This window comes from Desmodus rotundus, chromosome 8, assembly GCF_022682495.2.
Source record: "Desmodus rotundus isolate HL8 chromosome 8, HLdesRot8A.1, whole genome shotgun sequence".
NCBI classification, from domain to species: Eukaryota; Metazoa; Chordata; class Mammalia; order Chiroptera; family Phyllostomidae; genus Desmodus; species Desmodus rotundus.
The window spans coordinates 89,697,028-89,940,820 of NC_071394.1; the positions used below are offsets into that span (position 1 = coordinate 89,697,028).

The window sequence follows — 243,793 nt, forward strand, 5'->3', positions numbered from 1 at the left end:
CCTCCCATACCAGAGCAGGGGGAGGGGGCAGAGTGACAGGCAGGGCTGTGCTGGGAGTGTAGAAAGTGCTCAGCGTACACTTGCAGTTCACTCACCCACCTATGCTCATTCATCAACACGTACTGACCGCTCATGGTGTGCCCAGCTCAGTATGAGTCTGCAATGGGCAGCAAGGAGGAGGAGCCAGGCTTCTGCACTGTAGGAGGAAGAAGGTTGTGAACACACCTGGCTACTCTGAAAGTTTCCCTGTGCGACCCTTCCCATCTCTAGCCTCAGTTTTCCACTGTGGATCCATGGAGATCCCCACTGAACATCCCTGATCTCCAAAGGTCCTTCCAGCTCCAAGTCAGCCTGTCTTTGCCTCATCCTGGCTACCCTCCACTGTCCCTGCCTGCCACCAGGCTCACCTTCTTTCTTCCTGGTGCCTCTGAGGACCAGGACAAGAGACACTGTGTTCTCCCTGATAGCTCCTGAGCAAGTCCAGGAGACTGTGCTCCTCTCTGTGGAGGAGCCCCCAACCCAGAGCACCAGACAAATTCCTTGACCTCTCAGAGCCTCTGTTTGCTGAGGGAGACTAACAGGCATTTGCTCACAGGTTTGTTGTGAGGATTAATTGCTGTCAATTGATGCAGAGAAGGTATTAAGCATAGTGCTGGGCCCAGAACGTCACTGTCATGAGCTCTTGAGCTGCACACAGTGAGTCTAGCACTAGAACATGCTGTTGAATGACAGCTCCAAGTGACGCCTGTCAAAGTACTGGCGCGGAGGAGGCACTTGTGCCATCTGGGAGTGCATGAAGTCAGGAACGGAGCCCCACGCTGCCACCCCACCCGCAGCGCGTGTGTCTGCCATCGCAGGTGAAGTCGACAGAAAGCAGAGCTCTCCTCTCCGAAGAAAAAGGGAAAACACCATCTGAGCAGCAAATAGGAGGGCCTTCAGAGCATGTACTTCACAGCAGGGAAAGAGAAGTTGGGGGTCTTCTAAGGCCACCAGAGAAGCCTGATTTGGGGGCTGGTATTAACCTTGTTGAGGCTACAGCTAGTGAGAGTCGAATTCAATCGTGTGAAAGACCCAGGGAGTGCCTCTGGGTCCCAGACCTCATGGATCTGGCCTAACCTGGGCGACACTGACTTGGGCCTGGCTCACACTTTTGGGAGCCGTCCTCTGCCCCTCTTCCCCTTCTTTGCTACTTGGCTCCATGTTTTCAGTTGTGTGCATCTCCTTCCTCCCCAGCCCCAAGGAAATAAAGGGCCTGGGAGGGTGGTCAGGACTCAGAGGAACCAAAGCCAGCTCTGCAGACTCTAACCTCACACAGAGCAGTCAGAGGTCACGCGCAGGGCACAGCCAGGATGCGGAAGGAGCGGGAGGTCCCATACAACTTGAAGGGGGACGAGGAGGAGGAGGCGGGGCATGGTGGGCAGCAGAGGTGTAAACCCCCAGCCTGCTGGAATGAGGCTAAGGGCATCAGTTGGAAGTCCTGAAGCCCACTATTGCCCCCCGCCAGCCCCCCACCCGGCAAATGCTGCACACCCCCTTATTTCCTGCTATTAAAACCTGCAGAAAACAGGGACCTCCCAGCTCATATCAGTTATTCACATCTTTTTTTATTTAATCTTTATTGTATTTTTTTCCATTACCATTTTGTCCCTTTCTACCCTCCGCCCTCTGTTCACATCTTAAGGAAGAATAAGTTGAGGAAATGTGACTGTAATGTTGGGTGAATGCCAGAGAAGGGGGTTAAGATATGGATTATCCCAGAGAGACTCTTAAATTTTAGGGGAGCTGTCTAGATGTGTAACCTTCGTGTCTCTGAGTCTGCAAAATGGCCTCCAGCAATTTCCCTGGGGACAGGTGAGTTAAGAACCTAGCGTCATACCTGTGCAAAGCGGGTCCTCCCGGGTCTGCGTCTGACCACCACCAGAGGGAGCTGCAGCCCGACCCAGGCGGTGGCCTCTCTTTCCCCCTCACCAATTTTTTACTAAGTAGTTGGTGTTCGGGCAGGGGCCCTCCAGGGCCAGGTCGTGCAGAACACAGGGCCTGCATGGTAATTTTGCCTTCCAGGCAGGATTTCCTGGAGTCATCTAGATAACTGGGGAAAATGCAGATTCCCGGATCTCACCCAACAGGCCCCCTATCCTGATGCAGGTCAGACCCTCCTCAGAGCTTTAAAAGTACTGACCCCTGGCCCTCTCCAGAGATCCCCATTTTATTAGACCTGGGCATCCTGGCAGCGGGTTCCCACGAACTGTCGCCGCTGAGACCTGCTGCGTAGAAGCTGGCCTAGTGGGCACATCCCTGTTACTCTGCCCAGCACTGCGCACGAGGCCCGGCACACATTTCAGATGGGGTGTGCTGCGCCCACCAGCCCTGCACTGGGCCAAGCTGACTTCTCCGTTCACACACCTACTTGGCAGGCGGGGTGGGGCAGCCTGCCTGTTTCCAGACCCCCAGATCCCAGTGAAAGTGTGGCTCTGGGCCAAGCCACGAGAAGCATTTCCTGAGGCAGCTGGGTCAGGCCTGGCGCCTGTCCAACTCTAGGAACAGGCCTGCCTCCCAGGCAGTTTGTCTGGGTCTCCATCAGCTGCTTCCACATCCCAGGCTGCTCTAAGTGGGCCCCTCAGTCACAGCCTCTGTCCTTTCCTGGGCTTTGACTAGAACCATAGGGTACCCAGCGTCAGTCCTTAAGGGGCTCCCCAGAACTGAGCGCTTCACAAGGAAGCAGTGATTAATTATCCCATTTTACAGATGAGGAAACTGAGGCCCTATGAAGAAACTCATGAAGGTTCCACAGTGGGTGGGTGTCAGAATGAAACTCAAACCCCAAGCTCCTGATTCTAGGCACCACGATCTTCCCACCACCCTCCACTGTCTCTAGCTGCTAAACTACTTATTCTCTGATTCCTCATGGGAGAAAACTGGAGCTCTTTGTGCAAAGCTCTGCCTTGGAGGGGCAAGGAGGGTGGTGAGAGGCTCTGAATTCAAACACTCACCGTATTTTTGTTCTGAGCTCACTCCGGACAGCCTCTGTGGGGTTGGGGGCCTTGGGGGCTTGTGTGTGTTGCAGCACAGGAAGAGGACAGGGGTCCCCTGGCACCTCCTCTTGGCTCCCACAGCCCCAGCATCCCCCAGCACAGCCCATGCCATGCTGTCTGTCTTCCCTGGGGTTTGCACTGCTCTATGCAGAGCAGGGATTCAACTGATGTTTCCTGAGAGGGCAGAGGGTGGAGAGGGGGGGTAGACATTTGGCCTTTGGGCAGAGTTTGGCTCCCTTATCCCCACCGTCCCCTCCCCTGGCTGTCACCAGCCGCACTGTAGCCTGCTTCTCTCCAGCTGTAGAAACTTACACCTCAGCCAGGAAAAGTGGGGAGTCATCTGACTGGCTGCCAGGACCTGCCAATCAGGCTCTAAGGCACCTCACCCACCTCTAAGGACAAAGGGCTAAGAGCTGGACCAGAGGGGGTGGAGGGTGGGCACTGCCACAAGGCCTGTGCCCCAGAGACAGAAAGAGGGAGCCAAAGGGAGAGAGGTGAAGAGGAAGAAATAGGAAGCAGGAGAGGGGGAGACACTGAAGTGGGGGGGAGGGAGGTCTGCACAGCTCAGGGCACACTGGAGCATGGCTGTCAACCTGGACCCTGCCACTTAGCACTTCCTCACCTTTTTCTCCTACTCTGTTCCCCTCCCCTTCTACAAGTAGGCAAGGGCTCCTGAGAAGTAGATTCTGGAACTCAGACACAGACTCTTCTGTGGCAAGGACAGGGACAGATCGTAATGAGATGGGAGTTACAGCTAGCATTAACTTGCCTTCTCCCCATTTTACAGATGAGGAAACTGAGGCTTAAAATAATTGACATGAGCATGTCTTTTGGCCACTCTGCAATTTGAATCCAGCTCTCCCCAAAGCCTGAGCTGTGGTTAACTTTCTCCTCCCTACTTTATTCCCAGCCTGGGCCAGCCTCTAGGCCTTAGCTCATGCCTTCTGGCCAGGTCGTCACCTCTCTGCTTTTTCCAGACTGGCCCCTCACTCCGCTGAGACAGACTGTCTGCAGCGGGAACCACCTCCTCTCACTACCCCACAGAGCCTCCGGACTCTGTAAGCTACCCAGAAAAACCCAGGGCCCTAGAGCGAGAGGAAACCCATAAATACAAACACATTTGCATGAAAGCGCAGGGGTCTGTGCCTGCAGCTCACAGCTCAGTCAGCTTCCAGGACACAGCTGCCACCAGCTTCCTGGGACAAACACGTCCCGACAGCCAGGTTGGTACCATTTGGCATTTATTTCGATACACAAATAAAAGAACCTGGTGGTTCACACAGCTTGTGCTCCTTTTTTTTCTTGTCATATACATATATTTTAAAAGATCAACACATTACCAGTCCCCCATGTTTTTTCCTCTACGAGCAATATATACAGCCTGTTATATCTATGTGTGTGTGTGTACATATATATGCATATATATATAATACATTTTTTCAATAGATAACTACATTCAAGTAATGAAACACAGGATTTACAGTCTCCCTCTGAGGGCAGAGGAAAAGCAAATTCACACTCAGTTCACAGAGGAAGTACCATGAAGAGCCCCGTCAGACAGGAGCCGAGGCCCCTCCTGGGGGTGACGGGGGCGGGCAGCAGCAGCAATCACGACAGTCACACTGTTGCTTATCGCAGGGGGCAGGCGGGTGCTCATGCAGGGTGGCCGAGGCTGCCCTGTCTGGGCTGGGCGGGCGCGCCATGCTGGCTGACCCAGGCTCCTTGGCTGCGATGGGTTGGGGGGCACATCTGGGAACCTCACTTTTCCAGCAGCCTCTCAAATTTGGGATTCACGAAAGAGAAGCCAGCGAATGCTGTCTGGTCCATGGAGTCGATAAGGTTCTTGTCGCTGTAGGAGAGGCGTGCCTTCTCATTCAGGAACTCCTGGTCAAAGTTGCTGTAGTCTCCAGGGGACTTCTGTGGGCACAGGGTAGAAATGGGTGAGCAGGACCCAAGGGGCACCTCCCCAGGCTCCCAACCACCTCAGGAGTCTCTGTTAGGCTAGGCCAGGCCAGAACTGTCCTTAGTAAGACCGGAAAAGGGAGTCTTCCCCACAGCCTGACAGGAGCCCAGCCAGAAGGTGGATGCTGTTTTTCCAAGGGGATGAGGGAAGCCAGCAGGGAGCTCTGAGCCTGGATTAGGAAAGGTGAGCAGGCCCATGGGCCAAACCCACCCACCATCTGTTTTTGTTACTCCCATACACTAGGAATGGCTCTTACATTTTTCAATATTTAGAAAAAAAATCAAAAGGAGAATACTATTCCGTGACATGAAAATTACATGAAATTCACATTTCAGCATCCATAAATAAAGTTTTATTAGTACACGACCACACCCAGTGATTGATGTATGCTATGGCTTCTTTGAGAACCTCTGGCCTGCAAAGCCTAAACCAGTTACTACTGGGCTGTTCAGAGGAGAAGCTGGCAGCTCTGCTTCTGAGGGCACAGTGAGAAGGTAGTGGAGAGCTCAAGGGGTGGCCCCCAGGCCAGACTGAGCTGGCAAGTACGTAATTTTGACTAGCAGTGGTTTTTAATGGCATATGAGCCAATATTTTAAAATTGGGCAATTTGACATAAAAACCCAGATTTCTGGCTTCTTTTGAAAATAGGCAGAGCAAAGCAGCCTTGGGCTCATTTCCTGGCCTGTCCTCTCCTGGTGCTAAAGTGCCCTTGGGCCGCTTGCCACAGGCCCCACCCCTTCCCACTAACAGGCTGCGAGTGATCACCACTCCTGCCTTATGTTTCTTAGGGCAGAGAAATCAATTCCTTCTACCATAACTGAGACTGAGAGCAGGCTGCGTGATTCTCCTACAGCCGGTCTGGCCTGAAGTGGCACACCCAGCCCAAGAGGCATCGAGTTGGAGGTCCCTAGTGCAAGAAAAGTGCTCTGTGACTTCTAAGCACACAGGCTGCTCAGAGGGACAGTGTGTCGTGATGGAGGAGGGGAAACAGAGGACAGAAAAGGAGTGGGAAGGAGGAACTGTGAACAGAGAACAGCCATAAAGTCCAACTTCTGAGGTATTCGCGATGCTCCCAATTCTGGCCCCAACCTGCCTCTGCTCTCCTCTCCTGTCGGCCGGTTGGCGGCCTCTCTGGATTCTGGGCCTTCGTGCGAACCATCCCTGCTCTACCTGGACAAACCTCCCAGATGCTCCCAGCCTGGCCCATGCCCCACTTCCTCTCAGATGCACCGCGTTCTATGGTTCTGGGCTCCTGCTGATAGACCTGCCTGATGACAACTGATCGCGTGTGGCCTTGTGAGTGAGTATCCATGTTCAAGTTTCTTATCTCTGTTGAGCTGGGGTTCCTCCAGCTCTGGGATTGGGCTTCCGATTGTGCTGAGCAGCTCAGCACAGTGCTCTGTACCCAGCGGGCACTCAGCATTTCCAACATTTATTGGAAAATGGACTGGATGGATGAAGGGAGAGAGGCCTTAAATTCTGATTCCCAAAGCAGTCCCCTGCATATAGCAGGTGCTAAAAAAATGTAGGTTAAGGGGTAGCTGGATCCACAGTTCCCAGTGTTCACTGAATGACTGAGGAGAGAGAGGGTGAGACTATCAGGGCAGAGGCTGTGACTGATCGTGCCAGGGAGATCAGGGAAGCAGGTTTGCTGAAAGAAGGGAGAGGAGAAAGCATGTCAGTGATGTGGGAGAGAGGCAGGCAGAGGTGGTGCCCACCCTAAAGGCAGTGGAGGCCACAACACTGAGTGGGTGGCCCTACTAACGTTGGATCACATACCACTTTGGGCCTGAAGGGCGGCTCCACCTGACGTTTCTCCAGCAGAGTCCAGTTAATGGTCTTGAAGAAGGGGTGGATTTTGATGTTCCCAGTCACTCCCAGCCTCTTGGTTGGATCCCTTTCAAGCAGCTGCAACCCAGCAGGGGCCCTGGTTAGCACCCAAGGGCTGTAGGAAATCAGAGCCTCAGCAAACCCCCAAGCAGACCCAGGGCATCCTGGAGGCCTGGCCCAGCCCAGTGGTGCAGCCCAGGGCCACTGGGGCTGAGGGATCTTCTCTGGCCCGCTGTGCTCCCAGGTTCCCGGAGACAGCAGGTTGTGGGTAGGGGCTGCTGGGACTTGAGTAAAAACCATAGCTGTTTATTGAGTATTTGCTATCTGCCTGGCACAAACCTAGGCTTATTTATGTTTTCTTCCCAGCAACTCCAGTTTTCATAGCTCCATTATGCAGATAAGGAGACAGACTCAGCTCAGCGTTTAGCCTCAGGTCTGTCTCCTGGCCTAAGCTCATAATCAAATCACCACACCAGGCCAATTCGGTGCAGGGTACTCAGACAGGACCTCCCGAGAACGTGGCGAGAGAGCAATACCCCAACATGTTAGGACTGGAGCATCAGTGAGGCTGCCGTCCCAGACCTCATATTTACCAGTTCTGCCCCTAGCCAGCCTAGCCCGGGGCCTCCCACCTTTTCCAGGATATCCTTGGACTCCTTGGTGATCCAGCGGGGATAATGCGGTGTGTCCACACGGATGGACTCGAAGAGTTCGTCCTCATCATCACCGTGGAAGGGGGACTGCCCAATGAGCATCTCATAGAGAAGGACTCCGAAGGACCACCAGTCCACAGAAAACGAGTACTTCAGACCCTGCAGGATCTGGGGCAGGAGGTGCCAGAGCTGAGAGGGATCCCGGAGCGCAAGCCCTGGCCAGTCCTCCTCGCCCTCCTGGCTTGGCGCAGACATCACTGCCCAGGGAAGCCTTCCTGGCTCCACCCTGTTAAGATGCGTGTCTGACTGGGCTGGAGGTGGGGCAGGTGGGAGCTCACCTCGGGAGCAATGTAGTCAGGGGTGCCGCAGAAGGTACTGGCCTGCTTCTCCCCAAATATGTTCTCTTTGCACATCCCAAAGTCGGCAATCTTGATGTGGCCATTCTGGTCCAGCATCACGTTATCCAGCTTCAGATCCCTGAGGGGAAAGGGTAGGAAAGGGGGTCAGCAGGGGTCAAGTCCACCCTGTCCCCCAGTCCCCATTTTCAGCCCTGTAAGCCTATTACTCTTCCCAAGGGGACAAGGGGAGGAGCAAAAGGAAGCAGGAGGGAAGGAGGCTCCAAAACAGGTGCTTCCTGCAAGCCACCTACTGTGTGTCATATGCTGGACATACACCGTCCAACTTTCCAGAACCCAAAATGAGACTCAGAGAGGTGATGTCAATTGCCCAGGGTCACCTAGCTGGTCAGCAGTGGAAGTGGCCGTCAGTTCAAGTTTGTGTAACTCCATGAGGGTAAGGGCCGTGTCTATTTTTATGTAGTGGGTTGTTGGAGTAGGTAAATTACATACACCGTAACAAGCACTAGAAAAGGGCAAACAGCATATGCAAAGTCCACCTTCCACGAACCTCGATGGCCAGGCCTTCCCTAGAGTGATTCTAGGTATGGACAAGCACAGTTCAATATGCATTGCACCTCATCTTTTAAAGCATGCACCTTAATATTTAATATATACTGTCCCATGGGTTGGTTTTCCACTTGACCACCCATCGTGGCATCATCCCATTTCAGGACATAGGACATGGCCTCAGCGTTTTTGATGAGTGCACCGTAATACTGTCAGATGGGACTGTCACTTACTGGGTGGGAGTTTTAGGGGACCAGTTCCTATTGGTGGAAGCTGAGAGTGCGCAGATGGGGCTTCAGAGTGGGACTGATTGTACTGAGGAAGGACGACACCGTACCAATCAGTGCTGCAAAAATCGGTGCTGCGCTCACACCAACGGCGCCAAGCATAGGCAGTGAGTTCCCAGTTCCTGGAGCTGTGCCAGCCTCAGCTGAGGGGCCACCAGGAATTCTAGCAATGGAGTAGGAGGGTTAGGCAAATGCCCGACTAAACACTGACTCCAAGCGGACATGGGGTGAGAGTTGGGCTGGGTGCCTCTCAGAGCATTTCAGAGGCTATGATGGCGTTGGAGCTTCCCTTCCTGAAAGCTCCTCCAAACCCAACTCCCCACCACCTGTACCTGTAAATGATCCCTTTGCTGTGTAGAAACTGTAGTCCACAGATGATCTCAGCAGCATAAAACCTGGATGTGAGAGAGAGAGAGACAAAGTGAAAGTGTTCTGGAGTTCCTGCCGATAGGCCCTTGCTTCTCCCAGGTCCCGCATCCCCACCTCCAGGGGCAGGAAATGCTGCAAATAACTCCACGGACCACCTGGGCCTGATCAAGTACATCTTGTGTCAGGCTAGGGGAGGCTAGCAGCCAAGGCAGAAAGGAAAATTATGAAGGAAAAGCTCCAAATAAGACAATTTTCTGTCACAAGAGTATATGCATTTATAGTGATACACGTATGTGTGTACACACGCACACACAGTTTGGGGGTGCATGCTAGTCTGGGGGTCACACACCAGGGTCCCGTGTTCTGCAGATCACCATGTGTGGGGCTGCCCTGACTGAGGCCCAAGGAAGGGACAGAACCCGACATGTCTGTGCTGTGCACCCAGCCACAGCTCACCCACCACCAGGCTTCCCATACGGTGGGGGCAGCCCCAGCCACCCCCATCCCTCCAACCCCAGTTCCAGCTCAGGAAAGCTTTTCCAGGGAGAGGAAAAATGGAGGGCAGACCGGTAGTGGGCTCCTCCCAACAGGACCCTCACATACATGGCGCGGTACAGCTCGAAGCGGCCTTTGTCCTGGATGTGGTACATCAGGTCACCCCCGTTGAGGAACTCCATCACGAAGAACAGGTGATCCTGGGGTGGGGAGGGTGGTGAGCAGAGGCACAGAACGGGAGGACCGCTGCAGTGGGGAACAACTCTGCCCTGGGGGACGTAAGAGGAGGAGACACAGCCCCGCCCTGGGGAGTTATGAGGAGGGGGACACAGCCCTGCCTTAAGTGACCTGAGTGGAAGACACAGTCTGGAGTGGGAGGCTAGGGGAGCTGTAGCTCCTGGGGCGCTGACAGTGGGAGGGTCAGACACCTTGGTCTGGAAGGTGCAGTAGAGGTGGGTGAGAAAGGGATTCTCCCAGGCGAGTGCCAGCACCCGCTTCTCCACCATGGTGCACTCCACATCGTCGTCGATCAGAACCACGTCCTTCTTGAGGGCCTTGATAGCAAAGAACTGCTTTTTGCCCTTCAGCTCTGCAAGCAGCACCTGAGGGGTGAGTGGGGTGCTGAGCAGGAGAGGCCCCGGGCCACAGGCCAGGCCAGGGCGCCACAGCCCCACCCAGCCAGGTCCCTTGGGCTGCCTCAGGGCCACATGGCCCCTCACCTTCCCGAAGCTGCCTTTGCCCAGGACCTTGTGGAAGGTAAAGTTCTCAATGTTGCACCTGGTGCTGCCCTCCCAGATCTTGCCGTAGGTCCCATTGTCTGCTGGAGAGATGGGGTAGTGCTTCAGACTCAGGCCTCTGTCTGCAGAGCCCCCTCCCCTGGGGCCTGGGGTGAGCTGGGGTGAGAGGCCTCAGAGAGGAAGGGGCTCCTCCTCCACGGTGGAGCCTCCTTTCAGGTCTCACCTGACCATGGAGGGAGGCCAGGCCCATCCTGGGCCCTGGTGGGAATTAAGGGCTTTCCTGGGGAAATAGGCCCAGCTTTACCTGTTTCATCTCCAGAGACCCCTGGCTTCTTCTCAAAATGCTGGTAGATCCCAACAGGCTCTGCAGCCTCCGTCTCTGACTTCCGGGTGGGTTTCTGGAGAAGGCAGTGGTGATTGGGGGGCCAGATGGTCGGTCAGACCATGGTCAGAACTCCCAGCCCAGAGGAGGAACCCAGCAATCGTAACTCAACCTTGATACCAATGGGGGGCAGCACGGGCTAGGCTCGGGACCCCCAAGTGCTACGGGGCACGCACACACACACACACACACACACACACACACTCTTCCAGTGGCACAGGGGTGCCTGGGTGGTCTGGCAGGCAGTCACTACAAACAGAAGTTTTGTAAATTGGACACTACGTTCCCAACCACTTGACAGATTTTTGTGTTGCCTTCACTTATGAGTGATTCTAGATTTACCTTCAAATTTCATGTTATCCCTGGAACCCCACCATACCCAGCACATACAAAAGCATGCGCACACACACACACACACACACACAAAGGCTTTTAGTTCCAAGTGTTTCACCTTGCACCCCCACCTCCGCTTCACCCACAATATGGAACTGTTAGAACAACTCATTTCTAATGGGAATACACCCACCACCCTCTCCTGCTTAATTCTTGAACTGGATCTTCCAGAAGTGGGGTCTTGGGTATAAAGCACCCCACTGTGGTCCCCAGGAGTGGGAGTGAGCCCTGACTGCCCCAACCCCACAACCCGGTGTCCCGGGTTCCCACGGTGCTGCCCACCTGGCTGACTTGGTTCAGTGCCTCAGCCAAGAGCTTCTGGTTGATACCGCAGAGGTTGGCAACCTTCTTCTGGCACTTATGGTGCACGTTCATGCCGCAGTCTGGGGTGAGGGAGAAGCAGGCCCATGAGGGCCCATGCCCAGGCAGGACAGCCAGCAGGCCCCATCAAGGGCAGGGAGGGTGGAGGAGAGAATAGGAGAAAGGAGGGCTTTGTGGGGTCTGCTGGGTTTTCTGTCTTCAGAACAAATGTATCTGAAGTCATCACGACCACTTCACATCTTTCATTATTTAAAGAAGAAAAACAAAAAGCAGAAGATATGGGACCTAATTCTAACCCTTCACAGGGTGTGTGGGATACCCTAGACAAGCCCCTTTTCCTGCAAGAGACTTGCTTCTCTTCTGTCAGTGGAGTGGGGAGGGGAGGGGTGAGGTGCACTTGGGGAACACAGGCTGTGGGGCAGCAGTAACTCTGGGTCCTACTCCATGCTGACCCCTACATCACACTTGAGGATGCAGAGCTCAGAGAGGCGGGGCCTCCTGTCCGGTGCTCCCATAGCAGGTAAACGGCAGAGCCAGTGGGGCCAGTGGGGAGGGCTCCCCAAGGCCTCCCCATGTAAAAGTCCCCAGGGAGGGGGCAAAGGCAGCATCAGTTGAGTGGAGTTTATGAGGGCCGGGTGGGTGGGCACAGCTGGGAGCACCCCTCCCCAGCACCTCCACCCAGCCCCGGAGCTGGGTGGCACGCACCTTCACACTTCAATCCCTGCTTCACCAGCCCCCAGAGCAGGCTGCCACAGTGGTCGCAGAAGGTGGGGCTCATGTAGTTGTAAACCTTGAACCGGTGCGGCATGTCGATGTTGAACCGTTCTTTCTGGAACTGGGGGAGGGGGCGTCACAGGTCAAGGTCACAGGGCAGCTCCAGCCCCCTCCTCAATCCCTAGCCCTCCCTGAACCCCATGCATGGGAAGATGCCAACAGAGCTCCACTGGGGACTGGGAAATATGGAGGTCCAAGGAAGGACTGAGAAAAACGGGGAAGAAGGGTGAGCCCCACAGGGAAGCGGGAGGGAAAGCCCAAATCCCTCCCACTTGGCCAAGCCCCCAGATCCCCAGGGCTGTGCCCCAGACCCAGCCTCACTATGGTGTCCCGGCTGTTGGTTGCAGTGCCCGTGCACCGGCCGATGATCTTGTCGATGCATTTCTTATGGATGGCAGCGTTGCATTCTTGAGGAGGCGCAGGAGGGGGATGGGAAGGCACCAGGAAGGGCAGAGTCTGTGAGCTGGCCCAGTCCAGCCCCCTACACAAAGCCACCGTTCTCCCAACCACCCACACCCTCACCCCACAGAGGCCTGAGGCCCAGAGCTTTATTTTTCTCTTCTCCTGCCAGCCCTCAAAGGAGGGGCCTGGGAAGGATGGGGCAGGGAGGACAGGCCCATCTGGTGGGTCTCAGAGATTAGGCTAGGGGAGTGCTGGTGAGTGGGGGCAAAGGGAGGCAGAAGCGAGGGGCGTAGGGTATTGCAGTGAGAGAAGTGGAGGCAAGAGAGCCCGCCCTTTCCCTCTCCTATGTCCCAGCACAGCAAACAGCTCCCAGGCTCTCTCCCGTGCACGCGCACACACACACAGGGGCACCCTGGCTCAAAGACACGCATACACACAGATGTACATAACAACAGGGCTTCTCACACATTGATAGAACGCTTACCATGTGCCAGCCGCACTTACAACACAGCTTCACATATTTCACCCCACTTGATCTCCACAGTGACTCTACTGTCCCCATTTTACAGATGAGAAAATTGAGGCACAGAGGGGTTAGGGAACTTTGCCCACAGCCCTACAGCTAGGAAGTGGGAGAGCCAGGATTCAAACCCAGGTAGTCTGGCTCCGGAGCCTGTGCTCATAACTGCCAGCCCGCACCTGGCATTTGCCCCTCACGGAGAAAGACATGTCCAAATGTGTGCACCCAGATGCACCCGTAGCTAACAAGCACACACGCAGCAGGGGTGTGCCGGCCAAGGTCTGACGGGCTCTCCGGGGGAAAAGGCCCTGATGTGCAGCACCGGCTGACTTCCCTGTGAATGCTCCACTGTGACCTATTTCAGGCTACCAGTGTGATGTCACTGAACTCAAAGAGTGGGCAGAGGCACGCAGGACTGGCTCCAACACTCACAGGGCACAGTGATCACACACACAGGCTGTCTGGTGTGGAAAACCTCACGCGCACACACTCCAGCACACGGTCTTTGTCCAGGCGTGCAGCCCCAACACAGGGACACGGGCTCTCCCGTGAACACACCCAGGCACTGCTAGGCACCCATGCACACACACTGTGTACAAGCCGGAGTGTGGAGACACTTACGCCTGCATTTGTAGCCTTGCTTGTTGAGACCCCTGAAAGGCAAATCCCCCGGCAGGGTTAGTGGGGGAAGAACTGGGTATAGCCGTCCCTTAACCCGGCCCCCCAGCGGGTGCAGCCAGCCCTCACCAAACAAAATCTTTGCACACAGAACAGAAGGTCGGCTGCCTAAAGAAGGTGGCAATAAACTCGTGGTTCTTGATGTAGTGGATCTTGGCCTGTTTAATGGCTCCGCGGCGGTTCATCGTTGGGAACTTGGCCTCGTCTTCACCCCGCAGAGACTGCTTGCAATCTGGAGGGCACGGAGTGGTGAGGTCAGCCACAGCCACAAAAGGGACCGCTCCCCCACAGTTCCTCCCAGGGAGGCCCTGGACAGACTGTTGATGGGGGCTGCTTCTCTAAACCTCTGTCCTGGCTCTGGCCTCTGAACCTACATCCCCGGCCCAGGTAGGGCAGGCCTTACCTCCGTCTTCCAGGAAATACTGCACAGACATCAACACCTTGGCCTGGGGTTGCAGGTCCAGCTGCAGGGGTGAGGGTGTGGGGTCAATGAGGGCGGGCCCAGGGCCAAGCCAGACTCAGAACCCGCCCCCATAGTTGGTCCCCCAAGGCCAGGGAGTCCTGGCAGCCTAGCCTGGGAACACTTGTCTGCCTGGTGTGTGTAGGAATGGGCCCCACCCCCGAGCCCCACCCCCCACCCCCCACTCAGGGGTATTATTACATTTGGGGAAGTGAAAGGATCCAGCCCACACCCAGTCTAGCTACATGGCCAGGGAACAGAGTGGGAAGGGAAACTCCCCACCCTCAACACTGCTGCCCCCTTAACAAGGGTATTAGAACGGAGGGCCCCGTCCCCGCACATGCAGAGAGGCGGACACATGCACACTGACACACCCGCGCTGGTTGTGTCAGGAGGTCTGCGTGTCCAGTCTCCTCACACAGACTGGCCGGTTCTGAGGGCAAGACCCTCACCTTCCCAGGCCCCAGGCCCAGAGATGGACATTATCCCTTGGGGACAGGGAGGTCAGCAAGTGTCTTTACTTGACTGGCCAAGGGTCAGTGCAGCCCTGAGTCAACTTGTCTCTTGGCCCAGCCCCTTTAGCCCTCACTGGAGGCCGACCAGAGTCCCGGATGGTCACAGGTCTTTTGCAGTGGGGACGTTTTGGCTGCAGGAGACCACAGGTAACCCTGGGGGGCAGGAATGCTATGCCAGCGCTGGCATTCTGTGGCCACAAGGGACACATGGCCACATACGTGTACAGAGTCCTGGTTTGGCAGGTGAGTGGTGGGCCACCAGCTCTCCCCTTCACCCACATCCTCACTGTTGAAGGACATACCCCGGCCTGGGCCTGGGATATCTACAAAGATTCCAGACAGAAGTGGGAGCAATGGGTGCCTCCGAGAAGGGGGCCTGGAGCCTGGGGCTAGGGTCAGACACACCCTTACAGTTTGAAATGTTCTGCTATGTGCACATCCTGCCTTTATAAAATTAAAAGGGAAAGAAGTAGTTGCAACAACAAGGATGGCTCTCTAGCACCTACCCTGGGCCCGGCTCTATAATTAGCCCTTTGCGTCCAGCTGCTCATTTCATCTGAACAACTGACACCAAGGCAGGGTCTTTGAGCAGCTTCTCCTTTTTGTAGATTTGGAAACAGGCTCAGAGAGGCCGGGATTCATAAATTGCAGAGCTGGGATTCAAACTCAGCTGTTTTGGCTGCAAAGCTGCACCCAGCAGCCATGCTCATTCGCCGTGTACACACGCACACCCAGCCACAGCTCAAGGGCCCCTCACCCAGAATTCGGCCTTGCCATTGTTCTTCTTGCAGCGCTCCGCCAGCACCGACACGCCCACTGTCACCTCGGACACCGGCTCCTCTGCGGCCCGCATCAGTACAATCTGGATGACACGGCCCTCGTAGATGTGGGCATCGAACGTGGACTTCCACTCAGGATACATGGTGGGCTTCTTCTGTACCAGCGTCTTCCCACGCTCTGCAACGGGGGCCAAGCCGGCCACATCAGGCAAGGGCCCCTCTGGCCCTCCCTTCCCAGACTTCCCACAGCCTTCAGCCCTGACAGAAGCTGCCTGGTTCTCTCCACAAGGGTCTCTCGTGGCTTCCCAGTGTCCTTAGGACTGAGTCTCCACGGCTCAGTCTGCGTGGCTGTGCTCTGCTCACCTCACCAGCCTCAACTCGGTCCCCTCTCCAGGCCTTTGCTCCTGCTGCTCCTTCTTCCTGTGACCCTCTTCCTCCAGCCCCACTTAGATGCCCCCTGCCCTATGCATTCACTCAGTGAACATGTGCTGGGAGCTCCCACATGCCAGCCACTGTATCGGAAGCAAGGAACACAGCAGAAAGAAAAGTTGAACCTGGTGCCTGCCCTCCTAGAGCCTCAGTCCCAGGCGGAGACATGAACCAGTTCACGCCTCCAGTAAATGTTAAATCATAGCTGTAATGAAATCAAAGTGGGCAAAGTTGGTGGTTCTAGACCTGCCCATGTCAGGGGTCCTGCCCCAGCTTCAGGGTTGGGAAAGCTTCTGGAAGAAGAGACAGCTTAGCTGACACCTAAAGGATGAGCCAGGGTTCACCAGATGAGGGCAGAAGCAAGAAGGGATGGCCTGAGGTATTCACCTCTTCCAAGAAGAAGATCCTGACCCCAGTGGGGGACAGGGCCTTCTCTCAGCTTCCCTATCACAGGACACATTGTCTGGCTCCCTGACCTGAGAGGCTGACCCTGTGAGCCTCTCGAGGGCAGGGCCAGGTCAGCCCCAGAGCACGGGAATGTCCTCAGTGCCCAGCACGGGGCCTGGCACAGATGCACATGTAAAAACTGTTTGCTGAAACAACCAATGAGGGAGGAGCCAGAAGCCTGTGAGGGCTGCATGCAGCCAGTGCTAGTGGACTCTGCCATCCTGCATCCACGCCTGGGCTGGCAGGAAGACAAGGACGAGGAAGAGTAGGATACCTCAGAGGTTCTGGGGGAGTAAGGCTCAGCCCCCGCCATTGCCTCCCATTGGGCTTGAACTCTCAGGCCCACTGGCTGCTGCCACGTTTCCAGGGTCCAGCCTCTAGCCCTACCTGTGCTGAGTGCTTCCTTCATCTTCACAGCACAGAAGGGCTGGCTTGCCTCATCTGCGGCCTGCAGAGAGCCCAGCTCATAGGAGTTGAAGGCGATGCGCAGGAACGGTGCCATGTTGGGCCTGCAGTGGGGGTGTACAGATAGAAGGGGTGAGGCCAGGCAGCAGGGTAGGGCCAGTGGGAACAGCCCTGGCAGGTGGTCAGGTATCCCCTCCCCCCAGGGCTCTCACAGCATTGACCTTGGCCCGCGTGGTGCTTCGAATGCACTAGTCTTAGTTGTCAAAGCTAAAGTTGAGTTTTATGTAAGTCGAGATTTGTGGCATCCCTGGTAAAACTACATGACAGGACATCAGGCAAGAGCTGATTAGCACGGCCCTCTTGGTCAGGTACCCCTACCAGCTCCAGACAGAGACCTATTTCATGCCTCTCCAAAACCGACCTGGGCCCTGGGGTCATTTGAATCTGTGACCTTCTCATTGTTCATTTGCAAAGTCATTCAATGCCTCCTTTAATACCCAGCTGAATACATCTACTACTATGTGCCTGGTACGCAGCATGTGTTGGCTATGATGTGAAGGACAGTGCCCCCTCCTCCCCACATCCTGCCCCACACAGCCCTCTTGGTTTTCCCCACATCCTGCCCCATATGGCCCTCTTGGTTTTCAAAAATTTTTGCTCATACCGGGGCGGGCAAGGCAGTGGCTGGCAGACCAGGCGGTCCCACATTTGTGTGTGGATAAACTGGGAGGAACAACTGGGGAGTGAGACAGACTGTGCAACCCAGAGTTCCAGCACGGGGAAATAAAGCCTCAAAACCTCTGACTGAAAAAACCTGTGGAGGTTGCAGTGCTAGGAGAAACTCCCAGCTTCACAGGACAGTTCATTGGAGAGACCCATGGGGTCCTAGAACATACACAAACCCAGCCACCTGGGAATCAGCACCAGAAGGGCCCACTTTGCTTGTGGGTAGTGGAGGAAGTGACTGAAAGCTGGACCAGAGCTGAGCAAGTGACATTGTTACCTCTTGGACCCCTCCCCCACAGACAGCGCCACAGCTCCACCCTGGTGAACACCTAAGGCTCCACCCCTTACTATGTAACAGGTGCGCTGAGACAAAAAGATGGCCCAAATGGAAGAACAGATCAAAGCTCCAGAAAAAATACAACTAAATGACAAGAAGATAGCCAACCTATCAGATGCACAGTTCAAAACACTGGTAATCAGGATGCTCACAGAAATGGTTGAATATGGGCACCAAATAGAGGGAAGAGTGAAGGCTATACAAAGTGAAATAAAGGAAAATATACAGGAAATCAATAGTAAAGGGAAGGAAACTGGGACTCAGATCAACGGTCTGGAGCAGAAGGAAGAAATAAACGTTCGACCAGAACAGAATGAAGAAACAAGAATTCAAAAAAATGAGGAGAGGCTTAGGAAACTCCGGGACAACTTTAAAAGTTCCAACATCCAAATCATACGGGTGCCAGAAGGAGAAGAGGAAGACCAAGAAATTGAAAACTTATTTGAACAAAAATAATGAAGGAGAACTTCCCCAATCTGGCAAAGGAAATAGACTTCCAGGAAGTCCAGGAAGCTCAGAGAGTCCCAAAGAAGTTGGACCCAAGGAAGCACACACCAAGGCACATCATAATTACATTACCCAAGATTAAAGAGAAGGAGAGAATCTTAAAATCAGGGAGAGAAAAAGAGACAGTTACCTTTAAAGGAGTTCCCATAAGACTGTCAGCTGATTTCTCCAAATAAAACTTTCAGGCAAGAAGGGGCTGGAAAGAAGTATTCCAAGTCATGAAAGGCAAGGACCTACATCCAAGATTACTCTATCCAGCAAAGCTATCATTTAGAATGGAAGGGCAGATAAGTGCTTCCCAGATAAGGTCAAGTTAAAGGAGTTCATCATCACCAAGCCCTTATTATATGAAATGTTAAAGGGATTTATCTAAGAAAAAGATGATCAAAAATACGAACAGTAAAATGACAACAAAGTCACAACTATCAACAAACAAACTAAAAAAACAAAAACAAAACCAAAAATGAACTAAGCAAACTGGAACAGGAGCAGAATCACAGAAATGCAGACCACGTGGAGGGTTATCAGTGGGGAGGGGGAATAATGGGGGAAAAAGTACAGGGAATAAGTAGCATAAATGGTAGGTACAAAATAGACAGGGGGAGGTTAAGAATAGTATAGGAAATGGAGAAGCCAAAGAACTTATATGTACGACCCATGGACATGAACTAAGGTGGGGGAATGATGGTGGGAGGCAGGGTACAAGGTGGAGGGGAATAAAGGGGAGAAAAAAATGGGACAACTGTAATAGCATAATCAATAAAATATATTTAAAAAAATTTTTGCTCCTAAATACCCAGGTAAACAAGCAGAGACAAGATGACCACCCCCACTTTTCAGACGGGGAAACGAACACTGTGAGGCCAGGCCAGACTCTGAAGCTGGGGATCCACTGATGAAGCACCCGCTTCGTTCGGTGACCAGGGCAGTGGAAGGCCCCACCCACATCAGTGTCCTGACCCTTCTGAACCCGAACCCCTTGAGGTCAGGGCCTCTTGCCTCTCCGGAAGATTGCCTGTACTTTCAAACAAATTATTTTCCAAATATAAAACTATTTTAATGTTCCGTGTAACACTGAATTTGCTTTTTAAACCACAAAGGTTGGCCCATGCTCCCCATTCCTCACGTTCCTCAAATCAAGGGTCACTACAGGAGATGACCCTGAGTGTCTTTCGGGCTGTCATTCGTGAAGGATGCTCACATGGGCAAGCCCACGCTGGCACACTCATGTATCTGCTTGGACGAGCGCTCTGGGCCCCACGCAGGAGGATGTGCCACACCCTGGATGAACAAACACTCGTGTACACGCACATACATATGTACTCCATCCTGAACACAGGCTGGCAGAGAGGTGGACTCAGACATGCACCCCTACCCACACACGTGTATATGCGCACACGCAGCGGCCACCTTGCACAGGGACGGCTCCCCTGGCTCCTCCACGAGGCAGCCAGAGCAGCAGCCATGTCTGCTGGGAGCTCCCAGCCCAGATGAGCTCATGGGAAACAATGACCTCAGCCTGCAGCCCGGCCCAGTGGCCTGGCCAGTCCTCTGAGGCTAGCAGCCAGAGCAGAGGGGAGGCCCCCAGAGGGGCAGACACCACCATATCCCCTGCCTGGGCCTGGCTCCTACTCAGAGGGAGTGAGAGTGGGTGTGCGAATTTGTGCCTGACACCAGGTCCCAGAGCCCTCAGCCTGAGCCCAGATAGGTCAGCCGCCATGACCTCTCCGTAAAGGGAGGGTGAGCCAGCTGTGGGCTGTGCTGGCTCCTCCCTGGGCTGGACCATGCGTGAGTGCGTGAGTTGGTGTGTGTGAGGGTGCATGTGGGAGTGACTGCACAGCTATGGAGAGGTGTGTGCCTGCAAGGACATGGAGTGGGTGGCACATGCTGGGTACTCAGGTAATGTTAAAGTGAAGAGTGAGCTGCACTGGCCTGGCTGGGAGTGGGTATGAGTCTGGGTGAATGTCCCACACCCCAGGCAAAAAGGACATGCCCCTCCTTCTGCCTTACCTGGCCCAGAGTCCAGTGTATGGAGCCCCGGTGAGTGCTCCCTGGGGTTCCAGAATGATCGGCAGGGCCCCTGCACAGCACACACCTGCCACACATCTGCATCCACTCTCCCTGGGCCTGAGCCTAGCAGACGTGGCTCAGCCTCACGCTTCCCAACAAGATAACCTCAAGATCCAGGTGGGGCAAAGACGGACTTTCTGAGCAGTGTCTCAGGGGATTTGGGTTGAGTGGAAAGGTGGGCAGGGACAAAAGAGGAGTAGTTGCATTGTAAAGGGGTTGGCTCCTGGAAGAGGGGAGGTCAGGGCAGCCCCTAGTGGCAAAATAATGATCAAGGTGCCTGATGGCAACTCCCTAACAATACCAATGCTGCCCTGGCTGGGGGACTCCGTGTGGGGCGCTTCGCCTGAGTCTCAGCTTCCAGATGAGAGACAGTCCCTTGGTGCAGGGCTGTCACGATAAGAATTTGTGAGGGACAAGAGCCAACATCAACCCCACAGGCCTCAGGGGGAAGTCCTTTAAATGCTATCACCCCTTCTTGCTTGCAGCAGCCATCTCTCACCTGTGCACCTCCCTTCTCAGTTTATGAAGTACACTCACATCCCCCACCCACCCAACAGCCTGGGAAGACAGTCCTAATAACTGAGCCCACTTCTCAGGTAGGTCAACCCAGTCTCCAGGAACACAGAGCTGCTCACCCTGAAACAGCGCCTGTGCCCAACACCTGCTGGCAGCTCCTTCTCCCCACTGCCTCCCCTTGGGACCAAGCCCACACAGCCCATGCACTCCATGACTTCCCTTGCCTCCAGGTGGCCCAGCAGGAGCTGTCCATGGGGACCACCCAGGTTACATGGAGGAGAAGGGGGGTGCGGTATCAGAGAAGCCCTGGGAGGGTGAGGCAGAGCCCAGCCCTGCAGGCTGCCCATCAGGCCTGCCCTCTAGCTCTCTGCAGGCACACTCAGAGCAGCTGCTGCTCAGTTAGCTAGAAGCCACCGGGGGAAAACCACAACCACAGCGGGCCCCGGACCCAAACCTGTACCGCCAGGCCGCAGTGCCACAAGAAGGGAGACCTCCTGGGGCTCTCTGGCAGTAACTCTAGGTTTAGGTGGCCTGGCCCCAACTTCCTAGGACTAACACTAGAGCATGGGTCCTGCCAGGCTCTACCACCTCCTCTACCCCAGTTACACGGCCCAGACCCCAGGCCAGAGAGAGACACCAGGAGCCAGCATCTTCTTCCATCACTATGTGACTTTGAGAGGTCCTGGGTCACGGCACACCAAGTCCCCCACTGCACAGTGGAGCCAGAATCACCCACCTACCTCGAAGAGCATCTGAACACTGGTGGGAAGGCCAGTGGGTAAAGTAACGGCACAAAAGCAAGGTGTGCCAACTATTTATAGCCCCATGCAAATAGGCCCAGGCTCACAGGCCCCAGAGGAAAGCCACTGGCTCAGCCTAGCCGCCGCTCTGCAGTGCCATGGAGGTGGCTGGGCCTGGACCCCACACAGAGCCCCACAGAGACAAACTCTTGGAGCCAACTGAGGCCAGCCATGCCTTTCCCAGCCACTTGTGGACTCCTAGTCTCTATTTTCCTTTTTCTCCAGCCCACAGCAAAGGCAGCCCAATGAAGCAGAGAACATTGGACTTGGAGCCAAAAGGTCTATGTGTAAATCTCAGAGCCCCCACTTATAAGAAGGACCCTCCTTTTCTGAGGCCAGCAACATGCTAGATCAGCCTTGTAACGGCGTTAGCATACTTCATCCCTGCGCAGGTCCAGGAGATGAGTATTTTGCCGATGAAAAAAACAAGCTCAGAGGGGCTAAGTGATTTGCCCAAAATCACACAGCCAGTAAGTGATAGAAGCAGGACTTGAATCCAGGCCTGCCTGCTGTTTTGGCCCCGTTCTTTCCAGTGTGTCATGCCAAGAAGAAGAGATGAAGGGAAAGAGAGGGCAGAATTAGAGAAATAAATGCGCCGGGAGCAGCACAGTCACAAGGATAAAGAAAAGAGGTGAGGACACCAGGAGACGGGTACCCTGTGCTTGACCAGAATCTGCCCCCTCACCCCCCTCCAGGCTGGTCCTAGGCTGACCTTGAGGGCCACCCCTTTTCTATATAAAGAGGGTGGGTGGTACAGACCTCTGAACTGCTTCCTTTCCTCCTGTCCCTGCTGCTTGGCCAGCCCCCAGTTCTCAAAACCTGGGTAAGGGTTGGCCGTACTGGATTCCAGGCCCAGGGGATAAAGGCTCATCAGCCCTGCTCCCCACCCTGCCCTCGACCAGCAGCGCAGAGGGAAGGAGAGGTGGGGCTTGGCCAGGCCAGAGCCTGCACGTGCCTCCTCAGGGCGATGGAAACCTGCCCCCAGCCAGTCTGGGGCAGTAGGCAAGGCTGACATCGAGCAGACCAGAGTGACTACACTGGTTGGACCTCCAGGACACAGAGGACAAGTGTGCACAGCCACATACATGCACATGAGTGTGTTCCAGCAAAGAAGGCATGGTGGGGACATAGCCCGAGGGGTGGCACCACCAGCAACGGGAAAGCATTTTCTAATGTTTCTACAACCACGTGTAAATTGTTTGATGGCAATTTTGTTACAGGGGAAAAATAAAACTGAGCACGCCAAAATATCTCCAAGCGATGGGCCCTCAGAGGCTGACGCGCCCCTATAGATTGGGAAACTGAGGACAATGAGGGTCCCCTGGCCTACAAAACTGATCTGGTCCCCTCCACCCCAGCCCTTTCCTGGCATTTGATTCTGCCTCACAGGCCACAGGGTGATGCCCATTGGACAGAGGAGCAAAGGGGGGCCCGAAAAGAAAGGCCCTGGCCAGGTTCTTGGAGTGTGTGTGAATGTGGAGGGGGCATCCCTCAGAAAGTCTGCCAGTCAGGGAAGAACTGGCAGGCTGAGGTCTAGCAGACAAGGGGCAATAGAGGTCAGCTGAGGCCCCTGGTGGGTCTGAGGTCTGCTCCCTTGCATAGAACCCGGGGAGCAGAGGTGCCCCTCCAGTGCACCCCTCTCCACGCACACCAGCCCAGACTTGGGGCAGCCCCTGCTGCCTGCCCATGGAAGGCACCACCAAAACTGATGGTGGGGGTGTCAGACTAGGCCTCCTAGAGATGCAGACCCTGCTTAGGCCTGCAAAGGTCCAGCCCACATAGACCTTGAAGGATGAATGAAGGAGGGCGGAGGCACATAAGACCGGAGCGTTGGGAAGGAAGAAGAGTGAGAGGCAGTGCGATCAGCAGGAAGGAGCAGGGCTGGTCCCGGCAGAGTTGCAACAGGGCAGGGGGCCGGGTGTGGAGGAAGCTGCCAGGCTGGGCAGGCAGGCAGGTAGCAGATTGGCTGAGAGGATGGCCTCCCCAAGAAGCAAGTCAAGGAGGCCACAGGGGTTTCACAACCCAGGAAATGGGCCCAGCTAGAAGAGCAGGAGGTGGGGGAGGGAAAGGGCTAGGAAGACCCTTCCAAGGCCCCCACCAGGGCCTGTGCCCCGGTCCCCATGTGTCCAGCCCTGTCCAGGGAGGAGGACCAGCTATGGTCTCAGGTCCTGGCCAAGTCCCAGAGCAGGAGATGCTCCCCACACCTGTTCCTCCCTGGGACAGGTACCTCATCCCCCAGCCAGGGATCCTCTTGTCCCCTCCCTCACCCCCCACACACCAACCACTGCCTAGACTCTCCTCCCTTTCCCCAGGGACCCTTCCCACCTGTCACCACTCCTAGCCCCTTCCCATTCATTCTCCCCACAGCTTGGAACCTCCGGGGCTCCCACTGCTCTTGGAGAAAGCCCATGCCTCAGCCCGGCCCTGGCCTGTGCTCCACCTCATATCTCACCTCTGGCTATGCCAAGTACCTGTCCCACGTTCAAGCCACCCCACTTTTACATATGCAGTTCCCTCGGCCAGAATGTCCTCCTGAATTCCTATGTATCCTACCAGGCAGTTCTAAAGGTTAGCCCGGGGGGATCCCTCCCCACTCCCCAGGTAGCCAGCTGCTTCCTGGCACCATGGCCCCTGCAGGTACCCCGTGCAGGTGTCTGGGATCCTGCTCCCATGGAGGACTTGGGTCTGTTGCCTGGGCAGTGTCTCTGCCCCTAGCTCAGCCTTCTCAGCCCTGGTCAGACACCTGACTGTCCTGGGGACATTCAGAAATTCCACTGCTGGGCCCCGCCGGCCCACTGCAATCAGATGGGCGTCGTGGAGAGGCGTGGCAGTGTGAATGAAACTTTTGCGATTGCAAAAGAGGTGACGATACCTTAAGAACCAATGAAAGACCTTGGCCCTCTTCCCAGGAAAACATATGAAGTGAGGTCTGCACATGGCAGGGTGGGGGCTGCAGGTTGTGAAGGCCCGGCGCAGCCCCAGGTCACCCCCAGCGCTCCCCAAGCCCAGTCTGCAGGCACCACAGTGAGAAGACACACCAGATGCATGAAACTGGCAGATTGGCGGGGACGGTCACATAAATGTGTGATTACAGAGGAGGGTAGGACCACTGCCCAGGCAGTGAGCAGGAAGAAGGGAGTGAGAGGGGCTGGGGTAGCATGAGGGCTGGAGCTCCCGTTGGCTGGGAGGTCACGGGGGGCTTCAATCTGGAGCCAATCATGGAGGGATGAGCAGAGGTGCCACGGGCCCACCCAGCCAGAGGGACCCTGGCTAGCATCAGCTCACACCTGCCCCTGCCAGCCCGTGCGGGGGTAGGACCTCCTTGGGGGCAGGGCCCACACCAGGCACAGGTTTTTCAGTCATTCAGCTAGCAGTAGAATTGGGAAAGCCCTCGGCTCAGCCAGAGGGAGAAACCCCTGAGTACCCTTGAGGGAGGAACAAAGGCCCCTTCATGGCAGGACTGAGGACAAGGGGGCCTCTGTGAGCAGCTGGGGTGGGGGGTTATGTCAGGGCCTCTCCCAGAATAACCACACACATGTGCATACATGGCACACCCACCAGCCCAAACACACAGTTACACATGGGAGGCCCCGCTTGCAGTCAGACACACACAGAGACGGCTGTAGCCACAGGCACAGACACCCTCCTAGGACAGCTCGGTGACACATGCACTGAGAAACATACCCCAGCTCCCTGGCTGTCACATGTCAACAGGCGTCCAGGCCCACGCAGACCACACAGGACACTAACACTGCATGCACTCATCAGCACAGAGACCCGTGTGCACACAGGCTGTCACAGCACATGACGTGCACACGGGCACAAAGACAAGCACGGGCCTGGAAGGACCCACACACCCCTGATTAGGGTCTGGTCCAGGAAATTGCAAATGTAGCTTTTTCTACTGAGGGGCACAGTGGCTGGGGAGATGAGGGGGGCAGCTGGTGTCAGGCAGGCTGGGCCCCCCCAGTGAGGGAGGCTGGAAGAGTCCCTCCTGGCCCCAAGTGGGCCAGGGAAGAAGGGAGCAGGTCAGGGCAGGAGTAGGTGGGTCAGGCTCGCTGCTGGGCACGCCTGCTCTACCCACCTGTCTGAGAGGATGAGGCAGTCGCAGGCCCGGCACGTAGGAGGGGGGAGGGCCTGAACCTGTGCAGGTGGGATGGCTATGCCAGGTACCCCACACATGACTTCCGTTGGGCTCCAGACTCACTGGGCAGAAACAGACAAAGACAGGTGGAGCAATTCACTCACAGCCGCAAAGCCAACAGGCCAACCCCCAGGGAAGGCAAAGAGGGACCTTCTGGTTCTAGCCCTGGAACTGCCCGCCTGGCCCCCAGTGGGGCAAGGGCATGTGCACGTGGTTGGGGAGGGGATGGCTCCTCCATCAACCCCCAGAGATGACCCCAAGCCCACTCCTCGGCCCTTCTCTCTGTCACCCTCAGAGTCTCCTCCTGATTCTTGACACTCATCTTTGTGTTTAAGAGAAGGCAAGATGGCCACCTAAGGACTTTGCCATCGATCCCCACAAGGGGCGTGGGCCCAGATGATGCCTCCCTACTTCAGGGATCAGAAGAAAGCTGGAGAGAGGCAGCACTGTGGTGTGCCACCTGCAGCAGGGAGGGAACAGAACTGGAGGTCAGGGTGCTGGGTGTGGGCTGGACACGTCTGGTTCAGATCGGGTCTGCCCTGGGGGCCCTGTGAGCCTGGCCGGGGTGCGCTGTCGTCCTCAGTAAAAGGGCTGTGCTGAGTGCAGCTCCCGGCACCATTTCCATCTGTGCTTGGTAATTACAGGGGCCTCCAAACTTTCTTGGCTCCGTGGGTAAAGGGGGTCTCTCAAGCAACCCAGCCCTGCAGCGACCTGCTTTGGTCCGCTGCTCAGGGAAGAGACTGGGCTGGGCAAAGAAAGCCTGAGTCTACTGGGAGACTCCTGTCAGGGCCTCAGTTTCTCTCTCTTGACAATCAATACATCTAAGCTTTCTCCAGCCCCGATACTATAAGAACTTGGGATCCTCCTATCTTCCCCATCTAGCCCCCAGCACCCACAGCCTGTACCAAGCAGACATCTGATCCAGCCCTGGGCCTTGGCAACTGGCTGCTCCGCTGCACCTGTTTAGCCAACACAGCCACAGACATGATCCAAAGCTTCCGGGGCTGTTGTGAAAACAGCGGCTCAGCCACCACAAACCTGCCCTCCTGGGCACCTTGGCAGGGACCTTCAAGGGACAGCCATCTGGACCTGTACCCAGAGCTTCCACCAAAGGCCTGCTGAACCCTCTCCTCCCCAGGCGGGGCTGCACATGCTCTCTCTCGACTTTCAGCCCAGACCCTCCTGAACCCACCTGCCTCCCTGACCTCACTACGATCTCGAGGTGCTTGAACACTTCAAACACGTCCAGAACAGACCTACTGATGTTCCCCCACACAAGTGTCCCCCATCTCCTAGCACCAGTGCTTGCCCAGTTGTTCAGGCCGGACACCTGGGGGTCATTTTCCTCCTCCCCCTCCCTCCTCACACAGCACCATTATTGTTTCTGCCTCTGCAGTCTATCCTGATGTCCTCCCTTCTCTCCGCCTGCTGCCCCTGTCTTGGCACCTCCACCACCCACAGGCTCTGCACCTGCCTGCTCACTGCTCTCCATCCTCTGCTCTGGCCCCCACTGTCCCTCTGCCCCAGCAACTTGGTGGGTCTTTTAAGACAGAGGGTATTTTAAGATTTCATCACACCCTGCTTAAGCCCCAATGTTTTCCATTTCCCCTCTGAGAAGCCCAGACCCCTCTCCATGGCCTGCCTCCCCCAGTCTGCCCTCACTACCTCCCTGATGTCCTCCGCCCCTGCCTTCCTTCACTCCTCTGCCCCAGCCGTAGTAATGACACCTTTCAGTTCCCTGAACAGACAAATTCCATCCCACTGAGGAGCCTATGCACTTGCTGTTCCGTCTTCCGACCCCTTCCCCAAAACACAGCCTGGCCCCTTCTCATCATCCATGTCTCAGACGGACACTCCCTGACCTGCCCCTTTCACAGCTGAGGCAACTAAGGCTCAAAGCAGTCCAGTCACTGGCTCAAAAGTACAGCCGGTAAATATCCAGCAAGAATTTGAACCCAGGTCTGTCAGATACCTGCAGAAGTCTTGCTACTAAGCCTTCAGGATGCCCTCAGTCACACTCTTAGTCCGAGTAACTGCCAATCTCCAGCCCTCCAGCCTCCCAGCACTGGTCAGCTACCCCACCATTACCACTCCCACACCAGAGGTCCCCAACCTCTTGGCGCTGGATAGTGAAGGCCAAAGCTCAGCCCAACCCTCACTGAACTGACCTTCTGCATTTCCGTGCCATCCACTGCCATTTGCAAGGATGTGTGTGTAGGGGCATTTCTAGCTCCCCCTACTCCTCCAGTCTCCATCAGCCCCAAATGTCCATCCCCACTCCCAGCCCAAAGGCTGACTCGGAGGGTGAAGGGGAGGCAGGCAGGCAGGAGGGCTTACCACCTACCCCCTTTTTGCCAGCCTCAGCTTCTCCAAGCCCACTGTCCTGGCCGGGGAGGCAAGGGGTGGAGGGGACCCAGCGAAAGCCTGAGGGGGCAGCAGGAAGTTGCAGATTGCCTTTCCCTTTTATTTCTCCTGAGCTCTATTTTTCTCCCTTTAAAAGAGAGCCAGGGGGAAAGGAGCAGGAGGGGGCTGGGCCGCTGAATGCACACAGCTGCTCCACCCCGAGCTCCTCTCTTCAGAGGACGGGGAACTTACTGAACCCATGGAACTCTCCCCACCTCTGAAGGCAGAATCGAGGGGGCATGAGGGAGCCAGACACCTGACTTGTCAGCCAGGCTCTACAGCCACCCGGGCGGGTGACACTGGGCCAGCACCAGGGCCATCTGACATAGTAACCCCAGCATCAGTACCACGTGCTGTTTTTTGAACAGTTACCATGAACCAGGTGCCAAGTGCTTTACATAACTACAGTTTCTACTCCTTAAACACTAAAAATGTGCCAGGCACTCTGCTGGCTACTTTGCATACGTTGCCTGTTGTTTCTGGCACAGCCCCATAAAGGTGGATGCTATCATTCTCTCATTTGTCCGAGGCAGAAACTGAGGCACAGGGCATCAGAGCCACTTGCCCAGGTTCATTCATACAGCTGCTAGGAGCTGCCTCACCCCAGAGATGCAGCCCAATGGTGGCCACTCACATACAAGGGGGCCGTGCCTGCCAGGCCTAATGCTCTGAGCCTTGGTTTGGTTCAAGAGAGGAGCTGAGATTGTGGGGACTGTGGAGGGCTTCATGGTGGAGGGCTCCCTGAGTCTTTGTCGAGGTTCAGCCAGCCTGGGCAGTGGAAAGTCTAGTCAGCTGACCTATTCCACTACCCAGATGCTGCTCCCCTTGCAGGCAAGGCCAGGCAGGGCGAGCCACACACAGAAGGCTGGTCAGTCCCACTCTGAAACCACTTCCTGGGCAGCCCAGAGGAAGTGAGCCTCCGGAAACATCTCGGACAGATGGGCCTCTCCCCTGGGCCCAGGCCTTGGAAAGTACATGGATCGCTCCAGGAGAAGTACCCTTCTGCCTTCCCAGTCCTCTGCTTCTACCTGGCACAGGCACTGTGGGGGACTGGAGAGCTGATAGGACACCCTCCAACCTGTAGGCACCTTGGCCCAATGACCACAGGCAGCCCACTTCCTCCTCTGTGGCAGCAGCCACAAACGGTGCCAGCACAGCTGACACAGCCCCTCCCCCAAACCCTTGCTCCCTGATCTCCTAGCCCTGGTCAGCCTGGAGGACTGAGCCGACTGGGCAGCATAGTTAGTGAATGCCTGGGCAGAGCCCACCTCCTATTGTGACCCAGCCACCTTGAGCACCTGCAGTCAGAGCCACACCTCAAACCTCACTCTCAGTGCCAGACACGAGCTGGGCTATGACCCTGACCAAGGATCCCCCTTCCTGACCCAGAAAGGGCCCAGTGTGGTGCGTGTGAGCAGGCATCTGAGTGCATGGTGACTGGGTGAGCGTCTGTGTGCATGTTTGGGCGTGCCTGTGGGTGAGTGCATGGGAACACCCGCACACATGTATGCGCATGCGCAAGTGTCGGCACTCGTGGGCCTGTAGGCTGAGGTGCCAAGTGCAGCCTCAGTTTCTGTATCCCTGTATGAGGATACGTCTATGCTGGCTAGGTAGGCGATGTTTGAGAGTTGAAAGTGGGCTGGCTCCAAGGCTAATTAATTGAATTTCTTAGGGAATGAGGCTCAGTGCTGGGAGGGGATGAGCCCCTGACGTGAGGTAGCACAGGCCCCAGCCACCCAGGGGCACATCACCTCCTCCCCACCAGATCTGCAGGTAGGTTGAATAAACAGAAGACGCAGTGGAGACCCTGTTTCTGTTCAGCCCCCAGTTAGGCCCATTTGTCTATTCACCTTCAAGACAGCCAAAGGGATGGGAGTACGGGAATGATCAGGAAGGACTCCTGGAGAAAAGTCCACCTTTGCCACCCCTGCCCACTGTCACTGCCTAGGTTCTGTGCCCTCGGCACCTCCTGCGACGCACCCCAGAGCCCTGCTCACTGGGCTCTGGTCAGGCAATGGGTAACTCACAGGCTGTCTTCATTACAACGCGGACCGAAGGAGGCAAAGCTGGACCCAAAGAAAAGAATTTTCAGCTGTGTGAGGGGCCTCAGAGACTGTAGCCTTCCCCAGCACTCCGTAACAACTCTGCATAGCTCACCCTGAATCTAGAAGCTGGGGCAGGAGATTTAGAATCCCTCCTCTGGCCCCAGAGAGTCTGGGAAATGCGGAAATGGATGTAGAAGAGAGCTCAGTTGTACCAGGAGCTTGAAGTCTTTATTCCATTCCCAGCTTAGTGTCCAACCCACTTATTGTAGGACCCAGGGCAAACCTCAGTTTCCCTGTGTGATGATGAGGACAGCTTGGGGCAGAGATAAGGGACATGCAAAAGCTGATACATCCACCTAAGACCCTTGGCTCACATACCACCTTCTCTCTAACTGACCAGCAAAATGTCACCGCTCCTCACCCCAAACCACTGCTGGGCCACAGGCCTCTGAGCCCCAAGGTCAAAGCCTTTGCTGGGCCAGAAGCCAGTTCCAGGCAGAGTACTCATTCGCAGGGCCAAGTGCTGCCCCTCTGGGCATCCAGGCCCCACACCCAGACCAAGGACTCTGTGCTGCCTCCCTGACCCCCAACCGTGTCCCAGGGCAGGAGGGGAGGAGCCCAAAGAGGAAGTCTACCCTGTCCACTGTCCATCTGTTTAAGATGATCTAGTCTTACCTGGGGCTCCAGGCTCCCCTTGCCCTTAGTCCTGGCTCCTGCTGCCACCACCACCACGCAACAACCACCAGGAGAAGTAGGCCTGCTGCCCTCACCTGGGCCAGTTCCTGGCCGACCTGCAGGAATAAGAGAAAAGAGCTGAGCTGGGAGGCGTCACTAAACAGGCTCTCCCCAGCATGACCGACACAAGCCTGGCTCAGCCTTGTCTGACTCTAAGACTTTAGGTCTCTTTGAACTTGACTTTCTCTTCTGTGAAGTAGGGTGTTGGACCCAACTTTTCTAGGGCATTGGTTACATAGTCACTCCATGCTGGGGGTTGGAGCGCTATCTCAGCCTTCAGAGCCTTTCCAGGCTACACACAGAAACAGCAAGAAACCTGTTCCTAATCCTCCTGTCTGCAAGAGGTTGCCCTGTGAGCGTGGGAGAACTAGGGTACAATCAGATTCCACTGCTTTGCGGCCTGGGGCAATCCCTCCTAGCCTCAGTTTGTCTCATCCTTAAGATGGGGAGAACACATCTCCCCAGGTGGTTCCGAGGCTCCAATGATGTGGCCTGCCAGCTCCTGTGCTGGACTCAAACTGGGAGTGCCAAATGAACAGTGACACTCTTTCCTCCTTGTTCTGCACATTCTAGTTTAGGTCGATTCTCCTATTACTGCTGTGCCCATCATACAACTAAAATAAAAAACAAAAACAAAAACTGAGGCCCAGAGAAATCCTTGAAGGAAGGAATGGCAAAGGCAGCAAGGTGCCCCGAGTACCTTTTCAGTGGCCGGGCCTCCACAAAAGATTCCCCTCCCCAGATGTGAGCCCCTTTTCTAGCTGAAGACCCCCATCACCATTCCCTGGGGGCTTAGATATCCTCGGGCTTTATCTTTTTGTCTGTACTTTATTTCTAATTTTAATTTAAATTCCAATTAGCTGTGCCAGCTAAATGGTGTCAGTGCCTTGCAGTCACAGCTCCAGATCACCCCCCCCACACACACACACACACAGCTCTCTCCTCCACCACTACAGCTGAGACTGGAGGGTGGGAGGGAGTTGTCATGTGGGATGAACAGGGCTGAATGCCAGTGGGGTCTCAGTCAGCTGTCTTACCTCCCACAAGGGGTCTGGTCAAGGGGATGGGAAGGTAGGGGGCATGCAACAGATACATTGCCGGCAAGAAACTGGGTTGGGGAACTAGCTAGCCCCAGCTCCCGGGAGAATGGAGACCATACTGTTGGGGGAAAGTAAGTGGTCATCAAATAAGATTTAGCGTTTGCTGAATTCTCACTATGGGCCGAAGCTGTGCTAAAGAACTTATGGCACAGACCTCTAGTCCTCACAAGTTCCTCCCTTCTGCAGATAAAAGAAATAGCCTGAGAGAGGCCTAGCTCCGATCTCTTGCTCTTAACAGGCACAGGGGATTTTGTGCCCAAGTCTTTCTTGGGTCCAAAGTCCAAGGTCTTGGTCACACTACAAACCCCAAGCCTTGCCCTCTAGTGTTTGTCAACTTGGGGGAGTAGAGGAAGGTGAGAGATGAAAGCTTCCCCCGCCCACCCCCGGGGCCCCCAGGAGCTGCATGCACATCCAAACTTCCCAGCCTCCCACCTGGGGCTCTCACCTTCCCTCCCATCACTGTCACCCCAGGGCACAGGCACGACACACCTTGCTTCATCCCCTCCTGCTCCTGACACCCACGCTCAAGCACTCTCGGTTCCCCACAGTCACCCCCCAGCACACACACTCACAGTCTCACACAGTCAGACTGTGAGTCTCCCACCAGTCATAGGCCCACACGGCCAGTCTCGCCCCAGCTCCAGTCCTGTCACACACCAAATCCCTCCACCACCCTACAGGCAGACACAGCTGTCCAAACACCTCCATAACACACTCTCTCTTTCTCTCTCTCTCTCTCTCTCTCTCTCTCTCTCTCTCTCTCTCTCTCACACACACACACACACACACACACACACACACACACACCACTGCCCTCTGCTGGCCTGTCCACCACACCCCGGCTCCGTTCACAGCAGGAAGAAGGAAACCCAAGGGACCAGTCCCCTCCCTTGGTGACCAGGTCAGCCTGATCACAGTGACTCAGTGGCAGAGGGATAGAAAGAACATGAGAGCGCACACACACACTTGTACACACTCACACATAAGCCCGATGGGCTGGCACCCTAACACCGTGGGCTCTCATAATTAACAGCTTGAATATACTCGTGGCTTCTGGGTCACCATGATACACCCTGTGTGCAACATACAAGCCTCCAGACACACAGGGATGCATACTTGGGGGCACACAAAGACACACACCAACATCTAGCGGGGAGTCTGGTGATAAAGGGCACACCGAGACGTAGCACACACAGTGCAGAGAGCCTCAGACCACCCCAAAAGACATACATACACACACACAGGCAAATCACACATGTGAAAAAAGACACACAGGGGCAAGTTCCAGACAGTGACAAAGAACACCCAAGCAGACAGACACACAACATACCTACAAGCCCAGCTACAGAGGAATCAGCTCAAGGAGACATGATCCATGCACTCAAGGCAGGGGCCAGAGAAGGGGACAACCCTCCAACTCTCAGGAAATCTTTCTAATCAGGCTTAAATGGGGGGGCTCAGTGTGGGATTTGGGGAAGTGGAGCAAGTTCTGGCCATGCCCACCTCCTGCCTCTTCACCCTGGTTCTTCCCACCTGCTCCCCTCACCTGACTCGGCCCCCACTGGCGTGGCGTCTGGATTGGGGAGAGCTGGGGCAGACGGGTCCTTGAAGGGGCCACCAGGGTAAGGGGCTCAGAGGATCAGAAGGGCAGGGCAGGAAGGTAGGGTGGGGACTGGAGCCACGCCCAGCCCGGAGACTGATGGAGAGACCAAGAGACACCGAGACTGAAAGAAGATATAGCGAGGAGGAGGCGCTGCACGGGCCAGGCAGGGACAGCCGGACGGGGGCGAGGCCGAGCGGGCGGCCTAGCCTGGGCCCTGCAGTAGAAAAAGAGAGGAGGCGGGACAGGCTGGGGGCGGCGACGGTGGGCCGGGGGCTCCACTCACGGAGAACAGAATCTAGGGGGCGGTGGGAAATGGTTTGGGGTGGGGCGATGGGGCGCGCGGAAGGCTAAGAACCCACAGATAGGGACTAAGAACCAGCGGACGGGGGAACACAGAGGGGTGGGGGCAGATGGACCGAGAGAGGGCCCCAGAAATTCGGGAGGGACGGGCGGACGCTAGGAGGAGCTGGGGCACAGGCGAGTAAGGGGGTCCTGGAACAGACGGACGAGAGGGTTTCGGCTTCTACGGTTGAACGGAGGGACAAGCAGACAGACGGGGGGACGGAGGCACCCACGGGTCCTGGAGCGCGGCGGGACTTTAACTGGCTGCGGCTCAGTTTCTCAGTTTCGAAAACGGGAACCGGAGCGGGGAGGGAGGGGGAAGGGAGGAGTGGCGCGCCCTCGGGGTAGCCCCGATCCCAAGTCCGGGCCCAGCCCTCACTCACCTCCAGGCGCGGGACCGGGCACCAGGGGTCGCGGCCGCTGGGGTCTGGCTCTCGGCGCGGCTCCTGGGAGTGCGCGCCGAAGGGAGTCTGGAGGACCCCGACCGGGATGGGCCCGGAGGCCGGCGAAGTATCTTGCGGGCGTAGGCGCGGCGGGCGGGTGCTGGTGGTCGCTCGGGGGACCCCGGTGGAGCCACCTCCCGCTCCCGCGCCGCGGCACACGGAAGTGCAAAGGGGCGGGGCGGCGCAACCTCACCCAGGTGCCGGCCCCGGCCCCGCCCCCGCTCAGGGCCTGCCCCTCCAAAGCCCCGCCTCCGCCCTCCCAGAGCTGGGGGTCCAGCGTCTCCTCCTCTGCGCGCGGGTCACTCAGCGTCTGGGCCTTCCTGCTCTCCCGGCCACATCGCGTCCTCCTCTCCGCACCATCAGTGCTTTCTCCAACCCTCAGAAGGGGTCCCATTTTATCGAGGACGCTGAGGCCGGAGGACAGGAGCAGCTGCCCCCACCCTCAGCCTCACGCACCCAGGCCGGGAGGCGCCAGCTGGGGTTCCCCAGATCCCGGCGCCCACGCCTGGGACTCCCACCAGCCAGCTGGCCCGCCTCTCCTGGTCTCGCTCTTTCTCTTCCTGTTGGCTGGAGTGCGGACACAGCCGGGCTCGGTGCCCGCCGCCAAGCCGGCTAGTCTCAGCCCGGCCGGTAGACGAGTTGGAAAGTCTCCAGGGCAGATGGTCTGCCGCTGCTGGTCAGAAAACTCGAGGGCAGCCTCTACCCCATTCCTCGTGTCTTCCGCCTTCCTGGCCGGGCTTTCCAGAGCTCTCCCTCGCCCCTGGCAGGCGCCTTAAATTAAGCTTCCTTTCGAGACGTGGAAGTTGGCTGTCAGGCATAACTCATTCATTCATTCATTCATTCACTCATTCATTCACTGAGTATTCCCTGGGCTGAAGTCTGAGTTCGGAGTGGGTCCCAGGGAGTCCATTCCTCTGCTCCCAGAGTTCAGAAAGCCAAGACGCTGGCTCTATATTCCAAAGAAATGTTACTTTCCAAAGACAAAGAAGAGGGTTCCAGGTCCCAGGCGTCCTAGGGGACGAGGAGAGCCTACACAGCTATTCTTAGTTAAAGCCTAAGGGATGAAAAAGGGGGGCAATCCTGAGGAGGCATGAGCTGAGGAAGGGGGCCGTGGCTGAGACAGGCCATAGCTAGGACTCTGGTCTTCTCAGTGAACAGGTTGTGGCAGTGGTTACAGCAGAATGGGCTTCTGGGCGCATGGATGAGGCAGAGGAGCAGGAGAAGGGAGGGACTGGGTAAGGGCAGAAGGGCTGTCACATTGTTTAGGTGGGAGGACCCTGGGTTGGTAAGAAGGGTAGGGTATAGGACTGTGAGCATGGGGGGTGGGGATGTCCAGTGTGACCCCCACGGATGGACAACTCTGGCAGAGATATGCATCCCTAAATTCTGTTTTAAGTGTGTGAGTGTGTTTGCGCTTGGCAGGGAGTGTCCAGACTGCAAAGAGAAAAACTGCAGTGACTCTTCCCATCACAGAGAGAGGGGGCCGCTGGTGCCCTGAGAAGCAGGTACACCTGGGAAGGAGGACCTAGTCTGAAAATGGTTAATGTCCAGGTTGCTAGTCCTGATGCCTGTCCCCCACCCCATCAGGTTAAGCTCTTTTTGCCAAACTCTGGACCCCTCTGACCACACTGGACTATCATTTGGGAAATAGGTCTTAGGCCTTACTCCTTACAACCAGACCTTTGAACATACTGTTTCCAGGGCTAGGATGCCATTCCTCCCTCCCTCACATCTCTTCCTATCTGGGTGGTGTTCACTAAAATGCCACTCCTCCCTGAGCCCAGCCATGAATCCGTGGAACTTTCCTGAGCTAAGGGATCTTACTCTGTGTATATTCATTAGTGTGTTTTGTGTCCTGGTCCCCCCCTCCCGCCCCCACCCCATGGTATCCCTGGAAAGGGTGAGCAAGGTGAGCTTCAAGTGACCTTTGCCCACCTTGAATCACGTTTCCTTTCTGGCTGCTCCCTCCAGGTCCACAGTGGCCAACCCAAGCCTCTCCCAGGATATCAACAATAGGCTCATTACTGGAGGGAGGGCTGACTAGTGGAGAGCTCCAGGTCCAGCCACCAGACCTTTGCTCCCATGCCCTTGGTTCACCTTGGGAAATGGAAAATAAGATTAATGGCTGTCACTGACGGAGTTTCCCCAGTGCCAGGCCCTGTGCTGGATACTGAATGTGTGCAATCTGTTTGGTCCTCCAGTCCGCTTAAGATGAGGGCCACTATTAGCACCACTTTTGGTGATGGCAAATTGACCATCACCAAGGAAGGTGAAGCCACTTGGCGAAGGGCACACAGCTAGTAAACAGCAGAGGCAGCATTGAAACCAAGGTCTGCCTGGCTCCAAAGCCCATGTTTTATTTTAGGGTTTCTCAATCTCAGGCCTGTGACCTTTGGGCCAGATAATTCTTTGTTGTGGGGGCTGTCCTGTGCATTGTAGGATGTTTAGCACCACCTCTGGCCTCTACCCGCTACACTAGATGCCAGTAGCACTCCCCTTCCTCAAGCTGTGACAGATAAAAATGTCTCCAGACATTGCCAAATTTCCCCTGAGGACCAATATTCACCCCCTATTGAGAACCACTGCTTTAGAGTGGGGCTGGTGTTTCAGGAGCAAGAAGTTAGATTACACACCAGGAAGCACTTTGCTGTCCCTCAGGATTATGCAAGCCACAATGTGGCCAGGGCAGAGAAGGGATGTGCATGGCCCTTCCTCCAGAGACAGGCCCTGGACCAGGGGCCCCAGGGGGAACAGGTTATTTTGGGGTCCAAGGAGTCCAGGTCAAGCTTGGCTTGGGCCCCTCTGCATTCTGGAGCTGCTCCTGGGTACCACACTGGGTGGATCAGTGCATGGTCCAGATAAGCTTGCCTCTGTGCCTCCATAACTTGTCTGGACCCAACCTTAGAAGGGCCTGCTAAGGCCTAGGAACAAACTTTGGCTGTGTAACACGCTAATTGTATGACCTGAGCAGGTGACCACATGTCTCGGATCCTAAGTCCTCACCCATGAAAGGGGCTGGTAACAGACCCATGCCAGGGGTTGAATAAGGGTTGGATGAGATGATGTTCTCCCAGGGTGAACACCTGGTGAGAGCTCAGCTCACATTGGTCAGGGATACAGGTATGGTCACTTTGCTGAATCACAAGCTGTCAACCTTGGAAGAGCCCTTGATAGCCTCTTGTGACATGGGACATAAATCTCCGAGCAGGACTGGACTCATAGCAGCCACTCAGAAGTGAGACTTTCCCTTTCTCCTCCTCTAGGTTTGCAGCCAAGGAAATGAGCCCCTCAGGGGTAGCACTGGGCAGTGCCCAGACTCCTACTCCTAGCGCCCGGCCAGGGCTACTCCTCTTCTGGCTCTCTGGAGGGTTTTTCAGAATAGAGCCAACCTGACCTCTGCAACCCCTACCCCACCCAGAGGCCATGAACCTGGGGGCCCCCAGACTCCTCCAAAGGACAGCAAAACAAATTGGACAAGGCCTAGACTTCCCTCTGTCCCTGGAATCCACCCAGCTACAGGCAGGAGGGGGTCTCCCACTTGATGCCTGTGAAGAGTTGGTCCTTGTCCTAGCCCCTCCCCTCTCACTTCCTTTCTGTTTCTGTTTCTCTGTATCACCATCCCTGTCCCAGAAGCTTCCACTGCCAGCGTCAGCCGCATCACACCCAGAGGAATGTCTTGGCCCAGGGGGATCTCCTAGGCTCATGTTTCAGGAGTGGGAGGCCCAGGCCAGCAGGGTTGGTGTGCCTGGGCAACTTGCCAGGGGTGACAGGGCCTTGGAGGGTCTAACAAGGGATAGACCAGGTAAGATGGGCACTTGGGACATAGTCTAAGCTGCTACCATGCCTCAGGCCACCAAAGTGGTCAGGAGCAGGGATTTCAGCCTCAGGCACTGGGTCAGGGGCAAGTAAGGGCAGTGGCGTTGGGGACAGTGCCACACAGTATGGAAGTGTCGGGCCAGGGGGCTGCAGAGTCCAGGTTTACATCCCGGTTCTGCCCTGGACCTGTGACTTAACTATGTCTCAGCTTCCTCATCTGTGAAATAGAGATGATAACTGTAATACTGGCCTGGTGAGTTGTTGAGGGGATGGAAGAGATCAAGCTTAGGAAGCACTGGACGAAAGGCTCAGTCTATGTTGGTGTTAACCGCCACACAAAGAGTGGGTGAAATCTGGCTAATAGTCCCCAAGTTCTGTCCTCAGTGTATTTGTGTTTGGGTGAAACTTGCAAAATACTTGGAATACACAAGGGGAGGTGCTTTCTGGAAGTGCAGGGCACAGGGATTTGCTGGGGCTCCCACAGGGATATGCAGCCCCGGACTGCCCCAGACCCACAGTGTGAGTTCGTGTGAGTCCCCTCTTCTGGCTCCCCTACTCCTTTGCCACCCCCCCACCCCCTGCCCCCAAAGCGGTGTGAGGGGGGTCAGTTTGGGGGCTCCTATTGTCAGGGTCTGTCACTGAGCGACAGCTATTCCCTCACACACAAACCCAGAGGAGTACCCAAGCAACAGCACTCCCTCCAATCTGATTGCCCTACCAGCTCTCATACTAGGTCTGGCAGCTGGGAACCGAGGGGCTCAGTCACCCACAGGGCCGGGAGGGCCGCGGGCCTCTCCAGCCCCCTCGTCATCTCGCCTGTGCAAGCCTCAGTCTTTCTCCAGAGCCGGCAGCTCAACAATCCCAGCTTGGCCCGTGGGAAACAGGGAGGTAGGGGTGGGGCTGAGCTGGAGGGTGGCCCCTTCCTCAGGCGTGGAAAGCTGGGGAGAACTGCAGCCACCGCAGCTGCCACAGCACCGCGCACACACCCCCGTCCCGCCCCCGCAGTCCCCAGTCCTGCGCTCTGGTATTGGCCGGCCCATGGCCCCCGCCCCTCCCCGCCCGCCTCGACCGGGGGCGGAGACCCCGCCCAGCCACGTGATGCTGGCCCGACTATAAAACTCCCAGCTCTATTCCCGGGTTGGGCAGCCACCTGGAGAGTAAACTGGCTCCCCCCACCTGTGCTGGGGCGCCCAGCGGTGCGTTATCGTCGCCCTTCCCAGCTGCGGGCTTGGTCCAAGTCAGGGAGACTTGCGCACGCCCATTTCATGAATGACGCCACCGAGGTCCTGGGTGTGAGTGTCTTCCAAGGCACCGCAGCCTGTCCCGGTAGCTGGGAACCTCTGAGAAAACCGTGAGGACAGGGGGGCTGGATGGGGGATGAGGATGAGAAGGGAGAGTTACAGAAGCCTAGAAGAGTAGTGACACACATTGGATGTTCTCAGGAAAAACGGAGTAAATAAGGAAAACAAAGACAAGTTTACAGAGGAAAGTAGAAATTTCCCATAATTGCACAGCTAATTTCATCTCCCCAGACAGACCTACCCTACTCGATGTATCTTAGAAATTGTTCTGTTGGAGGGACACAATCAGGGCGGGCTTTCTAAAGGAGATGGCAGAGTAATCTGGGGCCCAGGACCCTGTCTGTAATCATTTTTCCCCGGGAACCAGAATGGGGGGATTGTAGGCTCCTGACTAAGACTTCACCCAGGGTTTGCCGGCAACTCTTGGCAGAGCTGTGAGCAGGGGCTGTGGGCAGTGCCTGGAGAGAAGTGGTTTGGCCAGTTGGACCAGCAGAGCCTGAGCATAGCTGGCACCCTGCATCCCAGGTTCTCCAGAGATATGAGAGGCCCTGAGGCACCAGGATACCCCTGCCAACCCACCTCCCACCCTCCCATATACTGCTCTTCAAGTTCCTGCCTCTGCTCAGGCTGAGCTTTGCTCCTGGAATGGATTTCTTTGCTCCTGGTGTCTCTCCAGAGGCACCAGTCACATGGTACAGAGGCTCCAGAGTGAGAAGAACCTCCACACTAACTGGCTGTGCGACCCTGAGCAAGAACCGGTTCTTTCTGAGCCTCAGATTTCCTCATCTGTAAAATCCCCACTCCTTGGGACTGCCCTGAGGATGGATTGAAATATTAGGTGCCGTGGGCCCAGCCCTGTGTTCAGCACTACAAATAGGCAGCTTGGCTGCTCATGTCCATCTCCCCCAGACTGTGAGCTCCCTTGGCTGAGACATGCTTCCTCCCCAGTGCCCAGCAGCCTGCGGTGGGCAAAGGCAGAGGTTGACAGGAGAGGAGCCTCCCCAGGGATCTGAGTCTTACCCTCAGCTACTGCCCACCCCACCACCTTCACACGCCTGGGCCCTGCCTCTGCCCACAGGCTTCTGCGGCCACAGTCTGTGGCCAAGATGGCCACAGCAGCTAGGCAGGCAGCCAGGCTGCTGGGCAGGGCTGGAGAGCAGGAATGGTGAGCCCTTGGAGCCAGAAGCACAGCCAGTTCTCAGGCTGGCCCCTCAGGGCCTGTAGGCATGGGGCAGTCATCCCAAGGCAGTGGAGGGAGGGGAGAAAGAAGGCTGGAATTTCTGGAGCGGATGTAGCTTTTGGGTCAAGGACTGGGTACACAACCTAAGCCCTCCATGGGGCCTCTTTTACATTTTTCCATCTCTACTCCAGTCCAGTGGGGTGAGGACTCAGGCCGGGTGCCTAGGCTTCCCCGACATGGGCACTGAAACTGAAGCCCCAGCTTTAGGTACTGTGCTCAGGATCATAGAAGCTGCCGGGTGCGGGGAAGATTTAGGACCCTGCTTGGGGGCCTCGTAAAAAATATGAACTAGACTTTCAACTGGTCCTTGGGTTTCGCAGCCTGGAAGCCTGGGATGTTCGTGCCATGTCTGCTTTAGTTCCATCATGTTGCAGCGCAACCGTGGTCTTCCGTCCTCTGGGGCAGGAGGGTAGCTCCCTGTGTGGGGGCCACTCCTAGCCTTGGGGGTACCTCTCTGGAGGGAAGGCTGGAAGGTTGAAGAGGGAACCTGGGGGAAGGGGGAGTGAGTTTGAGCACTGGGCCATAGGGGTTGCAGTGGGAGCTTTCTGGAGAATCTGACTTTAGATTCCCATGTGTGCACCCATGTACCAGCTGGTGGACATGCGTGTGTGTGTGTGTGTATGGGGGGAGTGACAGGAGGGAAGGGAGAGGCAGAAGTACCCAGTCATGCTAAGTCTTCCCTGCTTTTCCTCAAGCCTCGTCCTTCTACAACACCCATTTGAAACCACTGGAATCTAGAGGAGAAGGCTCCAAGGAAGCCTCCACCACCCCCAGGCTTTCAAGCCTCCACCATCCCCAACCACAGCCACCGTGGGAGGTGCTGTGGGGGCACAGTCATGGTACAAAGGAAGAAAAATGAACTTTTTTCCCCTCAGGCAGAAGCTTTGCTTCAAGGCTGGGTGGAGGATTCCCAGCCACTGGGCTGGTCCAAGCAGACCTACACTGGGCAGCGTTCTGTCCCGTTCCCCCTATTCAACTTCCCACACCTGAGCAAGGCCCCAGTTCACTGTGGAAGATTGTATAGTTATGTGCCCCCTCAGTACCTCAGTCCCCCCACTCTGGCTTCATTAATTTGTCCTCACTGCCACCACTGGTGTTTCTTGTCTGGCCGTCTGCAGCCTCCTCTGCTCAGGACCTCACCTCCTCATCCCTAGTAATTCTTCTTCACCGCAGCAACACAGTCCTTTCAGGGGCGTCCAACCTGTGGCTTGCAGGCTGCATGCGGCCCGGGATGACTATGAGTACAGCCCAACACAAAATTGTAAATTTACTTAAAACCTTTCTTTGCTCATCAATTTTCATCAGTGTTTGTGTATTTACTGTGTGGCCCAAGACAACTTTTCTTCCACTGCAGCCCCGAGATGCCAAAGGGTTGTGTACCTCATTCCCAGCCCTGAAGCTGGCCATCGGTCTCTCAGGATAAAGGATGAAGTCTGTACATGACCATCAGGCCCAGTGTGACTTAGCCCCTGCCCTGGCCAGTCCTCCAGCTCCAGGGAGAAGAATTTCTTTCAGTTCCTACCAGACCACATTCTGCAATTTCTCACCTCTGGGCTTTTGCCCATGCTGTTCCCGTTGCTTGGAACATCGTGCCTGGCTAACTCTTTAGTCTTCAGGTAGGTCCTAGTTTAGTAACCACCTCTTCTCGGAAGCAAGGCTTCCCTCCACCCTTGTGCAGGGTTAGGTATACCTCAGGGCAGAGTGGGCCCTCTGTCCTGGGGAACAATACCACCAGGGCCCAGGGCTTGGGGAGTGGTCCTTTTGCCTCTTCACCTGTCCCTGTCCAGCCCAGTGCCCTACCTCAGCTTTCAGGCCTCTGAACAGGGTGATCAGGAAGAAGCCAGGGCAGAGGAAAACCAGGGGGCCTCAGGATGTCTCCTATAACCCTGTCCCACTTTCCTGTAGGTCCTTATCTAGGAGCTGACACCACCAACTGTCCCCCACATCTGTCTTCCCCAGGGCTTCCAGGGCTTGGGTTCCTGGACCCTCAGGTTCCCCCACTGCTCCAGGTCCCCTACCTGAGCCCCAGCTTGGAGGGAAGCCTAGCAGCTAGGGTTGGCCTGGCATCATGGGTCTTGTCTGATGAGAAGTAGGCATGAGGTGAAACTTCTGGAGGAGTTCTAAACACTGGGCTGGGGTGTGCCTGAGAGCACATAAGCAAGTGAGTTTATGTTGGGGGTGGGGGTTGTGGCAGAGTCAAGGCTTAACAGGTCCCCAGTGGACACGCCTGAGAAGATGCCTGGGTGAGTACCATGAGGCTGGAGTTTCACCCTGCCATGCCTCTGACTTGCTGCAAGATCCTGGCAGGTCCCTGCCCCTCCAGGCTTCCATGGCTTCAGCTACACAAGGGAGGGGACAGAATGGTACCTATTAAGTTGTCAGTAGGATGTTACTGGCTCCTGTCAGGGACAGGCTGAGCACCTCGTTTAATGCTGGGGGCAACCTGCAAAGTAAGGGCAGCCTTAATTTATAGGTGAGGAAACTGAGGCTCAGAGAGGCAAGGCCACTGCCCAAGACCACATGGCATGTCAGGTGGCAGGGCCAGGGCTCCAGGTCTGTGTGAAGCTGCAGCTTTCCGGCTTTCAGGAAAAAGATCTGGTAGCTTCAGGGGTAGGGCACCTAGTGATTAAGCTTGGGCCCCAGACTACACGGCTCCCCTCTCAGCTCTGTCTCACTGGCTGTGTGACCTTGTGCAGGTAGCTCAGCTTCTCTGAAACACAATGGGAGGGATAAGAGACCCTGTCTCCATGGTCATATGAATTAACTGACTGAGTGAGGGTAAAGAGGGGGATTACTACCTTCCCTATCCCATCTCTCCCTCATTCCCAGGTATACGTGAGGATCAGAGGGGAGCAAGGTCAGGTCCTGTGTTGACACCTGGACACACTGTTTTCTTTATCTCTTGGCCAAGAGCTTCCCCAGCCACCATCAAGAGTCCTCTAATTGCTGTTTAATTGCCTATACCAAGGTAGAGCAGGTATTCTGATCTCATCCCGCAGATAAGGACACTGAGGCTCAGGTGCATCCCTCACTGAGGTCACACGGGTTGTTGGAGGAGACTGATGCAGGAGCCCAGAGTATGGCTTGTTCACATGTCCTGCAGAGGGTCCCTGGACTTCTCCTTAGACAAAGGATGGATGCTGTGGTGGAGTTGGCTTGGCTGCTTGCGAGTCACTTCTCATGGGGGGCATGGTCAGGACAACTTCTCCAAAAACTGGAACGCAGCCAGATGTTTTGCAAACCTTGCTTGGGCTGGGCCCAGATGGCAGCCTGGACCTTGGCTTGTGTATCTATCTGAGGAGGGGACAGAGTTCAGCATGATGTGAGAGGCCAGGTACCTGATTTCCTCAGCTAGGTAGGGATGTTGGGTTGCAGCCTCCCTGCTGCTACATGTCTGGGTGCCTGCCCTCTGGGGCCCCCTCTTCTCCTCCACGTGGCTGTGGGGTTCCCAGCCTGCAGGGCAGACCAGGCCCCTGAGCCTGAGCCTCCTGAGAGTCAGGAGTGAGCATCAGCGAAAAGGCCTGTTCCTACAGGTTGTGTTGTAGGGCAGTGGCCATCTCAGGAGGCCCTGGCTTGAGGATAGGAGTCCCCTGGGGCCACTGGGGGCTGGCCTTCTTTCAGGGAACTCAGCTACTCAACTGTGTGACTTTGGGCAAGTCACCTCCCATCTCTGGCTTCAACTCCCTTGTCTATAAATCAGACTACTTGTCACCCCTTAGAGACTCAGAGATTGTAGACAAGAGGAAGGTCTAGTGAAGTGGCTGGATCAGAGTGAGCTCTCAATAGATTACTGCTATTTCTTTTATATTATTTACCTTTGTTATTATCAGGGTGTGTTTGGGGATGGGGCAAGGAAGCTTACACAGTCTGAAGTGCTCTGCATAAAATCTAAGTCTCGAACCATCTCACCTAACTCACCATTGTAGATGTGTGAGACTAGGATCCCAAGAGGCTAAATGAGTTGCCCAGATTATCAGCAATAGACTCTGACAGAAGCAAGAATAGAAATTCATCATTCTTTTCTTCCTGCAAGCATCTACCGTGTGCTAGATCCCGTACTAGAGCTGAGGAACCGGGGAAGCCTCCACTGCAAAGGTGCCCCTGGCCTGGGCCAGGAAGGACAAGGAATACCTCCTTGGCCAGTGGTGGGAAGGCAGAGAAGGTACTCTAGGCAGAAGGAATAGTTAGAGCAAAGATTTGGAGCTAATGAACTAACTCACTACATCCAAGGCCAATGCTAGGGGAACAGCAAGATAAGCCTGCGGTGCTGGAACAGGGGGTGCACAGCAGACCCCAGAGACCAGCGGGGCGTTCACATTTTCAGTGGACTTGGATGTCATGCAAAAACCTGGGCCTGCATTTGGGCCCGTGATGAAGAGAGGAAATAAAACCTTGGAAAGGGAGGTTTCCAGGCAAAAACTGGAGGGGAAAAGATCAGGAGGACAGGCTTTCTACGCAGAGGAAGCAGCAAGAACAGAGGCCTGGAGGCAGGAATAACTGCAACAAGCAGTTTTAAATGAATAGATAAATGAAGGCATGGCCTTTATTATTTGTATTAGTGCGGCCTGGATTTCCTGGGGCCAACCGGGCAGGCAGTGCAGGTGTGCACTGCCAGAGGCAGAGCCAGAGATCTCCACCTGCGCACACATCCAGCTTCCTCCCCCAAGGCAGTGCCCGGGGCTGGTTACAGCCTGCTCCTTGAGCATTAGGTTTGCCCATAGGAGAAGGTACACAAGGGTGGGAGTCCAGGGCAACTTCACCAATTTTTGCCCCTCTGTGAGCTTGGCGGTTCAGCCCTCAGTGTTGGGCTGCAGGGACTCTGACCAGCAGATTTATGGGTGAGAATGTGGGTGTGTGTAGGGGGCTTCAGGACCACCTCAAAGACCTTTCTTTTCCTTCACTATAGATTCTGGAACTTTTGCCCATAGGTCTCTGGGCCCTCTGGTGCCATTGCTTTGGCATGTGTCCTTCTTGGGGTCTGTAGGGTTGAGCCTTAGCCCCTGTATGTCTTTGTTCCTTACCTAGCTGTAGTAGGGTCACCCCCTTAAGGGCCATGTCCTCTCCTGATCACTTCCTGTGCCACCTCCCACACGGCCCCCACCCTGTGAGGACCAGTTACACTGTAGGCACTTAGTAAAAACTGGCTTTCCCATGGTGGCACCCCTGTTGCCTATGCTCAACAGCATTTGTCAGCTGCATGTGTATTGGCTTCCCCAGCACCCTGGGCCTTCAAGTGGCAAAAGCCAGGGAGTGCCGGCTCCACGGAGGTCAAGCTGGCTGGGGTTGGCTGAGCCTCTGGGCTCCCAGCGCTGCGCTGCACCAATCCACTGGCAGGCCCTGCTCTGCAAGACCCTCTGGTGATCCAGAGCCCTGGGAGTCAGATGCAGTAGGTGGGTATGTGCCCAAAGGGAGCCCAATTGGGAGCAGCAGCAAATGATTAAACAGCTTGGGGTCAGACCCACCTGTGCTAATGCCTGAGCGTGTCCATAAACGCACAGATGCATACAGCATTCTCTAGCCACCTAGAGGCTGACTCCCAAAGTCCCGCTTTCTCCCCGCTTCAGGATGGCGGAGTTTGGAGGAGAAAGTCATCACTTCCTTCATCATCACCTTGGCAGTCCCTGACATGAATGGGTGTGGAAGTATGTGCATGCATTCTTTTGTGTGAGAGAGCCTAGAGTGGGGGCAGCAGGTTGGGAGAGCATGAGTGTGCAAGGTCACTGGGAGGGTGAGAGGAGGGCCAGGGTTGAGCAAGCAAAGGTGCATGACCTCCAGATATGGCTCAGGCTCAGGGGCCGCCCTTGAGGCACCTTTGCTCCAGCCACTCCAGTGGAAGTCACTCAGCATCTTCTCACATAAGAACAAGGTCTGGGTGGAGAAGGGGAGAGGGCAGAGGGGAAGAAGACAAGGGTTGAGAGCCCACTCTGGGTTTCCTGGGTCCTCCTGCCTGCTTCACATTCCAGCTCCACACTGTGTCCAAGAGGCTCTGGAGTTCTCCCCATCAGCTCTCCCAGCTGCCCCAGGCTCCTGAGAGCAGTCTCTGCCTGCAGTGCCTGGCAGAGTCCATGGAGACCATAACATCCTGAACCCTTGAACCTTGAACTCAGAGGTCAACCTCAAAGAACTCAACACTTATCCGTGTCTGGTAATGGCCAGCTGGTGCGGGGCTGCCCAAGGGCATGTCTGGGTATCAAAATAAAACCTGACAATTGCTACCTCCACCCAGTGCCACAGAGCTCTGCCAGAAGGTAATTATAGGTGGCCTGGGATGGCCGACTCTGCCCACAGCCCAGAGCTCGTCGGGTCCAGGATCCACAGGGCTGCAGGGAGCCCCTGCCCTCCCCATCTTGCTCTGCCCCAGGCCTTCGATTCAGAACACCTCAAGTCTCCAGCTCCAGGGCCCTCCACCAGCCTATATGCCTACCAGTCTTGGAGGGGGTCCCGGGGAGTCTGGATGAACTATGGACTCTTCAGAGGATGTAGAGTACATGAACTTGGTCTCAGATTAGAATCATAGTAAGGACAGTAATTCTAGCCCACACATATCAAGCACTCACAAGCTTCTTACAAAGCCCTTATGATGTGGGTACCATCATTAGCAACATTTTACAGGGAGGGAAACTGAGCCCATGGGGACTGAATGACACACCCATAGTCATATGGCAGGGAAGTGGCCAAACTGAGCCTCACACCTCAGACTGCTATGAATTCCAGGCCAGAGTTCACTGTCACTGGGCCAAGCTTCCCCTAAAGCCACAGGAGAAAGGGTGGGACAGCTGGTTACTGGCCTGGGTGGAGTCAGACAAGTGATGGGTATGAGGTGTCAGCAACTGGCAGAGGAAGGATAGGGTTCCCCTTCCACAGTCTTGTTTCCCAAGTGCGAAAGCTTATGCAGACCCTGCCTGAGTGGCCTTACTGTTGGGTGTCCACGCGGTGGTGAGAGGCTGGGGGGAGACACGACTTCTGTCTGCCTCCCCCCTGTCCTTCCCAGATTTCCTCAGGCCAGAGGGAGTATCCTGCCTGTCCCTGCCTGCTCTGGTCCCCACAACTCTCTCCCCGCAGAAGCTGTGTGAGGGCAGGATCCCGCGCAGGAGCTCCACCCAGGACTCCTCTGTGCCCGTTGCACTGCCCCGGGCCCGCTGAGGATACCTGAGTCTGCTGGGCAGAGAAGGCTTGGGCCCGGCCTTCTACAGCACAAGGCGCCACCGTCTCGGCCCTTGCCAAAATTTATCTGTGGAATTTGCCTTGGAAAACTCCTGGTTCCTGATGACTGATGAGGACAGAGCTGTGGCTGTCCTTGTCCCAGGTCTCAGGGTCTCAGTCCACACCACCAGAAGGTTCTTGTGGACATCTCACTTCTCACTTTCTGTCTCTGCTTCTCTCCCGTTCTCTTCTCCCATTCCCTTTCTGGCTCTTGCAGATTACCATAGTAAAGAGGCATGTGTTCATATTTCTCATCTCTGTAAGTGGAAACTCCAAATGACTTCTGCATTGACCTTGTTGGTAATCAACAATCCACAAGCTTATTTAATTTCTACTCTGTGGAGAGGGTGGCAAATCTGGAGATGGGTTACCGTGCCCACATCTGTGCTTGAGGCAGGTGTTGTTAACTGATCACAGCACTTCCTGCTCAGCCTGGAGGGACACAGCTCAGAATCCTTCTCAACACAGCTCCAGGGAGCCCTGGCAACCAGCTGGAATTGACACATGGGTCAAAATCCATTTTACCTCCCTTCTGCAGCCCATCTCCTGCGAAGGATTGAGGCCAGGGTCAGGCCAGGGATTCTTGTGCAAAGCTGTCCTTGTCCTGTCTCACCTAACACTGCCTGTGCCCTGATTTCTTTGTCCTTGTTCTCAACGGCTGACACAGGATGGGGAGAAGGCAGACAGGATCGTCTGTCTTTGTGTCTCAGATTCCTGTGAGGCGGCGATGGCCTGGTTAGGGACTTGGCCCCAAAGTGGCATAGCTCCTTTGGATGGAAGGCACCTGGGCTGCTGCATTCAAGCACCTTCCACAGTTGCCTCCATCTGGGACCTAAGACCCTCCCAAGATGCGTGTCTTCCCAGAGCTGCTCTGGGACCTGGGGATCCCAGGTCCATTCACCTGGCCTCCTGTACCTATGGTGCTCACTGTGCATAGCTTTCTAGGTCAAGGACAAAATCCTGACTGCTGCCTTGCCTTTTGCAGTCATTCAAACACATAGATTAGCACTCACTGGGTGTTAGAGCTTGTAGCAGGGGTCAAGGGCCTCCCTGAGCAAAAACAGAGGGTCCTTATTCAAGGAGCTTAAGCAGGGGAAAGAGGCATGTTCTCAGATGGGTTATTGAGAAAGCATTAGACCCAGGATCAGACAGGTGGAAGGTCAATCCCATCACTGCCACTGGGCCTCAGTTTCCTCATCTGTAAAATAAGGAGAAAAGTAATAATACAAGAACGCCTGCTGCACAAACTTATTTAAGGATTAAACAAGGTAATTTAGTCCATCCTAGAACATCATTTGCTGAGCATCTACTATATGCTGAGCTCTGAACTCAACTCCAGGGCTATTGCTCTCTAGGAGCTGACAGTCAGAGGGAGAGCAAACTAGTCACCAGGAAATGGCCACACAGAGTGAGCAGAGCCCAGATGGGGGAAGCCCAGGCACTGGGAGAGTCAGAAGACTCTGACCCCATCCAGGAAATCAAAGAAGGCTTCTTGGAGGAGGTTACTGTAAAAGAGGAGGACACATTAGCCAGGCCTAGGGAAAAAGAGGCAGACCCAGACAGTGTTTCAGGCAGAGGAAGCAGCTGAGCAAAGGCTAGGCGGTGAAGATGTGCCTACGAAAATGCCCAGTACTGGGCCTCAGCATTTGTGTAAAAAGTGCAAGGCAGGAGAGGCGCCCAGACAGACTGGTCTAGGTACTGATTGTGAGACAGACGAACTGGGTCGGGTCAGTCCAGGGAGCTGCATTATTTACTGACCCAGCTATAAAATATTCACATGGGCTTCCTGATGATTTATGGTGTTTGCTTTCCTACCTCCGGGCTCCTGGCAGGTAAACCATGTGCCCTGCAGCTCACCCCTGGGAGGAGACCCAAGGCACCGGCGCCAAGCACCTAACTGGGCCAGGAGGAGGGCTCCATTCCAGGCGGCCAGGCCTTCTGGCAGCTCTGAGCTCTTCTAATGAGGCATGAGCCCCATGGCCTGAAGGCCCCACCCCAGAGTGCTTAGGGCAGAGCCAGGAATCCAGGGTGAGAAAGGTCCATGCTGTGGGGGAGGCAGACCGAGACAGTGCTCACGGGCTGTGCAGTCTTAGACAAGGTGCTGAACTTCTCTCATCCTGTTTTGTCCCCTGCGGAATGGGAGTGACGGTAGTACAGTGCTTTGGAGCAGATTGAGAAGAACTCATGTGACAGGAGGAAATTCCTACATGTTTCATTAAATGTCTGCAAAGTGTAATATTAGGACAGCCTGTCAACTGTAGCACACCTCAACTCTTATAAAGTGATTTAAAAGTATTCTACATGGGAAGTAGGTTCGTTTTAACATGCTGGGGGTGGAGAGCCAAGAGCTGCAGAAAGCTTAGAAGGGCCTGACCTCAGCCTCCACAGGAGGGAGACCAGTTGTCCCCTCTGCTTAGCACCTCTCTTGGAGTCTTTCTAGAAATCTTTTTGTGATCTTTCCAGAAACTGACCCAGTTTTCTATTCATTTCTGGAAAGGCAGAAAGGAATAGCCTCAAACAAAGGGAGAGAGGTAGAGTGGTGAGCTCAAGTGGGCCTCTGACCAGGCCAGCTGGTACCTCCTACTCCTCTGAGGAGGAGCTGCTCTCCGGCTCTCCAGTAGACAGATGGTGAAGCCCCGACAGCTGGAATCTCTTCTGGCCCCAGGCAGTGGAAGTCTGGGCCCATGTCTGATGGACTCTTGGGCTCATGAAGATTAGGCTATAGGGAAAAGTGGACACAGGGCTGGGTCCCTCCAGTCTGCGACAGCAGGATGGAGAGACATCTGATGGGCAGGGGTGTTGAGGTCAGCAGATTCCTGAGAGGAGCTTCTGGAAAACTGTGGCTTACGTGGAGGAGAAATCAGCCCCCACACCCACGGTTTTCTTCCAGGGCCCTCCTGGACCAGCCTGAGCGACTTCTCCACTGAGTATATGGCCACACTAATGCCAGAGAGAGGAGGGATCAGAAGGCCACACAAGATCAGAATTTGGAGGACTGGGGGGAAAAAGGTGGAGGGAGAAAAGAAGAGAGACACCTTAGGTGATTCTTCCAGCTGTGGTTGCACCCACCTCTGTGGCCTTGGATCCCCCTAGACCAGTTCCGTGAGCTTTTCCTGGATGTCCCAAGTATCAGTCAGTAACACTTCAGTGAGAATCAACTGATAAGTTCCCTTAAGTACTGCATTTCCAGACAGCACTCCACAAAGCAGAGGGAAGCTGGCACCCAGCTAGGGTGAGGAAGGCAGATTTCCAAAAGGAGAGGGAGCTGAGGGAGCAGAGGATGGATGTCACAGGCAAACCCTTTGATCCTGGACATGTGGCCTCACCTCTCTGGACTTCAGAATTCAATGGGAAAAGAGAAGCCACTCAAGGTATTTAAAACAGAAGGAATTGAATCTAGGAAATCCATTACACAGACCATAAAAAAAAGTGGAGAAGCTATACTGGGAATGGAAAGGCAGCCCGGAGTAACACCATGAGGAAGCCACTCCCCTACCCCCCAGGCTAAAGGAACAAAGAGGGAGGGAGTGGTGTGTCTGTGCCACCCCTGGAGATCCCCCTCCCCAGAATGCAGAGTGGTGGATTTTCCCCACTGTTTCTCAACTGGGTGTTTGTGTCAGCAACTTCCCCATTGAGCACACGCTTCCCTCCCGAGGCCGCAGCTCTGGGGCACACAGCTGCCTGGAAAACCTGCTGCTTCCTCTGCTGGGCTTGTTTGTGAACTGAGAAGCTGGGGCCTGCACATGCCCCTAGAGTGCCCAGGGGGAGAGCCAGGCCTGCGGGGCCCAAACACCAGGGACCTGGGAAGAGAGCTAAGGTCTGTGGCCCTCTGAGCAAGTCCTCAGAAACCCGGGAAGTTGAAATCTCCACCCTACTACCTAGACTCCAAATAGCACCAGTTTGGCAGAATCTTGAGGCCAACGTTCAACCAACCAATGGACACACAAATCTTTACTAAGGCACCATTATGTCTCCTTGGTTTTACCTGACTCCATACCTGTGTGGTGAGTATTATTATATAACCCCATTTTACAGAGGGAGAAATTGAGGCTCTGAAGGGTTAAGTCGGTTGCCCAGAGTCCCTGCACTAAGATGGGGCTGCATTGTTTTACATTTATTCCCTTTCAGCCCTGAGGTATAGTCATGGAGAACCCTTGGCATCCACCACTGCAACATTAGAAGTTTCAAGTACTTGAGAGTGACCACAAGGATTGGGGATCCTGTCATTCGCAGCATTGCTGAGGCATGAATTTGAACCTGTCATAGGCCAAAGCTGGTGGGGGGAGGGAGTGACTGATCTTGAGTCTTCAATGAGGTGAAGCAGGCTGAGCTCTTTGCCGACCCCCTGCGGGAAGGCATGGGGGCTATCAGGCTCTAGGCTCAGGCTACGCATACCCCTCCTACAGTTGCCGGACCCTGAGCCAGTCCCTTTATCTCCTCAGCTATAAGATGAGATACATAATCCTGACCTTGAACAGTTCTTGTGAAGACTGTGATCAAGAATGTAAAGGTCCCAACGTTCCTGGCACACGGTAGGGGCTGTTAGGACAATGATGTTGATGGTGGCTTTGCAAATGGCATAATTCAGGGTTGCATGACTGGTCACGGGGCCTGAGTCCAAGGAGCTCTGAGGACAGGCAGGGTGACCCCAGGGAACCAGGGCAGTTCGGAGGATCCGCATCAGTGAGATGTGAAGGTCAGGCAGGCAGGATGGCTGGGGTGTGTGCTCAGGGGCTGTGGCCTTTGGAGTCACAAAGACCTGGTGTAAATGGCAGCTCTGCCCCTTCCTGGTGGTGTGGCCTCGTGCGAGTTACTTCAACAGAGCCTCCCTTTCCTCACCTCTAAACCGGGGGTGACATCAATACTCATTTCCTAGGGGAGGTTGAAGAGTTTAATCACAACTGTATACCTGAAGCACCTGCACACACATTCACACACACACGAAAGCTCGCACACACTCATATGTGCACTCACACACTAAATCTGCATGCACACACTATTACACCTTCATGTACACTCTCATGTACACTTGCTCATGCCCCACACAACATAGGCGAACACTTGCACACATACACTCATACATTCTCACTCAGACACACTCACATACACTGTCCTACACACAGATGCTTACCCTCGCACTCATACACCCAGTCAAATGGACAGTCACATAAGTTTGCACTCATGCTTGCACACTCATTCGCTCACTGTCATTTATGCACTCACTTGCACCATTCATGCTCTCACATGGACTCACACAGTGCTTACATACTCACACACTCATGCTTGCACATGTTCACATACTTTCACCTATATACAAATTCATTGCACAGTTTCTCACACACATTCACACACTAGACCTACACACAGGCACACACATTCACACGCTCACACTCACACCTGCCCACTCATAAACATACACTTACTGTCACACATGCTCACTCATGCAGTCATGTGCAAACTCATTCAGTCACACACATATGCACTCACACTCACACACTTTCACACAAACCTTTTTGTTGCACAAACCCAACCTCCACCTGTCTGTCACTCTAGAGCTTCCCAGGCCCGGCCTCATCTGATGGCTTTTCCCTGCTCTCTTTTGCCTCTTGGTTCTATTTATTTTTCTTAGCCACGATGAGCATATTTGGAGAAGGATCTATTTTCACCCTATCTGGAAACATATTTCCCCTCAGCCATGAGCTCAGCAAATCAGTGAGAAGGCTCCTGGGCACCATGGCATGCGCTGGGAGGACTGAGACTGCGCCAGGACGGAGGCCAGAGGGCTGCACAGGCCAGAGGGCATCCTGGGGTGGGCCAGACACCCCAGACAGGACTGCTGCCTCTGACATTCTTTTCGGGTAACGCTGAACTCGGGGTGGCTGCTCATAGAGGTAGCTGTGGCTGAAAGAGTCTGGGACCCTTCTTTACTCCTTCCATCTGACCCAGCAGTGCCCCTGGCTTCTGTAACCTCTCTTTTCTATAAGGGAGTTGGGCCTTTATAGATCATTTTTGTCCCTCTCAGTTTTCAGACAAAAAAAATACTATGACTTACATTTAGTGAACATTTTTTCTGCCCCAAACCAGTGTAAAGCCTCCATTTGAGTTTCATAATCACCTTAAGAGATGCGCTATTATTCTTCCATTTCACCGATAAGACAACTGAGGTTCAGAGAGGTCGAGGGACATGCAAAACACACACAGCATTTGGGGTAGAGCAGGGTCCTTCTGTCTCCCTATTGCTTGCTCAGTCCCTAGAAATCTCACTGCCTCTAGCACTCACCCTACAGATATGTCTGGAGGTAACTGGGGACTGTGTAGCTGGCCCTGGCTAGGGGGTGGTAGGCTTAAATTGGGACTTGAGAGTGTGCCTACCACAGGGGTGCCTGCTCTGTTGGTGAGCCGTGCCTAGCCAGCTGCCTGCCAGGTATGGATCACACAGCTGTCAGGTGTGGCAGGCCCCTGAGAGGGTGCATTGTACAGACAGAGCCTCTGAAACCTGAGGCCCTTGTCGTTGGTGCCTCCTCCTTTTTTGGAGCGGCGTTTCTTCCTTCACACACATGCTCCAGTGTGGCAGCCCTGGGGGCCAGAGCGAGGCCAGCCTTCATGCCTCAAGCAGACTCCCTGACTCTGTGTGGCCCTTCCCATCCTCCAGTATGTCAGCACACAGTAGGTGCTCAGTAAATGTTGGCTAAAATAAATAGAATTTTCAAGATTTTATTTATTATTAAAGATTTTATTTATTTATTTTTAGAGAGAGGGGAAAGGAGGGAGAAAGAGAGGGAACGAAGCATTGGCGTGTGGGAGAAACATCAATATGTGGCTGCCTCTCACAGGCCCCCAGCTGGGGACCTGGCCTGTATCCCAGGCATGTGCCCTGACAGATATTCAAACCAGCAACATTTTGGCCCACAGGCCAGTGCTCAACCACTGAGCCACACCAGCCAGGGCAATTTTTTAAATTTTTTTAAAGGGAGGGAGAAAGAGAGGGAGAGAAACATCAATGTGTGAGAGAAACATTGATCGGTTGCCTCTCACCCACCCCCAGCCAGGGACCTGACCCACAACCCAGGCATGTGCCCTTACTAAGTATTGAACTGGTGACCTTTTGGTTCACAGGCTGGCGCTCAATCCACTGCGCCACACCAGCCAGGCAAAAATAAAAAGAATTTTAAAAATGGGCAAAAGATTTGAATAGACATATCTACCAAAAATATATATGAATGGCCAATAAGCACACAAAAACATGGTCAACACCATTAGTCATTAGGGAAGGGCGGGTCAAACAAGGAGAAACCACCTCGTATCCACCAGGATGGTTATGATCAGAAACGTGAGCAATGACACATATTGGTGAGGACTTGGAGAAATTCGAACCCTCATACCCTGCTGGTGGGAACACAAAATGGTGCAGCCACTGTGAAAACCCTGGGTAATTCCTCAAATTGTTCAACATAGAATTTCCACGAGGCCCAGAAATTCCCGCTCCTAGGTAGATACCCAAGAGAACTGAAACGCGTCCACACACAGAGCCGTGCGCAAATGCTCATAGCAGCACTGTTTATAGTAACCGCCGAGGGGAACGGCCCGAGTGTCCATTAGCTGATGAACAAAGCGTGGTATACACACCAAATGGGCCTTATTCAAATATAAAAAGGAATATGTGACACATGCCACAACATGGATGACTCTCAAAAATGTTTTGCTACGTAAAATAATCCAACTGCAAAGGACCTCAGTTTGTATGATAGCATTTATGTAAAATGTCCAGAGCAGGCAAATCCAAAGGGACACATAGCAGAGGAGTGGTTGTCATGAGCTGAGGAGATGGGCGAAAGGGGTGCCTGCTGACGAATACGGGGTTTCTTTTGATGAAAATGGTCTGGAATTAGACAGTGGTGGTGGTCACGCATCTCTGCGAATACACTGACACCCACTAAGTTGTACGCTTTAAAGGGGGTGAATTTCATGGCACCAAATTACAAAAATAAATTCTATTTTAGAATATTTAAATAAGCCGAATAAGAAAAAGTCAAAAGCACCTCAGTGGGGTAGGGAATGGAGGTTCAGAAATATTGAATGCTTTTCCAAGTTCACAGGAAAAAATGTTGCCGGGCCTGTCGATGAAAATGACACCAATAGCTCCTACATGTTGTGCACACTCACTCTACGTACCTGTCCGTGTGGAAGCCTCCACGCGCCTGATCTCATTAATTCTCACCATAATTCACGTGGAAGGTATTATTGTCATCCCCGTTTTACAGATGAGGAAACAGAGGCTCAGAGAAACGAAACGACTTGTCCAAAAGGCATTTACGCTTGGATCAGCTCATCTCCAAATGGTGGGGGGAAATGATTCTATGTGACCTGTTCTGGTTTTTTTTCTGTTCTTATTGCTGTTTGTTTTTTTTTTTTTACATGGCACTGGGGTCCTCAATGCAAGCAGAGAGACAGGACCACCCTTTGGCAGTGCTGCAGTGGCTAAAGGACTGGCAGGGCCCAGGGAGGGCCTGCCCTGCTCCTGGCTTCGCTCTGGTCCCCAGGTTGGGATCCCAGCCTTCTTCAAGGGCAGGTGCTGGTGAGTAGCCTTTGAGAAAATGGCCCAGGAGAGTCTGGGATGACTCTCCATGCAGGACTGCTGTTCCAGAGGGCAGGAAGCACCACGTGTGCTCAGGCTGGAGGCCTCTCCTGGCTCTGACCCAAATTCTTCGGGATTTTGAGTAAATGAGGGCTGCTCTTTTTCACCTCTCTGTGACCTTCCTATATGTGTATCCCTGGGTCCTGAGAGCCAGGCCCAGGGGACAGTTCCTTCCTCCTCACAGCATGTGAGAAGCCCTGGGTATCTGTGCCAGGTCCTTGCCAGCTATGAGTGTGCCAGAGGCATTTCCTCACCAGGAGCTTTTTGATTCAGTTTGTAGGAAATGGTAAAGAGGGGCCTCTGAGGTCTAACAGCCTGGCTCAATCCCAGCTTTCTAATTACTGGCTGGGTAACCATGAGCTTGTCACTTTACTTTTATGAGACTCAGTTTCTTCACCTGTAAAACGGGGATAATAATTCATAAGATTATATAACTATCATAAGCTCACCTCATAAGATTGCTGGGAGAATTGATTGAGGTGATGCATGGAGAGTGGGGGGGCTTGTAGAGTATGGACCATTATTACACTCATGGAGACCGTGTATCCCCAGATATGTATACATATCTGTATGCTTGCACGCGTGCACACCTTCACACCCCCACATATTCGCACATCGCTCCCACGGCATGCGATCTGACATTCACGCTTTCCATCCATGCTCACATGTAAACTCACAAGCATGTTATCAATTCATGTGCATGTATACATCCACCCCCACACAGACTTGATCTAAAGGCAAATACATCCTGCACACACATGCAAGTGAACACATTTTCTTGAATTTGTATTCATTTACACATGCATGTCCACATCTGTGAATCTGCTGTTCTTTTCATGGCTACCAGCCAGGCACTGGCCACAGACCAGTGGGTGGAAGAACTGCTCTCCAGGGCAATCAGAGCCAATTCATGGGTCCTAACAGGCTCAGCAAGTTCCTTACTTTGTGTTCTCTCTGCTTGACCAAGCCCTCTGTCCCTCAAAAACAGCCCCTACAGGAAAGCTCCCCTAATGCCCTGGTCAGAAAGATCTGATCCCCACCCCTGATTTCTCCTTGCCCATTCATTCCACCTCAGCCCACCTGCTATCACTCTCATGTTCTCTCTGAGAAGGACCTTCAGCTCTGAGGTGGCTGTGATAGTGACTCATTCACTCTCATGCCCCTCCCGATGCCCAGCACAGGGTAGCGCTTCAGGAATAGAGGCTGCAGGGGAATGAACCAGGCTGATGGGGGGCATTGCAGGTTACTGTCTTGTCTCTGTACAAATCAATGCCCAGAGGAGCCAGAGCCCCGTGGCTGCTCACCCTCAACCCACCAGCAGACCGTGGGATCCAGTGGCTGCACTGTACAGCCTTCCTAGCACAGAATTTCTCCAAGGCCTCCAGCCCCTGCTGCCCTGAGCGCTGACCCACAGACCAATCCTGAAAACCTCTGGTGGCTGGACAAGCTGGGGACAGATCTCAGGACTTGCTTTGCTTTCATTAAGTAAACAGACTCTTCCAGCTCAGAGATGGAGTCAGACTTCCAAGGTGCCTGAAGATCTGCCTTCAGGCAGTGCTTCTCACAGTCTGGTCCCCTGTATCAGAACCACACAAGATATGGGTTAATGCAGATTCCTATGCCCACTCAGCCTTCCTGAGTCAGAGCTGGTGAGGTGGAGCCAAGGAATCAGATTATCAATAAACACTCTGGCTCATTCCTGGTTACAGGTCTGGAAGCCACACTGCCCCGTGAAAATTCTAGCACCATCATTTACTAGCCCTTAGGCATGTCCTTTAACCTCCCTGACCCTCAGTTTCTTGGCCTGTAAAATGGGGATAATAATGGTGCGTGCCTTGTGGGCCTGCTCTTGGAGTAAAATGAGATCATGAAAGTGAAGTGCCCAGCACAGAGCCTGGGGACACTGAAAAAATGTGGACTATTAGTAGCACATCCATGTTCTCATGTCCGGGGACTTTTGAATGAACGGCAGAGCCCTGAGGTTGTCTTGCAGGGAGGGACCCTGGTGGAGGTCCTCCACCCAAAGGGCAGCAGAAAGCCTTGGCGGGGCAGGACCCTTACTCAAGATGCCCTGCCTCCTAGTGGCTGGTATATTGGACAATGCCCAACTCTTCTGCCTCCACCCACTGAGGTCCAAGGCCCCACTTGCCCTACCTTTTACCCTGCCTCCCTGCCTGCTGGCAGCCTTCCTCTGCCCTGCTGCCTGGGGAGCCTAACTGGCTTGGCACCAGCCCTGGCACTCCCTCCAGCTTTGTAATAAAATAGCCAGCTCTGGTCAGCTTTCCTTGGCAAGGAGGCCACCTGGCATAGACGGCAGGGGGGAGGGGGGAAGCGAGGGGAAACGGCTCCTTCAGTGACTGCCAATTATGGCCTGGTGTTCCCCAAGGATCAATTGCTCCCAAATCAGGGAGAAGACCCTTCTTGTTTGTCTTTCTTCCTTTCCTAGTCCTTCATTATTCATTTGCCCATGCATTTAGTCATTCAGTATTGAAAGGTCTACTGTGCATCAGGCGCTGTGTCTCACCAGGATTAGCAAACTTTTCCTGTAAAAGACCAGATGGTACATATTTTCAGCTTTTGGGGCCAAACTACTCTGCTATTGTAGTAAGAGAGAAGCTGTGGACAATATATAAACAAATGGATGGATGTGGCTATGTTCCAATGAAACTTTATTTGTGAACATCAAAATTTTAATTTCATATAATTTGCATGTGTCATGAAATATTCTTTGTTTGATTCCACCCCCTCCCCAAGCATTAAAAAATGTAAAAACTATTCTTAGCTTGCAGGTCATACAAAGCAGGCCATAGCCAGTGGGCCCATAGCTCACCAGCTCTGAGCTTAGCTCTCCACACAAAGACCATGGAGCGTGCCAGGCCCCGTTGGTGCCAATGTCATTAGCAGAGGCAAGGCCCTTGGAGAAGCTCAGTGCGGAGGTGGGTGAAGCCTCCAGGCCCACTGCGCTGAGCTACTACAGCCCTCCCAGAGTCCATCCCTCAATGTCACATATGTTCTCTGTAGTTTAGATATGGGGACTCTTAGGTCTCCTTCAGGACCAGAAGCTTTTTGAGGGCAGCAACATCACTTTTTTAGCATTTGAAGTCAGAAAGCACCTGGGTTCAAAACCAGCTTGACTGCTCCCTATATGAATGACCTTGGGTGAGCAACATAATATCTCCGTGCCTCAGTTTCCTCATCTATAATAACTGCCTCATGGGTTGTTGAGAGAACAAAGGAGTGCAGTGCTCAGACAAGCACCTGAGGTGAGGTCAGTGGTCAGTGCTGATTGACGGTCATTGCAATCCCTTCTCCCCTACCTACTCCAGAGCCCAGCATGGCTCTGGGCACAAAGCTCCTGTGCACTCTCTCCTTGCTAAGTCTTAACTCTCAGAATGAGAGAAAAAGACCCATGACTACTTGCCCAAGAGCCCCTCAGGGTATATACCCTGGACTTCTTGGAGGCTTTGACCTTCAGACTGAGCTTGGAGCATTTCCCTTTGGCTTCTTTGATCCCAGTGAAATGATTTCCTTGTCCCTCCCATACTAGCCCACCTGGATGGCCAGGGTTAAGAGTGTGTGGACACGAGGTGCTTTTGGCTGGTTCTGCTTCAGGGATGAGCTATGGAGGAGGCAGCTGCTTGGCTGGGGATAAATGGAGCAAAAGCCTACCTCACTTGCCAGTCCAAGGTCCATGGGGTAGGCAGGCTGCCAAGTCAAGGCCTTGGGCATCTTGGCCCTTAGACTGGATACCTCAACCCTCCAACATTTTGCTCTCTTTTCCAGGCATACTGCTATCCCAGGGGGGTGCCTTGTTTGCTCTGTCTCATAGAACATCACCCCTTCCCAACCCTCCAGGAGCCTCCATTACCTTCTCTGGTTTCATTCTTTCACACATAGCACTTATTACTACGTGAAATTTTATTGTTTGTTAGGGTTTTTTTTTTTCCAGTCTCCCTTCCACTAGAATTTAAGCTTCTTAAGGGTCAGACTTTTGTCTACTTTAATTCTTATTATTACCCTCACAGGACAGATAATACTCCCTATTTAATAGTTAAGCATACTGAGGTCACCCGGTTACTGAGTAGCAGAATGAGGATTCAGGGCCAGGCCTTTCTGACAGTCAAAAGCTCACATTCTGAGCCTCCACCATAAGACAGACCTTGATTAATCTGGCAAGATGGGGGTAGGGTGATACATAGGCCTTAAGCCCCACCATCTGTTTCCAGCAGCAGTAAGAGTCAGGAGGTATTTATGGGAGTCCTTGGAACTTTCTCTGCCACTTTTGGAGGAGGCAAGCCAGGTGGGCTTCACTCCTGCCTTCTTGGAGCACACAGGCTGTTTAGACAGAGAAACATACTGTAGTCTCTCCATTGCAAAGCAGATTGTGCCAAGAGCTATAAAGGGTTACGAAGTGCTTTACAGGTGCTGTTTTAGTGTGCTCAGTCAGCTGTAACAGAATACCAGACTCAGTAGCTTAAGCAACAGGAACTTCTTTTTTGCAGTTCTGGAGGCTGGAGGTCCAAGATAAAGTACTGGCTAATTCAGTTTCTGGTGAAAGTCCTCTTCCTGTTTGGAAGCCAGCTGCCTTCTTGCTGCCTCACATGGTGGAGAGAGAGTTCATCTCTCTTTTGTCTCTTCTTATAAGGGCACTCACCCCATTCATTGATGGCTCCGCCCTCATGACATAATTACCTCCCAAAGGCCCCACCACCAAATACCATCACACTGGAGATTAAGGCTTCAACACATGAATTTGGGGAGGACACACATTCAGTCCACAGCAGGAGCTGATGGTGGTACTCAGAAAAGTCAGGACAGTGGGGCCTGGGTGGGTGGGGGATGCCATCAAGGCACTTTGGGCAGAGAGGGCAGCAGGAGCAAAGGTCTATGAAACAGGGCCAGTTTGAGGAACAGTAAGGGCTTGTAATGCTCTGAGCCTAGAGCGTGTTGAGAAAGGGCAGTGTTTATATGTAAGGTGGTTGAGAAGGTAGGTCAGGGTCAAATCACTGAAGGCCTGAAAGAGATTGGGGAAGATTGGGCTTCTAAAGTCTGCATTGCAAATAGTAACACCAACAGAAGAACTGCTGAGTGTGTGTGTAAGGTGTTTTACATTTCAGAAAGCACTTCCAGCCCATTCTTCTGCTCTGTCCTCACAACAGGTAGAGTGCAGGCAAGAGAGGCAAGTTTAGGGTCAGGAGCCCTGGGATCTGCTCCACCCAGGGATAAAACGTGTACGTTGGAACGCGTCACTTCACATCTCCAGTCTCAACTTACTCGTCTGACAACAAGGCCCGATTCTCGGCACTTTAGGAAGGATTCCACAAAACCACACATGTGAAAATACTGTATTTAACTTCTGGTCCTCAGTTATTTCTCTGTTAGGTTGGGTCAAATCCTGTCCAGTCTAATTCAGGGGCCCGTGGCTGCGATTCTGTAGGCAAAGGCCAAAAGGTAAGAATCTTATTAATGAGGTCAGAGAAGTTAGGGTTTTTTGGGTGGTAGACTGAGAGCCTCAGAGAGGGAGCTTTGTCTACTCTACAGCGTTTCTTCGTGCCGGCTACGACTTAACTGAGACAGGTAAGGGTAGACACAGAGAGCGCGGCACAAACTAGTAGGAAAAGGAGAGGATAGGCGACGCAGGAACACTGACGTACCCCAACCCAGTCCACTTAGAAGGCCCATACTTCTCGTTCCCCGCCTTCCGTCCCAAAATGACCAATCAGCGAGCGAGCTGCTCCGTGACGCTATCTTCTCGCGACGGAGCCAGCTGACAGCGGCGTTTCCTGGTGACAGTCCCCCGGCGCCGAGGCGATGGGCAGTCAGGAGGTCCTGGGCCAGGCGGCCCGGCTGGCCTCCTCCGGTCTGCTCCTGCAGGTACTTTCTGCCCGGCCAGCCCCACGCCATCCCGCAGCTGGGATTCGCGGGGAGCCCACCTCCGGGCGGACTCCATCCTGGTGTGGATTTGGCTACCCGAGGGGTTCGACAGAAGGTGGAGGCAGAAAGGGGGCTCCTGGGCCCGGAGTTGGGAGACTGGGTCAGAATTCTGATTAGGAGATTGCAGATAAGCCACTTTCCTTTTGAGAATTGTAGTTCCCATATGACAGTAGGAGAGAGATCAGGTAGCAGGTTGGTTGTGGTGCTGTAGAATCTGATGTTTTTTTAAGGCAAAGGGTTAATTTTCTCCATGCTCCACCCCTTACCCTGAAACATCTTCCTCAAACTCTCTGACTTCCACTGAGTTCAGAGAGACAGTATGGCACAGCTAAGAACAGGCACCTCAGGCAGGCCTGAATTGAAATCCTAGTTCTGCCATGCACTTGCTGCATGAACCGGGACGAGTGACTTCACCTAATAGGCCTCCGCTCCTCATTGGGAAAAGGGGGTATGAATACTACCTAGCTCATAAGATTGCTGCTAGGCTAGATTAAAGTTATTCAGATAATTGCACTTAACACAGTATCTCTTAGTGTGCACTTAGCACACGTTGGCTGTGCCTTCTGGCTATGTGACCTTGGACCAATCACTTCCTCTTCTTGGTCCTAATTTTCCTCATCTGTCAGATACAGTATATGCCAGATGGTCCAAATGATATATAAAGATTCTTTTAACCCAAGGAGCTGGTCATTCTAAGTCAAGTGGCTCAATTTCTCTGTGTCTCACTGTTGAGCCGTCCAACCCTTCCTCACAAAAGTCCTGAAACCACCTTCTCCTTTATCTTGTAGAGTCAATCTTTCACATGGAGGTTAGGAGAAACAACAAGGCAGGCTTGAGCTCAAGTTTGGGCCTTGTTACTTGCTAGGTGCCCATCCTTGGAAAGATCACTTGACTTCTCCGAGCGTCAGTTTCCTCATCTTTAATGAGAAGAATATTGCTACCTCATAATGTTGTTAGGGAGATTAGATGAAATTCCTGTTAGGTGCCTGATACATTATAAATACTCAATAAATGGTAGCTATTTTTTGTAATAATGGTCATTAGAATTTTTTAAATGGTCATCGTAGGAATGAAATGACATTGGGCAACTCACTTGGCTCTGTCTTACTTGCATCATGTGCATTTACTTGGTTGCTTTTAAGGATCAAATAATTAACAGATGTGAAATAACTCTTTTTTAAACTGTAAATTCCTTTGCAAAGTGAATTTGCAAAGTGCAGACTGTTACCAATAAAAGCCACTATGTGGAGCAAATATTGGGTAGCGTGAGCAACCTCAGAGCTTCATTAGCTCAAACTTTCACTCAAACCAATTAAGAGACAGGGAAAAGCCTGAGACATTAGGTTTTTTACAAAAGGATAACTTTGATTTTGGAGTTAACATAAACATGTGTATGTGGTTTTTTTAAAAAATAGCCATCCTGGCCAGGTGGGTAAGTTGGTTGGAGCGTCATCTCATACACCAAAAAGGTAGCAGGTTCGGCCCTGGCCTGTGTGGTTTGGTTGGAGCATCGTCCTGTAACCGAAGGGCTGTGGGCTTGATTCCCAGTCAGGGCATGTGCCTAGGTTGTGGGTACAGTCCCTGTCCAGACGTACATCCCTGGTCTGGGCATGTATAGGAGGCAACCAATCAATGCTTCTCTATTGCATCGATGTTTCTCTCTCTCCCATCCTCTCTCTAAAGAGCAATGAAAAATGTCCTTGGATGAAGATTTAAACAAATTTTTTTTTAAAGTTTGCAGGTTTGCTCTCCCGTCAGGGCACATACCTAGGTTGCGGTTTTGATCCCAGTCAGAGCATGCATGGGAGACAACCAACTGATGCTCCTCTCCCCATGCCCCCCTCCCTTCCCCTGTCTCTAAAAAGTCCTTGGGTGAGAATTAAAGAAAAAAAAAATAGCCGTAATCTTTAGGTTTGTCGTGTGTTTTGTTCAATCTTGTATGTTTTCTCAATTTACAATGCAGACTCTTGAGTTAATTTTGCAATTACATTGTAATCTTCAAGAATTTGAGAGTTTCTTCTCTGTCATAACCCTGAGTTGGCCACAGTGAAAGTATTAATGACTCTTATCTGTATGATCTGTATGCATATTTTCAAAAATGCTTTTACCTACACAGTCTTGTTTGATCCTTGTTATCACGCCTGTAAGATAAGCAGCCTCATTAGATAGGAGGATGATGGGGCAAACGGTTAAATGGTGACTGGAGATGTTCAGCTGAATGGGTTTTTCCATTAACAGCTCTATGAATTGGCTTCAAACCTCTAAAACTGAGTACAGAATTTGGTGTGTATGTATGTTCAAGGGTGGGCAAAAGTACGTTTACAGTTGTAATACAAATAATACAATAATTAATAAATAATAATAGAGTAAACTGTGTTTCATGCACTCACACCTGTAAACCCACTTTTGCCCACCCCCGTATGTACCTGCATGTCTCTAATGAGAGCTACAGAGCTTTCAGCAGACTCACAAAAGGTCACATTTGACTCCATAAATGTAAATATTGTGATACCTTGGCTTTGGAGACCTTGCTGCTCTGTGACACTTCAGCGACATTGTTAAACTGCACTCTCCCTTTTTGGTCATACCTTTCCCCGAAAATTTGCAGTCTTTAGCGGTTCATTGGCGCACTTTGATTGCCTAAGGTTGCAGTTGTCCATGGGTAACTCTTAGAGCGCTGCACAGAAAAGTGATGTCTTCTGCTGTCAGGCGCACTTGAGTTACCCTTGTGGTGCTGCTGGGACACAGCGGGAGGGTCCCTCAGTGTGAGGCTGGCCTCCCAGCCAGCAACCCCATTGCGTGACCCCATCTAATTGCAACCTCTTCTCTGTCTCCTAGGGAGAATTCTTTGCTAAGGTGGTTTTCTACAGACAGGTTTGAAAGTCTCAGGATATATTCCTTTCTTTTTTTAAAAAACAGATTTTATTTATTTATTTTTAGAGAGGGAAAAAGAGGGCGAGAAACATCAATGTGTTGTTGCCTCTCGCACATCCCCAACTGGGTACCTGGCCTGCAACCCAGACATGTGCCCTGACTGGGAATCGAACCAGCACCCCTTTGGTTCGCAGGCTGGCACTCAATGCACTGAACCACACCAGCCAGGGCGGATATATTCCTTTCAAATGGTAATAGCTGGATTCTGTCCCTCTCCCCACTAGCCCCCCTCCCCCCATTTTACGTTATCTTGTTAATGCAGTGGTCATTTAAGGGTATTTCAATTCCTCTCTGGAAAATGGCAAATATTCAGTAGATAAATACAGCCTTTTCTGGTTTCTAATTGAAAACTGGAGTTCAGAGAGATTAAATGTCATTAGCAGAATTCCCAGATACAGGCGGGTAGAGAAGAAAGAGAATTAGACCCCTTGATTACTAGTGAGTCTGCTATACCCTGCAGGCTAGCACTTGCTAAGTGTGTGCTATTTCTAAACAGGCTGGAGGGAGGCGCATTGTGAAGCACTAACTAAAATTCTCTTTCTGCCTCCTGGAGTGCCTGATGTCGAACCCAAAGAAATTCCCCGAGTCTGTCAGTGCCTTCCTCTTCTCATGAGTAAATTAGGGTTTACTGTTGGGTTTTGGACCACTGCCCAGCCATGCCAAGAGACCCTAAGGAATGAAATTTGGGGGGAAAATGCAGACAGATTGAGTGTTTCAGAAAGGGCCTCCCCTCCATGGCAAAGCTGCTGTGTGTCATTCCACTAGGAAGAGCAGCCACGTTGTTTTCATTTCAGCAAAGTAAACACTTCCAACATAATTTGTTCTTTTCTAATAAAAATTTTATTTATTTTTAGAGAGATGGGAAGGGAGGGAAAATAGAGGGAGAGCAACATCGGTGTGAGAGAAATACATGGATGGGTTGCCTCTCCTACATGCCCTTACCGGGGACCAAACCACAACCTGGCCACGTGCCCTGTCCTGGAATCCAGCTGGTGGGTTTCACTTTGTGGGACAACGCCCAACCAACTGAGCCATACCAGCCAGGGCCCAACACAATTTATTCTTAGGTATTTTTCTTTTTTTTCTTAGGTGGTGTTTCGGTTGATCACCTTTGTCTTGAATGCATTTATTCTTCGCTTCCTGTCAAAGGAAATCCTTGGCATAGTGAATGTCAGGTGAGGAGGGACATGCCCTAGTATTGTCCACAATTCACATGCCTAGTCAGATTTTGCTCTGTGCCTCGGATTTTAGAAGCATGGCCATTGACTAGAGTCAGTGTTTTAGTGGTGGGCTGAGGAGGAGCATGCTGGGGTAGGGGACTGAGCGGGGGAGTTGCTTTTAATGGACCCATGGAGTGTTTTCCATTAGCAGCCTCTAAATGCACAAGTCCCTGCCAGCATTTTCCTGTTTGCCTGTTCTTAGAACCCAGGAGAGGAGTGGGAGTAATTCATTGCAAACCCTGTCTCAGGTATAATTCTGTGTTCTTTTCCTGCTGACAGCAAAAGAAGCAGGAATTCTGTAGTTTGCGAGGATGTACTTTGTAATCTCAGGGCTGGTACAGCTACTGTCCTTCCTTCAGTGAATTTTTAAATAGAAAACGGTAGCTGAGATAAGAGCTTGGGTCCTTGTCATTAGCTCCTTGGAGGCTCTGAGCTGACTTGCTTTGTCTTTAGACTCAGTTTGTTTCTCCTACTCTCCTCCTTTCTGTGCAAGGACACCCACACATGTTTTGTATTCACAAATGCCACAAAGGTGGATGAAGTGATGTGAGTGCACAGAATAGCTCATCTTCTCGGATGTGTCCTCATGTCCTGATAAATAAGACAGTATGTTCCAGACAGCATTTCACACCAAATACCTACCAAACATATGCTCTTTGCACTGTTCTTGGAGCTTAGTGAAGGTTCTTAAACATTGATGGGCAAAGGAATCATCTGGGAAGCTTTGCAACTAGGTAAGGCTGAGGAGGGGCCCAGGAATCTGAATTTTTGACAAGCTCCTCAAGTAATTTTGAAGTAGGGTCCATACTTTGAGAGCTCTTTTAAAAGCAGGAAGGAAAAGATCAAATCTTCCTAGGTGCTCAGCTTTAAAGCAGTTTGGGCCTCTCTCCATCTAGTCTCCTCTGGATTGGCAGGTCCCTGTTTTAATGGCCCTTGTCTGGCCAGCTGCCTGCTCAACTATGGTTCCTCATTCGAAATGTTGGACAGAAGCACTGGGTAGCAGGGTGGTCCTTGGACAACGTCAGAAACCTTAGCTGTGGGCTACCCCCGCTCTGGCTTCATCTGGGCCACGCATGGCCTATTGAGGAAGGGAAACCTCAGCTTCTCCTCACTAAGGTGCAGGAGGGTCCACCTAGGTGCTGCCAGCCTGGGAGGTACACAGGCAAGCCTTGCTGACCTGGGCTGCAGCAGCCTCCATCACAGCTGCCAGCCTTTTTGCCTGTCCTAAGATTCTTTTGGCCAGAGTCCCCACTCAGTAGAGCCTCAGCTTCATTCACAAGGGCTATTGGGCCACTAGTCTTGGAGTCCCCTTGCTGTGTGGGGTCACATCTTATCCTTTTCCTTACAGTCAGAGCCACACCTCTGCCTATAGCCATAAAGCCTGCAAGCTCTGGGGACCGCTGTTGTGTAACTCTATCCCAGGCGTGAGTCTGTAGACACACACTCAAGTGTCCCTTATTTGGTTCCTAATTCTGTTGTTTGAGTCGATTAGACTAGTGAGGGGCCCTATAAGAACTCATGGTCTTCCACATCACCACCACTGATTTATGATGACCAAGACTTTTTTCTCCCTGTTGCTGGTAAAATCTCAGAACTGTTCTCTTAAAAAAAAGAACTAGAGACCTTATTGATTTCTGCTTTTCCTTACAGGTTAACACTGCTTTACTCGACCACCATCTTCCTGGCCAGAGAGGCCTTCCGTAGAGCGTGTCTGAGTGGGAGCACCCAGCGAGACTGGAGCCAGACCATCAACCTCTTGTGGCTAACGTGAGTTGTGCTTTGTCAGGAGACAGTTCTGAAGGCAAGTGTAACCAAATATTACAAATTAAAAAGCAACAGTTGCCTAAAGCTGAATTGTCTCCAGCTTTGGTTTTGCGGTGGGTTTCTGGGGACTTGGTATCTGATGTTTTCTCTGGATGGCCAGGAGCCAGAGGAGGCTCCACATGGGGGCTTCTGGGACAGGCTTCTAGCCCTAGCTCTCCCCTTTGTGGAGGTTGTTTCTGCTGTTCCTGATCCCCAATCTGGGCCCCCTGAGCCTGTGCCGTCTTTTTTATTCCTAATCTTTTCCCTCTGTGGTATTTTCTGAGCTTTTAACAACCACTTAGTATTTTTTGAAAGCCTTTTAGGAATTTCAGTATATCTTTCTTCAATTCTGTTATGTTGGTTTCAGTTCGGAGCCTTTTAGAATATTCTTGAAGACGAAGTACATTAGCTAAAAATTATAATAGCTTTTCTGCAGTTAACTCCCTGCAGGGAGGGCTGGTGGTTGAGGCTGTTTCCCAGTATCACTCCGATTGCCTCATGGAAATGACTTTCCTAAGGGCTGGTAGGCTTTCATTTTACGGGAAGAATGACTGTTGACTACCAGTCATCTTTAAGTGCTCTGTGGTACACATGTGAAGGCATACTGTGTACTGGCCTGTTGGTCATTTGGGTGTAAGTACCAGCTGTATACTGTGTTTTAGTGCTTCTAAGTGGGAACAACAGGCACACACTTTTGGGGAATTTTGCTTTTTGAGTGAGTGTAACACAGTGGATAGAAATGTAGCCTGGCATTAGACAGATCAGGATTGGGTCGTGCGTCTGCCCTTCACTAGCTATTCATGACCTTGGCCAAATTACCCAGGACCCAGCCTTAGTTTCCTCATCATTTAAATGAAGATAATGACAGGATCATTGTGAAGTATCCGTGAGATAAAGGGGTACTGAGCACGGAGTTAAGTGCCTTATAAAGAATTAGCCATTTTATTATCATAACTATATTTCTTTTCTGTTCAGTGTTAGTATTTTAATATATACTTATGTTGTTATATTTATCATATTAAAAACACTTTCCCCCCATTTCCAGAGTCCCTCTGGGTGTGTTTTGGTCCTTGTTCCTGGGCTGGGTCTGGTTACGATTGCTCGAAGTGCCTGACCCTAATGTCATCCCCCACTACGGAGCTGGAGTGGTGTTGTTTGGTCTCTCAGCTGTGGTGGAACTTCTGGGAGAGCCCTTCTGGGTCTTGGCACAAGCACATATGTTTGTCAAGCTCAAGGTCAGTATGCCTTCTGTTGTGAATGGGAAAAGTAAGGGTGATTTTTTTTTTAAAAATGCCTTAGTAAGAGAGAATGATGTTTTTCAGACTTGCATCTAAAAAGTCTGTCCTAAGTCTGTCTTGGAGAAAGGTACGGTGATAAGCTTAGTTCATTCACTTGAAATTTGGCAGATGGTCCTGGGCTGGAGTGGCTCAGTGGATTGAGCACCAGCCTACAAACCAAGGGGTCGCCAGTTCAGTTCCCAGGCAGAGCACATACGTGGGTTGCAGGCCAAGTCTGCAGTAGGGGGTGCTCGAGAGGTAACCACACATTAGTGTTTCCCTCCCTCTCTTTCTCCCTCCCTTCCCTTCTCTAAAAATCAATCAATAAATAAAATCTTTAAAAAAAAAAAAAGAAATTTGGCAGATGGGCTGAGCTGAAGTTTACCTTTGCTATGCTATTAATGAAAAAACAGACTTAGTGTTATTTTAGATCAGACTTTAAACCCTGGCCAGGTAGCTCAGTTGGTTAGAGCATTGTCCTGGTAAGCCAGGGTTGTGGGTTCCATCTCTGGTCAGGGCACGTACAAGAAGCAATCAATGAATGTGTGAATGAGTGGAACAAGTCAATGTTTCTCTCCCTCTTTCACCTCCTCCCTCTCCCTCCCTCTCTCTCTCTCTCTCTCTCTGTCACTCTCCTCCCTCCCTCTCCCTCCCTGTTTCTCTCTCTCTCTCCCTTCCTCTCTCTAAGATCAATAAAAAGAAAAAAAATTGGGGGAAGGTGAGAGGGATTAAGCAAAAAGGAAAAAGGACTCGTGGACATGGACAACAGTGTGGGGATTGTGGTGGGGAGGGGATATAAGGGGACTAAATAGTAATGGAAAAAATACAATAAAGATTAAATTTACAAATAAAGAAAAAAATTAAAGAATTTAAGAGGACTGTAAAGGTTTTTCAGATTTTTCTATTGATCCTATTTTTTGTTCTATACGAATATTAACTTCTCTCTTCATCTTTTAAAGTATATAATATGATCTGTACAAAAGAATGCATATAACATACATGTAAATCTTTTTTTTAAGATTTCATTTATTTAATTTCAGAGAGAGAGGAAAGGAAGGAGACGGAGAGGGAGGGAAACATCAATGTGGGAGAGAAACATTGATCGGTTGCCCTGACTGGGAACTGAACCCACGACCTTTCAGCCTACAGGCTGATGCCCAACCCACTGAGCCCCACCAGCCAGGGTCATCCCAGATTGTCTATTTGGCATTCCTTTGCATCTTTTAAAACAGTCTTTAGTAACGTTTTTGCATAGTTTTTTGTAATGTTTGTAAAGTGCACTCTTTACTGCCTGTTTGCAGGTGATTGCCGAGAGCCTGTCGGTGATCCTCAGGAGCGTGCTGACAGCTTTTCTCGTGCTCTGGTGGCCTCACTGGGGACTCTACATTTTCTCTTTGGCCCAGGTAATAGTTATGGCTTTTAACTTTTGTATCACCTGGTTTTCCACCTGTTTTTTCCTTCCTGTTCCCATTACTGCACCGTTTATGTTGAAGTATTCGTGCACGTGAAGAAAGCCAGACGCTCCAGAAAGATGGCCTTGACACTGCTTCTCCTCTGGCTGCCATGTTTACCCTGCCGCACACACCGACACCGCTGGTGTCCCCAGAACCTGGTGAAGGCCACACACCAGGCCTAATGGTTAAACGTAAAACTCCTGTAGATCCTCTGCGGGCAAGTCCGAACCAAACCGACCTTTGATCGTCTGCCTTAGGAAGGGGAACGAGAGCAGTAAGTGGACGGGGTGGGCCTCAAATTGCACTTGTGTTATTTTCCCTGGATTTCAACCAATTGTTTTCAGAATAGGAGGGAACTCTGCCAAGCTGTTTTAAACTTAGATTAAGATCTTACATAATTCGTCCCTGGCTGGGTTGCTCCGTTGGTTGGAGCATCGTCTGGTACACCAAAAGGTTGCGGGTTCCATCCCCGGTCCGGGTGTGAGGCGATCGATAGATGTTTCTCACTCACATCGATGTTCCTCTCTCTCCCCCAAGCCCCCACTTCCTCTCTCTCTCTAAAACCAATGAAAAACATGTCCTCAGGTAACGATTAAAAAAGAAAATCTTACATAATTCCGAGGGCGTGAATCAAGTTTTAGTAGGTACCTTTTCAGTTTTAGCAGTTTAGGCTCGTTTTTGTCTTACTGTTTTCTAGTCTAGTTCACATTTCTAGTTCTAATAAAATACAAGTAGAGTACAAGTGCTAATTAAAAATGAAATCTAAGATCAAATAGTTACAAAGCAGTTTGTAATTTTTCTTAATGTATAGGAAGATAAGTTAAAATTTTTAGTAATGATGCATGTGAAAACCTTTCCCATGTCCCAGGCAAAAACTACAAATATTTTGGGGAAACATGGAAGAGCTAGATTTAAAATTAATAGAATAGGAATGAGAAATGCCTCCTGAAAGCAATTTGCAAACGATCACATATTTTAGATAAATTATTTGTGATTATTTTTGCCACATTTTGTTAGCCTCAGAACCACAGTTCCCAACATTCATCATATTTTTGGTGCACTCTCCCTAATAGGACAGGAGGGCCACACAGACACCCAGTTATTAGTTGACTCTTCCTGGAAAGGCACTTTCATTATGACTTTCTTATTCATAGCTCCCACCCAGGACATGTCATGCATAGGTCATATGTCAGCAAGGCCTGTTCTGAGTTTATTTGCTTCCTTATCATAAGCCTTCTGAGAGCTTTTCTCTGGTACATTCTCTGTCAACTTATGCATTAGCGGTCTAAGAGCCAGCGGCACCTCCTATCAGCAGGCAAGCCACAACCTGGGATTGCCTTTGACCTGCCAACAGGTTCTCCCTCAGATAGCCACCCCCCCACCCCAGCAGCAAATGTCAAATAAAAGGGTCACTTTGGAATTTATAAAGAATTTTTACAGCTCAACAACAAAAAGACGAGCCACCAAATGGGAGAAGATGGACAAATAAATGGCCAATAAGCCCATGATAAGATGTTCAACATTATTAGTCATTAAGCAAATGTAAATCAAAACCACACTGAGATACCACTTTACACCCATTATTAGGATGGCTCTTATCAGAAAGAAAAGCCAGAAAACAAGTGTTGAGAAAGACATGAAGAGATCGGAACCATCATACGTTGCTAGTGGTAAAATAAAATGGTGCAGCCACTGTGGAAAACAGTTTGGTCGTTAAATGTAGAACTGCCAAATGACCCAGCACTTTCACTCCTAGGTATACACACAAAAGAATTAGAAAGAGTTGTTCAAACAACTTGTACATGGATATTCAATCAATACTATTCACAGCTGATGAACAAAATGCCCAACTGATGAACAAAACATGGTGTATCCGTATATAGGAGAATGTTAGTTAGCTGTAAAAATGAAATACTGGTACATGTTATAACATGATGAACCTTGAAAACATTTTACTGAGTGAAAGAAACCAGACACCAAAGGCCACCCATTGTATGATTCCATTAACATGTAATCTCCAGAATGGGCAAGTGCAGAGAAACAGAAAGCAGATTAGTGGTTGCCAGGGGGTGGGGGAAATGGAGAGTGACTGCTTAATGGGTGCAGAATTTCCTTTTGGAGTGAGGGAAATGTTCTGGAATTAGATAGTGAAGGTGGAGGAGGGAGCTGGGAAAGGGTACTTATCGCAGGATGTTGGCAGCGGATGGGGCGGCTCACAGCAGTGCTGCTGTGTCCTAGAGGACTCGCGGCATGAAAGGAGGGTCTGGGGGGAAATGGGTGCTCGAAAGGTACAAACTCCCAGTTATTAGATAAATAGGTACTGGGTGTGTAATGTACAACAGGATGATTATAGCTAACACTGCTGTATGATATATAGGAAAGTTGTTAAGATAATAAATTCTGTGAGTTCTTATCACAAGAAATTTTTTCCCTTCTTTTTATTGTGTCTGTGTGAAAGGATGGATGCTAGCTGAACCTATTGTGGTAATTATTTTATAATAAGTATAAATCAAACCATCATGCTGTAAGACTTAAACTTATACAGTGATGTCTGTCAATTATTCCTTGATAAAACTGGAAAAAAAAAAAAAAAAAGAAGAAGAAGAAGAAGAAGGGAAGTGGCTGGCAGGCTCTGTTCCCAAGCATGGATAGGAGAGGTGTATGGACAGCAGAGGAGCCCAAACCTGCTGAACCGAGACTCCTCCTTGTCCTTGCTCTGTGCCTTTCCAGCAGGTGTTTCCAGATTGAAAAGGGGGCCTGGAAGTCCCATTTCTTCTTGAGCTAGTGTGTACTGTTGTTTTCAGAGGGAAAGAGGGTAGAAAGGAGTTTGTGAAAAGGGGCTCTTTGAATACTTCTCCCTAACCGGCAAATAAACCCCCAGGCTGCTGCTCCTGGCCAAATCCTTCATCCTCTGTCCTGGATGGATGGGGGCAACGTGGGCTCTCTTATCATTCCACTTTTCCCTCCCCATCCTATAAAGCTCTTGCCCTCTCCATGCATGCAAGGGGCAAGGAGGAGAGAGCTTGCAGCTCAGTTTTGCTTTGTAATCACAATGTCACAGGTGTGTGGGCTTTATGGAAAAATCTCCAGTACTAGGTGATGGATATTAGCCTAGCCAGGACACATGGGTCCTCACAGTGTGTTGTCTAGGAGGGAGAGCTGGTTCTTTGGCCAAGTGCAAATCCTTCGAGGACATATCTGACATCCATGTGGCAGTTGGCACTAATGGAGATCTGTCATGGAAATTATGTTCCGTTTGCCCAGAAGAACTTTTCTCCCAGGCAGGTGCAGTCCCTTGCACGCTTTCCCCAGAGATGCTGCAGTGGAGCTCGGTCTTACGAACAGACCAGAGGGTGAGGCATGTGTTAATAGAAGGTGCAGTTAATTAAGACTGTTCTATTTCTTGATTGGCCTTTGAGGTCAAATTAATAGGCATATCTTAATTATGCCTATATTAAAATAATGCGATTTAAACCCATTATTTTCTTTTTTTTTTTTTTTCCAGCTTTCCTATACTGCAGTTCTGGTGCTCTGCTATGTCACTTATTTCAAAAAGTTACTGGGTTTTTCAAAATCGACCAAGCAACAAACTCTTCCTGTCTCCAGAATGACAGATCTGTTACCCAATATTCTGAGAAGTAGAGTAAGTGATGTATTTTTTGCCTCTTATCATTTTAGTCACAGATGCTGGTTATCCTTGAGGGAAAGAAACTACAACTTGATTATTTATTATTATAGTAGTAAATATAATTTAATAGCTGATATTTATTGAGTGTTTGCCACGTGCTTAGCCAGCGTTTCTAAATCTTGGCACTGTTCACATTTTGGGCTGGGTGATTCTTTGTTGTAGGGGCTGTCCTTTGCATTGTGAGACGTTTAGCAGCATTCTCGATTTTTACCCATTGGATGCCAGTAGCTACCACCCCCGGCTACAACAACCAGTATCTCCATGCACTGCCAGTGTCCCCTGGGAGGCAAAACTGCCCCGACTTGAGAACCAGTGTGCTAGGCCCTATGCTGAGTATTCTTCATGCCATTGTTTATATCAACTCTCTGAGGCTGACGCTATTGTTTATATTTTATTGTTGGAACTGAGGCTTAGTGGTAAATACCTGCCCAAGGTGAGGGTCAGAACGAGGACAGGAGCCTAGAGTGGCTTGAATCCCTGCAGAACACAGACTGTAACCACTGTGCTCCACTGTCTCTGTTTAGCCTCTGGTTTCTCCCAGGATTGAACTCTGGTGCAGACACTCCAGAGTGTGATAAAGCAGGGATGACCTCTGCAGGTTCCTTCATCTCGTGTCAGGCCTGTCTGTCAGGGGGTGCACTTTCCCATGTAGACCCCTGAGGATTCTTCGTGCTGACTTGTGGGGGTGAGGGATAATCTCTTTCTACTCAACTCTTCAACTCTCAGTCCATTCTACTGTTATTTCCTGACTCTGTGGGGTCGGTGCTGCTGTCTGCGGCCTTGCAGTTGCAGATGTGATGTTACACTGCATCACCTCTGTTCCTCTGCTTTGTGCACGGCTCCATTCTGGGGGGTCCGCCCTCCTTGCCCCCACCTGTTTGCTGGCTGGATGTGATGCCCTTGTTTGAGGTAAGTCTTTGGCTGGATTTCCTATTCCTTTTTTGTGATCACTTTAAGAAGTAGTAAAATATGTGAGAATTTAGTCTCCGAACTTACGGAATCTTGCCCTACAACTTTTCAAGAAAAACCAGATTGATCTAACAAAGCCAGATACGTTCTGATTCGTTAGATAAGAGTTCTCCTTTCGGATCAACTAGATCTTACCTGTAACCTAAATCAACATGATAATTTTGAGATACCACAGTGCCTCATCTGCAGGCTTATAAGCTTGGGATTTGAGATCACGTCTCTTGCCTGGAGCTTCTGTCACCTGCCTCAGGGGGACTGAGCATGCAGCAAAGGGCCCTCCTCTGAGTGCTCCCCAGGGCTCACCTGCACCACACCTTGCCGGCTTTACATACTGGGCCAGCCCCAGTGCCCTGGCAGTATTTTGGAAAGGAGCATTTGGACATTACCACAGGCAAGGAGAGAGGGTAATATGGAGTCTGTCAAGTGTGTATTTGACCCTGTGATGGGCTCGGAACTCCTAGCTTCATTTCCTTATCTGTCAAGTGGGGATAGTAAGAGTCCCTCTCTCATGTGGTTGTGAGAGCTGGATGAGATGGGGCAGTTTGGGTGCTGTGGCCCACCTGGATGTCCACAGAGACTGCTGGTACCATCACCACCATCACACTGCTGCTCCAAGAGCAGGAATGGCTCCACCGAAGTGTCCCAGCGAGGCCACCCTGATGGCGTTGATGTGAGAGCTCAGCAGTTTAGTCTGGCAGGCCATCCTAAAAGGACCCATGCTCATTCTGCCACGACAGAAGCCTTGACCGTGAGAAGGTTGTGTGTACCTGTCACACACAGTGGCACCATTCCTGCCGGCAAACAGAGCGCAGCCCCGTGCTGGCTACTGGCCAGGATATAGACATGCAGGAAGGAGATGGCTGGGCCTCAGACGCTTCCCCTGCTTTTGGGAGGCAGTGCGTGCAGATGTGAAGCCTGCAGGACTCTCTCCAGGCCTTAGGGTCCTCGTGTTTAAGGAGAGATTATTGGTCTACATGAACTGTGAGGCCCCTCTGAAGACTTAAGGAGTTTTATGAAAGTATTTGAACTTGGGCCAAGAGCTGCTTGTAATAACTTCTTTTGACTGTATGCTTGCTCTGTGCCTGGCATTGTGCCAAGCACTTTGCATGGACTTTTGTCTTTAATACTTACGGTACCCTATGAGACAAATTCTACTGTTTCCATTTTACAGATGAGAAAACAGGTTCAGAGGAGTTAAGTGACTAACCAAAAATCACGCAGCTGGTTTTGGACCCACTTCTCTCTAACTTCTGTCAGTGGACTAACCCAAGTCTGTGGGATTAATCTCTGTGTTATGTAGTCTTCCCAAAGAAATTGGCTTATTGCCTAAAGTAGTTATTTACTTACTTAAAGATTGGGAAGTTCCAGGTAGAACAATTCATTATTCAAGTTTATTTTTTTTAAAAAGAGAAAAGAAATGAGACGGACTTTGAGCGCAGTGGATGACTTGCCGTCAGCAGCGTGCCTAACTGGGCTCTCTGGAGCAGCCTCCTGCGCTGTGGGCTCCCTCACACGGAGTTGGTCAGACAATTACATTCAAACTCAGTTTCACCAGATTGGAAGATTTCGTTTCTATTCTTACAGGATTCCATCTCCTTTAAAGGTACTTATTTAGTCTAAAATTAATGATGATCCCTCCAATAATGACTGCCCTTTATATATCTTTTATATTTTCGACACTTCTGAGGGATTTAATATGAGAGATTTGCTAATATTTAAGTACAGCTGAGGAATTGAACACATCAAGCACTTACTAAGCAGTATTCTGCATTAGGCCCTGCACCAGGTGCCCTGAGTGGGGTTCCCGTCCCCAGAACATGCATTGTGTGGGGGGTTACAATACGATGTGTGCTCAACTGAGAAACGGTGATGGAAGGAGACTTGCCTTGGGGTGGTGAACACACAATGCAATACACAGATAATTTATTGTAGAATTATACCTCTGAAACCTATATAATTTTATTAACCAATGTCACCCCAATAAATTCAATAAAAAATAAATATAAAAAGATACCATCACTAAAAAAAAAAAAAAAGATTTGTATTCAGTGAACTACAGTGAAAGCCAGTGTGTGTGTGTTTGTCTGGTGTTAGAAACACAGACAAAGAATTGATTAATTCCATCTGGGAGCATTAAGGAAGGCTTCATGGAGGAAGCTACTTTTGAGCTGGGCCTTGACACATGGGTGGGCAGAGGTGAATGTGTGTGCGTGGTAGAAATGTACATTTGTGGCTGCAGGGAGGAAAGCATTTTCTCAGAACCTATTATATCATCCCTGTGTTAGAATTCGGGCTGACTGGGATACTTAGGTTGGCTAAACAGTTGGGGAGGGGAAAGAAAGCAAAAGGTAGAGGGAGGGTATGGCCTGCTGGACTAGAACCAGGTAGTGGTGGCCTCACTTCCATGGGGCCTAGTGAAAGGTTTTGAATGGTACCATAATCTAATTGCTTGTATCAAGAAGCTCACCCTCTGTTACAGGTTTATTGAGCATCTCATTTTCTCTCATTCAGTCAGCTCCAGCAGTTAGTACTTCTTCCATTCTGCAGATAAGAAAACTGAGGCCTCGCAAAGAATCTTGGCCATGGCCTTTGCACTAATAAATCAGGAGCTGCAGTTTGAGCCGCAGTCTCTGAGTGTGACTCCGAAACCCAAACCCCACCGTGAGAAGGATGGACTAGAGAGAAGGTTGGAAGTGAAAGAACTCCAACAAGGAGTTGGTGGCAATTGTCCAGATGAGAGAAGTGATGAGAACAGTAGGAGGGGGAAATGGGGACAGGGACAAAGCCAGGGCAGAGTCCATAGCCCTGAAGCAAGAAGGAGAGAAAGGAGTGCTGTGTACGGTTTGGAGACAATGGAGGGCATGGGACAGGACGGGTCCACAGACTCCCTGGTGACTCTTGTCAGTGTGGTGAGCAAATGGCAGGGAGTCAAGAGTCTGGGGAGTGGAAGAGCGAATCAGATTAAACATAGTGAGCCCCAGAGTTCTGATGGCAGACCTTCCCTGGAGGTGCTGCCCATCACCTTCCACCATCCACACTTCAGTTTCTCCATCGCTGCAGGGAGGCGATGGAATGGCTCGTGGTCGGGGGATTCCAGAGAAATTCACAGCCTGTAGACCAGCTCTGCAGTACCGACCTAGCTCTTGTGAAATAGGCCTCTTTTGACTGTCCCAAGAACAAATCCATTCTGAACAGAATTAGTAAAAGCCAAAGAATGCACTTCTGTTCTACCACTCAGCAGAGACGCCTCTGAGAAGAAGCCCAATCTCTGATCTGATTTCCTGCCTCTATGTCCTTAATGAGTCTTTGGACATAGTAAGCAGTGTGGCCATTCCTTCAGAACTGTAGGTCCATTTAAATCGAAGGCATTAGGAGAAAGGAATGCTCAAGTTATCCTATCAGAGACACTGTCATGATTTCATTCCCTTAAAGAACTTTTTTTTAAAGAGCTCAATCATCTTCCCAAACCCATTCATAGCTTACCAGCAAGTAGGCTTCAGGAAGAGCCTTGTGGGCCAGCTGTAACTGTTCATTTCCTTTAAAGAGCGCAGGTAGTGCAGTGCAGAGCCCCCAGGAGCACAGGTGGCAAACACAAGGCCCTCGGGCCGAATCCAGCCCTCCACCTTGTTTTTTCCAGCTCAGCACCTTATTTCTACTTGTTGGCAGTGCTGAACTCTTGCTTACCTGTTAAGGAGTAGTTACATTTATATAGTCCTAAAATTACATTCGGCCCTTTGAAGGCAACTGTGAGGCTGGTGTGTTCCCGGGTGAAAATGAGTTTGACGCTCCTGCCCCAGAGGGTCACCTGGCATGGGGAATATAAGAGAGAGAAGGTGTTGTGCCCCTGGCCCCTGACTAAGGGCAGGAGCAGCACCTCAAACATGGTGTGGTCCACAATGCCCCCTGGTGGTGGTAGGTAGTCTGGTGCTCTTTGTCCTGGGGAAAGGAGATGCCCGGTTTCCTTCTCACTGGGGAAGATTTACTCATGGGCTAGAGCTACCCCTGGTATCTGCTTCAGGTCCAGTGATGCCCTGAAGGAAGTGTACTTTGGGAGGATTCAAGCCTGTCTTTCAGCGTCTGGAAGAAAGGCTCCAAAACCAAAGGGTGAGGAGATTTGAGGACTGGAAATGACTCTTGCTTTTAAGGGGTACTCTAGACTTGCCCTATTCTAAATAGTAGCCACCTGCCACATGAGGCTATGGAGTATTTGGAATTAAGTGAGCTGTAAGGGCAACAGATCCACTGGGTTTCAAAGACTTAATATAAAAATACAATGTGAAATCCCTCTAGTATTTTTTTACATGTTGAAATGATATTTTGGGTTAAATATATTAAAATTAATTTATTATATATGAAATTACCCTGTTTCTTTTTACTGTTCACTATGGCTGCTAGAAAATTTTAAGTTGTATCTGTGGTCTGCATTATACTTTTGCTCTATACAGATGGGCTTTTGGCCAAGAGGAGGAGCCCATGCGACGGGGACAGTTCGCCCTTGGGTTCACTTCTGTGGCCAAAGCTGACCTTTTGGAGAAGTGGAGTGGGCTTGGCCTTTATATGGAGTGGGCACCCCTTTCCTCCCAAAGAGACCCATAAAATCCCGTTTTTCAAAAGTCATCACTTTGAGTTAATAAGAACTTTTTAAAATGCAGGCAACCTAAGATTAAGAACCTAACACCTAGACTGAATATTTTGGGATCCAAGATGCCTTCATGACAAAGGAGGGGACCTCAGAGGGAACTGGGGGGAGGTAGAAGAAAAGAAGTCGTGTCCAGCCAGCTGCCCCAATCCTCTTTTTGTGCTCCGTTCTCTGGCTTTGAGATTGTCTGTCTCTTACGGGTTGACCTCTGCTCTTCCTAAGGACCCCTGGGAATTTTGGAAGAGCCATGTCAGGAGTTTAGTTTCATTTTTTCTTCCCTCTGTCATACCAATTCGGAGTGGTTTATCTGGCATGAGGAACCTGACTTTCTTTTGAAATATACAAGCAAAGCTCATATACTTTATGTAAAGGGATCCTGGATGGCTACATTTAGCATTAAGATGTGGAGTACATGGAGCAGAATTTGTTCTGAAGCTTGGCATGCTTCAGACGTTTTGTAAGGAAAACACTGTGAGCTGTGTGTGCGAGACATGGTCAGCTTACTGTCTGGGTAGCACCCAGGGGACAGCACAGTTTGTAGGGGTCTCCGTGAATGACTCCTGGGCAGGCCCCTCGTAGGGGGCTGTGCTACCTGGAGACTTTGTCTCCAGTTTAGGAATGTAAATTCTTCGCCGGTATTTGTTGGCTGTCTCTAAATGAAAAGGTGGTGTGGACTGTCCAAGGTGGGATTTAGGGACCAAACGACTTTGCCTGTCATGTAGCATTACTGTACTTTTAGACTTGCAGTGCCTGGGATTTGTTTTGTTTTGTTTTGTTTTCTCTTTTAGGCTTTTGTAAATTGGAAAGAGGCTAAATTGACTTGGAGTTTTTTCAAACAGTCTTTCTTGAAACAGATTTTGACAGAAGGTAAGTAAAAGGCCACCCTGAGCAATTAGGAAACCGTAGTGTGAGCACGGGAGTCCCACAGACCTCCCGGTCACTTACAGCCAGCCCGCCTGCTGTCTGCAGCCCCGGCAGAGGCGCCTCAGAGACAGGAGCCTTTCTCTATAAGGAGAGGGGGACTGACAAATTTATTTAGTTTTATTCTTAAGTTGTATAATTAAATCTTTCCACAGCCTTGTAAGAAAGATATTGTCTTTATTTATTATGAATGAGGAAACTGAGCGTCAGTGAGATTATGTAACTTCTTCAGGGTTACAGGCATGAGGAACAACTGAATTTGAATCCAAGTCTGTCTCCAAAACCCCATGTTATATCATTTAAATAAATGTATTACAAAAGTATTATATCAATTATAGGAAAGTTGGAAAATAGAGAAAAATATCTGTATTCTCATTATCCTATTGTAACTTTTTGCACACTTTCTTCTTCTTTTTTTTTTTTGAACTTTTAAAAACCAGGTTTTTATCATTTTATTTTCTTAAACAGTGAGATTCACCTGCATAGTAGTTTGGTCAACCTTCCAACTTTCCAAGGCTTTCCAGTGTAACAGTGACAGAGCTCTCGATGCAGAGGGCCAGCAAGGAGCTAAAAGTACATCTTGTTTTTCTATGTATGTATGTATATTGGTTTATTTATACCCAGCTTTAGTTGGAAGAATGAGATTTGAGGCAGCTATAAGCTGCTGAAGGTACTACAATAGTTTCTCTCTATATAAACTTCATAAAAGATTCATATGTCTATACACCTATATATCTCTTACTGAACACATTTTTAAATCTTTTTAAAAGTTATCTTTTAATTATAAAAATAATATAACTTCCTTACCAAAACTTGGGAAAATAAAGTTGCAATAATTCTAGCATACTATAACCATCACTGTTATTCTCCTTCCCTTCACCGCATCTTTACTTTTTTACTAATTGTATTTCCAAAGGGAAGTAACTCCCCGTACACCTCACTTTTCCTGTCTGAGTTAAGGGATAGGACCAGCAGGTATCTGAAGGCTCCCTGAGCTTTGAGAGTACGTGTTTTAGCCCGAGCCTACAACATCTCCATTACAAAACTGAAACCGTTTGCAGGACTTTTAGGGGAAACAAGGCTCAGAGCCTTTGCAGAGCTGAGTGAAGGTCCCTTAACTGTAAGTTTCTTAAGAGCAGGGAGGGTGCTGGTCACCACTGTCTCCCCAGCACCCTTCTGGGCCTGGCACATGATAGGTGTTCGGCAAGTACTTGTTGATAAAGAAAGGTGTCTGTAGTGCAGTTGTTGTATTGTGATACTTCCTCTCAAACTGTTAGTTTCAGAAAGGGCATTTGCTTATATGTACTTTTTTCCTCCCAAAGGTTTAAGAGCAGTTTAAATGAGTTGAGGAATGGACCCAGTCCAAACAATGGCCCTAAATTGGTTGTCTGGATTTCAGTGGCTAGACGTGTGTGCCAGGCCTGAACGTGGTACTGATTGCTTGCTCGCTCGCTGCACAGTCGGGCCGCCCTGGCCTGACTGGCAGAGGGCCATTAGGAACTTCTCAGGGCCTCCATCTCCATGGCTGTGATATAAGGAAGTGGCTTGACAAGGACCCCCAGATTCTTTTAATCTAAAAACTACAGCTGTAAAAAAGTTGAAATCATTCATTGCAGTAGCAAAAATGTGTGTGCTGTTACCTTCTGCCCCCATATTTCCTGAACACTCTGTGCCAGGTGCTGAGAACACACAGATGAATGAGTAACAGGCCACGGTCTCAAGGAGCTCATTCTCTCATCAAAGACGCACATTTTTGTGTGTGGTTAACTCTGATACAGAGCTGTGAGAACTGTACTTGAAAACGTGAGCTCATTCACCAGACATCTCTTCAGTACCTAGCACTCTGCTGGGAAACCAGGGTCAAAGAGATGACTGAGACATGGTTCCTGCCCTCAGGGAACTTACAGGGTACAGGGAGGACAGGCCTATTGTGCCAGAACACAAGGAGTTCCCTGCAGAAATGCCATTCTAGGAGATGAGATGCCAAGAGCTAGCATGACTCAGAGCAGCTGGAGGGGCTGAAACCTAGGAAGGTGTGGCAGAGAGTGACCATGTGATGGTGGGAGGTAGGAATGAGGTTGGTGAAAGATAGCTTGGGGGATAGTTCATAAATGGTTTCAAATGCATAATTAAGGAGCCTGGACTTTTCACTAACATTGAGGAGTCATTTAAAGGTGTGAAAGCAGAGATTGACTAAAGAGCTAGATTTGTAAAAGATAGAACCGTTGGCAGTGAGGATGGATTGTAGCAGTACAGAGACACAGGTGGGAGTGAATACAGCCGTGGGTCCAGTGCCTGGTAGAACCCACGGAGGCCCCTGCTGTAGATGCAGTGGCTTGGAGATTGTAGGGAGGCAAGGGCCAGAGAGACCTGAGAGACGATCACTGCTTCTTATCTCTTCATACTGCTCCCCCGACCCCCATCAAGTTCCTAGGTAGTGAGAATTTGCCCTACGTGGCTATGGGCACTCTTCAGTGCTCTGTCTCCATAATGGTCAGTGCTTTCCATTCACAGACAGTAGGAAAATTCATAAAAATTGGGGATGGGGAGTGGGGCTCTGGGCTGGTATCTTCATCCTGAAGGCATTTAACTTAGATTTGAATCATGAACTTGGGCTCCACAGCCTTGCCAACCTCCACAGAGCGTTCTCCACCGAGAGGAAACTTCTAATGAGTCTGTGCACATCACCATGGACCTTTCATTTTACAGCATCTCCACTCAAATTATCTGACCTCCCTTAAAACTTGGGACAGTTATCTTCATTATTAATGTTTTAGTAATCTCCCCATACTTAAAAAAAAACTTATCACACTGATTTTATGGATTTTGTTTTGTTTTATTTTTAACTGTTTTGGAGATTTGCTGTCAGTAAATCTCCCAGCATTTTCTGAATTGTTACTATTTCGAGGTTATTTGAAATCAACATTAGGACAAAGACTGTTTCTTTAATTGATTATCTAATTTTTCTCCTTTGAGAGTATTTGTCAACAGGAAAATGGATAGACGCTAAGAGAAAAGGAAACAAGAAAATAATGTGCAGTTGAGATGCTAATTATTTTGCTTTTCTATTCGCAGGGGAACGATATGTGATGACATTTTTGAATGTTTTAAATTTTGGCGATCAAGGTAAGGTGAAATTCGGTAGTGTTTTTTAATTACAGAGGAATACTGTTAGTAGATACTTTCTAATATTTGTCTTTGCATTTTGATATGTTCAATGAAAATGAACCTAAGGTTTATAAAAAATAAAGATGATAAAAACATGAATCCTGAAGACTGAAAGTTGTAGGCCTTTATAAATACATGCAGTGTACGGACTCTCCCTTTTCTCTTTTTTTTTAAATATATTTTTTAAATTTATTTTTTGAAGAGAGGGGAAGGGAGGGAGAAAGAGAGGGAGGGAAACATTGATGTGTGAGAGATACATCGAGGGGTTGCCTCTCACACCCCCTCAACCTGGGACCTGGCCCACAACCCAGGCAGGTGTCCTGAGTGGGAATTGAACTTGTGATCTTTCAGCTTGCAGGCCGGCACTCAATCCACTGAGCCACATCGGCCAGGGCTGATTCTCCCTTTTCATGACTTGGGTGGCAGGTTCTCTGTTGAGACCCCCACCCTTACCCTGCTTTCTGCAGAGCTCTTATGCTCATTTTGGGGGTGGGAAGGTGTTAAGAGAAGAGGGAGCCCATCATCACAGTCATAAAGATTCGCCCCATGTTTGTGTGTCTAGACAGGTCTTAATGTTTTTTTATATTTATTTTTTTAACATAACCTCAGAGTAGTGGAAATAAAAATAGATAAAATCAACTTGGTATTAGTGACTTTTATTTAAGAACTCTCACAATAGAAGAGTTCTGTGTCTTGACTATCAGAGTCAGTATCCTGGTTGCAATGTTGTACTATAGTTTTGCACGGTGTCACCATTCAGAGAAACTGGGTAAAGAGTACCCGGATCTCTGTTTTTTCTTATAACTACATGTGACTATCGTTATCTCAAAGTTTCACTTAAAAAAGAAAATCAGAAAACAAGTGAACAGTACTGTGAACATTCAAAGAGGAAAGCCGGGCAGATTGTTGTTCCTTCTGTTTTGCAGGTATATATGATGTCGTGAATAATCTTGGCTCCCTTGTGGCCAGATTAATTTTCCAGCCAATAGAGGAGAGTTTTTATTTATTCTTTGCTAAGGTGCTGGAGAGAGAAAAGGACGCCACACTTCAGAAGCAGGTAGTCTTGGTTCTTTTGTCACTGTCTCAAATAATTCTTTAATTGCGAGCTAAATCGACAGGAATGTGGAGCAGTCTATTTCCCTCCTGTCTGATCTGAAATTTTCTTCTAGATTTCATTTTCTATACACTCTGAACGATGGCTCACTTCTCTCACAGCCTTCTCCCCTTCTCAATGGCTGGCCCTTTCTTTTCACCCTTTGTCCTTCTCTGTGACCCTATTCTTGACCCAGCCCTCTCAGAACTCTTGATGGCTGTCCGCAGTGCAGCGCTGACCGCCTCCCATGCTCTAGTCTTAGGTGTGAGACCCGAAGGTGAGCCCAGGGATGCAGAGGCTGGGGCAAGGCTGACATAGAACCTGGGAGGGGAAGACCTGGTCCTTCGGTCTGTCACCACACCAGGTGTCTCAGCGTCTTAAGGACTGAGCAGTGCTCACAGCAACATTCTGACCGTGAGAACCTACACACTCCAGATGGCAAATACAGAAGAGCTTTTAATCCAGGAGTATTTGGTTGTATAAACTTCCCTTTTTCTAAACCCACTGAAAATGCCTGGCTTATTTTAGAATTAAAAGCAAGCTAAGCTGGCCTCTTACATGTCCTAGAAGACATTTTGCAAAACACAGGTTATGCACAGTATCTCACAATGAGCTAATCTCGTTCTCTATTTGATTTAGGAATATTTTCCTTAGTGCATTGACAGGAACCTCAGGATTTGGAGATGTTTGTCAGGAGAAGCACACTGGCAAAGCTGGCTAGCACTGTAAAAATTTGCTATCCCATTTAAGAATAAATATCAGAGGGGAAAGTGAGTGTTTCCTAAGCAACGTTTGAAATAATTTATCCTAAGTGAGTCAAAAATTGAACCTCCCCATAACTCCCGAAGGAGGCACACATCACCATTTTCCCTCCGTCTGCTGACCGGCAGGAACAAACACAGGCTGCAGCACGGAGGCCACGCCCCTCACTGATTGAAAGAGTGGTCTGTGAACCAGCAAAGGGGAAGGCCAGCTGGGAAGTTTTTCTTTAGCTCATGATTCATCCAACTTACTTCCTTCTCTCTGGCACCAGGAGGACGTTGCTGTGGCTGCTGCGGTTTTGGAGTCCCTGCTCAAGCTGGCCCTGCTAGCCGGCCTGACCATCACTGTTTTTGGCTTTGCCTACTCTCAGCTGGCTTTGGATATCTATGGAGGAGCCATGCTTAGCTCAGGATCAGGTATGCACAAGCGTTGCCATGTTTGTTCTAATATCTGAACAGAAATGGGAAAGTCTTATGAAATTGAAGAACTTGTGCACACACGGTTGCCATCTGTGTCATGTAGCAAGAATGGTCCATGGCTGTGGCTGTGTGGGGGACTGTTCCCCTCACAGGAGGTCAGACCAGCTCAGGGTGCGGTTGGAGGCTTTGGCACCAGGTCAATCAGTTCCACAACCTTACTTGAGGTTCTTAAGAACCCTTGGCTTTCCTCTTAGGCCTAAACTGTGATTTGCCAAGCTCCCCCTGTGCTCCCCCTGGGATGAGGGAGGAAGGCTGAGAGCAGGCTCTAATGAGCCTCCACTTAGTACTGAACACATCTGAAGATAGGAAATACCATATAAGTCTCACAGCCTGATGCATAAAAGCCTTTGAAGGATAACCCAGAGCCATTTGCAGAGAATAAAATTGATCTCTGCAAATAAAATTATATATATAATCCAGTGGCTTGATTTTGAAAGGAGAAAAGTATTGACTGTGTTGAACTTTGAAACATCGGGTGCCCAGGCCAGTAAGCATCTCACAGCTCTTGCTAGGCCCTGGGGACATCACCAGTTTCAAAACGCGCTGGGCCACAGGCTGGCAGTCCACTTGCCGTGTTTCATCTTGGGTTTCGCAGAGGTGGTTTTCATTCCTCAGGTCACTAGACGAGAACCCTGACGACTTCTTTCTGCTGTCTGGTCTCAATGTAAAGAGCTTTGTCAATTGCCATTTTACAAGTTCACTGGCAGGCTTTTGTCCCCACTATAATGAGCCCAAACTTTTGGAATTAGGGAAAGAAGGTCCAAATTTCTAGCCTTCAACGAGAGTCATTAAGTTTGGAGAAACACGTGCTGTGAAACCAGCGCTGGGGTTTGCAGCTCCCTGGGGCTCGAACTCTGAGAGGTGCATTTCTATCAGGCAGCTGCAGGGAGGCCTCAGTAGGAAGCCATTAGTGAGTTAGTGTGCAGAGACTGGGCACTCAGCGATTTCACAGCAGCTCTGCCCCTCTAGAAAGGTAATCACTGAAGAGCAGCCTTTAATGTGACCTAGTCATAGGACATTGCCATGGGCAGAGAGGGCTGTCCCATCAGTACAGTGTTCACTGACAGGTCATTATTCATAGGAAACGTGGGAACAAACGACTGCATTGTGCAGTCCTTTTACTCAAGTGAGATGCTGGTGCCAGTTTTGAACGTTGATATTATCAATTAAAAGGGCCAGTGTTAGTAGATTGTTAAGGTAGTAAATTCTGTCTTTAATGGTTTATGTCAGGGACATTAGTAACTTTGGACTCAAAAAGATACTCTCTCAGCGTCATCTTCAGAGAGTAGAGTCTTGAGAACGATCCAGTTCCTAGTCTGTGAAACAAACGTGGGTTTGGGGAGCCACTGAGGGTCTTCAGGACTTGTCATCATCTCTTGCCCGGCTCAGGGCTGTATCAGCGTCACCATCCCAGCAGGGTCTCCTAGTATTGTCTCCTCTTTGTAGCTACCTCTCCTTCAGACCAAACCACAGCTCTCCGCAAAGCCTGTCGTGGCATTTGGTTGGGTGAGTGTGTCTCCCCAGGGTGCCTGCTGGCTTTCCTTCCCTTGTCTCTACGCCCCTTCGCCCCTTCATCTCCTTGCCCTGCTCCTGACTCCGTGGACCACTGCTGCGTATCTGAACGCCTTTCCTGTGCCAGAAAATACTAACACTGCTGCTCCCCCAACCCTCAGCGATTTTTGCTCACTAAATATTTCACAAAACAACTTTTTCCAGAAAGTCTTCCTGAACTAACCAGAAAAGAATAGCACGTCTCCGTGCTTCAGCCAACCACCTTAGTTTTGAAAGTGGGACTTGCACAACTGCTGTCCTCAGTTGCCCCAGATGCAGGTTGACCTGTCTTCACCCATGAGGTGGACTTGCCTGTGACCTGAATTGGCCTCTTACACTCTCGATCCTCTGCACTTCTGAAACCGGAAAAGACACCGGCGTTCGGGCTGCCTGTCACTACCAATCCCAATAAGCAATGACAGCGATTGAATCTTTATGGGCACTTTATTCAGATGGCCAGCTATCTGAGATGATGGCGGGTTCATACCCTAACAGACCATCTTCCCTTCTCTTTCCAGGCTAGACACTTTATAACAGGGAATAAACAAGGTACGGTGAGGGCTTTGAGATTCAGGGAGGATTAGGTGAAAGAAGCTGCAACATTCTTGTCCTGGGCAGTTAGCTGTTCCCAGGGGCTGGTGGTCATCTGTCTTCTCCCGGATGCTTCCAGTTGTCCCCAGGCGGTAATCTTTAGCGGTGCCCCAGGAGGTCAGCTGTTTTCCCGGGAGCCAGGACGGGCCTTATCTTAGTTTCTGAAACAAAAGCTTTAACATACACATTACTTGCTAGACTTACAATTTTTTACCTTAAGCTAAAATTTTTCAACTTTTGGGTCCTCTATCACTTCCATCTCCAAATGTGGGACCTGGACACCACATAGACAGGCTTTTGTGGGGGGTGCTGTGGTTCTGCTCTGCAGTGTTTGGGGTTAGCACTATATGTAATTAGGGAATTTGTAAGTGCTCTAGTGACTCTTCTCAGAACTCTTTTTCATACCTAGCTTTTCCATCCTCAAGAAAATCACACATTCACTGAATTTCCCTGACATTTGTCACATTTATCTCTTAGGTGCTTCTCTCTCTTGCTCTTTCTTCTTAAATTCTGTTTTTTTTTCCTTCTCTGGCCCCTTGTATTAATTGCCTAGGGTTGAAATAACAATGTACCACAAATTGGATGGATAACACAACAGAAATGTATTGTCTTACAGTTTGGGAGGTCAAGTCCAAAATCAGGCTTTAAGCAAGGCCAGGCTGTCTGCTGGCTACAGCTCCAGAGGAGGAATCCTTCCTTGCCTCTTCCAGCTTCTAGGGTTTGTCAACGGCCCTTGACTTACAGAGACATTCATTACTCCAGTCACATTGCTGCCTTCTCCCTGTGTCTTCACATCATCTTCCCTCTGTGAGTGTCTATCTCTGTCCAACCTTCCCCTTTTCACAAGCACACCGGTCATCATGGATCAGGGCCCACCCTGATGACCCCATTTTAACTTTAACTTATCTCTCTCTAAGATCCAATTTCCAAATGATAGGACTTCAGCGTATTTGGGGTGAGAGAGGGGCATATAATTCAACCTATAAACACTTCTCAATTCAATCCATAGTTTAAAGTTCCATCCAGGAATTTCCCATTCTCCACCTCTTTCCCCCAAATTGATTCAAAGCCCTTTCACTTGAATCGGTGTTTCATGCAAGAGTTCGTGTTCTCCAAGTAATGCAAAGCAGTTCCTGTCCGCCTTCAGGTAGACCCACATACACCGTTAGTTTTCAGTTACCAAGTGAGAGGTGTGTGTTACGAGAAGAGCCCCGTTTCCTTCTGCCAGATTGGAGAGGATGAAGAAAAGCCGGAAGCACACTGTGCAGGGCCTCGAGCCACCCCAGGGCAGACCCTGGTCCCCACCTCCTCGACTGCAGTTTCCCCTCCGCGGCAGTGGGGGCCAGGCTACCTTCTGCAGCAGCTTGGGGGATGAAGTGCAACAAGATGATAAAGTGAGGAGCACAAGAAAGGGCCATGTAAGATAGTTTTTGTTGGGCGTCAGGGCAGCCTGTTGGTACTCCATTGGTAATTTTTGATGCCATAAAACTGTTTATGATCCCCACGGCACAGAGGTCCTTCATGTCAAGCAGCTTTCGTAAACCACGAATGAATTCCAGATCCTGAGACACTAGATCTTCAATCTCTCTGCCCCGCCTTTTCTTTTAGTGGTTAAGTTTTTTCTTTATTGAGGTCTAATTTACATAAAATAAGATACTGTGCTCTCGAGAGTACAGTTTGATGAATTTTGACAAATGTATAAACCCACGTAACCACCATTCAGATTAACATATAGAACATTTCTATTACCCCAGAAAGTTCTCTCAGGACCCTTCCCAGCCAGCTCTCTGCCTTCCCCTCCAAAATAACCACTGTTCTGACTTCTTTTTTCTTTCTTAAGTATATTTTATGGATTATGCTATTACATTTTTCCCATTTTTTCTCCCCTTCATTCCCCTCCACCCTACATCCCCCCACCCTCCAGCATTCCCCTCCCCACCCTCAGTTCATGTCCATGGGTCATACATATAAGTTCTTTGGCTTCTCCATTTCCCATACTATTCTTAACCTTCCCTATTTTATACCTACCATATATGTTTCTTACTCCCTGTACCTTTACTCCCTGCCCTACCCCCTCCCCCTCCCTGCTGATAACCCTCCATGTGATCTCCATTTCTGTGATTCTGTTCCTGTTCCAGTTGTTTGCTTCGTTTGTTTTCATTTTAGGTTCAGTTGTTGATAGTTGTGAGTTTGTTGTCATTTTAATGTTCATCATTTTGATCTTTTTCTTAGATAGATCCCTTTAACATTTCATATAATAATGGCTTGGTGATGATGAACTCCTTTAACTTGACCTTATCTGGGAAGCACTTATCTGCCCTCCCATTCTAAATGATAGCTTTGCTGGGTAGAGTAATCTTGGATGTAGGTCCTTGCCTTTCATGACTTCAAATACTTCTTTCTAGCCCCTTCTTGCCTATAAGGTTTCTTTTGAGAAATCAGCTGATGGTCTTATGGGCACTCCTTTGTAGGTAACTGTCTCCTTTTCTCTTGCTGCTTTTAAGATTCTGTCCTTCTCTTTAATCTTGGGTAATGTAATTATGATGTGCCTTGGTGTGTGCTTCCTTGGGTCCAACTTCTTTGGGACTCTTTGAGCTTCCTGGACTTCCTAGAAGTCTATTTTCTTTGCCATATTAGGAAAGTTCTCCTTCATTATGTTTTCAAATAAGTTTTCAATTTCTTGCTCTTCCTCTTCTCCTTCTGGCCCCCCTATGATTTGGATGTTGGAACATTTAAAGTTGCCCCAGAGTTTCCTCAGCCTCTCCTCATTTTTTTTGAATTCTTGTTTCTTCATTCTGTTCTGGTCGAACGTTTATTTCTTCCTTCTGCTCCAGACCGTTGATTTGAGTCCCAGTTTCCTTCCCTTTACTATTGATTCCCTGTATATTTTCCTTTATTTCACTTTGTATAGCCTTCACTTCTTCCTCTATTTTGTGGTCATACTCAACCATTTCTGTGAGCATCCCGATTACCAATATTTTGAACTATGCATCTGTTAGGTTGGCTATCTCCTTGTCACTTAGTTCTATTTTTGGAGCTTTTATCTGTTCTTTCAGAATCTGTTCTTTCTGTTCTTTTTGGGCCATATTTCTTTGTCTCAGTGCGTCTGTAATGTTGTAAGTAAGGGGCGGAACCTTAAGTATTCGCCAGAGCAGGGCAACCCTCTGTGTCGTGGCACTGTGTTTAGGGGAGGGATCTGAAAGGGAACAATGCCACTTGCTTGGCTCTTGGCTGGCTTTCAGTTACTTCTCATGCTGCCCACCAGCAAATTGCCCTTCTGGTGCTGATTTCTGGGTGGGTGGGTTTGTGTACGTTCTAGGACCCTGTGGGTCTCTCCAGCGAACTTTCCTGTGAGGCTGGGTGTTTCTCCTCCTGCCAGTGTAACCCCCACAGATCTTTACAGCCAGAGCTTTTGAGGCTTCATTTCCTCGCACTGGATCCCTGGGTTGCGTGGTCTGTCTCGCTCCCCAGTTGTTCCTTCTGTTTTATCTGCACACACATGTGGGACTGCCCAGTCTGCCAGCCACCACCTCTCGCACCTAGTCCTCCAGCCTCCACCTTGCCGGGAGGCCTCTCTGCCCTGGCTGCCCTTCTCTGCCCCTCCTATCTAGATGAATGTTTCTTCTTTAACTCCTTGGTTGTTGGACTTCCATACAGTTTGATTTTCTGGCTGTTTTTTGTTTTTAAATTTGTTGTTGTCTTTCTTTTGGTTGTGTGAGGAGACACAGTGTATCTACCTATGCTTCCATCTTGGCTGACAGTCCCCTGTTCTGACTTCTGTCATCATAGATCAGTGTTGTTTTAAGAATTTTATATAAATGAAACATTACAACAGGGACATTTGTGTGTTTGGTTTCTTTTTAATTTTTTTCCTTTTCATTTATGTATTTACGTATGTATGTATGTATGTATGTATGTATTTATGTGGTTGGCTTCTTTCCCTCACTATAAAGTTTTTGAGATTCATCCATATTTTTACATGGTTCAGTAGTTTTGGGGTTTTTTTTTTCTCTTTGATATCTGAGTATTTCTTTGTATGGATGGCCCACAGATTGTTTATCCTTCTGTTGATGTCATTTGGGCTATTCTATGTAACATTGCTATGGACATTTATGCACAAGTGTTTTTGCAAACTCATGCTTTTATTTCTGTGCGCAGTATACCTGGGAGTGGGATTACTGGGTCACAGTTTGGGTATATGTTTATTACATTACTGATTTCTTGGCTGTCTCTTGGTAATGGCTCTCTTAAAAGAGGGATCAATCCATTTTGAAGGCTTCTGATCTTTTGTTAGCAGGTTTTTTCAAAGCTTGTTATTTAGCTATAGAACTATATTACTTTGTTATAGAAAAAAAATAACACTGAGGGCTCTGGTTCTCCCTGTAAATTTGTGGATGTTCTGTCTCCATAGCTTCCTGCTGCTGTTGAACTTGCACTTCTACTCAAGGTCTTTTCTTCAGGACTTTTTCAACCGAGGTTCTATTAACATGCAGGGCCACTTGTGTCCTTGAGTGCTCCACCTAGCAGCCTCTTCATGCTGATTTAAAAAGCTAGAAGATTTGCTTGCTGGCCAGATAAGCTTTAAGTGTTAAGCAAGACATCTGTACACTTATTCATACCTGTCCTTTTGTTTTTAGCTGTTTATTTTAGTCAGTGCCACGGAATGCTAGGAGTCCTTCCTGATAATTAAGGCCATAGGCTTAAGCATGCATTTGCCCATTGACGATACCAGCAGGGCTCATGACCCTGTTCTGACCACCCAGCCAAACTGAGGGTGGATGTGGGCCTCCCATTTGTGCTGTGGTATCTGAGTGTGTTGTTTCCTTATAGGTCCTGTTCTGCTGCGTTCCTATTGTCTCTATGTCCTCCTGCTTGCCGTCAATGGAGTAACTGAGTGCTTCACATTTGCTGCCATGAGCAAAGAGCAGGTCGACAGGTAGGTAACCTTAAAGACACATCTTTAATCATGGCCTTTATAGCCAAAATGAAGTAACTCACCAGTCTTCTTTCTTTTCATTCTGGACATGCATTCATAGAAGGCTCTTTTAGAAGTAGCACCTAGCCCATGAGTCCAGTGCCTTTCCCAGGCTCTCTACTGCACACGCACCATTTGTGGAGGAAGAAATCTGGGTCCTGAAGGGTTGTGTTACTCCAGGTTTGCAGAGACAGGCACGAGACAAGCTCCACTCCTCCACTTCCTTGCCCAGTGCTCCAGTGGGTTACCAAGGAGCGTCTCCAAAGAGTCCTGCCCCTGAGTATCTGATTCATAGATCTTTGAGAATCTCAGGGATCAGTGACATTTCTCCTCAGAGAAAAGCTCACGTACACATATATGTTTTACCATATTTTTTCCCCATCCGTTAACACCAGATCAGCACCTCTGCCCTGGAACTTGAAGCAATGGTTCTTAACCCTGGTTGTGAGTCAAAATCCTTCACAGGGCTTGTTAGAAATGCAGATTCCTGTCCACCTACTTCCACCACACCTACAGAATCACAGGCCCCTAACCACATGTGTGTGTTTTTAAAAGCTCCTCAGTGGTTCTGATGTGAACTGCTGATTAAGAATCTCACACACAGGATCGTTCATTTCTTGTGTCCAAATACCAAAAGTAGCAAGGCAATATCTTAAGATAACACTACACAATGAGGTTGAGGAGACGGATAAAAGTGTAGGGGAAGAAGAGAGAGTAGAAGGGATGGTTATAGGTAATAGGACGCATGGCCCTCATTATCCCTCTGCCCCCTGGGGCCTGGGTCCCTCGGGGTGTTCGTGCTGCCTCTGTACTGCCCTGAGTGCTGTGGAAAGTCCTCAGAGGCCTAGAGGTGGGGGTGGGAGGGAAAGGGTAGTTCAAAGAGTTGGGGAATACTTCCTCTCATTCACAGCAGCCTCTCCTCTTCCCATGTTGGACCGTCTCACAGAGAAGCTTGGTGCCTGTTTGCTACACCATAGTTTAGAACTAGAGTCCAGAAGAGCAGTCCCTGACCAGACTGGTCAGATTCCTGTAGGAAGTTCTAGCCCTTCCTAGACCAATGGAACTAGAACCGTAGGGGCTTGGGCCGAGGAATCTTTCATTACACATCTTCAGGAGATTTCTGATGATAGACAGGGCCTGAGGAACTGCTGGCCCAAACCAGCTTTCACAGTAAAAACTACACTGAGTGCTGTGACCCAACATATCTTTTTAGGTGGATATGACTGAAACTTTCTGCTTTCACAGAGTGGTAGGTATACCAAGTGTGTGCAGGACACACTGACGGTTTTCAATCCTGTTGTTTCATTTTTAAACTGCCATATCATGACCCACTCAGCTGATTTTCCAGCCTGCTTCTAGGTCACAACACATAGTTTTCAAATAGTGGTCTAAACATGATGTTGACTTCAGACAGTTAAATTTATAGCCATTAAACGGCTTTGAATCCTTCATTCCCCTCTCTTTTTTTTCATGGATAGAAAAGTCTATTTAAGTTTAATTTTGAAAATACTACATTTTTATTTGAAAGGTGCTTCTAATATGAAATAATTTTTAAATATTTATTTACTTTTAGAGAGAACGGAGGGAAGGGAGAAAGAGAGGGAAAGAAATAACAGTATGCAAGAGATATACCTATCGGTTGCCTCTCGCACGCCCCCACTTGGGACCTGGCCTGCAACCCAGGCATGTGTCCTGACTGGGAGCCGAACCAGCGACCTTTCAGTTCGCAGGCTGGTGCTCAGTCCACTGAGCCACACCAGCCAGCGCTGAAATAATTTTCAAATATAATTTAAAACATACTAAAAGAGGTACCGAGGCATAGTGGAAAGAGCTCTGGACTAGGAATCCATCTCTTTGAAGGGAATTTTGCTACAGTAGTTTTAGCATTAGCGTTGAGGGGAAGAATCAACATCATTCCTGCTTAAAATGTTAAAGAAAAATCTCCTACAACCAAATCATGAGGGAATACAGTCAGTGGCTTGTTGATGTCTTTCCTCTTATGATTCATTGAACCAGTGAAACAACTTTTAAGTTAGCTGTAATGGGATTTTAACAGTATATAAATATCTGGAAAATTATTTTTATGCTATTAGTAGTCAACATAGAGAAACGGGAGCAGAGTGCCTTCTAATGCAGTTCTCATCTGAAGTGGCTCACTTTCCTTAAGAGTAAAAGGTGGCTTTAGACATAGTCTTCAGATTTGTATTAAACACAGTAGGCCCTGGCCCTGGTCTGAATACACGGAGCACCTGGGCTCATCGCAGACACCTGGCATTTTTTTCATCTCTGGGAATTTAACCAGACACAGAGCTCTAGTAAGGGTTTTTGTAGTACAATAGAATTGGGCAGCTTAATTAAATGTTATGAGTGGTTTACATTGGATGTTTCAGATTCTGAATTGAAGAAAATATTGATAAAATTATGGGCTTTTAAAGATTTATGTATTTTTAGAGAGAGGGGAAGTAAGGAGAGAGAAGGAGAGGGAGGGAAACATCGATTGGTTGCCTCTTGCACACCCCCAACTGGGAACCTGGCCTGCAACCCAGTCATGTGCCCTGACCAGGAATCGAACCAGCAACCTTTCAGTTCGTAAGCTGGCACTCAATCTACTGAGCCACACCAGCCAGGGCCAAAACATGGGCTTTTACTTAACCAACTTCAGATTGATCAGTGTTTTTATAAATAAAAACAAGGCATTTCATTGGATGTTAATATTAGAGCATCCTTTGAATTGCCAGTTGCTTTTTTGTTAATAACCTCATAATGCATAGAATATGATTTACAAATTTTTCATTATGCCCTATTGAAGAATTTTTGTTCTGTTTTGTTAAGGATATCTCATTTTCTTTTGTTCATTTGACAAATGCTTTTTGAGCATCTACGCTCTAACAAATATTGTTTTAAGCTCCAGGAATACAGTAATGAATGAGAAGGATCAGATCCCTGTTCTCCCGGAGCAGACAGCGGGAGAGGCAGATAGCGAATAAGTAAAAAATAAGAAAAGATTGTGCTGTACAGGGAACTAAAACAGGGCTACACAGTGAGAGTGGGGACCTTTCTAGATTGGGAGGCCCATGCGAGGAGGTGGCATTTAAGCCGAGGCCTGGATAAACAAGAAGAGTCTGCCATGCAAAGAGGCACAGAGCCGTCCAGGCAGAGGGGACAGTGATGCAAAGACCCGAGACTGACAGCTCTGTGTCTGATTTGTTGGCCCTGAGTGCCCAGCACGGAGTGGGACTCCATAACTGTTGAATGGAGGATGTGTGCAGTCTTCTCACGGTGGCACATACACTGGCACCATCTTTTTCATGGCCGCAGAGGCTGCATTGCACGCTGGCTGCACCGTATGGCTGTGCCTTGATTTACTCAACCAGCTCCCACTGGGGGATGCTTTGGTTGCCGCTGCAGTCAACATCCTTGACCTCTATCTTTTGATAGCATGATTTTGAGCTCAGTGTCTTAGGGTCATGGAAAAGTAAGCATTCATAAATAATTTGCTGTTTATAAATTAGAATAGTCATTGTTGTCATTAATTTGGCATTGACTTAAAAAGTGGTATTTTAAATGCATCTTTAACATGTTCATTTTTTTCCTGGATTATACCCTTAAGACTATATATTTGTGAGTTCTAGGAAGTTCAACAGGTGCAGAGTCCTATTCTAGTGGAAAACAGTGGATCCCATCATTATCGGCTCCTCCCACACCAAAGCAGATGCAGTGCTGACTGCATCCCTGCTTGAATTAGTGATGGGTGCATTCATTGGGGTCATTTTACTTGGAGTTGGGTGAGGATGACTTTGAAAGTTTGTGACCCTGTGGCTCAAACTGTAAGGACTGGTGGTGTCATAGACCTTTCTAATATAATTTTTGGGGGAAAAATCCCAACAAGATTACACATTTCTGCTTCTTTTTGGAAAAGAGTTCAGAGTACTGGTCTATGATGGGTCCCACCTCAATGACTTGTTATGAAGTCGGCCACTCTGATCACTGCTAGTAATGGAGAAACTTCCCCTGTGAAGGTATGGGCTCATATACTTTCATTGCTCATTAAAAGAGAGTCTCTCTCAACTAAGAAACAGACCAATTCCTCTCTGGCCTGCAGCCCAGATGAAAGCGCACACCTCCCCTGCTGGAGTATAGTTGTGTGTGTGTGTGTGTATGTCATGAAGTATTCTTACCACCCATTCCGGTGAAGTATATCTGCATAGCACCTTGGGCTTAGTCAGCCTGAGGACCAGTACCTGAGTATCCGGTTGACACGGTGGCTTTCTTACCACCCCTCATGTGCAGAACCTGACCAGTGGCCTCTGAGGTTTCATAACCAGCAGAGGGCACCTGAGGGGTTTGGTTCCCTCAACTGGATACTTAGAATGCTTGCCGTGCACTAGGTGGAAACCAGATGCTGTACCACAAGCGTTTTGGAGGATTATGGCAGCTCTTTTACCTTTGCTGAGACTGAGTTTCCCTTGCCTAGAACTGAAGATAACTAAATGACGTGCTGCTTTGAGATAAGAGAAGCGAAAGGAGCATTGCAATCCACCCAGTCATAGACTCCAAAGAGCTCTAGAGATAGAGAGAGAAGGAAGGATGCGTCAAAGTCTGGGGAACCTTGAAGATAACCCAGGCCTCACTCCCTGTTTACATTTCTTTTTGGAGGCTGGTCATTTGCTTTGAGTGATGTCCACTGGCCAAGGTTACAGAGCTTCTGCATTTCCCAAAAGGAACGGTGTGCAGTGCTAAAGTTTAGGGGCCAAGGGTCAGGTTGGAGTGTTGGCTCACTCCCTAGGCAGATTACTCAGACTGTGTGCCTGGCTTCCTTGTCTGCAGAATGAACCTGAACTCCAGCGGGCAAAGGCCCTGTGTGTTCATTCACAGCACCCTCACAGTGCCCGCCAGAGTTAGCATCTGTATATAATTGTTACCTGTGTCATGTTCTTGTGCCTCACATTAAAGACTTGGGCTGAATAGGATTTTTATGGAGTTTTTTTTAATCACAAAGTGCCACTTAAACTAACCATATCTTGAATTGCTCATTTTCTTACTCTTCCATTCAGGGGTGAGGAGGACAATAACATTTCCTTGTTATCTATATAGCATTTAATGTTACAAAACCCAGCTGGATTGTGGGAACTCAGGTGCTTTCTGTGATTTCGAGTTCATGGCCACTTTTTTTGCAGGATTTCTGTCTTAGGACAAGTTGCCCACTGCCCTGCTTTGCTTGTTTTCCTCTCCCCAGGCACAATTTCACAATGTTGGCCCTGTCATTTTCATTCCTGGTGTTATCCTATCTCCTGACCCATTGGTGTGGCAGTGTGGGCTTCATCTTGGCCAACTGCTTTAACATGGGCATTCGGATCACACAGAGCCTTTGCTTCATCCACCGCTACTACCGTGAAAGCCCGTACAGGCCCCTGGCCGGCCTGCAGCTGTCCCCGGTCCTCCTGGGGGCATTTGCCCTCAGTGGTGGGATTACTGGTGTTTCAGAGGTGAGAGTCCCTGCAGCCTTCACATTACATGCTTTGGTAACCTGTCCACTGTTCCTCACTCTAGGCTTCCCCTTCCCGCTCTGTCTGAAGCAGCTGGACAAGTATCTGGCACCTCTTATCCCTTCCCCTAAGTCTCTAAGACATCATCTTATGATAGCTGTTACCAAACCATGTCACCACTGGGGACAGATTAGACCCTCAGTACATAGTTGTCGTACCTTTTATCTGACTCAAAGGTGGGAAAACAGGGCCTCCGCCTTCCCTGCCTTGCCCCAGAGGGAGGAGGTGCAGATGGCGGGGCCAGGGCAGTGACAGTGGTTTCTTTCCGCAGGTGTTCCTCTGCTGTGAGCGGGGCTGGCTGGCCAGGCTGGCACACGCGGCTGTGGGGGCCTTCTGTTTGGGAGTGACTCTCGGGACAGTGTTCCTCACGGAGACCAAGCTAATCCACTTTCTTAGGACTCAGTTAGGCGTGTCTAGACTTACTGGCAAAATGACATGACCTCGGGGATTCACTGACGCCTGTGCACCTGGACTAGCCATGGGCAGAACACATTGCCAGGGCAGAAGAGCCCTGCAGAGGGGTCTGCAGTGGGCCTGGCAGGTGGGACGTTGGAGAGAACTAACAGGCCAAACACTTGCTGTCTATTTACGTCTCTGTCAGGAAGGGGGAGTTCCATCTTTAAGGGAAGACCAAAAGCTCTTTTAAAATAGATAGTTATTTTTTTCCCACTGTTTTGTTCTAATTAGTATTTTCCCTTTTGATTAATATAGTAATGCCTTGGGTGTGATTGACCTCAGGAGCTATATACTCCAACAAACTGTACCTTGGGTGTTAATAGTTAATCATCTGGTGCAAAGGAAGAGATGCAGCCATTTTCCCCTTCAGAGGAATATTTGACTGACACCATGAGAGAAGGAGGGAAAGCTGATGTTAGGCACCAAACAAGAACGAAGGTGACCCTGGAGTTGTGGCTTTTCCCATGTCAGCCCTGCGGTCTGGGTTTTTAGAGAAAGAAAACATTACTCAATAGAAACCCAAGAAATGAAAACACGAAGTCTTTCAGATCACGTTTCCCCAAGTTAATGAAGCTGAGTCGCATGTCATCTTCACTGCTGTGTCCCCTGGACTGGCACATGCCTTCCCAGAGCAGGTGCAGGCTGGCTCAAGACCCCTGGCCTGACCGCCGGAAAGAGGGAGTTTGTAAGGAAACCGTGAGCCATGTGAGCTACCTTGTCCGCTGAAGGAAGTGTTGCTTTGCAGCGGGCGAGACTGCCCATGCGGACGTGGCGCAGATGCCAACTAAAGTTGAATAGATGCATCTTTTTTCCTTCAGAATAAAGTAGAGTAAATTCTAGTATATGGCGAGTATCACAAGGCCCTCCCACTGACCCATTATTTCCAGCACTGGTCAGTTCACCTGAATTCCAGCCCCAGGACAAGAGTGGCAGGCTGTGGGTCTGGTCCTCCAGGACACAATGGGAGTCCAGGCTTACAGCTCACCTCTGCACCCTGTACCCAACAGGTAAGATCGCCAAGCTTTGTTCCAAGGCAGCAAAGCATTTTTCTTTCATTAATGTAGTAATTTTTTTTGCATGTGATTGACCTTTGGAGCTACGTGCACAAACTGTATCCTGAATGGTAATAGTAATCATCCAGTCCTGACATCCCCATGTGTCCTATGTTTACACTCAGGGAGAGGCTGTTCGCCTGGGCCAGTCAGGGTGACTTGTATCAGACAGTGCTTTGGCCAAAATGCACGCGCTTAGATCCACTCTCCCCGAGCCAGAGCCGAGGGGCCAAGGATCAAGACCCAGCAGCACACCAAGATTAGGGCCCAGTCACCTGCACACTGGTTTACCTATGCAAAGGGAGAATGCTTTGACTAATTGGGGCGGAGGGCGGGGGGAGTAGCTAGATGCAAGCTGTCACTGAGCAATCAGAGGCCCTCTAAAAGCATGGCCTTGGTCATGCTTTTGTAAGGCAGGGTCGGGCTAGCTCAGAAGAGCTGGTTGTCCCAAGGGGTAGGATAGGTGGTGCACAGAGAAGGCAGCCCTCTCTCCTGTGTAGCTTTTTTTTGTCTCTTGAGCGTGTAGAGATGGGTCTTTAGGCTTTAAGAGTTCCTTCTGTGCTGCCACTGGCCCCCCAATGCCATCCTCTGGGACCTTGTCACTTGCCCGAAGCTCACTTGACTCCAGACCTAAAGTATGGTCCCTGAATTACCTGCCTCAGAATCCCCTGGACTGCAATATAAAGGAAGGTTCCCAGGACCTACTCTGGACCTTTGGAATCTGTGTCTCTGGGGGCAGGGTTCTGGGATCAGCTTTTTTGGCAAACCAAGGTTGGCATGCCCATGTCCTCATCAGCCGTGCACCTATTCACGGTGTCCGTTCTCTGCCCCAGGAAGAGAGCTGCTGTTGCCTGGGCAGCGTTCCTGACTTGCTCGTCAGCCACAGAACCAGCAAGGTTTCTGCTCTGCCCTCCAGCGTGGCAACTTGTGCTTGCTCTCTCATTGCTCATCCCCATGTAGTCTGCCTTCGCCCAGAAAGCACCCAGAAAGGATTTTTGGAGGGAATCACATTTTGGCTTCTGAGTGCCACTTAAATTATAGTGAGGTTACTTCTCCATGGAAACAAGTCGCTAAAGCATATCCCTTTATGAAATGAAGAAGTCTTTGGTGGTGAAAATAACAGTATTTTTTCCTGTGCTGCTTTAGCCACACAGATTTGCCTGTCAGACCCCTCCGGAAGGGGATGCTATGCTGCTGAGCCGCTACGCACTTACTCAGCTGCGACTTGGCTCCGAGGAGCTGTGTCTCTGCCCCACCCCCTGCCACTCCCAGCCTCACTCTAGCAGAACACTTTGTCCTGCCTTTTCTCTTGCCTTGAGTAGTCATGTTGCTAAGTACACGACAATCCCTGATTTTAAAATCAGTAAATTATTTTCTTTATATCTTCAGCTCTTTCATACCCCTCCTTTTCCCAAAAAGGAAAACATTTTTTCTTACATTTCAAAAGGAAGGTAGGTGAGTAGCTCTGAGTACGTGAGCCATTGCTGTTTCTCGCCAGAGCGCTTGTCCCGCACCGGCAGAGGGGTGGTGTCCTGGCCTCTGTGGCAGAACATCCGTGGCTGGGACCTAGAGGCCTGGTGGCGCACTCACTGCTCTCCCCTTCCTGCTGGAAGCAGGGGTCCCCCGTTGTTTGTTGCCCTTTTCTCTCCTTCTCTGTCTGCCGGCCCTTGTCTCGGTCATGTTTTTAAGTGAAGCAGCCTTTCTTTGGTGGCTCAGGACTGACCCTGCCTTACAAAAGCACGGCCAAGTGTGTGATTTCAGGCAGTGTGATTTTTAGGGAACCCAGGGTATCCCCACGCCCTTATATCTTTCTTAATCAGCGTTTGAATTTTCTTTCACTGAGACCAAAGGTTGTTATTCCATAATTAGAGAGGAGACTAGAAATTCCATTCCCCTAGAGAAGGACTCAGAGACTCTTTCACACTGAGAGGTAAAATAATCCCTGCAGGGACTCTTTCCTAAGCAGCTTTGGATGTTGAGGAAACAGGAGCTAAGAGCATCCAGGACCTGAAGGAGAAGGGGCTCAGGTGAGATGCTGCGCAGGCCCCAGAAGGTAGGAGCTCGGAGTGCTGCTGTGAGGCCTCTGGGATGCATAGAAGTCAGTTACAGGGGGGAAACCAGGGAGGACGTGATCCCTGGCTACTCTGTGATGAGCCACGACTGAAAATGGGGCAGGCCTGGGTGGGGACAAGAGAAGGGGAAGAAGCTGAGGAACCCTTTCCCATACCTACACACCCCTGCTCCTAGGGGAGGCCAGGCCAGAGGCGGAGGGGTGAGCCTTTGGCATTGGTGGCAGAGTGAGAACTCACTGGGAGCTCAGTGTAGAGAACGCTTGGGAGCAGACCCATGGGCTCAGGACGCTACTTGCTCCAGGTTCTCAGTGGCTCTGGGAGGGTTGCGGAAGGCTGGAAGCTTGTGGAACCTGTCAGAAAAGACCAGATTTATAAAGAAGGTAAGCTGAGGCATAATCTCCAGGGGTCCCCTAGAAATGTCTTGAAAAGAGTAAACACAGAGAACTGGAAAGAACAACCAAACAAGAATTCTACTCTGAAACATAACTTTATTTGCTTACTATTCCATGAGTCTCCAGGAAGGAACTGAGACTCAGGGATTTAATTTGGAAATGAGACTCCTGAACCAACCAGGTGTAGATGAAAAATCATTTGTTTTACTATTACTTACTGTACCTGGGAGGATTAGTCCTTAATGCTATAAATATTTCATTTGCTAATTAACTTTTAAGAGTAGCAGAAAAGATGTTTTATTTGAAGAACTTGGGAAGACTCATTGATCTGAATCATCAATCTGACCCCAATTACTGTAGTATAATGTCTCATTATTTAGTGTCATTCATTTTTAACCAGAACTGCTAGGTATATCAAACCGAAAATGGAAAAATGGGCTTCTAATGTAATTCAGCCTCCTTTAGGGACCTAGTGAAGGAAGTCTTATAAAACTTCTTTGTTATCCTCCAGGAGAGTTAGCAGAAGGTGCTGGGTGCCCTGTCCCAAAGTGCAGTCCATTCTTCACCTGTAATCTCTCCATCCTTCCTGGGCAGTGTGGCTTAAGTTGGAAGTGGTAGAGGTGAGAAGGAGGGCGTTAGGTCTTTCCCTTCATAAAATAGGTCCTCGGCAGAGTGAGTGCACCCAGAGCTCCGACCCGGCCTCCGCAGGCTCCCGCACCTCACTCCTGGAGCCGCTGGCTGTGTCGAGCCTATTACGGCACACTGACTACACATAGACATAATGGGTATTTAAATGCATGAGAGGTGTGATTGGCTGATTGGCACAGTGTTATGTTCTATAGACATTTCAATATCAGTTTTGAAGCTTTGTGTGTATTTTGCAGCCAGTAAACTTTATTTCCATCTTAGTCATTTCTGGAGGTTCCTGAAGAGTTGAAGGGCTCTGATTGCTGTACCTGTGAGGCCGAATGAGCAAAGGGCCCTGGGAGCCTGGAAAAGAGGGTGGGGCAGTGAGAAGAAGAGTTCTCGGAACCCGATGCTGCTCTCAGCATAGAGGCCCAGCTTCATCTGTTGACGAGACATTCTTTCTTCACCACCTTTTATCTTCAGCCCCCAATCTCTCCTCTCAGCTTTAAGCTCTGTTCAGGGCCCCTAAAGGAGAACTGGCCCGATCATCTTTATAGAGCAGCGACTGTGGGTCATGGGTCAAAAGTGAGCCAGGGGATGTCTGCCTGTGGGTCAGGCGAGCCCGCTGGTTCAGCCAGCTCTCTCAGGGTAGGGTCTGGGCAGGGTGCCTGGTGCATCCAGGATGGGCCCTTCGGCCTTAGCTGAGCTGCAGGAGGGCCCATAAGATAACTGCTGACTTGTGAAAGAATCTTTGAGACCACCATTTATATGTCTCCTTTCCTCTCTCCCTCCAATAAATGTGTCCCAAAGTTATGACCCCGTTGACTCTGCCGTCACAGTGTTGCCTTGGCCTGACACATGCAGTCGGCAGAAGCCACCTCAGTTCACAGTGCTTGTGGAAAGTGACCCCCGAAATGACAAGTCTTGGTCCTTTAGTCTCATCTGCACCACCCTGTCACAAATTGAATTCTTGGAACGGGGCTGTGATGCCGTCTACCCAGTCAGTGAGCAGTGACTAATTAAGACACGACTGCATTAGTCACGTTGGAGGTGACAACTGCGCAGCATGTTTCTGGTTCGTGTCTGGGAGATCCTGGCTTAGTTTTCAATTATGTGGAACTAATGGCGTGTGGCTCCCGTGCAGCCATGTCGAGTGAGAGAGAAGGGGGACTTCTGAAATGAAGACAGATTCACTGTGGGCAGCCTTGATTTTGTTCCCAGCTCACCTACTCCTCACTCTTGCTGAATCGCTAAGGATGACGCCAGGGCCAATGGCGTAAGGGGGTCCCAGAGGCCCTCTTTCAGCAGGCCTTCCGGTTTGCACCACTGTGCCCAGGGGAACGATGAGAAGTCCGAGAGGGAGCGGGGTGACAGGGGAGCCTCAGTCCTTTCAGTGGGTGCGTGTTGGGAACCCCAGTGCTGATTAAGTCTAGCCTTGGAGCGCAGTCCCGTTGGTCCTGCAGGGGAACCAGAGAGACCAGGAGTCAAAACAGGGTAGCCATGAGGAGAACCGTGTTTCCCTCCACAGGCAGTCCCAACCAAACTAGGGAATGTTGCTAAAACAGCTTTGCCTCTCGTTCCCCCTAGGACAGTAACACTTGTGGCTTGTGAGATCCCTAAGTGGCATCTCTCCAACGACAAGACAGTGTTCTCGCAGGTGTGCAGATGTCGACCGTGGGGGGCGGTGGAAGGGACAGAGGTACTTGCACTTTTTCTTTTGTAACCATGAGTGAAGTCATGTGGAGCCCAGGCTCCCCAGTGGGGCTGATGGCATGACGCCCAGACTCAGGGGCGACTTGTCCTCCCTCTCTCGGCGTGCCTGCAGCAAACGTGTGAACGCAGGGCCGGGAGCCAGGCTCTGGGTGGAAGGACCCCACGGGTTCCTGCTTGTGGCGTTGCTTTCATCTGCTCCGTCACTGGGAAATCCACCCGCACCCCTGCCTGCCTTCTGAAGCACACGAGCGGGGCTTCATTTTCTAGATGGCCGGTGGTGCTGCGCACGTGCCGTTGGTTACACCCCCGCCTGCTGCCCCTCTCTGACTCGCTGGGTGACCGGGAGCAAGTCTCCCCCACTGCACCAATTGTGGAGCACCGAGCACGGGCCAGGTACTGCGTAATGGCACACTCGGCACATGTTAGTTGTTAAGTCTTCACAGCAGCCCCTTCTATTGTCCACATGTTACAGGTGAGGAAACTGAGGCACAGAGCAACGGTTTGATTTGCCCCAGGCCACCCAGCTGGGAAGAAAGTGGCCTAATGAGTGGCCCCTAGGTTGGCCTGATTGCCACCTCCTTACTCTGGGCCCCTTCCTCCCTGATTCAAAAGGAGGCTGGACTCCGTTGGTGGTGGTAACACTGCAGAGCCGGAGAGGGCGGAGGGCCCCCACTCCCACTCCAACTGGAGCAGCGCCGTCTCCATGTTTTGAAATTCGGTGGTTAGTTGAAGAGTTTGCTCAAAAGAAGGGTTCTTTTTGTTAAGAAAAATAAGTTTGAAATTACAGTATTTGACTTTTAAACCTCTCCCCTGACTTTCCATAACTCACTTTCTCCTACATTCCTCCTCTGCCTCAATCTTCATCCCATCTTAAAGAATTTAAGATAATTGTTTTAAACAGGCATTACCATTAGTAAGAATATATATTTGGGATAAATAAATCTGGCCAAAAAATTATGTTGCATCACAAAGAAGAGGATCTCTGTACTACACAACTCCCATCTATTGGTGTTCTTGACCCCAGGTGACACCACCAAGGAGTGGGAAAGCAGCTGACTTGGGGCCTTAGACCACTTCCTCACTTTGTAACCAGGGGCAGGAGATCTGTCTCTAGCCCACCTCGCACGGTCCAGGGATGATGCAAGGAGTGCAGGGGTAGGACAGGCAAATTTGGCTCTGAATACATTGGAAGATGCAACCCAAAGCAATGCTCCCTAAACATCCTGTTTGGCGCCTCCCTGCTCAACTTCTCTTGCTCCCCACCCTTCCATCAGCCCTCCCCTCACATTCTCCACCCCCAGCCCAGGCTCTGCTCCCCCCACACCCACACTATTGACCCAACTCAAAGACCTGCTGTGGCTGAGCTAGCAAAGGAGAGAAGCGAGGGCATTACGGATACTCGTGATTTAACCACTTTTCCTTTGGCCCTGTCACCCGCAGAAAGCACTTAATACAGAACAGGTGGCATTGGCAAACACGGGACCTCATCCCTTCTCCCATCCCTTCTCCGCTTCTGCCTGGGCTTGTTCCCAGGGTGCTCCCATGAGCCCCAGCGCCCCCTGCTCTTTGCCTACACAAGGCTGTCTGTGTTACTGACCTCCCAGGCTGCTCTGTCTCCATTCTACTCCTGTCCCTCCTTCCAATAGCCCTGTCTGCCTTCTCCCTGGAGAATTAGGAAGGCAGGTTACGGTAGTTCCAGAAGGGGCTTGGAGGCAGAAGACAGACCCAGCCCCACTTCATGTTGTGTGAACTTGAGCAAAGTAGTTAATCCCTTTGAGACTCAGTTTACTCATCTAAAAATGGGAATAAGATCACTTGCCTTATAGGTTGTGGCAAGGAATAAATGAGGAGATGTAGGTGAAGCATTGAGCAGGGGGTGCCCCACGTCAGCCCAGTGTTTGCTCTTGAGTAGAATTATAAATCTGCCGGAGTTAGGAACATTTGCTTTGCCCCTACCTGCTCCCTCCTCCCCACCTAACCTCAGTCCACAGAAGCTGGTTAAGTCTTTTCTTCCTTCTGTAGAAACTTTTCCCCTTTCCTTTAAGGCACAGCTGCAGGTGAAGAGGAAATGAAAGCACCTTTTCAGCCGGCTTGCCTGAGGGAGCTTAAAAGGGCTCGGACATGGTCAAGGACACATTGCAGAGGGGCCTGAGGCCTCCTGAACTTGGCAAGCGCCAGGGCCCGGTCCTGGGGAAGCAAAGCCACAGCTCTGGGGAGGGCCATGAGCAGCTGGCAAATGCCTCCTTTCAGGTTCAGCCTAAGCGGCTCCCAGAACAAGAGGGAATGCTTCAGAAGCTCATTAAATGATTTTCAGCAATTTCAGGAATTGCCGCAGCCTTAGATTAGGTTTCTCTGCAGCCGTAGGTTAAAGCAGAAAGGAAAATGGCCCCTGCTGATAGAAGAGAATGCAGCTTTGTCTGAAGAAAACGGAGGGCCTGCACTGGGCCTGCCATGCAGGTGGGTGGCCGTGGGCCATGGCGATCCACAGGAGCCTCCTGCACCCCTGCACAGCCTCACTCACCAATTTGCCAGCATCTTCACCTTGAACCTGCTCATCACCGCTGATCTGGACACTTGAGTTCTTCCTCCTCCTCACCCTACAAAAAGACGACAGTCATGTCTCTGCAGTCAGCCCCTCAGACTTATCCTCTGCAAACTGCTTTTTGTTTTTCCTTCACTGGGCTGGGATGAGGGATGCCAGGTTCAGATCGAGGCTTTCTTCTTTCAGAAGCAGCTGGGAGGAAGCGAAAGGTCAGAACTTCGGGAGCCTGGAGGTGCATCAGTTATGGTGGAGTTTGCTAAGAAGGGAAGTATGCTCTGCCAACAGTTGGGACTCCCAGACCGTAGGGAGACACCAGCCTCATCTGGGCCTGACGCCGATCCTTGGGCAAGGTGTTGCCTGTTGACGTTTGGTGTCTGGGTCATATCTGAGTGGTGGGGGTCCATCTGTCAGGCCTTCCTCTTTCTCTCTTTCTCGATCCTCCTCCTCCTCAAAGAGTTGTGAGCTGGTTGTGCCTGGTTCCAATCCACACAGCCTGCTGCTCCAGGCCTCCCTCACTCCCATCAGCCTCTGTGGGTCACTCCACCACCTCAACCATGAGGTGGCCTTCGTAGCTTGAGAGATGACTCTTCGGCTCAGGGACCAGCTATTGAACCAGATAATCAACACAGCTGGAGAGCCTGAAAATCACATTCTAATTCCAGCCCTACCCTTTTCCTGAGATCCTGAGGGTGGCTTTATCGCTTCTCCATCTACAAAAGGTTCTAATCCCTGTGCGCTGTAGCCCGGGGGCCACGGTGGCGGCCAAGGATGTGGCAGTTTGGCAGTTCTTGGGGCTGCGGAGTGGGAGAGCCAGTCAAGGCTGTACATTCAGGCTGGGGAGGTCGAGCAGAAGCCATCACAGAGCCTGAAAAACCTCCATGTATTCTTTTTCCTGATAACAAATGATCTTATCTCCTGATAGTATTATATGTTTTATGTTTGTCTTTAAATTATAAATGTTAAATTATGAATTATCCTGGGGCAGCCAGTGCCCTGCAGACAGTTACTGAAACTCCACGTCCTGCCCGTGGTCTCCTTTCACTTTGCACGTAGGGCACGTGTCTTGCCCTGCTTATACTGCCCTCTACAGTGCTCTTTTTTTACTGCATGGTGTGACGTTTAAGATTGTCTCTAGTTTGTTGCTGGTTGTTGTATGTGGTTTACAATGTAGTGAATATCATTACACAGAGACCTCTAACTACAGGATCTATTTCTCCATTTTGTCTGCGGATGAACCCTAAGAATGCACCTGCTGTATCAGAATAAGTCACTGCCTCAGCCCCAACCTTGCCACTAAGGGAGCTCAGGATAGAAAGGAGCCTGCCCCAGTCACACTGTTCTTAATGGCCAGCCAGCCTAGAGCCCAGGACTCGGGACATGCTGGCCAATGGCTGAACCCCTTACACTTGGGCTTCTCATCTGAAAGGGGCATTGCACAAGGCCAGGCCCCAAGGCAATGGTCAGCATCAACTGTAACATCATGACAATCAGTCCCTTGGTCATTCAGCTGGCGATCTTTCCCACGGCAGCAGCCAGGAGAACCCTGGAGGAGCAGTGGCCCTTGAATGTCCCTGGTAAGCAGCAAGCCAGCAACAAGGATCTGACACTCCAGCTTCACCACCTCCTCAGCCACAGACAGAAGGGTGCAGCAGGCTGGGCCTGGAGAGTGTGTGTCTGTTAAAAGAAGTGTCAGTGAAGTCATTGATGCCCCAGCCTTCCTCCTGCAGAATCTGATTAGCCAGCCCGGCTAGGTGCGAAATTTAGGGATAAAAGCCTCCAGCAAACAGAAAGGGAAGTAGAACAAACCAAGCAGATGTCTCAGTCCTCTGCTCTTGCTCCTCCCTCTGTGGGCAAGTGGCTTCTGGCCTTGTTTCTCAAGGGTCTTGTTTCCCTGCCCAGAGGAATGGGATGCAGCCCTTTGGGCGTGAGACCCATGTTTGTAGCCTCCATGGGCACCTGCCGGAATCCACGGTCTTGACAAGGGCACTCTGAGCTCGCTCTTCTTTGGGCCACTGACCCAAGCATGGGTCCTCCTGTGGCGTCTCCTGACTCCAAGGCCCTGGGCAGTTTACTCCACCTCTCAAACCTCAGCCTGCTCTCTATCTAAACCCTACCCGCTTTTATTCTCAATTTTTATTTTGGTCAAAATAATACATGTACATGGTTTTTGAAGCTGAACAATGCAACAAGGCTGATAATCCAAAAGCTGCAGGTTCTACTTCCCTTCTTGGCCCATGACTGTCCATTATTTTGGCCATTTCTTCTTCCATTTCCATTTATATTTCTAAATACTTTGCTTATGTTGCCACCTTTTGATCCCCCCCCCCTTTAGAATATTGACCTCCTACTACGGGAAAATGAGTTAAAATAACCACTTCTCCACACACTTCTTTCCCAACCTTTCAATGTCATGGTTTGGGGTGAATTGTTATCAGTCTTTACATGTTTAAAACTATGTAAATATTGTTCTCTGCTAAGCTAAGTAGTATCCTATCTTTCTGTTACAATCTGTTTTTCTTCAAGCTAGTATCTCCTTTCTTTTTCTCTCTCTCTCCCCCTTCCTTCCTTTTCTTTCTTCCTCCCTCCCTTGCTCTTTCTTTCCTTCTTTCTTTCTTTCTTTCTTTCTTTCTTTCTTTCTTTCTTCCTTCCTTCCTTCCTTCCTTCCTTCCTTCCTTTCCTTTCCTTTCCTTTCCTTTCCTTTCCTTTCCTTTTCTTTCCTTTCTTTCCTTTCTTCTCTTCCCTACAAAATCGTAGAACTCTGACTAAACACCATAAAACTCTCAATGTGACTGACCCCAACAGGTATGGTGGTTCTGTTTTCCTGGAGAAAACACAAGAGTCTGGGAGCCCCTCACCCTCCCGCTTCACTCTCACCGGTCCATCCATTGGCCCTCCTCCCTTTCCCAGAGTGAAAATACTGAGGCTCAGAGAGGTTCAGGAACTTTCCCCAATGTTGTAAGGGTAATAAGATCAGGGTGGGGATGTGGAGCTTAGCCCAGGAGATGCAGCTGTGGTCAGGACCAGGCCCCAGCCCAGGGATGCTGTAGCCCGGGGGGAAGCAGCCTTGTAAACAGCACCACTCTGCAGGTTTAACATCTGCAGCGGATTGTACAAGATGCAGAGGCCTCTGGCCCTGACAGCAGGGCACAGAAGTAGGTTTCCATGCCCATTCGGAGGGATCCTCCCTGTGGGGTCCCCCTATGCCCATTTCTATCCTTGTCCTGGGCAGATCTGAGAACAGGCTGGGCCACAAGTCTGCCCTGCATGCGGGTCTACACTTTTCTCTCACCACCCCATGGCGACCTCCCCTAAACATGCTACACCAGCCCCCACACAACTGCCAGGCTGACACATGCCTTCCAGGGCCACCAGCAACCCCCCTCCCCACCCCAGACAGGGCCACTATGCACCAGTGTCACAGGTCTCCTTCATCTGGGGCTGAGCTCCGCCCTCTTGCCCAGTGAGCTCTGCTGGTCAGAGTTGGCTGAGGTCAATTCTGGGGAACTCATGGAGGTTAAGGTGGTTCTGGGTTTCCCAGGGCCTGGTAACTCCCTACAGCTTACAGACCTGAAGGGGCAGAGAGAGCCTCCTGAGTCCAGAGCTCTTGCCAGAAACCCCTGCGCCTCACACCAAAGAGGCCTGTGCATTGTATGGGGCCTCTGAAGACCATCCATGGTCTGCTCACCGCAGAGGCTGTACACTGTGTCGGCCTGCAAGCTTTCCTGCAAGCAAGAGAACAGAACCCAAGGGGGCTCTGCCATTGGCCAGGACCACCCCTGGGCACAGTGGGTGAGGCAGGGCACATTTGGGCTCCCTGTCTTAGCCATCAAGAAACAAGGAGTGGGCGTCAAAGGCATTTGGGAAATGGAAGACGCATAGATCTCTTCAAGCGGCCGCATACTCTCTAAACAGACAACTACCAGGATTTAATCTGCAACTCAGATTCAATCTGCTAAGTGGAGAAGAAGAAAGTGTGTGGTTGTCATGGCAACACAAAATTGCCCAGAACTGCTTGGTCTCTAAGGTAGGGAAGGGAGGGGAGCAAAGCCAAGCCTTCTCTCCCTGTGGGGATGTTCTGGGGGCTAGAGTGGGGAGCACAGGCTGAACACCTGCATCTTCCCACCACCCTACCCCAGGGCTGAGGGCCTGAGCTGTGTGGTGTATTGTAAAGTGGGCTGGCTGGCTCAGGGCTCTCACTTGGGGCCCTGGGGCCCAGGCTGCTCAGGCATGCATGTTCCAGAACCAGCCACTTGCTGGGGGCCAGTTCCCACTGTCCCCCAGGCCCAGGGCCACCCAGAGGATGCCAACTCAAGCTGCACAGAGAAGGATTTGGGGCTGATCCTTCCACTCACAAGCCCACCACACTGCCAGCCTAGCCTCCTCCTCCCACCTAGAATGAAATGGACCCAGCACAAGGGTTTGCCTCACAGGGTCTATGCCAAGCTCGGCCCAGGCCTGGGTGGGGGTGGGTGGAAGAGGAGAGGGCTGCTGCTCAAGTGGGGAAGTTAAGTACCAGGAACCTCTGTTACACTCAGACCCACCTTGTCACTGGTCTGCCTTTGACCATTCAGTGTCCCTTGGATGAGGTCCTGGTTCCTCAGCAGGCCTCCAAAGTCCTACTGACCAGCTATACAGATGGCTCTGTGGTCTCCAGGCCTGGCCATGGGAGGGCTGCATGGATTATGAATGAATGAATGAATGACATGGAGAATGAGGACTGGGAGCAGAAAAAATAGGAGAGGCCAGGTTGGGGTGAGGAGCTGGGAGGAAGGCCTCAAATACCAGGCTAAGGGGGGGGTGGTATTTGTCAGGTTCCTCATCCCCAACTTATTCCCTGGCCCTGAAGAAGGTCCTATCTTCCAGAGGGACCACTGGGGTCCCTGGCAGATGTGCCCCTGTCACTTGATCCCCCCTCAGAGGAACAGGGACCCCAGGGCCCATCCCCCAGAGCCTGGCTCACCTGGTTCCTGATGGGGGCTGCCTCCCTGGGACCCTGCAGACCAGACTGCTTTTGCTACACAATCCAATTAGTGCTAATTGGGAGCAGAAGTGTGTGTATGTGTGGGGTGGTCCTGGAGCTCTGATGTCCTCATCAGAACCCAGAGGCTTCCTGGGATAGGCCCTTCCCCAGAGCCGTGGGGTCTCCCTCGGAGTGGGGGTGGCACAGGGCTCCTCCTGGGCATCGGATGTGCGAAGTTCTCTCCAGAGGGTTTGTGCTGTCTGTCACTGGCCACCTCCCACCCTGGGTGCCAGGCAGGCCCACTTTGTTCGTGCTGAATCCTCAGGCCTGGCCCAGAACTGTGGCTCTTCACAGCTTCAGACTCTCAAAATGAAGGGACGAAGGGCTCTGGGCCTGACAGAGGCGGGGAGTGGCTGTGGGGCTCCTCAACCCCTTGCTGGCCCTCAGCCCTAGCCTCAGTCCACAGCTTAGTAAAGACAAGGAAAGATTTGCTGTATCTGACTGGGTGCACATGTGTGCCTCCCTTGAGGGACAGGTGTGAGGCCCTCCCTGGAGAGTTAGGACTTCCCCTCAGTTTCCCCTCCTCCTGAGTGCTCCCCCGACCCCGTCTCCTTTTCTTGGGGCAGAGATGGGGGTGTCCAGAGGCAAAGCATCTTTTGCATCAAGCCCTAGACAAAGCTCTCAGCTCCGGTGGTGCTTCCCCTACCCATGGGCACTGATCACAGCCTGATGACAGGGGCTGTAAGGGGGAAGCGCGGGGGTGGGCATGTGGGGGAGAGAACTTCCCCACTTTGCAGTTAAGAGTTGCCCCACTTCTGTAGTGTCGGTGTTGGCCATCGTCCCTGAGTGCCTTCATCCTGGGCGTAGTCAGGCCTCCCTCTCAGGGGACTAGACCCTGAGACCATAGGACCACCCGAAGCCTCAGGTTGGGGGCTCACATCTGGAAGCAGGGCCCTCAGGGCTCAAAAGTGCTCAGAGATTAAGATTATTGGGGCCATCATCAGTTCCAGTCCCTGTGAAATGGGCTTGTTCCTGTGCTCCAGGCATTAGAGAAGATAGAGGGGCCAGTTGGCTCCTTTGAGGTCCAGGAGCCAAGAGGAGAGGCCTGGCCGCCAGTGGCCGCTAGGGGGCAGAACCCTCCCATGTGTTTCCTCCAGAGAGATCCTGAGCTCCGTGGGCGGGTAAGCAGCAGGGAAAGTGTGAGGTGATACCTCCTTGTGGTTTTGATCAGCATTTCCCTCATGAGTAGGAATGTTGAGCTTCTTTTCACGTACTGGTTGGCCATTTGTTTGTCTTCTTTGGATAAATGTCTGTGGAAGTCTTCTGCCCATGTTTTAATTGCATCGTTTGCTTTTGGCTATCAAGTTATATGACTTCCTTAAATATTCTGGATATTAACCCCTTATCAGATAATTTGCAAATATTTTCTCCCATTTCAAAGGTTGCCTTTTCATTTTGTTGATTCATTTTTTTAAGGATTTTATTTATTTATTTTTAGAGAGAGAGGAAGGGAGAGAGAAAGAGAGGGACAGAAACATCAATGTGTGGTTGCCTCTTGCACACCCCAACTGGGGACCTGGCCCAAAACCCAGGCATGTGCCCTGACTGGGAATCGAACCGGCGACCCTTTGGTTCACAGGCCGGCACTCAGTCCACTGAGCCACACCAACCAGGGCTTGATTCATCTTTTATTATTCAGTGATCATTTTTTTTTCTTCTATGAAGAGTCTGTTTAAATCCTTTGTCAATTTTTCTCACTGTTTTTATCTTTTCATATTGATTTCTAGCACTCTGTGTATTCTGCATTTTAATCCTTTGTTATATGCATGGCAAATTTTTTTCTAGTCTTTCCCTTGTATTTTAACTTTGTTTATGGTGTCACTTGTCGCAGAGATGTACACGTTTTTTCTGGAATGCAGGCCTGGACTTATCATTCCCTCACTAAAATTGTTGTAGGACCTGGCCAGGCGGCTCAGTTGGTTAAAGCATCGTCTGAGGTTGCAGGTTTGATCTACGGTCAGGGCACATATAAGAATCAACCGATGGATCATAAATAAATGGAACAACAAATTGATGTTTCTCTCTCTCTCTCCTAATCAATAAATAAAAGGTTTCTTAAACATAAATTTTTTGCCTCTACAGATCAGAACACAGTCAGAAGCTGTCAGAAGAGTATGAGGACTGAGGGCGGGGCCCCAGCGCTTGCCCACTGGGTGGCCTGTCAGTGTTCTCAGCTGTAAATGGGGCTGACAGTCCCTAACTCGTGCTGTTGCTGTGGGAATATCGCAGCGGGAGTGAGCCCTAGGTCCCAGCATCGTCAGCATTATCTCCATTCCAGGCATCAAGGCCCTGTGTGCTCAAACCCACAAACCCCTTCCAGACTCATCCCCCCACTCTGGCCCGGAGGAACTGCTCATATCCCCGCACTTGCCCATATTCCCACCTCCAGACCTCTGCACACCCAATTCTTTTCTCCCTTCCTTTCTGCTTCCCTCCCTTCTCTAAGCCTTTCAAAATTCTTCCGTCTACCCCCACTAAATTTCCAAGCCCCGCCCACTGGCTGAGACCTGGCCCCCTTCACACCACCCTGCTCTGGGATCCATCCTTCCTCTCTCCATCTTCTCAGCCTAACCTGAATGTCTTGACCCCAACTGCTGACAGCTGGGGCCTGGCTGGTCTTCCTATTGGCAGGGCTCTCCTCGGGGAGGGAAGCCCAGTCTCCCTCATCTTTAATTCCCCCCACTCCATACATGCGCGTGCACACGCACACACATCCTGAGGATCTGACTGGAGCCTGGAGCTCATATCTGCTCTCTTGACTGAATTAAGAAACCAAGGATGCCCTCAACAATGTGGCTCAGTTGGTTGGGCGTAGTCCCACAGAGTGAAAGGCCGCTGGTTCTATCCTGTCAGGGCACATACCTGGGTTAGGGGTCCAGTGCCTGGTCAGGGCATGTATAATCGGTGGTCGATTGATATTTCTCTCTCACAACGTTTCTCTTCCTCTCCTCCCACCCTTCCCCTCTCTCTATAAATAAGTAACATCTTAAAAAAAAAAAAGAAAGAAAGAAAAAAAGAAACCAAAGAGACACCTCTCATACTAAGGTCACAGGGAAGGGCGGGGGCAGAGCGGGGAAGATCAACCCAGGGCCTGACCTCCGCCCAACCCCTCAGCATGTGTCCAGATGACAGAGTTGGGAGGCACCCAGTCCCATCCCAAAGGCCTTTGTGTGGACTGAGGCAGGAGCTGTCTGGTGAGGTCTCTTTTGAAGCAGAGCCTGCCAGCTCCTGGCCTTAGCTCCTTCCCCAAGCCCAGGAGAACCTGGAGATAAGGTCAGTTCCCTGCCAGGCCCTCTCCTCCCAGTTGAACCTGGACTACACCCTGGCCCCAGGCTCCTCCCTGACATCTGACAGCAGGGCTGGCTGAAGGTGTGGCTGTCCCTGCCCCTGTCCCTGCTTGGGCTAAAGCTAGTTAAGGTAGAACTGCCCTGAAGTGACTCTCTTAGAAAATGTTGAATTTTCCTGGATCTCTGATTCTGAATAAGCAAATGCCAGTCTCTCTCTGGCTTTACTTTCTGTCTCCAGAAAGTAGATGAAGGGGAATCTGGGATAGGAGGTTGAGAGGTGATGAGCAGGTGGGCACTTTGGGCAGCTGGAAGGTCAGGCCCAGGTCCCAGGAGCTCAGTGTGGATTCTAGCATCCACCAGGCCAGGTGCTGGGAGAAGCTGAGTGTGAAATTTGGGGGCTATCCTGGACCTGTCTCAGATGTTTCTCCTGGCCCTCCCTGAGCTCACTGTCCTCCTTCCCTGCCCTCCTACAAAGAGCATCGGGAGTTTTCTGGCCAGTAGGCCTCAAAGATTCCAGAGAAACGGGGAAACCCCAGTTGATAATGGAAATGAGCTTTCAGAAAAGCTTACTTTGGGAGGGCCTAGGCTCTTTTCCCATTGACCAAAGAAGGCCCCACCTGGGAGAGGCGAGGTAGGGAGAAAGTGCAGGGGCAGGCACGGGACTGAGCTTCCTGCCTGGCTGCTGCACTCTGGCGGTGTGTTGAAGAATGTCTAGGTGGCTGGATCACTGGAGAGTGACTTCTCTGAGCTTCTGTTTCATCATCGAAGTACTGCCTCTAGCACACGGGGCTGTGGTGAGAACTGAGTGAGTCCGCACGTGGACAGACCACCTGGTACAGTGCTGCACAGGCATGCAATGGACCACAAACAATCACTGATCAGAAATTGCCCAGGTCTCAATCAGCATGACATCATGGCACTGGTTGTTTATATGCCCATGCCCGTGGGCACCTGTGTACGTCTGTAAGTTCATGCCTGTTGTCGTGGGCCCTCCTGGGATGTGTGTGTGCCTGTGTGTTGTGTGTTCCACATATGGGCTACCACACGTAGGAGAGGTGTGGGTGTGATCCCTTGGGGTTGCTCCTGCTGCAGAACCAGTGCTCAGCAGGTAGTGGGTGGTCTGAGGAAGGGCTGGTACTTGGATGGAGGGAGGAGGGGACAGGCTGAGCTTGGGAAAAATACAGGGCAGGAAAAAAGAGGCAAGATTATCTATCTTGAATACAGTTGCTAAGGTCTACCAAGGTCAAGACCTGTTGTCTCCTGCACCAGAGCTGCCCCTGGAGAAGGTTGGGCTGAGCCCCTCCTTCCAGCAAGGTTAGCTACAGCTGGCCCTCATATGCCATCCTAGCCTGGGGCCTCAGAACAGCTCAGGGTTCGGTGGCGACAGGTGGTCCAGCTCACTCAAGGGCGTGACGTGGCCCATCAGGCTGTGCTCTGCTGGCACACGGGTGGTAACGTCTCCAAAGTCGCCACGCTGTAAACTGCTGCTTACGTTTCTGTGACCTCATTCAGCAGCCAGTGGGCTAGACATTCAGTTGTCACCAACACCAGAACCAGGAGGTCCAATGCCCAACCAGGGGTCTGCAGGATGGGTGGGGTAAGGGGAGAGCAAGTGTGCAAGCTGCCAGCTGCCCCTTCCCGAGGGACTCCTCATTTTGGACCTCACCCTGAAGGCTTATTTTCCTACTGAGGAATAACTTACATTCAGTAAAACGCACTAATCGTTGACGCTACAACTTGATGGCTTTCACACAGACAGGCACCCGTGTGATCGTGACCCCGAGCGCGGTTCCACATGCTGGAGAATTCCCTGTGTCCCTTCCCAGTCACTGGCTCCTAACCCAGAAGTGACCCCGATTTTGACCTCTATCATCAGAGATGAGTTTTGCTTTCCTAGAACACGCAGTATCCTTTTTTTTTTTTGATCTGACTTTCTTTGATTGGCAAAATATCTTTTAGATGTATCGATGTTGTGTGTAACATTTGCTCATTCCTTTTTATCACCGAGTAAATAGTAATCCATTCTATGGATACGCTTCTGTTTATCTGTTCTTCTGTTGATGGGTATTTGGGTTGTTTCCAGTTTTTGGTTAGTATGAATAAAGCTGCTATGCATATTCCTGAGCAAATCTGTGCATGTAGACATGTATTTATATCTCCCGGGCAAATACCCAATAGTGGAGTGGCTGGATCACACAGTAAGTGTGTTTAACTGTATGAGAAACTGTCAATAGCAATGTATGTGAATTCCAGTCATTCCTTGTCCCGGAGGCCCCTCTGCTCCAGAACCCCGGTTGCCTCAGAGTTGCCCACTGGGCCATCTGGAGGTGAGCCTGGCTGCTGAGGGGGCCGACATCCTCCAGGAACTCAAAGTCCTGCTGAAAGGCTGATGTGGGCTACACCCTCAGGGGGCCAACAGGGGAGAAGGGAACTCATACTGGTGTGCACCAACTACTCTGGGTGCTGCAGGCCCACCAGGGATGGCAGACAAGACACTCGCTGTCTGCAGAGAGCCTTGCCCCCACCTGCCAATGCTGCTGTCCCTAGCAGTTACTCCCTGGCTACTGCACTGGATCTATCACGGGACCCAGCACAAAGTGTCTGCGAAGGTCTGTGGAGCCTCTCTGCAAGCCCCCACTGCACAGAGGGGAAGAGCAAGGCCCTGGGAGAGAAGGACTCTGCCCCACAGTTATGAGCACAGCTGGGCTACAACTCAGGTTTCCCCTCCCAGCTTAGGGGCGGAAACCAGGCCTCCTCTCTTGCAGAGAGGCCCTTTCTGTGTCCTCCTCTCATCAACCCAACCCAAGGAGCACTTCACTCAGCTGGGGCACCTCTGGGTGGGCCATGTCACATTCCTGTCTGTGAGCCTCAGTACCTCGTGCAGGCACACAGCAGGCATCGAGGAGAGGGAAGTGCATGAGTTATTGGATCTAGATCTGCTGCTTGGAAAATGCTAGACATCTCCTTATCTAAAATATTCACAAGGGCCCTGGCTGGTGTGGCTCAGTAGGTTGGAGCATTGTCCAGCAAACAAAAAGGTTGCGGGTTCAGTTCCCAGTCAGGGGCATGAACAAGAGGCAACTGATCAGTGTTTCTCTCCCTCTCTCCTCCCTCCCTTGTCCTCTCTCTACAATCAATAAGCATTTCCTCAGGTGAGAATTAAAAAATGTTTCAAAAATATTCACAAGTGTGTTCATAGCTCAAATCTTAGTGCAGAAAGAACCTCTAGACAACGTTGAGTGTGGTGCTTTGCTTTCAACAGCCCACATGCTGCTAGTTGAGTTTTAAGGATGAAGTAGTTGATATTAGGAAGGTAAGTGGCTATCTCAGGACTTGTGCTCCACACTGGACAGAATGACTGGATGAAGACCGTGGAAAATGGAAATTGGAGGTTTTAGGAGCAAGACCCAATAGGAATGAAGATCACACATCTCAGGAATTATAAAGTAAGTAATGAGAAAATTAGGATTCAATTGAGCACACTTCATTTTGTACAAAGCTACTGGGGAAAGCAAGATCCATTGGCATTTGCCTGATTTTGTCTGTACTAGGCAGAAATCTCTTTTCTTCCGAATGCACCCAGTGCTGACATGCAAGGGACCATGTTGGGGCCTAGAGGTGGCACTATGCATTTGGCTGGTAAGCCCAGCCAGGCATAGGTGAGGCTATTGTTTAACAGAAAGATTAAGCTGGCTTGTTGCTACAACAGACATCAAACAAACATATTAAATGTCCTTGTCAATATTTTATAGACTCACACCAATATCCTAACAATTACTGTATGTAAGCTACTCTTTAATAAAAAAGGAAAAATGGCCATATGGGGAGAGACAGGGAGAGGGACGGGAGCATGGGACAGGCAGGGACTGTGGTCTTCCATTATGGCAAGCCAGCAGGGTGTGAAGAGAGGACCCTGAGCATCAGAAGGATGCAGGCTGTGCTTGCCCAACCCAGCAGGTGGCTTGTGGGAGAAATTGGAAGGGTCCATGGTCATAGTTCCTTTGAGCTTGCCTTTGCGACTCTCTTTCAAGGGCCTAATGGCCAGCCCTCTTTATGTACCTTCTACCCCTGACCCTCCAGAAGGGACATGATGCGCTTTGAGATTGTTTCATGCCTAAGCTGGCCCTGCTGTCTACTCCTCCTGGCTCCTGGTCTGCAAATAGTTAGAGACAGGAGTCCTTCCTTGGCCAGCAGAGTGAACCTTGGTGTCCTGGTTCCAGATGCTACTCCCTCAGCCCCAAGCAACCTCAGTCCCAACCCAAGTTAGAAGCCCAACCTTGGGGGTTCCAAGACCTCCCCCAGGTCTTGGAATTGGCCTCTCTGGGGTGAAGCCTCAGTGACTGCTTCTTTTCACTGTGGTGACCAGAGCAGGTGGATAGAGGTCCATAGGGACTAGGGACAAAACGCCCCATTGAAAGCATACACATTAAATAAAAATGTGTGTGTTCATGTAGTTACATGTGTATGTAATTGTACGTGAATATATACTTTTTAATGTTTATGACTGTTGATGGGACATTTATTTTATATATTAATGCATATTTAACACCTGTTATATTAATTACATTTTATATTTCCATGTATACATTATAAATTTTGTACTACACATACATTTAATATTCCATTTACATGTTACATATTTCCCATTATATTTTATTCTATATTTTCATATATGTGTTATATTATTGATTATGTATATTATTAAAATATTATGTTTACTATTTAATATATTATATATGCTATTAACTACGAGGAATGAAAACACATGTCTACAGAAAGACTTGTACAAGAATGCTCATAGCAGCATTATTCCCCATAGCTCCAGAGTGGGAACAACAGCCCAGATGGCCGTGAGCAAAGGAGCGAGTGCACAGCTGTGATGCATCATGCAGTGAGATGCTACTCGGCAAGGAAAAGAAGTGAGCTAGTGAGCTACTGCTACCTGTAACAGCACGGAGGGATCCCAAAATCATTACGCTACATGAGAAAAAACAGGCAAAAAAGAGAACCTACTATGTAGTTCCGTGTAAATAAAATTCTAGAAAATGCAGACTATCTTGTAGTGACAAACAGCTCCCTGGGGTGGCGGCAGAAGGAGGGATGGGGTGCAAAGAGACATGAAGAAATTTTGGGGGGTGATGAAAATATCTGTTCTCTTTATTGGAGTGATGGTTTCAGGAGTATATTTATATGTCAAAACTAATCAAATTGTATAGTTTGAACACATGTAATTTATTGTATTTCAATTATAGTTCAGTAGTATAAAAAGCATTTAAAATCACATCTCTTTAACAATATTATTAATATCTTAATATTGTAATTTACTTTAATATCATTTAACAATAATCATTAATATAATATTTTGTGAGGGGCAAAATGATCATACTTCTTTAATAAATAAAATAAAATTTACTTAAAAATAGTTTATCTCATCTTTACTGCTTTCTTTTAAAATTTCTGTATTTTGTCTACTTTTATAATGCATGCAATTTTTTACTAGAGTGATGTGTATGTATAAAATAATATGATTTAGACATAAACATATGGGAGGGCATATGCTGAAAACTTCGCTAATGTAGGTACAATATTTTGAAGATCAGTAGATCTAGTGAATCTCCATTCCTTGGGTATTTCGTATGAGCAAAATGATGTTATTTAACCTAAAATAAAGAAATGGTTGAACACTAGCCCTGGCTGGTGTGGCTCAGGGGATTGAGCACCGGCCTGCAATCCAGGGGGTTGCTGGTTCAGATCCTGGTCGGGGAGCATGCCTAGGTTGCAGGCCGGGTCCCCAGTTGGGAGTCTGCGGGGGGCAGCCACACATTGGTGTTTCTCTCTCTCTCCTTCTCCCTCCCTTCCCCTCTCTCTAAAAATACATAAATAAAATCTTTTAAAAAAAGAAATGGTTGAACATTAAAGAAAAAAGGAATAATCTTCAGATACATGTAACAATGTGGATGAATTTCAAAAATAGACATAAAAGAGTATTACTCTATGATGAATTTTTTTTAAAAAAAGGCAAAATTAATCTACGAAGAGAAAAGTCAGATCAATGGTTGCCTGCGGGTGAGGCAGTCACTGGAGCGGGGCAGAGGGCATTTCTGGGCTGAGGGAGCACATTGTGCCTTGTCCGTGGTGGTGGTCGCCCCTGGCAGCACTCAGAGCTGCACACTTAGAAAAGGGGTGCATTTTATTACATGCAAATTATACCTTTAAAAATCATTGTCAAACACCTCACTGTGTTGGTCGAGCAGAGCACCACATGGGCCACCTTTGACCAGGGGCTGCCAGTCTATATTCTCACATCAGTCCCTGTAGCACTTTCTTTTCTCATATAATTTCTAAACTGAGACACTAATCACATATCATAAAATTCACCCTTTTAAATTGTGCAATTCTGCGGTTTTTAGTACATCATGAAGTTATGCAACCATTACCATATCTAATTTTAGAACAGTTCACCACCCCAAAGAAAACCCCCAGCCCTGTTTCCCCTGCACTGCTGAGTTCTGTGTCCTTGGTCACCTGTCTGGTGCCTGTGAGTTCTTGTTAGAGAAATTGTTGAGGGTGCAAAAAGGTTTAAGAAAAGTGCATGGCACAATCATATAAAATTGAGGCCCTGGCCGGTGTGGCTCAGTGGATTGAGTGCCAGCCTGCGCAACGAAAGATCACGGGTTTGATTCCTTGTCAGGACGCATGCCTGGGTTGTGGGCCAGGTCCCCAGCTGGGGGCGTGGGACAGGCAACCAATTGATGTATCTCTCGCACATTGATGGTTCTCTCCCTCTCCTCCTCCCTTCTTCCCCCTCCCTCTAAAAATAAATAAATAAAATCTTTTTTTAAAAAGAGAAAAAAATTGAGAACATCGGCCCCATTAATTATTTTTTTTCTTCTGTGAATGGGGAAAAGAATGCTGTGGAAGCAGAGAGAGCTGTCTGGGAATGAATGGGCCATGGCCCTGAGCTTGTGGCACTCAGGGATGGAAATGGGGGTGGGGATGGGGGGCTGTTCCTTTCCCAAGGTAGGCGACTGGGGAGAAACAAGCTAAGTGCCTTAGGTCGATCAAGAATGAAGTGGAGGGTTCTAGGGAGGCCTCCTGGAGGAGGTAGCTTGGGGACTAGGCCAATTATTTCTCATAATTCTGTTGTGTTTTACAGTTTGCAAAGAGTGTTTATAAACATTTATGTTCTTGGATTTTCAGGATCTGGCAACATAGGTGGCTTCACCTCCATTTTACAGAGATGAGGAAACTGAGGCCCAGAGAGGGAAAAACGGTCCTGTAAAGGTGTCATAAAGAAGCAATGACTAAATCTGGACTTGACCCTAAGCTGTCTGTCTCTTGCTTTTTCCCTTACAACACGTAATAGGAGAGAGGGGATGCCTGGCAGGGAGATTTGCCGGAGCCAAAACATGAGGATGGAGCAGGGCAGGGGTTTGGGAGACATGTGGCAGTGGCCTGTGCCATCAGGGCAGCAGAGTGGACCAGGCCTCAGTGGACAGTGGCATTGTGTGAGCGTGACTCTGGTGGTGATCAATGGATCACTTGGATAATTAACCATGGGGAGTTATTATGTGACTTGCCCCACCTGTACTAATTGAAGGGAGTTGGAACACTCAACTAAGTGGCAAGGAGGGACACTAATTTATGACAGCAGGGCCTGGAAGTCTACAGAACTTAAGATTTTTTTTTTTAAGATTTTATTTATTCATTTTTAAAGAGAAGGGAAGAGAGAGAAAGAGAGGGAGAGAAATCAATCACAATCCATGTATGGTTGCCTCTTGTGTGCCCCCTACTGGGCATCTGGTCTGGGTTGCAGACATGTGCCCTGACTGGGAATGGAACCGGGGGCCCTTTGGCAGTCCGGTGCTCAATCCACTGAGCCACACCAGCCAGGGCAGAACTTAAGATCTTCTTGGTTTGAAAACAGCCCCATGCTCTGGCTGAGGGCTCTACAGGTCCCCAGGGTCCAGGCCTGACCTTCATGTTCTCATTGAGAACAAGGCCCTGGGTAGATTTTCACCTGCAGAGAGCAGGCCTACTTGGAAATAGCAGGCAAGGCCTCAGGGGAGAGAGGATTCATATGGGATATGTAAGGTTCTAACCCCCACTCCCCAGAGACAAGAGGAAGTGGAGACAAAGATGGGAATGGTCAGGGTGACTCACTGGTATACCAGCCTCTGGTGTTGGATGCTGCCAGCTGCCCTAGTAACCACACTCTGGTCCACCCACTGCCTGTCAGGGAAAGGGCTAGCCTCATGGTGAATGAGACAGGCACATCTCTGTTCTCAGGGGGACTGATGACTGTCTGGGATTAGATAGGGTGACAGAACACAAACAAATAACGACCAAATACAGATATAAGTTATAAATACAATTGTAAAGAAGACAGCTAGGAAAGGGAGGTGGGATGGACAGGAAAGTTTCTCTGAGGACAGGCCACCTTATTAAACAGATACTGGAATGATGAGAAGGTACCCACTATATGAAGGTGCGTGTAGAAAGTGGGATGGAGAGTATGCCAGGCAGTGGGAACACGGTGTGCAAGTGCTCTTATGTGGGAAGGACTTATGGGTGTAAAGGAGAAAGGTGGAGCTGAACCACTGTAAACAAGGCAGGCGCGTGCTAACAGGTGAGTGGTGAGTTTGGAGGGTGAGCAGAGCCAGTCTCATAGGCTATAGTAAGTCTTCTGTACTTATTCAAAATGCAACAGAAAGCCATGGCAGGCTTTCAAGCAGGGCTGTGCCAAGACCAGAAGTCAGTTTTCTCCATGGTCCTCTGTGTGGGGGGTCGGGGGGGGGTTGCCTCTTCTCTGAGTAACTCCCACTCTGATTTTTCAAGTAGCAGAGTGGTTGAGGAACTGGCATGCCTGTGGCCTAGCTGTGTCTGTCACTATGGGTGACTTGGAAGCTTCCAGTTTGCTCTTTGTCCACAGGGAATGCCATAACGTACCCTGAGGGATGTTGCAAAGGCTAAAGGAGATTTCATGCATGTGCACACACATCTACACCCACACCAAGCCTAGCACAAGGGTAGACTCTTGAAGGGTAGTTTTCAACAGTCCCTGTGGTTCTCTGCTCTTCCTCTTCCTCAAAGGTCGTGAAGGTGAAGAGTGGAGAGAGGCTGGGTTCAACAAGAGAACTGGCTTCTGTCTGAATTTTAAACTATGTGAATAAATGGAAAGATAGCACATGTCTTGGTTGGGGAAATGAAATATTATAGAATATTTGATTTGTTAAATTAATTCATAAACTTAATGCAACTCCATGTAAAAATCTCAATTTTTTGGAGCTAAAAATAACAGTAACAATAGCTGACATTTACTATGTGCTTGGTATTGAGCTTGTGAGGCAGGTGTTATTCTTATCCTCATTTTTATAGACTAAGACCCTAAGGCCTATAGAGGGGATAAGTAGCTTGCCAAGGTCACAGGGCTGGTAAGTGTTGAACATGGATAGTCTCATCTCCGAAGTGGGCACTCTTTTTTTTTTTTTTTTTTTTTTCACTCAGACATCCAGGGAAGGTAGTTGCCAACATGAATGGAATTCTGGTGGAAACCGCGAATGTTCGGACCATTCATCCTTGTGACCAAAGCCAACACTCTTAACCTCTCCCTGATTACCTAGAATGTGTACGGACACGTATACCAGTGTGAATAACAAGTAATATTCTGAATAAAAGAAGACTTCATGAAGGGGAATCTAGACATGTCAGATCCTATTTTAAAGAACCAATATTTAGATTCATATGGTATCTGCTGAGGTTTATGAAAGGCAATGGAGACTTCACCAATAGATCAAGCAATATCAAACGCCTAGCACGAAAGATTTTACTAGACGCAGGATAAGGGAAGAATTAGTTAGTAAATGATGACTGCATAAGCAATAAAACCAGGTGATGCTGGGGGGGTGAGTGAAATCCATATTTTACTCTGCACAGCAAAATAAACTTGGGATGGATAATCATTAAAGAATTATATATAAAATGAAATTATAGAAAACTAGCAGACAATAAACTATCAGATGGGTGGAAGAAAGCTCACTTTATCAGCACTGAATCAATAAAAAATCACAAAGGACTAGAATGACAGATTGAACATTAAAATAAAACTGAACAATGGGCTGAGAAATATTTGTACCATTGATGATACAGGAAAATATCTATAATATTAAAAATCCTTAGTCATAGTTAGAAGAGGTTCAAATCCCCAACAGATGAATGACTATAAACAGATCATTCACAGAAAGGGAAATACAAATAGTAAATGCGTGGAAAAATTCATTTTAAAAGTCATCTAAGAACTGCTATGTAACTACCAACGGACACTACTAAATTATAAGGAAAAACAAAATGGCACCCAATGCTTACAAATGTATATTAAGTTTCTTACACTCGTTCCTAAGAGGCGGCAGAATGAGTTAGGCAACTTTTTGGGAAAGTCCTTTGGAACTGAGGAGCAAGATCACTCTGCCTTTTCTTAGCATCTCACCTGGATTATTCGGCATTATAATTTGTCCCAAGGCAGGATTAAAGCGTATATCAGCAAACAACTGTAAAGAACCCAAATATACCTTATTAGGAGGCTGAGTGAATGGATGAGGATACCTGCACATCTTAAAAATGAATCATATAAACAAAAGAAAAATGTGAGAAGAGCAAACACAAATGAGAATGTGTGGTTGCAACAATGTAAACACATGTATATAGATGGGAGGTTTTATTAGTAAAAAGTTGCAATCTGTAGTAGTATAACGGATACTTTATTCTTTTCACAATTTTTTTTTTTCTCTCTGGTTGTTACATCGTCTTTCCAGCAGTGGTAAAGTAAAATAAAAAATCTGGACTTTGAGCAAGTTTGTAAAGTGGGATAATATTTCCCAGCGCGGGGGTGAGGTCATTGGGAAGTGGCCTGAGCCCGCGTCTGGCACCCCAGACCCCCTCCTTGAGGTGGGCACCTCCTCCTTCCTGAAAGACAGGAGCCATCAGCACCGTTTCCGAGACCTCTCCTCCAAACTCCCAACCGGGCCCGGGAGTCCGGGCACCCCTGGGTCCCCGCGGCGCAGGGTCTCCATTCTGGAGAGACCTTTCCAGAGCAGGTGGGGATCGGAATGTCCCAACAGCACCTGCGCTCGCTGGAGCATTTGTGAGCTCTGGGAACAACCGCCCGCGGGCAGCTCCAGTTTTGCAGTTGGTTTGCAGCCACCTAGGAGCTTCGGTCCCGATCCCCAGCTCGCGGCTCTCCTGCTCGAATTTGGCAGCTGTCTCGTGTCCTTTGCTGATTTACAGGGCGTCTCCGGCGAAAGCCTGGAGATTTCGAGTGAGCCTAAGGACCCGAGTCTGACCGCGGACCGGGGCTCTTGGGTGCCTTTTCAGGTCTCAAAGGACGCGCGCAGACTCCCGACGTGGGCCGAGCGGGAGGACGCAGCCCTCTCCAGCGGCCACAGGCGCCCATCTGGGAACCGGCTGCCGCTCCGACCGTTCCTTTTCTAATACCAGCTTGCTGGAGGCAGTCACGTGCGAACGACAGGGGTGAGCTTCGCCCCAGCCCAGACGCCAGGTCCCACCGGGGGACGCTACTAGGTTTTGTAGGCTCGGTCCACAACCCGAGGTGAGATGTGGGAGACCTTCCCTCGTGGGTTTGAGCAGGGTCAGGGTGGGCACTGGATCCCTGAGGTAGCACCTCCTCGTCAGGGCCGGTCCGCGTGGGGCCGCAGCGCTGTCGGGGGCCAGAGGCGTCGCCGCGTGCCCTGCGCCACAGCCTTGGGGGGTGTCCACGGCAAGTTGTGTGCTGGTGACTCAGGGGAGGGGTTAGGTGGAGGCGCTGGACGTGCTGGACACCCAGCACCTCAGTCCGCGGAGGCCTCCGTATCCCACGAGGCCCTTGTTAGGAGAAACGACTAACGGGCGCCTTCGGAGAGGCCGGGCTGCGGGGCGCCGCGCGGCGCGAGGGGCGCCGGCAGCCAGGAGGAGCGCGGATGGGGGGGGGTGCGGGCGCATGCGCCCTGTACCCGTGCCATATTGGAATGAGTCGGAGCGCGGAGCGCCGCTGCCGCCGCCTCCGCCGGAGCGCGGGTGGAGGGGGGCGGGGAGAGCTGCCGGCCGCCCCGCTCCGCCGAGCCCAGCAGGAAGGAGGGCGCGAGCGGGCGAGCGCTGGCGGCGTGAGCGGAAAAAGCGCCTGTGCTGGGGAACGAGAAGAAGGAAAGAAAGAAAGAAAACGAGCGCGAGAGGGGAAAAGCAAGGGATTGAGGAGCGCGCGCGCGAAAACTCCCGGCAGGTAAAAAAGCGGGGCTGCCGGCTGGGCCTTCCCGCGCGGCGGCCTGAAGGGGCGGCGGCGGCGCTGGGGCGGAGGACTGCGCAGCAACCCCCCTCGATGCCGCGGCGCAACTTTGCCAACGAAACGGGCCGTGAGTCAAAGGGCGCGCGGGCTGAGGCGCCAACGGGCGGCCGCGGCGCACTGGAGGCGGGGGCGGTCAGGGGGAGAGCGGCGCCCGCGCACGGCCTCGCGCGCCCCCGCGGCCCGGCGCGCCAGCCGGCCGGCCTACAGGAGCGTGCCGGGGCTGCTGGCTGCGGCGGGGAGCTGCGGCTGTGGCCGGCAGCTGCGGGCGGACACCTCGGGCGCACGACAGCCCTGGGGTGTGAAAGGAAAGTGGCCGGGCGGCGGCACCGGCGAGCGCCTAAGTTCCCTGCGTGCTGGGCCCGCCACACGCCCCTCCCTGCTCCTCCGGCACTCCCGCCCTTCGAGCCCCCGCGGACCCGCCCCCCGGGCTCGCTCTGGGGCCGGGGCGCGAACCCGCAGCAGAGGCCGGGGGCGCGCCGGTCGAACTTCGGAGGGCCGAGGTGGCCACTGCGCGGTGGCGGAGCGTCTAGAGGCCGCCGCTACCGGTTGCTTCGGACTGGACTGGCGTGGTGGAGTGAGCCGGGCCTCCCCGGCCGTGTGCGAGCGGGCAGTAGGCTCGCCCGACCCCGGGGCCGACCTACCAGTCTGGAGTCCGTGACCCTTTCGATTTTCTGTTCTTGAAGTCTCTTTTTAGAGACTGAAAAGGAGGCGGTGGGAAAGCGAGCAGAGTGTCCCGAGAAGCAAGGCCTTCTCTGTGGGGAGCAGAAACGCCTTCTGAGGACAGAAATAAATTCCCGCGGAAAAGATGTATGTTAAGTTTTTCACAAGATGTCAGCTGTTCCCTGGGGTCTACAACTAAGCCGTAAAGCACAGGTCACTTACAGGTCTTGGGAGGGGCTGGGGGTGGAGTAGGACACTCCTGTCACAGGTGGTTTTATCTAGTGGGGGTTCTGGGGGGCACTCGAAGCAGTGCTGATGAACGGCCTCAAGCCATGTTTCCGGCGCCCTACTTAGTCGTGATGTAGTTTGAGAACCAAGTAACCATCAGAGAGATTTGAAAGGAAGTAAGGTGTCAATCCCTGCATTGTCTTCTTAAGCTGTTTTTTTTATGGTGTCATTCTCTATTGCATTGGAAGATAATGTCTGAAAATGTAATCGTTCATTTGCCAGCTGTCTTGAGAGGAGGAGGATGAGTGCGACTCCGTGTTCGGGGCCTGTGGGCTGTGTTTTGCGGGATGTGTTGAACCCTCTAGGCCACAGGTGGATTCACAGTTCAGATTTGTTTACCGTGTCGGAAAAGTAACGGCCTGGTGGAAACGGGAGTGGCCCAAGATCAGGAAACAGTTCTGTTTCTGCCGTTGTCATGGACCAGCTGCCTTATCTTGGGTAGCCGTTACCCTTCCCAGATACGGTTTTCCTTGTTTGCAAAACTAGAGGATGAACAGATTATATTTCTGTGTGTTTTCAGTTCTAGAACTCAATGACTTTTAAAATTAAAGATTAAAAAATCAGTCTGTATTTTAAAATGTTCTACATAAAAGTGCTCACAATATGCATCTTTATTAAAATACATTCGGAAAACACATCTTGGTAGCTATATCTAGGATGATTTTATGTTATTTAATACCTGGACAAAGACATTTAAAAATGTATTTCAGTGTGTTTTCAACATTATCTAGTTTTTTTACATTGCGATCTGACTTACAATAAGATCTGTACGAGTACAGTGCACCGACTTGCCACATGTGTCTGTGCCTGATAACCACACTGAGATCAAGGTGTCAGACGTTTTCAGCCTCCCAAAGGGCTCCCATTACTTTTCCTCCCATTCGGTAAACCCTTCCTGCCTCCCACCACTGATGAGTTTTACTTCAAAACAGGACCCGTTGGGAGTGAAAGGGGGCAATATTAATAATTAAGCTGAAGGATGATAACATGTGTAAAGCTGGAGTTGTGGTCATTTCACCATGAACTGAAATGCTTTAATAACAGTTCTTGTGGTTTTTACTATCTACATAACTAAAAATTAGACTCTTGGAGACTTCTTAGTCAGAAGGTCACTTTATAGCTGAGGCAGTACTTTCTAGGTTTGGATCTGTGGTTCTTGGGAGTCCTTGGCATTTCAGGCCCAGTGTTAATGTATTACTTCCCATTTTTAGATTGCAGGTACACTTGCAGACAGTAAGTTTGAATCATGAACTTTCTCAGAAGGTCAGTTTAAGGTGTCAGTAGATGAATCAGTTCCTTAAAGTCAGGAATTTGCTGAGAAAATTGAATGAAAATTGACTTTTTTAAAGTTCATTGACTTAAAGAATGTGGGTATAAAGCTTTTAACAACATTTTAAATGACAGCAGTTAACTTGATTTATGTATGCAGGGTATTTGGTCTATCAAATTATTAAGACTATAGCAATGAAAACAAAAACAAAAGGTAACAAAAATTATGTCAGGTATGATTTAAAAAAAAATTCAACATGATAAAGATACCTTTTTGTATTAGACCTCTAGGAAGTTGGTTTTTTAAATATTCCCCACTAAAGCAAGTACTTCAACAATTTGTTTCTCCTTCCTAAATGCCATTTAATATATTCCTATATCTTCTCTTGTTTCTGTTTCTAAAGCAGAGGAGTTAGAGGTTTTAAGTGTGTTTTTTACTGTGAGGACACCTACGTAATAGAAGTTGGGAACAGTGTCAGGCCTGTGGAAGGGATGTATGGGGCATAGTCCACAAAGTTCAAAGATTTTCTTTTGTGAAATAAGTCTGTTCTCCTGTGACTAAGTTAGCCAGCCAATTGGCTAACAGCTAAGCTGGATTTGGTCACTCTGCCCCCACATTCATAGCATCATTAGCCAAGAGAGTAATTGATTATTTATTGGTCCACTGTTTTTTTTGGAGGCTCTTTTTAGATTTCTTAGCTTTTGCATGATCAAATATTTATTTAAAATTTTAAGAATGCAACTAAAATATGTACAGTGAGAAACAGAAAATACATATAATAGAGAACTTTCTCATAGGAAATGTAGTCAATAATATTGTAATAATTATGTGTGGTGCCAGGTGGGTACTGGAAATATGGGGGAACATGTAACCACTATAATGTACATCCGAAACTAATACAAAGTAATATTGAATGTAAACTCTAATTGAAAAATAATAAAGCTCTTTTTTAAAAAAGAGAGTTTTCTCTTTTGATATTTGTTTCCTTCTAAACTCTGTACTTTGCCTATCTATAATCTTCTTGCTTCTGTAAGGTACTTTTGCTTTCACAGGGGTAACTAGACTAGGCTTAGCTATAGCGTGCTGGTGTAGAAGCAGACACTGTTTGACTCAAGTCTGTGGAAAAGGTGAACTGTTCAGACTTAATTGGCTTTTTAATGATGACTTCATGGTATGTTCACATTAAATAAAGGGATAAAATCTAAAAGAGCAGAAGACCATTATGTAGGCAGGTAATTTGAATGCTAAATGTTTTTATATTAAAATTTTTCTGTCTTATAATGTCCTGAAACTTTTTTTCTGGAGTTATTGGGCAATTAGCCAATATTTCAGAATAAGTGAGAATAAAAGAATATGTAATCAGTAAATGGTACCTCTTTGTTATGGCAGGAAATTTTTCCTTTAGTAAAGAGCATTTTGTTATCTAACTGTGATGTTTTGTAATTGAAAAAAATATTTCTCCTTACACATAGTTGTTAAAATGGATGACAGTCTCTGGGGATTTTGGTTACCTGGGAGATTTTGAACGATCAGACTTTGAGGAGTGGGATTTTGATATGACTGTATGCCTTCTTTAAGTGGTACTAGCCTCATTGGAAAATGATTTAAAATAGAAAGGATGTGGTCAGGCTGTTACAAGCTCATTTTTAAACTTTACAAAAGGAGGAGAAAGGATAAAAACAAAGACAAATTATTAATAGAAAAATTATGACTTCACTGCAGAAGGTTTAACAAGTTTGTAAACCTTTGCCTATATCAGAGGCACCTGAAGATGTGTATATAATTATTTTTCAGTTTCTGTTATTCAAGAAGATGTTTATAACCTTATTCAGCTTTCTTCATCTTTAGAGGATCACTCAAGGACATAATTAAAAAAAAACTGTAGTCTATATATTGTGCTACATGATATTAAGTCCCTCTTGCATTTTGTGGTTTGACAGTGAAGTAACTTCAGAGCCAAGCACTTGGTATTCAGGGAGAGACTGTAAGGTGGCATTTCTGACAGTGCTGCATGTAGCTTTCTTTTGAAGTTTTTGCTTAATCTAGAGAAAGGGTGACTACTAGACTGATTTGGGGCAGATAGGGCACTTGAAAGTACCTGCTTGGTCTGGGAAAGTTGGATCTGGACATTTGGAGAAAGTCTTAGATGAGAAATGGAAGGTGGTTTGTTGTCACTTGAAGGACAGTCATATTTGGAATGACAACATGAGATGGGCTGAGATATTTAGCAGTTATTAAAATGCCTCAAGGGTTTTCCTGATGAGATTCAACTTAGAGTGTTAATCAACAGTCAACAATATTGTGATAAGTTTATGAGGTGACAGATGATGAATAGAATTAGTGGCGTGATCAGATTGTAAGGTATAAAAATGTTGAATCATTATATTGTACACCTGAAACTATATAACCAATGTAAGATTGTATACTAACTATACTTGATTAAAAATAAGTTAAAAAAATAAAGTGTTCATTAACAACAACTTTAATTTGAATTCTAAGTTACTGTTTTTACTCTGTAGTTTGTTTTTTATTTTAAAGACTTTTATTTATTTTTAGAGAGAAGGGAAAGGAGGGAGAAAGAGAGGGAGGGAAACATCAATGTGTGGTTGCCTCTCACATGCCCCCAACTGGGGACCCAGCCTACAACCCAGGCATGTGCCCTGACTGGAAATTGAACCAGAGACCTTTCAGTTTGCAGGCTGATACTCCACTAAGCCACACCAGCCAGGGCCTGAATAGTTTTTTTAAAAAGTGTGTGAGATGGCTGTTCAATGTAATATTTGCTGAATGGAAAGGCCACTGATATTTTTTTTCACATTAATTTGCTATGTAGATTAGGGTCATTTCTTGTCTCTGAGAGTTTCCTAGTGTTCTTTTTTATGGATCAGTTTTTATTAAAAATAAGTTTTTTGGTTAAAAATAGTATATGGTAATTCAGAATCAAAATAATAAGGAACCATTTCGGCTTACTTTTACTCATGTCATTATAAAGTAACCCTGGAGTGATTAGATGAGAACACAGATGTACTTAACATTGTCACCTGTCTAGAAGAGTAGATAATGGGGAAGTAAATTTTCATTAGTTAAAAAATGTTGAAGTTTTTAAAGTTGTGGTAAAATATACATAACATAAAATTTACCATTAAGCATATAGTTCAGTGGCATTAGTATATTCACAGTGTTATGCAATTCTTACCACTATTTGTGAAACTTTTTTCCTTTTCCCAAACTGAAATTCATACCTATTGATAATATTGGGCTAGCCAAAAAGTTCGTTTAGTTTTTCCTGTATGATGGCTCTAGTAGTGCTTAGTTGTCTTTAACTTCACTTGAAACAATTTTGTTAGATTGTATTGTGACAGCTGTTATATCAGCATGCATTTAAAAAAACCTATCAAAATTGGTGAATTTTTGTGCAGCCATTTTAATGTTGAAGATAGGAGAAAATATGCAACATTTTCAGTGTATTATGCTTTATTATTACAAGAAAGGTAAAAACACAACTGAAACATAAAAAAAGATTTGTGCAGTGTATGGAGAAGGTGCTGTGACTGATGGAACATGTCAAAAGTGGTTTGTGAAGTTTCTTGGTACTATTGACATTTTGGCCAAACAGTTCTTTGCTGTGGGGCTGTGTTATGCATTGGAAGATGTTAAGCAGCACCTTGGCCTCTACTCATTAGGAGCCAATAGCAGGAGATAGCCGACATACTCAAAGTATCCAAATCAAAAAAGTTATTGGTGAAAATGAAGAATGTGTCTTTTACTTTACAGAAAAAAACATATGGACTTTTTGGCTGACCCAACTCCCTATTCTCCTCTCCCCGATCCCCTGGCAACCACTGCTCTACTTTCTGACTATGAATTTGACTGCCTGGCTACCTCATACAAGTGGCATCATACAGTATTTGTCCTTTTGTGAGTGGCTTATTTCCTTTAGCAGAAATGTCCTTACCGGTTATCCATATTGTAGCATGTGTGTCAAATTTTCTTTTTGGGGAAATTCATTAAAAAAAAATTTCCACAGCTGGTAAAATGACTAACTGTTCTACTCGTTATCCTTAATTTTGTCAACCTGCTTTCTCTCATCTATGATTGGACATCTATATTTCACAGAGCTAAAGTAATATATCTAAAATATAAAGCATTACACTAGTTCACCTCCCTTGGAAGAGCTCTGTAGGTATCCAGTAGAGCTGTGAGGACCAGGTACCCTTTTCTTAGATGTGGTTCTGAAACAGTCATTGGAACAAAAGAGAGACATGGAAGCAGAATATGACAGCAGTGTGGAAGACAGGGAAAATATTAAGAGCAAAGGTTGCAACAGTCTAAGATCTCATCTGGATAGGGATAGAGAGCCTTGTGAGTCTTAGCATACCATCCGTCTTACTGTGTACTTGATCACTGATCGTCACAGTGTTGGCCTGAGCCAAAGCATTCTATCCACAACAGTCAACCAAAAAAGTTTGTGTTCAGAGTTGTAAATAAGCCTTCAGCTATCTGACAGAGATGATTAAATGACTCATTCCCCAGCTGTTCCAGTTAGTAGAGGCTTTGCCTTATTTCACTGTCATTTCTGTATTAATGGAAAACTAGTGAGTATTTGAAGAGGCTCAATAGCCCACATAATAATGATAAATGTATAATTAATGCTTTATATTTTAGATATATTACTTTAGCTCTGTGAACTATAGATGTCCAGTCATAGATGAGAGAAAGCAGGTTGACAAAATTAAGGATAACGAGTAGAGCAGTTAATCGTTTTGAGAATGGCTAAAGAGGTATAAGTTTTTTCCTTTATTATTGTTTTCTTTCTTTTCTTCTCTTTCATATCTAATACCTGTATTTGCATAGTAACCATAGAGTGAGTTTGCTGAATACTGTATGTTACCAGGGGGAGGCAGACACCTTAGAGCACCTCTTGATCACCCCTCCCACTTCCTTCTTGACAAGGGTACTTTTGACTGTCTTAAAACCCTTAAGGAAGTGACGGTGTTGTGAAGCCTGATTGTGTGTGTGTGTGTGCACTCACATGCCTTAAATTACTACTTAGTTCATAAGAAAATCAGAGTGGTTAGTTGTTTCCTAAAGTTAATAAGTTTTTCTGAAAGTATGTTTATTAGGCAAGATATTGTCACCGGGTATCAGTGAGCACCCTTTTTACAACATTCTATTCTGATTGTATATTATTGTATTCCTGAATTGACAGTTAAATATTTTGAAAAATCTAGTTTACATACCAGAGATAGTTTGTTAATCTGTAAAATACGAGTTGGAGTTTCTAAGTAAATTGTTAAAAGAGATATCATTTCCTCTAAAAAGAATTAATAGGTAGGTGTTCTTTCCAGTAGTATGGTTTCTTTTTGGTTAGTATTCATTTTTATTAGTGAGCAAAATGGGCAGAAGTAGGTGGGCTAGTAACTAAAGCTAGAAATTTGAAAAACTTCAGGTGTTTTGTTGTTGTTATGGTCATTTATGATACCTGAACCTCTTGACCTCTTAGTGTAATTATTATTTATTATTTTTGTTTTGTTTTTCTTTTAAAGTTGGTTTTTTAGTCCTCAATCATGAGTTATATTCACATTTAAAATATACATAGTTTTTATTGTTAATACAAGTAACAACATATACAAGTTGGGAAATAAACTTAGATCTACCCCTAGGCTTACCTGCACCTGGTTTTCTTTAAGGGCCCATAGTGGCTCCTAGGGGAACTTAGAGAAGCTTTAAATGACTCTGTTGCCAGACCCCTGTAGTGGTGGTGACAAGGGAAACAGGGCTGGGTGGACTCTTCTGGCCTCCCCTTTTTGAGTGGGTCTCACTTCTCTGCAGTGAGTGCTTGAGGACGGCTCCGTGACTCCTAACAGCTAGACCCAGGGTTCTGAAGACTGCCCTCCCACCATTGACCTTTATCCTGATTTTTGGCTTCCTATTAACTTTCCGTGAAAAGAGCTCTTCCAGAACAGCTCTACCAGTGAAATCTTAGGTTTTGGTGCTACATTTTTCCGCAGAATCCTGGAGGGGCTTCCCTACTCTCTCTGGCTCATCTTTGACCTCCTTGCGACCTCTTTTTTCTCTCAGAGTTTCAGCCCCTTTGGGCCTGGACCCATTGTCTAATCTTTTATTTGTTTCCTGGCCAATACTCTTTACTCTGGCCCCCTTGCATTTTTGAGGCCTCTGCTCTGTAGAATACCACCCCTAACCAGTGCAGCCTGTGCCCTCTCTGCTCTTGGATACATATTACCCCACATTTCTGGTCTCCTCTTGAAGTGGCCCTCAATGGCTCCACAGGGTCCTGTCTTGAGGCAGACCCTTTCTTTTTGCTTTCGGTGATCTTTTCAAACCCTCCCTTGTTTCTTCTTTACATCTCTTTGTGAATTCGTCCACATTTAGACTTCACCTGGCTCTGCTGCTTTCCTATACCTTTCTGCTGAGCTTCAGACATATATGTTCTTTGCTGTCTGGACCTCTCCAGTTTGGGTGCCCCACTGGCTCAAACAGAATCCCTCATTCTACCCTAAAGCTGCTGTTCCTGTCAGAGGCCTGTCTCCCTGGGTCTCTTTCTTTACATTCCTCCTCAGTGATGGTGTTTGTTTTGTCCCCTGGCAACTTCCCTGTGGAACTCGGAGTCCGTGCAGTTCTGACTCCTGGGCTTTCAAATATTTTTTAAAGCTATGCAACTCTTTGTTCAAATGAAATCTTTCTAGGAAGCCCAAAATAAATAAAACTAGAGTTCTGCTGGTGGAAGGGGTATGAAGGACCTGTTCTACCAGGTAGGTCACCTTGGGCTTGTCCCTGAGCTCTGTAAATGGAGCTCCCTGGAGTTGCTGTCTGGAGTGCCCCGAGGGCATTCTGCATGTTTGAAAACTGGTATCTATTCTGCACCCCACCTCTTTTCCAGTAGTTCTCTTCAGAAATTTTTATTTTTACTGTGACTGATAAACATAAAATCAGTGCCAGCAATGAATCTTGCCAAAGTAAAGGAAAGCCACTTTGGAAAGTGAAACTAGGTATTAAAAAGAACTCGCTCTATTAAATGTTTCAAAAGTACTAAAGGGTTGCTTTCAAAATTGATGTGTTTCTGTTGACTCTATCTTTAATGCTGCATTTATGCAACATGAACATTTTATATTGTTCATTTACTAGTATAGCAGGTTATTTAACCCATAATGTAACTAAAACGCTGTGTATATTTTGGTGTGGAAAAATAGAAACCTCGTCCAGTTGCCTTCTGTTGTTCTCCATCTTTCCTCTTCAGTCTACTGAGCACACTGGGACCAGATAGATTTTTCTAAACAAACTTGATTTTATCACGTGAAAACATCCCACTATTAGCAGGGTGAAGTCCAAACTCCTCAGGAAGACACAGACAATGCTGGAAGAGCTCCTCCCCAGTCACTGCACAGCTTGTCTCCCTACTACACGTGCTGTCACTCGAGACCGCACTCTTCTGTACGTCCTTTCCTGTGGGTGTCACCGCCTAGACTAGGGTGTCCTTCCACTCAGGCAGCGCTCCCGGAGTGTCGACCTGGGATGTACCACGTTCATACTTCGTGCCATATTTGATTAAAATTATCTTAATATTTTTAAAATCAACTCAAAAAATCTGACTTTTTAACCTAACTTTTATAAAGTATTATTACATTTAAAAAATAAAAATAATGATTACACAATGGAATACTACTCAGCTGTAAAAAAAAAAGAACAAGCTGTTTCTCTTTGCAACAGCATGGATGGACCTGGACAGTATTAGGCTAAGTGAAATAACCCAGTCAGAGAAAGACAAGTGCCACATGATCTCAGGCATATGTGGAATCTAATGAACAAAATGAATGAACAAAACAGTGACAGACTGATAGCAGGCTCACCCCCTGTGGGGCGTGGCTGGGTGAGGAGGGTGGAGGGATTGAGCTTTTGCTTAAAAAAGAGAAAAAACTCATGACATGGACAACAGTATGATGATTGCTGGGGTTGGGGGTGGGGGGAGGTGGAGGAGAGTATGGGGAGGACAAATGGAGATGGACAGAGACTTGACTTGCAGTGGTGAGCATATAACATCGTGTACAGAGGACGTGTTGTACATGTGTGCACCTGAAACCCGTACAGTTTAGTTAACTACTGTCTCCTCAATAAATTCAACACAAATGAAAAAATAATGAAATACAAGTAATAATAAATTTAATCAGTTTAGACAATGAATATTTTGACTCTGACAGCAAAAACAAAAATGAACAAATGGGACTAATCATGATAATAGCATTGTGATTATATAGGAGAAGGCTCTTATTCTTGGGAGATGCAAGTTGAAGAGTTTTAAGGGGAGGTATCATGATGTCTTCAACACGCTCAGATGGCTTATAAAGTATGCATAGGGGTGGGCAAAAAGTAGGTTTACAGTTATAGGCGAAAGTATTATATTATTAATTATTGTATTATTTATTTATATTACACTGTAAACCCGCTTTTGCCCACTACTGTATATATGTATGCACATGTATAGAAAGATAAAGCAAATAAGGAAAATTTTAATAATTTCTGAATCTGGTAGAGAGTATTGGGAATATTTTATTTTTTTTATTGGGAATATTTTTAAAATCTCTGAAGTTTTGATAGTTTAATACGTTTGAAGTTTTGCTGTTTGAGGTTCTAATCCCAGCTCACAATGGGTAACACATGAATAGAGTCACAAACCAACTTTTTTGTTTGTTTTCCTTCTGGAAAGGTTTATTGCAGGCATAAGAAGCTAATTTTAGAACTTATCTTCTTCTTATAATATTCAAGAAGATAGAGACTCTTAGAAATAAAAATAGTGAAAGGACAAATTTATGAGTTTTTTTTCCTTTATCCCTTTACCTTTTTTACGCAGCCCTGCAGTACCCCTCCCCCGTGACACCTGTCAGTCAGTGCTCTGTCTGTGAGACAGACCAATTTGTTAAAGTGACATGTAGACTATTGCATTTCAGCATTGTAGGAAAACCAAGTAATTGAAGTTCTTAATAAGCCTTGTTTAAGCAATACTTGTGAAGTTGCAGTTGGAAGTTTTATATGTTAACTCTTCTTTTTTCCCCATTCCACCTTAATAATCTTACATAAATACTTTAAAATAGTCTTTGGTAGCTCCTAAATTTTCTTGTGTCCCACCAGTGGTATGGGTGTTACGCTTAAAGTAATGCAGTAAGGAAATCCCTGCCTGTCCTGTAAGACTCAGGTCTTCTGTGAAGTCTTCCTTTCTGGACTCCCCCAGGCTGGATTAACTACTCTTTGCCCTGGGTGCTCACAGCATTCTACATATTCCACTCTTACAAATATTATAGTTGTAATGATTTGTTCAGTGTTGCTCATCTCTACCAGCCTGTGAGCTCAAGGTCAGAAACCCTGTTTTATTCCTCATTAGTACTTTGCACACAATTTTGTAGAGAACAGACGGTATATAAATGTGGGCACAGAAGTAGTACTGTAGCACCACCATTTACAACAGTATTTCCACTTGTAAATGTGTTCTAAATGAGAAACTATTATGTTTAATCAGATCCTATCTTGCTACTCCCAGGCTTAAAACCTGCTAGTGGCTTTCCATAGTAATTAGAATAAAATCCAGACTCCTCATGTAGCCTGTAATACCCTTTGTGATTTGTTCCCTGCCCACCTCACTTTTCTGCCTGCTTTTCTGCATTCCAGCCATACATGTTTTCTGTCACTGCAAGTACACTAAGTTTGTTATACTTTCTTTCGTCATAGAGGGTACAGCTCAATGATGAAGCCTTCCCTACATAGCCTCACCTCCACTGCCCAGGCACTCCTTCCTCGTTACTGTTTGGTTTTCTTCATGGCACTTACCACTGTATGAAATTATCTTACTTTTAGTTCATTTTACTATTCAAATTTTTAAATTTTAATTTATTATAAAATGCTTTGAAGCCATGCTGTAGAGAATATTAAAATCTCCAAGGATGCTTTTCCATATTGATCCTTGTGTGAAAACGACGGTGCAAGAATGTGTTCCTTGTGCTGACTGCTGTAAACTCCATGAAGACAGTAACCGGATCTGTCTTTTAATCAGAAGTGACATCCCTGGTGCTGAAGACCGTGCATGGCAAATACACATGTTAACTGGAGGTATGAATAAACAACCAACTTGTAAGTGATCTGAGAAATATTTCTTCCTGACTCCAGAGGCTTTTGTACAATGTTATACTTTAGTTCTGAATGTTCAGAAATTTTTATTAGAAATCAGTATTTTGTCATATTTTGCTGCATGGAATGTCTATTTTGATTAATATTTTAGGTTAGCAAAATTCCTTTCCTCAAATTCAATTTCTTTATCATATTAATTTATAATATCACTTTTTCAAAGATAACTGCATACCTTTAGATCTTTGACAAATACATTTCCATTAGTAAAAATCAAATTGAAGGGCATAGTCATTTGAATCAGCAGTCTGGTTCTGTGTGGGCTGGGAGCGGGGCAACTTCACTTTCTTTGCCCTCATGTGACTGATGGTAGCCTGTTATTCGTAGGTGCATGAACCCCAGGGTGAGCTTCAGAATGAAATCCAGTGGATCCACTGTTACTGAATCAGTGCTGTTACCATGGTGGTAGCACTGATGATGGTTGTACCTGGATGAGGACCTGGAGGTTGCTGAGACCGGGGAGGCATTTGCAGAGGTAGAAGAGGGTTGGATAGGCTTAGGCTTTGCCTACAGTCTCCATCCCCACCCCACTCTGAGCCAGTCCTGCTTGGAACTGAGAAGTTTTATAAATTTTGGAGCTGGGCGGTGGGGAAACTCTCTAGTTTTTTACTGAACTGGATTTTACTGTGGAGAGCTTAGGAAATTTGGACTATTCAATAATTCTAAAGTTCTTTGTTAGTTTAAAAAGAAAAAGATATATAAAACTTTATTCAAAATATGATTAGCATGTAGCATTAACATAATATGTAATTGAACTTTAGTTGAGGACTTAATATATTTAGATCTTTTTAAAAAATATTTTATTTACTTATCTTCAGAGAGAGGGGAAGGGAGGGAGAAAGAGAAGGATAGAAACATCGATGTGTGAGAGAAACATGGATTGGTTGCCCATTGCCCTCCCCCAATGAGGTACCTGGCCCTGAACCCAAGCATGTGCCCTGACTGGGAATCTAACTAGCAACCTTTTGGGTTGCAGGATGACGCTCAACCCACTGAGCTACACCTATATTCAGATCTTTTAAACTTTGTTTACAACAGAGCAAACATTTAAAGGGATTTTTGCATCTTGGTTTGAGAAGCAGGTGTTACTTTTAGCAATGTAGCAGGAAGGACAGTTACTGTGTTTTTGAAAAAGGGTGGAGTGGCCCTCTCCATATCCTACCCATCTACCCATGCGTGTTTCACTGATTTCAAAACAAAGAATTTAGAGATAGTTAAGAAAGATGAGATTACTTTTAATAGGCTTCTTTTTCTTCTGTTGCTTTATTTTATCATAATCACAGACTTAGTACTCCTTTAAAAATTTTTTTAGACAGGGATACATGTACATAGTAAAACATTTTTTGAATAATGAAAAAGAGTGTACTCCTTTACTGAGACCTTCAGTCCCACAGTCTCTTCTGTAGGCCATTGTTATTCCTAGTTTCTTTTGTATTTTTCCATAAAAATTCTATTTGTATAAAAACGTAGACAGTATTTCTCTACTGACTTTTATTTTTATCCTTGCCTGAGGACATGCTCATTGATTTTAGAGAGGAGGGGAAAGAGGGAGGAACATCCATGTGGGAGAGAAACATCAATCAGTTGCCTCCTGCATGTACCCCGTCCTGGGACTGAACCCACAATACAGCCATGTGCTGGTCAAAACCAGGAGTTGAACCTATTACCTTTTAGTTTATGGAATGATGCTCCAGCTAACCGAGCCACACTGGCCAGGGCTCCCCACCCACTCTAAAAAAAATTAATTGATATTGGTCTTTCCATTTAAAATATCTTAGATATATCCAAGTACAGATGGATCTACCTCATTCTTTTAATAGTTGTCTAATATGTGTGTGTGTGTGTGTGTGTATGTGTGTATAACCAAAATTTGTTCATTTGGTTCCCTGGTTCTCTGTTTGTATATAATCTGGGTTATTTCCAGGGTTTTTTAATTTTTTTTTATTTTTTATGCTACAAAAAGTATGATGGACTGAATTTGCTTGGATTAAGACGAGCTTTCTAATACTTGAAGTGGGTTTTTTTTTTGAGTTGGTGTATTTGTAAAGGTACATAATTCTACAACCACTTCCTGTCCCATAAATGCAGAAGAGAAAGGAACTGGGTGTAGTAGAGGAGTTGGAGGTGAAGTCATGCAGAGGCCTTCTGCCCTATCCCCGCCATTCTCCCTCTGTCCCATGTCACAGAAGAGGTGGCAGAGGCAGAATCCCCAGCCAAGTGTTGGCAGACTGAAGCATGTGAAGATGTCTGTAGACTCCTGAGGTATGACTACACCTTTAAAACCCAAGGCCTGAGTGCATGCTGCTTGTTACCTATTTAGACAATGTTTTATTTACTTATTTAGTATTTTGGCTTTGAAAAACTTGCAGCAGCATGGATTGGCTAATAAACCATATCAATTTCTGGAAAATTTTCTGTATTTTTTCATTCATTTGCAGAAATACAACTAAATTTTAAAAAAATAGTTGATTTTTATGTGAGCTACTTGGTAAGGAATTTTTAATGTGATACTCTGGTTTCAGTGCAGTATTTCTGAAGACACTGAATTGGAACCTTGAGGCATTCTGCAGTTGAACCCTACAGTGTTGTATATCTCGGTAGTCCAAGTTCTTAGTTATTAGCCTTTATTGGAAGAACTTCAGAACACTTCTCAGAGCATGTATTCGTACCTCTATCAGTATCTCCTTTGTGTACTGCCTTTGCTTGTAAAATGCTTTCCTCAAAGAATGTGTAATGATTGCCCTGGCTGGTGTGGCTCAGTGGATTGAACGCTGGCCTGTGGACTGAAAATTTGCCAGTTTAATTCCCAGTTGGGACACATGCCTGGGTTGTGGGCCAGCTCCCCAGTTAGGGATGTGCAAGAGGCAACCTATTTGTTTTTCTTCCTCTCTTTCTCCCTCCTTTCCCTTCTCTCTAAAATAAATAAATATATTAAAAAATTTTTAAATAAATAAAAGTGTAGTGATTTATGGTAGTATATTCTTTTGTGTGTGTGTGTGTATGTGTATGTGTAGGTATATTCATAACCCATAACTTGTTGCTTGCTCAAAGGGTATGCATACTGGGCCCTCTACTGGGCTTTCCTGAGTCAAGTGTTTGCTCTGCAGTAGTCTTCTTTCTGCTCTTTATTTTGTGTTCTAGTGAGTAGTTTTTACCCACAAAAGCAGAAAAAAGGATGCAACTTGTCAAATTGGACTTGTGGCAAAGAAATTGTATCACGCTGTAAGTCAAAAAGCAAGTTTTTAAATTTTTTAAAAAGATTTTATTTATTTATTTTTAGAGAGGGGAAGGGAAGGAGAGAGGGAGAAAAACATCAATGTGTGGCTGCCTCTCATGCACCCCCCACTGGCGACGCAGCCTACAACCCAGGCATGTGCCCTGACTGGGAATTGAACCAGTGACCCTTTGGTTTGCAGGCCCACACTCAGTCCACTGAGCCACACCAGCCGGGGCCAAGGCTTTATTTTTAATGGTGCTTCCTTCTAAAGCTATTTTGGTGAGGTTCCTGCCAATTCTTCCTCTATGAGAGTAGTAAAGGAAGCAGAGAACCAACTATAGATCTCTGGGCTGTTGTATCTGGTAAAAGGCGAAAGATTTATACGATCTGAAGAGAAACCAGAGTATGGGCTGTTGTATCTGGAACTGTAGGCAGGCCCACAGGGATTCCTGGACCTGGAATGAGCAGCAGTGAGAATATGAGGATGGAGGGGAAGCTGTTAACTTGTGGCCATGAGTTTGCAGCCTGGCAAGAATTGCAGTATATACTAAATGGACCCCAACTTTTTACTTCATATTATCTCTTCAGCTCCCCTATTTGCTCTTTAATTGCCAAGGGAGGTTATTATGCTGAGTGCTTATTATATGTGAGTCATTTGCTATTTCGATTTATGGTTCTTTGTTTTTGTGAATCTTCCCCTTTCATACAGATTAACCTTAAACCTTTTTTATTATTAATTTTTAAAATAAGCTAGTTTTGGTAGAGTGGTGGGAAAAGAGTGAGAAAATTGAGTTCAGGTTAGCCTACTGGAGAATTTTGGCAGTGTAGAAGGGTTTAGAAGAAATGAAGTACCGTTTTATTACAGCTTATTACTTTCATGTTTGTATTTTTAATTTGTAGTTTGAGATGTAACTATTATCTTGGCAATTTGCTTTTTAATATAATGATTTATATAGTGTTAATGGTCAGAAAGTTATTTCTCTTTAGTTAGTTTTAAACTTCTTTACTCTTCCTCAAAAGTGATGAATTGCATTTGGGGATAGAACTTCTTGAACTAAAGGACTGCACACACATCACTTTTGCAGCCATCCATTAGGGTGACGATCTTAGCTCTTCAGAACACTGCCTAATACCTTGAATAAGCAGGGTTTCTAGGTGCTGGCAATAGTTGTTATAGAGCTCCTATACCAAAATTGATTGTTTTTTCCCTCCTCTTTGGTTCTTATCCAGTTTACCTTTCATTTAGTATGATTCTTAACTACAGTATTTTCCAAACTTCTGTTAATCAGGAACCATGAGCTGGCAGGGAGATGAGTAGAGCAAAGCTCAGCATTACATCTGGGCTGGACACAGGGTTCTTTCAAGAGGAAAATTTAAACTGTGTTTAAGACTCTCTCGGTCTTGCCCTGGCCAGGTTGCTTAGTTGGTTAGAGCATTGTTCCGTGCACCATAGCATTGTAGGCTCTATCCCGGGTTAGGGCACATAGTAGTTCGTAGTTTGAGAGTTTGATCCCTGGTTGGGGCCCATTCAGGAGGTAAGCCGATTGATGTTTCTCTCACATCGCAGTCTGTCTGTCTGTCTGTCTGTCTCTTTCTCTCTGGAATTAGTGAACATACCCTCAGGCGAGGGTTAAAAAAAAATAAAGACTCTTGGTATTGAGGAACTAAAACTATATTTTAGAAATACTTCCATCAACTGTTAAAATGCATGAGGGGGGACAGCTTTATTTCTGGGCTTTATTAGTTCAAAAATGAAGGTAATGGGACTTCCATATTCTTTCTAGTTCTAAGATTACTAATTACTCTCTAGAAAATTTACATATAATTTCCCTCTTAGAAATAGAGTTTAATAAGGTAATACTCTATCTAAAATTTGATCAGTTAAATAAAAACTGAATTTATAGGTATTTCTGTATTTCTATACTGTTTAATATATATACATAACAAAAGAAAAAAGCAAACAAAATATAACCAGAGACATTGAAATTAAGAACAATGTAAAAATAGCCAGAGGGGAGTGGGGAGGGGATAGTGGGGAGAGGGGTCTAAAGGAGCTCCTATAAAGGACACAAGGACAAAATCAAGGGGGAAGGTAGAGGTGGGGGGAGGGAGGTGGGACTGGCTGGGGTGAGGTGGAGGGAGGGGGAGAAAATGCAGACAATTATAACTGAATAAAAAATAAAATAAATTTAAAAAATATTATAAAAATATAAAAAATTTATATTACTGGCATTTATACATTAGTTTTCCCTATATTGAATATTGCAGAATGTTAATTTATAATTATTATATTTTCTTTGGCTAAAGCCGTCATATTTTCACCTGGTAGGAGTTCTATAGAAATTTCTATTAATGTGAATTCCAGGATTATTCATTGACCAGTCCCTGACTTTTTAAGGATCAGTTAGTTCAAAATAAATATTCTGAATTTGCTTGGCATCCTCACTGTCATACTTTGGTCCAAACTATCATCCAATCTCATTTAGATGATTGGCGTGGTCTCCTTACTGGTTCCCCTTCTGCTACCCTGCCCCCACCAGTCTACCCTTGACACAGAGGAATCTTGTTAACAGATAATTTAGAAGATGTTATCTGTTTAGAATCTACTGCTATAGCTAAAGTCTTGATTGTATTCCACAAGGCTCCTTAGCCTAGCCTCCCCACCTCTCAGCCTTCCTCCCTTACCTGCTCTGACCACATAGGACTCCTGTAACATGCTGAGGGTCCTCCCTCCTTAGGGCTTTTGCACATGATGTTCCCTCTGCCTGAAAGGCTCTTCTGTAGATATATGCATGACTAGCTCCTTTACTTCTTGGGGTCTTTTCCCAAAAATCAGCTCAGTGACCTGTGTGTCTAAAATTTAAACCCTCCTCCAACATTTCATAACCCTGCCCCTGCTTAATTTTTTTTTCTCCTTAGCATTTATTATCTCACACTGTGTATTTTACTTACTGGTCTTATATATTGTCTCTCTTCTCCACTAGGACTTACATTCTTTGAGGATGGGGATTTTTGTCTGTGCTGTTTACTATTAAATCACCAGCACCTCGAACCGGGTCTGGCCTATAGTAGGTGCTCAGTGAAAACAAACAAACAAAAAATGAATGAATGGATGAATAAATATTTTATAGCATAGCTTCCTATCCTGGTCTGCGAATTACAGAAATCCTGAATTTGGTGGGCTCTTCACCAGTCAGCAGTGTCTCATCAGGAAACTACTCTAGGTGCTTTAGTCAAAAGGGGATAAATTCCAGGGATTGGATAAAAAGGAAAGTCTGGAGGAGCTAAGGGGGAAAGTGGTATTACCCAGAGCCCTGAACCCCCATTTTTCACTCTTGCTGCTGGAGTTCACTGCCATGACGGAGGAGCTTATACTCCTGCCAGTGCTGCTGCCAGAGCCTAACGGGAACACAACTGACAAGGGGTGTGTGGGGATATAGATTTCAGGCCTGATGAGTAAAGGAGAGTGTAGAAGGGAAGGTGTGGGGCAAATACCAATATAAACTATCCAGCACATGTGGTATTTATTCAGTTCATGTGTGGAGATAAACTTAGATGTAGGACAAACTAAAGTGAGTAGTTTAGGGTGTAATGCCAAATGAATAGCACGGGGTAAGATCTCAGATTTCCAGTGAAACATTAGAAAGCCTAGTCACATCCATGTGTTGAACCACAAAACTGAACTCAGCTCTAGAAATGGAACAAGACAGGAAACATATCTTTACTGTGGCCATGATCTCTTTGTGTGATTAAGTGCTCATTTCCGAGACTTCAGTAAATCTGTGTTTAGGCCCAGTTGTGCTCCAGATTAGATCTGTCACCTAAAGAATCATACTGGCCTCCCCTAACCTGATTAAGAGTCATCACTCAGAGCCCTGCCTTCATTTGCAGGTCTAGGATGTGACAGGCTTGTGTTTGTGGCACCTCTATGGGCCACTTCCCTTTGCTACTCAGGTCATGCCTCCTCGCTCCCCATTCCCCCGAGTTACACTGCCAGGATCCTGTGTTCCTTTCCTCCCTTTCCTCCTCTTCTCACTTTGTAAACAAGGATACCAATGTCTAAATATACTGTCTCGCTAACTATATTCATGTTCAGGGCTCATCAATATTTATGATGTGAATCTGGCATTGGTAAGCTTATTTTCATTAGGGGTGGCAACATCTTTAATCTCAAGACATAGAGGGAGAAACTAGTAAAAATGGTAGGAATTGGTAGGATATTCCCCTTGATCTTTTTCCTACCTCCCTAGGTCCAAGGATTTAGGTCCACTGTTTCTTGGATGTGAGGTCTATCACTGATAAACCAAGAAACTACTTCTTCTACCTGCACCCCCCAAAAAGAAAGACAAAATTAATTTCTGTGCAGTGATTACATTTGCAGATTTAGAATTCTATCGTAATTTATTTTTTTAAATAAAATTCACGCCCTATTATCTCAAAACCTGAAATTCTAAGGTACTTTATTGTTAAAAATCTTCACAGTAATGTCATGTGTTTGATGAATTAAACAGTTTATGTTCAAGTACCAGCTTATTTAATTCATCAGATAGTTTTGGATTTCTGTAATACTAATTATTTTTATTTAAGGATGTCCTGTGTTACTTGTAAACGTAAATAAATGGATTTTCATGTGCTGGTTTGGATCCATCTTATTATGTTTATGGATTCACTTGTAGGGATATTATTAGTTTTTAAAAATTGAACCTAGCTGCAATTCCTTAATTTCCTAATAGGTTTTAAAAAATTATTTTCTTCAAGACAAACAAACTAAAATAAGCTTCTGTTATTTTTGTTTTCTCATAGCAAAAGGTATTTCTATAACAACTGCCAGAGCAGCTTAGATTCTTCTGTTCTTTGTGCCACCTAACAATTGAAGGCTTAATATTTGTGTTTTCACCACTGAAAGCCATAACATTTTATTTAATGCTATAAAGAAGGACTCCATGAGAGGAGGGACTGTATTGGGCAGGGATGCTGGCCTCTGGTGTATTTGGACTTTGTCTTCTGTAAGTCCCTTTCTGAATTTGAAGTGCCACTTTGAAGAGAAATATCACCTCATCAAAATTGTAGGAGAAAAACGTTCTGTTTGAATTTAAGCAAAAAACATTTTTCTTCTTCTGTATGTTTCTACTACTTTCCCCTTTTCAATGACTTTACTCCTCTCCTGAAGTTGCTCTATTTTTGAGCTGCGGATATTGGAGATGATCACAGAAAGGTGCTGGGTCTGGAAGGCTGTGACACAGAGCAGGTGGGTGGACAGTCCTGCTTTCCTGTGCCCTCCTATGCTCCAAGGAGCTGAGGGCTTATGAAAACACCTTCACAAATTATCAACTCATTTAAATGAAATCTCCAAATGGCAACAGAGTACATTTGAGCCAGGAAAATATCTGTGACTCAGAGTTATTTATTTGCTTTTAACATCTTAGAGTCATTTATTTTTATTTGTTTAACTCTTCATTATTGGAAATTTTAAACATACTCAAAAGAAGAAATACTAATATAGTGTATCCCTATTTGCCAATCACCCAGCATTACCATTTTGCTATTTTAGAGGCATTTTCTAATGAATTTAGGCATAAAATACTTGCATTTTATATTTTCTTCCTCCAGGCGTTATGCTTTTAAGCAGATTTTTCTCCTAATTTACTTTGGCAAATTTAGGTGTGTACTAGGAACTCCCAAGACTAGTAGTAGAGAAGCAATAACTAAATTTGATCTTTTAATAGAAAGGCACTAAAGAGCGTAAAATGAACAGCTTGCTGCTAAAGCCATATTTTACAAATAGGTTAAGTTATATATAGAATATTACTGTTAGGCTCAACTTAGCCAACAGGGAACCTCTACTTTCACTTACTGTGTGGGAAAATCTGTATTACAACACTCTGGTGGAAACCTAGAATCAGATTGGAAGTATTTTCCTTTCTCCCTTTTCTTTTTTCTTTTTCCGTTCTCCATTTGTGTTTTGTCTCTCTGCCATTTATTCTACAAATACTTATTGACACTGCCTATACATCCTAAAGAAGACAGAAGCTTATATTGTGGTAAAGTAGGGAGATAATGAACCAGTATGGAAATAAGTAAAATCTAGTATTTGGGATAAGTATTTGTCAGGTAGACTGAGTGATATGTTAGAGAATAAGATGGAAACATGCTCAATAGGGTGAATAGAAAAAATCTTTACGTGCTGGTGATTTAGACTAAGACGTGAAGGGTGAGAAGCAGCTGTGTTAAGAGCACTTTGGGCAAGGCAACAGCACTTGGGAAGGCCCTGCAGCAGGAGATAGTCTGTGGCGAATTAGGAACCTATAGACCAGGGGTGTCAAACTCATTTTCACTGGGCTGTCCTACAAAGGGCTGAATGTAGTTTCAACTCCTTAACAGTTAAGGAGTAGTTACATTTGTTCAGTCCTAAAATTGTTTTGGCCCTTTGAAGGCAACTGCAGGCTGATGTGGCCCCCAGTGAAAATGAGTTTGACGCCCCTGCTATAGAGGGAGTGTGAATGGAAGGAAGGAGTGGTAAGTACAGACTAGATCTTGTAGGACCTTGTAGATCCTGGTAAGGAGTTTGGTGTTTATTATTTAGGAAGCTATGGAAAGGCTTTATGTAGAATTGTGACAGGGGCTGCTTTGCCTTTTAAAAAGATATTTATCCGCTCTATGGAGAATGGACTTCCAAGGGTAAAAGAGGAGGCAATTTGGAGGCCACTGAGGTGATCCTGATGGATTGGATTAGGATGATGGCACTGAAAATGGAGAGGAGTTGATTTGAAGGTATATGGTGAAAGCAGACTCAATAGAATTTGCTAATGGACGGGGTGAAGGTGAGGGAGCTATCAGTGATGGTTCTAAGTTTTTGGCTTGGTTGGTTGTGTAGTACTGAGATGGGGAATCCTGGGGATAGTTGGGTTTGAGGCAGATTAGAGTCAGTTTTGGTGACCTGTGCAACATTAAAGTGGAGATTCCAAATGAGTAGTTGGACATACGTATCTGGATCTCAGGGAGTAAGCCTCATAAAATTGATGTATTATAGCCATGAATTAACAAGACATCACCTAGGAAGAGAATGTGGAATATATAGGCAGGAAAAAAAGAGAATTTAGCACTCAGTTCTGAGAAATTCCAAGATTAAGAGTTATTCTAGAGGAGCCAGCAAAGGAGATCTAGAAGGATTGGCTAGAGGGGAAGAAGAAACCAGGAGAGTAGTGTTACAGTAGCTGAGAGGAGAAAATGCTTTGGGGCTGGAGGGCCTGAAAGATCTGAGAGGGAACCATCGGATTTGGTGATTGGAAGGTCATTGGTGACCTGGACAAGGGCACTGTCAGTGTTTTGGGATAAACTGTAGCCAGATTGCGGAGGAAGTGAGGAAATGGCATATGTAGACCAGTGTCTGAGATAAGACTTCCTACTGTGAAGGGAGAGCAGAGAAATGGGTAAGGTCTTGGAGGGCATATAGGGGTCAAGACAAGTTTTCTTTTTTTGTTGAGATTGGCAGCATTAGAGCATGTTTGTGTGTTGCTTTGATGGGATGCAGTACAGGAGGAATACCAGAAGGCCCTTTGTTATTGAGTAGGTGAAAAGGGTTAATCTAGAGCCTGGGGGAGAGGGGTGTGGGTTTCCTTTGTTTGAGGATAGAAGTAGATGCTAGCAGGTGAAAATAAGGAAGTTCTTGGCAACCTCACATTGCCCTGCATAACTTTTCTCTCTCCTACTTCTTGTGTTCTTTAATTTTCTGAATATTCATAGATATCCAATTTGTATTAAATAAACATAAATTTATTACTACTTATTGTGCATTGAAATGCATTTTTTTAAGGAGAGAAGGAAAGGGGTTTAGAAATAGCCCAAGATATATATAGATGCTTACAGGAAGTCACGATCATTTTGTAATGTTATTACTTTGGAAGATTGCTAATATTTTTTGAAAAGTAAAAAATGTAAACTGCAGGAGAAGGAAAGAGACATGGGATGCTTTATTTCGTGAGGTTCTCTCAGTATGAGTGCTGGAATTTCTCTGAGTTGCTGCAACTCATGTTGCAGTCCTGTCATTCTGTTATTTGAGGAAGGTTTTCTTTGTTAAGTGTGTAGGACTGAGTCGAAGGGACATAGGAGAGTACCTATGATCAATTTAGGCTGTAAGACCCCCAAGAGGACAGGGTCACCACTTTACCCCCAGAGCATGGAACAATGTCTGGCAGATGATACGCACTCAATAAATACCTGTTACATGAGTAAGCATCATTGTGTCAGTGGGTCTGGAAAGTAAAGTGACTGCAGCATCCTCAAAATGAAACTTCCTTCTTTTATCCTGAAATCAAATTCTTACATAAAACAGTGTCGTATGGTAGAAAGAACAGGGCTAAAACACTCATTAGCCCTGAATGACCCCCACTGGGTCCCAAGTGGCAAGGGCATTCTCCCCAACCAGTTACAGGCGACCTTTCTAGGTCTTACAGGTGACCTTAACTAGGTCTTCAGATACAGAGGATTTCTGATCAGAAATAGAACCAAATTGAAACCACATTCCCATAAAACCAGAAAATGAGTAGTTGTGGTTTTCTTTCCTCCAGGTTTAAAGCTTTCACAACTTTTATACATACTTTTACACATCCAGATTTAACCATAATTCACTTTTAATCCCTGTTCCTTTCCCACACTGGGAAGGACTATACTTAAACTCAGTATCTGGCAGCTAAAAGTCCCTAGTACTATAGGCTCTTCCACTAAAAGTCCCTAGATTCGCAAGGACATCCTGCAGCTTTCTGAAGTTTAGACCTTGCAAATACCCTATAAATCAGATGGTCACCCTTGGACCCCAGTTCACAACCTTCAGAACCAGAGCCATCCCTACAGAACCAGTTGCACAGAGAACCTGACTGGTGCAGTTCCCATGCAGCTGCAACACACAGCCCATAATCTGAAGAGAACCCTTAGCCCAGCACCTCGCCCAGTTCCAAGATGGCGGAACTCTCAGGTGACCCACCATCCAGGATGGCGATGCCCATGCACGACCCATCCTCCACGGAGGAGCACTCACGTGGCTTATCCTCCATGTTACCCAAAATGGTGGCGCACCCACGTGGCTTGCTGTCCAATCCCCAACATATATGCAGGCTCGGCTTATAGAGCCTAGGGGCTTGCTTCCTCCCCAAACCTGAGTATAGGTTCCCTTATGCCACCTGTGCTCACCAAAACTGTGAGCAGACAGGGGCAGTCTGGAAGCAGCGTACTAACCAAACCATTATCCACAACTCCATTATTCCAAAACAGTGCTCAGAAACCAGTTTTCAACCATGCCATTTCACTTCTCTGTTCCCAGATCCATTTCCTTTTCATCTTTCCCGGCGTGATTGGGTGGCCCATGCCCTCAGGAGGAGTGCAGAGAAATTCTCAGAGACTGGGAAAATTCTGCAGTCTCACTCTCCCACTCCTGAGGGGGTCGGTCTGCCACGGGCAGTTATTGTCCCACCAGAGTTGCCAAAAACTGTTATAGAACAGACCGGGGCGGCGGTGGTGGTGGTGGTGAACATATACTATTACTGAAAGGACCCCCCCTTTCCCTCTCCGGCCCCTCCTACTAGGTTTGCCTTGCCCACAGCCAGAGGAAAGACATCTCTCAATGCCAGAGATTGGTGGAAAGGAAAGGGATTATTTATTCAAAAGTTATACAGGCTTAAGAGTAATAGCTTAATGTCTTCCTTAAAATCCCAAAGTCCCTTAGAATACCCACAAACGCACACAGTCCTTCCTTCCCCCCTCTGCCTAGTTCAGGGTACCGTATCTCAGGAAAAAAAATAGAAGTCCGTGGCTCAGGTAGTCCCTGGTTCTTTCCAGTAATCCGTGCTCCGCTGACAGGCCTCCCTTGGTTCCCAGCACCATCAGCTGTGCTGCTGCTGCGATCTCCAGTTCTTAATCCAAACCCATGTGGCACCTTCTCCTGGCCCACCAGCAAGAGTCCTTTCACCCCTTTTCTTCCCTACAAGGTCTCTCCTGCTGCCTAAGCCATGTAGCAAAAGGCAGCACCCAAAGCCGCGTGGTCCTCCCTGCATGGCTGCTGAGCTTGGGTTTTAAATCCCAGCATCAATCTTCCTATGCAACCCCATTTCCAACTCCTCCCACAGTTGGCTACACCTGCCAGCATTCCCGTATTTTTCCAGCTTTTCTCGGCTGCTACAGTAAGTCTTGGCAGGCGTGGCCCCCGTGCCATGCAGCCAGTCATTGCCAAGCTCTAATGCAGGTGCGCTGTAACCAGGAGGAGTTGCCTCCAATTATGTCATGGCTCGAAGTCACTCCCATCTGTCTGGCTCAAAGCCTGGCCACAGCTATTTAACATATCCATGAAACCAATTAAAAGTTATAGATATGTTAAATGACCATGCCTGAGGTTAGTTGCAAAACTGTTATGAAAAACAACTCTCAATGGCCCTGCTCCATGTGTCCCATCCCTCAGTTCAGACTTGTGGGAGTGAGGACATCATATATATATATATATTTAAAGTATGTGATATTGATTATGCTATTACAATTTTCCCAATGTTTCCCCCTTTATCTTCCCTCCACCCCTCCAGCTCCCCCACCTTAGTTCATGTCCATGGGTTGTACATATAAGTTCTTTGAGTTCTCTGTTTCCTATACCAGTTTTGACCTATCATTGTCTATTTAATGCCTATTAATTATGCTGCTGCTTCCCTTTGCCTTTCCCCCCCTATTCCTCCCTTCCATTCCCCACTGAAATCCCTCCATGTGATGTCCATTTCTCTGATTCTGTTCCTGTTCTGGTTGTTTGCTTAGTTTTTGTTTTCGTTGTTATTATTTCTTTTTTTAGGTTCAGTTGTTGATAGTTGTGAATTTGTTGACATTTTACTGATCATAGTTTTGATCTTCTTTTTCTTAGATAAATCCCTTTAACATTTCATATAATAATGGCTTGGTGATGATGAACTCCATTAACTTGACCTTATCTGGGAAGCACTTTGTCTGCCCTTCCATTCTAAATGATAGCTTTGCTGGATAGAGTAATCTTGGATGTAGGTCCTTGCCTTTCATGACTTTGAATACTTCTTTCCAGCCCCTTCTTGCCTGTAAGGTTTCTTTTGAGAAATCAGCTGGTAGTTTTATGGGAACTCTTTTGTAGGTAACACTTTCCTTTTCTCTTGCTGCTTCTAAGATTCTCCCCTTATCTTTAGTCTTGGGTAACTTAATGATGATGTGCCTTGGTGTGTTCTTGTTTGGGTCCAACTTCTTTGGGACTTTCTAGGCTTCCTGGACTTCCTGGAAGACTATTTCCTTTGCCAGATTGGGGAAGTTTTCCTTCATTATTTGTTCAAATAAGTTTTCGGTTTCTTGCTGTTGTTTTTCTCCTTCTGGCACCCCTATAATTAGGATATTGGAACATTTCAAGTTGTCAAAGAGGTTCAAAAGTCTCCCTTCATTTTTTTGAATTCTTGTTTCTTCATTCTGTTCCAGTTGGATGTTCCTTTTGTTCCAAATCGTTGTTTTGAGTCCTGGTTTCCTTCTTGTCACTGTTGGTTCCCTGAATATTTTACTTTATTTCATTCTGGGTGTCTTTCATTTGTTTTTTCATTTTTCAACCAAGCTCAATCAGTTTTGTGAGCATTTTGATTACCAGGGCTTTAAATTCTCCATCAGATAAGTTGGCTGTCTCCTCATTTTCAGCTCTCTTTCTGAAGTTTTGCTCTGTTCTTTCATTTTGGCCCTATTTCTTTGTTCGGGGCCCTGTTAAGTTGTAAGTTGTAAGGGGGTGGGGCCTTAGGTGTTCACCCAGGCAGGGCAACCCTCCTTGCTGTGCTGTGGTGTGCTGCTTGTGGGGGAGGGGCCAGAGAGGGAACAATGCAGCTCATCTTAGGCTCTAGCCCACTTTTAAAGGAACTTTTGAACTCTCGTGTGAGACTCAGGAGTTTCTCTCACTGGGGCAACCACAGCCCACTCTCAGTTTCCCCTCAAGTCCACCTGTCGCTTCTCTGCAGCCAGCGCCTACCTGCACAGTTGCTGCCTGGCCGGGGTTTCTCAGCCAGCCCTACCCTCAAGGTCCACTGCCTTGCTGGGGTTTCTTTCCGTCGCTGCCTTACCCGTCTGGTTGTCCTGTTTGACTGTTTCTTTAATTTTGTGGTTGTAGGAGTTCCATGCAGTTTTTCTGCCCCTTCTGGTTGTTTATTGATTTTAGATTGGTGGTTATCATCCTTTTGGTTGTGTGAGGAAGTGAAGGGTTTCTACCTATGCCTCTATCTTGGCTGGAACTCTCGACATCCTATATTTTTAATATTTCCTGGACACCCTGAGTTCTGGACCCCATTACAAATCCCTCTTTTGGGGGGGCCCTGACTGCATCCTGTTAACACAACCACTTTGGGAAAGTTGGACATTGTTTTAAAAGTCAGATGTATCCTCATCCTGACCTCAGCTAGACTGACACATCTGTGGCCTGAGGCTGGCATTGCGATGATCAGGGCTGTGATTCCGTGATTCTAAGGTTACTAGAGCCGGGGGCTGGGGGGCGAGGGGGTGGAGCTTGGTGTCCGAAACTAAACAAATTGCTTCTACCTTAGGAATGTAAACTTAAAGTTTTAATACTTTTTTCCCTTTGTCCTTTAATTTATTAATGACTCTGTTATGGAGTTTAGGAAACCCATACTTTCTTTTCTTTCTTTCTTTTTAAATTTATTTTATAGCTAACAGTAGGGTGCCAAAAAGACAGCAGTCTAAGTAAAAGGATAAAAAGAATATATTGTTTTTGATGAAGTAAGTCTTCCCCACTGCATACCTTGCCATTTGAGGCAGAACATGGGAAAACATGCAATTATAAGCTTACTTTTATCCTCTTATTTTTAAAAGAGCTTTATTTAGATATGGTTTATATATCATAAAGTTCACCTACTCAAAGTATACAATTCAGCGGTTTCTAGTATATTTACAGAATTGTACAATTATCATCATAATCTTAGAGAACATTTTTATTACTGCAAAAAGAAATTTTGTAGCTATTAGCAGTTATTCCCGATTCCTCCTCCTCTGCCTCCTTAGCCTGAAGCAGCCACGAATCCATTTTTCTGCCCCTCTAGATTGCCTGTTCCGGACATTTTGTATAAAGGATGTGTGTGATCTTTTGCGATTTACTTCTTTAACTTAGTGTAAAGTTTCTTAGGTTTATCCATGTTGTAGCATGTATCAGTGTTTAATGCTAGATAATATTCTACTGTATGGATGTATCACATTTTATTCATTATTTGCTGGACATTTGGGTTATTTCCATGTTTTAGCTGTTATAAATAATGCTGTTATGTTTTTATTGTAATTTTTTAAATTACCTTTAAGCCCCCTTATGCTCCCTCCCCCCAGCAACCACTGCACTGCTGTCCATGTCCGTGCGCCCTTTACTCTTTTTATTCAATCCTTCCACCCCCTAGTCTCCCCGATGCTGTTATGGTCACGTATACGTTTTTGTGTGCGGTATTCTCATTTCTCTTAGCTGCACATACCTAGGAGTGTAATTGCAGGGCCATATGGTAACTTTAACTTTTTGAAAAAACTGCCCAACTGTTTTCCAAAGTGGTTGCACCCTTTTACATTCCCCCCAGCAATACATGAGACTTTTAGTTCGTCCACATTTTCTTCTTTTTTTATTTTTCAATTATAGTTGACATTCAGTGTCATTTTATTAGTTTCAGGTCAATTTGTCCACATTTTTGCCAACACTTGTTATTCTCTCTCTTATTATAACCATTCTTGTAGCATTCATTGAGGAAATAGAAATTAAAACACAGCAAGATTCCATTACAAATTCATCACATATGCAAATATTTATAGGAAGTAAGTATGTGGAGGTCTATTATTTTTGTATGATTCAGAGGTAATTTTGGCTTTTTAAATGAGTTGTTGAGGTGAAGTTGCTTTATGCTCTCATTTTAGGGTCCTCCAGCTTCCTGATTTTTCTCCACTATTGAAATTTATGCTAGCTGTGTCCTTATTCACTTACTCCATCAACTCTCATTGAGGGCCTGTCTCTTCTCAAAAGTCCCATCCTGAGAGAGCCTAGGACACTCTTGTGTCTTAAAGATGAAGACATCTGATTTTGTGATGTGAGGATAAAGAGCATTATAAAAATAGTTATAAAATTATAAGGTAGACTAGATGTGCTGTTGTTCCCCAGAGCTTTTTACAAAGGAATTCCTGTTGCTAGTGACAGCTCTCAGATGTATTCCTTAGTTATTGTTAGCCGATTAGCTGGTGGTTTTAAAGACTTTATACGAAGTGGTCTGTCTTATTTCCTGAATTGAGGTTTTAGAATGTACAGTAAAATGTCTAAGAGAAAATAATAGAAGATGAGGAAATCCATTTTTGGAAAAGCTTTACATGTAAAGATTTTGGTTTTGAATTGCGGCCTTGATATGATGCAGGAAGAACTTATAGTTTGGATTTGGCTGTCACTTACTAGTTGTGTAACCTTGGGCAAGTTAAGTTACCCCTTTAACCCTCATTTCCTGACCTTTAAAATGGGAATATTTCTGCCCTGGCTGGTGTGGCTCAGTGGATTGAGCGTGGACCTGCGAACTGAAAGGTTGCTGGTTCGATTCCCCTTCAGGGTACATACGTGGGTTGTGGGCCAGGTCACCTGTTGGGGGATGCAAGAGGCACCAGTTGATGCCCATTGATGTTCCTGTCACACATCAGTGTTTTTCTCCCTCTTTCTCCCTCCCTTCTCCTCTCTCTAAAAATAAAAATAAATAAAATCTTTAAAATGTGGTGGAATGGATGCTTATTGTATTGCAGAGTGCCTGACATAAAGAGCTTCCAAGTATCGCTTCTCTTCCTCCCTGACATCAAGACCTGAAAAAAAAAAAAGTTAGCCATGTTCCTCCTAGAAGTAATTAAAGCTACTAATTAACTGATTATTATGAGAGCATTTTGGTAAAAGAAAAAATAGTAAACATAGTAATACACTTAGTTATTATTATCATTTCCTAGAATGTGATGAAATTGATACAATTTTAAATCATTTTTAATTTATGTGAGTTAATTTGTAATTTGTTATTTCTAGATTCTTGTGTTACTTCAAGGTATAAGTAATAAAAAATTTTTCAGGAGATTTTTTTAGGAGCCCTCATTATATTTTAAAACAAAATGTACTTTTTTGCAATAATAATTTTTGAGAATGTTTCTGATAAAAGGCAGGGGGAAATGATCATAAATTCAACATTTTATCTTCTGTCCTTTTATTGAAAATCAATTAATATATCCTTACCTGAGAAAACTGCTTCTGGCTTCCTACCTCTAGATTTCCTCTCTACTTAATGTGTACAGAGTGACTCTTGTAGTGACTGGCAGAAAGTTAATTCCCTCCTGCCTTTTTCTTACCTCCTTTTCTTCATTCTCTGTTCATTTCTCCTTGGGTTTTTCTGATATGTAGCTGCCTGCACTGTGCTGGTTAGCTTGTGAAGCTACAGCTCAGTCTGCCTTACACGACTGACAGCAGCCTGGTTTTCAGCTGCTTCTGGGACTCTTCACCTGGGTGGCTCACTCTTCACCCCAGAATCTATGTAAGTCACAGTAGAATGCACCTGTCTTTGACACATACTCCAATCGCAAAACTCAGTTCTTCTGCACTACTATTTGATAGAATTTGGAGTCATTTCTCATTTTTCTGTTACTTCTGGTTTGCAGTGTCTCTTAGGTCAGTCTTTCCTTACCATTCTGATGGCTGCTTCTCTGCCTTTCAACCAAGCCTTCAGCCTTTTGTCCCTGGGCTAGTCTAGCACCTTCCTGCTGGTTTGCCTGTAGTCCTAATTAACCTTTAACTGTGTATGTCAGCTGACAGACAACTTTTAAAATGTAATACTTCTCAAATCCTTCTTGTTTGTTGTCTTTTGTGTAGTATGTAACTTTTGGATGTTATACATACTCTTCTGTGTGGCCTTGTTACCCTGTACACAAGCAGACTGATCTCTCCTGTCACCTTACATGCAAGCATTACCTGCCCCCCCCCTCCCCACCCTGTGGCGCGCGCGCGCGCACAGACACACACACACACACACACACACACACACAGCTGATGGCAGCCTTGTTGCCTTTTGCTTGTTGCTTGTCCTGCGTGGAGTGTCTTCCACTCTTTCCCCTTCCTTGTCAAAGTTCTGTCCATCCTTCAGGATGAAGTTCATGGTTTGCTTTTGGTGAAGCTCTTTGCAGCTATCTTGACCCACAGTTAATGTTCCCTTCTCTGCCTTGCTTTTCAAAAATTCCCACATTGTCTCTATTCCAAAACTCTTTAGGGTGAGACTGAGCTTTGCATCATGCTCAGCCATCCCTAGGGTAGTGCCAGAAACAAAGGATGTGCTCACTAGTGTTTGGAGGTAAACCGGAAGAATGGTCAAGAAAACATTGTAAACTTGTAGGTTTCCAATTGTGTTGGTAAATATTGCAACATAGTTCTAAAGATATAAAGTAGATGTTTATAAGGTTTGTGGTCTTTCCCTAGGGTGGTTTTACCTTTTACCTGGTGTTGCTTGGGGAAGCTCTGAGCAAATTACCTTACTTAAACATCTTGTTTTATAAGTTAAGCTCTAGATATAGATAGGCTCATTTGTCACTTTCTTAGATAGCTACTATAAAACAAATATTATGCTATAAATAAAATGTCATTAGACAGACATACCGTATTTTTGGTTGTACAAATTTAGTGAATGTCATCTTTTAAAACATGGCCTCTTGGGCATTTTCCCATCTACATTATATAAAGAAAATTTCCTTTCCCAAAAACATCTCTGGAGTAGAAAGGGCTTCCCACTTTGACAAAGGGGTAAACCAGGACCCAGGAAATACTACTTTTCCCTGCCTGGGCAGCAGTGTGCAGTCACTGCCCAGCTGCTCATTCTTGATATCTGTTTCCCTTTGCACCCCTCGGGCTAGGTCAGTACAAGCTGGCTGTACCCCTGCATGCCAGGGTGTAGGAGCAACTAAGCTAGACAAGTTTTCCTATTCTCCCTTTACCTATATGTGCCTTGTTTGTTTGGTGAGACAGGGAGACTTTCTTCATTGTTTGAGTTCAGAGGTTTCTTTTGTCCCTGTCCTCTTGTACCTAACACAATCTAATGCCTTGTTACTTGCTTTTGTCTCCTTTCCTACTAGTTTGAGGAAAGGGTAATAATGTTTTATCTTTGTAGCTGCTGCATAGGAAAGCACAGTATAGGAACCAAGTAAATATTTGTTCAATGTGTAAGTGGCTCATGTATTTAAAAGCCAAACTTTTTCCCCCTGTAGTCTCTCAAATTCTCAGCAGATTAACAACTTTGTTGTTCAAAACCAGGGGTTCTTAAGTTTTTGGTGTATAGGTACCCCTTTGGTAAACTAGTGAAGCTGGTGAACCACTTTTCAGATTAATGGTTTTAAATAAATAAAATACATAGGATTAAAAAAAGAAATCAATTATATATATGTGGTATCATCTAGAATGTGATATGAAAATATGTGTTCTTTGGTGACAAAGTTACTGCTTATGTTGCTGTGATTTGTTGCCTACACTCACATTTGAAGGAAGTCTTAAATTTCATTTTGAGGTTAGCAAAAACAAATGTAAAAACTTTCATCAAATTCACAGATCCCTGAGTTCTCTTCATGAACCTTAAGACTCCAGGTCAAGAACCTTGTTTTAAACAGCAGGAATACCATGAACTGCTTATGGTAGGAAGACATTTTGAGGAATTTGTCTTATTTAGCACTGTTGCTGGTTTTTAGTAAACAACTTCGGGATAAAGTGGACAAGATCATTGTAAATTGCTGAGGATGCCAATGGACAAAGATTTGGGGGTTAAATGATTTCTGTTTTACATTGATAACATTTTGGGAACTGTGTGAGTGTATAGCGTACAGAAAAACCTTTTAAACATATGTGTGGTGTCTTTCTTAGTCATGAAAAGCAGGAACTTACAGCCAAGATTGTTCTATCCAGCAAAGCTATCATTTAGTAGCTATCATTTAGAATCGAAGGGCAGATAAAAGTGCTTCACAGAAAAGAAAAACTAAAGGAATCCATCATCACCAAGCCCTTATTATATGAAATGTTAAAGGGACTTATTTAAGAAAAAGATCAAAACTATGATCAATTAAATGGCCATGATAATGGCTCACATAATACACACACACACACACACACACATAATGTTTTCTTTGTTTTTTCATCCCTTGATGGGCACTTAGGTTGTTTTTATGTCTTGGCTATTGTAAATAATGCTGTAGTTAACTTGGAGGATCTATAGATACCTTTCGAGGTAGTGATTTTGTTTTTTTTGGAAAAATGGTTCAGAAGTGGAATTGCTGGATCATATGATAGTTCTATTTTTATGTTTTTGAGGCTCCTCCATACTATTTTCCATAGGGGCTGCACCAGTTTACATTCCCACCAACAGTGCAGAATGGTTCCCTTCTCTCCACATTCTCACCAGTACTTATTATGTCTCGTATTTCTGAAAATAATCATTCTAACATTTGTAAGGTATATCTCATTGTGGTATTGATTTGCATTTCCCTGATGATTAGTAATGTTCAGCACCTTTTCATGTTGAGCACCAACTGGCTATTTGTATGTCTTCTTTGGAAAAATGTCCGTTTAGGTTTGTGATTGGTAAAATTTAAAGATAAATATGGAAAAGGAACAGTTCTTTGTTCCATCAAGTCTGAATACCAAGATCTTAGAATCAAAGTCTAATTAAGTGAGCAAAGTTAGCTTTGAAATACTTTGCCTGGTCCCATAAGTAGTAGACAGTGTAAAGTTAAATCAAAATCACTTTAAGGTTTTAATTTATTTTTCTGTATTCTGCTGGAATCCAGGTACATTTAAATGCATTTTGGAGGAAGACTAGCATGGCGAGCAAACTCAGGACCTGTCTCAGTGGTATGAAAGGCTCTTGTGTGCCCACTGTTCTGAGTGGGCAGCTGGATGCACAGAAGCCATCCTGACTTGGAGCGGTTTAAGGACAGACTTTGAGGTAGAGATGCTTAGAAGTAGGATAGATTGTCCAGAAGGGTATTCATGGGAGTTTTCTGTCACTGTATCGTTGATGGTGTTTGAATGCAGAATGGACAGCTTCCTCTGCAAGAATGGTGGGGAAGAACTTGCTAGAGAAGCACCATAGGTTAATGGAACGACGTTATTCATGGAAATGTTGAGGCATGAGAATGGTGTATAATCAAAAAACTATGAGGATCATTGGACTAGATGCGAAGTGTTAAAGTTCCTTCTAACTTTTGGATTCATAGATCTCAGTTACTCAGTGAAACAAAGAAAGATTTTTTAAAAATCATCCAGGCAGTTGACTTAAGGTATATAAAAGTGCAGGGCTAATTATAGTTCCTGATGGCATTAAACAAATGTTTGAAACTGAGACAGTGAAGTGAGTACAAAGTATTTAACTATTTAGGAGGCAAATGAGCAAAAAGAAAAATGTTTATATTTTGAACTTCATTACTCATCATTTGAGTAAAGTGGAAAAATTATTTTAATTCTCTTCATACTTATCCTACTCCATTGATATCACCCCGAAATTGCAAGGTTGGCTGGACAACTCACAATAGTAATGTTTATTTATTGGGTTTATTTACTTGCTTTACAAAGTGTACTAATGTCTGAATTCCCAAGGCCAAAATTGTATGATGTAAAATGTCTCGTCATAGTATTTGTTAAAGCTGGAAACACTCAACTCCCCTTTTTTCTGGACAAGACTTTTTCATTAAGGTGGCTCTTTGAAGTCTTAACTGGCAATCTGAATTTGTCTGGCATTTTGTTAAAGATTCAGTTAAGAGTAGTACTTGGTGTTTAAATGGCTTATTGATTTTTTTTTCTTAAAAGGTTCCTTCGAGAGGAATCTGAAGTAAGCTTATGACTTTTTCATGGTTGGATTTGACATTAAGCCTCTTTAGGCGTTGGATTTTGGTTTCCAAGTCAGCAAGGACCATGTAGGTGTACTGTCATCTGACTGTAGGCCCTGGAATTCTAAACTTCATGTGGCTAAGCTTGTAATAATCTTCACATTGTCATTTTGGAGGAATTTAATGTGAATTTAAACAAGTGAACCAAGTTCTCTTTCATACTTTACTAGGGGATAATACAGTATAGTCTCACATCCTTTGAGAAGATACCGAGGAAAAACATGTTGATGTAGAGTTTCTGCTTTGAGTTATCTTTATGATGAGGTTTTTCCTGAGTGAGTGGCTGTGTTTTGACCAACTAGCTCACTTATTACTTTTTTTTGAACAGCTTAAATACAATTAAAATAACCTTGTTTTCTTTAATCCTCCCACCCCTATCCTAAAAAACAACTAGCCTTTGGGATATAAGGCAGAACAGTTTTCAGAGATGGTGCTGGACATTTTTTCCCCCTGAGACATTAATCAACTACTTGCCTCAAGCCTTTTTTGTTGTTGTTGTTAATTTGCAAATAACAAAGCTTTGAATTCTTGTCAACTTGTTCTGATGACTTCAGGCACAGATCTCTATTTTAATTATAGTTTTGTCTAAGACTGAAAGATGATTTATATTTTGTAAAAATGATTTTTAAAATAAAACATGAAAATTAGTGTAGCATAGTATTATTAAGGATTGAAAATTATGTAGATAATTTTGTATTACATGCTAGAAAGTGGGATTGGCAAGTGCTGATCTTGGAAAACTGATAACCTTTGTAGTATTGTATTTAAATTTACTTAAATAATTAATGGTAAGAAAAAAACAGTTTTTAGGGAAAGAATAGAAAAGGGGAGGAGGCATTGAGTTTTTTTGTTTAAAAAGTGTAGAGATTTAGCTAAAAATTTATATACATTTAAGGTAGGCACTTCTGGTTTTCAGAGGATGTTTACTTTATAGATTAATAAATGTGGGTACTGAAATCTACAAAAGCAAATAATAAGCTGCAACTAAGTTCCAATATTGATCAAACAAAAGGCTGCCAGGCTCCCTGCTGAGCTCTAGCCTAACAGGTTAAGTACTTTGTTGTTCTGCCAATTATGGTTTTGGTTTTACAGCTTGCATATGAGTTTAATTAGATTCCTAATTAGCATAATTTAGACTTTTTTTCTTATACCTGTTTAACTTTTGCTGTAAATTATTTACAGATTTAACATGTGTTGCAGCATGTCTCTAGTAATAACCAGAGGTTTACTTCTTTTCTGGAAGCTCTTATTTAAAACTTATTGAAGAGTTGTTTTTTTCTAAATAGCTTATACTTGTTCCTCACGTCATTATTGCTAGATGTTCAGTATATTTCTTAGGGTGTGGACGTGACATGATGGCCCAGTAGACTGTCGCCATAGAGCTGTCTCCCCAGCGATGGCCCAGGGGCAACAGCATTGCACTAGAGTTGGGAGGCATTCCTGAGGGACTGGTTTTTAGCTGAGCATGCCCTACAGGTGCGTGTAGTGATTTTTGAGGGGTAGTAGCTAATCCAAAGGTCCTTGGCATTTACAACTAATAATCTGCTTACTTCAGGGCCTTAAATTCTTTTTAAAAATGCTAGTTCATTATTGTACAGCACATATGATTATAGTTCAGGAGTCTTTAAAGTCTGACATAAAGCTTTTAAAAATATCTGTGCACTTAATGTAACATAACAAAGCAGCAAAACCCCACAGTATCCTGCCTGAAAATCACCCCCTTTGTTGAAGGCTTAGAGGAGAAATAGAGTTAAAGTTTTGTGAATGAGTGGACAAGAGGCAGCATCCCAGGGGTCTAGACACATTAATCACTACCGCTTGCCCTCCACTCTCTTCTCTCCACCCCTGGGGTGAGGCAGAAATCTCTTCTCCTTTGATGCAAAGGCTTTGTTTAAATGCTTTCCTTCGGATGCTCAGATTTTTTGTTTTTTGATGATAGCTGTTTATCACACTGATTTCTTTTTAGCTTCTCGATTGTTATGTGAACGCATGTCATTCCATTCCATCAAAGAATTAAGAAATGTACTTTAATTTTTAAAAATGTGTACTGTATGACATGCTAGGAAGGGTTAAAAGGATATTTGGTAAGAAAAATCAAGAGTATTTCATCTGCCTATGGGCTAGGAATCCTCTTTGCAACAATAATCCTTATTCTAGTAAGAGGCTTATTAGAACAGTAATTGAGACTATTCTCTGAGGGCTTACTGTGCTGTAAACTTTTACATGCAGTAGTTGATTGAACAATCAAAGTAGCTTTATGAGATAGGTACAGTTGTTAACAATCTCCATTTTACGGATGAGGACACTGAGTCATGTTGGTTATATGACTTGTCCAAAGCCTCACAGGAAGCAGGCCATGCCCCTCAGGCTCAAACCTAGCATTCTGGCTCCTGAAGCCACTCGCTTTCTTACCAAGACTGCCCAGTTACTTTTGATATGGTGTTGACGATTCATACACATTGATTTTCCCCCCTTTAGGGGACTAAGTTAACCACTTAAATTTTTTATTAAACTTCCTGTACTTTTGAAAGTTGTAATGTAGGGTTCAGTAGCCTCTAAAATTCATGACCCCTAACTTCCTTAGCTGAGAAGACATGGTTATATGGAAACATGAGGCTTGAAACATATTTCTAATTTTTTTATTTTTAAGATTTTATTTATGGAAAACCAAGATGGCGGCATAGGTAGACACACTGAGCCTCCTCGCACAACCAGAACTGACAGAGAATCGAACAGCAAGGGGGACCGACACCAAGGAAATAGAAAATAAACATTCATCCAGACTGGTAGGAGGGGCGGAGACGTCACCGGGGTGGAGAGGACTCGTGTGGCTGTGGCGGGACTGAGACTGGCGGAGTGTGGGACAAAGGGCGCAGGCAGTCCGAGCACTAGCAGCCCCTGCAGCCCCACATTTGCACAGATAAACCCAGAGGGCCAGACTCAGAGTGGCGGAGAGTGGGGCAGGCAGAGTGGCGGGTAGCACCCTGCGGCACCACATTCGCCCACAGATAAATCGGACGGTGGGCAGCGAAGCAGACCGCGCAATCCAGGGCTCCAGATCGGAGAAATAAAGCCTCAAACCTCTGATTGAAAGCGCCCCTGGGGGTCAGGGCGGCAGCAGGAGAGACTCCCAGCCTCACAGGAGAGGTCGTTGGAGAGACCCACAGGGGCCTAGAGTGTGCACAGGCCCACTTACTCGGGAACCAGCACCAGAGTGGCCCAGTTTGATTGTGGGTATCGGAGTGAAAGATTGAAACCCGGAGGAGATTGAGGCGGGCGCCATTGTTCCCACTCGGCCCCTCCCCCACGTACAGTCTCACAGCGCAGCGACCAGCATTACCCCGCCCCGGTGAACACCTAAGGCTCCGCCCCTTAAAGTAACAGACGCGCCAAGACATACAAACAAACAAACAAACAAACAAATGGCCCAAATGACAGAACACTTCAAAGCTCCAGAAAAAATACAACTAAGTGAGGAAGAGATAGCCAACCTATCGGATGCACAGTTCAAAAACACTGGTTATCAAGATGCTCACAGACTTGGTTGAATCTGTTCGAAAAACAGATGAAAAAATGAAGCCTATGCTAAGAGAAACAAAGGAAAATGTACAGGGAACCAATAGTGATGAGAAGGAAACTGGGACTCAAATCAATGGTGTGGACCAGAAGGAAGAAACAAACATCCAACCAGAAAAGAATGAAGAAACAAGAACTTGGAAAAATGAGGAGAGGCTTAGGAACCTCCAGGACACCTTGAAACATTCCAACATCCGAATTATAGGGGTGCCAGAAGGAGAAGAGGAAGAACAACAAATTGAAAACTTATTTGAACAAATAATGAAGGAGAACTTCCCTCATCTGGCAAAGGAAATAGACTTCTGGGAAGTCCAGGAAGCTGAGAGAGTCCCAAAGAAGCTGGACCCAAGGAGGAACACACCAAGGCACATCATAATTACATTACCCAAGATTAAACGCAAGGACCTACATCCAAGATTACTGTATCCAGCAAAGCTACCATTTAGAATGGAAGGGAAGATAAAGTGCTTCTCAGATAAGGTCAAGTTAAAGAAGCTCATCATCACCAAGCCCTTATTATATGAAATGGTAAAGGGAGTTACCTAAGAAAAAGAAGATCAAAAATAGGAACAGTAAAAATGACAGCAAACTCACAGTTATTAACGACCACACCTAAAACAAAAACGAGAGCAAACTAGGCAAACAACTAGAACATGAGGGTTGTCAATAAGAGAGTGGGAGGGGGAGAGGGGGGTAAAGGTACAGAGAATAAGTAGCATAGATGATAGGTGGAAAATAGACGGGGGGAGGGTAAAAATAGTGCAGGAAATGTAGAAGCCAAAGAACTTATAAGTATGACCCATGGACATGAACTATGGAGGGGGAATGCTGGAGGGAGGGGGGTGGGCAGGATGGAGTGGAGTGGGGGGGGAAATGGGACAACTGTAATAGAATAATCAATAAATATATTTTTTTAAAAAAAGAAAACCACAACAACAACAAAAAATTTTTTATTTATTTTTAAAGAGGGGAAGGGAGGGAGAGAAACATCAGTGTGTGTTTGCCTCTCATGCGCCCCCTACCGGGGACCTGGCCTGCAACCCAGGTGTGTGTCTTGACTGGAATTGAACCCGAGACCCTTTGGCTTGCAGGCTGGCCCTCAATCCACTGAGCCATACTGGCCAGGGTTCTAATAGTCTAATGTATATGATTTGTTAGGTATCAGTTATTTTGTTTAGTGCTGTATTTTATGTAAATTATCATTTAATCTTCACAAAAATTCTTCAACATATGTAAATTTCCTATTTAACAGATGAGGAAACTCAGCTAGTAAGTGCTAGACTGGGAAATGTGAACTGGTTCTTACTTTTATGGTAAGTTTAGTCCATGATCTCATTTTTGCTATTCCCCAGCGTGTGAGTTTTGTTGTTTTTCACTCTTGGGAGAAACATTTGCCCAACTGATGAAGACAAAGGCACAAAATCGAAGATCTGAGTTCTCTTCTGGGGACCTCTACTGTTTACAAATTTAAACTCATTATTCAGCTTCAGTTGATTTTTCTCTTCAAGAGCAGTCTGTTTTTTTTTTTTTTTTAACTTTTTAAAATTCTTGTTCAAGTACAGTTGTCTCCATTTCCCTAGCCATCCCCACTTCCCACCCTTGATCCTAAAATCCCCCTTTGGTTTTGTCCATGTGTCCTTTATAGATTTTCCTGAAAACCCTTCCCCATTATCCCCTCCCACCTCCCCTCTGGTTACTGTCAGTTCTTTATTTCCATGTTTCTGGTTATGTCTTGCTTGCTTATTTGTCTTGTTGATTAGGTTCCACTTATAGGTGAGATCATGTGGTATTTTTCTTTCACCGCCTGGCTTATTTCACCTAGCAAAATGCTCTCCAGCTCCATCCATGCTTTTAACGAAATACCCTTTATTTTATTATCTTTATTTTATTGCAGCTTTGTCAAGATATATTTCATATATCATGAAATTCAGTGGTTCTTATTCAGTGTTCTACAACTGTCATGACAGCCTAATTTTAGAGTGTTTAAACACTCCGGAAAGAAACCCTGTAATACATTGGTGGTCACTTTCTCCACTAGCTCTGGGCAGTTACACCTTGGCTAATCCACCTTTGTGTCTCTATAAATTTGCCTGTTTTGCGCATTTCACATACACATAAGCATACAGTATGTGACCTTTAGTGTTTGACTTCTTTCACTTGGCATAATATTTTTAAGATTATGTAAGTTGCAGCATATATCAGTACTTCATTTCTTTTTATGGCTGAATAATACTCCATTGTATTAGATATGTCACATTTTATTTACCCATTAATCAGCTGATGGGCATTGGGGTTATTTCTACCTTTTGGCTATTAAGAATAATGCTGCTATGAGCATTCATATACTAGTTTTCGTGTGGACATATGTTTTCATTTCTCTTTGGTACATAACAAAGAGTGGAATTGCTGGGTCATATGGTAACTCTGTGTTAAACATTTTGAGGAACTGCCAGATTATTTTCCAACATAATTGCACCATTTTACATTTCTATGAACATTGCCTTTATGTGTTATCACCCCTAGAAGAGTAGGGTTACCTGGTAAATATCACAGCTCATTAAGGGCTGTGGTGTGGGAAGCTCACAAAGGGGAGTGAGGATGGTATTTCTTCTTGCTTCATCTCCTACTACTCTAACTCATTTACTTGCTTATGTGGCTTCTCCTACCCTGGCCTCCTTGTTATTCAGAACACAGCTCACATGCTCTCACTTTAGGGCCTTTGTGCTAGCTTTTCCCTCTGCCTGGCATGCTTTTTCCTTCCACATCTCTTTCAAGTCTTTGTTAAAATGTTACCTGCTCAGTGAAGCCTCCTCGCCCCATCCTGTTTAACTTTCAACCCATGCCATCACCCTTGCCCAGCTCTGTCATTACCACATTTAGAAGAAGAACTATGCTTTTCTCCTTCCCACTAAAATGTAAGCTTCACGAGAGCGGAGATTTTGGTCAGTTTTGTTCACTGATACATATCTCTAATATTTTGGTGGGGCCTGACACATAGTAGGTTTCTGCTAAATATTTGTTGAGAAAAAATAAATAACTTTTCATGTCAATGAGTGCCTTTTGTTTTTCTTAAAATGAAAATTTAAATCATAGAAGTGCATATATATACATTGTCATCATAGAATGTTTTTCCAATGCAGATAAAGCAAAACTTTCTTTTTCCCCCGAGTCTCCCTTTCCTGGACTAACCACTGGTAGTGATTGGACATATTCTCCCAGACTATTTTAAACTTATCTGCACAAATATATGTGTATTTGAAATACATAGTTTTGCCTACGTTTGAGTATATTCCGTATACACATACACATAAACTATTTGTACACAAACCTTCCAATATAAATTCTATACCCACTCATTAAACTATTTCATTCTTTTTAACTCTCCATCTTATAGATGTGCCCTAATTTATTGCTTGATATAGAGGTTTTCGATTTTTCCCTAGTACAGACACTGTTCAAGCATACATGTAGGCTCTTGGACTTTGTACACATAGGGTTTTTTCTCTGTGTATGCCCTGGAAGTGAGAACAATTTTGTTATGCTACTTATTTCTTTATTTTTTTTGGTTAATTTTCTGAAACAGATAGTGGGAATGGAAATGCTGGGTTGTAGAGAATGCAAGTAAAATCTTGTGATGGAATAAAGTTTCTCTCAAAAAGGACTGTATCCATTTGTGCTCTTCAGTTGGTAATGACAGCATCCATTTCTCCGTATCTTCTCCCAAATTGGATGTTACTAATCTTTTATTTTCCCCAATTTGATTGAAAAATAACTTTTCGTAGTTATTTACATTGAACATATTATCATATAATTATTGATCATCTTTCTTCTGTAAAATTCCTATCCATACCTTTTTTTCCCTATTAGGTTAGGTATTTGTTTCTTTATAGATTTATAGGTGCTTTCTGTGATTATGGCTATTAGTCCTGTGTTAGATATCCTGGAAATACTTTCTTTTAGTCTGTAGCTTGGTTTTTGAAGTTGTTTTTGCCAATCAGAAGTTTTAAATGTTTATGTAGTCGAATGCATCTATTTTATGGCTTCTTTGCTTAAGGAAGTCTATGCTATCCCAAGGTGATGCTTACAAGTACTATTTCTCTTATATTTTCTTTTGTTTGCAGTCTTGTTATTCATGTTTTTCTCTTTTAATTCACTTGGACTATTTTTTAATGTGACGGCAAGGATCTAATTTTTTCCTCCCAGAATGGATAGCTAGTTCTTACACACTATCTTGTGTATTCATCCATTCACAACTGATCTGTGATGCCATTTTATTACAAACTATATTCTCATATAAATGGGTCCATTTCTCAACCTTGTTCTACTTTATCAATATATTTGTCTTTTCCTATACTAATACCACACTATTTTCATATTTTGATAGAAGGAACTAGTTTCACACCATCTTGTACAAAATGTAGCTGGATTGTACATTTTTCTTTTAGATGCATTTTAAAATTAGCTCATCAAAATGAATAAAATACTTTGTGGGATTTTGATTGGGAAGAAAAACATTTCTCAATTTTTAATATCCATGTAATATTTACATTGTATGCTTGTGCCATGTTTTACTTAGAAATTTCTCATTGTTAATCCAAAATAACCCTTTTAAAATATTTCCTCATAATTTGGCTTTTTAAAAATTGAAATGTAATTGATATACAACATTGTATTAGTCCAAGGTGTACATCATAATGATTTGACAAATGTTCATATTGCTAAATGATTACCACCGTAAGTTTATTTAATACCTGTCACCGCACATAGTTAACAAATTTTTTTCTTATGATGAGAACTTTTAAGATTTATTCTCTTAGCAGCTTTTAAATACAGTACAGTATTGTTAATTATGGTTAACCGTGCTGTACATTATGTCCCAGGACATGTACATTCTGACCCCTAACCCATTTTACCCATCCCTCACCCCTGCCTCTGGCAACCACTAATCTGTCCTCTGTATCTATGACTTTGGGTTTTTTGTTTTGTTTTGTTTTTCTTTTCATTTTTTTTAGATTCCATATGTAAGTGAGATCATATGGCCTTTGTCTTACTCTGACTTATTTCATTCACTTAGCATAATATCTTCAAGATCCATCCATGTTGTCACAAATAACAGGATTTCCTTTTATAAGGTAGATTAATATTCCATTGTGTGTGTGTGTGTGTGTACCACATTTTCTTTATCCATTTGTCCATCGATGGACATTCAAGTTGCTTTCATATCTTAGCTATTGTAAATAATGCTACAATGAACATGGGGGTGTAGATATCTTTTTGAATTAGTGTTTTCATTTCCTTTGGATAAACACCCAGAAATGGACTAGCTGGCTTATATCGTAGTTTTATTTTTAATTTTGAGGACCCTCCGTACTGAATTTCCTAGGGGCTGCACCAATTTACATTCCCACCAACAGTGTGCAACAATTCTCTTTTTTCCACATCCTTGATAACATTTGTTATTTCTGTCGTTTTTGATAATAGCCATTCTAACATGTAAGCTGATACCTCATTGTGGTTTTGATTTGCATTTCTCTGATGATTAATGATGTTGAACACCTTTAAAAAAATTAGGGTATTCTTGAGTTCTGGGTTTCACTTAAGCTTTATTGGTTTTATAAATTCATTAGTGCTGATTTGTTGAACTGAGTTAGATATGCCCTGTGTTGGGTTTACACAATCATGAAAAAGTTAATTAAGTTAGTGTCAAGGGTCATAATTAATTTAGATCAGCGATTTTCAACCAGTGTACTGTAAGAATTTTTAAAACATGTAATACCGGACTATTTAGTCAGGGCACTGACCTATTTTCCCTTAAAATTGTCAAAAAAAAAAAAAAAGAAAACAGCCAACAAAATAATAATCGTCTGGTGTGAATGAATCCAAATTATATAATTTTTTTGATCAGATGTGCCAAAAGTGTATTTTTTGGTATGCCACAGTTTTTAGTAACTAGTTTATATGTGTCATGAGATGAAAAAGGTTGAAAATTGCTGATTTAGATGATATGAATGGCTGAGATTTGTCAGTCGGTGCCTAAGATTGATTGGCCTAATGAGATTTATTTTTTATCTCCCTAGTTAAATATGTAGCAGTAGGTTGAGAACAAGAGCAACAAATAACTAATGAAACAACACATTTCTACCGCTAATGGTTATTTGGCATTTTACAGATGAAAGCATAACATTTAATGTAGATAGTCTGTCAAATGGGACATGTACAAGATTAAGGAGTGATGATTGACTTGTGGAGAGTGAAAAGCCATCAGAAATCTACACCTATTGGGAACAGAAAATATAGTAACTTTACCATTAGCATCTCCTTCCTGTCAAGGGCAGGGTTAATCCATTTTGCCAAAAATAGAGCATCTGATTTGCTGAATGTTTGCATTTTACCAAATTTAACAGCACACTTGAAATTATTGGACTTTCATCTGTTGAATAAAGGGTTAGGAATGTAAATTCTAAGATTTCAGTGGGAATTTTCTTTTACCTGTCAGGTAAATGTTTATTGAATTAAAGAATTTCGTTGCAACCAACATACTGGATATATACGAAGTCTGTCCAGAAAGTATCCATCCATGTAGTATGAAAAATAGACACATTTATTGAAAAAGATACAAGAAACATTGTACACAGGACAATGACGCCTCAGTCCCCTTCAAAGTAGACACGTTGGGACCTCACACAGTTCTCCCAGTTGCCATCAGCTCCCCTGTCGTATTTTCCTGAATCTCATCAATGCTCTGAAATTTCTTCCCTTTCAAAGGTGATTTTAGTTTTGGGATAATCCAGAAGTCACAAGGTACCAAATCTGGGCTGTAAGGAGGCTGGGTTACCTGGTGATTTGATGTGCCAAAAATCTCTGCATGAAACGTGATGCATGAGCAGGTGCATTGTCATGATGAAGCTGCCAGTCCCCAGTTGCCCACAGCTGTGGCCTTCTGAATCATCTGTATAGTTTCCATGGGGGAATGTTCAAGCTTAATGCAAAATTTGATACAGATTCATTGCTGTACCTACGCAGTCATTTTGAGTGTGACGGCCACACAGCACACACTCTCACTCAATGGCATCTACTGCCCCTACTGACTAGTACAATGAGGTCATCATTGTTCACACATGTGCATTCCAGTCCTCTCTCTTTGGCAGCCAGGCTACATTGATGTTGTGCAAACTGTTTTCATATTAACAATGATTGGACATTTTCTGGACGGACTTTCATATACCTTTAGAGCCACACTGAGTTCCTGTCCTTCCTAAGTGCTTTAAAAGTTATTTATATTGGACATGTCAAATCTTTTGGCTGAGGAATCCATCCTACAGAAGTCTCTCTTGCAATATTGTAACTTTTCACATAATATTTTTACTTGTCTCATTTTAGCCTTGGAAACAAAGTTCATTAACACAAAGCCAAGTAAGTAGTATAGGCTTAGAGTGTGGATTGCACGTGTAGACTAAAAACAAGATGAAAGGGAAAAGCATCACATAGCTGTTTGTTCAGATGACTTTTAGATCTTTTAAAAGATTTGTTAAAAGCTAATTATTCCATGGTGGTTTTATTAGATGTATCACTAAAAATGAAGAATGAATTCAGTTGGATTTTATTCTGCCTGAGTTTTATTTTTGTGTGTGTGTATGTGTGATAGCAAAGCTTGTTTTGTACACTTAGCTTTGCTTTTTAAATTTTTATTTATATTTCCTAGAAATGTTTTAAATTTTAGTATGGCTTATTCTGGCTTCATGTCTTATTTGAAATCCCTATAAATATCTAGGCACCTGTTTAATTTACTGAGATATTCTAAATAACATGAGCAAGGTCTAAATCAGTTCATGAAAACATTTAAAATAACTCTTGATGTATTCTGGTCACCACAAGAGGAATTATAATACCAAAATCAATGATAAGGATAGTAAAACAATTCAGTATAAATAGGAAAAAAGTAAGAGGAAATAAAATGAAAGGTGAATTAAATTTCCACATTCTAAGCTGGCTGTCTTACGAAGGGTTTTTTTTTGGGGGGGTGTCACTGAATAAGAAGACAGCAGACTAGCAATAAAGAGAGATCTAACAGATGTTGTACAGCAGTAGACTTCATGAGTTTAGAGCGGATTGTTCATTGGTTAAAATTTAAATGACGTAAGATTGAAAAAGAATAATTGGGACTTCTGGCCAAGATGGAGGCATAGGTAGATACACTTTGCCTCTTCACACAACCAAAAGAAGGGCAACAAGAAATTTCAAAATAAAAATAACCAGAACTGCCAGAAAATCAAACTGTGTATGGAAGTCTGACAACCAAGGAGTTAAAGAAGAAACATTCATTCAGACTGATAGGAGGGGTAGTGATGGGCAGCTGGCACAAAGAGGACATGGGGCAAGGCAGCAGCTGGAGGACCTGGAGGGCAAGTTGGTGGCTGGCGAACCAGGCAGTCCCACATTTGCGTGGGGATAAATCAGGAGGAACAGCTGGGGAGTGAGACAGACTGCACAACCCAGGGTTCCAGCATGGGGAAATAAAGCCTCAAAACCTCTGACTGAAAAATCCTGTGGGAGTTGATGCGGCAGGAGAAGCTCCCAGCCTCACAGGAGGGATCATTGGAGAGACCCCCATGGTCCTAGAATGCACACAAATCCACCCACTCGGGAATCAGCACCAGAAGGGCCCAATTTGCTTGTGGGGAGCGGGGGAAGTGACTGAGAGCTGACTAAGAGCCAAGCAAGTGGCATTGTTCCGTCTTGGATCCCTCCCCAACATACAGTGCTACAGTGGAGTGACGTGGGTTGCCCTGCCCTGGTGAATAACTAAGGCTCTGCCCCTTACTACATAAAATGTACTCCGAGACAAAAAACTATGGCCCAAATGAAAGAACAGAGCAAAGGTTCAAAAATAGAACTAAGTGATGAAGAGATAGTCAACCTGTTGGAGAGTGCAAAACACTGGTAATCAGGATGCTCACAGAAATGGTTGAGTATGGTCTCAAAATAGAAGAAAAAAATGAAGGCTATGCAAAGTGAAATAAAGAAAAAAGCATGGGGAACCAACAGTGAAGGGAAGGAAACAGAAACTGAAATCAATGATTTAGAACAGAAGGAAGAAATAAATGTTCAACCAGAACAGAGTGAAGAAACAAGACTTCAGAAAAATGAGGAGAGGCTTAGGAACCTCTGGGACAACTTTAAACATTTCAACATCCAAATCATTGGGGTGCCAGAAGGAGAAGAGGAAGAACAAAAAATTGAAAACTTATTTGAACAAATAATGAAGGAGAACTTCCCTCATCTGGCAAAGGAAATAGACTTTCAGGAAGTCCAGGAAGCTCAGAGAGTTCCAAAGAAGTTGGACCCACGGAAGCACACACCAAGGCACATTGTAATTCCATTACCCAAGATTAAAGATAAGGAGAGAATATTAAAAGCAGCAAAAGAAAAGGAGACAGTTATTTACAAAGGAGTTCCGTGAGACTATCAGCTGATTTCTGAAAGGAAACCTTACAGGCAAGAAAGGGCTGGAAAGAAATATTCAAAGTCAAGAAAGGCAAGGACATACATCCAAGATTACTGTGTCCAGCAAAGCTATCATTTAGAATTGGAGGGCAAAGTGCTTCCCAGATAAGGTCAAGTTAAAGGACTTCACCAAGCCCTTATTATATGAAATGTTAAAAGGACCTATCTAAGAAAAAGGAGATAAAAAATATGAATAGTAAAATGACAAGAAACTCATAACTATCAACAACCGAAACTAAAAAAAACCAAGAACAAAAATGAACTAAGCAAACAAGTAGAACAGGAACAGAATCACAGTATGGAGATCACATGGAGGGTTGTCATCGAGGAGAGGTAGGGGGGAGAATGGGGAAAAAGGTACAGGGAATAAGAAGCATAAATGGTAGGTACAAAACAGACAGGGGGAGATTAAGAACAATATAGGAAATGGAGAAGACAAAGAACTTATATGTACCACCCATGGACATGAACTAAGGTGGGGGAATGCTGGTGGGAGGAGGGGTACGGGGTGGAGGGGAATAAAGGGGAGAAAAAAATGGGACAACTGTAATAGCATAATCAATCAAATATATTTAAAAAAAATCAGTGTTAGCCCTTCAGCTATATAAGACTTGCATTTCTCCCAACTCATGTCTTTTTGGCTTTGAAGCTTAATTTATTATTATTATTTTTATTTTTATTTTGTACTATGTGGCTCTCTGAACAAAATATGCTGGCATATGTGAAGAGTTTATGAGTATAAGTTTTGGATAACATCTTCAAAGCATAGTGAACCTACAGATATTTATTCAGCACTGACTTTGTTACATCAAACCCGTGATGAAGTGTCAAGACTATATGTAGAGATGATATACTAAGTTAGTGCCATGGGAACTTGAATAGTTAATGTTAACTCTGTGTTTACTGTGTAACCAGCTCTATGCTAAATGCTCTGCAGTCTTGGAAGGTAGGTACAGTACCATTATCCCCCTTTTATAAACGATGCCATTGGAACAAATAAGTCTTTGTTAAGAGACATGTAGTCAAGTAAACAATGAACACAGAACTTATATTTTTAATCATTTTTAATTTTTCAACTACAGTCGACATTGATACAATAGTACATTAGTTTCAGGTGGACACCCCAGTGATTAGACATTATATAACTTACTAAGTGATCATCCCAATAAATCTCATACCCGTCTGACACCATACATAGTTATTAGAATATTATTGACCCTACTCCCTAATCTGTACTTTACGTCCCCATGGCTATTCTGTAATTTGTAATTATTAATTCCTTCACCTTTTTCACCCACCCCCCAACACTTCTCCCATTTGGCTATCATCAAAATGCTCTCTGTATCTGTGAGTCTGTTTCTGTTCTGCTTGCTAGTTAGTTTTGTTATTTTATATTCAGTTGTTGATAGATAAGTATTGTCATTTTAGTGTTCATATTTTAAATCTTTTTTTCTTCTTCTTAAAGAAAACCCTTTAACATTTCATCTGTTAACATTAACTTTGGCATTTTAGTTATGATGTGTCTTGGTGTGGGCCTTTTAGGTCCATCTTATTTGGGACTCTCTGTGCTTCCTGGACTTGTATGTCTATTCCTTCATGAAGTTGGGTGGTGTAGGGACTCAGGGAATCTGCAGGGCGAGGCAAACAGTGTGAGCCAGGTTGATGGAGACTAAGTTATGGCACCCACCTTCTGGCCTGCTGGGGAAGGGCTCATCAAAGGAACAGTGGCCTCTGCCAGCACTTTTATCTGGGAGAAAGCTGCCCCCTAGCTCTTGCCCTGATGCCAGAAAATTCAGTTTTGCCCTTTCTGTCCCTGTTTTTTTTCAAGGTACTTCCCCAGTGCTGGACCTCAGAAGAGGTGAATCAGAGTAAGTCCATATTGGGCCTTTAAGAGGAACTGCCTGGGAATTCATAAGCCTATTGTGTCACTCAGCCTCAATTCCCACTTGTTTTTACAGTCAGAAGTTATGGGGACTCCTCTTCCCGGTGCTGGAACCCTGAGCTTGGAGGCCTGGTGTGGGTCTGGGAACCCTCCCTCCTTGGGGAGACCTCTAGAGCCGAGATATCCCTCCTGGTTTTTATCCAACCCTTGGAGGTGTAGGACTAGGCTATTCTTCGTTTCTGCCCCTCCTACCAGTCTCAATGTAGCTGCTTCTTTAATTCTCTAGTTGGTAGGACTTCCATTCAGCCAGATTTCAGGTGGTTCTGAGTGATGGTTGTTCTGTAGTTTAGTTGTCATTTTCAAGTGGTTGTGGAAGAATGGAAATACCATGTCTACCTATGCCACCATGTGGACTGAAAATCCAACAGTGAACACAGGACTTTTATTTTTTTAATCCTCCCCCAAGGACATGAGAATTTATTCTAAAGAGAGGGGAAGGGAGAAAGAGAGGCAAAGAAACATTGATGTGAGAGAGAAGCATTGATTGGTTACCTCTTATATGTGCCCCCACCAGGGACCAAACCCACAACCTAGGTATGTGCCCTGACCAGGAATTGAACCTGCACCCTTGTGGTTTACTGAACAATGCTCCAGTTAATGGAGCCACACTGTCCAGGGCTGAACACAGGACTTTTAAAAGTTAATGTAAATAATGTTGTCCTTCACTTGTTTTTTTTCACTCAGCAATATAGACACCATTCCCACATGTTTTTATGTATCTACCTAAGTTCTTCTAATGATTGTAGGATGTTTCCTAGTGTAGTGTATCATGATGTGTGTGGCCATTTCATTCTCATTTGGTGGACATACAAGTTGTCCCATCTCTACTTTTTCACCATTACAGATAATTCTGTGGCAAATACCATTGGTTATGAAGCCTTCCACAAATGTGTTTTGTATGACAGATTCTTAATAGTAGAATGCTCTCTAAGAGTTTGTCTTTTAAATCTTATAGGTTATTTATCGTTAAATTCCTCTCCAAAGAGGTGTTACCAATCTGTACCCCAAGTACTCCCATTTATTTTCTGGTTTTGCCCAAATCAGATACTTTTTGTTAAAAGTTTTTATCAACTTGAAAGTTGAAAAAATAAGGAAAAGATTGAACACATTTTTATAAATATTATCTCTGATTTTTTAAATGTGGGTTAATTACATATTTTGCCCATTTTGTTGAATTATGTGAGCTTGTATATGGAAACTAACCCATTATTTTATATTTTGCTAATATTTTCAGTCATCTCTTTCATTTATTCATTTTTATTGAAGTTTAATTGCCATATAACACATTAGTTTCAGGTGCAACATAGTGATATGATATTTGCCAATGATCACCTCAGTAAGTCTAGTTGACATCTGTCACCATACATAGTTACAAAAAGGTTTTTTTCTGATAGAGAACTTTCAAGGTCTACTCTCTTAACTTTGAATTTTATTTATGGTGTCTGTTGCCATGTTGAAATTTTATAGTTTTATATTGTCTTTGATGTCACTCCGTTATGATTTCTTAAAAAAAAAAACCAAAAAACCATTTGATCATTTATTTACTTTCCCTGCTTAAAAAACCCTCAGTAACTTCCATTAGGAGGCAGTATTCTATAGTGTTTGAGGACATGGAACGTAGACATTTTGTTGTGTTTGAAACCTAGTTCTGTTACTACCTGTGGGACCCTGAGTAGGTCAAGGACCTGGCCTGTGCCTGTTGCCTCATGACAGTGCTCACCATGGAGTTGTTGGGGTATTAAATGGGTTAATATGTTCAAATGTCTAGGACAGTGCTGAGCATATAGTATATCCTGAGTGAATATTAGCTGCTGTTGTTCCTTCTTTTACTGTTCAGTTTTATTGTGCCACTTTGGTTCCTATGCTCCAGCAACAGGGGCCTCCTCTCAGTGCCTTCCTACCTTAGAGCCTTTGTGTTGGGTTGGTCAAAAAGTCTGTTATACATTTTTTGCACAGCGGCTATGAATGAAGTTGTCTTTAACTTCATTCATAAAAATTTTGTTAGATTGTATTGTGACAGGTGTCATATCAGCATGCATTTAAAAAAAGCTTCAAAATTGGTAAATTTTTGTGCAGGCATTTTAATATTGAAGATGGAAGAAAATATACAACATTTTCGGCATATTATGCTTTATTATTTCAAGAAAGGTAAAAAAGGCAATTGAAACGTAAGAAAAGGTTCGTGCAGTGTATAAAGGAGGTGCTGTGACTGAGTGAACGTGTTAAAGTGGTTTGTGAAGTTTCTTGGTACTATTGACATTTTGGCCAAATAATTCTTTGTTGTGGGGCTATCTTATTATGCATTGGAAGATGTTTAGCAGCACCCCTGGCCCTACCCATAGAGGCCAATAGGGGAAGGTAGCTGACATACTCAAAATATCCAAATCAATAAAGTTATTGGTGAAAATGAAAAATGTGTCTCTTATTTTATAGGAAAAAACCATCTGGACTTCTTGGCCGACCCAGTATGTCCTGTTCCCTGTGCCTGGAGTATTCTTTCCCTTCTTCCCTTTCTGCCTGATTGCTATTTCCCCTTTAGTTTCAGCTTCAATACCATTTTGTTTAAGGACGCTGTCGATGGCCTCTTAGTTTATGTTAGGTCTGCCATTATGTTTTATCTCAGCACCCACTGCTTTTTCTTCATAACACTTCAGATAATTATTTTAAATAGTTGGTTTAGTCTGTCTGCCCCCTGTTGAAAACAAGCTTTATGAAAGCAGGAACCATGTCTCACTTTATCCTTATCATGTAGAACAGTGAATGGTCATGAGCTGGTGTTTGCTCAATATATGAATTAATAGGTGGAGTGGTAAAGTTTAAATGGCTTGGGCTCGGTAGAAAAGTAAACAGAGAAAAGAGCATATTTAGAGGCTTCAAATTTTACTGCTAGTACCTGAAACTGTGGGTTTCAGTGCTTGTGTTGTATGATACCATTGTGAGTTAACTAGCAGTTGTTTCAAATGGGATATTCATTATTTTAATAGTTAAGACGTTCTGTATGTTCATTATGAAATGTAATTTTGAATTTGGAAAAGATCTTATGCCCACTTCACAGATTAAAAATTGACATAATATGGTCTGTATAAGATTGATAGTGACTAATAGAGCTTGAACTAGAACCTAGGTATCCCTCTTATTCACCTGAAGCTGTTGTGCTTCAGGTACCTTATACCTTTTCGAGGGGTATATTAAAATTTTTCTTAGTGTTTCAAGCCCTTTCATGAGACTCGATTACTTGTTGATTATTTGGGGGCTCTAAAACATATAAAAATCTTTTTGAGGTGCACAGTTGCTTGACCCTGCCTCACCCACTACAGCTGTGGCTTGTTGAGTGCTTATCCCACTCAGTTTTTTGTGTTGTTGCCCCTGTGGTTAGTTACATCATTCCTTCCTGTAGCCACTCCTTTTCCTCCTTTCATTTACTTTTTATAACCTATTGTGCATATACAAAGGCAATATCTTAGGTTGTTTTACATGTATTTAAAGCAAGATTAAATAGATTCATCCATGCCGCAACAGGGGTGAATATCAGACACACACTAAGTGAAAGAAGCCAGAAGCGAGATAACATATATTGTACGATTGCATTTATGTGAAATGTCCAGCAAACTCAGACTCTCTAGAGAGAGAAAGCAGATTAATGGTTGCCTGAAGCTAGGGATGGAATGGAGAGGAACTGGAAATTGGAATGAAGTTTCTTCTTAGGAAAATAGGAATATGCTAAAATTGGATTAGAGTGGTGATTATACAACTCTGCAAATTTCCTAAAAATTCTTGAATTGTATACTTAAAATGGTAAATTTTGGTATGTGAATTATATCCCAATAAAGCTGTTGTAAAAAAGAATAAGTGGGTTTGAGCTTCTTTTGGAGAGGTTCTCTTTTATAAGTGTAATTGTAGATTAATATAGTTGATACTTTTTGGATCTGCATAATATTTTAGATAAATGGAATGGAAAACTAAATAAGGTAATATACTATAACCTCAATATTATTCATTAGGTAAGGCAGAGCTTTGAAAAAGGTAACTTCCCCCCACGACCCAGGAATTCATTACGATTTAGAGTTTTTGTGGATAGGAATCATGGTGCTAAGTATTAGGCTGGCTAAAAAGTTTTAGTTTTTTCCGTACGATGGCTCTAGTAATGCTTAGTTGTCTTTAACTTCATTCATAAAAAATTTGTTAGATTGTATTGTGACAGTTGTCATCAGCATGCATTTAAGAAAAACTCAAAATTGGTGAATAATTTTGTGCAGCCACTTTAATATTGAAGATGGAAGAAAATATGCACCACTTTTGGTATATTATCATTTATTATTTTAAGACAGGTAAAAATGCAACTGAAACATAAAAAAAGATTTGTGTAATGTATGGAGAAGGTGCTGTGACTGATGGAACGTGTTAAAAGTGGTTTGTGATGTTTCTTGGTACTATTGACATTTTGGCCAAATAATTCTTTGCTGTGGGGCTGTGTTATGCATTGGAAGATGTTTAGCAGCACCCCCTGGCCACTACCCATTAGGAGCCAATAGCAGGAGATAGCTGACATACTCAAAATATCCAAATCAAAAAAGTTATTGATGAAATGAAAAATATGTCTTTTATTTTACAGAAAAAACTAAATGGACTTTTTGTCCAACCCATATTATAATCTAAGTTTAAAGGGTAATGATTCATTTATATGTTAATTTCTTGTGATGTTTAGGTATCAAGATCTTGATAGAGCTCTCTCTCCACACACACACAGAGCCTTAAAAATTAGAAAAGGTGTCAAGTTTTTCTCTAATCTCATCTATTCCTGTCAGTGCATTTTTGTTTTATCTATCCTCTCAACCCACTGGAGTGCCCTGTCTTATGAATGAGTAAACACACTTGGGCTTCAGGCTATTCATGTGTTCTTTTAATTTTTTTTATTTTTTAGCACTTTCATTTGGACCCTTGGATGCCCATTGATGGTTGCTTGAGACCTGCAAGTAATCTTCCGATCATAGCAGAACTGTAAGGCCTGTTCTTTGGGGAGGAGATAGTCTGTGTGCTGTGGAAATGAACGGGGAGCAGCAGCTTGATGCAGGTATTGGTTTTGGTGAGCAGAATTTATTCTTCAGAGTGCAGAATTACATTACTTTTCTGTGTTACATTGTCTGACTTGTCTTCCTAATACTGAACAGAAAGCTCCTTGAAGATATGAATTGTATTTCCCTGTACCTGGCAGAGAACGTAGAACTAGGGGGTGCTCATAATGTTTGCTGAAAGAGTAAATAATTTTATGAACAGACTAATTTTTTAAAAGATTTTATTTATTTATTTTTAGAGAGAGGGGAAGGGAAGGAGAAAGGGAGAGAAACGTCAATGTGTGCCTGCCTCTTGTGTGCCCCCTACTGAGGACCTGGCCTGCAGCCTGGGCATGTGCCCTGACTGGGAGTCAAACTGGCGACCCTTTGGTTCACAGGCGGGTGCTCAAGCCACTGAGCCACACCAGCCAGGGCCAGACTTCTTTTTTAAAAAATAAAATTTTAACTTTGATAGTTACTTCTGAATTATTTTGAAATAATTATATACTCATATGAAGTTGCAAAGATAGGTTCCATGTACCCTCCACCAGATTCTGCCATTAGTTACTTCTTATTTAAGTATAGTGCAAAAGCCAGGCAAATGACATATGTATAAAGTGTATATAGTTCTGAATCATTTTATCACGTGTAGATTCTTGTGATCACCACTTCAGTATTCCATCATCACAAAGAGCTCCTCTGTTCTATCCATTCATACTTATACCTGCCCTTTTCCCCCCAGCCTTCCCTAACCCCAGGCAACGATTAATCTGTTCTCTGTATTTATGATTTTGGCATTTTGGGAATGGTACATACATGGAAGCACATAGCATGTGCCTTTTTGAGGTTGGCTTTTTTCACTTAAAATAATGCCCTTAGTATCCATCCAAATTCTTGCACATATCAATGTTTGTTCCCTTTTATTGCTGAGTAGTATTCCATGGATAATACTACAGTTTGGTTAACTATTCATCTATTGTACATTTTGGTTGCTTCCAGTTTTTGGCTGCTACAAATACAGTTTTAATGAGCAATAGTGTATATAAAATTTCATTTTTATGCGTTAAATATCTATGAGCACAATTGCTGGATCATATGTTTAGTAGAGAAACTGCCATACTACTTTTCAGAGCGGTTGTACCATTTTACATTCTCACTAGCAATATATGAGAGATCTGGTTTCTTTGCATTCTCACTGCCATTTGGTATTGTAACTTTTTTATTTAAGTCATTATGATGGGCATGTAATAATGACAGCTTATCCTGGTCTTAATTTGCATTTTCCTAATGGCTAGTGGTGTTGAACATGTCCTTATTTGCCATCCTATATCCTCTTCGGTATAGTGTCTTCATGTCTTTAGGTCATTTATTTTATTGTTTGTCTGCTTTTTAATTAATAATGATTTTTTAAACTATTGAGATTTTTAAAAATTCTAGTGATATATTTTTTCTTTTTTTAAAGATAAAATTCACATACCATAAAATTCATCCTTATAGAGTGTACAGTTCAGTGGTTTTCAGCATATTCACACAGTTGTGTGACCATCACTACTATTTCTAAGACATTTCATTACCCCCCAAAGAAACCATTAGCCGTTATTCTTGCTAATTCAAGAATATTCTTATTCTTGCTCCATTCAGCCCCTGGCAATCACCGTTAATCTACTTTCTGTCTCTGAGGATTTGCCTATTCCTGCTTTCTTTAGATTAATGTTTATAGTGTATATCTTTTTCATTTTTGGACTTTCAACCTGCCTATATCATATGTGAAGTTAGTTTCTTTTTAAAAAAATATATTTATTGATTATGCTATTACAATTGTCCCATTCCCCCCCACTCCACTCCACCCTGCCCACCCCCTCCCTCCCACATTCCCCCCCTATAGTTCATGTCCATGGGTCATACTTATAAATTCTTTGGCTTCTACATTTCCTACACTATTCTTACCCTCCCCCTGTCTATTTTCCACCTATCATCTATGCTACTTATTCTCTGTACCTTTCCCCCCCTCTCCCCCTCCCCTGTTGACAACCCTCCATGTGATCTCCATCTCTATGGTTCTGTTCCTGTTCTAGTTGTTTGCCTAGTTTGCTCTTGTTTTTGTTTTAGGTGTGGTTGTTAATAACTGTGAGTTTGCTATCATTTTTACTGTTCCTATTTTTTATCTTCTTTTTCTTAGGTAAGTCCCTTTAACATTTCATATAATAAGGGCTTGGTGATGATGAACTCCTTGAACTTGACCTTATCTGAGAAGCACTGTATCTTCCCTTCCATTCTAAATGATAGCTTTGCTGGATAGAGTAATCTTGGATGTACGCCCTTGCCTTTCATGACTTGGAATACTTCTTGCCAGTCCCTTCTTGCCTGTAAGGTTTCTTTGGAGAAATCAGCTGACAGTCTTATGGGAACCCCTTTGTAGGTAACTGTCTTCTTTTCTCTTGCTGCTTCTAAGATTCTCTCCTTCTGTTTCATCTTGGCTAATGATGATGTGCCTTGGCGTGTTCCTCCTTGGGTCCAGCTTCTTTGGTAGTCTCTGAGCTTCCTGGACTTCCTGGAAGTCTATTTCCTTTGCCAGATTAGGGAAGTTTTCCTCCATTATTTGTTCAAATAAGTTTTCAATTTTTTGTTCTTCCTCTTCTCCTTCTGGCACCCCTATAATTCGGATGTTGGAACGTTTCAAGATGTCCTGGAGGTTCCTAAGCCTCTCCTCATTTTTCCGAATTCTTGTTTCTTCATTGTTTTCTGGTTGGATGTTTCTTTCTTCCTTTTGGTCCACACCGTTGATTTCAGTCCCAGTTTCCTTCACATCACTATTGGTTCCCTGTACATTTTCCTTTGTCTCTTTTAGCATAGACTTCATTTTTTCATCTACTTTTCGAACAAATTCAACCAATTCTGTGAGCGTCTTAATAACCAGTGTTTTGAACTGTGCATCCGATAGGTTGGCTATCTCTTCCTCCCTTAGTTGTATTTTTTCTGGAGCTTTGAAGTGTTCTGTCATTTGGGCCTTTTTTTTTTTTTTTTTTTTGTCTTGGTGTGTCTGTTACTTAAAGGGGCGGAGCTTTAGGTGTTCCCTGAGGCGGGGTAACGCTGGTCGCTGCACTGTGACGCTGTACGTGGGGGAGGGGCCAAGAGGGAGCAATGGCACCTGCTCCACTCTCCACCAGATTTCAGTATTTCACTCCGCTACCCACATTCAAACTGGGCCCCTCTGGTGCTGGTTCCCTAGTGGGTGGGCTTGTACATGCCCTAGGCCCCTGTGGGTCTCTCCAACGACCTCTCCTGTGAGGCTGGGAGTCTCTCCTGCTGCTGCCCCAACCCCCACAGGCATTTTCAATCAGAGGTTTGAGGCTTTATTTCCCCGCGCTGGAGCCCTGGGTTGTGGGGTCTGCTTCGCTCCCCGCCGTTGGTCCAGTTTATCTGTTCGCAAATGTGGGGCCGCAGGGTCTGCTAGTGGTCGGACTGCCTGTGCCGTTGGTCCCATGCTCCGCTAGTCTCTGTCCTGCCACGGCCACGCGAGTCTTCTCCGCCCCTGTGCCCATCTCCGCCCCTCCTACCGGTCTGGATGAATGTTTATTTTTTATCTCCTTGGTGTCGGGATTCTTTGCCATTCGATTTTCTGTCAGTTCTGGTCGTGCGAGGAGGCGCAGTGTGTCTACCTACGCCGCCATCTTGGTTCTCATGAAGTTAGTTTCTTATAACAGCATATAGTCATTTTAAAAAAATTTCAGTCTTATAATTGGCATACTTACACCTTTTATATTTAACGTAATTATTGATATGTTAGGACTAAAGTCTGCTATTTTTGTTCATTTGTTTTCTCTGTTTCTTGTCTTCCACCCCCCGACTTCCTCTGGGCTACTTGAACATTTTTTAAGAATCTGTTTTAGATTTGTCTGTAGTGTTTTTGAGTGTCTCTTTGTATAGCTTTTAAGTGGTTGCTCTAGGTATTAACTTTTTATTGTATAAGTTATCACAGTCTGCTGGTATCATTTTGTTCATATAGAAACTTTACCTACTTTTACATATCTTTACTCTTATTTATAATAAAATTGTCATAAGTATTCCCTCTACATATTTTGAGAACTGTATCATATACTAAAATTTTTGTTTCAACATTCAAACATAATTTAGAAAACTCAAGAAGAAAAGGAAAATATATTTTAAAATATTTTTATTCTTTTCGTTTTCCTTTATTCCTCCTGATTTTCCAAGATTCAAGATTCCCTTCTTCTGACATTTCATTTCTGTTTATAGAATTTCCTTTAGCTGTTTTTTTTTTTTTTTAAGAGCAGGTCTCCTGGTGATAAAATTTCTTCGTTTTCCTTCATCTTGACAATGTCTTGATTTCCCCATTTATTATTAAAGGATATTTTTGATGGATATAGAAAAAGTTCTTTTCTTTCATATCTTGAAAAATACTGTACCGTGCGGCTTCCATGGTTTCTGATGAGAAATCTGCTTTCAGTGGAATCCCCTCTCCCCTCCCTCACTTAAGATAAGTATTGTTTCTCTTGGTGCTTTCAAGATATTTGTCGTCTTTAGTTTTCAGAAGTTTGTGGTGTATATTTGCATAGATTCCTTTTGGTTTATCTTGTTTGGGGTTTTCTTAGTTTCTTGCCAGATTTGGAAAATTTTCAACCATTATTTCTTCAAATACTTTTTCAGCTCTCTTTTCTTTCTCTTCTTCTGGGATTCTAATGTTAGATCTTTTGTTGTCCCACAACTTCGTAAGGCTCTTTTCATTTTTCTTTTTTTTCAATTTTTTGTTTCTGTTGTTTAGATTGGGTAGTTTTTCTTGCTCTGTCTTTAATTTCAGTGGGGGTTTTTTCCCCTTCTGTCTTCTGGATTCTGCTGTGGGGCTCATTCATGGAAGTTTCCTTTGCTGATTAACATTTTCTGTTCAGAAATTTACATTTTGAGGTGAGAAGAGATGAGGGATGGGAATGCTAGAACTCCACTGTTCTAACTCTAGTTCAGTAGCTTATCTTGAAGAGATGCTTTTCAGCTTGTTCTGTGACTTCATTTAATTTCAGGACTTTGAAATGGTTGATTTTCATTATTTAGTCAGTGTTTTTGCTGCTTTTCTGGGAGAGTGGACTCACTGAAGTACTCTGCCATTTAGCAAGTTGATTTTTCTTGTTATAGATGTTATTAATTGATGAAATGTATATATCTCTATCACATTGGTTCCTCTGTTCTTTTGATGTGATATGATATATCTTTCATAGTTCTAGTCGTAGCTTTATGGCATAGTAAGGTTCCCGGGTACCTAAATTTACAATATGCCATTTCTCTAAAGAGCTTCTTTTTCTTCTTTTTTTTAAAGCAAATATGATATGCAGAGACCACAGTCTAGTGCTAGGGTGCTCATTGATACTAGGTTGTCATTTCTTCTAGGCCTTATCCCTTAGGTAGCTAGGAAATATATATCTTTTGAAGAGAGAAAAATCAGATGGCTTCATCTGATATTTACAATTTTAATTTAAAATTACGGGGTTTTTATCCTTTGATTTTTATGTTTGTCTCTTCTTTTGGAAATGTGTTGTTTCATAATAATGTTAATATCATTACTTACTTGTTTTTACCTTATACCATTTCTATAATATTTTCAAAATAACAATATTGACATTCCAAATATCAGTGTTAACAGTATAGTTTAAAATTTTTAATGGCTTTTGTCTTTAAATATATTCTACTGGGGTTTGCAGTCAAATTATTGTATTTTAATATGACTTAATAGGAATCCTGTTTCCTTTCTTCCTTCTTTTCTTCCTTCTTTCCTTCCTTCCTTCCTTCCTTCCTTCCTTTCTTTTTTTATAGCTTTGCCACCAACAGTTAGGCATATTTGTTTCAGATCATTTTCAGTTATTAGAATTTTTTGATCTAAATGTTTCTAAATTGTACAAAGTATCTACATAGTTATTAAGTGAAAATTTTATAACAACATTCCCACTTTCAACCTGATAATATTCATGCTTTTTATACTTCTCCATATACTAGTTTTATTAATTTCTACTGTTCATTTAAAAATATAAACAAATATATGTGAGTATATGTATATATATTTATTTTCATACCTCTCTCACTTTATACAAAAGTAGAGATACAATAAAAACTGCTTTGTAGTTTGCAGTTTTGCTTATTTATATGCTGGAGATTATCCCACGTCAGTGTATTGAAATTGTTCTTATTCCTTTTTACATCTGTATAGTACTAGATGTATAAACCATAGATTATTTAGCCAGTTCCTTGTTAATGGACATTGGGTTGTTTCCAGTCTTAGTATCAGTAGTGCTGCAATGAATAGCTTTGTACATATGTCTTTTTGTATTTTTGCCAGCATATCTTTGGAATAGATTCCTAGAAGTGGGATTGCTGGATCAAAAGGTAAATACATATATCATTTTGTTAGATATTGCCAAGTTTTCTTTCACCAAGGTTGTGTCATTATGCTTTACCTGCTTAATTATGGCCTCATCATAGATATTGTTGTCAAACTTTGGAACTTTTTCCAATGTGATATTTCAGTGTAGTTTTAATTTTCATTTCTCTTAAAATGAGTAAATTTGCATATCTTTCCATATGTTTAAAGACCTTTACATTTCTTTTTGACAAATTCTCTTTTCCTGTATTTTGCTCATTTTTCTATCAGATTATTAATCTTGTTTCTTCTCAGTTTTTTAGTAGTTTTTAATATATGAGAGAGTTTAGTTCCTTAGTTCATTATTTTTATTGTTGTTGTCTATTTTTTAAATTAGCATTCTGTTTCAGGGACTAGGGCCCTTGGCTAACGACCATAAGTGTCCAGCCCTGTTATATTTTAGGAAATTGACTTTCTACTGGCCCATACTTCCAGGATGTTCCCAATGTCGTCTTTGTTGGCTTGTTATATTTCTGAGGAAGAATTTCAAGTACATAAAAGTGAATGGGAAACAATATAAGAACACCCACATAGCTACCATGAAGAATTAATAAATGTTAATGTTGTCTACTATTTGTTTCCATTTTTTATTATGGTAGAATCACCATATCCATTATACACAGTTTACCATTTTAACCATTTTTTAAAAAAAGTGTACTATTCAGTGGTGTTAAGTACATTCATATTATTGTGCAAGCATTACCATAGTCCATCCCCAGAACATTTTTCATTTTCTCAAGTTGAAGATATAAACCTGTAAGACACTACTACCTCCCCATTCTTCTCTCCCACAGTTCTTGGAAACCACCATTCTTCTTTCTGTCTCTATGAATCTGACTACTCTAGCTACCTCACATAAGTGGGATCATACAGTATTTGTCTTTTCGCAACTGGCTTATTTCATTTAACATAATGTCAGGTTCATTCATGTTGTATTATGTGCCAGAATTTCCTTCCTTTTTTTTTTAAGGCTGATAATACTCCATTGGATGGATGTATCATATTTTGTTTAATTTATTTACCCGTCAATGGACACCTGGGTTGCTTCCAGCTTTTGGCTATTGTGAATATTGCGGCTATGAACATCCATGTACAAATAATCTGTTTGAGGCTCTGCTTTCAGTTTATTTGGGTACATACCCAAAAGTGGAATTGGTGGGTCATATGGTAATTATATTTTTAATTGTTTGAGAAACTACCATTTAGTTTTCCACTGTGGCTATACCATTTTACATTCCCAGACCAGCAGTGCACAAACATTCCACTTTCTCACATCCTTGCCAACATTTATTTTCTACTTTTTTGATTATAGTCATCCTATGTGTGTGAGGTGGTATCTCGTTGTGGTTTCGATTTGCATTTCCCTAATGATTTCAAACATGTTTTCATGTGTATTTCCATTTTTAAAAAGAAGTAAGACACAACACACTTTATGCCTCTTTTGTAGTTCTCTTCTAATCCTGTTTTCTCCTTTATATACCCAAAGGTAACACTGTTTTAATTGATATATTTTCTTCCCATCCTTCGTGTTTTTATACTCTAATATACATGCATTCATAAACATTATACTGCAAGGTTCTGTTTTGAAGCCTAAGTTGTATCTTGTGCTTTTCATTCTGTCATTTTTACTTGATGTGGTTTTTATTTTTTGGGATTTATCTATATCAATATTAATTCATTCATTTTAACTGCTGCATAGTGGTACTCCATTGTAGGATTGCCATAGTTTTATCTCTTCTCCTGCTGATTGCTTCTGTCGGCTGCTATTACAGACAGTGCTGTGGTGAGCATCTTGTATTTGCCTCCTGTGTTTGTGTGAAGCACAGGCTCTCCTAGAGTGTATTCATTCAGCAAATGTTTGTTGCAAGTTTGCTAGTGCCAGGCATTGTTTTGGGCAGTGGGGATGCATCAGTGAACAATTCTGCTCTGAAGGAGCTTATGTGAATTGTGATTATTGGATTATGGAATGTTTGAATCTTTGCTCACTCAACAAAAATTTATTGAGAGTCTCTGCTGTGTCAGAGATAGAGGAGTGACCAAAACAAAGATTCTGTCTTCATAGAGTTTATTATCTAATGGGGAAGATAAAAAGACGTGGTACACTGTCAAATAGGAATGAATACCTTGAAGACAAGAAAGCAGAGCCTGGGGGCTTTCTGCTCTGGGTACTGATGGAAGGAGGGCCTTTTTGGAGAGGTGACAGTTGAGTAGAACCTTAAATGCAATGAAGATGTGAATGCCAGGGGAAAATCAGTCTTTAAGCTGAGGAAATAGCAAATGTAGAGGCTCTGAGGAAAGAACACGATTGAAGAAGAGTGAGAATAAACTCAGTGTCACTTGAGTGCAGTGAGCAAACAAGAGGCTGGTTAGGAATGGCGTGGCAGGGTAGGTAGCAAGATGGCCTTTGCAGTTGCTCAGAGGTTTTAGATTTTATCATAAATATGACTTAAAAGATGAATGATGTCATGGCTGTGGACTAGAAAGAGAGCAATAGGAATGGTGGGAAGTGATTAGATTGGGAATATCTTTCAAAGGTGGTACCTAGAGAATTTTCTGGTGGTTTGGATATAAGATGTGAAAGAAAAGGATTAAAGTAAGGATAAGCTCATGTCTTTTGGATTGAGCCAAAATATTGACTAGTGGTATGTTTTACTTAGCTGGAGGATACTAAGGAAGAAATCATATTGAAAATTCAAGTTTGAAATGCCTACCTATTAAGTATCTCAAGTATTTGGCAATCCAAATACAGTTCAAAGTGGTTGTAATAGTTACACTTCTACCAGGTTTATATGATCCATGTGGGTGAATCCCAGATGGATCCCAACAGGGGGGACAGCCCGTCACACTTCTATGCTGTTGAGATTCATTGACAATCATTGCTCTAAGGGAACCTACCATAAAACCAATTAACTTGTTATGAAGTAAATTGTAACTTAAGTTTATTACTAAGTTTATGTTTTCGTACTTTGAGTTTTCTCTTATTGGGGTTCACATGTTTTCGTTTCGTTTTATTTTGTTTTTAATTCCAGATGCTGGATCTGGTGTGGAAGAAGTGGAATTAAGCTGGGAAGATTATCTAGAAGAGACAGGCTCCACAGCAGTTCCCTATGGATCTTTTAAACATGTGAGCAGTAACCGTATTGCTTTACTGTTTATATCTGTTTCCTTTGACTTACTGTGCCATCATTAGAGAGTTTGGAGTTATTTTAAGTTGGGGCACTTGGACTTGAGTACTTTTTCCTTTTCCTTCCCCTGCTACCCTCCTTAAGAAAGCTTGACATACTCTTAAAATTATTTTTGGTTTTGTGTATTTTCTCCCCCTTAAAGCAGGAATTGTCTTTCTGAATGGTCGTGAATATTCCTTTATTTTTGTCAGAAAACCTTCTTATAAATTGGAGAAAATGGTTTATTTTCTTGCGTATTACTTTATAACATTTTATGACTGTTGATTTGCTCATTGAAAGTAACCCCAATAACATCGTTTGCTTCCTTTCACATTGAGCGGAAGCGTAAATAGCGGCATCCGGTGAGTAGTGTTTGCGGCCTCTGCAGTTTCACGCCCTAACAGCCCGGTTTAATGCTTTGCCAATGGCCAACATATTTGCTTATGTAATGCCTTTACAATGTAAGAAAATACTCCAAATCTTATTAATAATTTATATTTTGACCTAGTTTTTTCATCCTTCACTCTTTCTTAAAAGACACAAAACTACTGATTCTGAAACTACTTATTTCGTTTGTCTTAGTCTGTTCAGGAAGCCATAACAAAATAACAGATTGGGTGGGTTAAACAACAGAAGTTTATTTTCTTACAGTTCTGCAGATTGCGAGTCTGAGATTAGGGTGCCAGCAGGGTCAGTTTCTGGTGAGGACTCTTCCTGGGCCGCAGAGAGCACCTTTTCATTGTGTCCGCACCTGGTGGGGAGTTGAGAAAGCAGGCTCTCTGGTGTCTCTTCTTACAAGAACACTAATCCCGTTGGATCACGGCTCCATTCTTAAGGCCTCATTTAATCTTTACTACCTTCATAAAGGTTCTATCTCTAAATATAGATACATTGGGAGCAAGGATTTGAACATACAAATTTGGGGGGAAAGCTATTCAGTCTATAACAATGTTCAACAGCATATAGTTTCTCTGTCCTAGGATTTGCAGAGATACTCAGAGTTGTCTGTTTTGTGAAGTTGGACTGTATTCTTTTAGGTGTCTTTATAAGCTAAAGAGTGTTGCTGTTTTCCATTTGTTCTCATACAAAAACTCAGTGATAGTAGTTGTCCTTTTGATTATTTCTTAGTTCATTTTGTCTGTTAAGTTGAAGTGAGAATCTATATGTTTTAGGTAAGGATTTTATTTTGTATTGCATTGGCTAATCTTTTGTAATTGTTTTTAATGTTTTAACATAGAAAGTCTATTAATGATTTTATAATATCTTCGAATTCTTGTTTTTATTTTATAATATCTTTGAATTCTTGTTTTTAATGTTATTATTAATCTAATATGTATTTACACAAACTTATTTATACTAAAATGCAAATGAAGGGCAAATTCCCTGATCAAAATTCTTGTCTAAAAAAAATCACTTTAAAGAGACAGATTCCACCTTCTCCTCTTTGAATGACAAAGCAAAAAGAAAAATAAATGCATACATACTTTCTCACTGTCAAATTTAGGAAATATGTGTAAACCTGAGTCAGTATATGGTGAAGGGCTGCCAAATACACTAAAAATCAAGCATGGGTATAAGTAGATGCTGAGAAGGGATGGCTTTGGCAAGCAGATCACAGACAAAGCAGACATAGCTCAGATGTCCAGAATAATGGAGGTAGATATGGCAAAGAGTTTATAGGACCCAGTTTGGGAAGGAAAACAGGGCTTAAGAAGGAACTAGAGGTTAACCACATTTGCAAGGAGGACGGGTCTTAGGTAAAAAGCCTTCCTCAGGGTACATGTTCAGTGAACAGAAAAACACCCGAAATGGGAAAGACACTAAGCTTTACCTGGGTCTTCTAGACCAAAAGCTTCAAGCTGCTAGGGGAAGGGATGCAAATCCTATTAACCCCAGGTTACAGGTGAAGATCCTTTGTAGCCTGGAGCTAGAACAGAAGGAATAAAAGGGATAAAATGTCTGAGAAATTCACACCCCCAGGACCCAGGGACACAAACCTGACTGAGATTGAGGCTTAATCTCAAAGTCCCCTCTTGTGCCTGTCCCTAACTACCAGTTAGAAAATGTTGGACAGCAAAGGTTTATTTGTGGGGGAGAGAAGAGGAAAGAGTAGGGAGAGAGACAGTCCGTGAGATAAAGTCACAAAGAGAAGACTTAAATCTGAAGGTGGAGCAGCATATATCCGAGGAAAAAACCCTCTGGCAAATAAACCTACACCTTAAATACTAGAAAATGCTAGTGGCATTGGAAGCAGGTGGCGCACTGTGAATAATCAGAGCAACAACAAAACCCAGACCCAGCTCTACTCCTACCTAGGTTGACTTAACCTTCTCCCTCAGACTTCAGGCATAAGAAGGAAACATGCCCATTCCCAGGTATAAATACTTTTTGCCTCAGTCTTGACTACTTTATGCAGAATGTCTGGCTTTCAACCAAAAATTATGGGACACATAAAGAAGCAAGGGAAAAACAGCAAACTGTCAAGAGACAAAGCAATCAACAAAACCAGACTTACATGATCCATATGTTAGAACTATCAGAGAATTTTAAATAACTGTGATCAGAATGTTAAAGGATCTAACAGAATAGGTGGACAACATGCATAAACAGAAAGGGATTATCACAGAGATGGAAACTATTAGAAAGAATCTAACAGAAATCATAGAAATGAAAAGCAGGGTAAAGGAAATGATGAATGTCTTTGATAGGACTATCAGTATACTTGACACAGATGTGGGAAGAATCAGCATACTTGAAGATAAGTTAGTAGAAATGCCCAGAGTGACATGCAAAGAGAAAGAAGATTAGGGGGTGGGGAAAGACAAAACCCAAACACCGGACATCTGTGGACAATATAAAAAGGTTTAATGTATATATAATTGGAACTTCAGAAGGAGAAAGTGAGGAAGGGATATTTGAAGAGATAATGGCAGTTTTCCAAAGGAAAGACAGATTTCACACCACAGACTAAAGAAGAAGCTCAGGGAATGCAAAACAGGATAAATAATAAACAACAAACAAAATCCAGCCAGGCACATTATTTTCAAACTGCTGAAATGGTTTTAGAAGAAAACATCTTGAGGGTAACCAGAAAAAAAAAGATAGATTACATAGAGAGAAACAAATGTAAAAATTACAGAAATTTTTTTCCAGAAACTATTCAAACCCAGAAGACAATAGAGTAAGATCTTTATTTTTATTTTTTAAAGATTTGATTTTTTTTTATTTTAGACAGAAGGGAAGGGAAGAAGAAAGAGAAAGAGAGAAACATCAGTGTATGGTTGCCTACTGGGGACCTGGCCTGCAACCCAGGCATGTGCCCTGACTGGGAATCGGACCAGTGACCCTTTGTTCACAGGCTGGCACTCAATCCCCTGAGCCACATCAGCCAGGGCAGTGGAGTAAGGTCTTTAAAGTGTTAAAGGAATAAACCTGTCAGTCCAGAATTCCGTACCCAGCAGAAAATTTTTCTAAAGTAAAGGAGAAATAATGACTTTTTCAGGAAAACAAAAATTAAGAGATTTTATTACTTGTAAAAAAAATACTAAAGGAATTTTTAAGGCAGAAGGAATTTGATACAAGGCAGAAACTTTGATCTACACAAAGAAAGGACAGTGGAAATGGCATAAATGTAATTAGATATAAATAATTATTTCTTATTCTTAATATGTCTAAAAGATAACTGTTTAAAACAAAAATGGTAGCACTATATTATCTGTTTATAGCATATATAACACAGGTGGCAAACACACCTGTGTTTGGCCCACGGGCTGAATCCGGCCCTCCTCCTTGTTTTATCTGGCCTGGCACCTTATTTCTACCTGGCAGCAGCACCGAGCACTTGCTTAACTGCTAAGGAGTAGTTACGTTGATACAGTCCTAAAACTACATTCGGCCCTCTGCAGGCAACCACAAGGCTGATGTGGCCCCCGGTGAAAATGCATTTGACACCCCTGATATGTAACTACAATAGCACAAAGGATGGGAGGGAAGATTTGCAAGTATATGGTTGTAAGATCTTCATACAACACATGGAGTGGTAAATATTACTTATAAATAGACCTCAGTTAATTAAAGGTGTGTGTTGAAAACACTTAAGAAACTACTAAATTAAAAATATAATTATTGTGTTAAAAGATACATAAAACTAACCATTTAACAATTCAGTGACATTAAGTACCTCTTCAGTGTTGTACAACCACTGCCGCTATCCATTGCCAGAGCTTTTTCATCACCTCGAACAAAATGTAATTCCTTTCTTTATTACATCTGAGTTTCTGATCTATAATTTCTGAATAATTTATTTTAGGATTTTATGCAAGGCAGGCCTGGCAACAAAATCTGTGTCTTTATTTGTCTGATAAAGTCTTCATGATTTTGCTGGATGCAAAATTTTAGGTTGGTGGCTTTTTTCTTTCAGTAATTTAAATATTTTACTCCACTCTCTTCTTGGTACCATGGTTTCTGAAGAGAAGTCTGATATAATTTTTATCCTTGCTTTCCTGTAGGTAGTGTGTTTTCCTTCAGCCTTTCAATATTTCTTTTTGTCTTTGTTTTTCTGCAGTTTGAATATGATATGTGTAGGTTATAGATATTTTTGGTTTTTATCCTCCTTGTACTCCGGGCTTCTTGGATCTGTGGTTTGGTTGCTTCAAATATTTCTTCGATTCCTCTCTCTCTTCTCCTTCTAGTATTCCCGTTACATATGTTACACTTGTAATTGTTCCACAGTTCTTTGCTATGGTTTTATCCTTTTCATTCCTTTTCAGACATTTTTTTCTAGCTCACTGATTCTTTCCTTGGCTGAGCCCCGTCTCTTGATGAACCCAGAAAAGGCAGTCTTAATTTCTGTTACACTGTCTCTGGTTTCTAGCATTTCGTTTTGATTCTTTCTTAAGAGTTTCTGCCTCTGTTTACATTATCTATCTGTTCTTGCAGGTTGTCCTCCTTCCATTTGAGATTTGCTTTTTTAATGTGTTAATTTAACTATAGTTTCCCTCTTAGCACTTTCACTGCTTCTGGTAAATTTTGATATGTTGTATTTTTGTTATTAGTCTTAAGGTATTTTCTGATTTGCCTTGTGATTTCTTCTTGAACCGTCAGTAGTTCTTCCTTACCTGCAGTTTCACTTGCCACAGTTTCAGTTACCTGCAGTCAGCTATAGTCCAGAAACGTTAAACAGAAAATTCCAGAAACAGGCAATTCATGTTTTGTTTATTTTTATTTTATTATTATTTTTTCATAAGCTTTTAACTCCCCTGCCGCTCTGCAAAGCACGATGAAGTTTTTTTGTCATCCTGCGCCCTCCACTCCGTCCCACCTTGGACGTGGATCACCCTTCTGTCCAGCTGCGCGTCTTCCCTGCCCGGTAGCCCCCGGCAGCCATCTTGGCTGTCAGGTCGACCCGCAGCATCGCAGTGCTTGTGTTCCAGTAAGCCCTGCTTTACTGAATAGTGCCAGCATTCATGTAACTCACTATAGTGTAGTGTTATAATTGTTTTTTTATATTATTGTTCTTAATCTCTTCCTACATCTAGTTTATAAATTAAACTTTATTCTAGGTATGTATGGATAAGAAAAACATAGTATATATATAGGGTTTGGTACTCTACGTGCGTCAGGCATCCACTGTGGGTCTTGGAGCGTATCCCTCGTGGATAAGGGGGGTGGCTGCTGTATTGTTTAAGAATGTGTTTAATGTCCACATAATTGTGAATTTCCTAGGTTTTTTTTTCTGTTATTGCATTCCAGTTTTATTCCATTGTGATCAGAAAAGATACTTTGAATGATTTCAGTTTTTTTAAGTTTGAAACTAGTTTTGTGGCCTAACATTATGGTCTGTCCTAGACAATGTTCCACATGCACTTGAGAGGAATATGTAGTCTGCTGTTGTTGAGTGCAGTGTTCTGTTAATATCTGTTCTCATTGGTGAATAGTCTTGTTTAAAAGTTCTCTGTCTCCTTTCTGTCTGGTTGTTCTATCCATCATTGATTGTAGGGTACAAATTTGTTCGTAGATCAGCATAACCTCGATACCAAACTAAGCATGAATATTTTAGGAAAGGAAAATTACAGAGTAGTGTCACTGATGAAGACTGATGCATATATATCTGCATGCAAAATAATAGCAAACCAAATGTAGCTGAATTTAGAAAGGATAATACATTAATAACAAGTTGATTTTTCTAGGAATGCAAGATGGCTTAACATTTGAAAATCAACCAACATAATAACAATAGCAGAATAAAGGAAAAAAATCACATTATCATCTCAGTATATAAAGGAAAATTATTGATAAAATTCCATACCCACCATGATAAAACTTTTAGCAAACTATAGATGGGAATTTAGTTAACTCGATAAAGCACATCTACAAAAATGGTACAGGAAGTTTTATTAATGGTAGTAAAGATGCATGCTTTCCTTTTAATAAGGAGCAAGATAAAGATATTGGTTAACATAACTTCTGTTTAATATTGCTCTAGATGTTCTAGCCAATATAGTTAAGTAAGAAAAATAATAACATGAATAAGGATTTGGAGGGAAGGAAAAAATGTCATTATTTGCAGATAAATAAAATAATTTGCAGACATGGTAATTAATTTCAGCAAGATTATTAGATCCAAGGTAGCATTAAAAAATCTATTATGTTTCTATATACCAGAAATAAAAGTGAAAACTGAAAGATGTGATTTATTGATACAATAACACTTAAAAAGTCAAGTGGCTAGGAATAACTAACAAAAATTTGCAAAGAAACTCCAAGCCATTACTGATACAAGTTAAAATGAAGAAATGTACCTCGTTTATGTAATGGAAGAATCACTAATGTAAAGATGTCAGTTCTCTTGAAATAGATCTGTAGATTTACTGCAACCAAAGTCAAATACTTCGCCCCCCCTGCTCCACAAAAAAAAATCTAGGTAGACATTGACAAGCTGATTCTAAAGTTTAGAATATAAGGAGCAAGGATAGCCAGACACAGCTAAAGAATAAGATGAGAAGACTTGCTGTACTAGATATCAAAGTTAATTAAGGCAGTATAGTTCTGCTCTGAGGAAAAACAAGTCAGAAACATCTACTTTTGTAGGGACACTTGATTTATAACAAAGGTGGCAATTTACAATGGCGAGGAAAGATGGTAGGTCAGTTGTATATGCATTTTCAAACAAATAAAGCCTGATCCCTACCAAATATCATACACAGAGATTAATTCGAGGTGGATATTAGTCCTAAATATGAAAGGCTTCTAGGAAATAATATAGTATATCTTCATGACCTCTGCAAATAGGGGAAAATTTTGTTTCAAAATATAGAAAGAGCACTAGCTTTTTAAAGGAGAAACACTAATAAATCAAACTGAATTAAAATTATGAACTTCTGTCCCTCAAACAACAATGTCAAGAAAGTGAGAAAATGTGTGTCACACAAGTAACTGATAGAAAGAACTGAAACCCAAAATATAGACTCAATAAAAAATTGACAAGAAACTTAAGCATTTCCCAAAAGAACTATAAATAACTAGTAAATATAAAAGTTCTCAACTTTATTATTAGAAAAATGAAAATTAAAATCATAATGAGATATACTACACACCTTCCAAAATGGTTAAAATGAAAAAGACAGAAAACACAAAAATGTTGGTTAGAATGTTAGAGCAAAAGGATTTTTGCTACTGGGAGAGTAAATTGGTACAACCACTTTGTAAAAAACAGTTTGACCTTCTGTTGTAGAAATCCGTGTGTGTATGTACCAACAGACATACAGAAATATTCATATAATCATGGCAGTGTTCTTATAATCTTCCAAAACTAGGAATTGCCCCAAATGTCTACTCTTAGTAGCATTCAAAAGGATAAATTATGCCTTGGCTGGTGTGGCTCAGTGGATTGAGTGCCGGCTTGTGAACCAAAGGGTTGCTGGTTTGATTCCCAGGCAGGACACATGCCTGGGTTGCTGGCCAGGTCCCCAGTAGGGGTGGTGTGCAAGAGGCAACCACACATTGATGTTTCTCTCCTTATCTTTCTCCTTCCCCCTCTCTAAAAATAAATAAATAAAATCTTTTTAAAAAAGAAAAGATAAATGTGGCACATTTTTAAAAGTGGAATAATATAGAGCAATAAAAAGAAATAAACTGTGATACAGCAGTATTTATGAGTTTTATAAGCAATGTTGGGAAAGAGAAACCCCACACAGAAAAACAGTCATACTGCACTATTAAACTGTAGTGTTATAATTCAGGATAGTGATTACCTTTCAGGAATACAACAGGGTTGTGATTAGAAGGGGGAGGAATTTTCGCACAGCATGTGAGACTTTTCCTCTCTGGCTCTCTCCTTTCCAGATTCTCCTTACTTTCCAGTGGTTGCTATGACCACACTGTATTTAGTGCTCAGGTCTCCGTCGTCTCCCCAGTGTATGGCAGTTCCTCGTTCTTTCTTTGTCTTTCAGGGTCCTGAAACTTTTGAAGAGCATACTACTTAGTTATTTTGTAGAGTATACCTCAATTAGGGTTTGGTTTTTCTCCTGGTTAACTCAAGTTTATGCAGAATTGGCAAAAATGTCATAAAAATGTGATTTTGTGCTTTCCTTGTTTTATGATATCAAAGGCATATGACATTGATGTTTTCAGAGTGGTGATGTTAATGTTGATCAGTTAGGGTGGTTTCTGCCAGATTTCTTTAGTGTAATGTTACTGTTTTCTCTTTGCAATTAATAATGAATCTTGCAGGGAGAGCCTTTGAGATTATATAAATATCTTGGTCATCCTAATTATTTTAGCATTGACCCATGATTCTTGCCTGCAGTGTTTCTATGGTGGTTGTCTAAAGGTGATTTTCTATTTCCATTATTTTTCTCCATTTTTATTCATTGGTGTTCTAGTCTAAGGAAGATCTGTGTCCCCTCTTCTCTGTTAATCATTTTTAACAGTATGAACACATGGATATCTGTGTAAATCGATGGGTTTTAATCCATTACTCTCATTATTTATTTTATTGCTCAAATTGTCCCACATGTAACCATTGGGAGATATTTCTAGTGTGCTCCCGTGTCCTTTCCAAATGTCCCCATCATTTTTGGAGCATTTCCATACTTTTTGTTATCACCAGATATTCTAGGCTCCTATTCTGTTTTCCCCACCCCAGAAATGGAGTCAGCTATTTCTTTATGGAGCCCTTATTCTTTTTTATCGGAGGATGGTGTTTGGAAATCAAGATTTGGAAACTAAACTTGATACTGCTGAGTATGATTACTTCTAGTTTCTGTCAATTTACAGAGCTAGGAAATATATGTATATTAACATGTACATACATACACACATTACTTTTTTAAAAAACCTCTTTCTATTTGTGTCTCTGTGTGTGTGCCGTCACTACCTCATTCTGATACCTTGATTCCAATTCAGCACCACAGGTTCATTCTCTTCTTCCCCCTTCCCTATTTTTACTTCTTTCTCCCACAGTGAGAAACCTGTCTCTCATCATCCACAATATATTGATTTATTTATTCTTAGTATGCACACACACAGTAGTCCCAGAATTGCTAACCCATGCCTTTGTGACCATATAATTTGTCATCTAAATTAAGACGCTTTTGAGAGAGAAAAGGGGCATTATGAATTATTTTTCAAGGACAACAGGTGTAAACTTACACTGTGTCAGGGAAACTGGGAGGTTATGGCTCCCTATGTACTATACTAATTTTTTATTATTATAGCTTATTTTTGCCCTTTCTCTTCTCTAGAGTCATAAATTTTCTTTTGAATGATCTAGAAATCACTCTTGAAAACTTACTGTGTCAAAAGCTGTTAAAATGGTGAACACAGTGATTTATATACTTAATAGAAAACATTCTCTGTGATCATAATAGACTGTTGTGGTGAAAATATTGAGTTCTTTAAAGATGGACCCAAGCAGCATTGCTATTCCCTGTTTTGTTTGGATCACTCCTGAGTTAGAATTGGAGTTTCTCAGGTTTCCCTTGAGAAGATTTTACTGCATTTAGTGCTTCAGAATTGTAAGTCTTAAAAAAGAATGTCGGCCAAAGAAATACTCATTTGAGATACTTGTCTGGTGGTTAATAACATTTCCCTGTTCAGGTGGACACACGCTTGCAAAATGGATTTGCTCCTGGGATGAAACTGGAGGTGATTGTGAAAACAGATCCTGAAACTTACTGGGTCGCCACCATCATTACCACCTGTGAGCAGTTGCTCCTCCTCCGCTATGATGGCTATGGGGAGGACCGGAGAGCAGACTTCTGGTGTGACATCAGGAAGGCTGACCTGTACCCCATTGGGTGGTGTCAGCAGAATAAGAAGACCCTCGAAGCCCCAGAAGGTAAAAAAATACTTTTCTGTCATTACGTAATATGATACTGCTGTAGGAAATCTTGTCCATAATCTTGAGGCTCCAAGCAAATAGGTTTTTCTCACTTTTTTGGATTAGCATTTTGAAGGAAAGTATAAGGAATAATGCATATTTTCTCATCTTTTAAAATTAATTGCTGTGTTCCATAAAGCCTCAGGCTTTTGTAACACTCCCTGGAGCATCATTTACTTACTCCATGAGGCTGTGAGGCACTCTGAGTGTGAGAATTGTAGGACTGGCTGTCTTCAGGTACATTGGGCCAGATCGATTCTCTTTTTTGACTTTATCATCCTCTCTCCTACAAGTGATCTGGGATTTAGGATCTTTAAAATGAATCAACTGAAGCTTTCTTTCAGAACAGAGCACTACTGGGAGTAGAATCCAAATCCAGCAAGACAGAGACAATAGGACAAAAGAAAGAGAAGGGTCATATAAAGGTGGAGAAAGGAAAGAGACTGCAGATTTAAGAAAATACCAGACCTTACATGTTTTTCTTTCAACTTTTTAGTTTGATATAATTTTAGGTTTATAGAAAAGTTGCAAAAATAGTATAGAAGATTCTTGGAGACTTTGCTAAGTTTCCCTAAATGATGACATTTTACCCAATTTACCTTATCCTTCTCCCTTCGTCCCTTCCTCCCTCCCTCTCTTTTCCTCTCACTTCCATGTCACAAACATACCTGTATGCATGTGCATGCTTTTTAAAAGAGCCATTTGAGTCCATGGTAGACATCATGCCTTTTACTCCTAAGTACTTTAATGTTCTCCTAAAAACAAGGACATTCATGAACGTAGTAAAATAACAAAATCAGGAAATCAACTTAGGTATATACTATTATTTAATCTGTATACCATACTCAGTTTTTACCAATAACATTTCTATTCTCGATCATGTGTTGCATTCAGTTGTCATGTCTCATAAGATTTTCATCTGGAGCAGCTCTTCGAGCTTTCTTTGTCTTTCATGACTTTGACATTTTTGAAAGGTACAGGCCTATATTCCCAATAATGTTCATTATGCATAGGGCCAATAATACGCATTATGCCCCGTTTCTTTTCCTGGTCCAGGGTTCAGTCCAGGGTTATATGTTGCATTTGGTTTTCATGTCTTTTTAGTTTACTTAACCTTCCTTTGTCTTTCTTGGTGTTGATTTTTGAAGAATACAGGTCAGTTACTTTTTTAGTCTGTTGCACAGTTTGGGTTCATCTGATGTTTCCTTAGATTCAGATCATGCGCTTTTCCTACGTAGGAAAAATGCAGAAGGGATGCTGTGTCCTTCTAGAATATCTTATCAGGGGACACATACTGTTGGTTTGTCCTATAACTGGTGGTGCTAACTTTCATCGCTTGATTAAGTTGGTATACACCAGGTTTTTCTACCATAAAATTGCTTTGACCCTTTTAAATTAATAAGTGTCTTGTGGGAAGATACTTTCACATTATATAAATATCCCATTTCTCTTCAAACTTTTTCACCCACTATTTTAGCATCCATTGATAATTTTTATCTGAAATAATTATCACACTAATGATTACCAAGTAGTTTTTTCCTAATTTTTCTACATTTCATAATTGGCTTTATACTATAGAAAGAGCTTTCCCTTTTCTTCCATTTACACACATACACTTCCAATGTATGTGTGTAGTTACATATATATGAGGTCTCTCTGGAAAAAGTCTAGTCATTGTTCATATAATGAGAACAGTTTGCCCCACATCAACGTAACGTGGCAGCCAAAGAGAGTGGATTGGAATGCTCACGCGTGAACAAGGATGACTTTACTGTACTAGTCAGTGGGGGCAGTAGATGCTGTTGAGTGAGCAAGTGCGCTGTGTGGCTGTTGCATTCAAAATTACCATGCAAGTAGAGCAACACATCCGCATCAAATTTTGTGTTAAGCTTAAACATTCCTCCATGGAAACTATTCAGATGATTCAGAAGGCCAGAGCTATGGGCACCTGGTGATTGGCAGCTTCATCAAGACAACGTGCCTGCTCATGGTTCATGTCTTGTGCAGAGTTTTTTGGTGAAAGAGCAAATCATCCAGGTGACTCATGACTCAGTCCTCCACAGTCCAGATTTGGCATACCCTGTGACTTCTGGCTTTTCCCCAAACTAAAATGACCTTTGAACAGGACGAGATTTCAGACCATTGATGAGATTCAAGAGAATACGATAAGGCAGCTGATGGCGATTGGGAGAACTGTGTGAGGTTCCAAGGTGCCTACTGTGAAGGGGACTGAGGCATCATTGTCCTATGTGCAGTGTTTCTTGTATAATGTATCTTCTTCAATAAATGTCTCTATTGTTCACGTTACATGTCTGGATACCTTCTGGACATACCTCATATGTCAGTGTGGACTCATGATTATTTTATTTAATGGGTTATAATCCTTTGCTATCTTATTTATTTTGATACTCAGATTGTCTGAGATTTGGCCAGTGGGTACTTCTTCAAACTGGCTAACGTGTCCTTTATGTTCCTATATTCTTCAAGTAGTTTTATCCCTGAAATTAGCCATTTTTTCCCCAAGAAATCTTGGTTCCTTTTGGTGAAGAATGAATGGTATTTAGAAGTGAGGATCTGGGTGTTAGTATTCTGGGATGTCAGGGAGCTTCTGTTCAACCATATTTTTAACATTTTGTGAAAATACAGTGTAAGGAAGATCGAGGCATGAAACTATCTGGCCCAGCATCTCATTTTAAGAGTACTATAGGAAAATTCATCTCCTTTTAATTTTAACAAGAGACAGTGATTTCAGCTGAATCTCATAAAAGGTTATTAAAAAAGAGAGAGAAAAGGGTAGAATAAAATTCTTCCAGAGAAACAGAACTACAAAAGAGATAAACACTGTGTCAGATAAAAAAGAAAATTAGCCCTGACTGGTATGGCTCAGTGGATTGGGCGCTGTCCTGCAAACCAAAAGGTTGCTGATTTGGTTCCCGGTCAGGGCATCTGCCTGGGTTGTGGGCTGGGTCCCCAGTTGGGGGCCTTTGAGAGGCAACCAATTAATGTTCCTCTTCCTCTCTTTCTTCCTCTATTCTCCTCTCTCTAAAAAATAAATAAAATCTTTAAAGAAAAAAAAATTAAAACAAGCTAAAAGAAAGTAATAGCCCTTTTTGCGCTACCCAGAAAGAGTCCCTTGCAGCATTGCTCTTGGTTCCTACACATCTTTTTTTAAATATCTTTTTTAAAAAATGATTTATACAGAGGGGAAGGGGGGGAGAAAGGGAGAGGAACATCAATGTGTGGTTGCCTCTCATGTGCCTCCCACTGGGGACCTGGCCCACAACCCAGTCAGGTGCCCTGACTGGGAATCAAACCAGGCACTCAATCCCCTGAGCCACACGAGCCAGGGTATGTTCCTTCATGTCTTAAAGGGACACTTCCACAATGTCCAGAGCTCTTGATGTCCTGCAAATGAAGGATGAGGTTTTCCTCAAATTCCTTGCAGCAAGAACCCACTTAGGTGGCACCAATCTTGATTTCCAAAAGAAACATTACAGCTACAAAAGGAAGAGTGATGGTATCTATACTATAGATCTGAAGAGAACCTGGGAGAAGCTTTGCTCGCAGCTCGTGCCATTGTTGCCATTGAAAACACTGCTGTCGTCAGTGTCATACTGTCCAGTACTGGCCAGTGAGCTGTGCTGAAGTTTGCTGCTGCCACTGGAGCCAGTGCTGTTGGTGTTACTTCACTCCTGGAACCCTCACTAACCAGATCCAGGCCACCTGCTTGGAGCTGAGGCTTTTGGTAGTTACTGTTCCCAGGGCTGACCGCCAGCTTCTCACAGAGGCATCTTACGTTAACCTGCATAGCACTGCTCTGTGTAACATAGACTCTCCTCTTGCTACGTGAACATTGTCATCCTTTGTAATGAGGGGGCTCACTCAGTGGGTCTGATGTACTGGGTACTGGCCCAGGAAGTTCTGTGCATGTGTGGCACTGTCTCCCATAAACACCCCTGGGAGTCACGTCTGATCTCTAAATCTACAGAGATTCTGAAGAGACTGAAAAGGAAGAGCAAGCTGCAGTTGAAGACACTTTGACCAAGGAGGCGTTTCAGGGTGCATGAACTACTCCAGCTCCTGAGTTCACTGCTGCGCAACCTGAGGTTGCAGACTAGTCTGAAGGCAGGCAGGTGCCCTCTGTGCCTTCAGCAATTTCCTTCTGAAGACTGGAGCACTCGGCTGACACTGAAGACTGGTCTGCAGCCCCCACTGTGCAGACCACCTAATGGGTGGGGGCAACCACCTCATGTTCTTAGGCTATTCTTCCATAAGCTCTTAAACAAAATGGAAATAAGGTTAATGAAAAATAAACAGTTAATGGAAAATAAGCAGTTAAAAAAAAAAGTAACAATGATAGAAGCAGTGGGAAATCACATGAGTAAAATTTATTAAAATTCAGAAATGAGATGATTGGAGAAAAGGAAGATTTTAAAAATAGGAAAAGTACAAGTTAGCGCAGAACTGGAAATTAAAAAATATTAGAAATGAAGACTAAGGTAAAATGAACACAGGAATAAATCAATCATGGATAATATCTGAAGAGAAATAAAAGAAGAAAAAGAGAAAAAAATAAAATAAGAAAGAAATGAAGAAAGGAATATAAAGGACTTGGGAAAATAATATAGATAGGCAAAAAATAGAAGTCCCTGAAGAAGAAAACCAAAACAATGAAACAATAAAATACTGTAAACTGTAATGCAAGAAAACTTTACTAAAATAAAATAGGACTTGAAATACTTATAGAAAGGGCTCAATGTGTACATGGGAGAATTAGACAAGAACAGCAACATCAAGAGGTGTTCTAATGAAATTATTGAACTTTAAAGCAAAAAGTAATCCCTTGGTTATTTAGATTAATTGATAATAATGCTTTATGCCAAAAGACAATAGGGTAACATTTGAAAAATTCATTGGAAGAAAATATGAAGCCAGGATTTTATATCTAGCTAAACTGAACTTCAGGCATAAAAGCCATATGCAAACTGTTATGATGTAAAGATTCAAGGAATATTGTTCCCATGAACCCTTCCTAAGAAATGCACTAAAGAATGAGCTTCAGAAAACCAAATGACTGAAGAAACATTAGCATAAGAACTGTTATGAAAAATTAAATATATGTTTAACTATAGAACTTAGAACTAAATGGTGGTTGTAAGGGAGGTGGTATAGATTGTAATGGCTACATGTTCTGACAATATAAATAGAATATAACTAAGAAATATGGGACAGCAGTGTCCCCACTGTCATATGCATGTCATATGCATGGTATAAGCTCACTCATTGCCTTTAAAAAAAAATAGCTTTATTGCTGAATAGTTTAACTAATTGCCTTTTAAATGTTAACTGGGAGTAAAAGCCTATTACTTGAAATGAGATGCTAAAGAAGAGGAGAAAAAAGAGGTTATAGCTAACTTGAGTATTGTTTATAGAACAAAGAAAGAGAAAGTAGTCCAAAAATAGAGACAACTAAAGTGTTATATATAAAGGTAACCAGAAGAATAAAACACAAACCATTCTAAATGCAGATGGATTTAAAAAAAAGTATATGTTCAAATAAAATAGATCACATTGTGAAAGACTGTAATACACAACAATTTATATAATATTTAACAATAAGACAGAATTGAGGCCATATATATTAATAATACCAGTAAATGTGAATGGACTTATATTAAAAATAAAAAACAATTTAAGTTGGCTCATAAGACAAAACTTAATTCTGTGTCATATACAGGAAACATCATACCTAAATGGACGGATTCTGAAAGGATATAAGTATAGACAAAGATACATAGACAAATGCAAATAGAAAAGAAAGAAGGAGTCTCAGTCTGATGTCTGACATAGGTGGACTTGAGATCAGATGCATTACAGGAGACAAAGAAGGATACTTTATAGTGGTAAGCTACAGTCAGTGGTAAAAGGAGACAGGGACCATCTATATATAGCCAGGGAGTGTTCTCTAGTATATCTTGTTTTATGAAAAAAGAAAAATGTGTACGGGATGAAGGAGGAGGAGAACATACATGAATATGAACATGTTGTCGTTTGCTAACTCCTCCAGATCTAGTTGGAAAGATTCCCCTGGCTGGTGTGGCTCAGTGGGTTGAGCACTGGCCTGTGAACAGAAAGGTCACTGGTTTGATTACCGATCAGGGCACATGCCTGGGTTGCAGGCCAGGTCCCCAGCATGTGAGAGGCAGCTGATCATGTTCCTCTCTTTCTCTTTCTCTCTACCTTTCCCTCTCTCTTAAAAAAATAAATAAAATCTTTAAAAAAAAGAAAAGGTTGGCCATGAAGTGACAGTTGTTGAATCTCTGTGCAAGAGGATTCATTATACTGTGTTCTCTACTTTTATATGTATTTGAAAATCTCCATTATAAAAAATAAACTAGGTAACTTTTGGATAAATTATATTAACAGGGACTTGGGGCTATTCCCCTTGTTTTGCATACAACTCTTATTAAACTAACCAGAAAGTAGCTCTATCTAGGAGGATTTTTGTCTCAAGCTCTCAAAGAAACAGTTGCTGAACTCTTAGATATTAAAATGATCTACACACCTGTAAACCATTTTCACTGGTTTAATTTGTCTGTATTCTGCTTAGTTTCTCTGTGTTCTGTGGCTGACATGAGTAAATCACTCATTTTATTACCTTATCTAGGCATCAGAGATAAGGTTTCTGACTGGGATGAGTTCCTGCGGCAGACTCTGACGGGAGCATGTAGTCCTCCTGTTCCGCTGCTAGAGGGCGTGAGTATTATTGCTTGCAGAATCAGCGTGGGAAACCCTCCCAATCTTTAGTGATACTTATTCTGTATCTAGGAATCTTAAAATTGGTTACTCGTTCACTACCCTAAGGCAAATAAGCATTTTTACTACAGATGTAGGCAAGGGTATTGGGAGGTTTGAACTTAACCCTGAAAGGTTACAAACCGTTGGCTTGCTCAGTGCCTAAACTGCAGAGGTGTCCAACCTTTTGGAGTCTCTGTGCCACACTGGAAGAAGAGTTATTTTGGGCCACCCATTAAATACATTGCGACACATAATCACAAAAAAGCCTGTTTTAAATAAATTTACGATTTTATGTTGGACCACATTCACAACCATCCTGGGCTGCATGTAGCGTTACACACCCCTGGTCACTATTCTGAATTAGTTGCTAACACATAAAAATCTAGTTTTCCAGATTATTTTATACATCTGGGAATGTGGCATTTTTGGGCTCCCGCTCTGTAACTGAGTAGGGGTTGATTCTACTTTGAGGATGGGCATTTGTAACTCCCACGACGGGTGACGTGCGACTCCCTTTATTCCACCACTCAGGAGACAGTACGTCTATAGTACTACTACCACCTCCCTACTTTCAGCAGTCCTTTTCAATTATGTAGATTTTGAGCTTGTTAGTGATTGTAGATTTCTTGTTTTTATGAAATCAGTTTGTTGGTTACAACATTTCTAAGTTATGTTTTGTTACTTTCTGTCAGACTAGCATTATTCTTTGAGGCATATGTGAAATACAGTGTATGAAGTTTCCGGTTTCTCTACATCCTTGACAACACTTGTTATTCTCTTTTTGGTTAAAGCTATCCTAGTGAGTGTGATGTAGTATCTTATTTTGATTTAGGGAAATCACTTTTCCCTAATGACTAATGATGTTGAGGATTTTTCTTATGTACTTATTGTGATTTGTGGGGTTTTTTTTGAAAACTGTCTTTGCTCATTTTAAGAATTCCTTATAAATTCTGGTTGCAAGTCCTATCAGATAGATGATTTCCAGAGTTATCTCCAATTATGTGGATTATCTTTTCACTTTCTTGATATCATTTGCAGCATAAAAGGTTTTTTTTATTTTGATATTGTCCAATTTATCTGTTTTTCTTTTTCTTTTTGCTTATGCTTTTGATGTCATATTTAAATAAGAAGGCTATGCTTGACCCAAGGTCATGAACATTTACTCTCATGTTTTCTTCCAAGGTTTTTTTTTAATAGTTTTAGCTCGTATGTTTACTTCTGTGATCAACTTAACATTCCCCTGTAAAACTTGGTGAGCATTCTATTTCAGGCTAATCTTTATATGGTATATCTGACTCATTTCATTATGTTTAAGCAAGGGCTTGGCGCATACTAAACATTCAGCAAAATTTGGATGAGTGAGTGAAATCATGAACAAATGAGTTAATAAAATCCTATGCTGCATTGACCTTGATTCTGCCTTTCTGATCTTTAGCTGTCAATGGGTTTTTCCATTTGTTCATATGTTCTTTTGCCTATAAGAATATGTGTCAAAAAAAAAAGAATATGTAAGTGTCACAGAGCAGTTCTTATTAGAAAAAAATGTAAGTTTGAATATTAAGAAATGGTTATGTGATTATGACGTACTAACAAACACAAATTGAAAAACAGTATAAGGTGCTCCCTTTAAAAAAAATAAGTGTTAAAAAGAAAATAGAAGTGAGAGAGTGAGAGATACAGACTTGTGTGCAGAAAACCCAGTCTCAAAGAATTTGTGCCAAAGTGTTCATTGTGTTTTTTCTTGAAAGTGGGGTTGTGGGGGATTTTGACTTTTGTTGTTCGATTTTTTTCTTTGACGATCATATTTGCTTTTACAATTAGAGACTAATGATGGTGTTTTAAAAATCCTTACTAGATGAAACTATATAACATAGTTCTAGAAGTAGAGATCTGTTAGAGTAGTCATTGCATTATAGGTAGACTTTTTAAAAAACGAACATTTTTATATCACCTACAAATAACACTATAGGGTCTTGTATGGTATTAGACAATTCAATGTCACTGGACTTAAATGGGTAAAAATATAAAGGCTAGTTTGAGGTTATTTAAAACTTGACTTTTAAAAATATTATGTTAACTTCTCTTATTTAATCATTTCACCTTTTTTACTTATAGCTTCGTAATGGGAGGAATCCTTTAGATCTCATTGCTCCAGGTTCCAGGCTAGAATGTCAAGCTTTCCAGGACTCTTTAAGCGCTTGGATTGTTACTGTAGTAGAAAACATTGGGGGAAGGCTGAAGCTGCATTACGAAGGCCTTGAAAGTTCTGACAATTTTGAGCATTGGTTGTATTACTTGGATCCATTTCTTCATCACATTGGTTGGGCAGCTCAACAGGGATATGAACTTCAGCCGCCATTAGGTAAAGAGTAATATAACATTAAACTACTACATTATTGTTACTATATTTTATTAATATTTATGAGACTGAGAAATTCATTATTCTGCATATTACAAAAGCCTTTGTTACCTTGCATGATAGAAATATTGCAAAAAAAAGTATATGGAGTTACTGAATTAAATACCTCTTTTTCTTGTAGTTTTATTGCTTTTGTAACTTTCCACAGATACCGATATACATACCTCATAGACTTCTGCCCCACTTCAGACTGACCTCTTACCAAAAATTAAAGAAAAATTCCCTAGGTAGCATTCATACAGGTACAGGAGTGGGACAGATCTTGGGTTCAAAGCACATTATTGATTAAGAGATTATAGCTGGAGTTTCTGTTTAAATCAACTTGCCTTTGGTGTTATGTGCCCCAGTTTGGATGTTGTACTGTATTATCTGTGGGCTACGGTAGTCCTTACGCTCTCACTGTAGGCATTTTCACCATACTTCACTCTCCGGGCTCGGAACAGAGGAGGCAAGGCACTGAAGTGAAAGCGCGGGTTCTTTTGAGTGAAGATAGTATAAGTGGGCTTGAACCCTTTTCTTTTCCCAATGGAAATTGACTTTTTTATTTATGTGAATGCTTTCAGAATAGTTATTAAGTGTGTAAGTTCTGTGATTATTTAAAATTACCTGTCTTGTTTTACTGAAGCCATCAGACATCTGAAAAATGAAACTGAGTGGCAAATGATTTTGGCTAAAGTGAAAGAGGAGGAGGAAGAACCATTACCATCTTACTTATTTAAGGTAAATGCAAAAACAAGTAGCGTAAAGCAATTTGAAGGGGGTGCAAAGCATCAAATAGCCCCCGGAGCCAGTGAGAGTGCCGTGGCATAAGAAGGAGAGGAGAGGTTTGAAGTCTGGAATGATGGTCGTCCTTTCTAAAAGTAGTCGAGGTTATCTGCGAAAGTTCTCTTAAATCATTTTGAGACTTTTCTGCTCTTTAAAAATTAAAAAAAAATTATTTTTAGGTTATGGCTGACACTATTATTTTAGTTTCAGGTGCACAGCATAGTGGTTAGACATTTATGTAACTTACAAAGTGATTACCCTGATAAGTCTAGTACCCACCTGGCACCGTACATAGTTATTACAGTATTATTGACTGGATTCCCTATGCTGTACTTCACATACCTGTAACTGTTTTATAACTGGCAATTTGTACTTCTTACTACTTCTTTTCTACTATTAACTGCATGGCCTTGACTTGTTATTAAATAAACTTATTTTTCCTTCATGTAGCCTTTATGTTCCAAATGTGGAGAGTAGGGGTGCCTCCTGTGGTTTTACTCCTGAATAATTCTTTTTTTAGGGAAGAAAATGATTAGATGATTTTCTAGAAGCTAGACAGTTTCACTATTTTAATTAGGAGTAGTATTCAGCTATATGTAAGTATAAAATTAATGTGAGAATACTCTATTTTTATTCCCTCTTCAGGACAAACAAGTGATTGGTACGCATTCATTCTCTGTAAATATGAAATTGGAAGCTGTGGATCCCTGGTCTCCTTTTGGGATCTCCCCTGCTACAGTTGTTAAGGTAAAATGGGGGCAACTTTCTTGGTAAGAATTCCTGTCAGGGTGACTGGTTTAGGAAATTGGTAGTATTTTGATTTCAGACTTTCCTAATTCAACCATTGTTTTTTTCTAAGCTGTGAAACTAGAATTACTTCTGTACACATTTTATATGTGTACTGTCCAATTCTCTGTGGCCCATTCCTTCTTCTGAACTTGGTTGCCCCAACTGACCAAAGCCTGAGCACCAGAGTAGAGGGGCATGTTTTTTGAGGGGCAGGCCTAGCTGTAGTAGAGGAGTTTAACTGGCAGGTAGGCCATGGTACCAGAAAAGTATAGAGGTGGGCAGGGTCATCAGTGTCCAACTTGGTGCAGAGCTCCTTGAGCTGAGGAGATGTGTGGGGAGCAGGTGACTAGTGTCGCAGGATCTGCCAATTGGATTGCTCCAGCCATGGATTCAGATTCAGACTTTAATCTTTTGAAAGACTGACAAAAGTAAGGCTCTTATTAGGAGTAACCACAAGAACTGGGCAGGTTGTCAAGGCTCAGTTACTCAGTTACTAGAACTGAAGCATAAAGGAGAGGATTTCAGTTAAAAACTCATTTACTGAAAGTAGAACCAACAGTCAAGTACGACTAGAGGAATAGTTGTTTTGATGCTGAGTCATCCAGTCTGTTGAGATTTAAAGTTCCCTTGCCTTGGAAGAAGATTATTCTTAGAACAAGGAGGGATTCTGAACCTTCAGTGGGGTCAGAAGACCCTAACTGGAGGCTGAGAGCTGTGGGATTGGAGGGAACCAGAGGTTCATAAAACCTCTTCTGCACTTGAATCTAGGCTAGGATCTGAAAATCTAATATACCTGTGTACTTGACTCCTCACTAATCCTAAGCTAAACTTTGTTTGGGGCCATAATACTTGGATTTGAATCTAGGTTCTGCTTGTTTCTTGCTGTGTAACATGGGGCAAGTTATTTAACCTCTTTTAAACTTAGTTTCTTTATCTGCAAAATGAGGTTGATAACGGTGCCTGCCTTGTTAGATTGTTAGGAAGATTAAAATTGAATTAATACATGAAAACATTAAATTAAAACAGTGCCTGACACAGATAACATTTATTGAGTATGTAGTAGTAGTATTAATACCCAGTGTAGCTGTGAACTCTTTTTTTGTAACATGTTTGGCTCTGCCAAGGACTGACGTGTGTGTGTGCACACACATGCACACAAAACCATTCATCTATTTTGTCAATTAAATTGTATGTACAGGTGTTTGATGAGAAGTACTTTCTGGTGGAAATGGATGACTGGCGACCGGAGAATCGTACAAGGCGATCTTTTGTGTGTCATGTCGCTAGCCCCGGTATTTTCCCTGTGCAGTGGAGTCTGAAGAATGGTTTACACATTAGCCCCCCTCCTGGTATGCACTCATTCTTTTTTGAATTGTTTATGAGGAACTTTCCCTGGAAATGAGATTTATCAGGTGGAATTACCTTTATCTTTTGTCCTTCTCTCTCTTCATGCCCCAGCCTATCCTTAACATTTTGGGAGCCCAAGACAAGTATAAATGAAGGCCTAGATTTTATATACTTACATATTTGAAAATTATAAATTAAGTTGAACTATTTAATGAAGTATGTTCCGTCCTCCTACCTTGACAAATGCATGTTCATGACAACTTGGGATCCCATGATAGTTCCTTCCATCACGATTCTGTGGGAGGTCACAGAGGAGTGGGAGTAGAGATGTTAGAGCCAGAGCTAGGGGGTAGATTATTGGTGGCTTTTAGGGTTCCGGGCCTCATCTTAGAGGGAGACTTATTGAGATTCCAGAAAAAGGTTTATAGTCAAGAGTAGGATGTAGAGAGATGGTGGATAGGAAGGTAGCAGCTCATTTTCAGGTGTTTGCAACTTGCAAAATAGAGTCTGTGACCTTTTAATCAAGGCTCATAAATATGACTTAGTTGAGCTTGAATGAATTTTTTTTTAATTCTCACCCGAGGGTATGTTTATTGATTTGAGAGAGAGAGAGGAAGGGGGAGAGAGAGATCAGCTGCCTCCCATAAGCACCCTGACTGGGGATTGAAACTACAACCTAGGTGTGTGCCCTGACCAGGATCAAACCCACCACCTTTTGGTGTATGGGACAACGCTCCAACCAACTGAACCGCCTGGCCAGGGCCTGAATGGAATTTTCAGCATTTTTTAACTTAGTATCTGGGAATGTCAGATGTTTATCTGATTTTTATGTCAACAAGCCAGATTTTTGGGCACTCTCCCAGAACCTTTGCCTTCCACTCAGCTTTCATTCATCCTACACTCATTTATGGGATGTTTGCTATGAACCAGGCATTGGGCTTGTCATTGGGGAGACAGAAGTGAGTACAACGCATTTCCTTCAAGGAGCAAATGAGGGAAAACAGTAACAGAGCCTCCCAGGTTCTCCTTTGTCAGTGAACGGAGAGTGGGAATACTTGCCTGGTGGTGATGGGGTGAAGGACGCATCTACAAGAGGAAGTTCTGTCTTGCAGGAAGGCTCGGGACATCCCAAGTTCTTTATCCTGCCTGCTACCTTTATGTGAAAAGAAAATCCAATTATTATTAAAGCTGTTGGAGCTTTTAGCATTGTTAAAGACAACTCAACAGTCTTTGTAAATAGAAAGAAAGTAGTGGAATATGTAATTGAAAATAGCAGGTAATTTGCTGTGAGGAATTGAGTTGAATGCAGGGGGAGAACAGGATACCAATCTCAGGTAGGCGCAATAGGTGATTGCAGGGGCTAGTTTGGTTGGAGGATGGCATAGGCTTGAGTAGCCTGCCCTGTGCCTGTGAGGTAATAAGCTCTGCAGAGCAGAGAGCAGCGTGGGCACAGCAGGCCCAGTCCGGCTCCTCGCACACAGTTACGGAGACTTCTTCTGGAAACCTTAATAGACTTAAGCAGAGAGTTAAGCTCAACTTTTTTTCTGAAATGAATTCATGATTCAGGTTATAAGACCATTGAGATTCTGTAAGGAATGAATCTGAAAACAGTGTCAAAAATATTGGATCTGTAGGAGCTAAGATATGTTTAAGGAAATAGCTTTATGAAAGAAAAAAAGTCTTTATTGATTAAATAGCACTGGTGTCTCTTTTCCTTTAGAGCCTAAGTCATAATAGAATTGATAATAAGTTTAGATTTGTTGGTACAAATCAAATCCAGTAATACCTGTCTTAAATTTTTTTGTAAGTTGCCAGTAACTAATCATAAAATACTGTTCAAAATAAATGCCTAGTTTGAAACACAAAAGGTTTAAAATTTATCCAAAGAATTACATTGTCATGTAGTTTGACCACATTTGCTCTATTTTATAAAATTAACAATGCTTTAGATTTGTGTTTCCCCCTCTCTAAAATGATCAGAGTCCCAAATTAGCAAAATTAAGAGTTATAAGTGGACCCTGGGCAGAGTGTAAAGCCGGGAAGCCTCGTGTGGAATGAGTCATTGTTCTTTGTCTCTACCTAGGCTATTCAGGCCAGGACTTTGATTGGGCCGACTACCTCAAACAGTGTGGTGCTGAAGCTGCTCCCCAGAGGTGCTTCCCTCAGGTGAGAAGCCCAACTCCTCAAGGCCACTGCTTTGGAACTGCTTCCTGTGCTTTCTATGATTGTTACTCTGAAGTCAGTCCTCTCACTCAACCCAAGTAATCATCTCGTTGATTGTAATACAGTGGTGCAAGGAAAAAGCCATTCACTTTGGAAGTTGTTTATTTAATTAGTATTTAAAGTTTATCAGTTTTATTTTTTGTTAGCTGAAGTGTAAATTTAAAATTTTAGTTCATAATTGTTTTTGATGGTTCAATAATATGAAAAAATATTAAGTGGAGAAAATTGTTAAACTTATTTAATAATGATATTATTGATATTAATATAATAATAAATAATTTATCAAAATAAAACAATGTACATGGTTTACAAATCCGAACAGCAGTAAAAAGCTTAGAACATAAAACAAAGCAGTTCTCTGTTCTGTCCCTTTCCATAGTCTCCCTTCCCACAAGTGCTCACTGCCTGTTCTTCTTACTGTTACTCTGATATATTTCTCATTTTCAAAATAATATGCTGCAGTCTTTTGAATCATTAATTTTAAACATGTCTATTGGTTGGACATTATGGTAAATAAGCAGTTAGCTAGTTTACATTACCTTTCTCCTCTGTCTTACCCCTACCACTAGCTCTTCTTTCTATTAGAGTTATATTACAATTTTTGGTTATGTCTGAATTGAGTATTTACATTATCATTTGCATTCAGATATTATTCACAGCTGAGTATTACAGTATTTTATGATTTTTTCCTTTTTAAATTTGTCCTTGTTTTTTATAGCTTAATTTTCTTTGTGTTATTGCTAGTTTACCACACCGTCTAGTAGCCTTCGTAACTATTTCCACAAAGGCAGTCATGTTAGGACATCTGTAATTCCCCTCATTTATGAAACACAATATTTGAGAGATGGGAGAGACATAGATAATATATTCAGAAATTCCCTTACCTGACTCTGTCAGACAGATAATTAGTGGGTTAATTGAAAGTCAGATGAATCAGGGAATCATCTTCCTGATGAAAGAGTCTATTTTAATTTATGATGTATAAATATGCATTCATTTGTTAATATTTTGGGTAATGCTTTTCCTTAGAGTATAGATTGTTAACTAGTGTTCCCTAGAGCTTTTTGTTATATAAACTGCACCTAACATAAACCCTGTGATTTTTTCAGTAGAATGACAAGTTTGATACTTTGAAACAATATGAACACAAAATTTTTAAGCAACCAACCATTTCTGCAGCTGTCTAAAGTTCCTCCACTAGCACGTATTGCTTTGTCTCCATCCACCTGGGAAATGGGCCCCGAGTGAGATGATTGTGTGGAACACAAGCACCTTTGCCCCTGTGCCTGGGTCACAGTCCCATGTTTGCAGCCCAGTACTCATGCAGCTGCCCTTCAGCATTTCCCAGAAGTCTTTGGTTCAGCTAGACCTGTGTATTTTCTTTCTAGTCAAAGGGTTTTGTTGTTGTTTTAGGGTAGAAGGGTTAAAGTACAGTATGTTCTCTAGGCATGTTTTCTTTTTCTCACATCCATGGCCAGTCTGATGCCATTATATAGGAAATCTGTCATTCCTAACATTTTCTTAGAGATTCCTCTTAGCAACCTCCATTTTCTCTGCATTCAGGGCTTTCAGTGTAGTTTTAATCCTGGGAACTGCCCTCCAATGCCACCCAAGGAATTGACTCTCCCCTTTCTGTTTTGTGTATTTTATGGCCTCCTCTTTCTTTCTTGGTTTACTGCCTTGTTTTGATGGAGCTCATCTCAGTAGCGTCCTGAAATGGAATGCAAGGGAGGTAAATTTTTGTAGGCTCTGCATGTTTGAAAATGTCTTCATTCTACTAACTTGAATGATTGTTTGGCTCAATGTGGATTTTAGGTCAGAAGTTATTTTACTTGAGAGTTTTGAAAACATTACTCAGTTGTTCTCTACCTTCCAGAGAAGTTGAAAGCCATTCTTACTTTGGATCTTTTGTAGACAACCCACCTCTTGCTTCTTCCCTGGAAGGTCATAGGTTCTCTGTCACCATGTTTCACAGTGACGAGCCGTGGTGTGGCCTGTCTTCATCCATATGCTGGGTTTCCAGTGAGCATGTTCTTTCTGGACATTTCGTGTCTTTCTGTGCTGGGAGGTTCTCTTGAATTTCTTCCTTGATTTCCTTCCATTTCTCTCTTTTTTTTCTACAGTTTTAAAAAAATTTCTGTGTTGGGCTTCTGGATGAGGCCTCTACTTTTCTTCTCCTGTTTTCTGTTTCATAGTCTTTTTTGCTTTACTTGCTGGATGATTTCCTAAATTTTATCTTTCAACCCTTCTTTTGAAGTTTTAATTTTTAATATCACATTTTTGATATCCAGAACTATTTTTGTTCTGAATATTTGGTTTAAACAGCATATTATTCTTGTTTTAAGGATGTTGTAGTTTTTCTTATCACTCAGAGGATGTTAATTATCCCTGCATTTTGGGAAGTTGTCTTCCTGCATAATGTTTTTTCTAAATTGCTTGCTTTGTCTGTTTTGATCTCCAGCTTTCATATATTTAGATGTCCCGCAATTCTGGGTTGTTTGCTTATATTTAAGAATGGAGGACTAAAAGAAAAGGCTAATTGAAAGCTCAAAGTTGAGTATGTTGGTGGGGCTTGTCAATCTTGAACTTCCCTGTAGGGTGGGATCTGACTGCTCATTTGTTGGGGTCACATAATCCATATTTTTGTGTGTTTCTTCCTGGGTTTATCATGTTACCACAAGAAGTCTCTTCTAGTCCCTTGCCTAAATAGTAGAGGAAGGGCTGGATCTCTCACATTCCCTATGGGGACCCCTGTTTTGGGCACTGCATGCATGCCCTCAGCAGGTCCTTTGTCTTCCAGCCTGGGGATCTGGTGTGTTACGCTGGGGGATAAGTCTCATCTTCTGTAGGAGAGGGGAAGGAACAGTTGCCCTGAGGTGTGGAGTGGAGGAGCTGATGGCATGACCTAAATTTCAGCAAATCTTTGTTTTAACTATTTCACTTCTACCTGTAGTTGCCTCGTAACTGGTACTGCCAGTTCTTAGCTCTCTCCACTGTCAGCTTAGATTTGCCTTTCTTTAATCTGCTAAGTTAGGTCTGGATACTATTCTAAATTTTAGCTTATGAAATATTGTTGTTTCCCCCTCTTCTCTTTATCCTAGTAGGTTGATATCTTTTAAAAAAACACTTTAATTTTTGTGAATTGTCAGAAGAAAGAACAAATACAGAAATTCAGTTCTTTATTTTGAACTAGAACTTGCGAATTTTTAAAACATGTTTTAAATGACCCTTTCTCCTTATTCATAAGCATTACTTATCCTGACTGTCTTTCATGATACACACAGCAGTAGGAACCAGGTGGTTTATTATATGATAGGGCCCTTTACTGGAGGGACAATGAACCAACAGTGGTGAAAAGTCATTTTGGTTCAGGGCACAGAGCCTTAGGTACCTTACTTTATTGAAACCTCATAATGACTCAGTGGGACAGGCATTCTCAATGTCATCTGACGTACGAGGAATCTGGGGCAGAAAGAGCTTGCATAGCTTGAGCAGTATTGCACAGATAGCAGTAATGCAGGTATATTCTGACTGCAGAGAGTGCATGTAACACCGAGAGAACAGACATTTTTTCTTTGCTTCATTAAGAAACAGAACAAAGTAAATTCATAGCCTTAAAGTTACTCTAGGATTAAATAACACTTGGAAAAGGTGTCTTAGATTAGCAAATGAGTAAATGCTTAGTATGTTTTAGATTTAATTCATTTATTTTCTAGTCAATTTCTGAGCATGAATTTAAGGAGAACATGAAGCTTGAGGCAGTGAACCCTCTTCTCCCTGAGGAAGTGTGCATTGCCACCATTACTGCAGTGCGAGGCTCCTACCTGTGGCTCCAGCTGGAGGGTAAGTGCCGTAGTCCCTGGGAAGCCTTCTCATGGCTGCTCTTTGCCTTTTCTGTTCACCCCTGTAATGTGGTTTGTTAGACTTAATTGATTAGCTAAAAGGGGGGCTTGTTCAAAGACTTCTAATTTATAATGCAAAATTCTAAGCTAAAACTTTGTTTTCTTATCCTTGACTTTCAAATGTTAGGGAAGGAATATGAATAAAAAGCCTTTATTACAGACTGTCTTATTTTTTTGAAGGGAAAAATAGAAGTCAAATAGCCTATACTTTGATATGATCAAAATACATGAGCATGAGCATTAACAACCAGCTTCTGCAAGGGATAATATTTTGGTTGTTCCCATTCATTAGAACCAAAAATGTGTAAAATAAAAGATATTAAAAGTAATATTCAACACTTGGACAGGTTTGTGGATGGAAGCATTGGCTGAATACTCAGTGCTACAGTTACTGTACGTGGCCTGGGGTTTCGTTTTTATTCGGCTGCCAAATAGACTCAGTACCTATGTTTCCAGTTTGTAGAATTGGCATTTGGTACATATATTAAGTACAGTATTGAAAATAGACTTTTAGGTATTTTTTTAACCTTTGCTGTGCAACTTGCCAGTGTTACTTACTGATTTGAATTCATTGATCTACTTTCTGGCTTGTCTCCAAGTAGCACAACTAATGTTCTTGTTGAGGAGAACTGTCACTTTTGTCTTTGTTTTCCAATTATTTCATGGAGTTAACTGATATTTGTCAACCATCTGAATGATACTCCTGGTAGTTCCAGTTGCTTACTTGCTGTTCCCTAACTAAGGGTCGCCCTGTATATTCATTACCCATTTGGGTCTTTATACGGCTATGTGTGAAAGACAGTTAACTTTTTTTTTCTTAATGTTTGTCACACATGAAAAAGTAGGAGTTTTGTGTGAAAGAAACTTGTTTAAGAGACTTTTTGTCTGTATTATTGCAATAGCAGAACATTGATTATCTAGGGAATAGTTTATGAAGAAGGGTATTCAGTGGTCTAAAAAAATTTTTTTAATCTAAACAGGTTCTAAGAAGCCCATACCTGAATGTATTGTGAGTGTGGAATCCATGGATATATTTCCTTTGGGCTGGTGTGAAACCAACGGCCATCCCCTAAGCACTCCTCGTCGAGCACGAGGTACCTGTCCATTTCTGGACATTTCAGGGAAAAACAACACAAGGTCCTGGTTGTCTCTTCCTGCATAGGAAATTATTTATTACAGCAAACATTTATTATCTTACAGTTTCCGTGGATCAGAAATCTGGGCACAACTTAGCTGGGCCCTCTGGGTCCATCTCTCTCAAGGCTGCAATCAAGGTGTCAGCCAGGGCTCTAGTCCTCTCAAGGCCCTACAGGGGGAAGATCTCCCAAGTTCATGCAGAGGATTGTTGGCAAGAATACATTTTCTCGTGGACTATTGGACTGAGGGCCTTAGTTCCTTGCTGACTGTTGGTTGGAGGCTTCCCTCAGTTCCTTGCCATGTGGGGCTCTTTATAGGGGAGCGCACAGCATGGCAGTTGGTTTCCATCAGCCAACAAGTAAGCAAGAGTAAGACAGACTGAACAAAATGGAAGCCAGAGTATATTTCTGTAACCTGATGTTAAACGTTCTACCTCCCCTCCCCTCTTTAAATCCTAACAGGCCCTCACCAGTAACAACAGTCTGCAGCGTGGAGGTTGGGGATCACTGATTTCTATAACATAAAAAATTTTGGTCTTTTAAAGTACAGCAGGTCCTTGAATAACGTCATTTTATTATAACGTTGATGAGATGCCATAGGAACTTAACTCTGGTTTATATCAATTAGCCTATGGTAAAATTGGTTTTGTTATGTCATTTTGCTTGAAGTTGCAGAACCTATTGAAGATGTTAAGTGAGGACTTCTTGTATACAATTCAGTTGTTTCTAGTATATTCACAGAGTTATGCCACTCTTACCACAGTTGATTTGAGAACATTTCATTGTCTTAAAAGAAACCCATATTCCTCAGCAAAACATCTTTACTTCCTGTTTTGGGGCCCTAGGATATTACTAATCTAATTTGCATATGTATAGATTTGCCTGTTCTGGACAGTTCCTATAAATGAAATCATACATTGTGTGGTCTTTTGTGACTGGCTTGTTTTACTTACAGTGTTTTCACTGTAAGATTTTATTTATTTTTAGAGAAGGGGAAGGGGAGGGAGAAAGAGAGGGAGAGAAACATGAATGTGTGGTTGCCTGTCATGTGTCCCCTACTGGGAACCCGGCCTGCAACCCAGGCATGTGCCCTCACTGAGAATCAAACCAGCAACCCTTTGGTTCGCAGGCCTGCACTCAATCCACTGAGCCGTTTGGTTCTCGGGCCTGTACTCAATCCACTGGCCACACCAATCAGGGCAATGCTTCATTCTTTTATATTTCTGAATAATATTTCATTGTTATACCACATTTTGTTTATCCATGCATTAGCAGATTGACAGTTGTATTGTTTCCATTCTTTAGCTATTATGAATAATGTTGCTAATGAACATTTGTGTAAAGGCTTTTATGTGGACTTAGGTTTTCATTTCACTTGAGTATATAACTCGGTGTTTAACACTGCCAGGCTGTTTTATGAAGCAACTGCACCATTTTACATCCCCACCAGGAATGTGTGAGGGTTCCACTTTCTTCACATTCTCCCTACCACTTATTTTCTGGGGATTTTTGTTTGCTTTTTATAATAGTCATCCTGGTGTGTTTGTGGTGGTATCTTAATGGTAGTCTTGATTTGCATTTCCCTAATAACTAATTATGTGGAGCATCTTTTCATCTGCTTATTGGCCATTAATGTATCTTCTTTGGAGAAATGTCTGTTCAAGTCATTTGCCCATTTTTTAATTGGCTTTTTTTGTTGTTGAGTTGTAGGATTTTGTTACATATCCCAGCTATCCCTTATCAGATACATGATTTGCAAATATTTTCTCCCATTCCGTGGGTTGCTTTTACCTCTCTTGATAGTGTCCTTTGATGTACACAAGTTTTAAATTTTGATATTGCAGTTTATTTTTTCTTCTGTTGCCTGTGCTTCCAGTATCATACCCAAGAAATAATTTCCAAATCCAATGTCATAAATATTTTCCCCTATGTTTTCTTCTAAGAGTTTTATAGTTTTACCTCTGTTCAGGTCTTTGATCCACTTTGAGTTACTTTTTATATGTGGTATAAGGTAAAGGTCCAACTTCATTAATATTGATATTCAGTTTTCCCAGCCCCATTTGTTGAAAAAAGACTACATTCCCTATTGAATGTGTTACCACCCTTGTCAGAATCAGTTTTTCTTTTGAATATCTTTTCCTGCTTAGAAAATATTCAAAGGAGTTGATTGACCCAGGGAGCCTTAATTATTTTTGGTTTTTGTAAAGACCCAGAAAATGTATTTTGTTCTAGATATTCAGACGTATCAGCACTTGTTTTTAGTACCTGCTAGTTAGAAATATATAACCAGGTTTAAAATATGCTAATGTGATTTTAATACATATATAATTCTTTCTCTGTCTTTTAATTTTTCTTGACGTACACATTTTTGTTTTCTTCTTACAGTACACAAACAGAGGAAAATTGCAGTGGTTCAACCTGAAAAACAGTAAGTAATATAATAGTATATTTGACATTTGGAAGTTAGAATGTCTAGAAAAAGAAATAACTAAGAGTATATTTCCTCATATGTTATTTTCTCAGATAGAATCATAATCCTTTAATTGAGCTTTTGATAGTTTACATACTTCTCCTTACAGTATATACATTTCCTAAAATGTCATCATATACAGAAGGGTAAAATCCATTCTCAAGATGTTCCCCAATTTGAGTCTTCTTTTGCTTTTAGAGCTGGGAGTCATTTGAATAAGAGGAAACAGAGTCTCGATGCTGGAATTTGTTAAGGTAGAGCTAAAAGTGTAGATTAGGATATTATTTGTTACAGTGAAAAAAAGCTTGATCTGAAAGACAAGACTACAAAGGCACACGAAAGGCGTGCCCTTGTATCCCATCAGGAGACGCTTTGTAGCATATCTTCCTGCACAGCTTTTGAGCAGTAATCGGTCAGTGTTGCCTTAAAAATACAAGGGTTTCTGTGTGTATGCATGTGTTCTTAAACATTGGGTTTTCAATTTTGTATGAGTTAGCTCAGGCTGTCATAACAAAATGCCACAGACTGGGCGGCTTAAACAACAGATTTGTTTTCTCATAGCTCTGCAGTCTGGGAAGTCTGAGATCAAGGTACCAGCCTGATTTGGTTCCTGGTCAGGGCTCTCCTCCTAGTTTACAGACTGTCTTCTCACTGTGTCCTCACGTGATAAGGACAGAGAGGAAAGGAGATCTTTCTCTTCCTCTTCTTATAAAGTCACCAATCCTATTGGATTAGAGCCTAACCCTTATTTACCTCTTAAAAGCCCTATCTCCAAATATGGTCACATTGGGGATTAGGACTTCAACATGGATTTTGAGGGAACACAGTTCAGGTTATAGCAAATTCTATATAATTTATAGCTGCTTTTGTGGCTATGTGAGTAATAAAACTGACAATAGAGGTAGAGAGAAGAGCCACAGAATTCTATTTGAGGCAGTGACATGAGATAGCAGGGACAAAAATCTGGCCTTGGGTTTTTCCTTGATTTAGTTGTCCAAAGTTTTAGTCAGGAAGTATTCTAAAAAAATTAATTAGCCTTTTTTCATTGATTACTGCCAATACAGTAATTCTCTTTTTTAATAATATAATTTATTTTTAGTTTTGAAACTGATGGAAGAAAACAAGACCCTATATTAAAAATGTTTCCATTCTTTGACAATTAACGAATAGTCTACTTGTGTTTTAAGAATCCCAGAAGGAATTATACAACTGTTCTTCACATGAATGAAAGTGTGTTTGAACATGTAATATCAGAAACAGTTGCCATTTTTAAAAAAAATACAATCAAGAGGGCACCTTCTGTTACAGAATTTGTAGTCTGCCACTTTTGCTTTCTTCTTAGATTTGAAGGAAACTAACTCTCATGCTTTACTGACTTTAAGGATTATCTTACTATTTTGTTGTATGTGTGGTTTTTGTTTGTTTGTTTGTTTTTTGACTCAGAATACCATCCTCAAGAACTGTCCATGAGGGCCTGAAGAATCAGGAGCTGAACTCCACTGACTCAGGTATAAGTGCATGCCTTCTTAGGGAAAAGAGGACCTTTAGTTTCTTTTAATGGACAATATCTAAAAATAAACAACACATTTGATTTATAGTGTGTAGTTTCATAGAGGAGTCTCTTAACTGTGATTTTAAAGAGTTATAATTGTCTAAGTGTACTTATTAGACAAGATTGGGCATGTTCAGAGTGGTATGGCCATAGACTAAGGTATACTTATTAACAATGATCTTTAGGATGACATCTCTGTCCATTTATAATAATTGTAGCTATTCTTTACTGATCACTTACTGGGTATAGGGCTCTAGAGGTCAATATTATTATCCCTGACTTTAGATAAAGAAACTGAGGATTTCCCGGCAGTGTTCTTTCTTAAGCAGGGTGATTGAGAGGTGGATGTATATTCTTCTTTAAACCCTTTTTATGGTATACACAGTTTGTATATATATTTCACAGTTTAAAAAAATAAAGCACTGGAAAAACAGATTGTCCCAATTCCTGATATATGAGACAAAGATTTTTTTCTGGAGGCCCAAATCTTTTGTCCAGCAGCCTCTCCCCAGAACTACTGTTGACTCCCCTTTTGCTGGTTGTATTATGTTTAGCATCTTGGCTGTATATGTTCTAGCACAGGTTAGGCATTTGGATGGTGTTTAGTAAATGCCTAGAGAAGAAAAGAAACCAAAACTTGAGGAGATCATATGGCTTATGAGTAGAAGGGTCAGAAATGGAACTCAAATCTTAAGTTCCAAACCTGCATTTTTCTCTTCTATCCACTGCCTTTTCATTTTATCATTTATACATAGAGAATCAGGGCTGTGCAACTCTTTATTTTTGGTGTATTACTGGCCATTCTAATGCCTACTGAAACTATAGGATTAGACATTAATATCTCCTACATGTCCGCAGCCAAGTTTAGGTTTTGTGATAGGTCCGGTCACCTTGGGAAAAGAATCTGGGGCTCTTATTTACATGTAGGAGTTTTATTGGGCAGTGCTTTTGAGAACAATTCCTGGGAGGGGTGAAGGAAGAAGGACTGGGCAGAGGAAGAAGTCGAGCCACAATTCACTGTTACCAGAAGTTTCTTCCAGTCCCACAGGGATCATTGGTGCTGGTATACCACTCAGAATCTGCCCTGATTGAGGCTGTTATTGGAATTAGGCTACTGCTCCCTCTCCACCTTACAAAGGGTGGGAATCTTCAGCAGGGTGGGTCTCTCCTACTGAGGTTAGTTCTAGGCTGAGTGAGGGTAATTCCAGGATAGACTTAGAACTGAGAGCTATAAACTGCCAACATTCCCAGCTGCAGGGAGCATAGATGCCTTGATCCTGAAAAGCAGGATCTGGATGGTAGAGTTCAAATGGAGAAGTGGACACCGACATGCTGACCACTGTGCTAAGCCTAATTTTAGGTGAACATTATGTACTTCAGGGTCCTGTCAACAGTGGGCAGTGTACACATATCTCCTTTCCTTAACATTGCTTAACCATATCCATCAGAATAGCTTCTCTCTGCTTGAAATGAAAATGAAGATGTTTCAGTGTCTTTGAATTTTTTATATTCAGTAGATGAATTGCTAACCACAATGAGGGGATTTAAAAAATGTTATATTGGAGTACAGTGTTCATACAGAAAAATAGTTGAAAAGAGGGGTCTCTAGGCCCAGTTATACCCCACAGTAATTAAAGAACTTAGAGGTATGATCATGCATAATTTCAGCCCTCTGAGAAATCCCAGAAATGGAAGGGAGCCCACCTCACTGAAGGCTGCCATCATACTACTTTGGTGGTTTTAAGAGAACACACTGTGATTCTAGATAGTATTCAGCCATCACTCCCTAGAAATATTCCAGAGTAGATTATTGAATAGTTGTTTGTCAGGAATCATCATGGGTTCTGGAAGTAAATCTTCCATTTGCTTTATTGGTAGAAGTACATGGCTTTGGAACAGTGTCACATTAACCTGTAGGAGTTAACCTACATGTAATTCAGAATGTTGTTTTATTTCAGCAGAGTGATAAGCTCCATAATAGAGTTGTAAATATTTTAAGGGATCTCTCAGTGATATGTTAATCCTCAAAATATGTAGTTTCTAACTTTATATAGCGGTCAATGTATTTCTTTTCCCCCCCAGTAATCCAACTTTGGAAATGGGTTGGAAGATGACTCTGTTCTGAATATTTGTTTCTCTTCATTTCCCAGTTATGATTAATGGGAAATATTGCTGTCCAAAGATATACTTCAACCACCGTTGCTTCTCAGGGCCATACCTTAACAAAGGACGAATTGCTGAGCTGCCTCAATGTGTAGGACCTGGGAACTGTGTTCTGGTCCTCAGAGAGGTAAGGTTCTGGCCTAGAGCAAAGAACTTGGAAATTTTACAGAAGTCTCATAGACTCATTCATACAAGGGTCTATCTATATGTCATGGATGTGACAACTCTAGGTTTTATTATAAGTGATTAAATTCTTTCATGTTGGACAATAAACTGGATACAATTATTTATGGTCCTACGGAACATTTTTTTCTAAGCAGTTCTTTACATAGCAGGCTCACCTCTTTCAGTGTAGCAAGGTCTTCTGTCAGAGACCACGCGAGAACTGCAAGAGTGAATGAGAGACTGCCAGTCAAGATGGCGGCATAGGCAGAAATGGCTCGAATCTTTGCACAACCACATCAAAATTACAACTGAAGAGGAGTTCCAGCCAAGATGGAGGCGTAGGTAGATAGGCTTCGCTTCCTCACAAAACCAAAAGAAGGATAACAACCAATTTAAAAATAAAAAACTACCAGAACTGCCAGAAAATCAAATTGTACAGAAGTCTGACAACCATGTAGTTAAAGAAGAAACATTCCCTCAGACTGGTAAGAAGGGCAGATAAGGGAAGCTGGGGCGGAGAGGACGTGCAGCAAGGTGGCGGCTGGTAGACCTGGGCTGATGAGGCGGCTGGCAGACTGGGCAGTCCCATATTCATGTGCAGATAAGCTGAGAGGAACAACTGGGGAGCTAGAAAAACTGTGCAACCCATGGTTCCAGCCTGGGGTAATATATCCTCAAAACCGAGGGCTCTAAAATCCTGTGGGAATTGTGGTGGCAGGAGAAGCTCCTAGTCTCACAGGAGAGTCTGTTGGAGAGGCCCACAGAATCCTAGAACGTACACAAGCCCACCACCCGGAATCAGCACCTAAAAGGGCTCAATCTGCCTGTAGGAAGTGAGGGAAAGCGGGGCGAGAGCTGGGCAAGCTAGCAAGCGTCATTGTTCCCTTTCTGACCCTTCCCCATATACAGCACCACAATGGAGCTATGTGGGTCAGAGGAGAAGAGGAAGATCAAGAAATTAAAAACTTACTTGAACAAATAATGAAGGAAAACTTCCCCAATCTGGCAAAGGAAATAGACATACAAGTCCAGGATGCTCAGAGAGTTGCAAAGAAGTTGGACCCAAGAAGACACACACCAAGGCAGATCATAAATACATTACCCAAGATGAAAGATAAGGAGAGAATCTTAAAAGCAGCAAGTGAAAAGGAGACAGTTATCTACAAAGGAGTGCCCAGAAGATTATTAGCTGATTTCTCAAAAGAAACCTTAGAGGGCAAGAAAGGTCTGGAAAGTAGTATTCCAAGTCATGAAAGTCAAGGACCTACAATCCAAGATTATTGTATCCAGCAAAGCTATCATTTAGAATGGAAGGGCAGATAAAGTGCTTCCCAGATAAGGTCAAGTTAAAGGAGTTCATCATCACCAAGCCCTTATCATATGAAATGTTAAAGGGATTTATCTAAGAAAAAGAAGATCAAAACTATGATCAGTAAAATGTCAACAAACTCACAACTACCAACAGCTGAACCTGCAAAAACAAAAACTAAGCAAACAACTAGAATAGGAACAGAATCACAGAAATGGAAATCAGGTGGAGGGTTATCAGTAAGGAGTGGGAGAAAGGGGGAAAAAGATACAGGGAACAAGAAGCATAATTGGTAGGCAAAAAATAGGGGGAGGTTAAGAATAGTATAGGAAGTGGAGAAGCCAAAAAACTTATATGTACAACTCATGGACATGAACGAGAGAGAAGGAATGCTGGTGAGATGGGGGTGGTGCAGGGCAGAGGGGGATAAAGGGGAATAAAAAAAGTGGGACAATTGTAATAGCACAATCAATAAAATATACTTAAAAAAAGAATGCAATGAAAAAATTACAACTAAAATATAGAACAACTAGCTCAGAACCATCATAAATTGAGTTGAATAGAAGCCTGACAACTATGGAATTAAAGAAACCACATTTATCTAGACTGGTAGAAGGGTACAAACTCGGAACAGGGTGGTCCCACACCCATGTGTGATGGATAAAAATTTGGGAGGGATATCTCAGGAGCGAGGTGTCCCAGACCCACACCAGGCCTCTCAGCCCAGTGTTCTAGTGCCAGGAAGGTAAGTCCCCACAAATTCTGGCTGCAAAAATGAGCAGGGATTGAATTGGTGGAAGAAACTTCTAGAGCCCCAAGAGCTCCTGTTAACCCACACACAGACTCACCTACTCAGACTCACTCCCTCTGAGCTCCAGCACTTGGGTAGCAGCTTGAAAGGCACTAGTGGCACACAGGGAGAAACTGAAGTGTTTGGCATTGAGGCGAACAGAGGCCATTGCCCCTTTGCTAAACCCTCCCACCACAGAGCTGGTAAGCTGGTGCCATATCTGAGACTCCATCAACATAGCTAACACTCTTTGACCCATCTTGAGACTCTGCCCCACCCAAGCTGCTTTTCCATATGAATGGCTAGTCTTGGCTCATCCTTCATAACTTCCTAAATCTTCTCAGCACATAACAGCTGACCTCTGAGTCCCAGGGCTGGCACCAGCAGCAGCCAACCTAAATTCACAGCTTGGCTTCCCCTGGGAAACTCAAGCCCAGCACAAGTAACAGCCATCTCACATGGCTTTATAGCTCAGGAAGGGTGGCCTTGGGCAAAACACAGGTGGGGCTGAAAAAATTTAGCCCCTTGGCCTTCACCACCTGGGAAATGCCAGGGCCAGTGCATCCAGTGGACAGCTATGACCATGCTGGAGCACCATCACCGTACCCCTGCACAGCCAGTCCTCCACGGAGGGTGGAGGTTGGTGGTAAGTGGTCACAGCCAATCCTTGCAGCTGACTGGCCTGAGTAAATCCCTCCCATTGTTCTGACAGCAGCAGCCAAGGTTCATCTACAAGAGGAGGAGGCACTCAGCCCATAAGAAGGGCACACCTCAAGTACCCAGCTTGGGTGATAGGGGAGGCTAAGGGACCCTACAGGACACCTGCTACATTAGTCAACACTACCAAGACAGGGAGTCAAGTTAAGTTCCCATAAGACTGTCAGCTGATTTCTCAAAAGCAACTTTGCAGGCTAGAAGGGATTGGCAAGAGGTATTCAAAGTCACGAAAAGCAGGGACCTGCAGCAAAGATTGCTCCTCCCAGCAAAGAAAGCTATCTTTTAGAGTCAAAGGGCAGATGAAGAGTTTCCCAGAAAAGGAATAACTAAAGGAATTCATCACCAATCCATTATTATTAGAAATGTTAAAGGGACTTGTTTAAGAAAAAAAAGATCAAAACTATGAACAATAAAATGGCAAAAAATATATCAACAATTGACTATAATAAACTAAGCAAACAAGAACAGAGACAGAGTCATGGACATGCGGAGCATTTTGATGGTTGCCAAATGGGAGGGTGGTATGGGGGAATGGGTGAAGAGGTGAGGGGATTAAGAAGTGGAAACAGGTAGTTACAGAATAGCCACGAGGATGGAAAGGTCAGTGTAGGGAATGGAGTAGCGGAAGAACTTAAACACACACATGACCCATGGACATGAACAATGATGGGGGGATTGCCTGAGGGAGAGGGAATATGAGAATAGTCAGGCTCTGACTGGGAGGCTGTGTGGCATTAATCTGGACCATAACAAAACTCCGCATCTGCTGGACTTGCAGAGCTTCCCGGCAAGGGTGCTGCACTGAAGGTAACAGATGTGGGGACTACTGTTCAGCCCCTAGGGTGGCAAGGCAGGGTCTGGGGAGGCTGGAGCTTTTGTTATCAGACTGTTCCAACAACATGAAAGCTCAATCATCTACAAAGTATCCCAAACAAATACAATTATCTGAGAGTACCATGACTGGGGAAGGATTTGAAAGGACATACTAGAGTAATTTTAAATTCATATTGTCTATTTGTTTCTGATTGTAATGGTTTTGAATATTTAAGAGGGTCTATTATTCTCTTACTTGTAACTTTAATCAGCTGTCATATCTTCACTATTATTATTTTGTTAACATTTATTAACTAATATGACTAGCATTAATATCATAAATGACATGCTAGGGGATAGCAAGGGTCTGATGGTCTGTTTTTCTCCTTCCCAACCCATATTTCTGCTTTAAAAATGGAGCACAGGTCCTCACACTACTTATCAATGCAGCTTACAAACCCAGTCGTGTCCTTCGGGAGCTGCAGCTGGACAAAGACTCTGTGTGGCATGGATGTGGGGAAGTCCTAAAAGCCAAGTGAGTAAGCGCCTCTGCCTTTTGTGTATCACAGAATCAGTTCTTCCATGGATAATATTAGGTACTTAGGTTTCCTTGCGCAGTGCTGCTTCAACTGTTTGTGGTGAAGGACCGGGTTTGTTTCTTTTCTGTGTTTCCATTCTGTCATGGACAAATACTTTTAGAAGATACAGTAAAAATGAATTACAAGTAATGTGAAATTTAAAAGGCATAAAATTTAAGAGAATTTTTTTTTGTTATTAGATTTAAGAGACATAGAATTCCTTTTTCAAATTACTGTGAAAGTTCAAAAACATTTACTCTTGTTTTCTGACCTGATCTTGTCATGGACGGGTGACAGTTGTCAGCTGTTATTGGTCAGCAGACCACACTCTGAGGATCACTGCCCTGGGGTAAAGAAAGATTTAATGAAAGTCACTTTTCATTTAATAGTTAGTATAGAAGTTATTATGTGAAAACCTTAGTCCTGGCTTGTGTGGCTCAGTAGATTGAGTGCTGGCCTGCGAACCAAAGCATCACCGGTTTGATTCTCAGTCTAGGGCAGATGCCTGGGTTGTGGGTAGGTCCCCAGTAAGGGGTGCGGGAGAGGCAACTACACATTGATGTTTCCCTCTCTTTCTCCCTCCCTTCCCCTTTCTAAAAAAATAAATAAATAAAGTCTTAAAAAAATAAAAAAGAAAACCTTAAACTTAGGAACAGAAAGCAGGAACCTTATTTTGCTAATTTAAATAACTCAGCTTTTAGTTGTCATAGCTTACTAGATTATAAATTTGATTTAAGCACAAAATACATTAACTCCATATCATTTTCAGAGTCCTCAAAATATAAAAAGACAGTCTTCTCACAAGCAAATATTAATATACTTGATTTTTCTCTGGATAATCACTAGCCCAGTAAAGTTGGTCTCTCATGTCTTCTAATGGCAGATACAAAGGAAAGAGTTACCGGGCTACTGTTGAAATAGTGAAGACAGCAGATCGGGTGACTGAGTTCTGCCGGCAAACCTGTATAAAGCTGGAGTGCTGTCCCAATCTGTTTGGTCCACGGATGGTTCTGGATAAGTGTTCTGAGAACTGCTCTGTACTTACAAAGACCAAATATAGTGAGTCGTGTTTTTCAAACTTGTTAACTTTAGTAGCTGACCATACCTTATACCCTGGAAAGTTTTTATTTTGCAGAGAATCACACAACAGAGGTATACAAATTTATTCTGTGAAGGGCCAGATGATAAACACCTTAGGCTGTGGGTCATGTGATCTCTGTTGCATATTTTTGTTTTATTTTATTTTCACATAAAAAAAATCACTTTTAAAAGTCTAAAAACCATTCTTAGCTTGAAAGCCATACCAACCAGGCCATGTGCCAGATTTTGTCAACTTTTATATGTAGCATGTATATAAATTAGCTATTGCATGAATTAGGTTATGTAAATCATCCAGACAATCTATAAGTATTTATTGTGTGTCTACTGTGTACTACCACTGTTCTAGCCCTGGGATATAGCAACTGAAAACAGATTTCTGTCCTTGTTGAGTTTACATGTTAATGGGGGAGACAGATAATAAACAAGTAACAAATATAGGGAGGTAAGTATTGTGGATAAAAATGAAGCAAGATGAGCAAGCAAAGTAGGAGAGTGAGAACAGCATCTTCCTGACAGGTAACAACCAACCTGAAGGAAGCCAGAGAGCCAGTTGCACAGATTTTCAGGTGAGAATGTTCTGGGCAGGGGGGAACAAGAGCACAGGCCTGAGGCAGGAGTGTGCTTAGTGTCTGAGAGACGTGAATAGTAGGAGGTGGGGAGTTGTGTAGCTCGCTCTGAATTGTCATAACGACACCTGTTCCTTCATATTGTTTATCTTCTCTCTTATGGAACTGCAATAAAAAAGCAAGTCATACAGGATGAAATTTCCAGCTTGGAACTTTTCTAAGGCACTGTTATCCAAACACAAAATTCGGTTCCTACCTTTCCTTAAATCATGTAAACCCTGCTGTCATTTGGGAGAATTAATACAGAGGAGGATTTTACCCCGTTAAATTTGAAAATTGCTTTTAGGGATCTTTAATTCTGTGTCTCTTAAACTTTATCATGCATGCAAATTACCTGAGGATCTTGTTAAATGGAGGTTCTGATTCATTAGGTCTGTGGTTATCTGGGCTCAGGCATCTGCATTTCTAACAGACTCCCAGATGCTACTGATGCTGCTGATCCAAGCTCCACATTTAGCATGATGAGCTTTCTAATCAGTATTTGCATGACAAATCAAAGAAGACTAACTATCTAGTTTCTATTTATATTTATTGGATTGCAAATTCCTAAAGGGCAGGAATTATCTTAGCTTATTATTGTGTCAGATTCAGCACTTAGTTTAGCAATTTGCCAAAAAAATTGCAGTTATTAGCTAAATGAAGTATGCTATTCCTGTAAATGCATATATAAATATACCACGTTGAGCCTTTGGAAGATATATGGATTTTATTATGCTTTTTGTCTGAATTTGTTTTTCTTAATGATATAATTGAAATTAGCCTAGATATAAAGGAGTCTTTATAATTTTTCCCAATTAGTAATTTGAGTGACATTAAATGGAATTCCAGTCATACCTCGGTACTCATTGGCTTCAGAACTTGTCAAACCCTGTACTCATCACATATTGATGAGAAAAACATGTTTCAGCACTTAGTGCTTGCTCAGGACTCATTGCACTTGCTAGAACGTGTATGAGTCACGACAATACCCCCCCACCCCCCAAGAGAAAATGCTTCATCATTCAGGACACGTTGGTGTAGACGCTCGTCATGAGTTCGGGAATGAAATAACGAAGAGTACTGAGGTACCACTTTATATCCTTTAGAATTATTATTATTCTTTTCGGGGGTAAAAATTATATAATATTTTGATAATAATATGTAACAGAGTTAGAATATGTTTCAATTTTAGAATTATCACTGTATTCTAAAATTTATGTGCAAATACAAAGGATCTAGACTAACCGAAACAGTCCTGAAAAAGAAAGAATAAAGTTGGAGGACTTTGCCTGACTTCAAGTTTTACCATAAAACTAGAAATCAAGAGTTGGTTGGGCATTGATGGAAGTGTAAGTCAAGTAGAGTGATGGGACCGCATAGAGGGCCCGGAAATAGAGCCCAGCTCATATGGTTAAATTTAACGGGGAAAGAAAGTTCTTTGAACAAATGACGCTGTTACAATTAGATACACAAATTGAAAAAAACAAAACTCCTTCTCTCCTACACTTAATATAAAAGCTAAAACTATAAAACTTCTAGAAGAAAACAAGGAGGTTATCCTCAAGAGCTTGGGGTAGGCAAGGATTTCATAGAGAAGAACATAATACACTAACGTAAAGGAAAAATTAATAAGTTAAACATCAAAATTAAAAACTTTTGTTCTTAACACCATTTATAAAAATGAAAAGATAAGCTACAGCCTTGGAGAAAATATTCTTAATATATATATCTAACAAACAACTCTCCAGAATATACTAAAAACTCCCACAACTCAATAAAAAGAGAAGTTTTGCAATTAGAGAAAGCTGGTAGTTGTACAATATTGTGACACAAAATACTGCTAAATTGTGCAGGGTGGGGCAAAAGTAGGTTTACAGTTGTGAATATGTGAAACATAGTTTATTCTTGCATTCTTACTGTATTTTCATATGGAAAAATAATTTTCATATTATTTTTCAACTGTAAACCTACTTTTGCTTCACCCTGTGTGCTTTTAAATGGTGATTAACTTTACGTTATGTGACTGTTACCTTAATTTAAAAAAAGAGAGAGAGAAATGAAATGTTCTAAAAGTAGATAATGGTAATGGTTGCATAACATAGTGAATATGCCAATACATGCTGAATATGTACCCTTTAAAATGATGGATTTTATGTTATGTGAATTATATCTTAATAAAAATGAAAAAACAAAAAAATGAACAAAAGACTTGAATGTACACGTCACAGAAAAATATGTGCACATGGCCAGTAAGCACTTGAAAACATACTCAATATCATTAGTCATCAGGGAAGTACAAATTTAAACTTACATTGAGAAATTACTGCATATCCACTAGATTGGCTAAAATGAAAAAGACTGACAATCCCATATGCTGGCAAAGGTATAAAACACCGACATCTCCCATGCATTGCTGGTGAGAGGATAAAATTATACAAAACTTTTAGAAAACTGTTTGGCACTTCTTTAAAAGTTAATCACACATCTATCATATGATCCAGCGATTCCATTCCTAGGTATTTATCCAAGGAAAATGAAAATATGCCCACTGAAAGCCTTGTACAAGAATGTTCACTGCAACTTAATAGCAAAACCTAGAAGCAGCCCAGGTACCCATCAACAGGAGAATAGATAAAGTGGTATATTCGTACAAGGGAATGCTATTCATTAATATGAAGGGATGAACTATTCAGACACACAACAGCAAGGATGAAACTCAAAAACCTTATGCTGAGTGAAAGAAGCCTTGCACTGAAAAGTTCCTGCTGAAGGTTTCCAGAGATGAGTCAAGCTAACCTATAGTGATGAAAATCAGAATAATGGTTGCTTTTGGTAAAAGGGAAAGGGACTAGAAAAGGAACCTGGGAACCTTTTAGGTTGATGGAGATGTTCTGTCTTGATGGGGAAGGATTATTCAGGTTTATGCATTAGTCAGTACTAATCAAACTGTACATTTAAGATCTGAACAGTTAAGATTATTCCACTGTATGAAATTTAAACTTTAATCAAATACAGTGTACTTGTTTTCTCCTGTGCTAATAGAATCTCTTGTGGTTTGAAGTGCACAAAAATAATGAGGCTACTTCATTTTTCTTTGTCATTCACATTTAGCACACTATTATGGAAAGAAGAAAAGTAAAAGAATTGGGAGGCCGCCTGGTGGACATAGTAATTTAGCGTGCGCCCTGAAAAAGGCCAGTAAGAGGAGAAAGAGGCGGAAAAATGTTTTTGTTCATAAGAAGAAACGCCCCTCTGCATCTGTTGATAATACCCCAGCGGGCTCTCCCCAGGTATGAGATCTGATATGCCTGTAAAGTCTAGAAGCCAGAGATCACTGCTTTACCAGACAGACACGGGAAGAATGCGTGCCGATCTTTCTAACTTGGATCTCTGGCCAATAGACGATGGTTTCGTGGCCCCGGAACTGGTTTGTCCTGAATTTCAATGAGCCTTCTCTCCTTTTCCTCTAGGGAAGTGGGGGTGAAGATGAGGATGACCCAGATGAAGGAGATGACGATTCCCTAAGTGAGGGCAGTACTTCTGAGCAGCAGGACGAGCTACAGGAAGAGTCAGAAATGTCAGAAAAAAAGTCCTGTTCCTCTTCTCCTACTCAAAGTGAGATATCCACATCACTGCCTCCAGATAGACAAAGGAGAAAAAGAGAGCTTCGCACTTTTTCTTTTTCCGATGATGAGAATAAGCCTCCTTCACCAAAGGTACCCATTTTTAAAATACAGTGTCTTTTTTTTCCTCTCTAGAACTTCTAGAGTATAATTGTAAATGATGTTGGCATTCTACTTATTTCAATGCAGGCTTCAGTTGAACTTCCTGAGTCTCTCTTTAAATGATTCCAAATTCAGTGGTTTACTTGTGTTTCAGGGATTATTTGGAAATAACTTTATCAAGAGGGAGGTCTCAGAGTGGCTGCTTGTCTTAAGTAAAAGAATGTTTCATTGCTAGTTTATTCTGAAATGTGTCATTTAGTTCAGGGAAAACTCCCTCTTTAATATTTTTCATAATATGTATGGTTTTATGGAAATACAATGGTGTTATAGAAATAAATTATCCTTTTGTTCTAGTTAAGCCATCTTGTTTAGTATATTTAGCATATACATATCTGCATGTTATATAACATCACACATTAAAGAATGGGAGTTAGTGTTTTAAAACTGGGTTGCTTTTTAAATATAGTTTATGAACAGAACCAATAAATGATTTCTCCTGATAATTTAGCTAATCCTTCTCTCATTGGAAATATCATCCCATTCACTTTAGCACCTACCAGAGAGAGTTGAAATAGACCAAGGCACGAAAGGGAGATTTAAGAACTATTTTTTTCTGTTAAATTGTCCAAATTATTTCTGCTGAAACTTTGAGGTAAAATTTTCCCCATTGATATTTCTCACTATAGAAGACAAACATTTCCTGCCTACTTAGTGTATATGGTCTTTTGCCATCTTTGCTGGGAGAAATCACATCATAAAAGCACTTTAAATCCTGCCTTGAGGGGATATGAATTTAAATAGAGAGACGTGTTAAGAATATAATAGCTCTTACACCATTTGGTTTGATTCTCTTGTGGGGAATGAAGGAAATAAGGATTGAAGTTGCTGAAAGGCTTCACCTGGACAGTAACCCCCTGAAGTGGAGTGTAGCAGACGTGGTGCGGTTCATCAGATCCACCGACTGCGCTCCCTTAGCGAGAATATTCCTAGACCAGGTAACCACCATGTTCTCATTCTTAGTAACATGTTTCTTTAGCAAAGGACTGTGGGTGTAATAGCAATTTATGTACAGGTCTCAGGAAAAATATTAATATGCAAAATAAAATTATTTTAGTTCCATTTTTAGGAGTACTACTATGTGAAAAAGTTATCTGACTTCTGCTGCAGTTGAAGCAGATTATAACTGCATTCCCATTTTTCCTAAGAATTTCTTTCTATCCCTCAAATATTTAAATGGCTTAAAATTAAGTATGTCATGATTAATTATCCCCCTCTTTTCCAAAATAACAATTTGCCTGTTTCAAAAAAATAAAATCTGTATCCCTGGCTGGTATGGCTCAGTGGATTGAGCGCCAGACTATGAAGCAGGGGGTCATTGGTTCGATTCCCGGTAAGGGTGCATGCCTGGGTTATGGGCCTGGTCCCCAGTAGGGGGTACACAAGAGGCAACTACACCTTGGTGTTTCTCTCCCTCTCTTCCTCCCTCCCTTCCCCTCTCTCTAAAAATAAATAAAACCTTTAAAAAAATAAAATAAAATAAAATCTGTAATGTATTAGGCTCTTAAGTTGTGATCAATTTTCAGGCAGGTTTTCTGAAACACTAATATCTGTGACCTTAAATAAATATTGAAATAGAATTTATTTTGATAATTGGGGAGATTCAAAAATGAACATCTTCAAAGAACTTAATTGGGCTTTTTTATGAATGTTGCAGATCAGGACATTGAAGTTTATAGTTAATACTTTCTTCCAGATTTAGAAAGAGTCCTCTAAAAACATGTTTTTTTGTTTTTGGCACATTTAATTGCCAGTTACAAGGCTAGTCAGTTTACTAAATTTCTACTGAGCAGAAACTGTAGAATGGATTCTTATCCTTGGTAAAACTTGATTATTAATTCTGAAGATTCATTAGTATGGAGGAATATAAAAGGCATCTAAAAGGAAATGTGTGATATTTACTCAAAAGGGGAAAGTAATGAAAGGAAAGCACAGGGACACTGATTTTGACAAAGCCAGAGTGAATCATGATTGAGCTGTCATTCCCATGCACATCAGAGATAATTTGTGTTTTTGTGCTTTAACAGGAAATTGATGGGCAGGCGCTGCTGCTCCTTACCCTTCCCACCGTTCAAGAGTGCATGGACTTAAAATTAGGCCCTGCCATCAAACTTTGCCATCACATAGAGAGGATCAAGTTTGCTTTTTATGAGCAGTTTGCCAACTAAGAAGGACAACCAAAGTGAGCTGTATCTTTGAAGCACAAATGCAGCAATTCCTTTGCCTGCTCTGTCAGTGGAGCTGAAATAGTCCTGGGGCTCTGGGCCCTGCAGGTGTGGACTTGCTCTCTTTGCACTTTCAGGGAAGGAGGACCCACGGTGAGGAAGCAAAAACTGCACAGAGGTGACTCTTCTGCGAGTGGAAATGTGGGCGTCTCTCATTCAGCAGATTGCAGTTTTTAAAAAACAAAGGTTGTGAAGAAAAGACTTACATAAGAAGAATAAGCATTTCCAGTAGTGTGACCTAAACAAAGAATAATCTGGGCTGCTGGAAAGCACCCTTTTGGTGGTTTTCTTTTTGTTCTGTTCCTCCCCATTGTAGATTGAACTTTGTTCTCTGCTTTCTCTTTCTTGGAAAGAGAGGACTTAGCTTTAAGTCAGCACTGATTTCAGACTGCGCCTAGGGCAAATCAGCGCTTCATTGTCATTGTGTTTCTGAGCTTTTAAAAATTAAAGCAGTTCCTTTTGGGGATGATTATGTGGCTCTAGGATTTTGAATTTGTAGTCACACTTTGATCCAGTTTAAAATTTGTTCTTAGGAGTTCCTTTGTTCACTACCTCTGTTGATAATTGCATTTGCAGTCATGTGTGAGGTTTTTTGTTTGATGTCATTTTAAGCTGCATGAACACTAAAACTAAGGCAGATGTTGGAGGGGGAAAAACACTGTTTGTTTTCTCAAAAACATTGTGTGAGCACTTATACCAGTTCTTTAACTGACCCGATCTAAGAACTCTGCTGTCACTGTTTTCCATCTTGATCCAGCTTGGGCTACCTGTTTTAAGAAGTATCACAAAGATTGTTGGTATTTCAGTTTAATTACTCTCTCTCCATTAGTTTTCGGGGAGACTTCAGTGGCTTTTATTTGGTGTTTACTTTTCTTCAAAGTTGTTGGTCTGTTTCATCTCTAAAGTCCTTACTTTGTCTAAAAGTCAGTAGGTATTCCTTGGACCCATGATTAAGTCCACTTCCCCTTCTTTCTCCATGTCTCCAGGCAAATAGTGTAGAAGCACACAGAAAGAACAGGTTCTGTAACTGTTTCCTCAGGTGGCTAGGTAAAGATTGAGAGGTGGTTAAGGATTCTGGAAACCTCTTTGCCTAGTCAGGTTTATAATTTTCTTCAGTTAAATCTTTAAATTGAATGTAGTCTGTAGTCTAAGGATTCCCATTCAATTACTGAGTTTTCTTTTAGGTGTTTCTTTTGATCCAGCTCAAGCTGATATGAAACTACAGGTGATTTTCACTGCTAGCTGTTACAGAATAATAGCATTTGCTATACTGTTCCAGCCATGAGGAAAGAGGAAAGACATA

General features: G+C 44.8%; 3 protein-coding genes and 1 pseudogene across 18 annotated transcripts; 3 read left to right on the forward strand and 1 right to left on the reverse strand.

Annotated features, from left to right (window-relative positions):
- Positions 1-4,262: 4,262 nt before the first annotated feature.
- PRKCD (protein kinase C delta) lies at positions 4,263-34,721 on the reverse strand. Of its 4 annotated transcripts, XM_053929999.2 has the most exons (19): positions 34,488-34,716; positions 31,000-31,115; positions 16,759-16,880; positions 15,474-15,673; positions 14,145-14,205; positions 13,811-13,973; positions 13,685-13,716; positions 12,463-12,548; positions 12,073-12,202; positions 11,329-11,429; positions 10,576-10,669; positions 10,254-10,354; positions 9,963-10,136; positions 9,643-9,734; positions 9,003-9,065; positions 7,817-7,955; positions 7,458-7,646; positions 6,775-6,903; positions 4,263-4,949 (listed from the first exon to the last, which is right to left on the reverse strand). In XM_053929999.2, exons 3-19 carry the CDS (start codon positions 16,871-16,873, stop codon positions 4,791-4,793), a joined length of 2,028 nt encoding a protein of 675 aa, XP_053785974.1. In that variant the 5' UTR covers positions 16,874-16,880; positions 31,000-31,115; positions 34,488-34,716; the 3' UTR covers positions 4,263-4,790. The 4 variants fall into 4 exon arrangements, with proteins under 4 accessions (XP_053785974.1, XP_053785975.1, XP_024412404.2 ...); XM_053930000.2 differs by lacking the exon at positions 31,000-31,115 and having other exon boundaries at positions 34,488-34,721; XM_024556636.4 differs by lacking the exons at positions 31,000-31,115; positions 34,488-34,716 and adding an exon at positions 25,817-25,837 and having other exon boundaries at positions 10,254-10,351.
- A 27,783-nt stretch (positions 34,722-62,504) lies between these two features.
- RFT1 (RFT1 glycolipid translocator homolog) lies at positions 62,505-122,279 on the forward strand. 6 transcript variants are annotated; one of them, XM_045192191.2, is made up of 15 exons: positions 62,505-62,616; positions 66,700-66,785; positions 68,481-68,597; positions 69,679-69,868; positions 71,212-71,313; positions 74,870-75,007; positions 77,430-77,624; positions 81,449-81,527; positions 84,657-84,707; positions 85,676-85,806; positions 86,876-87,020; positions 94,056-94,161; positions 99,437-99,686; positions 100,018-101,209; positions 121,727-121,782. In XM_045192191.2, the coding sequence occupies exons 1-14, from the start codon at positions 62,554-62,556 to the stop codon at positions 100,183-100,185; spliced, it is 1,821 nt and encodes a 606-aa protein (XP_045048126.2). In that variant the 5' UTR covers positions 62,505-62,553; the 3' UTR covers positions 100,186-101,209; positions 121,727-121,782. The 6 variants fall into 6 exon arrangements, with proteins under 6 accessions (XP_045048126.2, XP_045048124.2, XP_045048127.2 ...); XM_045192189.2 differs by lacking the exon at positions 121,727-121,782 and adding an exon at positions 108,104-121,717; XM_045192192.2 differs by lacking the exon at positions 121,727-121,782 and adding an exon at positions 108,417-121,717.
- Positions 122,280-128,338: 6,059 nt separating this feature from the next.
- SFMBT1 (Scm like with four mbt domains 1) lies at positions 128,339-243,399 on the forward strand. Of its 8 annotated transcripts, XM_053929281.2 has the most exons (22): positions 128,339-128,512; positions 184,743-184,892; positions 191,216-191,262; positions 194,326-194,420; positions 204,559-204,799; positions 211,509-211,597; positions 213,755-214,001; positions 214,684-214,778; positions 215,469-215,570; positions 216,811-216,961; positions 219,043-219,125; positions 222,899-223,025; positions 224,065-224,178; positions 226,606-226,648; positions 228,134-228,198; positions 230,393-230,532; positions 234,625-234,734; positions 235,634-235,836; positions 239,595-239,773; positions 239,954-240,199; positions 241,075-241,203; positions 242,293-243,399. In XM_053929281.2, the coding sequence occupies exons 5-22, from the start codon at positions 204,595-204,597 to the stop codon at positions 242,431-242,433; spliced, it is 2,469 nt and encodes an 822-aa protein (XP_053785256.1). In that variant the 5' UTR covers positions 128,339-128,512; positions 184,743-184,892; positions 191,216-191,262; positions 194,326-194,420; positions 204,559-204,594; the 3' UTR covers positions 242,434-243,399. The 8 variants fall into 8 exon arrangements, with proteins under 8 accessions (XP_053785256.1, XP_053785253.1, XP_024412274.1 ...); XM_053929278.2 differs by lacking the exon at positions 191,216-191,262 and having other exon boundaries at positions 184,743-184,904; XM_024556506.4 differs by lacking the exons at positions 128,339-128,512; positions 191,216-191,262 and adding an exon at positions 128,925-129,178 and having other exon boundaries at positions 235,661-235,836.
- Positions 208,142-211,502, forward strand: LOC123479369 (small ribosomal subunit protein uS2B-like; annotated as a pseudogene).
- Positions 243,400-243,793: the final 394 nt, after the last annotated feature.

Excerpts from the sequence above, each read along its gene's own strand:
- PRKCD (XM_053930000.2), bottom strand. The coding sequence starts at position 16,873 with ATGGCACCGTTCCTGCGCATCGCCTTCAACTCCTATGAGCTGGGCTCT. Across the intron at positions 13,717-13,810 it reads GTGTGCAAAGATTTTGTTTG|GGGTCTCAACAAGCAAGGCT; the intron begins GTGAGGGCTGGC and ends TTTGCCTTTCAG. Across the intron at positions 11,430-12,072 it reads GCAGGGATTGAAGTGTGAAG|ACTGCGGCATGAACGTGCAC; the intron begins GTGCGTGCCACC and ends CCCTCACCCCAG.
- RFT1 (XM_045192191.2), top strand. The coding sequence starts at position 62,554 with ATGGGCAGTCAGGAGGTCCTGGGCCAGGCGGCCCGGCTGGCCTCCTCC. Across the intron at positions 62,617-66,699 it reads CCTCCGGTCTGCTCCTGCAG|GTGGTGTTTCGGTTGATCAC; the intron begins GTACTTTCTGCC and ends TTTTTTTCTTAG. Across the intron at positions 87,021-94,055 it reads CATGCTTAGCTCAGGATCAG|GTCCTGTTCTGCTGCGTTCC; the intron begins GTATGCACAAGC and ends GTTTCCTTATAG.
- SFMBT1 (XM_053929278.2), top strand. The coding sequence starts at position 184,865 with ATGAACGGGGAGCAGCAGCTTGATGCAGGTATTGGTTTTG. Across the intron at positions 214,779-215,468 it reads TACCATCTTACTTATTTAAG|GACAAACAAGTGATTGGTAC; the intron begins GTAAATGCAAAA and ends TTCCCTCTTCAG. Across the intron at positions 226,649-228,133 it reads GTGGTTCAACCTGAAAAACA|AATACCATCCTCAAGAACTG; the intron begins GTAAGTAATATA and ends TTTTTGACTCAG.